Here is a 288,358-nt window from a genome sequence, read left to right on the forward strand (position 1 = left end):
TTTATTTTTGTTAGCTATTTAGCTTTGTTAAGGGTCAGCGCCCGTTTTATCGCTGCTTTATTTATTAAAAACATATATTGTTAGCATCAGATAAACAATCAACATAAAAAAATAAATATGCTAAGGCTTTAGAAATCATAGAGATATGAAGGTATTTTATTGTTGGAGGATTGGTTGCCAATTTGGAATCTCTATGTTGAACATTTTCTCTAACAGTCGATGAAGACATTTCAGCATTAAAAGACCCAATCTTAAGATACTATGAATTTGATATATGAATTTGTTGGTATTTTGGATATGTTGATATGGTTTTGTCATTGATGTCAACACTTGTCAACTCTGGTCAGCCTACTGACACTTGGAGAATTGGCAATGTTCACTGGCAAGCAAGTGACTTATGCACAGTCATCGATATTTGGTTCACCGGTAGGATATATTGTTCACCAACACTTGGAATGACATGGAAAATACTTGGTTATGTCGAAGACATCGTTTGGACACTTTGTCTTTGAGATTTGTCCATTGGTATATTCGAGTTTGCATATTTGTTGTTACTGGCAAATAGGTCCAGGATAAGCACCGACGGGCTTATCTATTCTAGATCAGCACGACATGCTATGGAGATGATTTATTATTGTTGTAAATGCTTTAAGCCGACATGTTGAATTGGATATTGCATCGGTTATTGTTTTACTTGTAAATTTTTTTATTGTAATATCTTTTGTAAAGCCGACCTATACATTTTGGTCCTAGGCTTCAGTATATATGTAAGATCTTATTTGATCAAAGTGGGAAGTGAAAAATGCGAATGTGAAAAGGATTGTAATAAGGTATATGCGAGAATAAGCAGAGCTATACACACAGACATCATATGAAGGTTGAAGGAAAGTTTTGTGAAGACATATCAGAGTTGAACCGGTACTGAATTCAACATATCAATATGCTATTTTGAGCAGTACATCATTATTGGATTTAACCATCCAATTGTAGTCAGTGTGACTCCCATTTGTGTTTGAGCAGTGAGCTCTAGGCGCTTGGCCTTTCTGCATGTGCAGACCTCCTATTTTATACACATACTATCTTCAGTAGTATCATATGATTGTGGGTAAGGTTTCCCACCGTGGTTTTTCCCCTTACAAGGTTTCCACATACAAACATTGGTGTTATGTGTTGTGGATGTTGTTGTCTTTATGTTTCATGCATTAATCTTTACTGGTACTACAATTAATCGATAAACCGTCTACCGGCATTAAGTTAGGTTTACCAGTATTAAGCATTGAGTTTTGGTTAAATTAATTTTGGTTTAAATTCATTTGACAACTGATTCAAGTTTGATAGTTTGTGTGTGACAAGTTTGCATGCCACTACTTTTTGCCATATAGCTTATCCCTTTGAGACACCTTCAAAACTTACAAATCAAGGCCCAATCACCTCTTGCAAATGTGGATTACCTCTTCCTTATTCTAGAGTCTATTGAGAATGATTTTCTAGTGAGGAATGAGAGGTGTGACCTCTTCTTATGGTGGTGTGGCCTTAGTAGTAGCAATTCGTTGAAGTGTTTGACACCCTCCCAAGCTCCTTCCACGTAGCAATATCATTGTCTCATTCTAGGTTCCTTTAACTACCTTGACACATGATATACATGTGTCCATGTGAGAGCATATGATAGACTATTCAAGCAAGTTTTGAAAGGAAGTTAAGGTAGCAAAACAACTTCTTGCACTAATCTTAAGAGGAGGGTAATCCAAAAACTTTTCAGATCTTTGCAACAATTGCAGAAACCTAAAAAAAATAAACATAAATAGCATGCATACTACAACACAGTGATTTACGTTGGGGAAACCCTTTCGTGAGAAAGCCCCCACACTCCAAAAGTTGTCTAGTATATTATTCATAAACCAACACAAATTCCAATATACTTTTAAAGATGCTTCTCATGGGAGTATCACCAATGGAGATTCGGAGGAAACTCAACAAGCATTAGACTCTCAAAATACATCACAACACCTAGTTGTGATACAATACCCTCTCAAATAGGGTTGCCTTCTAAGGCAAGCAGAGCGCACAAATATCCACCATTACATCCATGACCTATTGAGAAACAGTCAAGATTTACAATGATAAGTTATACATAAAATGGTCTTGCATTAGACTCAAAAATTCAAGAAAAAATAACCATTTGACTAAAAATATGAATATAAAAAAATCAACCTTCTTGATCTCTTCCTCAAGAAAAAAATGATTAAATATTACAATTTAGCCAAGATAAAAGACTTAGAGTTCCAACATCACCCATCTCTTTTAAAGAAAAACAAATTTTTAGACATAGAAAACCAAAAAATGCATACTCAAATCTTATACAAGAAGTTTAATTGGAGCCTTAAAGCCTTATAAATTGGCTGGGTCAAAAAAGGATGTGTGATACTTTAACTTTTTGCTTTTGATCGTACACATCACATAATGTATCATATAATGATGGTATACTTGAAACTATCAATATTTGTTTTTTAAGGATTTTTCTATTACATATAGTAACTAGAAGTAAAAATTATATTGATATTTTTTTAATATTGATCTAGTACAATAAATATTAAATCTAGCGAAACCATTTATATAAGAACTAATATTTTGTCAAGAAATTGGAAGATGCAATCATGGAGGTAGTGAAAAATGTAGCCCAATATCAAACACTAAATGATGATTCTTTTGCAAATTGGGATGGGGAGATCTAGAAATCTTGGAAGGGACTGGTGGTGCTCCCCATTTATGGGAAGACTAGGGTTAATCTAGTATCAAAAGCAAGGGTTGATGTAAAATAGTTACCACAAAAAGGATGGGTTAAATATAATTTTGATGGGGCCTCTAGGGGAAATCCAGGATTATTGAGTGTAGGATGCATATTCAAAAATCATGTTGGTATGGTGATTGAGGAAGCAACAAAAAAGCTACCTGAAGTAGAATTTCAAGTAGTGTTATTATGTTTACAATCAAGAATCAAATTCAAGTTGAAGAGACTAATTATTGAGGTTGATTCATTAAAACCAATAAATGCTATATGATGTGACAAATGCCCAAATTGGATATTGAATAATATTTTACAATGTCGTCAAGACATGATAAAAAAAATCCGAAGCTTTCCAAGTTGGACACGTATGTAGAGAAGCAAATAAGGATGCGAGATAAATTTACCAACTTAGCAGTTGATGTAAATGCTAAGGCACAAGTTGGTGAAGGGTAATACGTGGAAAGATATCATAGGTGATACACCCTCTTGTGGTATAATGAAGCATTTAAATGAAGTGTCATAAGGATGATCACCCAATCATTCATTCGTGGGAGGAGTCTGTGTATGCAGTTGGATATGTGTATTATGAGATTACATTTTAAGTGGTGTAAAAGGAAATTTATTTGGAATGGTTGTGTTTCTTGTAACAATTGAAGAAATGGACTCAATTAATTATTATCTCAGCAAAATTGAGACAAATAGATTTCAAGGGAGAGATTTTGGATATCTATTTGAAGGTTGTTTAAAACAAAATTTGATGTAGTTCTCAATGTTGTAAGAATAGTTTTAAGCAACACATTCATGGCAACTACCCATAGACACTTGGTAAATAGGGATATTGCCTCAATGTTTGTTGCAGTGGTGTTGGATTTAAGAGATCCAAAGAGTGTATTTGAGAGGTTGTAAAGATGCTAATAATATCAAAGTGGTGAGGCATTTGAATAAGATTGTGGATGATGTAGTGTTAGGATTGGGGTTCCTTCTTGAACAAGGCACTTGGTCCTCTATCTTCCCTCATTACAACAACCATGGGTGCCATTCATAATAAAAAAAATAAGCAAAAAGAAGGAAGAACATGAGTAAAGGGTGAAATGGGGGTTGGAATTTTTGATAAAGGTAGCAAGGGTGTAGGATGTTGCAAGTGTGGACTGCTCACTTGTAGTAGAAACTAAGGATTTAGACTTAGATGATCGAGAACAAGTAGTTGAAGATGGTGGTAAATAGTAGAATAAAATGTTATGTTATATTGGTTATATATAATATATTTCAAAAGATAATCTACATATAAATAAAATGAAATGGATAATTTTCTAATCTGTATATGAAGCTTCAATTTTGAAATTTGTATATTTTGTTATTACCAATTAATATTGTGGGGTATGGCTCCCTAATGCCTATTTAACCAAACAAAAGAAAAAGATCCAAGATGAAAACTAGTGTGAATAAACAACCATAGTTGGTATGTATGGCTTGAGTTGTAGAATTTAAATCGCTCTATAAATCAACCCATTTGGATTCACAAATAATATTTGAAATCAAGCTTCATAGTTGTTTGACTTCCTTCCAAAGGTTGAATGATAAGCATAAACTTGGAAAATTGACAAATGATGGCCTATGTGCTCAAATAAACAACTTTTAACACAATTTTTATTTGCAAGAAGATTTTGAAATGAGGTTAAACATGTTTCTTGAAATATTTATTCAAGTTCAATTATTTTTCTAAGTAGAGTGAGAAGAGATTTCTTAAACCCCTATATTATATTGGTTGAAGCATACTAGGAAATGATTTGAACGATGATAGGTTTCCATAATTTATCCTCTTTCTATATCTAACAAAGTCTACATAACAAAAGAGAATCAATTTTTCCATGAGCTATTTGAATATTTATGAAGATATAGTAAAAAATTCTTATAGAATCTATTTTTATCTCATATTTATTACACTTGTACATAGATTTGAAAGAGCTAATGTGGAAGGATACAAACACTAAACAATTTGGCTACAATAGCACAACCCATTATACACAAGATCCTAGATTTATCTTAGATACATTGGCATTGCTAGGAAATGGTTTATGTAGCAATGATCTATTTTTAACCTTAATCATTATCGTTTGGAACATTTTAAAAATAAAGTTTCTAAGTACTTTTATTGATTGTGCCCTTACTTAGTATTAAAAACAAAGAACCTAATCAATTCATCATATGCTATGATCAAATAAAAAATACCCTACTTTAATAATTATTAACCACTCAACCCAATGTTCATGTAACAACAAATAACTTTGATTTCTAATTTTAAAAAATTGAAATAACAAAACATTAAGAAATTAAAGAAAAATAAATAAGATTTATTCTTCTATCAAATGCAAATAAAATTTTATAAAAAAATATTTTTAATTTACTTCACAACTCATTTCCTATTCCTAAAAAAATTCAATCTATTTTTAAAACCTCAAATATTCCTAAACTTCTATATATTTCTTATAATTCTTATTATGGAATTTAGAATTGCTTTTATATACTCTGGTTTTCTAATAATAGCATATTCCTAATAGGTTTTATAAACTTATTATACACCTAATGTTTTGGTTTGGATCAAGTATGGTATTGATCTATCCATAAATAAATGATGTAAATTTAAAAAAAAATCTCACCAAAAATTAGTTGGTAACTTGATTTTAGATGTTGTACCTATGGATGTTTATGGAATTGTGTTTGATAGCTCCAAAGCACCAACAATATTCATGGTAAATGCTTACAAGAGCAAGAAGCTTAATGTCATGACTCCCAAAACAAGGAGAACGTTAAGTACAAGCATTTGTACAATTTCTCTTGCATGAAAGCGAGAATGTTGATATGGTTCCTCCCATAAGCTCATTCATTTATACTCTTTAAACACCTTCAAACTATCAACAAGTCATTGGTCTACTAATAGAGACTTAAATGGTTGTGAACGAGTCCATCAAGGATCAAGTCTTGTTCAATGCAAGACCTCAACAAAAGGGATGAAGCTGAGATTTTGCACCAAGCAACTTTGGAAAAATAGATAACCCTCAACGCTTAGCTCTCAATCAAAGAGGTTTCAGCTAAGACTTGCACCCCCATGTACAATAGATAAACAATTGTGAGTTTGATATAAAATCCCCCCAAAAAGAGAGAATAATAAAACCTTCAAAAATATTCAAACAAATGGAGATGGAGGTTTTACAAATCTTGATTAAAATAGTGTGAGGTTAGATGACAACAATGTTATTTGTTAGGAGCATCCCTAGTTTTTTTACTCTTTATAGCTTATAGAGGCCGCCTTTACATATTGGAGAAATGTTATCAATAAAGTGATTATTTGACTTCATTAGAGAAGTGAAATATTTCAAGGATCATATGTTTTAAGTTTCAAGAGAACCATACTAGTTTTAAACTTTTCTATGAGATTTTTTACCACATAAAGGGTTATTTCATTATTGGATGATTTTGTAATCATCAAGAAATTTCATTTAAGAGATGTTTTCATCATGCAAGAAAAATAATAGTAAACATTCACACTTCAAATTTATCTTCCAAGCTATTTTTGAAAGCTTCCAAGATTTCTTGACAAGACAATTCTAGTCTACTTATGCAAAAACCTATAGAGACAATAATAGAGAAAGAATTGAGTTGAGTTATTTAAATGCTAGCAGTGTTCTAAGGTTCAAAACACCATCATTAACAAAAGTGCAAAGTTAAGTGTATAAAAGAGTTTTTGATGATTGTATAAATTAAAATAAGTTGACTTTGGTTGTGTGCAAAAAAAAAAAGGAGATTGTTATGAAGAGAAAGACAAGTAACTCACATTTGATTTGATGGTCAAAGGCAAATTCGAAGTATAGTGAAAGTATTTTTATTTATGCCCAATTTGGTTGGAAGTAGAAAATGTTGATGCCTGAAAATTGAATGGCAGTTTTTGGATCTTGCTTCCTCAGCTCCAAGAACTAGAATAAGTGGGGGGAGGTAGAAATGTTGGGCCCCTGCAGCTTCTAAGGGGACGATACTCAAATTGTCTCATTGGATGTTGGAACAAGCTTTTGAGCTCCAACTAAATCTTAGTAATCGTTGATCTATTGATATATTGATCCAACAACACTTACATACAGTAGCCAACCCTCTCTTCTAGGGAAAGAAGGCCTTTATGGCTTCTGTGTCTAGGGGCTACCATCAGCAAGTAGTTCTAACTCTCCAAATGACATGCCCTAATATCTACTTGGGGACCATTCTGAACAAATTTGACTATCTTAACCTCCCATGTAACCCGACAAAAAAGATGCTTGTGATGAAAGAAAGAATGACGCTAGATAATTCATTGCATGTTCCCCTAAACTCTTATCATTGGCTACAAGTATCAATAAGTTGTTGCATGATCATCTATTCCCCTCTCTCTCTAACCTTTCATATGATAGAAATAAGTGTTTTCTCTCACTATTGTTGCTCGAGGGTAATTCCACTTCTAATTTGTGGTGTTTGTTGCTATCAATTTCTTTGAATTCTTAGTTTGTTGGTTTGCTTAGAATGTGCAACTCAACCTTAATAACAAAACATGTGATTACCAAATAGGACATCTAACTTCCTCTAGGTTACGGAGTATTAGAGAAAGGTGTTAGAAACTTAAAACACTCATTTGTGCATGGTTTCCTATGAATATAAAATGGTATATGTGTTGGTTAATAGATTTGTCACCTAACTCTATATTCTCACTCCCACGGAGATGAAAAATGTAACCACAATTGAACCAGTCTAACAAAATATTAATTGACTAATTCTCTACTTATTTTACAAGGTGGCAACTACCTTCTAATGATTTTCAATGAATAAACAAACAACTCATATGCTTTTAACTAGAAAGCAAATAAGGAAAAAGATTTTAACCAGAAAGCTTTATAAAGGCATTCACAATACTAACTACTATTTTTAGGATTTTTCAGATTTTAAAATAAAGCCACTATGAAACACCATTCACAGATAATATTCCACAACTGAAATTTCAAATCATCCATCATTTCAACATAAATTCACGAACTGGCGTCCATTTCAAAGAATAGAAAAGCATCCAAACACCATAATTCAAAGATTACAAATATATGAAAGCCACCAGTAGTTCCTCTATATTAAAATAGCAGACAACCACATGCATAAAAGTTTTTGCTCTAATGAGAAAAACAAAGTTTGCCCAAAAGATCTTAAATAGAAATATAAAGTCCAGATATTTAAAACATAAAAGATAATGGCTTCTCGAAGAAAACCGTTATTTTTAAAGTCTTTAGGCCTCCCGACCAATAATAAAGAAAAATAATTAAAACATTAAACAAGAAACCACCACCACCTATTCAGCTTTTGGTTCACCGTCCTCGACAATCTCCGCCTCTTGCTCACCACGTGTCGCCTCCTGGGTTTTGATCTTTTGTCTATATTCACAGTATCTATTCATAGTTGGCTCCATATTCGAGTCCTCTGGTACAATGGTAATTTGCAGCTTTGTCCTCCACTTTGCAACCAACCGATCAAGAGCAGATATGTTCTTGTGCATCTAGTCCATCTCAGATTCAAAGGTAGAGGCGTGAATTTGTAGGCGACCCAATACTTTAAAGGATTCCAAAGGCATGTCTAAGGGTCTCTAACATTCTTCTAATAATTATCTTTGAATTGGCGTATCATTTCACCAAGTTCCAGCGCATTTTCCTCGAAGTTGTCCATAAGGTCAACATCCAAAGCGCAAATATTTTCCTTTATTTTCAACAGGTCACTCAAATAATGTCTCAGGGCACTATCAATGTCATCAATATAGTCATGATAGATTTCTCCTTCCAATCTAATGCATCGCCAAATAGGATTAACCTCCCTAGGATGTTGAACTATGTTCTCGGTGGTTAATATGGCACGACTTAATGACATGAGCTCTGTGACTTCCTTTGAGAGCATAAAGATATTCTCATGTTCTTTTGTGACCTATTGCAGCTCTGTTAATAGATCCTTTCTTTTGTTCCAAATATTTACATACAACATTCTAAATCTAGTGACATAACTCACGCCAACATACATTTCATCAATCCAGTCAATGACAACTTTGGCATACCCCAAGTTACCTTTGAGTTTCCTCATTGTGTCTAGATCAATCCCTTGCACCTGCAAGCTTGAAGACTCTCCAACAATAGGATTTATGAAAGATGAAATGAAATCCTTCAAAGATTGTACCTGAGATTGGAGCTCAAGGTTCTTCTTCTTCTGCTCCTGCGCTCTTTTGATCAATGCATGAACAGAGAAGTCGACATGATAGACATCCCCTTCTTAAGTAGAGGGTCCCATATCCACATGGTTGATCTTATAATCCTTCTCAGTTACATTACTTGCATCTACATTTCTGATAGGATCAACAATTTCTAGGATTTGGTGACCGGAAGTAGAATTAGAGATAATACAGGACATTTGTTGAGCCTTCTTAGGCTTACGAGAACTTTGCACCAACAATGCAACTGTATCAATTTCAGTGGAGACGAGAGTGGAAAACTTTCTTTTCTTTTCAACCTTTGTCTTCAACCAAGCTGGAGAGGTTATCTCGGATTTTGATCCTTTATTGATAACATCGGGGGTACTTTGTACAAGATAGGAGGGGATTTCAAACAAAGCAGAGAAAGATTGATCATCAGTTATTTGTTGATAAATACCTTCAAAATCAAATAGGGGCAATTTTCCTTTGGGCGGTGTAGCTCGATCATCCTGCTCACAAGTGGTTTTCAACCTAGCAGTGGTCTCTTCCGGCTTTTCTCCATCGCTGCCTGACTGAGATTTTTCTGCTCAACGACCTATCTGTAGACCTGACTGTTAGTGTTTGAACAAGAGAGGAAGAAACTATTCCATGCTCTTTGCATGATGAAGACATCTGACCTTGGGAAGAACTGACCTGTTGTCTCCATTTACCATTCAGCCAATCAAATGTTCTCCTTAACATAGGAGCAGTACGAATCATCAGTCTGAAACTTCTTCTCTAGACCAATCAATCTCCAAAGAGACTGCATTAACAACAGTATGATATTTTGGGTCAATGATGACCTCATCCTTGATAACATCATCTGGGACATTGAAAGAAACACCAAGGGTATGAATATGTTGCAAAGAGAGCCTCATATAGCTCCTTCTGAATACTTCGGCATAATATAAACAATCTTCCCAAAAAATTTCAAGCTTAAGACGATGTATATAACCTTTAGCTCCATACAGATTGTGCCTTACGTACCCTTTACTATCAAAGTTGCTTCTGGCTGGTAAGGATGAAAAATGAAACTTCTCCAGAAGTGTCCCCATTGCCTTGGCAACACCATTAGTTTTATAGCAAAAGACACTAGTGGACAATGGAAAAGGGTATCCCCTCTTTCCCATATTCAAATATTTTACATTTTCTACAGACATCTAGCGATAAACTTCTAAAAACACAACATAATCAAAGGGAAGACAGGGCAATTTCAGTGGCTCTTTCTCAAAATCCCCAATTCTAAGATATGAGAATTGGTTGAATTGAGTGTAAAATCTTCCAAACTTCATCACGAAGTTAGCAAAGGCATGAGAAACCGTAAACCAGGGTTTCGTTCCAATTTTCTGACTTGACCCATTGAGAATGCATCATTGACGAGGGAAAAAGCATGTGTGACTTGACAAATAGGGGAAGGGTGGTGAAGCTCTAAACCTAGCCAAGCAGACTCTTGACTAGCTAGGACGTAAACATGATATGAGCACATATGAAAAGCAAGAGACTGGTCGAAATTCCGCAATTGCTCATTTAAATGAAAACTAATGACAAAGGCCCAATTAATGAAACTTTCAGGAGCACAAATAGTGAGAATTAAATGACACATCCAGAATTCGAAAAACTCAATGGAATTACTACCCATGACGTGATGCAATAGGACTATGATTTTTGCAATCGTTTAAGCTTAGTGGGTAGCTGAGACTTACCTCCCTTTTCTGACTTTAGCCAATTTCTTGCTATACAATTCATGCAGAAGTCTCCATGCATGGGGAAATATTCCTCACCAACTAAAACAAACATATTTTCAACAACTTCTTTTTTGGGGAGGCACAAAGCGTGAGAAATGCTTTCAAAGTTAATTTGCGCGATCACTTTACCACCTTCGACCCAAATTTCCCGAGTTTCAGGATTGTATCTCTCGGAGCAAGCGACAACCAAATTTGTGCAGGGAACAACAAATGGAAAACCAGCTGTGGAGGCCAAACCACACTAAACAATTTTCTCTCGCAGTGAAGTTCTCTCTCCTACTTCTAGCCTTTGCAAAAAGATTTTGAAATTCAACAGCTCTGTCATTGTGTCTCGCACACCTGCCCATTGATTTTGTATTATACTCTACACGAGCGCGAGCTAGATGATACAATTAGAGAACACAAAAAACTGAAGGCTAGTTCAAAAATCATTCGCCACCCCTTCCATGTACTTAATTGATGTGACATGCCTTAAATGTCGCATACTTTGCCTCTTTAAATGGTCCTTTAATTCGACTTGTTCCCGTTGACATGGCAAACAACGTTAGTCCATATAAAACCTAACACAAAGGTGGCGCCCCGAAACCTAGGAAATATTTGACAAGTCGCTTAGTCAGAGAAAACGCGGACTAACGAACCTGAGGTCGGGACTTGCGAGCTTTCTACAACCTGCGACAGAGAGACCAAATACAAGATAAGAGACATCGGGCGATCGGGGACTTTAAGAACTTTCTAACTCCACGACTGACTTAAGAAAGTGGCACAACACGCAACATACTTCAGGAAAAGAGCAGCTCTGCGACTAAGGGGAAGCGATTTCAAATTTTAAAATAAGGGGGCAAACAATATGTAAAGCTCTAATAGGCTTCTCACCATAGATGATGTGGAGGTGAAAGACTCCATTAAAACCATTAAAAATATTTACTACAATGAAATGGAACTTAAATAGCTATCAAAAATTGATGACAAAGTTTTGAATATAAGATTGCTCATAATCCAATTGCAAGAGCTAGAGAACTTTAGTGGCGCCACAAATACAAGGTAAGATTGCAACATCTGCATTGGACAATAAGTTAAATTGGTAATAGTACATTGCATTTCAAACTTGACAAATAATGCAAATATTTAATTGACTAATAAACAAAATTATTAAACTGTTGAATTTATATAATTTTTTAGTTATTTTACTCATTGTTTACAGTGAGTAAATGATATATTTAAACTTCTTTTATCACTTTCCAAATTCTTTTTTAGATATTGATTTCATAATATATTTTGATATGCCATACACAAAATGAGAGAAATTACTGCTCCCAAAATTGCAACTTGTGGACGTCATTGTACATTACATTTCAAACTTGACAAATAATGCAAATATTTAATTGACTAGTAAGCAACATTATTAAACTATTGAATTTATATAAATTTCTAGTTATTTTACTCGTTGTTTACAATGAGTAAATGATATATTTATACTTCTTTTGTCACTTTCCAAACTCTTTTTTAGATATTGATTTCATATAATATTTTGATATGCCATACACAAAATGAGAGAAATTACTACTTCAAAAATTGCAACTTGTGGACATCATTGTACAAGTCCTTATGTATTAAAAAGGAGCTATCACACAATATGGGGTAGAATTGTTAGGAGTTTGCGGCTTGTATGATATGATTATATGCAATAGTTTAAAAGCTTGGCCAAGTTCGACGAACATCATGTGTCACACCTACAATGGTCAAAGTGTGGTGGGCTATGCCATAAGCTAAAAGAAACTCATGAAAAGTTTAATAGATAGAGGTGAAGGATTGTCCCATAGAAAAAAAATCATATCACAATTTAATACATGTAAAGAATAGCATCAAGAGGAGATGCAAGAAAATGAAAAGAAAGAGGCTATTCAAGGTGCAATCCTTTTGACACATGAAAACCAAGAAACCTTGTGAATAGCACTCAAAAATAGTTGCACGAAGTGGGTACCAATGGGATGGTCAATTCAAGTGAGAAAACAATACGCAACATCGTGCTAACCTCTATTATCCTTAGGGCTCTCAATTCTTGCAAAATGTCCAAGCCAAAAAGAAACAACAAAAATAGTTTTCTAACAAACCCATGGTATGATGAGGATTGTAAGGTAGCAAAGAAAATGGTCAAAACATGGGGAAATAACAAGGAATATGCAAAGCTGGTCAAACTAGAAAAAGAGGACTATATGCAAACAAAAAGAAAGGAGTTGATTTCACTTATGAGGCACAATCCAAGAGGCTTTTGGAAAGAATTGTAACAAAAAGATAACGAGTAAAGATAACGGTATCACAGATCTTGAATGGTTAGAATATGCAAAGCAACTGTGTGAGAGAAAGCAAGACAAAGACAACCCTCCGATAATCAATTCAAGAGCTAAAATCTTTTCTTCGAAAAACATTAAAGAAGGAATAAAGAAGTTTGCAATGTGTAAAGCTCAAGACATAGATGGCCAAAATGCAAAATATGTAAAATGGGGCTTGGAGGCCCTCAAGCCTTCACATTAAAAGAATATTCAATCGAGTCATTCAAAATGAGTTTTTGACAAATTGGACAACGACATAACAACCCTTCAAATTACTGCACTATAATAATCAATCCTCTTTTTGGTAAACTTTATGGTAGCATGATAGAAAAATGGATCAATGTTTTGACTGGAAAAGAGTGAGTGCAAAAGGGCAAGCAAGCTTTAGACCAAAATATTCTACCATCGACCATTACATTATACTTAAACACTTGATTGAAAAGGATTGGAATAAACAAGGAGGGCAAGCCTTTTGTAGCTTTGTTGAATTCAAAAATACTTTTAATATGATACCTAGAAGCAAATTGTGGAGTAGAATGGAAGAATTGGAAATTCCAAAACAATACAAAGTTACTGTCCATAGGTTGTATGACCAAGTTTGGACCAAAACTTGAACCAAACAAGGATTTTCAAAATGTTTTGGAATTGACATCAAGGTCAAGTAGTGATGCCCATTATCCCCTACTTTATTTGGGATGTACATTGACAAATTTAAAGGAATGGACAAACAAGTTTGGTGGTGGGGGGATTTGCTTGATCAATTATGTTATAAATTTGTTTCTTTATATTGCTGATCTTATTTTAATGGCTAAAAAATCACAAGATTTGATGGAACACCTAAAAAAGCTCTAGAGCTATTTTGTCATGAGGTAGGGATGCAAGTGAACACTAACAAAACTAAGGTCGTGATTTTTACCTTGAAGAGAAAGAAGGTTCATAGAGAATTTATTTTTGAAGGCATCCCTTAAAAGTGGGCAATGAATATACGTACCTTGGCCTTGATTTTCACAAGCAACTCAACTAAAAAACACGTAGAGCAAAAACGATACAAGGGGTATAAAAATCTTTATACTTATTACAAAATAGATGCAAAAGAGCTAAACTATGAGAATGAGAAACTAAGAAAACTCTTTTTGGACTTTTAGTGTTTCCAATGGTACTATAAGGATTTGAGGTATGAGGTAGCAACACTTCAACAGAAAGTGGAGAAAGATAGAAAGATTAAAAAAAAATTTAATCACAATAACCTCCAAATTAAATCAACCATTCCATATGAGATTGTCTTGTCAGAGGCCAAGGCTCTCCCTACTGAAACATCGGCTATGTTCTAATTGTTAAGTTATCTAAGAAGGTTAGATAACATTGAGACTCATTGCTGGCCCAAAAAGGTAGCTAGAGAGAAATTAGATAGAAGGAAGAGAACATAGGTGAAACAAAACATCAAGTGGATGAAAAAGTGGGGTATTTGCATAAATGAATGTCCAAATAACAATGGAGAAATAAAAAAAAGTGTACAAAGAAAATTCAAAGAAAGCATGTGAAAAGGGCCGCTTGGAAATATCATATCAAATATTTCAATCTTACATATGGCCATACACAAAATATCTACATATGAATGGAAATAAAATGGAAATCAAAATTGTTAAACGCTCAAATAAAAACTAGTTTGCACCAACTTAGATGTGAAACTAAAAGATGAATGAAATATGTTTTGAAAAAGAGAAGATAATAAGAGTTGCAAATTTCTTGGTCAAAATACACAATAAAAGATCCAAGATACAAAAAAAAAAAAGAGATTTAGGCAATGTTTTGGGCTGTGCATACTTTTCTTTGCTAGCTACCCATGGGTCCCATACACTGCTTGGCCTCATGGACATGATTAAAAACATTCATTCAGTCAAATATATTTCTTAAAATTGATGTAAAAACTATAAATGAAGGATAATACTTAACTCGTGGCTAAATTATGGGTAGTGAGCTTATATCATCATCCAAGGAGAGGTCTCAAGTTGCAATAGGGTTGTTTTTACATAGCGTCTGCATCCATCCAAATATAATATAACTATTTCAAATACATCCATCAGTAAACAATTTTATTTTTATGTTATTTACATAAAAATTATTTATTCTGTTTATCGAAAAAAAAAATTTATTTTATTTTATTATTTTATAAAAAATATTTTAATTTACTTGTAACTATTTGACTTTATAAATAAATAAAAAACATTTTATTTTACTTAAATATTACCATGCTCCCTTCACTCCATTACTCTTAAACTCCACTCGTTGCTGCCACTGTAGAACGCTAGATATGAAACTTTCTTATTATGACATCATCTTCTATGATAAAGTTAGTTGAATCTTCCAGGTGGGTAAGCTCTCTCTATCATGGTTAGCAAAGCTAAACATTTAAAAAAGTGCACTTAAACGTATCCAGACGATTATAAGATTGGCGAGCAGTAGCACATATACACACAATTCAAGAGAAAGTTTTCATTAAGAAGCATAGGAAAAGAAACTTGAAATATATCCAAAAAAAATGTATAACTAAGGAATTTCGTGAAATCTGGCTAGAGCCTTCTTCTGCACAACAGTTCTGTAACTATCTCCAGGGTGAGTCTCAAACCGAGAATCAATCTTGCGCTGTACCTGAGTACCAAGACCAGCTCTTTCTTCTGTAGCTTGAGCCTGCACTGGTTCAAGAATTCCAGTTCTATCTTTACCAAGACCCTACAAAAACAGCAGAGAAAATATTTTAGCAAGCATGCTCAATTTCACACATTTTAACTAATCATTAAACAGCAAATTAAACACTCACGGAGCCTTCTTGCCAGCCCATATTTCGCAGCATTCTATTTCCAATATTCTTTTCGTCAATAGCTTTCTCACTAGTAATAACTTCAAATGTTTGTCCTTCCGTATCTGCCATTGCTCCCTGTGGTAAACAAATGTCGTGTACCCTACCCTTGCCACCTACACCCGGAGGAAATGGCATTTCTCGACCTTCATGGTAGGGGAAAACAATTATATAGGTTATCAACATGGTGTTTATATCAAGTCTACTGATGAAGAGGAGTTACTATCCATGAGCTCAAACAAGCTGTCTGATAAACAAACATGCGAACCAAAATCGCAACAAGACCTTTCAATATGGGTTAATACAACAAGAAGCATACATTTGAAGCTTACTACATACAGTGCACTCAGAAAGTACCTTGAGCTTTTTCTCTAAGCTCAATATCTAAGAGACTATCACCGGGGCCAGATGACCCGTACAGGGTTCTCCTCTCTGCAGCTCTATCCCTATAAACAGTTTGAGGAGTTTCTGAAAATCTTCGTTTTGTTCCGGACGTTGATCCATATGAACCAAGAGCTGACGCATCTGTTTTAAATGCACTTGAAACCACGGTAGTTTCTGGGACGTGCGCCCTCATAACCACTATTGAGGGTTCAGTAGCCTGTGGGTGACTAGAATCTGACATCTTTATTACTCTACTAGATTCTCTAATCACCCCCATTATTTTTCCACCAGAACTATTACTGACAGCCACAGGTCTTGTTTTCATTGAACGATCAGAGGTGTTGTAACTCACACCACAGTGGTTTTCTATTTCGCAGCTAATGGAAGCTGGCCCATCTAAGCCACCTTCCTTTGCATTTATTGCTTGAAGCCTTGATTTTGGAGTGCTCCCAATTTGACTAGACATTTCTAAACTAACACCTGTAGCACCTTTATATTTTTCATCAGCAGACGTCAAGGATGGAACTATTGATGATGCATCATCCAGGACAACACGAGGAGCTTGACCCTCATGTTGTCGTTGCTTCCACTTCGTTAGCACATTACTAATTTTCTTCTTACTGGCAAGTATAGTGCTTTTTGATGCCAATCGGATTTCCTTTTCTTTTTCTTTCAATTTTTCCTTTTCTTTCTTGGCAGCAGCCTGAGCAGCAGCCTGTACAGCCTCTGGTAAGGATGATCTCTTATCAGAAGCTTCCGAACTTGTAGCAACTGTAACAGCAGGAGCTGAAATTATCACCTTTGGCTGAGACAGGCCCTCTGCAGCCTTTTCTTTATTAGATCCAAAATTGGGATTAGCAGACTGATCTACACAAGCAGTATATTGCTGTGTTTCATGGTCATAAGAATACCACATACCACTATTACCATCATAATAAAGCCCTGCAAATTATACCACATATCCTTAGAAAAAACATTCTTCATCCAAACACAGTAACATCAGTTTGTACTCCAGAGTATAAAATATACAATGCAGCTATTGTAGGTCGTATAACTCAACAGCAAAGACATCACATTTCAATGAACGTTAACAGAAATAAGCCTGTATATGTTTTACCAGTATGACCATCATAATAGAATCCTGAAGCAGCATCAAAATAATAACCAGAGGCTTCATCCCACACAAAACCAGACTGTGGAGCTGTGCCTGATTCAGAAATAGCGGTAGCATTCTGCAGTGCACAGCTTCCACCCACATCTGTTGTCTCACATTTCTCAACACCATGTGAGTTTGTTTGACCTTGATCCAAGTTAAATTCCTTTGGCGCCCATCCCACAGCATCATACTGCAAAAATTTTAACGAACATGTCATAAAATTGCAGAATCAAAGAGATTATAAAGTGAACATTCTTTGTCTAGTAACATGAGATTTCCTTTGAAGCATGTTTCCGATAAAAAGAAAAATGTAGAATGAAGTTACTCATATCATGCCCATATTAGCAATTCACCGTGAGAAAATTTATTAGCATCTAAGGTTGAAAATTTCAGCACATAAAATCATCATAATAATGCTTCGATAAGATCAAACCTGTTGTGCAAATGTAGCAGCTTCAATTGCTGCAGCTGCAAGGTTATTAGCTTGGGTGGGGGCTCCACTGGCCGAAGATGGGCCAAGAATGTTCTTTGCATATTGTACTCTCAAAACTTGCCCATTCTTTTCAAGAACCATTCCATTTGTAAACTCCAGGGCCTTGGTTGCCTCCTCCACCTGAAAGGTGTGTTCCCCATCATTACATACCATGGCTGAGGTGATAGAGAGAAGAAAAAGAAAATCAACACTTACTATACATAAAAATTTATTAGAATTTAACTGTACCGAATGGAAGTGTACAAATGCAAATCCCCGTGAAACATGAGTGAATTTGTCACGAACAAGACGAAGGTCCTGCACAAGTAAATACAAATTGTTTCCATATAACATTTTTTATGTTAACAGAAATACATATAAAGTACAATAACTTAGTTCTGGAAAACAATAACTGTAGAATATGCAGGCTGTACTTGGCAGACATTTATGTGGTCAAAATTGAGACCACCATGCAGTGTGTGATTTCTTCCAAAATAGTCAACCTTATACCTTGATTGGAGCATGTTTAGAAAACTCATAGTGTAATGTTTCTTCATCAACATGTTCATCTAGCCCTCGAACCACTAATACATGAGTTGGCGCTGTAAAATAATGCCCTTTTTTATCAAATTCCTAAACCAATAATCCATAAATATGCCATCATATAAAGTTCAACCCAATAAAGAAAATAGACACCAATACCAGGTTCAGATGCTCTCTTTAACGTTGAAGGTGTGTTCAAAGCAACTGCATCTGCAGGGGTAGAGTCTTCATTTCGGCTTTCATTGCACTGGAAGTCATAAAAAAGAGCATGTAAGAGATTGTTTGGGGCCATTGGCACACTCTTTTAATGACAATTTTTACCAGATTCAGTGTAAGCTTTTTGTGCATGAAATAAAAGGCGTATTGTCTGAATTTAAATTACATAATAACTGTCTATAACTACAATATACATATAGCAACTGCCATATGATCTAAATTTTAGTAACAACAACAAAGATCTATATTTTATTACTCGCCACAAATATCTATTATTTTATGAAACAATCACTCAAGCTTTGAGCTGGAACAAACCTGAGCAAAACTGAACAGAAAGATGCTTCTTAAATGTCCACAGAACCTGAGCTAAGTTGCATACAGTAGGGTATACAAGAAAGAAATGATCTGCAGATTAGATGTTTGTTGGGATTATTAACTTATTATATTACATCTATTGGTTAGCAAGTATGTTGTTTGAAGCTACACATGGAGATCTCTCCGGAGGAAGCTGACCTGTTCCATGAACACACCTCACACCCCCACAAACAGGACATACTTGATGGCCGAGTGGAAGTATGGCAGGATGGAAACCTGGGTTGTGTGGCATGGATCCCTCCATTGGGAGCCAACCTTGCACCAGAATCTGAAATCTCTTTTTCCTAGTCCTCTAGAACTGTCTATTTTGTTTTTTGCTGTTATAACTAAGATGTATTTAATGTAATCATCTTCCCAAAAGTGGAGGTGCTCGTCAACTGTATATTTTTTGTGTATGCACCCTCCTTTGGTGCCTTGATACTGCTAAACTCAGTCATTCCTGATGCTATGTAATGTTTATATGATATCTAATCCAAAAAAAAAGTATGTTGTTTGATAAATAAATAATTAGAAATGTTAGTAGTGTTAATAAATATTATGTATTAGTGAAGAGTTTGTAAGTTAGTTCTCGGAAGCTTCTCAGGGTCATAATTGGTTTGGGAAGTCTGTATGGTAAAACAATGGTTTATAAGCAGATGCAATCAATGTAAAATCTATCCCAAAGAATAATATATCATTTTATATTTTTCTGCAATCATGGGATATTCTGGATTTTTGTATGCCTTAGCCTTTTCAACAATGTATCTAAGAAAACTGAACATCCCAACCATGAGAATGATAGACTGAATAATTGTATGAAGAACAGTCTGAATACAGAATGACCAAGTGTGAAGAGTTTTGTGTCCTGCTTTGTGAAAATTGGAGAATGAGCATGATGGCTGATCAAAGTTTGTAATATTAAATGAGTTCTTGGTTTTTGAAATATTATGTCTACTCACAAAAGATTGCGAGCTGAATTTTTTAAAAAGACCTTGACAAGAAGACAGAGGAAGCTTGAGAAATAAAGCAGCAGCGCAAGGTTTTTTACCACTGTAAATCAAAGAAACATTAATTGTTTGGAGAATTAATCGACAAACCAAAAGTATAAGATTTTTTGAAAAAATCTGGGAAAAATCGGGAAAAAATAGGATCTACAAAAAAAGTAAATAATTTGAACAAAAACAATCAAAAACAACTTTTTTTTTGTATTTAGGGGCATTTTCATAGCATATAGATATTATTATAAGCATATAAAACGAAGTTGCCACTTGGGGTACAACAATTTTTTGGACCCTCCTTTGGTGCCTTGATACTGCTAAACTCAGTCATTCCTGATGCTATGTAATGTTTATATGATATCTAATCCAAAAAAAAAGTATGCTGTTTGATAAATAAATAATTAGAAATGTTAGTAGTGTTAATAAATATTATGTATTAGTGAAGAGTTTGTAAGTTAGTTCTCGGAAGCTTCTCAGGGTCATAATTGGTTTGGGAAGTCTGTATGGGAAAACAAGGGTAATACTTTCTGCACCCAGCATTTGTATTTTTCAGACAGCAGCAACAATAAAAGATATTTATAAGTCTTTTGAATAATTTGCAATGTTCCCTTTCTGGGATTTACCTGAATTTAGTCTTGGAATAGCACTTCCAATTTAAGATGAGAACTGCATTATCTTTATTAATATAAACTTATAATAAAATTGCCAACTGTAAGGTCCCTTTTGAACTATTTATGTTTTAGGGCCTGTACACACATTAAATATTAAGAATCCATAATAACATTTAAAACTATATATTCGTCATTAATATCTGATTCAATACAGCATATACATAAGTATTATTTTGATCAAAGTAATATTTGCAAACCGCAATCTCAAAGATAGTTGTCCTCGTAGTGCAAGAGCATGGGTGGATTCCCTGTACATTCATCTCGGGGGGTGGTGTATTTGAGAAGACTCTCAAGCCCAAGGGCATGATTGGATCCCTAATCCTCAACACCCCTTGGCCCACAAACATGGCAGAATTTTAGGTCCACTCCATCCCTCAGTCCACCTTGGAGGTTGGCCATTCACCTTGATCAAACCCAGGAGCACTCATTTGTCTCCCAACCCACAAGCATGGTAGGACCTCCATCAAGGTGGTGTGCTTAATAAGACATATGAAGACTACCTTCCTCAACAAACCCAAGAGCACTCATTTGTCTCCCAGCCCACGAGCATGGCAGGACCTCCAATCCATCCATCTTAGGGTGGCATACTTGATGAGGAATGGTTGGTACTTCAACTCTCATGAACTCAGAAGGTTGGATGTCTTTCCTATTTGCAAGATATTACTACAAATTCAAAATAGATTGCTTAAAGGAAATCTGCTATAATAAATGTTAACAAATACCTCTTATAATCTTGAATAATTTTATTAAATATTTCTTGAGCAACTTACTAGAATAATATATGTATTTCTATTGCTGATTACATTTTAACCTCCTATATTTTTTGTGTATGCACCCTCCTTTGGTGCCTTGATACTGCTAAACTCAGTCATTCTTGATGCTATGTAATGTTTATATGATATCTAATCCAAAAAAAAAGTATGTTGTTTGATAAATAAATAATTAGAAATGTTAGTAGTGTTAATAAATATTATGTATCAGTGAAGAGTTTGTAAGTTAGTTCTCGGAAGCTTCTCAGGGTCATAATTGGTTTGGGAATTCTGTATGGGAAAACAAGGGTACTACTTTCTGCACCCAGCATTTGTATTTTTCAGACAGCAGCAACAATAAAAGATATATTTACCTCTTTGGGATTTAATAAGAAAATTTACTACCAACAAGAATACTTGTAAAATTTTAACAAGAATTTTGAATATTACTCGTCAACCACATATCAGCAATCAAAGAAAATCCAATGTAATTTATGTGATATATCTGAGAAACCTCCATTGAAAGTTTCCTCATTTTCAAGGGATGCTTATAGGAGGTGCAAAGAAACTTCATCAGAAATCTCCTAAAGTCTAGAGACATCTCCATAAAGTTCTCCAAGGAAAAGACATGATTCCCATATTAGAGACAAGTACCATGGGTGGATGTGTGAGTCTTCTAGTAATGATGTTTTTCTGCCTATATAGGCTTGCAAGCGGTAAATTTGGGGGTTTTAGGATATTCTAAATTTGTTGGAAAGCTTTACTTTATTTCAAAATACCTCCATTGAACTTTTTTATAAATATTTATTGTAAATGTCAGGTGTGCAACGAATGCATTATTGATCAAAGAAGCAACCTAATGTTGAAATGTGGCGACTGATCAGCAAAGTACTGTACACTCAGCACGTATTTTTTTTGTTGATGAAAACCGACATTGTAATAAAACCCTAAAAAGGTCGACTTTGTTTTTGCCCTAAAAACGCATGTTATAAGCGGTTGGGATGCTTAAGGCATTGTAAGGTCGATGTACTGTTTTTGCTGGATAATAAGAAAGATTGGACGGCTGTGTATGGTGGACGTAACCCATTCTGGGTGAACCATGTTAAATCTCTGTGTTATCTGTGTCCTGTTTTATTTCTTTATCTTTTGTATTTAAATCTGCATATAATTGTTAGTTCATATTTGCTTCGGATCTGCTTGAAACCCTAACAATTGGTATTAGAGCGAGGTTTTCTGTAAATTGGCAGGACTCTCAAATTTGAGTGGGAGCAATGGAGGATTCCAAATTCAAGGTCGAAAAGTTTAACGGCCAGAACTATCAGTTATGGAAAATGCAAATGGAAGATTATCTGTATCAAAAGGATTTGTGGCAGCCATTGGAAGGAAAAGGCAAAGAAAGCGACCACAATGTCAGATGAAGAGTGGGACATTTTAGATAGAAAGGCACTGGGATCCATTCGATTGTGCCTTGCACCGTCTGTAGCATTCAATATAACAGAAGCAAAAACGACTGTAGATTTGATGGCAACATTGGCAAAGTTGTATGAGAAACCCTCGGCTTCAAATAAGGTATTTCTTATGAAGCGTTTGTTTAATTTGAAAATAAGTGAGGGAGGATCTGTAGCAGAGCACTTAAATGAATTTAATACAATTACCAGTCAACTGTCTTCGGTAAAAATTACCTTTGCAGAAGAGGTTAGGGCTCTCTTGATTTTATGTTCTTTGCCAGAAAGTTGGAATAGCTTGGTTATGGCTGTAAGTAACTCTGTCTCTGGTAAAAATACTTTGGTATTTGATGATATTGTTGGTGTTATCCTGAGCGAGGAAATGCGAAGGAAAAGCACAGGTGAGACTCCAACATCATCGGGTAGTGTTTTGAATGTGGAGAATAGAGGAAGATCAAAGGAAAGAGGAAAAGGCCTATAATGTCCCCAAATCCGCAATCTAAAGAAAACATATAAACAATGAATTTCAACAATTGATTTTGGGTATGAATAATTTATCTAGAGTGTAATTAGCCAATTCACTTAAGGTCACTTGTTATCAATAAGTCAATTCCCATATTTAGTTCCTAATGAGATCAAGGGGTCTAGCTGCAATAGGGTGCCCGTAGCGCTTATCAGGCCCAAGGGCGGTACACTCCCCCTTGGCCCAACCGTCGGCAGACCTTTAGTCATCCGTAGTGGGTGGCCTACCTGACAGAGGCCTAGTTCCTGCTATCCTTATTACTCTATTCTTCATTAATCTCATTAGGTTTGGATATGCAAGTTGCCTCATTCATTAACATGGTAGTATCTTATATCATTCCTACTAGTCCTTAATTGAATAATGTTGTTTATTCCTCAAATAGTAGTTGTAATCTATTTATTAGTTAATTTAGTCCATGAGAATTTATTCACATTGTATACCCATATATATATATATATATATATATATATATATATATATATATATATATTATATTGATTTTTATTATATTAATCTCTACACCATTGTATTCTAGCCATATCTATGTATATGCTATGAATTGCATTAAATAAACTACATACATTTATGTATTGATGGTTTAATGAACAACTACTCTTAGGTATGTAACCCTACTGATTTACAAATAAACTTACTGCAGAAGTAATATTGGCGGATGAGTGACTTACCTGTGCACTTCCCGCTTTTAACTTTGTCTTCACCCGATCCTATCCCTGGCGCCTTCTTTCCTTCTTCCGCCTCACGTCATGCTCTAAATACTAATCGCGAGGGTTGGCACGGACCCGACCATGGGTCGTGACTGTTGAGGAAGGGGTGAGCGGTGGTGACTATTGGAGTCACCGCTCCCTGGTTCCCCGTGACTCCTTTCGACGCTTTAACCTTACGCACCGTATCATGCCTTACCATCATACGCATTGTATCACATATAATGTGATTTGCTGGGTAGAATACGCCCATAATAATATTTAAGGTTTTTAACATTATTTTATAAGGCATCGATATATTGCAAGTATTTTGTTTTTGTGTATTAATATAGTTCTATTTAATAATATCGCATGGTGATAATATCTTATTTCATAATAATAATAATTGTAATGCATTAAGTTTTATATTGTATATTTATAGTTTATATTTATTTACTAACACATTAACTGGTAAATGTTATGTATCAATAAATATATATTTATTTAACAATATTTTATGGTAAAATTAATTTAAGAGTTAATAATTAAAACATGATCATTATATTAATATAAACAAGGAGTCATTTCTTATTTAAATAATGGGAGGTATAAATGTTATCTTTTATTAAATAATTACAAAAATGTGGGGTTATGACAAGGCCCTAGGAATGAGAAGTCAGGAGGGAAGTCAAAGAAAGGACGCTCTCAATCTAGAGGAAAGAAAGATTGCTGGTACTGCGGAAAGCCTGGTCATTTAAAGAAAGACTGTTGGTCTCAGAAAAACAAAGGAGACAAAAATGAAAATGACAATAAGGAAGCTAATATTGCGAGTAATACTTTACAAGATGCTTTAATCTTATGTTTGGATAATGTTAATGATTCCTGGGTAATAGATTTTGGGGCTTCATTTCATGCTACACCCCATAAAAAATATTTTTTAGATTATGTTCAAGGTGATTTTGGACAGGTATATTTGGGTGATGATGAGCCCTATCAAATTGTTGCAAAAGGAAAGATAAAAATCAAGTTGCAGAAAGGAAATGACTGGTTTCTGCAGGAGGTAAAACATGTTCCTAACTTAAGAATAAATTTAATTTCTGTAGGGCAACTAGGTAGTGAAGGTTGCATAGTTACCTTCTCTGACAGTATCTGGAAGGTCAGTAAAGGATCATTAGTAGTAGCTAAAGGTGCGAAGGTAGGCACATTATATCTGTGTACTGGTAACACTTACTCTACCTTAGCTGCTACAGATAAAGTTACTACAGGGACAGCAACAATAGATGTTGCAAGAACAGATTCGATAATGTGGCACCATAGGCTTGGGCACATGAGTGAGAAAGGGATGAAAATCCTTCACTCCAAAAATCTATTGCCAGGACTAAAGAAGATTGATTTAGAGTTCTATGAAAACTGTGTTTATGGTAAACAGAAAAGAGTCAGATTTCTCAAGGTTGGGAAAGAGAAGAAGGGTGAGAAGTTAGAGCATGTGCATTCAGATGTATGGGGACCGGCTCAGGTATCATCTCTTGGTGGCTCTTGTTATTATGTTATTTTTATTGATGACTCAACCAGAACAACATGGGTATATTTCCTAAAACAAAAATCAGATGTTTTTGAAACTTTTAAGAAATGGAAAGCTTTGGTTGAGAATGAAACAGGAAAAAAGTTGAAATGTCTCAGATCGGATAATGGAGGTGAATATTGCAGCAAAGAATTTGAAGATTACTGCTCCTTAAATGGGATTCGAAAGCAGAAATCAGTTTCAGGAACTCTACAAGAAAATGGTCTGTCAGAGAGAATGAATAGGACTATCATGGAATGCGCGAGGAGCATGAGATTGCATGCTGGATTGCCCTTACATTTTTGCGCAAATACTGTACATACTACTGTCTATTTGATAAATAGAGGACCTTCAACCCCTTTGGATGGTGGTATTCCAGAGGAGGCATAGACTGGTAAAAAAGTAAATTATTCTTTTCTAAAAACCTTTGGTTGTGAAGTTTTTGTCCATATTGATAAAGAAAACAGAACCAAGCTTGATGCTAAATCTCAGAAATGTACCTTCATTGGATATGGGATAGATAAATATGGCTATCGGTTATGGGATTTTGAAAATAAGAAAATAATTAAAAGTAGAGATGTTATATTCAATAAGAAGGTTATGTATAAAGAACAGATGCAGGAAAAGAAGCATGAACAGGACAAACAAGAATATGTGGTGTTGGATGAGATTCCTGAAAATGAAATGCCATAGGTACTTGATGCTCAGCAACAACAGATTGTCCCACAAACTCCTACAAGTGTTAGACGTTCTACGAGGTCAAGTAGACCCCCTGAAAGGTTTTCTCCTTCTTTGTATTCTATTTTATTAACTGATTTTGGTGAACCCAAAGAATATGAAGAAGCAATGCAGGTGGATGCCAAACAACAGTGGGAGTTAAGCATGAAAGAGGAGATGGACTCCTTCATGAAAAATAAGACTTGGGACTTAGTCCCTTTACCTGCAGAAAAAAGAGCTTTGCCTAACAAATGGGTTTATAGGCTGAAGGAGGAGGAAGGAGGTCAAAAAAGATATAAGGCCAGACTTGTGGTAAAAGGTTTTGCACAAAAAAAGGGTATAGATCATGATGAAATATTTTCTCCAGTTGTAAAAATGACTTCAATTAGAACTGTACTTAGTCTTGTGGCTGTAGATGATTTACATCTTGAACAATTAGATGTCAAAACAGTTTTTCTCCATGGAGATTTGGAGGAGGAAATTTACATGTTGCAACCACAGGGATATGAGGTCAAAAGTAAGGAGAACTTGATGTGCAGGTTGAAGAAAAGTTTGTATGGCCTAAAGCAAGCACCCCGACAATGGTATTTAAAATTTGATAGTTTCATGGCTGAACATGGTTATCATAGATGTCATTCTGATCATTGTGTATATTTTAAGAGATTGGATAATGGCAGTTATATTATCCTGTTGCTTTATGTTGATGACATGCTTGTTGCTGGGTCTAACATGCAACATATAAATGATCTTAAACAGAAATTAGCCAGGTCATTTGCTATGAAGGATTTGGGTGCAGCTAAGCAAATTCTCGGTATGAGGATTACACGGGACAGGAAAAATAGAACCTTGAATTTGTCCCAAAGTGAGTATATAAAGAAGGTGTTGAAAAGATTTAACATGCAGGATGCAAAAGCAGTTAGTACACTTTTGGTTAGTCATTTCAAATTGACTAAGGAGATGTGCCCAAAGGCACAGGAAGATGTTAATAAAATGTCTAACATCCTATATTCATCAGCTGTTGGCAGTCTGATGTATGCAATGGTATGCACAAGGCCAGATATTGCACATACAGTGGGAGTTGTGAGCAGGTTTATGAATAATCCAGGTATGGAACATTGGAATGCTATGAAATGGATCCTTCGGTATTTGAAAGGAACCACTACGAAGGCATTATGTTTCAAAGGATCTAATGCTGCTCTGAGTGGATTTGTTGACTCTGATCTGGCAGGTGATATTGATTCACGGAGGAGTACTACAGGGTATGTTTTTACTATAGGGGGAACTGCAGTTAGTTGGATTTCTAGGCTGCAAAAAGTTGTTGCACTTTCAACCACTGAAGCTGAGTATGTTGCTGCTACAGAAGCCAGCAAGGAGATGATTTGGTTACAATGTTTTTTGGAGGAATTGGGTCAGACACAGGAGGATCGTCCATTGTATACTGATAGCCAGAGTGCCATTCATCTTGCGAAGAACTCTGCTTTTCATTCAAGGACAAAGCACATTCAGCTCAGGTACCACTTCATCCAGACTGTTTTGGAGGAGGGTTAGTTACGGCTTGAGAAGATTCACACAAGTGAGAATCCTGTCGATATGTTCACGAAGGCAGTTCCACAGGAGAAGCTGATTTCTTCATCAGTTTCTATTGGTCTTCTTGATTGATAATTGTGGAATTTATACCAGTCGAGTCCTAGTGTTTTATCCAGCAGATGTTGCATGTACAATGGTGTTGTGTAGTATCAGTCTCCAAGTGGGAGATTGTTTCAGTGTGGAGCCTGATCAGTCTCCAAGTGGGAGATTGTTGAAATGTGGCGACTGATCAGCAAAGTACTGTACACTGATGAAAACCGACATTGTAATAAAACCCTAAAAAGGCCGACTTTGTTTTTGCCCTAAAAATGCATGTTATAAGCGGCTGGGATGCTTAAGGCATTGTAAGGTCGATGTACTGTTTTTGCTAGATAATAAGAAAGATTGGACAGCTGTGTATGGTGGACGTAACCCATTCTGGGTGAACCACGTTAAATCTCTGTGTTATCTGTGTCCTATTTTATTTCTTTATCTTTTGTATTTAAATCTGCATATAATTGTTAGTTCATATTTGCTTTGGATCTGCTTGAAACCCTAACACCTACTTCATGCACATTGGTTTTTACATATGTGCATGCTTGTGCCCTTAGAGATTTAAATGCTAGCTTCTCCATTAGAGATGGTCAACTGCATGAGAAGAATAAATTTCTCATTTTTGTAACTTCTTGGGGTGTAATGTCCCCAAATTATAAGTACCCAAATTTTGCCCTAATTGAGGTAGAGTAGGGTTTAGAGATACCTGTTACTTTGATTGAAACCCTGCAAGTTAGGAAATACACATAATCAAAATTTATTAAATAAATCTATTAATTATAAAACACCAATCATACATATATAAAGCATAGTCCTAATTACAACATTAAATAATGCTTGAGAGAATTCAATCATAGAAGGACATAGGATAGGATGACTAAGAGAGGTCCCCAAAGACCCTTACCCTTTACCCTAGGCCCAAGGGTGGACCTTATCCCCCTTGGCCTCATGTGGCCTATACCATCCAAATGAGGTGGAATACCTACTGAGGTATTCTATCACCATTTTCCTCAACTTTGCCACCATTCGCCACCATTCTCCTATTCCTTATGATTAATGCATCTATTTACCAAGATAGAAAGTATAAGGGCTCTTTACGATAGGGTGCCAAGGAAGTCTATCCTTCTAGGCCCAAAGGCAGCACCCTCTGAACCCCTTTGGCCTCAGGGACTCCCCAGTCTTATACCATGAGGTGGCGTGCCTAGAAGATGACCCAACACCACTCCCCTACTTGCAAACCCCTCTCCTACTCTCTTGGTGGTGAACATTTAGAACTTATGCAGGTACATATTTTTCATACAATAGATTGACTGCAGATATCATTATCAGATTTCTATTTACTGGGGCAATTCCATGATCCTTCCTAATTGCTTGGCACGTTCCTTATTATCTCTTCTTTGGACCTGGAGGGTTGTCTCTTTCCCATGGTGGCTATTGTGTAAGAGTTGTATCTCTTCATAATTATTTGTTCATTCATAACTATCGGTTAGGGACATTTTATTCAGTTTTATCTAACCGTCCCATCATAAGATATCTTGATTAATTTAACTTTCAGAATTAAATGTAATGGCTATTGGTGAGGGCCGAAAGAATGCATTCAAAGATCTTTACTTAGTTTGGTCTACTTGCAGAGTTTACAGATAATTACGATGGGGGGGAAATTGTGAAGTCTTACTTCCAGTAAAACAATTTCCCCATTCTTCCTTAATGCAGATGGAAATGTCATGATGAGGACATGAGACGCCTTCACAGTACCCCTCTGGCAGATCCATTTCCCTCATGGCTGGAAACACTCAGAAAATATGGAGGAACACAGTAACACACAATTAACTACAGAATGTTCCTAAATCAGACTGGTATCTATTAGAGTATGTATAATCAATTATGACAGCAGTATATTAATAGTAATAACAAATAGGCAGAAATATAAATACACAGTCACGGTGCTTATTATATACACATAGGAAACTCATACCGAACTGTTTCTGTCAATTTGTCTGCTGTATATTCAGTGCCTTATCAATTATATTCAGTGCTAGGTTAATTATATTCAGTGCTAGGTTCCATGATTACTGAATTTCGCATTATTGATTCTTGGAATGCTCGAAGTGCTTATATATCCCATGGTTCAGTTGAATATTGTGTCTCTTTCCAAAGGACACCCCCTTTGCAAAGGTAACAACTCCTCACCGAGACTTTTGTCTTAACTAAACACTTTGTTGGTTATCGAATTAGATTATGGTCAACAACCTGTCTTAGTTGTCATTATTAAGTTATAGATTTTGTATTATAATTATAATATATGGATCGCACCTTTATTCAAGTTGAGATCGCCATTGTAATACCTAGACTGCTGCCTTATCTAAATCTAGTTTTTCCAACCAGATTGCTGTTTGATTGTTAATTGACATGGTTCCTTCACTCGCTGTGAGCCTAGGCATGATCAGGTTTTACAGAAAATTGTGAAGTCTTGTTCCAAGACAATTTTCTCTTATGAACAAGGGGGCATGGAGTTTGGCAATTCTTGGTAGTATTTGTGACTAGTATGTTTATCCCTAATCACTTAAACAGGTGTGGTTAGCGTGTGGTTCCTACCTATCTAACTATTGATTTTGTTTATGTTGTACATTGCAGGAGATATTTGCTCCCATTTGGCACTAAAGAAGTGATTTGGGACCCTCTCAAGGAGAGTTGTTCTCGTATTATGAAAGCACTATAGGAAGGCTTTAGGGTACTCTCAGAAGAGGATGAACTCTCAAAGGAGAATCGTTCTCTCTTTATGCATGAAAATTGAGATTTGTTCCCTTACATTGTATAGGAGATCTAGTGGTATGCATGTGGATAAGCGCCATAGCAAAACTTGCAATTAAGACATCCACTAATGCAATTGATTTGGTGTATTTTGGGTGAGTTAAACGATTTGGTGGAGCCACTTCATCAAATTTCCATATAGGACTGTTGTGTCCAAACCCAATCCAATGTTCCTTCCTTTGTTCAGACTGATGTAATAAGGTGCGCAAGGATGGGAGGAACAGTGGGATGTTGGGATTATTATATCACATCTATAGGTTAGTATAGTATAGTACCACTACCAAATAAACAAACACTGCAAATAAAAGAAGTGTCAATAAATGTTTTGTCAGAGGGATTAGTTTGTAGGTGAGTTGTCAAGAAATTTCCCATAGGGAGTTAATTGGTTTGGGAAGTTTGTATGGGAAATCAATGCTTTCTATGCATATGCAATCAATGTAAAATCTACCCAGAAGAAAAATATATCATTTTATTTTTGTCAGCAGTGTTATTATTTTAATCATTAATGCTGTTATTGTCACCTTCATATTATATAAAAATTAAAACGAATGATAATGCTCTATGCCTTGTAATTCAATTAATAATTTGTGTTTGTGTTTTAGTGGACATACGAATTTTTAAACATGCACTCTATTCATTATCTCAGCCAAATGGTAAGGGCTGAAACTTTAAAATATCAGCATATAAAAAATGTAGTTTATACTGGGTAACACGTCAACTAGAATAATTTTCAACTACTAAAATCACAGAAACTTAGAAATTAAGTTTGTAAGGAAAAAATAAACATTCAGTATGAAGTATAAACATAGTCAAGATTCTGGAAGCGATTGCAAAGAACAGAATATATTATAATTTTATTCTAAAACTGACCTGAAAACATGAGACACGGCGAGCAAAGTTGACACATCCACATATGGCACACATCCAATCAACTGCAGGAGTTGCACCTTTAGAGCTTCCTTGCATTGATCCATTTGCAGAATTTACCTGCCCTGCTTGGGTTGCTCCTAAACCTCCAGTTGGCTTGCTGCTGTGATCCATAAAAAGTAAATCTGGTCAGCAATAAACTCCAGTCTAACAGTGTAATGTGCTTAACATAAGTTCTCAGGAAAGCTGAAACCATCATCTCAGCTATCACAAGGCTGCAAAAGCAGATAAGTGTACAAATCACTTCAAAACTAAAGTATGCCCTTCATATAACCATTCTACATAAATTCTGTGGTCAGTAAGAGAACATTTAGAAGCCATTTCTTCAAACATGACTCTCTTCACCAATTATTATCCTGTCCATACGATACACCCCTCCTAGTATATCATCAGTCTCAGTTCACCAAATAGAACATGTCCTTCCTATGTACAACAGTTTTGGAATAAACCAAGCTTTTGTACAGACAATGTAACTTGAACTTAGGGGCAACTGTGTTTGCATATTCCAGCATGCATAGGATGAACAATGATTTGTTAATTGTTATGAGAAAAGCTAACCTATACTCAAAGAAAAGGTGCCGTCCACCCACTACCAAACCCTCCTCCGCAATTTCATCCATCATCTTTTGGGCTGCTTCCTGTCAAAATCAAATAGAGGTGACTTACCATCTACCATATGTAAAAGTATGTACCTTTTTCTGCTAAAGATATCAAGCAATAAGAAAACTAACTTACAATGGTCAAAAAATCTATGAAGGCAAATCCACGAGATAAGCCTGAATTCCTCTCTTTGATGATACGGACATGACGCAAGGGGCCCCATGCAGCCTGGATTTGCAAAATTAAAACATGGTCCATGAAGCCAAACTAATCTGTCTGATGGTCAAAATGCACAAAGTAAAAGAAAAAAAAGGATACCATAGCTTGATATAAATCATCCTCCGTTGTTTTTTGAGCTAAGCCTTTAACTACAAGTGTTGCAGATGGTGCCTGCATGAAGACAAATTGATTAAACACACAGGAGTTAATGCATATCTTAGCACAAAAAAACAAGTCCTCCAAAAACATAAAAAATAAATGTGCATCAGTGCCTATGAAGTAAATTTCAAACTTAGCCAGTGATATAATGTGAAGTTACCACAGGTACGCGACCATTAGGATGCTTCTCATCACGGTGCTTCTGCTTTTCATTTCTCTCATTTTTACTCTTTAAAGCAGGAGCCTCATTGCTGCCATCTTTGCGGGATTTTTTGTGGCTGTGTCCCTTTGGTGATTGTGACCGTGACATTGAACGATCACCATGGCTGTATGATCGTTCTTTCCATCTCTTATCAGCACTTCTGTCATGATCCTTACTCCTGCTTCTCTTTTCACGCTCACTCTGCCTTTTGTGTGAAGCATGGTCTCTCTTTCTCTTATCATTTCCAGTATAATAATCAGAGCGCCTGGAAAGTTCATAATCAGCATGTCTGGAAAGTTCATAATCAACATGCCTATTAAGTTCATAATCTCCTTCATGACTAGTCTCTCTCTTTGGTTGCAAGATGTGAGATCTGTGATCAAACTCAAAATCATCCCTATCAAAAATGTCCCTATTATGTCCGCCATATCGCTCAATCCTTTCAAAAGCATACCCTTGAAATGGATCAGAATCAGAATAGTCATCAATTCCTCTAAAGTTGTCAACTTCCGGAAATCTATCTATACTACGAAGGCTGTCAATATAGCCAGCTCTTGGATGCCTTTGCGTTTCCCTGATTAAAGAAATCTCCTCCTCTAAATTTCTTCTTGCCGGAGGCCAAATTCCATGAACAGATGTGTGTGGTAGCCTTTCCCTTTCTAGTAAAAGTTCTCTTTCTATGGGTGTCCTTGAATAGAGAACATCTCGTGGAAGGCCTTCATCCAGATAACCTCTACCAAATTGTCTACCAACCCTGTTATAATAAAGAACAAATATTATGTCCAAATCACAATAATCAATATAAAAAAAACATTTTAACTGCTTTATTCAACAGATTTCTTGTGTATGGATTAAGTAGATGGAAGTTTTATGCTGAAACCCAAAGGAAGAATAGGGACAAAGTACTATAATTTTATTACCAGCATCATTTGAATCAACATTTGTGTACATTTAAGTACCAGATTTATCATAAAGAATCCATTATAAACATAAAACCTTTCACATCTGAGCAAAAAATTAAGGTAATTATTCTATATTCAGTGTACAGATATGTCATCCAACATGTTCTTATTGCTTTTTAATATATCAAAATTGCATGCAAACATAGTTACAGATGCAAACATCAATAAAAAAAATTAATAAATGTATGTTATAAACTTGGTATCCAGTACATTGGCATTGCATTAAAAAATGCTTTGAAACACCCACAAATCTAGATAAACTAGACAGAAATTTCTCAGCCAAACTTGTCCAAATAAGAGGACAGACCCAAGCTCCATATAAGAAGAGAGAAGTTTTGTGTCTTCCAAACACACATACAGATTTGCCGAATTAGCAGACCATTGTTGACGTAATCATATAGAACATAAGAATACATATCAGGTAGAAAATTTCAATATTTGTTAATGTCAGTTACCAGTGTTCCCAGTTAGAAATGATTAGTTTTGAGTCAAATTTGATGCAATCGCATCTGCTGCTTTAAGAACATGCAATAGATTCCTTGTTTCGTTTGTGTCACATTTGAAGCATGCTCGTTTGCAAATAATGGGTTTATATGATCCAGATTTTTATAAAATTCTCCTCCACTGGTTGATATGTAGGTGTAGATGGGATGCCATATTATGACAGCAAATATGAACATTAAAAAATAAAAAATGTAATCAAACATTATAGTTATTTGCCTACCAGGGATATTACATCATAAATTTCAAGACAATTGGGTGATGTACTTAATTATTAATTATGGCAACAAATTTTGCAATCAACACCTAAGAGCAACTCTATGGCACCAATCAAATTCATCGATTAAAATTTGTTATTAAACAAATAACAGATCTAGGGATATTCTTTGGATGTCAAATCCAATCAAATTCATGGCTCTTGAACCAGTATTTTTAAAGGAATTTTTATTAATTCCCTAGAATTTCAATATTTACATTGGCCAGTTCACAATTTTTCATTTAACAGCAGATTTTATAACATGTATACAAAGATCTCAGATTCATCAAAAAACGATTAGTGTGGCTTCCTCCAATATTAGCTCATAAAGATGCATTCCAAGGAAAAATTTTACTACTTTTTAGTTTGTTCTGCTCTTAAAATAAAAGCATTGGCACGGTACAGATAATTTAATCCAAAAAGTTTGAAAATCTTCTGAGCATAAAATTTTAGAAAAAAAGAAACAAAAGTACCTGAAATCTGAATCCCTGACTGCATTGTAGCCTTCCAAAGCCTGTGAATTCAAAAGAAGGGCATAGTCAGAATCTAATATCCATCATACCCATATTCTCACTGGCTGTGGATGTGGGATTTTGCTGATTGATCAGGGGAATAAGGAAGGAGAAAACCAATCTAAGATATAATTTTATTTGATTGATTTGATTTGATTATTTTTATTATGTGTATCACCCATACACTGCTAGAATCCCATCGCTGCTGGCGGTAGCGACCTGGATCCATTACTCCAAAAGTCAATCTGCTTCTGTTCTCACTCAGTAACCCCTTCAACTTCAAATACCAAAGTAACCTGTCCTGTAATGGATGAACAACATATATACACTGTTACACCAATGTGGCAATCAACTCTCTAATGCATTCCATTCATCCGTTTCTTTTTTTTTCATGGACAGATACACACATATATGAACTCATCTTTTAGGGTTTGGGTTTCTCATATAAAATCAAGAGATGTATATTCAATGAGTATCTCCCCTACAGACATATACAATCAGGATTCAGTATCCGCCCTACAAATATATATTCAATCATCGGCCTCCCCTAAAGACATACACAATAAGCATCCGCCTCTAAAGATATACACAATGAGCATCCAACCCTACAAACATATAGACAATGAGTATCCGCCCTATTCTTGGATTTGATTGAACCAAGCAGTTATAAAAAGTTTTGTCAGAGTGGTTGTCCATTATCCTGCAGATATTACTTACCCGCATGAAAGATAATTCATAGTATCATGAAAAGACAGCAGAGAATCATTAAAAGACAACAGAGGACATTGCAACATACCTTTCGACTTCAAACCCTCCTGCCAGTATAATCTGGAACGGCTACAAACCCTGTTTTGAACCAGCCAAACCCCTATTATCAAGCTTTTTCATCGGCAGATTATATCATAATGGAATGCAAGACTGGGGACTAAAAAGGTTTGGTTGCCCCGCTCTGTATTAATATAATCATTAGTTAATCAGTAGTTCCTGTCCTAGGTGGGTTATTATTGTGATTAAGTGATAATTTGTTGTTAATTTGTGAATATTTATTATTATGTATTTTAATTAAAATAATTATTTCATATAATTTTGATATTTATTTAAATATAAATATATTTATTAAAAAATAATCTAATTATATATTTGAATTTGTATTGGTTGAGTTTTTTTTTGAGATCTTATGATAATTTTCACATTATATTATTTTAAATTTAAATATTTGTCCTATTTTTATAGTATAATATCTATTGTAAATCTTATTTGAGTTGTATTTTATTGTTATTTTATGTGTGAGCATCCAAATGGATTTAGTACTAATAAAAGCATCTATAGGTGGATCATTGATAGGCATATATAAATAGTTTTGTCAACCAAACAATGAATATTTATATTTTGGGTCAAAGTCAATTTATAGAGTGTTTGAACAATAAGACTATTTATAGAAATTAATTTATTATCTATAAATTTAAAACTAACCGATTCCAAAGACATGTAGCATACAAAGATATTTTATTATTTATCAAAATAAGATAGGGAGGTTGTCATTACTAAACACATATATGGTAGTAAGTCAAATGTAGAAGCTATGTAGAAACGTCTAAAAGACACATAGATACATAAATTGAGAAACATTGGGACTAAAAATCGTTCAATTCACCATATGTAATCACTAGTAACTAATAATCACTAGCTAAATGGAGGTGTTGGAATCGACTTATCATAATTTCTTGAAAATTGTGTGTATTGATGCACTAGCATAAAAAACTCATAACTACTTGATTGACCCTCCTACATAATTAGTTATTGATCTCATGTTGTGAATGCCTTCTTCTCACTCTCAGGCACCTATGCATGCCCCCAATTACTTTTAGCTAGTGTTGTAGACATCTAAAAATGACCAAAGATTTTTTTTCTTGCCATTTTATCATGATCTCATCGATTCTTCTATGCATATTAATTAAATAATTTAAACTATTTAATTAAGCTAATATTTTCTCTTTTCATCCAATTTTCCCTCGACTATTAATTAATTAATTTTATGATGTAATTAATTGTAAGGTCCTCACTCCTTAAACTAAATAACAAATAAATAAATGCTCAAATTCACATTAGTATGAATATAAAATATAATAACTTAATATTTTCATAAAATGTTAAATACATCTCAAATGAAGTAGTGCTTAATCTCAGTGTTAGCACATGAAAATGAGATAAATAATAGTACAACTCGGGCTATCATGTCTTGTAATCAACTCAATACAAATAATGATATACAATACAATTCATATGTAGGAAATGATAAATGAAATATAATCAATGAAGCCTTTGGCCACCACCAACCCACATGGTCATCCACAAGTCTTAGGAATTTTTCCACCCAACCATGAAGCTTACGCTTCCCCAAAATTGTTCCTAACATGAAGAATACCTGACCCTACATGAAATGCCTAGCAACTAGGAAACAATAGGTAGGAGGGAACCCCAGTGCAGCCTGATATATCCACATGCATCCATATCTTAGAACATGCAATGCCTTACTATTAGGGTATGGTAGAGAAACACATCAATGTAATTTTGCTATGCTACATTCATTTATTTTAACGAATACATGGCTTTAACCAAAGCACTTAAAATATATCAATAAATTTTGAAAAGAGAATCGACCTTCTTTATTAACCCATATTCAACAGCCATCCTAGAAGGTAAACCCATCACACACAAGCAAATAAACTACTTTCTTTGTAGAAGACATAACAATCAAACAGGCATAACTCTTGTCTTTTATTGCAAATGATGGCATAGTGATGCTACATGCATAATTTACATGATTACATATTATCTTTCTATGCTAAATGAAATATATATGATTCTTTGTGTGTAATGATCTTTTTAATAAATTTCCATAAATCATCTATTTCAAATGTATATTCAATCTAAATGTTGTAGTTTCCTAACCATTATCATGTTGTTTTGTAATAAGTAATTAAGTTTGATTCCAAACATAGAGTGAAGGAAACAAGTAATTGTCTCGAGATAGTATGTATGTATGTATGTATGTATATGTATGCGTGTATATGGGAATATATTTATGTGTATCTACATATATGTATATATGTGTATGTATATGTATATGGGTATGCGCTATCATTTCAAAAGAAAGACCATTTTTAATGCTTTTATATTCATAAATAAATTTGATTTTATATACAAAACTCATTTCCTAAACAATTGTGATTTCAATCTTCTCATTTACAAATGTCATGCATGTGTATGTACTCATTATATAGAATAGATTTTTCAAAAGAAGAATATATTATTAAAATATTTGTTTATGATACAAGATAAATTCTTAACTAATCAAATTACATTAAATTCCAAACTAAGATAAGGAAGGAATTTAAACTAAACTATTCTATTCATTTTAATACATAGTTTGAGCTTGAAGATAAAAATCAAATTTTTCAATATGAATTCAATACATAACCAATAAGGAAGTCAAGATGAACTCATAAACAATGTCCATCTTCCTACCAAATTCACCTAGAGTTACAAACGGAGATGCGATAGCCTACTCTAATGTGGTAAAGACCAATACCCAACCTACTAACAAGAGTTGATGAAACAAGGTGTGAAACAGGATTACAAACCGTATTAATCCTTGCATACTTGCAATAATCTTTAAAAATTTATTGGAACCACCTAGCTATCCATGTGACTTGGGCATCATGCCCATCCTAATCACATGTAAAGACTCAATGTAACCCTAAAACATTAACATATTGCATTCAAGATATAAGTACATACTCCAATCAATCTCATGATTATCTATACAGTGCATATCATGACACCAACATCCACAACAACATGAATTCTAATCTACATCAAACATTTCGTAAAATTTAAAGTATAATTCAATTATGAATTTAATGCAAATACATGATTGATACGTTCTTTGCAATCTACTTCTTGAACATTCTATTAGCATTCATAGTGAACATGATAGAGAACAACACTTAATACAACATAGGGTCAATGATGTCAAACATTTGGAATAACCACCATGAGATTTTTAAAAACACAAGAGGGAGTATTATCAAATTAAACAATGTGTGCAATTTCAATAATAACTCGAGTGTAACAAGGGTCACAAAATAGATAGATGAAAGATTTTGGTGACTAAATTGGTCATAAGAAAATTCAAAATACAATGCTTGTCCTTACAACACGAGGAACATATTCATCAATAACAAAAATAAATCATCAAACTTGAAACACTTTTCACATAACTAAGTGACTAACCTAGTCACGTGGAGGGAGCAAAAAGCTACACAACACCCAAGAATATGACATCCCAAGTGCATTAGAGAACATACCTAGAGACATACCACACAAATGAGACATCTATGCCTCCATTACCATGCAACAATTTCAACATGATTGCATGCAATTATGCACTCACTTGACTTGCAAATATTCACAATTTTGATGCAATGCAACCACTTCATTATGCAAAAAGACATGCAAGAGGGAAATTATACCACATCCACATGGCATACACTTAATGCAAGTGTTAGACTCACTTAGAGAGTTGTATAAACAGATAATGTTATGATCACATATACTCGAGAAAGGTCAAGCAAGGTACCCTATGATTCCAATACAAGGGCACTTTATACATTTACTTATATGGGGGATGACTAATACATTCAACCATGTGGAAAATCCCACCAAGGGACTTAAATAAACTTACATCATAGATCACCATCATAGGCTATGGTATAATGATAATTCAGGTAATTATCAAGACACAACGATAGAGGCATTATGCCACATCAACACGATACCACCATGAAACAAGATATACATTATGAACTCAATTACACCCACTATGTGGGGTAGGGTCAACAAAATCATGGACCATAATTGTAGGATACATATGATGCAAGATTCTCTTTAACACTCTATTTGCACATTAGGCAAGATAGGGTCAACACTAAACTATGGCCACAAAAACAGGGTATACCAATGAAATTGGCCCACATAAACTTCCTCAAAATGCGACAAGGCAATAGCCACACAAGTCCTCGCATGAATACATTGAGTAATTGTGCAATTGGGAACACAAGTCATTGACCCAAATGATCTATTATGACAATTTCACATATCTTTCACTTATGAACACTTCATTTCACACATGCAATAATGTATCCTTGCGTAAACGATGTGCCATGTACAACAAGAAAGTACACAATATCAATATGCCAATCCTCTCATGCACAAAAAACTCTCTCTTTGACATTTTATGCAACACTCATGCAATGTAATTTATAATATTCAATTAGGAGCATATCAATATATGTTTAAGTCAAGTGCATCATATATCTCAATCACCCAAATAAGAAACACAAGAGAGTAAACAAGGCCACTCAAAGGCCTCTTACATTTGTGTTAAACAAGAGGAAAGAATCACCCTAGAAGGAACTCCTTGGAACACACAAGGGTATAACTAATCCTTTACAAATAATATCTCTCAACATATCATGCTAGGTGAAATACAACAACATAACTTATCTAACCGTGTGACCATATTACACACATGTAAACATAGGAGTTCCAAGTAAGGGACACCTTCCCTTCTTGGCAAGTGTAGTGGAAGGTGTAGTAATAACTAGGAGGCTACATTCCTCACTATTATAGTTGATACACATTTATTCAACTATTGACTTGTGCAACTAATACTTGCACAACACATGTTAAGCACTATTTAACTGAAGGGTTTTGCAATCAATCGTCGTAACTCAACAAAGTGAACTTAAGACCCCAGTGTTGAACCTAAAGCTCTAATACCAAATGTAAGGTCCTCACTCCTTAAAATAAATCACAAAATTAAACAAATACTCAAATTATTATTAATATGGATATGAAATATAGTAACTCGATATTTCAATAAATGTTAAATACATCTCAAATGAAGTACTTCTTAATCCAAGTATTGGCACATAAAAATGTGATAAATAGTAGTGTAGTTTTGACTCTCATGCCTTGTAATAAACTCAATACAAATAATGATGTAAAATACAAGTGATATATAAAAAAATATATGTGAATTATAATCAATGAAGCCTTTGGCCTCCACTAACCCGCATAGTCATCTGCAAGTCCTAGAGACGAGAACATGGCTCGCGCACTTTTACACCCAACCACAAAGCTTACTCTTCCTTGAAATCCTTCCTAACATGAAGAATACCCAGCCCTACAAGAAATTCCTAGCAACCTAGAAGCAATAAGCAAGAGGGATCCCCCATGCAATGTAATGCCCCGTCAAGATACCCTAAAGGAAACAACTACAAACACTCGAAAAGAGTGCAAAAAAAAAATATTTTTTAAAACATTAATGAACTTTGAGATGCATTAATTTAAACATTGCAATAACATTTGCACAAGCGGGAGACTTAACACAAACTCCTAAAGGGTTTCCAACGAAGATTACTTGATTAATCCAATGAACATTAAGGTTAATCTCTTATGGAATTTAATTGCTATGCTCATGTAGTAATCATTCTATCTTGAGTAGGTTTAATCAATCTCATTGTTATTGGGATTAATACACCTTAATGTTCATTGGATTAATCAAGTAATCTTCGTTGGAAACCCTTTAGGAGTTTGTGTTAAGTCTTCCGCTTGTGCAAATGTTATTGCAATGTTTAACTTAATGCATCTTAAAGTTCATTAATGTTTAAAAATATATATATGTTGCACTCTTTTCGAGTGTTTGTAGTTGTTTCCTTTGGGGTATCTTGACGAGGCATTACATGCAACTTGATATATTTACATGAATTCATATCCTACTCATAAGCATGCAATGTCCTACCATCAGGATATGACAGAGAAATACAACAATGTAATTTTCCTAGGCTACATTCATATCTTTCAATGAATACATGGCTTTAGCCAAAGCACTTAAAATATATCAGTAGATTCCAAAAAGAGGATCAACCTTCTTTGTTTTAAGCCATATTCGACACCCATCCTAGAAGGTACAACCATCACACACATGAAAATAAACTACTTTCCTTGCAAAAGACATATTAATCAAACGTGCATAACTCTTTTCATTTTAAGCAAATGATGACATTGTGATGCTACATGCACAATTTATGTGATTACATATTATCTTTCTATGCAAAGTGAAATCTATATCTCTTTGTGCATAATGATCTTTTCTATGAATTTTCATGCATCATCTATTTCAAATGAATATTCAATTTGGATTTGTAGTTTCCTAACCATTATCACATGTGCTATTTTGTAATAGGTAATTAAGAGTGTAGACATAAAAAATTATCCCGATGCTTTCAAATGACATATTATTGAATGATGATGAGAATCCCGACTATCGGGCCATGTTAGGTACTCATATGCAAATTTCTCATAAAGCAGAGTACAGGAGAAAGCCCAATGGGAAGAAAACTCCTCCCTAAAAAGAGAAATGATACAGTAACATGAATGTACAAGTGAAGAAGATATGTCATAGAAGGAATGACTGATCAAGACCTCCCAAGGACTACTTCTATGCATAAGTACAATGAATTTCTCCCCCATAGGAGAGAAATGAGAGACTATGTAGCCTCCCCATAATGTGATGCTTGTAATGTTGGTAGATGTGTGACATTGGATGTTGAAGATGATCCACACTTGCTAAACAACATAATAAACGTGTGCAATATGACTTCCCATTCTAGATATGTAGGAAGTAATATGTCTATATTTGAAGTTTGCACATGATCCTAATATTGAACATCATCATACTGGTTTCTAAATATATCGTGCTGAAAATTGGTATGCATAATTTATTTCAAGGAATTGCCCATGCTTTTTGCAAACATTTCCAGATTCATATGTAGCAAGTGATGAGATCGCAATGCATGCTATAGAACTACATTGTTCGTCTCCATAATTCTCAAGAAGGTGTGCATGTGCTCAAAGGCATGTCTTCACAAAAATGCTCAAAGGTGTGACTCAAGACACCTTTAAAGAGAAATGATAGTAAATAAGGCATGAAAGTGTTCATGTCATGACTCATGAAAGTGCTCGTAGTAACAACTCAAGGTACCCCCTTGATTCGATATTAGATGTCCCCCCCAGTTTTTGACACTTTGTAACTTAGTTATTTTTACAATGCATCAAGGTCCATTGTGTAGAGAATGTCAAAACATGAATTTTTACAAAAAATAGTGCTCAATTTTGAGCTATCATTTAAAAGTCATTTGACAATAAATTTCTCACCAAATGACCAATTTATTTTTTTGATCGGTAAATGGCCTAAGCCATAAGATTTTATTAATAATTTAACACCTAATACAACCTGACTCACTAGGGGCACCGATAGGAAAGAGCCAGGTGGAGAAAACCTCTGGTCTTGCCCCAAAAAATCAATTGTTCATGTATGGATATAATTTAAAATATTACATCTTTACAATAAGCCTGATACAAATATCATGTAGAAGTATACAAAAGTATGCCTGTGTTTTTCCCCTGGATAACCCACAATGTGAGGACCACATGCCTAAATCCGAAGAGGTTGTCACTCCGAGCTACGACATTCCCATGGAGTACGAATCTTTCCAATCCATTCCAATATAACATTCTCCTTGGGGTGACCTGTAATGATAATATTCCCTACACAGAAACAGTCACAAGCAACCTCCAACCATCTAGTCCTATTGTTAGCTATTAGCAAAACCATGCAGGATAAGAAAGAACCTTCATGTCTAGTACACATCAATTTCAACATATCATCATATAAGCATAAGAGACACAAACCCAAAATAAAGCCCAGGCTGGTCTAAGGCCCCTGCCCCTCTAAATACATTATCTTTATATATATTAGTGTTATAATTAGAGATCCAGATAGCTAGAGGGGACCCAGAGAAATGCCATCAAAATTAGACTTTTTAACCCTCAGGAAAAAATATTGCATGAAACTGAAAACCAAAGTGCAATGTCAGTAATACAAGAAAATGTCAGATTTAACCATAGAAACGTCTAAAATTATTCATATAAATAAAATCTTATCAGACAGCCATGTATAACCACGAATCTAAACTAAAGTCGTAAAGTGTCAGAGTAGCCATGTTTCCAAACAAAATACTGCTAAATAACCATAATAGCAAGCTACCAAGTAAGCCCTAACTATTGCAGCAAAATTCCTGGGGATTCTTAAAAACTGAATTTAACAAAAACAAGGAATATAAATTGTGCCCTTAATCTTTCAGGCTCCTATCAACAAAAACATAGTCCCCATGAGGAGGGTGAGGATTTGCAGAAGAGCTCAATGCGATAGCCTCCACCGTCACTATTCGAGTCCTTTTCCTGACCTGAGAGGAAGGTTTATCATCCAAATGAGATGCCTTAATAATCATAGGAGGAAGTACCTAAATTTTTTTGATATCCATAGTAGGGAAGTCCTGTGGAGGCAAAAAACCTTCCTTAGTCATATATTCAACCCACCATTTCATGCCTTGAGCAGGTTTCAAGTGAAGCCATTTCTGGAGGAATGCAATGTTTCTAGCAATTATCGGTTTCCTTGCTTCAAAGGAGGAGATATCTTTGATAACCAAGATAGGGCGCATCACCACATTCCTAGCATGTTTCCTCTCACCTGGCTCAGCATAATCTTCAGGGTAAGGAATCATCAGGTTCTCATCAACATTGTGGACTGCAAGTTCTAAACCAGTCAACTAATTCTCTTTAAGAGTCGCTTGACAAAGTAGAATTGCCTCATTCTTGGGTGTGCCCATGACAAGTAAAATGGATACAAATGTGGTAGGAATGATGTAGTTAACCCTAAACCTGAATTCATAATTCATATGTTCCTCACCCATAATTTCTATAACAGCCCTCACAACAAGATTATCCAAGTCGTTTAAGATCATGCTCCAACATTCCTGTTTAATTTGGCCCTTGAAGGCCATCATTCTTCTTTCATCCTTGGGAAGCATAAGAATTGTAGACTCCATTTTAAAGTATACGACATGGTAACAATGCCAAAGACGAACCAAATTGAACTTAAAGAAAGTTGAGAAGGCTCTTGAAACTAGGTCACATAAATGTTGCACATGTCGAAGGTAAGATGATGAAGGCAAAATAATTACAATTACAAGGAAATGAAAGGCCACATCTCAGACGCCGCCACCTTTAGAAATGAATTCGTCTAGGCTTAATGAACAATGATGAGGGCAAACGAACGGAGAGCCTAAGGACAAATGGTAAGCAATCAACAAATTCATTGTCGAAGACATAAACAAAAGAAAAAAGAGGGGGTAAAAAGCCAAAGAAAATCATACAACTAAAATAAAGGCTAAGACATCCCATACTTGAAAAAAAAACCGACGAGAGAGGGGGGGGGAGGAATATAGAGGAAAATAAAAGAGTAGAGAGAAAGAGGGAAGCTCAAAAATGAAAGGAATAAAAAAAAGAAAAGATAAATAAGCACGAATAAGAATGTGGAAAAAAGGCAAAATAAAAATAAAACCATATATATATATATACACATATATCCATGTATATGTGCAAATATTCATGTATATGCCTCAATATATATAAATAAGTAAATATAAAAAATAAAAAGGACGAAAGGAGAGAGAAAGACAGAAGAATAACATTAAAAAAAATCAAAGGACCAGTCAGGGTATGAGTAGTGAAACTTGCATGCCAAAGGAGGATCAAAGAGAACAAGAAGGATATTATTGTGGACACCAGTCCACTAGCTAATAACTTCTTAGGGGGATTTGAGGTTTAAGATCATCTTACCATCCGCCCCAAGATTGGCCAAGGAATCAACCTTTCTATTGCCTTCTCTGTAGACATGATTTGTTGTGTAACTCTCAAGGGAGTTGAGAAGGAAAATTGCCCTATTCAATTGGCTATTAAGTTTCCAATTAGGTGTAGAGCATGTTCTAATAGCATTAATAATAATAGTTGAGTCCCCTTCGATTTCTAAATTCTTAATTTGCAGATCCTTGGCCAACATTAAACCTTCACAAAGGGCTTGTATCTCATCCATGTTGTTGGTGTCTATTTCAATTGGTTTGCAAAGGCTAGCTATCTCTTGACCTTTAGAGTTGTGGATCACACATCTAATTTATGTCATCCTAGGGTTGCCTCTTGAGGCACCATAAAGGTTCACCTTTAGCCAACCTGAAGGAGGGGGGGACCAGACAACTTGAGATCTATCACAGATATTACTAGGGGCCCCTTTGCCAAAGAAGGGGGGAATTTTGAGGCCGTACCACTTTCCTCTAATAGATTCATCCCATCTTGAGAACTTGGCATTGTTCTTCTGTGATAATAATAATCTACTATTGACAATTTCCATAATTGAGGCTTCAATTTTATTGATTAAAAGGTTCTCACATAGTACTTTATTTTTGAAAATTCTTCTATTTATTTCCTTTCAGAGTTCCCAGATGAGGATTGAGGGTGCAATGTTCCAAATAATATTGTAAGTCCTAATGCTCTCATGAGATGGACATCTCTAAAACCACTTAAGAAGATCATTATGCTTCGGGGGGTACCAGTACAAGCTTTCACATAACCAATCCCAACACACTTGGCTATATTGGCAATTCAAAAGGATGTGGTTAATAGTCTCATTCTCTTTTTCACAAAGAGGGCATCTAGAGGAGCCTTCAAAGCCTAACTTAGTGAACCAATCAGCAGTTAAAATTCTATTTTGAAGTGCAACCCAAGTAAATGAGCCTGCTTTGGGGAGCCCTACTTTATTCCAACAAAGTTTGACTGAGAGATCAACTTTTGGCAAGGATAACTTCTCTTGCAACATTTTGTAACCTTCCTTCACACTGTAAGAGCCTGTTTTAGATCCTTCCCAAATAAGACTATCTCTACCATGGTGAAAGACAATCCTCCTATCAATTAAATGTCTAGTTAACACCGCAATATCATGATCAAGGAGGCCAAGGTCAATTAGTTGTTTCCATTCCCATCCCAACACCGGGTCACCATTGGGGAAAGTTACATAGTCCTTAACATAGTAGCCCCATACATCCTTTAACCGAGTTATAACCTGTTCATTAATACCTTGGGTATCGAGAGTCGGATAACCACCCCAAGAGTCTTCCCAGAAAAGGTTGTTTTCCCCATTGGCAATGTCCCAAGAGAGTTTGTCCATGATAATGTCTCTACATCCTAGCAATAAGTTCTAGATCCTAGAGCCTTTTGGAGGGGAAGCAGTCCTAAAAAGGCAATAGGGGTCATTATTAGCCAGATGCTTGGACTAGATGATTTTTACCCATTTGAGATTTAGTTCATTGTATATTTTCCATACCAATTTCACTCCAAGTGCCCTATTTTGCATGACAAAATCTTTAACTCCTAGCCTCCCAGAATCTACAAGATCTACAAATTTTATGCCATGCAATCAAGGAAAGATTCTTCCTACCAGCATCGGTACCATTCCAAAAAAAAAGTTCCTTAGTCTCTTAGTAAGTTTTTCATTAATGCCTTTAGGGAGTTGTAAGCAGGACATTTGGTAGATAGGTACCACTGATAGTACATATTTAATCATTGTAAGCTTTCCAGCGGAAGATAGCCATTTTTTTTCCAACCATCTATCTTCTAGTTCATTTTATTGAGGATGTTATCCCAAAGTTTTTTGGTCCTATGACCTTTACCCCCAGACATACCAAGGTATTTAGAGGGCAACACACCCTTATTAAAGCCCAATATACTACATATTGCAAGCTCAATTCTAGGGTTGGTGTTAAAGAAGAAAACTTCTGATTTATTGTTGTTAACCATTTATCTTGAAGCATGCGAGTAGTTCTCAAGGATAACACCAAAGCTTTGTGCTTCAACCACACTAGAATCGCCCATTAACATGGCACCGTCTGTGAATTGTTGGTGAGTGATGGAATCGATATCACTGGTTACTTTGATCCCTTTTATCTATCGATTTACTCTTGAATAAGAGATAGATCTACCTAAAGCTTCAACCATAATAATGAAGAGGAAGGGAGAGATAGGATCTCCTTGTTTGAGGCCCCTAGAGATCTCAAAGAAGCCCTCAGGAGATTTGTTTACCAAAAAAGATATTTTGGGACTAGAAATACATTTAAAGAGAAAATTGATCCATCGGTTCAAAAATTCAAAGGCTTCCAGACATTTGCACAAAAACCTCCAATCAACCTTGTCATAGGCTTTCTGAATATCTACTTTAACACTCCTACAAAATGATTTTGTTGGAGAGAGTGAATGGTTTCCTGAGTAATGAAGATGTCATCAAAGAATGATCTTCCTGGGACAAATCATGTTTGTTCGTCAGATATGACGCAAGGTAGTACCAATTTAATTTTGTTGGCAAGTGCTTTGGTAAGAATTTTGTACATGGTATTACATAGAGATATAGGCATGAAATCATCAAAGTTTTCTGCAATTTCTTTTTTAGGAATGAGAGTAATGAAAGTATGGTTGATTTCTCTCAATAACTCTCATGGGTTTCTGGTAGCTTCAAGAGCCTTTACTAGATCTTTTCCTAATATATGCCAACATTTCTGGAAGAAACAGGCTAGGAATCTGTCAAGACCTGGGGATTTGTCGGGGTGCATTTGACTCAAGGCAGTAAGAATTTCTGCTTCTATAAATTTACTGTTTAACACCCTATTTTGGGCTTCCAACACAAGTCTAGGGATGCTTTCTAGAACCTTGGACTGTGCTCTTAAGTCAGACGTGCTCCAATTATTCAAAAAAATTGTAAAGTGATTAACTACTTCTTGAGAAATCAATTTGGGGTCATCAATACTATTTCCAACCCTATCCTTTATAGTTGAGATTCTATTTATATTCCTTCTAATTTTAGTGTTGTTATGATTTTTTTTTGTATTTTTGTCTCCAATATGAAGCCAATTCTCTCTTGATTTTTGCTTCCAATAAATTTCTTCCTTTGCTAGAATGTCGGAGTACAGTCCTACAAGTTCTTTACATAGCTTTGTTGATTCATACCATCCTTAATAATTATTTCATCCAACTCTCGTAACTCTTTTTCGATTCTAGCTTTTTCTGCAGAGATATTGCCAAATTTTTCTCTGTTCCAATGGATAAGTTTTTGCTTGATAGCTTTCAGCTTACCTACAAAACAAAACATTTTAGATCCTATAAAGTTTTCCTCATCCCATCATTTTGCAATCAAGTTAAGGAAGTTTTCATCTAGCATCCACATTTTTTCAAATTTGAAGGGGCATCTAGTAGGTTGCCTATTTTCTTCAATCAAAAGGTGTACCGGGAAGTAATACGAACTAGAAGTTGGAGTTATGTGAGAGCTCATAACATGAGGAAAATCAATTAGATTTCCTTTATATAAGAATCTGTCAAGCTTCTCTGCAATGTAGCTGAAGCCTTATCTTCTGTTGTTCCATGTGAAGCTACCATTACTATATTTAATTTCCATGATCTCATTGGTGCAAACCCAATGTTTGAAGTCTTTCATTGATTGAGGAATTCTCCTGAAACCCCCCCCCCCCCCCCATTTTTTAGAAATGTCTAGTAAGGCATTGAAGTCACCTCCAATAATAAAATGATAACCTATATAAGAATCAAAGAGGTAGCTAAGTTCTCTCCACACCAATCTCTTTTTATCATTAGGAATGGGACCATAAACATTTAATAGTAGAAATCCGAGCTTACTATACATGCTCTTAACCATACCTCCCATCCATTGTTTATTGCTAAACAATGGAGTGTAGGAGACCCGCCTGGGATCCCATATCATACATAGACCCCCCGATGCACCATTAGCCTCAACATAATCAATTCTCCACAAACCTAGTTTCTTACCAAAGTTGATAGAGTCATCAAGTGTAAACGTTGCCTCTTGCAATATCAAAAGTTCAAATTTCCAAGAAAATATGAAGTGCTTGATTAGGCGTTGCTTGTTAGGGGCCTTTAGTTCCCTAACATTCTAGGAAATTATCTTCATGGCTCTTTGGGAAGGACCTTCCCCTTCCCTGCATCAAAGAAATCAATAAGATTACCTTGGTCACCGGCCAAACCATCCAATGTATTAAGTTCTACAAGATACTTTTTGCCTCTTTTTTTACCTTCAGTCGCATAGTCAGGGTGATCAATACTATGGTAATTTTGGTTGATTCCCAGGATAGGATTTGGGTTGGGGGAATTAGCAGTCCTAGGGCTACCAATCCCATCAACTTGAGGGGCCACACTAGTAGTATCTACCTCCACTTCCCCATCCTCCTCCATAGAATCTAGAATTTTTTGAATGAGGAAGTGTTTTTCCTCTTCCTCCTCAGGACTCAAAATTTCCTCATTGTTAATTCCAACTAAATTTAATGTTGATTCTAATTCTAGAGGAATATCGTGGTTGATTTTCTCAACCTGAATGTGAGTCTCATTGATATCCGACCCTGGGTCAGCGAGAGAGCAAGTATTGATATCTACAGAATTGAGTTTATCTAGTTCGTGAACCATGCTAGATCTAAGCGCATCAGTTTTTTTTAGAAGGATCTCTAGGGATTCCTTATTTTTGTTGTAGGATGCTAAATTAATATCTAAGTGTTCATGGAGGGAAGAGGCCAATTGGGTTCCCTCGAGAGTTTCAAGATAGAATCCGCCCTTACCTTCATTAAATTTCACATAAAATTTGGGTCTTGTGGTCTGAGATTCCACATTAATATGATTATCAGTCTCTATCTTAGAGTTTTTTATGAAAATGTTTGTTATATCGATGAATCCATCATACAGGACTGGATTAATAGTCCAAGACCCTTAGCCTGATAGAATTTCTACTAAGTCGAAGGTTTTAACATCATATTTTATTTCTATAAGCAGTTTTATATGTTCATATTTATCTTCTCTATCGAGATATTCACATCTGATGTAGGTTCCTAGTTTATTACCAATAACTTCCAAAATTTGGGGGAGGTGATATTCGACAAGGAGAGGCCCAAATCCACCCAACTCTGCATCCTCCTCAATTTAAAAAAAGACGAATCAAAATTCGGATACCATTCAATGCAGGAAAAACAATGTCCCTAAAATAATCTAACTTTGCTCGAAAGAATTTGTTTTTTAATATCTGAATTCTTACACAATGAAAAAAACATCATTTTCAAGATGAGAGATACTTACCTCCCGTGGGAACCATGAATACCACCAGTCTATTGCCACCCGGGTAGGGAGGTCCTTGTCGTTCCATTTAGCCAAGAGCCCTAATTTGTAATAAAGGTTCCACATAGGGTTGAGCATATATGATGACATTTCAACAGAGCATTTGGCCTTAGGTCGCAAGGATGAATCCATATTTGCTTTGTTAGATGAGAAAACCTTATTCTTTCCTAGAGGAACACAATTGGCACCTAAAACCAGGGGAAATGAAGGGTTCTGGACTCTGTTTGGTAGAGATTTCTTGGCTTTATTGCCATTTTGATCATAAACGATTCTCATCTTAGATGTTGTTGAATTCTGATGATTCTTCTGGCTAGGAGGAGCACATTTATCAACCCAACCTCCATTTTCAAAAACCCATTGGGGGCGGTGATTTCTATTCATGTTTGACCTAGAAAGAGGCATAGAAGGACATAATTCCTTTGTCGAATTTTGCCTTAACTTCGCTCCTTACTGGATATTGCAAGGGTAAGTTCCACGCCGCCCTTGTGGGAATGCCCCCCGAGGTTTGGTAAAATGAGATTGCAAAAATTGATTCCTTTTTATCCTTTTCTTCCCTTTCTTACTAACCACCATTTTCCATTCTCCAAAGGTGTCGCTATGCGGGGGTGCAGTTTTGGGGAGCGAAAATTGAAAAATTCACATACTCGCTCGCATTAGCAAAAGATTTTTTTTTCTTATCTTACTTTTGACAAAAATTTATACCAAATGGCCTATTTTTAATTACATCTATACTAAATGATTAAACCTGTATGCTCTAAGATGATATCAAACCTATACGTCCAATCACTCCTTGGAATTTTCATAAGAAAATGCTTTCCAATGACTATAAATTTGTCAAATTTTATCTCCATGGACAAAAATGACAATGGAAACAAAATTTTCTACTCTTTTACAAGCATTGATTATCAACAACAACTAGTATTTCTAGGTGTCTTGTAATTTTTAGCAATAATTATGACCTGTTACAATGCAAATTTTTTTCATAATATCTTTCCAAGCAATAAATGCAATAATAAAGCCACAAATATGGATCATATGTTTCATAAAGGAATAAAACTATTCTTGGTGAGTTGGCAGCTTGGTAGACCAGGTCTTTTGTTGAGTTTCTCATAGAAATAATGCCTATACAAGAGGCCGGTTATTAACCATCAATAACTTTCACCAACATGCTTAATGGGAAGTCTTTGGGTTCCCTTGACTTCAAAAATCTAGCGAGAGTGACTCCTAGGCACCAATATTGGAGAGAGACCATATAGATTTGAAGGTACCAATACCAAGGTTGTTGTTGATAGAGAGAAATGTCAAAGCATAAGATTGTCTAGAATTTTTCAAAGACAAAATTTTCTAGAAACAATAAATGGCTAGAAGTTGTCAAGGAAAAGGAAATTTCTAGTTTTAGAATTATCTAGAATTCTAGAAGTTTCTAAGCTCAACTATAAGTACGAAGTTGTGTAATGCAATGTGATTGTATAATGTTGGATTGAATATAATAAAAGCTAGATTGCTATATTTCAGTTATTTCTCTTTGACTAGTGCCCTATTTTGCCCTATTTATTGCCATTATTTTAGTTTAAAGTTACATTTTGGGCTTGTTTTTACATGGCATTAAAGCTAGAGTTAATTTAGAATATATTTAATAGGGCTAAAGTATTGTTGAATTGATATTTGTTTGAAAACTATTTTTTTTTGCTAACAAGGGCTCCTCAAATGAATTTTTGGCTATCTTTGATAGAAGTGGTTTTATAGATTGGAAGATTTGCGGTCACAAATGCTTTAAGAGAGAAATATTTGTAGAGGATAGTGAACAAAGAAATTGGAGAACCTCAATCTGAAAAAGAAAGGAGCTATGGAAGTGCAAGTTGGAGCAAGCTAGAGGTATCATTGGTAAAGCTTTGAGTCCCAATCATAATAGAAGATTTGTTGATATTGATGATCAAATAGAGTTATGAGAAAACTTATAAAAATATTATAAAGATGTAGATATTGCCAGTATGTTTAAAATAGAAGAAAAATTGGTGAACTTGGATCTTGCTAATTTTGTAAAAATGAGTGATTACTTTAATGAAGTTACATATTTAAATACTCAACTAAAGAAAATAGGTGTTGAATATGCAAAAAATATATTTTCAATTGATTGCAATTATTGAAAGTAAGCTTCCCCAACCATACAAGATATTTAAAGAATCAAGGAAAAGAGTTATTCAATTAAATCTCAATGCCCCCCAACAAACTTTTGATCAATTTTGCAAGGCAATTTTAGATGACGAAGTTCAACTTGTTAAAGAAGGTTATATTAAGAAGAATCATGCATATGCAACTAAGGGAAAATCATTTTATAGAAATATTGATGGAAAGAAGAATTAGAAAAACAATAATAAATTTTAAAATAATTATGGTTGTAACCACTCTTCTAGAAATGATAGTGCAGAAAAGCAAGTGGGAAGAAAACTTGTTATTTGCAGGTATTGTGGTGGTGAGAATCATATGGAGAAGTTTTTTTTGAAGAAGAGGAATGATGAAAGACAACAATATAATCCTAAGGATGAAATATTTAAGGATGGAAAGGCGGATAGACATAGATTCGTAACCATCTCCCTAAAAAAGTAAGAACAACCAAATATGGAGGTAAGTGCTAGAACATGAATCTAGTGTTAAGTGAGGATACTTTGCTTTAGACACTAATAAATAATAGATTTTAGATTCAAGAGCATCATTTCATATGACTAGAGATAGATATTTATTTATTGATTTTCACGAGGGGAAGAATTCAAATCAAGAAATTACTAAATGTGACAAATGAAACTTTTTGTATTAGGATCAGAGATTGTTAACATGACGAATGGGTCTTTGAAAAATGTTTTATTGGTTGAAGGAATAGGGGTGAATCTTATTTCAACATTTAAAATTATGCAAGTTGGATATCAGGTTGTTGTCACTACTAATCAAGTTGTTAGAGATAAGACCCAATAAATGTAATTGCTATTGGAAGAGTTTATCATAAAGAAGGTCTCTTTAAATTTGTTGGGCGTGTTAATGATGAACACACACTCTCCCATGATTTTATTGCTCAAACTAATTACATGTCAAAACTTTGGGGTGCTAGACTTGGACATATAAATTATAGGAAGTTACAAAACATGGTTAGAGAACTAACAAAAAAATTAGCTTATGAAGGTGTGTGTGAAGGATGTGTATTAGGTACTAACACCATCGAGATCCTTTTGAATCAGGAAAAGTATGGAGAGCTAATCATCTGCTACAACTCACACATGTGATTTATGTGAACCAGGTTATCTATCACTTTAAAATGTCAGGCACCTTCTCAATTTTATTGATGATTATAGTAGGCAAGTATGGGTTTATTTTCTTGAAAGGAAAAATGAAGTGTTTGAAGTTTTTCAAAAGTTCAAATTATTAGTTGAAAACAAAGTAGAAAAATAATTAAGTGCTTAAGGTTAGATAATGGGGATGAATATTGCAATATGCAATTGAATCATTTTGTGTAAAATATGGTATTAAGATGCAAAGAACAATTCCTTATACCCCTCAACAGATTGTGGTCACTGAAAGAATGAATAGAACTCTTTTAGAAATGGCTCGTTGTCTATTGTATTCCAAAAGTTTGCATAATAAATTTCGGAGTTCGGTCGTTTCTTGTGCTGCACATATTGTGAATAGAATCTCCACCAAAGCCCTCACAAATATCAATCCTGAAGAAGCTTGGAGTGGTAGGAAACCTCACATTGGGTAATTTAAAGTATTTGGGTCTATTGCTTGGGCACACATTCCTAATGAAAAGAGTCAAAAGCTAGAATGAAAGAGTCATAATTGTATATTTATGGGTTACAATGAAGAATCAAAGGCTTACATATGATTTGACAACCAAAAAAATATTTGTTAGTAGGGATGCAAAGAAAAGCTACACACAACAACAAACGTGATATGCCACATAGGAGGCATGCAATACACCTCTGTTCTCCAAACAAAATGCCTCTATTTCTCCAAACAAAACCAAAACAATACGTCTTTGTTGGAGCTTTGTGAATCTTCAAAATTGCATCTTGATTTTTTCATTGCCTTGACCTACACAATGCACACAATGCCTTTTTGAAGATCTATAATAATATAAAAAACTTTTTTCATCTCTTCTACACCATACAAGGCGCCATTTCCAAACATATTTTAGGTCGTAAGTAGTCAAATCTCCTAGCTTTGAAGAGAATAAAATCTGAAATTGGTGCTAGAGAACAAAATAGAACACCTTTAAAGACTATAAAATTTAGCAACTATTCTTTGTAACTTGGGAAATGAGAGTCGATGTGCAGGTGTAAGAGGTAGCTATTGGCTAGATATGTAGTGACAAAAATACGCAACAATTTCTCCCAAGGCCGACACTGCACTCCTATGTAATATCTATCATTTGTAGCCAAGCTCATGAAGCGACTAAAGCAGAAACAGAGCAGGCTAAAGTGATTCTATTCAAAGAATATCTCTAACAAGAGTCCCAAGGTGATTATTAGGCTATCTTCAACAAATGGCCATTCCCTGCCTCCTCCTTCAACCAACCATGCCTCTGAGTAGAAAATTTGATGGGCTTTATGTGCAACAAAGACAAAGTTGCCCCCTTATTCACAAATCCTACACACCATTAGGTCTTGTTCTTCGGGTTTTGATCCCTTTTGGACCGACTGGATCCTTTGGATCGAAATATACAATTGTAATTGCGCATTAGAATATAATCAATCAGAGAATCAAGTAGCTAGATTGTACGTAGAAGATAGATCTCAAGATTCAAGGTCCCGGTTGTGACCTATTTTATATGTTCTACCAGGCCTGTGAGCCGATATGCTGTAACCCGATTGTTACCGATTGGTTGTAATCAATTTTCATGAAATAAAACAATCTGTTATGTATAGTCTCCATCATATCTTTGTGTTTCCATTGTGTTACTCTTGCTGGTCGATTTAGATTGATCTCTTTGAGGTCTCTCCTCACCGGTGATTGCTTCAAGTGGTATTAGAGAAAAGTTTTGTTCTGAAGGTTGCGTAACCTGAAATTTTATTGTAGGGTGGCGGATTGCGGATCTGACCTGCAGCTGCAGAGGACTAGCGTGAATGATGGCGCGAAGAGGAGCTAGGAATGGTGGAGCATGTGGGAATGCATACCCTATTGTGATGGAGATGTTTCAAGGTATAGCAACCCGGTTGGAAGCCGTAGAGACAACCTAGAGAAGAGGCCGACATATCAAAGATGTGAGTGAAGATGAAGGAGAAGAAGCCTGACAGAACAAGCAAGCCTACCGGCGATTGATCTGGATGAGGACAAGTTTTTGAGGGTTTTGATTAGGGTGAATACTAAACCTTATTTTACCCACCGAAATATGATAGGAAGTTAGATTCAGATGAATTAATGGATTGGATCTCGGAGATGGAGAAGTATTTTGATTTTGAAAACACTGCAGAAGAGAGGAAGGTGAAATATGCCTGTACCCAGTTGAAAGGTCATGCATCTCTTTGGTGGAGCATTTGCAAGTTTATAGAAAGAGAAGAGGTAAAGAGAAGATTAAGACATGGGATCGGATGATTGCTAAGTTGAAATCAAAGTTTATTCCAGTTGATTATCAAGTGAATCTGTTTCAGAAGTTGCAGAATTTGAGACAGAAGTAATCTAGTGTGAAGGAGTACACTGAAACATTTTACAAGTTGAATATCAGATCTCGACATGTTGATGATGAAGTTGAACAAGTTGCAAGATATTTGAATGGATTGCGGATGTCTATACAAGATGAACTTATTTTGATCAAATTGGAGAGTGCTGAAGAGGCTTACCAGTATGCCCTAAAGGCATAAGAGAAGTTAAACAAAAGACATGAGTAGAGATAGAGAGGCAGAGGTGGAAGGTTTACCAGAGGGAGATTTCAAGGAGGAAGAGGATATACCAGAGGACGAGGAACCAGTATAGGTCATAACAAGGACAAGGAAGTGAACAAAGAAGGTAATTCATACCGAAAGGATGATAAAAATTTCTACCGAAGGAGAGAACTAGATGCTTACCATAACGAGAATTTTAGAAGACAAGCCAAGAGAACATTTAGAGGAACCTGCTTTAAGTGTGGAGGAGAAGGACATTGTGCATTCGAGTGTAAGAAGACAGAAAATACTGGAAGAGAAGCAGTGGTGGAAGATAACCCCACCAGATCAGACAACAAACCAGAAGATGGAGAACTGTTGGTGATGAGGAGAGCTTTGTGTCATACCGGAGGAGATGAAGAGCCTTTGCAGAGGAAGAATCTGTTCAAGACCAGATGTAAGGTATTTGGTAAGTGTTGTAAATTTGTTATTGATAGTGGTAGTTCGGATAATCTTGTTTTAGAAGAGATGGTGAATAAGTTGAAATTGGAGAGATTGAAACACCGTAAGCCTTATCAAATAACATGGATTTAGGATGAACATAAATTGTTAGTAAGTGAACAATATTTGGTGAAATTAAAAATTGGGAATTATCATGATGGAGTCTTGTGTGATATTATGCGTATGGATATTTTTCATCTTTTGTTGGGTAGACCTTGGTAGTTTGATAGACAGGCAGTACATGATGGGATGAAGAATACATACACTATAGTGGCCAATGGGATGAAGCAAACACTGTTGCCTTTGGAGGAACCTTTGAAATGAAGTCTATACGAATGCTAGAATCTGTTTAGTAGATGGAAGGAAATTCCTAGATGGATTGAGACATGAGAATGTGCGTTTTGCCTTAATTCCTAAGAAGATTGAGAAATCGGAACCAGAAGGAGAACAACCGAAAGAGATAAAAGATTTGCTGACAGAATATGAAGACATCATTTCAGATAATGTACCTGATGGATTGCCACCTATGAGAAGTATTAGTCATTGCATGGACTTGGTTCCTGGAGCTAGTTTGCCTAACAAAACTGCACACCGGTTGACACCGATAGAGAATGAAGAACTGAATGGACAAGTGCAGGAGCTGCTGATGAAAGGTTTGATTAGGGAAAGTCTGAGTCCTTCTGCAATACCAACAATATTAGCACCTAAAAACAATGGAGAGTGGAGAATGCGTATTGATTCAAGAGCAATAAATAAGATCACAGTGAAATATTGGTTTCCTTTGCCTAGGATGGATGACATAATGGACTGTTTGAGTGGAGAAAAATACTTTACAAAGATAGATTTGAAGAGTGGATATCATCAGATCAATATCAAAGAAGGTGATGAGTGGAAGACAACATTTAAGACAAATGAAGGACTGTATGAATGGTTGGTAATGCCTTTTGGATTGACTAATGCATCAAGTACTTTCATGAGGCTGATGAATGGGGTATTGAAGACATTCTTGGGTAAGTTTGTTATTGTGTATTTGGATGATATTCTGATTTTCAGTAAGACAAAAGAGGAGCATTTGTTGCAGTTAAGACAAGTTTTGCAGAGATTGAGAGAAGAAAAGTTTCTGATAAATATTAAGAAGTGTACATGCATGAAGGACGAGTTAGTCTATTTGGGATTTTTGATAGCTGAGGATGGTTTGAAGATGGACCCTAAGAAAGTGAAAACAATTGTTGAATGGCCTAGACTGGAAAGCATTGGAGAGGTAAGATCATTTCATGGATTGGCTAGTTTTTACTGGAAGTTTATCAAAAAATTTAGTTCATTTTGTAACCCTATGACTGAGACCATGAGAGGAGATAAAAAGGAATTCAAGTGGACCATCAGAGCAAACATAAGTTTTGAACTGTTGAAGCAAAAAGTGACTAAGCAGTTTGTGTTGGCTTTACCGGATTTCAACAAAGTATTTCAAGTGGATTGTGATGCAAGTGGATTGTAATGCAAGTGGAACAACAATATGAATAGTCTTGAGTCGGGAAGGGAGAGCAGTAGCTTATTTCACTGAGAAATTGAATGATGCCCGAAGGAGATATTCGGTATATGATAAGGAGTTTTATGCCATATTTCAAGCCTTGAAAAAGTGAAGACTTTACTTATTTCCTAAGGAGTTTGTGTTGTATATAGATCATCAAGCTTTGAAGTATTTGAACAGTCAGAGTAAGTTGAATCAGAGACATATGAGATGCGTAGAATTCTTGCAGAGTTACACCTTTGTGTTGAAGCATAAAAGTGGGAAATCTAACAAAGTTGTTGATGCATTGAGTAGGAGAAGGAATTTGCTAACATAGATGAGAGTGACAATATTAGGATTTGAAGACCTTGTATGATGATGACCCGGATTTTGTAGAACCTTGGAAAGCATGTAGAGAACTGGTTATGGTAGACAAAAGCATGTGGTTGGATTACTTCATTCAGGATGGGATGTTATTCAGAGGAGTTCAGTTGTGCATACCTAAGAGTTCTATGAGGTAGAATCTAATAAAGGAGAAACACAGTGGAGGTTTAGCTCGACATTTTGGCATTGACAAAACAATAGCATTGGTGAGTGAGCAGTACTTTTGGCCCCAAATTCATAAGGATGTTAAGAGATATGTGTAGAGTTGTAGAGTTTGTCAAGTTGCAAAGGGTAGTAGTCAGAATGTGGGATGGTATAAACCTTTGACAGTACCGGTAAGACCTTGGGAGGATATAAGCATGGATTACCTAAAACACCGAGAGGGAATGATTCTATATTTTTGGTAGTGGATAGATTCTCAAAGATGGCTCATTTCATACCTTGTAAGAAGACATCAGATGCATTACATGTAGCAGACCTATTTTCCAAGGAACTAGTGAGCATGGATTGCCTAAGAGCATAGTTTCAGACAGAGACACTAAGTTTTTTGGCTATTTTTAGGAGAACACTTTGGAAGAAGATGAAGACAGATTTGAAGTTTAGTTCTACTTTTCATCCACAGACTGATGGACAAACGTAATTTAGTTGACCGGAGTTTGGGAAACTTATTGAGATGTTTAGTGGGAGATAAAACCGGAAGTTGGGATTTGATCCTTGCACAAGCAAGGTTTGCCTACATCAATTCAGTGAATAGAAGTACCAAAATAACACCTTTTGAGATTGTTACTAGAGTGCATCCTAGAGGTATATCAGAATTGAGAGACATTAGCAGTGAAGACTAGAGAAGTTCAGAAGCAGAAGACTTTTCAGATCACATGGTAGCCTTGCATATTTAGGTTAAGCAACATTTGGAAGACATGAACAACAAGTATAAGGAGAAGGAAGATGAGAAGAGGAGACATAAGGAATTTGAAGTTGGTGATGAAGTGATGGTATATCTGAGAAAAGAGAGATTCCTGGTTGAAACTTATAACAAGTTGCAGATGAAGAAGTTTGGACCTTGCAGGATTTTGAGGAAGTTCAGTTCTGGAAATGCATATAAAGTGGAGTTACCAGATATAGTGTCATAAAATTGTGACCTAGAAATTTACGACTGCATTAGGGTCCTCACGCATGTGAACTCGAATCCTCTAGCCTGATTGGAGACTGGAGAGTGCTCAGCTTGCGAAAACAACTTCTTCCTTGGGCTCCACATCACTCTGTCCATAATCTGCCCTAGAGAAAGGGGTAGGATAGGGGCGTGGCGCCCTTGTCCTTGCACTATTTTGGGGCAGGACCTTTCTGGAGCATGCATTATGGGTTGTGCAGTGAGCGGGAAATCTCCTCGATATCGGCCCGTGATGAAATTCAAATCCTTCAAACATGTATTTAAGGGGGCATGCGCTCTCTCATTTGAATAGGTTGGATGAGTGGGAAATTCATAAGCGATCAAGCATTCAAGAGCATTCAAGCATTCCAGCATTCTTTTCCAGCATTGAGCATTCTCAAGTCTCCCTTCAAGGCTAGGTGTTGCATTCAAGTCAAGGATTCAACCATTGAAGAGGAGATTGATTCCAACATACAATTCCACACAAACATTTCTATCAACATTGCTACTACAACGTCCCTTGAGGTGATTTACAGTTTAGTCTTTCATTTACATGTACTTGTAAGTACTTTCTTTTGTTACTTGGTTAATTCCAAAACTGGGGTTTGACCTAAAGGCAAACCCCCAATCCCAACACATTTCCCTCTTTTTTCTATGTGTAGGTTGCAGGTGCTCAACTGTACTTTTGGTTTCGAGCTTCATTTGCAGAGGCGGAAAAACCCTTTTTGTTTCGTGGATTTTTTGGAGGACCGTGCACATTCCCGCCATGGTCCAGACAAATTTTCATCAATTTTGCAGGGCAACTTCGTCTCGACATTTTATTGCCAAATTCAGGTGCACAACTTCATCCCATATTCAGATCCCAAGTTATAATCGATTCTTTGCCACTTTTGCACTACATAATTCAATCAATTTCCTTTCCAAATCAAACAAAGGAATAAGAGGATCAACTTAACATTCTTAATTCATTCAAAATTCAATCTATCATCTTTGTGAGGAGATTGAATCTAGTGAATTAACCCTTATCTTCCTAATGTAATGGTGAAAAGTGCTTGAAGGGTAATCAATAGTGAAACTCTCATCTCTCTTTGAGGGAAAGGGTTAGTTTTCCTCTTGATCTATCACTCATCATTTTCCCACCATTACATTAGATAGTTTGAGTATTTCACCTATTTTTAACATTGCAGATCTTCATGAATATCATGAACCGGAATTCAGTGAGGACATTGTTGCAGACTTGGAGAAACAGTTACCCTAGAAGGAACTAGATCAGATTGAAGAGATTTTGGATAGTAGGATTGGGCGTAGTACCTAGAGCAGTCAGTATAAGGAGTATCTTGTGAAGTGGAAGGACAGACTAGTTGAAGATTCATTTTGGATTTCTTAGGCAGAGGTAGACTGTCTTGGTTTTCCTCTGACTCTGGTAAAGTGAGAGGCTCACTTTTTCAATAATCCCAAATGTTTGATGCAGGAGCATCCCTGATTCATAGCAATCTTGTATCAACCCAAAACATTTTCTTTCTGTTTGCTTTATGTTTGCAGTTTCAACATTTTTTTTTCTGTGTGTCCCGGTTTTGGCTCACTGGATCTTGTGGAGTTGGATTCTACTTGAATACTTGATCATCTTTCTTGTTTCCAGATTGCATCACATTTGGATCATTTTCCAGCAAGATATCGTTATCGATTGCTTTGACCTGCGGAGCCTTGGGCGTTGATTCTGATGTTCCTTGGCGTGTGGCCAACCTTTTCCCGCAATCTACGTTTCATCCTTTGGATTTTCTGGAGGAATCTCTTGGTGGAGGCCGACCTTGTTATTTTACACGTTAGGTCTTGTTCTTCAGGTTTTGATCGCTTTTGGGCTGACTAGATCCTTTGGATCGATATATATATATAATTGTAATTGCGCATTATAATATAATTAATTAGAGAATCAAGTAGCTAGATTGTGCATAGAGGATAGATCTCAAGATTCAAGGTCCTGGTCATGACCTATTCTGTATATTCTACTAGGCCTATGAGCCGGTATGTTGTAGCCCGGTTGTTAACAGTTGGTTGTAATCAATTTTCATGAAATACAACTGTTATGCATAGCCTCCATCATATCTTTGTGTTTCCGTTGTGTTACTCTTGCCGACCGGTCCAGATTGATCTCTTTGAGGTCCCTCCTCATCGACGACTGCTTCACAAAGTCAACTTAAACAAGCCCATGCAACCCGCTTATGAGTCTATCATGATCTCTTTTTTGTGAGAAGAGGCGTGGTGTGTATTTTGGGAGGGGTTTTGTTGTAATATTTGTAGGCATCCATCTTGTTGGTCAAATCTCCCTCCTTGAAATAATTACCACTGCCCCAATCTTGTCTATCTCCTCAAGTATTGACCCATGAATTCTCTTGCGCTTGCTAGCCCTTGGACTCCAAATTGAACGAGTAAACTACTTTGATATCATGTTAGAATGAGGATCTATTAAGTGTTGTGCTAGTATCAGATCTGGATTGATTTCATAATAAACAATATGTGTACATATAGGTAGAGTCACTGGGTTGAATCAAAAGTCAATCCCAACACTCAATGAGTGGTGGCATATAAGTTCCACCAAGTGGCAAAGAAGTTGCAACATATGTCTTGAATGAATTTGACCAACTCTCCAAGTGGCCACATGATCTACCTAAGGTGGCTTAAAGCCATGTATAAAAATACATAGAATATTTATTTATTAAATAATAAGTAAAACATATTATACACTAACAAAATTAACCCCCAATTTTGTACAACTCTACACAAAATTCTAGATAATGATCATATGAAATATCTATTTTTTTACCTAGACAAATATACTATATTAAAATTTTAAACAAGGCATCAAAATTCTACTAGATCTTATTCATAAAGCCATCGAGAATTTCCTTTCTTGGCTTGAGAATAAAAGAAAATTTAAGGTATCCAACCAAGACTTGTGGGACTTTTTAGGTTGTTATTGATGCTATTTCTCTTAGATAATTCATAAAATTGGGATCAAATAATTGGTTTAGGATTGGAAATGGTATCCTAATGCATTATTTCATAATTATAATCCATGTAAGGGATATTTGTGGCTTTGTCATCATCTTCCTATGGTTGGTTAATAAAACCATCATTGGTAGCTTTAGTCTTTTTTTTTATCGGTAAAAGTTTTTGTATTATATTGATTCTCAAAAGCAACTACAAAACATTAAAAATGGAGCCTATATCCACTGATTTGTACATATCTTCATCAATCCTCGTGCATTCTCTAATTTTAACAGTGCGAGCCACACATGGCCAAATTGTTCATCCCCTTAAAGGAATGCAGTCTAAATTACTCTTTACGAAGCTCCTACCCCTACAATGAGTACAACAAATCAACTTGAAGGGCTGCATTACTAAACTAAGTTGACTCATTTTTTCCTTTTTTTGGAGGAACACAAAGTCATCTGATTCTATACATGTCATGTGCTTCATCCTCTTCACTTCAGTCCACCCTTTGCCATCTTGATTGTTGCACTCTCCTACTACACAATCTACCATTCCCCTATCTCCAACCATAAGAACCACATCCCTAGGGAGGGCCAAAGATATATCAACATCAATTAAAAGGCGAGCAAAGGTAGAATGACCCATGGAGAACGTGGCATCATCAACCTTCAAGAAGCTTCAAATGGAGTTACCAATGGCCTCAAAACAAGAATGTTCCCAGAAATGGAGGGGGAGATTGGGGAGGTGAACCCAAACCAGACGAATAGAGAGGGATTCTATAAGGGGGTTGAAGGAAGGAGTCTAGGGCTTACAGCCAGTAACATCCTTGTTCTTGGTCATATGCATGGGGATGTGTTTAATAAGTATGCTTAATATATGAAGCCCGATAATGTTCTTATGCAGAATAAATGGTAATATTAATATGGACTGCAATATGTATGACAATCATACAATTTCATATATATTCATAATACATAAGAAATTAGTATACTTACAGTCTAAATTGTGTTATTACTGTCAGTATTTAAGAAGATGGGAATGAGATTGGTATCAGTGCTGGTATGGGGATTAGAACACCAATCAAAGTATGTTATGCAAGTAGTTGGAACAAAAGGGGTTTCACTACCACTGCCTACTCTAAAGGGGAATTTGGTAAAGGAGGAGGGTGCTCATTAGGAGGAGAGGAAACCTTCTTGACCTTCAAAGAAAATTGAGATGGATTTGGATCCCTGAGAGTATTAGGAGGAATGATATAATGTTGAGTTTCAACACAAATCCACCATGTCGACTTACTAGAGTTCTAATTTTCCTCAAAATGTTGTTTATGACAATGGGAAGCCAAATGTTATATTGAGAAGAAAACCCTACATCTGAAAGGAATTTTTTCATAATCCACAAGTTTCTTCCTACTTTCAGTACCCACCTTCAATAAAATCTTAGCTGGGAGACCATTAGTTAAATCCATTTCCACATAGATGCAAGTGCACGTTGAATTTTGATACTTGATAGTTTCTATGTAGGAGCAACTTGATACCTTCCAAGATCATTCCCAATGGCCTTTAGAAAATCTAATTCCCAAAATTGAATGAGACGATATGAAAGCTTCACCCACAAAAATGCAGTAGTGAAAATTTTTGTGTGTGGGTCAAATTTGGAAACCAAGGCTTCATACACAAAAAATCCCCTTGGAAGATCCAAGGACCATTCTCCAGCACCAGAACCTTTTCTTCTTGGGTATCAAACTTCAGAATAAAAAACCCTTTGGCACAAGGGAAAATATTGACTTCCCCTACCAAATATTCCTTCCAACTCTTGGTGACCCATGCATGCAAATCACATAAGTTTGGCAATGTCTTTGTGAAGTGGCAAGTCAAAGCATGGTCCAATAAACATTCCTCCCTATCCATTGCTAAACTGTCTAAACAAATTTTTGGGGTTGATGAGGAAGGGCGATAGGAAAATGAGAGTTCTTCTTACCTGTGGTATCAAAGTGAAGGTTTGCATGAGTTCTATCCACCATGCTTGAGACCTTGGGATCCATGCACAAAACTTCTTTGAATTTTTTTCCTAGGGTTTAGCTTAGGGGGTGGATTAGGGTACCTAAATCTTCCTTCACCAATGGTCGCTTCCCCAAATTCACTAATACCTTGCTCTCCTGACTCTCGAAGGGCCTTCAAACACCCACCAAAAGCTGTGCAAAGGTGGGAGACAATGTATCATATTCCCAATCTTGGAAAGGGTATTGTCGAACACCTTTCTCCAAGCCCTTACCCAACCTCGCACCACCATTAAACCCACTCATGAAACTTGAAAGCCCTCGAACACCATGCCTAAGCGAGGGCCACACAATAGAAGAGAAAGAAGAAAGGGCATTACGAGTGCTGATGGTCACAAAGCCATTGCTAGCAAAAGAGCATGTGAAGGGGACGAAGAAATAGCGAGCCATTGCTACATCCTTCAATGAAAAGTTGTAGCTTAAATAGTAGTTTCTTATTACTTGGCATTACAATTCCAATTAGTTGATTGGCTATTCTTGGGCCTAAATTGACCCATTTTTCTTGGTGTATTATTTATCAAGGCCTTCTACTTGGTTTTCACTTAATGCATTTGGGAGTTTCTACTCTCCATTGTCCATTTTGTGTATAATTAGAGTCATTAATCTTTTATGGTTCTACGATAGAGCTTGAGCATATTAGAATTAGAATCATGATTAATTCAATTTTTTTAGATATGCTCCTTTCAGGGCATATAATTTTGTTAGAGGATCAACCTTGTCTCCCTTTCAAATATACCTAGATTTGACATGCCTTCAAGGTAAAAATTCTCTTTAATGTTTGAAAAGATAGAAATGTCATTATTTTTTCAAGATGTATCAATGTTCATTTCTCTCTTTACTCCAAGGCTACGATTTTCTCTAACAGCTCATATGAAGATTCAAGTATAAGTTAGAAAAGTTACACGAGGCGTCCCATTTGTAGGATCTTTTTAGAAAGTCGAGGCAATGCTTCTTATTTTGTTTCAAGATTCTTGCTTCCCTTGTTTTCTCCTCCTTGAAAATGTTGATTATTTTGTAGCCAATTTATCAAAAGGGGTTGTAGTTTTTAATCTTGTGGCTCTTAGTCCCTAGGAAATAAAGATAATATAGCCTACAATTAGTTTTTGCCTCTTTTTAAGGGCATGATGCTCTTGGTTAGCTAGACTCTAACAAGGTTCTTCAGTTAAAATTGACCATTTCTCTAGTGTGTGCTCAACAATCTTCTAAGGATACTCTTAAAGAAGAGGGGATGCTCACTAGTTGGGAGTCAATTGATGATAAGCTTGCCGTTGGTGATGCTTCGGGGAAACTTGTTGATAAAGAAACCACTCCTTAAATTGTATTAGTTAGTTTTTAACGTTATGTTTGAACTTGACAATATGAACTATTATATTTCATTTAAAATTTAAAGATACGCATTTTTACAGTCCACCTTTATATGAATATTATACTCTTATCTTTTTAATTAATTTTTTTAAAATACAAATTTATTCATTTAAAAGATCACGCTTCATTATTTACAAGCTAAATACTTAAATATCAAAAGTCTTACATTTAGTTTTCTAAATTAATATTCATTTATACACATTATAACTCTAAAAATACTATTTATTAATCTAAATTAATTAGAAATAATTTGTTTCCACTTAATTAATTACTCTATTATTATTAAACTTAGGAAGTGTGCATTTTCCTATACACTTGTATTAACTAAAATATATTTAAAACATTTGTCAAGTATTCTGCAAATACAAAATTAATCGTCACGCAAAGCACGTCAAAATGGTTCCAACTTCGATATCGTGGCCCGTATGATCCAGTAAACTTCAATAAAAAATCCAAAAATGTTGTATAACAGTCTATTTATGATATGAAGTACAATTGATTTTGATTTCTGTCTATGAATATCTCTCTGTGCCTTGGCAACCAAAACAAAGAAACACATGCATAAACAAAGCGAAGTAAGTTCTTTACTTGATTTCAACAAAGAGCTTCATAAAAGGTAGAAAATAAGAGACGTAAACAAAATCTCTGATTTTTTGGTCTCTTGCCGGCTGTTTATTAGCCTGTAAGAGTACGTTCGATGGACATGAAGCTTTACAATTAGACCTTGAGACGTTTTGCGTAGTGATAAATGGGTTCCTTCACCTGCAAACACAAATAAAAAAGGGTGATTTGCCGTGAACAAATTTTTCAAGTACAGTAGAGTAGTGTAGTAGCGATGCATACATACATACCGTACTAGATTTTCGAGTGCGCATGCCTTGGAAATTGCTATCCAGGGAGTTTTGGCTACATTTAACAGATACATTGCCAAAATCAGTAGTGACAGAATCCACTTTTGGTCTTGAAAATTCCTTTCCCGCTTTAGTGCTTTCCCTGGACGTTGCTGGCTGTATAATAATAATACACGAACAAATAGTATATAGTTAGATACAAATGGCTATGGAGGGACACAAAATTATCTTAACAGTTAGACACAAGCTCTTCTGGTTAGAGAAGGAAATGGCGGTATCCATGTAGCACGTTTTACTAGGACATTTTTAAGTAAATCTTAACAAGATAAGCCTTGAATATTATAGCACTAGGAAAAAAATCTTCTTCCATAAGAAGCTGAGACCACTATGTGTCGGGAAAACAAAAAATCAAGGAAAAAAAGCTAATTAGATAGTTAAATTACTTTGGCCATGTCTAATTTAGATGCAGGCGAAGCTGGTTTCTTGAAGGACCCTGCTTTGGAAATTGTTTGGCCGCTACGAAATGAACCATTCTCAGCAGGTGACTGTCCATGACGAGTTGCATCCGATCCCACTGTATGAAATCGCGCAAAGGTTGAGCTATCTTTATCTGTCCACATTATAGATAGTTATTGTTATTCGAGTGAGAGAAAGCCTAAAGTACGATCTTCTTTCTCTGTCAGTTAACATAATCATTGACGTTAAAGTAGCAAGTGCTTATATATCTTACCCGCAGCTGGAGTTTCTGGATTAATTAACTTTTCAGATACACCCTTTGCTTGCATTTCCTGCAGGAAGAAGAGAGTTCATTCCTTTAACAAACAACAAATAGTTTCAGAAATTCACCCAATTTTCTAAAATTTATTTCACCTGCTCTATTTCAAATGATTTCTTTAAGTCGAGTAGCTTCTTCATTGTCATCTCCGATTTAATCACGCGTTTGCCTACAGGATAGAAAGAATTTATGCTTGATTTGAAAAGAATGAAATTCATCTTTTTAAGGTAAGATACTATGTGTGAAATATATATGTGACAATCTTCTGGGTCAAATTGCATTATTTTCTACCGTGGTGATGGATTATGTAGTGTGAAATTAGTAAACTAATGTAGAGTGATCCAGAAGGTTCTCGTACATTGGAATAATTTTTTTAATGCAAAAATAAACAACCACACAATCTAGCCCATACTATCATTGAAACAATTCAAGTACATTATCATTATTCTTACCTAGTCTTCTGTTTTGAACTCTGCCCTCAATGAACCCATCACTTGCCATCCTGTCAATGAATTTACGGAGATTTGATTGGTTCACCTGACCATCAAATTTGCTTTGGAGCTTTCCAAGTGTGACGTAATCCATCGGAAGCGCATGATACAAGACCTGAGGACATTAACACGGAAGTTAAACTCTTCACATTAGCATTGTCTGGTGTCAATTTTGAAAGCTGATAAATGGTTTACCTTTATGTACATAGAGTCGTCCTCGCTCACGGCAGAGTCAGGTTTTTCATTTTTCGTTTCGTCAAGGAAATAGGGATCATCTTTGCTGGCAATTTCAATGTCATTTTCCTGCGAATTCAGCCACCAATTACCTTTAAATATTTGATTTTAAGTACTGTGATTTAGCCTTAAGCTTTGTTTCTTCATGTTTTAGCTGGGCTTTTACCTTCACTTTGTTAATTCTGTACAGATCTTTTCCTTGCTTTGTCACTATACCTTCTTTCACGAGACTCTGTATGATATCTGCAGACAAATTCAGCAAGCATTTATTAAAATCTGAGTGAGCTGTAAACAATAACTGAAAAGCCAATTAACAGGATAGGAAACTTGATGATCTTGCAGTGCAAAAAAAATATAGTGAACGACAAATTCAAGCAGCTCCCATTACCCTCTGTCGACACCTACACGATAAAATGAATTCTTTATCAATTAACGCGAAAATCATTAAATTTAGCCTAATAAAAGTTTAGACACAATGTTTAAAAATTCACATTTATATAGACAACTTAGTAGAACTCAATATAGCTTACAGCCAATTTCTTTAATTCGGTCGTCAATATTTTCCTAATTTTGATAAAATAAAATAAGATAATAAACATGAACATTCGTTCTTCGCTCCGTCATTAAATTCCTATTCTATCAAATGAAAAACCAGAAGCAGGGAAGAATTGATTACCACTGAAATATCCGGGAAATTAGACAATACATCCGATAGATCCAGTGTTTCGATGTGTCTTGAAAGGATCCATTCCTTCACTCGGGCTAGATTCTGAGCTTCCTGTTCACAATCTTCGGTGTCCGCTACCAGAAGCAAAAATCAAGTTATGTGAAAGGAAATTACTCGAATCTCCGGACAATCCCAGGAGATTTAAACGACTTACCATCACTATCTTGCATATGATGATCCTTCACGGATGCGCTCTTGGACTTTCCAATTTCTGTCATGATAATTAATCAAATAGCCTTTACATCAAGCAATTCATTAAAGGAGGCATATTATACTGACCGATTATTGCAGGAGCGTTTTTCTTCCCCTGCAAAATGTAGAGTAAAATAAAATTGATCATAAATAATATTGCTCTTCCAACCTTTTCCAAAAAGAATACTAAGACCTTAATTTCATACAGGGGATTTTTCTTCTGAGTCATGAGAGTCCATAGACGATTCAGAGGCGTCATCGTCCCTCATCTCATTGGATCTGGAGTCCATACTACCCTCGTCCCCTTCTTCATTTTCATCTTCGCAGGGGTCAAGCACGCTTTTTACCTGCAATTAATAATTTTCGAGTTATATCTCTTAATGCTTAAAGCCGAAATGGTAAAAGAGAGAGATGGGAGGAATACCTAGGAATTCAATTTAACCGATACCTTTAAAGCGATCATGAAATGTTTGCTGTTCACGTCTCCAATCTTCATCTTCAAAGGAGTTCGAGACCAGGAATTGTCATCACCTTCACCGCAACATCTGAAAAAAGGAGGCTCGTAGTCTGGAGGCTGCAGTACGTTTCGCAAGTAAAACGTATTATAACGTCATTTTAATGGTGTTCAAATGGACTATTTCGATTGAAACTCTCAATTACACTCTAAAATCTGTGAATCTGAAGATCTTTTTCTGCAATAAAATTGCTTACCGTAACGTCGTCGTAGTAGAAGAGTTTCATCAGTATTGTGCGCTGAAAATAGGGTAAATTTGAACAATTTACTCTTAATTTCTAAAATATAAATATATCCACTTGAATAAAAAATTGTAAACAGGAATTTAATTTAGACATTACCTCCTCAGGCATACGATCGAGAGTCCTCATGAGTTGGACAAGCGTACGAACCATCTTACAGGCGGAGCTCCTGGAAATATAATTGCCATTAAATCATATGCTATTATTCCTCTTACAAATGAGACTGGAAAATATCGTTTCAAGCCAGATTTTTCAACAATTTTTCTGTACCTCATCTGGTTTGGAGTTAAATCAACTGAATTGGACTTGAAAGTTGTCCCTTGCTTTTTATTCCCGCTCCTGTTTATGTTCATTGACACCTCTTCTGAACAAGAGCTGCCATAGCTAAAAGCAACTGAAATGAAGACATGCATGCCATATAATTACAAAGGATTCTCACAGATAAACTTTAATATAAATGCGAACAATTCAGAAAACTTCTAATGTCCAAATTTTAAGATATCCGGGTCCTACAGGCATATTCTTCAAGCATCGGACCGTCTTCTTTCTCACAAACGCAAAATAAGAGCGTTTTCAGGTATTTCTTTTCCAGTGCATCATAAACCCCTGCATGAAACACACATCTTAATACAATCTACTCATTTTTTATCATACTACATTCAAATCAATTAAGATCTTGGAAGCTCTTTTTTAAATACAATCCAAACAGAAATATTTAACTAAATTAAGCAGACCTTAAACGCTCTTGCTTAATTCAGTCAGTTTTTTTAACATCTTCCATAAATACGCTCTTAACCATAAATATTTAGTAAAACGAGACAAATGTTGGATGCCAGTACCTTTTTCCATCCAGTCAATAAGCCTCCGCGATTCAGCATCCATAGGCATCAATTTCTTTATTTTCATTTCTGAATAGCGAATTCAATCACACAGCAAGCACATCACGCAACAATTTACTTGTACATAACCTCTACTTGCAAATAATCACAAAATATTTTAAATAAACACTTCAAAATTCACATCACAAACAACAATTTACTTGTACAAAACCTATGTTTTCAAATGAACACAAAATAATTGAAATAAAGACATCATTTTCATCTGCGGACAGCCGATTCATTCAAACAACACACGAAATCACCTGCACTCACTAATCAACCAATTATAAACACAAGCTTAAAAAAAAACTAAATATTCAAACCAAGTTTATTTAGAAGCCTTACCTAGAGCCGGTACAGACTTGTCATTAAAATACTTCTCAGGAAAAAGTCCTCTAATGTAGCTAATGTTAAAAATAGCAATGCGAAGAAGATTTCTTGTCTGCAAAACAATTCAACCGGCCAAATTACAACAAATTTAGATAATTTTCGCATAACTTGAGCTCAATTTAAAATAAGCGATCGTAAATTTAGAAATAACTTACGGATTCAGGCTTAATACAAAACTAAGCATTATAAATTTACACTTACCAGTAGCAAGGAGTCCTGCTCTGAAATTTCCGTTTCTTTCACCCTTTGAGCAGCAATTGCAACCTGTGCAAGCAAAAATGCGATACATTTAAACACTTTTTTATCTAAATAAACTTCTATACGATATACGAACGGCAAATGATTACCATTGTTGGAAAAGAATTACGAATGCTTCGCGAAGTGAGATGTAAGAGAGTGTGTATATGAAGGGGTTTGAAAAGAATATGGAGACAGCAATGGCTCTGTAACTAATTTATAGAAAAAGATAACCCAAATTAAACCATGATTAGATGACTTTACCACGGTAATTTAACAGAGTCTACGCTTTCCACAAAATAGAGCGGGTGGTCACAATAGCGAATGGTTAATTTCCCGTGGTTTTAAAACGGAGATTATTGGAAAAAGAAGATTTCTGCTTTCTATATGTTTGTCGAATATATTGAAAATGAAAAAGTTTGAACATAATAGCGTAAAGGAAAATAATATTTTCCCAGTCTAGGTTGATTAAATATTAAATATTAAATACTTATGGTTGCATACTTATGTTCTTCGATTTATTAGAATATTTACCTCTTTCTAGTTGTTGATGATTGGGGGTATTCAGATATAGTTCAAAGAAGTTGTCAAATAATTAGGAGAAAAGTTTTCCTGGGTCAATCTTTAGGAGAGATCAACTTTATAATTGCGTTGATGAATATTACATAGTAAACAAGAATGCAAATGCTTTAGATAATGATTCTAAAGTAAATATTGTTCCTTTTAATGTTTCAAGTGAAGTGTTGCATGTGAATGATTTCTCTTTGAATGCATTATTTCCTTGATTGATAAATGAATGCACATTGAATTCCTTTAAATTTAACTACATAATACTAAACCATGAAAATATGTACCAAGTAAGCTCATGGTGGTAAATAAATGAGCAAGCATCAACCAAAATTTGATTTTGAACTATTGAATATTAGAAGCCAAATTTGTAGGCACAAGATCAATCTCATGACCATGGGATTAACCCAAGATAAGGGATCAATATGATCAAAGTGAAGAATGAATGTTTGAGTACAGACGATGTAATAAATTGCAAATATTGGGAGATTAAATGTGTGAGAATTTGTCTAAATGAGGTGAATGAGGACCGAGGATTAAGATTGCGGTAAATTCATACAAAATTAAATCATTACTTGATATATAATTATATTAAGACATTCTAGAAATAGAAATAAGCTAAATGAAAATTTGCATGGACATGTAACTTTCATTGTTATATTTTATCCCCACTTTAAGATGTAACCGTGATCTTGTATCTCAAAGTAAATGAGCACTTTATAAATGTGCATGATTCAATTAAATGTTTAGACATAAAAAAGGTATACAAAGTAATGGACCCTTCTATATATCTTTGTATACTTATCATCTATAGTATGCGTGATCCATGGGAACTGAAAAATATGTGAGGAATAGATTCTTGAGGTATAGAAATAAGATACCCCCAAGTGTGTTCTACTTAAGAGATAAAGTAATTTATTTTTTATTGTATTAACTATTGAGAAAATTATATTATTAAAGTAATATATAGCATAAATTTAATTAAATCTAACCAACAATTAAAAGTATAGGGATGCAAAATGAAACATGTAAATAAAAATGTTACAGAAATAAAATATGTAAAATGAACATGTGCACAAAGAATATATCATGGATTTTGACACCAAAAATAGACTGAGAGGCTATTCAACTAAAATATTAGGTAATATTTTTGTAAGGAAGTTAAGTAGTGAAACAAATTCCTACACTAACCTTGAGAGGAGGGTAATGCAAAAAAAATTACAGATCGTCACAATAGTTACATAAAGAAAAAATAGATATAATAACATTCAAACCATAACACAATGATTTACGTGGGGAAAACCCTTTCGGGAGAAAAATGCCACACTCCAAAAGCCGCCCAATATATTATTCCACAATCAAAACAGATTGTAATATACTTGCAGAGCAAGCTCTTCGTAGGAGTACCACTAATCAGAGATTCAAAGGTAACTCAATAGCTATAAGATTCTTACACACAACCTCTATCTCACGCACCTCATAAATAGGAGATACAATACAAGAAACCGTCAAACGGTATCACAAAACCATGGGCTAAAACCATCCAATAAGGTGTAGCCGACCTTATCTCCATTCTAGTTGCTCTATAACGTGTTACAACACACATCAACATGAGTCCCTCCCTTTTACAACTCATTTATGTGTCTAATGTATTTTATATTTCTTATTTCAGGAGTACAAACTTCCGGAGGCCATAACTTGAGAACCGTGTGTCTGATTTACGAACCGTTTGAAGCACCAGAAAGCTCGTGAAGTTCTCTATTGCCTCGTAAACCGCTACACCATTTACATAAACTTTTCAAGGCTTTTCTGGGCCTCTAAAGTCATCAAAATCAAATTTAAACCTTTCATTGGACCCCTCCAAAACGGAAAATTTAATATCTTCAAAACTAGCTATGATCTTGTGATGTAACTTTATCGGAATGCTTATCTAGCCAACCAGAATCCTTGGGGAGAATTTTGCACCATTTCGTGCTCAAATGAAAACTTACTATAAATAGTAACCTCATGTAAATGCAAGGTTGAGACATCATTTTCCCAACAAATCTCCCACTTGTCAAACACCTTGCAAGAGAAAAGGGAGTAGCAACACAATAAATCAATTTCTAGGGGCCATGAGTCCCAAAGACTCCAAACACCATCTGAACTTATCTGTACTCACAACCTTAGTTAAAGAATCTGCAACATTCATCAAAGTTTCTACCTTAACCAACTTCACCCTGCCATCTTCGACCATATCTCTGACAAAATGATACTTAACATCAATGTGCTTGGTCTGGGCATGAAATGTCGGGTTCTTAGCTAGGCAGATCGCACTCTGATTGTCACAATAAACTCTCATGACTCCTTGTTTTATTTCAATGTCTGAACACAGTCTCTTAAGCCAAATAGCTTCTTTACAAGCATGAGTAGCTACCATATACTCTTCTTCAGTAGTGGAGAAAGCAACCACAACCTGTCGCTTACTCATCCAGCTAATTGCACCACCAAATATTTAAAGTAAACACATAAGCACTAGTGGATCTTCTGCTATCAATATCACCTGTCTAGTCTGAATCCACACAACCATGAACATCAAGGGAAATCACATCTCCAACTGTATTACCATGATAACACAAAGAATACTCTGAGGTACCCTTCAAATATCTGAAGACTCTTTTGACTGCATCCCAATGAACTCTACCAGGATTAGACATATATCTGGACATAACTCCCACTGCTTGGGCAATGTTTGGTCTAGTAAAAACCATATCATACATCAAACTTCCAACTACACTTTGGTAAGGCACTTTGCTCATGTCTTCCATCTCTGATGGGGATGTAGGACAATCTGCAACAAATAATTATGTTCTAACTATAAAAGGAACACACAATGGTCTACAATCCTGCATGTTGAACCTCTGTAACACTGAATTCACATACTTACTCTGGCCTAGCCATAGCTTTCAGTTCATTCTATCTCTTTTAATTTCCATCCCAAGAATGTATTTTGTTGCACCAAGATATTTTATTTCAAATTTAGCAGCGAGCTGAGATTTCAATTTTGAAATCATACCTTTCCCTTTACCAATGAATAACATATTTGTAGCATCGTAAATTGTACGCACTTGCTAGGGTGGTACAATTTCACACCTAGTTTAGCACCCGCCTTGGTGCATTTTGCATTTTGCATTGCATTTCCCCTTTAGCACTTAATTAATCAAATTAATTAGGTCTAAGGTCCTATTTCATCATCTTCCACATCATAAAGTTGGGCCCTTTTCATTAAAGTGTGCCCCTTTCATTTTATTCTTCCAATACATCATTTAATCAAAAACCCTAATTAGGTCCTATTTTGAACTTGGGGGCTTGATTTCGGGGGTCAAAACATCTCAAAATCACCTGTAACTTCGGGATTCTCTCTAAAATCATCATATCCGACGGCCCTGAAAATTTGGTGAAAAATTGTCGGGACCATGGCACCCAGAGAGGACCATGGCGCCCGGAGTGCACATAGTCCCGGACATTTTTCCCAAAATTTTAGGAGCGCGATCCAATCATAAAATAAAGCTTAACCCCAAGAAATTGGCGGGAGATTCAATCTCTAGGTCGGCCAAAAGTTGAAATTAAGACCTAGGGTTTCATATATAAGAGCTCTCTTTCTTCATTTGAAAAGATCCGGAATTTTGTTTTCAGGAACCTCATATGCAGCGAAACAGCAGATCTTTGAAGACTTCAACAACTTTCAACATCTCTCTATCAAGCATTTATCAAATCCATTCATCCATTTAGGGCTTGGAAGACATTGAAGAACAATAGGAGATTACCGACTGAAGATTGGCTTGTACCTCTCCCTTGGGGGTTGGGTATGATTTCATGTTGTTTTCATGTCTTTGCATAAGCTTAAATATATCATTTATCCATGCTTTAGATCACTTTGCATCTTGATTTAGAGCATTTACATTATCATTTACAAGCAATTAGGGTTTACTTTCTAGGTTGCTCTAGTTTGCTTACTTGCATTTTAGATCTTGCACACACACAAGGTCTGCACACACATTACTTTTACAATACAACTTGGCTATTCGTGGAGGTGGAAATCACCAAAGCGGGGGTTTGACTAAGGCAAAACCCTATATAGCCGCCCACCATACCCTTTTCAAATATAAGTGCAGGTTTCGAGATTCGGACGACGCCGCAAGTTGCAGATCCGACGGAAGCAGACTGAGACGGCACTCCACACCAAATTGCAGAGCAAAAGACCAGGACAGGGGCATGGGGCGCCCTGGTCCTGCCAGGACAGGGGCGCTGGGCGCCCTGGTCCTTCTGTCAGACAACAAGTTTCAGCATTTTTCCAACAGTTTTTCAGGTTGCAAAACAGCAATTTCAGGGGCAGAATCAGGACAGTGGCGCCCGCGCCCCCGTCTCGAACATTTTCACTCAGATTTTAACACCAGGTACGCATTTACATTCTTGTCTTGTCCTTGTGTTTACAGCTTTCCATTATTTAAGTTCAATTCTGCAAATCTTGTTATTAGTTCATACTTGCACTTTGGGGTTTGGGATTGAACTTGCATCATTTTATCTTTCAATTACAACAAAGGAATAGAAATCCTAATAGGTAGCCCGTGGCTCTCTCTTCCACAAAAAGAAGTAGCCAATTGTGTGATACCTCTAGGCTCTTTCGTATTCCACAAATATGTGATTGAAAGTGAGATTAGGGCATGTTTGCTTAGTGTCACTTTTTCCCCCACACAATATTATCAACATACAATGCAATGTACAAGAAATAATCACCATCAGATTTATAATAAACACAACGATCTGATTTAGAACACTCAAATCCCAAACTCAACACATATGTATCAAATTTTTGGTACCACATCCTAGGACTCTATTTCAGGCCATACAGGGATTTTTTTAATTTACAAACCAAACTACTTTTACCTTTCACCACATAGTGCTCCGATTATGTCATATAAATATCCTCCAAATCACCATGAAGGAAAGCAGTTTTCGCAACCATTTGCTCAACCTCTAAATCATAAGCAACAACAATAGAAAGTAGAAATCTAATGGATGTCATTTTTGCAACATGTCATCTTTGCAACAGGAGAAAATATCTCACCATATTCAACACCCTCAACTTGAGCTCGTAGCCTTTTGCAACCAACCTCGCTTTATACTTCTCAATGCTTCCATTTTAACTAGTATTTTTCTTGAACACCTATTTGCAACCAACAGGCTTCCGTCCTTCAGACAATGGTACACAAACCCATGTATCATTCTTTTTCAAAGCTGCCATTTCTTCTTCAATAACGATATTCTAGGATTCTACATCATTCATAGCTAATGCGTCTTCTCTAGATTTCGGTTCATCCACATTAGTATTCAAATAAAAAATACATCTCCAATCATCAGGTGAATACCTTTTAGGTGGTTGTGTATGTCTTGTAGACCTTTGAACAAGTTGAGTTGGAGGTTCTTCCTCCTGTTCTGAAGATTTAGATCTAGATGAGCTCTCCTCAACTTCCTGCCTATCTAGGGGTCTCGATTCAACTCTTTCAGGTGTAGAAGGGAATTGAATCACTTCTTCCCTTTTAGTCTATTATGGCTACAATGTAACAAAAGAAGACTTAATATCTCTAAAAAACAACACTTCTACTATGAATTACCTTTTGTGCAACAGGGTCCCGAAGCTTGTATCCTTTCACACCATAACTGTACCCGATGAAGATACATTTCACAAGCTTATTCTCCAACTTTGTCTGCTTCTCCTTTGACACATGTGCATATGTCTCGCAACCAAAAACTCTAAGATGTCTCAATGAAGGCTTGTGACCCGACCATGTCTCCATAGGCATTTTATCAACAAGGGTTGATGTAGGAGACCTATTAATTAGGTAGCAAGCAGTGGCAACAACTTCAGCCCAAAACTTTTGTTCTAGACCAACACCACTCAACATACTCCTAGCCTTCTCCATCAATGTCCTGTTCATTCTTTCTGCAACTCCATTTTGTTGTGGAGAATACAAAGTTGTCTTCTATCTGTTAATGCCACAGTCTTTACAAAATCTATCAAAATCATTAGAGCAAAATTCATCGCCATTATTAGTTCTCAAACATTTAATATTCTTTCCATTCTGCAACTCAACCATTGCTTTAAATTATTTAAATCGACTGAAAACTTCAGATTTACTCTTTAAAAAATATACACATGTCCTTCTACTAAAATTATCAATAAATAAAACATAATATGTGGATTTTCCAATCGAAGGAACATCTACAGGAGCAAACACATCAGAATAAATAAGATCCAAAACACCACAATTTTTATGAGAACTCGAGTAAAACTCAAAGCGATTTTGTTTTCCATAAATGCAATTCTTACTTAAATCAAAGTCAAGATTACAACCATTCAAACCTTCAACAAGGTTTTTATTTTTCAAGGACCTTAGACCCTTTTCTCTAATGTGGCCAAGCCTCTGGTGCCATAACATAGTCTTCTCTGCAGGTAATTTTTCTTCAAAAGAAAGAGCACCCTTAGGTACCCAAAAGCCATTTCCATCTACTGAAGGTGAAACCCTCAAGTCTTCCACAGATTTACTTTTTACAAAAGTGTTATTACACTCAACAATGTATGCGTCTAGCTTATGCAAAGTGTCGAACCTGACACCTCTAGCAATTACCATAGCACCTTTAATAATCTTACATCCTGCTTCTAGAAAAAGACTACATGTAGACCCGCATCTATTAGTTTTCTCATAGATAATAGATTTCATTTTAAACCAGGGATATGCAGCATGCCATTAATCATTTTTATTCTACCATCAGAAAACTTGAATCTAACTTCACCTTGACCAACAATGTCTATATGTGAATCATCACCCAAGTACACCTTACCTTCGTTAAATTATTCATATTCAGAAAACCAATCTCTATTGGCAGTCATATGAAAGATGCACTTGAGTCAATTAACCAAGCATCATTACCTCCATGAGTCGCCAAAGCTACAATAAATGTATCACCATCTTCCTTCTCAGACTCATCATCAGAATAAATCTTCTTCTTATTTTCTTTGCAGTCCTTATTGATGTGACCTGGTTTATTGCAATTCTAGCAAATGACTTTGGACTTTCTAGGAGATTTTGATCTCTCTCTCTCTCTCTCTCTCTCTCTCTCTCTCTCTCTCTCGATTTGGACTTATCACACTTCTAATTCTTCTTGCCTTTCTCCTTAGGTCTTCTACGAATAGTTAGGGCTTCCTTCGAACTATGGGATACCTTCCTTCGCATATTTTCACCAAGTAGGGAACCCACCACATCTTCATACTTCAAAACAATAGAAGTACTACCGATAGCCATAACAAGAGAACCCCACGAATCAGGCAAAGAAAAAAGAAAGATCTGGCATTTCTCTTCTTCGTTCATATTAACACTGACAGATACTAATTGAGCCACCAACATATTGAATGCTTCCAGGGGGTCTACAACTCGTCCACCCTCTTCCATCTTCAAGGAATACAATTTCTTCCTCAAGAAAATTTGATTTAATAGAGATTTCACTTGATACATTTCACCAAGCTTATCCCATAGTTTCTTTGCAGTGTTTTCTTTGTGGACATTGATTAGAATAGAGTCTGCTAGGTACAGTCTGATCATACCCTTGGCTTTTCGGTCCATAACATCATACTGACCCATCGTAGTAGGATTTGAGGGCCTTTGGACATTCACATCAACAACATCCCATAGATCTCGATCTATTAGCAGTTCTTCCATCTCCAGCTTCCGCATCTCAAAATTTGTTCCATTTAATTTCTCCACCTCTATTTTCCTTGACGAACTTGCCATCTAAAAATTTCCGCAACAAGATTAAAAAGTGTCTTTTGCAAAAGCTCTCACTCAAATCTGGATTAGTTCAAAAAACCCAACAACCCACAACTGAAACCAAAGGTGATCAAGCTCTGATACCACTTGTAAGGAAGTTAAGTAGCAGAACAACTTCCTACACTAACTTTGAGAGGAGGGTAATGCAAAAACTTTTACAGATCGTCACAACAGTTATAGAAAAAAAAATAGATATAATAACATTCAAACCATAACACAATGATTTACATGGTAAAAACCCTTTCGGGAGAAAAACCCCACACTCCAAAAGTCGCCCAATATATTATTTCGCAATCAAAATAGATTACAATATACTTGTAGAGAAAGCTCTTCTCAGGAGTACCACTAATCATAGATTCAAAGGTAACTCAATAGCTATAAGATTCTTACACACAACCTCTATCTCACGCGCCTAATATATAAGAGATACAATACAAGAAACCATCAAATGATATTACAAAACCATGGGCTAAAACCACCGAATAAGGTGTAGCCAACCTTATCTCCCTTCTAGATGCCCTATGACGTGTTACAACACACATCAACACGTGTCCCTCACTTTACAACTCATTTATGTGTCCGGTGTATTTTATATTTCCTATTTCAGGAGTACAAACCTTCGGAGGCCATAACTTGAGAACCATGTGTCCGATTGACGAATTGTATGAAACACCGAAAAGCTCGCAAAGTTCTCTATTGCCATGTAAATTGCTACATCGTATAAGACCAGTTTTCAAGGCATCTCGAGGCCTCTAAACTCCTCAAAATCAAATTTAAACATTTCATTGGACCCCTCCAAAACGGAAAATTTAATATCTTCAAAACTAGCTGTGATCTTGCGACGTAACTTTATCGGAATGCTTATATAGCCAACCCAAAACTGTGGGGAGAATTCTGCACCATTTCGTGCTCAAATGAAAACTTACTATAAATAGTAACCTCATGAAAATGCAAGGTTGAGACACCAAAAATAGACTGGGAGGCTATTCAACTAAAATCTTAGGTAATATTTTGAGAGGATTAAAAATCTAGGCATTGTAGCTACAATAGTGGATGCTACTAGATATTGTTAATGGAATAGCTACTTTTAAGATGCCTTGTTAATGCCCTAGCCTCTAGAGGGTCTAAACTTTTTAGTGGTTGCTAGAAACTAGTATACAATCATTCTTTTACTTGTCAAACATTCACATTTATTCTTGATAGTGAAGACTTTTAATTTAAATGTACAGAAAAGGGGGAAAGTGTTTATTGTGAATTGCACTACCTTAGTCCATCCCATAAATTGGTGTATTTCAATCTCCACAAATATTAATAGGTAATTTTTGGTGTATTCAAACCTAGTTATAATGTGTATCTAGTGTCTACAAGGTGGTGATCACAATATAAAACATAAAGGAACGCAAAGAAAGATGTGGTGTGGAATGATGGAGACATAAGATAATGATTATGATCACAAATGAAGGGTGCAATTGAGGTGAAATGCTGGAAATTTTTTCAAACCTAAGTAGGCGAATATTGTAAAAGGTTTTATAATCATGACTTGTATAGTTATAGAGAATTTCTTTATAATGGTTTATAATGTAGATAATGGTGTAATAAATAAGAGAAATGGAAAGAAGAAAAAGATAATACAAGAAATCCACAACTTAAATGGCACATAGGGCGACACAATATTTAAATATTTAAATTTAAATTTATTTTTACCCTACTTTTTCATACGGTTTTTATAAATCTTTCATGCAGTTTTTTATAAATCACCTATGTATTGGAGAAGAGAAAAGGTAGTGGATTTTTTAATTCATAAGTGATATAAGTGAATGATTTGAAAAAGGTTTTAAAAATAGGTTGATACTAAATTTTTGGGAAGATTACCATTGAATATATAATAGAGATTAGGTTGGAAATAGTTGATCAGATTTAATTTTTGATATTTTGAACAATGACTCTAGTGCATAATTAGTGTAGGTGACCTAGTTAGTTTTCATTTTGAATCAAAAAATATTTTGAAGAAACAAAAGAATTGAACCCATAGGAAATGCTTGACTCTCTTTGGCAAGAATTAGTCAAACATGTACCTCTTTAAAGGCCTGTATTTTAATGTTTAGTTGAAAGAGGGTTTGGTCCTAGTTGAGTTGATAGCTAGTTTAGCTCATCCCCTTTTCACCTTAAACATGAAGTAAAATAATGGCTCTATGATTTAGTCCTTAAAAAAATTAGTCATTCCACATGTCAAAATTATTGAATTCAAAATTTCACTTTGTGTGCTTACTCGTACCAACATGGGAAATCTCATAGATATGGGACAAAACCTTTGAGATTTTAAAAGTTGACTCTTCATAAGATATTCAATGTATTTTTAAAAAAGATTTAAAATGAAAAGGGAAAAAAATAAAAATTTAAAAATAGAAACCAAACTAATAAATGCATCAAATAATAAAGTCCTTAACTAATAATGAAAGTTTGCAAATGATTTAATTCAAATAATGATTTACTTCTATGACAATGACAATTGACATATACATGTATGATTACCAAGTACAAACAAACTAACCAACTTTAAATAAAGATTTGGAAAGATGGTCATAGTATGATAACAAAATTAGCACAAAAATAATTATTTTATTTCATACGTGTCTAGGGAACAATTTACATGAAATTATATGTGCATACACATAAAATAATTTACACCTTCATACATTGATTTCAAATATCCCCTTAAAGACTGAATTCCACAATGTTATCTCTATTACAAAATTCATCTATTTGAGATCTCCCTTTCAATTGTAGAAGTTGATTGTGAACTCCTCACACTCCGGGATCACCTACAAAACAAAAATAACCTTTAACAAAACAAAAAGGAAGAATAGATTACTTGATTATGGGTTCTTGATAAAATAACCTGTGCATAGGATATCTTGCTTATAAAAGCAAGGTTAAGGGATAGGATTAGACAAGATTGTGACATACATGTCTTAATCCTATGTTATGAGACAACTAACTGGAAAATTATTAAATGACCTATGTCTCAAGAATTAAATGACAAATGATATAAGATTAGATTTTTTTTGACAACTAACACCTTCTAGAAAGATTCTTGTGAAAGATAAGATACAAGAAAGACATTATCATTATCACAAAAAACATATGCCTTAACAACTTGGAATTGTAGAGGTTACCCATGGAGAAGAGGACCTAGGTTGGGGCCCATAGCAAAGGAGAGAGACATTATCATTCTCACAAAAACCCATGAATATAATGGCTACAAAATCCCAATAAAATTTCAGTTTGGAACGAGGGGAATGAAACAAGTAAAGGACACGAGGGGATCATGATAATAATAAGAGATGGCATAGAACCATAGAAGTTGAGAAAGAGGACCCAAACAAACAATACAGATAGCTGTAAATAACATAAAACTATTTAACTTTCAAATTGGTTGCTTACTACTTTGCTTTAGTAAACTCAACCATTAAAAAAAAAGATTTATATATTCAACACCTCAGGGAAAATAGTTTTAATGAGCGACTTTAATGCAAGGACTATTAACAATCAACCTCTCCAATTGAACAATTAAGAAAGAGACAACAATCCTTTATAGTTGGAGGAAGGAGAAGGTCAACCTTGGAAAAGAGTATCACAAGATGGAAATAAAAGTGTGACTGGGACAAAACTATTAGGGCTTTGTAACTTGAATGGAATTGTTATGTGCAATGGCATGGGAGGTTGGCCAAATTCAAGTGGTATCACCTACAAAACTTATAATGGCCAAAGTGTGTAGACTATGTAATTTTCTCCTAGAATTTTATCTATAGATTGTTGGAGTTTAATATTAGGGACTATCGTATTGAGATGAAATTTGGTCATACACCTTCGATTGTTAAGCTTGGCATCCTCTTAAACAACTAATATGGCAAGCAAACCCATCACATACAAAAGAAAATCCTTTCCAAAGATAATATTCTTATGAATCAAAAAAATATAGAGGAATCTTTAGTGATACTCTTGAGCAGCATTTTTACGCTATAAAGAACAACACAGGGGACAAGGCGATTGATGAGGTAAGTGGTTGTGTTTGCAACAATTTGTTGTTTCCGATCATTCACAAAGCTTTAAGTGCTTGCAAAAGATCTCATGCCAAGGAAGGGACTACAAATACTTTTTTAGCACATGGTACGATGAAGAATGTAAGAGTACTAAGAGATCATTGAAGGAGAGCAAAATGAACAAAGAAAACAAGAAGAAATATGTGAAATTAGTGCAATCCAAATAAGAGGTGTATGAAAATGGAAGAAGGAAATTTCCCTTCGAGAACACAATCCCAAATATTTTTGGAAAGAAATACAACAAAGGAAAAAAGTTATTGAAAATAATATCATGGATGCCCAATGGCTAGAATGTGCAAGCCTTCTTTATAAGCAGGTCCAACTAAAAGACTCTCCTCCCATAGTTAACACATCAACAAAGCTCTTCTTAGCGGAAGATATCAAACAAGGACTAAGAATCTAACGCACGGTAAAGCACAAGACATAGATGGGATATAAGATAATTTTTAAAATGGGGAGTTGAGACCCTTGCCCCTCACATGAAAAGGACGTTTAAAGACATCACTCAAATTAGTTTTTTGATGGAATGGACAATTAGTGTGGTCATCCCTCTATATAAAAGTAGGGATATTGATAACCCATCTAACTATCACGCTATTATGGACAATCCTCTTCTAGGAAAGCCTTTTGGGAGCATGATAGAATGCAAAATCAGAAATTGGACAAAAAAGGAGGGAAAAAGAGTGAAAGGGTAGGTAGGCTTTAGACCAAGAGATTCTACAAATGACCGTTGCATCACCTCTCAACAGTTGATTGAAAAAATATGGGACAAGCAAGGTGAGGAAGCCTTTTGTTGCTTCAACAAACTATAAGAAAGCCTTTGACACGATGACTAGATACAAACCGTAGAACATAGTGTAGGAATTGAGTATCTCAAATGAATACAGAGCAACAATAAATAAACTTTATAAGCAAATCAAAGCTAAAATCAAAACAAGTAAAAATATGTCTAAATGTTTTGGTAGTGACATCAACATCAAATAGGTTTGTCCTCTATCCCCCACTTTGTTTGGAGTATACATTGACAAATTGGAAGACTGGTTAAGCAAAATAGACGAGGCATGTCTCCAACTAGCAGAATATGTGGTGAAATTCTTATATTTTGATGTTCTTATCCTAATTTTAAATACAACCTGTGGGTTGAGAGAATATTTGAAGGCTTTGGAACACTTTTCCCAAGAGGTTGGGATGTAAGTGAACATTACCAAGATCAAAGTCATGTTTTTTTCACTAAGTAGAAAATAGAAACAAATTAACTTTCTCTTTAAAGGTAGCCCGTTGGAAATAATGAAAGAATGCAAGTATCTTGGGATTGCTTTTCACTACAAGCTCAATTACAAGTTTTATAGAGCAAAAAGGATACAATGAGGATGGAGAGTTTCTTACCAATTTCAAAATAGGTGCAAGAAAGCTGAACTCTGGGATTGGAAAACCAAGAAAACCCTTTTGAGTTTCTTGGTTAATCTTTATGGCTATGAAGTTTGGGGAAGTTGCATGCCAAATTGTAGTTGGAAACAACTAGAAAGAATCCCAAATCATTTAATCTCAAGTAATCTCAAAGTGAAATCCACAATCACTTATGAGATTCTTTTAGTTGAAGCAAGAGTTTTTCCATTGGAGGCATCAACAGTAACTCAGCTACTAAGTTATTTAAAAAAGGCTAAAAACATGTATGCCCATCATTGACCCAAAATAGTTGTGGAGGGGTTAGGTCATAGAAAGAAAACTTGGATGAAGTAGAATAACAAATGATTGAACAAATGAGACATCAATTTGCATGAATGTCCTAACACCAATGGGGAAATAAAAAAATCTGTGAGAAAAATTCAAGAGTGACATCATGTGGACAACATAGATTTGCAGAAAAAAAGCTTAAAAAAATATGTGAGAAAAATTCAAGAGTGACATCATGTGGACAAAATAGATTTGCAGAAAAAAAAGCTTACTACTAAAAAAAATTTAATCCAACTTGAAATATGGTGAAAAAAAATATTTAGGAGCAGTTACTTTTAAGTAAAATCAAGGTTGTTAATTGCATAGTTTAAGGACTTGATCATATAATTTTCGATGCAAAACCAATAGATGGACTATAACTAAGGAAGTTTGAGAAGACATAATTTGCATATTTTGTTGTAAAGGAACTGTAGAGACAAAATGACCCTTTATTATGGAATGCACAATTTATGAAGATATTTGCACACAATATGACAACAGCTTGAAAGCTGACAACATGTGCGAGTTTTGAAAAAACTAGGATTAACAAAATTGCTAGCCTCTTAATCAAGATCCATAGTAGAAGATTCGACATTGAAAAGAACTTGAAAAGAACTTAAGATTGTGCTTGTCGATCCCTTAGACTTTGGTCTCATAGACAACATTAAAATCATTTATTCATTCACTGGTCCCATTCATATTGCTTCAACCAATGACACAACAATATAAAGTTGTTAGATTGACAACATTTATTTCTTGTGAGATGCTACCATGCGGATCCTTTGTACGTTGAATTAGCAGCTACAAGGTGATCTTTAACTATGCTTTAATAGAAGGCGAGACACGCTATTTGTGAATCTGGAAACTTCATCCAATGGGGCAACAATATGGCTAATCCTACCACTATAGCGTCTAAAATATTGCACAAACTATCGATTTGACCAAGAATCGAGAGTTACTACAAAAACTAGGTTTCCTTTATGAAAATTGAATTCTTGTAAAAACCTAAAAGCCTTCCATTCCTGTAATCATCTCCGAAGGAGCCAAAACAAAACTATAACCTCCGGAACAAAAGAATATGTTGCGACATAATGTAAGAAGCTCAGCCCAAAAGAATTAGCACTATTGTAAATTGAAGCAAAGCTCTACAATACCTTACGATCTATGTACAATCAGTTGCACAAGTAGCATCTTAGCATAACGTAACCCAATAGTCAAAGCATTATTACGTGCACAAGTCACAATGCATCAGCAGACCTTAAAAGTCCTTTCATTATAGGGAATGGCTTCTTTCCGTTAACCTGTGACAATTAAAAAATCAACTAAGCCAAGCTTGCGCTTATTGTGTCCTTTCAATTTTGTATTTATAACATAGAGCATTCTACCTTGTAGTACGTTCAAATGTCAAGAAAGTCTCAATATTATAAGACTGCGTAAATAATGTATAGTGTTGCATGAAATACCATAAAATAGAGAGATGCAAACGACAGGAAATCCCGATTGTGAGTCCAGAAGGCAGAGGCTTTAGTCCCCGGTGATGAATCCCGAAGTGTGACTTGAAGCAACAGACTTAATCACACATGCAGATTTATCCGGAAATCACTACCAGATAATCTCATTATTCATCGAAATAGCATAAATTGAAAACCAGAGTTATGATATTTAAGTGCATCATCTTTATCAATATACTATTACAGTACAGCAAAATAGATTTATAAAGTTGGATCACCATTCTATTTGGTTAGTCCACTTCACTTGTGAAATTATGAAGCTGTGGCAATGCTGGATTTCCCGTAATTGAACTACAGGACGAGTGTTCTATGTATCATATTCAATTCGGCATTGTGTCAATTATACCCAAAAATTGTTCCATCGAGTTCAACACGAACATATGCATCTTCAAACTTTTAATTTATTTAAATAGTCCTATACACTTATTTAAACTATCAGAGATGGAATAGCGACAGCTGTCGAAGTGAAATCTTATACCAAATATGACCATCTTTTCATATAAAGCATGATGAATACACTTATTTCCAGTTCTAGGTCTGCTCCTCTAGTTGCATAATACATATCCAACCAAAATCAACTAGGTCCAGCAGGCCAAATATGGCTTGTTACATACATTCAAGGCTTGTATACCGCCAAAAAAGTACATAACCATCTAAAGCTTGAACAAACGTTGAAATCTTAAGTAAATATGGACTACTTGGTCATGCGAACCAACTACTATATATAAGAATGTGTTGTATAACACAGCCAAATGCACACATCTACAAGGCCTCAGCTTCCATTCAAAAACTGCTGGAAAAATCCCCTTAGTTTTCCTGCAAACCATAGCAGAAATAGTCATTTAGCTTCCTTTTTGTCGCTACTCTGATTTTCCACTGTAGCGTCTAGTTCCGTGCCAACAGGTCCATTTGAATGATTGTCAACCTGTTCCATCAATTTGGTCGATGCTTTCTTCCTTTTGGCTTCCATTACTTCATTGTAGTTTATAAAACTAGGTTGGTTAGTGGAAGAGAGTAGCCTAGCCCACATTCGATCAGTTGTTTTCACCCGATTTGGAGACTCTGTAACACGCTGCAAAAGAAGCAAAATAAGTTAGATGTTAACAGAAAAATCAACTGGAAATTAGAATATCTGAAAGGGATCCTGTTCTAGAAATATAGATGACGATGATTATCCATTATCCAAGTAGTTAAACTTAAAATGTATGTTATATCCTAGCGCATTGAACTAACTGCATATCCCTTGAATCCTATTTTCTTCGTTGACAGATAATAAAATAAATCTTCAGATGCAGAGGCCAAGCAACTTTATTTTCACGTAGGCCAAGCTGATAAGAACAGTAACAGTAAAAGAAAATTGTTCAAATAGCTTACGAGGAAAATGTCAGGTGCAAAAATACATTGGTTGACACCAAAGAAAACCATCATGAAATTAACAGAACATAGAGCTGTTCAAAGGGGAACGATGTTAAGGACATGGATATAGCGCTACTCTCATTTAAGTAGCAGCTAATTAGGGATCAAGTGCAAAATTCCGTATCAATTAGAAGAGCTTCACAATAAGAAAATAAATTCATCTTCAAGTAATGTATTTCCACAGATTTTTGGATGGCTAGGTAATGTGCAATATAAAAATTGATCAGTTGAGCTTCTGTTTCTCAACTCAATGTTCAGAACAATCCAAGTTTGCTGTCACTTCTAGATTAATGATATTCATAAAATGTGGCAAAGCAACCTCTCCTTGTTAGAGGATGTCACGCACAAGCTATGATACAGTGACCTCGTTAAAGCTTTTTGGTAAAACAGTCAAATGAATGTATGGACAATGGGAAATGATCAACAAATCGGAAATACTGATAGCTAATTGATGGTGGATATAGGGAAGACTACTACATTAACTGTTTCCCAGGGATGCAGGGACAGGAATGTGCTCCAACTCCATTTCTCTCTGATTGAATTGACAGCTGAGAACAATACGGAGGTTTGGGATGGGGATATACATTAGTACTTGAAAAACTAGTTATGAAAAGATGCATAAGAATTACATTTCAAATGAAACTTTGGCAAATTCGTAAAATAGCAAAATTGCAAATACTAAATACTAAGATTTCTTGAATACTAAATAAAATTTGACAAATGAAATTGTCAAATTGGAGATTTCTATTATATCGAAAATATCATAAAGATGATTACAATGAGTAGCATGAAAATATTATAAAGATGATTACAATGAGTAGCATGATATCAAAATAAGTACAAAATGTCAAAATGTAGTGAAGGGTGCATAAAACCTAAAAAAATTGAAATTAAAAAAAAAAACACTTTTTTGATGCCCAGGGATGGGAACTTCCAGCCGTGCCCAAGATGCTCAAGTGACACCTGGGCATCCCCGAGACATCCCAAAGAAGGTCCCTGGTATCTCTGGACATCCCAGTGGCAGTGGCGGTATGGCAGGGGGATGCTCTGTTCCCATCCCCGTGTCCCCGAGATGTTCCCATCCCAGAAATGTGGGGGTCGGGAGGGTGAGTGGGGCGGGGAATGTGTCCCCATGTTTCACTGAATAAAACACACTGCATCAGGAATAGGATTTTTGCACTAGTCAAATGTTGACAAAGTTGCAAATTGTGCCTCCAGAACATGGGCTGATACTCGTAATTACTGACCCATTCTGTGTTATGTTTATAAGATGACCATATATGACATTATCTCCAAATAATCCATTGACTTATTCATTAACATTTATACCCCATATACAGCTAGAAATTAGAATATTAAAACCAAAAAAAAATACGGCAACACATGCTTAAAAAACAAAAACGAATTTTCCAATAACCTTGTTTTTAAAAATCAATAAGAAAAATAAAATTAGAGGCTAATAATCTATAAGGCCTTTTTAAATTGTAAGTGTGGCAGTAAATATTGACTTGAATCCTTCAGAAAATGCTTTGATTGAGAATACTGATACACTGCACTAATACAAAGCCTGAAACAAAAAGGAGAACTAATAATTTCATGCACGTGGACCAACTGAAATTACTACGTATTGAAGGTGAGAAAAGGCTCTGAACACATTAGACAATCAATCTTCTTCATAAAGATTATTACGTTTCAATGGCTTTATAAAGCCTATTAATTTACCAAATACCCAAACAACCCGACAGCTAACTTTATTAATTACTTACATATTACTTATTACACTCTTCACATATTATTTACATACATCCACGTGTGAGAACTAATTCCCAGCATTTCCCCCATAGTGCTTACATAGGATGAGGAACTTAATTCAGGCACTGCATCAACAGTTGGCCTTGGTCAATCATTGCCTCTGTCTTCTCAATTGCTGTTGAGATTCACCTATTTCATATTTGTGCACCCCCTCCCCCGACACTCAAAGGAAAATCTCCTTGTATGTCAGTTTCTACCAATAATAGATCCAATTACAATGTGATCTTTATACATATCCATGTGTCTTTTATAATTGCAATTACAACCTTATTGTTCCAAATATCCTTATTTCTCCATTAAAAATTTAAACAAATATCCCCCTTTTCATTCATATAGATGTTGTCACTAGACTCGCATAGAAAGAATGTTTAATATCTTACAAATCATATTGTGTCAACAACATTAAAGGCAGTCATCCCCGTAATTAATTAATAGAGAGCTGATTCTTAATGTGTGCAAATAACATAGTTGAAGGTGCAATACGCCACACAAGTAAAGGAAAAAACAGCTCACATTTGTCCGTCTTTTAGAAAGGACTTGATCAGATTGATCCACATTCCTCATTTAAATTTGCCCTACATGAGTAGGCCTCTGGATGGCATGAAAAGGGAAGGTCTATACCAGAAGAATATGCAGTGTACAAAATATGTGGATTGTCTGATGCTTGAATCTCTTCTCCGTGACCATGTAGCAAGATCAACCTCACTCTGTATTTTGGCTTTCCAGTAAAATGATCTGCAACACCCTTCTTAAAAATAATGGGTCTACCGTCTAACATCCCCAAACAATGCATGGCTCTTTTGGGATAGATTTATTTTCATTTTGACGTACAAGAAAATTGCAAAAAAAGTTGTTCCATGGCTGCCATCTAGAGCTGGAGCAGTAACACAAAGTTTGTGGCCTTCACAAACTTTGAATAAAAATATTAAAAAGTACAAATTTTCATTAATACATTCACGTTCAATCATCATGTTACACTATTTAGTTATTTAGTTATGTAATTTTTCTTAGCGCCTAGACTTATTGCTCCCTCATTAGATATAATGTAGATTGTCAACTTGTAAGATTATTCAATCATACCTAAGATTTTCTGGCAGAAAATAATTGTCTCATAAAATTTCTTCAGTCATCAAACTGCACACATTATTCTCTTTGGAGAAATAGTAAAATCAAATGCCTTGAACCATTTTGTCCATTATCGATGCACCTTGCTCTTCATTATTTCACAATTTCAGTTGTTTCCATCATTCAACCATTGTCTTCTTTGGATTATTATCTATGTTGTCAGGTTCTAGTAAACCCCCTATTACCCATATTGGTCCATTTCAAGGCTTTGTTTGGGGCCAAGGTGACTTTGGGTTCGAGCTGGACCCAAGCAAACCCATGGGCTACCCATCAATCCATATCTATATGTAAACAAACAAAAACTCATAAATGCTTAATTTTGCCCTTAAGTGAGGGCTCTTAACCTATTTTGCCTCATTTCATAAATGCAATTGAATAACACAAGATATTTTCCTCCAAGCTACCATTGTTGTTTTTGAAAGTTGCTACATTCTTCCTTGATTGTGAAGGCTATAGGAGAGAAAGACCTTCACCAACAAAAGAGAAAGATTGAAAGGATGTTTTATCTATATTAGAGATGGGTGAATCTTGTAATATTTTTCGATCTTTGAAAAAATTTGTCAACATTTTTCAATTTTTTTTCAAGTTCTTTTATTAAGTTTTGGAATTTTTTTTATACCTTTTATACATAATATAGAAGTCTTACTATTGTTTTCTTTTAGGTTTTTTTAAGTTGTAGGGTCGTAAATTTGTAATATTTTTTTCTGTTTTCGTATATTCATACAAAATAGCTAGTAGTTTCAGTTTAGTTGCCCCACATGTAGAGAGCTCATTTAAATTTGACACAGTGTCACCTCTTTGGCAACATACCATAATTATACTACTTCCTAGTGGTGGAAGTTATTGCTGGCATTGTAGCCAATGTGGGGATGAGTATATGAGCTCGTATAGTCAAGTGAAAGCTCAACTATGTGCTATTAATAACATAGGAATAAAAGTTAGTCCAAGGCTGAATAAAAATGGGTTGTCAAAACATAAAACAATGGGATATATCAAAGAACAAGTGGATATTGACATGGTAAATAATAATTCAAAGGAAAAAATATATCCTCTTTCCAAGAAAAGATCGCAAAAACCTCCTATTGGCTTAACACAACCATCTGGCCCGCATCCTTTCATGCCACCATCTTCTCAAGAAGAGAATACCCCCTTTCTTTCCTATAACCGAGGCCCATTGGAAAATGCCTTCAAGAATTAAGTGAGGGAGGTTGTTGATGAGAGTATTTCTCTTGCATCTATGGCAATGGGAATCCTTTCAACTTTGTTAAATCGCCATATCGATTGGATATGGTGATTGCAATTGCCAAGAGACCTACTAATTACATTTGTCCTAGGCATGGTTGGAAAACTCGAACTCAGCAAAAACTTGCCAGACCCCAAAAACTCAACAACTTATAAAATTGCTTAAATTTCATTAGAAACATTTTTTTTGCAAAATTCAATGACAAGATGTATCCAGTGAGTACAAAAGTGTTTTCTATTAAATTTGATTGATTTGAATGCAAATTGAGTACAAAATCACATCCTCATGAGAAATCCAGATACAATACTTAGCTGACAATTGTTATGAATTTATGATCATGATTCATCATAGTTCATAAATTGCATATTACAACATTTTACATCTTCCTCTTCCCTAGTCTAGTGAAAACTTGGGGAGAGATTCTAATACTCACATTTGAATCTTTGATACTGATAGTATGTTACCTCATCATTGATCAATGATATTATCATAATGATAAAACCAATTGTCTAAGTTCTCGATTCTATCCTAGACCCCCCCATTGTAATCAAATTTCTTATATGACACCAGATTCCAATAACCAGTGGGGATTTGGGAGTGGAGACCTCAATGGGTTTGAGGGGCGACGATGGCAAGCTACACAAGGTGTTAGATGTGAGAAAAACCCAATGATTGAGGGGGTGCAAGGGAACGGTTCCATGCCCTTGCAGGTTGGGAGCGAGGGTTCATGGGCTATTCCCTTGAAAATTTTTAGATAATGTTATGACAAGTATGGGCCTTTTTTACTGACACAAGAAAGTTTTTGCACAAACTCGCCAAGTCTTTGGCAAAAAGTCACCAAAAAAATCAATGAGATTTTGCCAGATACTTGGTGAGTATCCTAGCAAGTAAATGTTTCAAAAACTCGCCATTTGTTTGACTTTGTATGAAAAAGTGCACACCACCTTATTGGCCAAAGAGAAAGCTTCTATAGAGGCATCATTGAGAGCAATCAAAGATACAAGGCTTAAAACAAAAGTGTCTATTTCTAATGGATGGAAAGATTGCAAAAGTGAACCACTAGTCAATGTCACTATGGTGTCCCTCAAAGGGGCAAAGTTTTTGAAGGGAGTGTATTATAAGTATCAAGTGAACGATGCAATTTTCATTGCCAATGTCCCCATATAATCCATTGGGATGTTGGGCCTTGAGAACATTGTCCAAGTCATAACAAACAATGCTAAAAATTGTAGGACAATTGGTTCAATAGTGTTGAGTATATATGGTAATAATTTTTGGATACCATGTGCTATCCACTCACTCAACTTGATATTGTAAAGATTGGCTAAGGATCAAATGGGTCAAATAAATCTACAAAAATACTGAGGAGGTTTAAACGTTTGTAATGAATCATCATATGTCACAAACCACCTTCAAGACCTCCAACTTCTTGTTGAAGGTAAATTTTTATTTTACTTTTTAATGTTTTAATTGTTTAATTTTTTTACACGATGTTACGTTGTCGAGACTCAATTTGCATCTCACAAAATTGTCTTGAGATGATTGCTAAAGGTGTGAGAGGCATTGAGTGCTAAGGTCAACAACACTCTTTAGAGTTTATGGATACAATCAAATACAAAGAGAGCTCAAAAAGTCAAAGCATTGACTCTAGATGAGGAGTGATGGGCTGTAATGTCCCCTTTTGTAAATGCCCTAATTTTTGCCCAAAAATCACAAATCCAGAATGAAACAAGGCCAAACATAGTTAGGGTTATAATCTTCATTTAAGAATAAGATGAGATAAGCCTATTTTCCGAAACTCACAACGAGATTAGACAACAATGCAGATATAACTCATGAAATACATCCAATTATAGGGTTAGGATATGTATATATTGATCTACACAACCAATACCAAAAATTACATGGAAACTCAACCATAACAAGTGTTGAGTTGGAAGACATGATGAGGTGCACCAAGCATCCTCTACCCTAGGCCCAACAACAAGACCTTATCCTTTGTGGCCTCATGTGGTCCTTAACCAATGGTCCTCAACCATCATCATGAGGTGGCATACCTAGTGAGGGCTTTACACCATTCCCCCCCATCACATCAACCTCTCACCTCTTATGATTGATTAACTTCAACAATTGATCCATGTGGAGATAGTAGGGAAGCTATAATAGGGTGCCTTTGACCCTCAACCCTAGGCTCAAGGTTAGGACCTTATTGTTGGCAGCAATATTGTACACGAGAATAAAACTAGTTAATTAAGTTGTATTTGTGTTGGTTAGTTGGGAACCAAGGGGTGGCAGTTGCGGTGCGACGGTTGGCGCTCGCACCCCCTTGGTATCTTTATATACTTTCGAATGTAACTTGGGAAGGACACTTATGAATGGAATAACATCTCTTATACTTTATCTGATATCTATGGCGTTATTATTCTGCATTACGTGCTTTATGTTTTAAGTTATTCACTCGAGAGGGCAAACATTTGGCGCCGTTGCCTAGGCATACTTGGGTACGGAAGACACGGATGGCGCACGGACACGATGGGCCTACCCATTGGTGAGATAAACCCAAAGGCCGATGACGCGCAGACAGAGCTCTACACAGGAGAAGACACTGCAGCAAGGGAATTTTCAATTTTGCTCCAGGTAGCCATCGAGACCTACGTCCGATGAGAGGCGATGGAGGCTGAAATCCCACCAAGTGCTGTGTGGACAGCACTGGAGGTTAGCTCGATAGTAAATCGGTTGATGAACCACCTCCCTCGGGTTGCTTGCACAGGCATCGCTGGCACAACAAGCTCGCCTAGGAAGAGCGACGCCAACAAATCATTCAAGAGTACGAAGAAAGCAGCCGACGGGAAGCGGAACGGGATGGCGCCAAGCCAGGAAGGAATTGAACCTTGAACCTTCTATATTCAAATAAAAGTGTCATTGACACAAGTTGTATCTGACGAAATGAATTAATAAAGACGTGTTTTTGGTTTATGTATTGTGAATTATCGAAATGTACAGCAATTAATGCCCAACCTATTGAATAAAGATAGAAATAAAAAAGCAGAAACGGACGAGTGGGAGGCCGCGCAGAGAGCCTTGATTCTAGAACAACGTGTAGAACATAGACAAAGGCTGAGGCAACTTGCCGAAGGAGGACCTGCCGAAGGGTTGCCCGAAGGGAACTAAGGAGGTGTCACGGAGGGTGCAGAAGCTGAGGGGAATTTCTACGTGTCGCCAAAACACCGTAGGGTGAGGAGCCACGAAGAGTTTCTGGAGGAAACAAGGTTGCGAAGGAACCTAGTTGAAGAAACGCGAGATCAGTTTAGAAACTTATCCCTTACACCGCGAAGTGAGGATCACCAAAGGGAGCTTGGAGGGGGCGCGGGTGAGAACGAAGGGAGGACAACCATACGGCTGTAGGGGCGACACACGGCAGGCAAAACACCGTACCCCCAATCACCCACTGTCATGTCCCCTAATAGGTGATTATGAATATATGGAATATTAATTATCTTATATAAAGTTCCATTCATTTATATAAATAATTAATATTTATAAAACATGCGTTGCAATTATATTAATATTTATAAGTCCTATGTTGCACTAGTTTAACCGTAATTAATCTTAACGATTACAGGAATTCAACCAGCTCTTGTCAAATAAAGAATGGGCTCACGATAGGGGAAGCATCGAAGAATTCATAGAAGAATTGGTGGAAGAATAATTTGCAGTCAGTATGTGTTAATAAACATTCGGAGAATAATAAACCTTTCGTCAGTTTTTGGATTGACCTACTAGTTGATCAAATCAGGATAATCATCAACCATGCTTGTCTCAGGAAGAAGTCACGGAGACCCTAGGTTGGATACGCGTATATTTGGACACACGCAAATTGCAGAATCGCGAGTTGCTAATGCGACTGAACCCCAAGAGAAGTATATGCAGCAATGCCCGAACGCAGTAACAAAACCACGGGAAATGTTCGCACCTACAGTCGGACAACACAAACAGGGGAAATGCAGTAATCCGTGAACCTTGGAAACCCGATATCGAGCGATAGCGTAAAAGGTTATCCAACAGTAACGGGTGTGATGCCCACAGGAGCAAAGGAAAGAGACTGCGGTTATTTCACAGTATGAAGGAGTGGGTAAATGCGTGGGGAACTACGGAGTAACTGCGCAACATCTACGGGCTTACGTCTCTACAATACATAATACGCATTGACTATATGTGACAGCAGCAGGGTTGACATAAGGAGAGCTTGGATCAGTGCACTCGGAAATCATCTTGAAAGAGTAATTACAATAGCTACACCAACATTTGCACCTGGGTACTTCAAATCAGGTTCTTAATATATTCTTATTGTTCGATTGTGTGCGTACATATTGGTTTATAGATTCTAGAAATTCTGAAACCTGACGTTGGTTAAATTAGTTCATATATTGATCTGTTGATATCATATTTTCAAAAGGGATGGCATCATATTGATAGAATTCTTTATTTGTGTGCCACGAATTGTTATAATGCCAACAAGTAGATGTAACAGGCAATAAATCCTATTTGCTTCTTATATTTTATGGTTATTGTTCTAAATCACCCCTATGGTATCTTGTTATTGTTGGGCTTAAACCATCGATGAATATAGTCTCAGAATGTTCTGAAAGTTTAACTGGAAGTGTGAACAACCTAACAGTCAAGTGTTTGTAAAACATATTAGCATATCAGAATAATAGCAGGGACATTGCACCCACGCAGGATACAGCACCGGTGCCGGAGGGAGCGGCGCAGGGGCTTAGCCACAGCCACCTCAGGGGAGACGACCCCCATCAATGGTGAGTAAACAGAAACTGCCCAAGTTCAACGGCGACGGGAAGGAAGATCCCGTCCGCCATTGTCGAACGTGCGAAACCATATGGTCAGCAAACGGTGTTACCGACCAAGACGAATGGGTAACACAATTCCCAGCAACCTTAAGGGGAGTGGCCATAGGTTGGTACTCACATATGGATAAGGCCAAAGTCAGCACATGGCCCGACCTGAAGGAGTTTGGAATAGAGTTCTGCCTCCTGAGAGATGACAACGAAATAGTCGCCGAGATCTATGGAACGAAGCAGAACAAGAACGAGACTGTCCGAGCCTATAGTCGGCGGCTAAAGGAACTATTGGGAAAAATGGAGAGTCAACCAACAAATGGGTTGAAAAAGCAATGGTTCGTGGAGGGACTGAAACACTCCCTCCGAAAGAAGATGAAAATCGTTCCACCTACATCGTACGAAGACGCATACAATAGAGTGATGGATCTCGAGAGCGAGACCAAGACATCGAAGAAAAAAAAGAAGGATAGCTCGTCCGAGGAGGACGACTCTTCATAGGAAAGCAGCAACGACAGCGAGGCTGGCAAACAGGTGCAAGTGCTCCAGAAAGACATGGAGCGAATGAGAAGGGAATTCAAAACAATGAGAAGCACTGGTCGGACCGAAGGGGACATATGGTGCATTGAGTGCAAAGAGGAGGGGCACACAAAGGGTACTTGCCAGAAGAAGGCATTCTGCGAGATTTGCCAAGTGATGGGACACTTCACCAAGGAGTGCCCATACAACATGAAAACCCGAAGTACGCAAATGAGCCAGGTGTTGTTCATGGAGCAGGCCACAACATCCGCACCAGCGGGTACGGGCCAACAAACGAACACAACGACATCATTTGGAGGATATCGGGATAACAGACACGGCGGCAGAAGAAATAACAACAATAACAGAAATCGGATCTAGTATGACGCCAAGGGTCGGCCAATGATCTAGTGTAGGGCCTGCAATCAGTGGGGACACTTCACCCGCGATTGCACAAAGGAAGCCACCCCTCAGCACCTCTGCTGATGGTGCGGGCCAGGCGACCACGAGGACGCAAATTGCCCGAAGCCTGGTGTAAACCTTCTGAACATAGAACCCACGAAGGCAGAAGTGTTGGCAATCATAAGGGCGCAGGCCAAAAAGGGTGCATACCCAAATCCCCACACGGAGACCGAGAGAGTGCGGGAAGCAAGAGACGAGATCACAAAAGAAATGGCCACACAGGGACAGAACAACCACCAGACCGCAAGTCCGCCACGGACGAGAGGAGAAGAGGAAATCTTACGGCAAATATTGCAGATGGAGGTACCCGTGAGAATTCAAGACCTCCTGGAGACCATGCTGCAGTTAAAAACGGCTATCTTAAACTCTGTACCCTCACAGGTGAAAATGAGGGAGGTTGTAAGCCCCACAGCTGACCCTGTGTTAAGGGAGGTCGTAAGCCCCATGGTTGACCCCATGTTGTTGTTAGTCAACAGCGGACGCCAACCAGCGGTGGTAGAAATGGGCATACTGGGGACTACCTTGACAGACACTATTGTGGACGGAGGGTCAGGAGTAAATGTGCTCCCAAAAGCGACATGGAAAAAACTGGGAAAGCCTACGCTGCGGCCCCCCATGTTCAACCTACTAGGGGCAGATCAACACGGGATTAAACCCCTTGGTACCCTCATGGGCCATCAGGTGATGATTGGCACGCAGCCATTCGTGCTGGATTTTGTAGTAATTCCCCTGAAGCAGAAAGGGTATGACGCCATTCTTGGCCGTGGGTGGCTCATTGCAGCAAAATCAAACCATAATTGGAAGCGGAATACTCTTTCCTTGGAAAACGTGGGGAGGAAGTACGTGATCGATCTCCGTACGCAGATTGTGAGTGAGGAGTTAGCATCCTCCTTCGACTCGGAATCTGAGGGAGACCAATTGGGGGACGGACGTCGCATGGAGCCTAGCGACGAAGGGGTGTTAGAACTGGAGGCATGCTCAGGGGATGACGGGGACTCCTTGAATGGCCTCTTCCATTGGCAAATGTGAGATTATGAATTATTTACACCTTCGTGCAATGTATTGAGCATTGAGGAAGAACCAGATATATTTCCCCCGAAATATGGCGAGTACAAGGAAGGGGAGGCCTCAGTGAATGAGGCACTGACGCACCAATTCCCGAAGGGGGAGCCCATTAAATACCAGGAAGCCAATTTAAAGGAGACAAATCTCGGGGGGACGAGTGACCCCAAGATCATCCTTGTCGGAGATGACTGGAATCCAGTGCTGAAGGCAGCAGCCTTCAAAATTTTCCTTGAATACAAGGATGTCTTCGCATGGACATACAAGGACCTGAAAGGTGTGCCCCTAGAGTTATGTGTACACCGAATAACATTCGTACCGGGAGCCCCGCCGGTAAGGAAGCGGCCTTACCGTATGAACAAGAATTATGCTACATGGGTGAACGATGAAATTGAGCGGATGTTGGAAGCAGTCATAATCTTCAAAGTGCAGACAAGCGAATGGGTGTCTCCCATTGTGATTTACCTCAAGAAAGAGGCCAATCAGATCCGGATCTGTGTAGACTTCCGGTGTCTGAACCCTGTCACTATTAAAGACCCGTTTCCCATACCCTTCACCGACAGCATCTTGGAGGAAGTAGTTGGACATGAAATCTATTCCTTCATGGATGGGTTCTCTGGGTACAACTAGATATCCATCGCGAAGGAAGATAAGTTGAAAACAACTTTCGTGGTGGAAGACAGTGTGTATGCATACAACCGAATGCCCTTCGATCTATGCAATGCACCTGCCACCTTTCAGCGCATCATCTTACACATCTTCGACAAGATGTCGGTGGGGAACTTCAAAGCCTTCCTAGACGATTGGTCTATTTATAGTGGACAGGACACCCACCTAAAAACCCTCAGGGAGTGCCTAGAGAGATGTCGGAGGGCATGGTTGGCCCTCAATCCAAAGAAATGTAGATTCATGGTACCACAGGGAAGATTGCTTGGACACATTGTGTGTAAAGAAGGATTGAAAACAGACCCAGACAAGATTCGGGTAATAGTAGAAATGGAACCTCCTACGGATGTCACGGGGATAAAATCCTTCCTTGGTCATGTGGGGTACTACAGGAGGTTCATCAAGAACTTCGCTGAGGTGTCCCACCCATTGGATAGGTTGACACGGAAAGGGGAACCATACATCTGGACAGAGCCACAAAGCAAGGCCTTTGAATAGCTAAAGACGAGGTTGATGGGAGCACCCATACTGGCATACCCGAATTGGGATAAGGAATTCCACATTCATGTGGATGCCTCAAACTATGCCATCGAGGCTACATTAGCCCAGGTAGGAGGACACGGGTTGGACCACCCCATTTATTTTGCGAGCAGGTTGCTCTCGAAGGCTGAAAAGAACTACAGTACCACAGAACACGAAGCCCTCGACATGGTCTATGTCGTACATAAATTTGGTCATTACCTACTAGCTACACCATTCACATTTTACGTAGACCATCAGGCACTCATGTACTTGGTAAACAAGCCGATCATCCAGGGGAGGATAAGCCGCTGGCTATTGCTACTACAGGAGTTCACATTTACAATTGTGGTAAGACCGGGGCAAAGCCATGTCATAGCTGATCAATTGTCCCGGATTAAGTTGGGGGAACTGCCAGAGGGAGTAAATGATGATTTTCCGGATGCGCACTTGTTCCAAATAGTCGTATTCCCTTCGTGGTACAAGAAGATTGGAGAGTACCTGTCGATGTCCCGATTCCCGGAGGGTATGCCCCCAGGGGAACGGAGAAAGCTCGTATTAAGGAGCAGGATTTTCTCACTCATCAACGGTTTACTCTACAAAATGGGCCCAGACCAGGTATTAAGGTGTTGTGTCATGGAAGAAGAAGTCCCGAGTGTATTAAGGGAGGCACACGACGATGCCAGGGAGTGGGTCGTGGGGTGCGACACTTGCCAATGGGTGGGCAAACCTCTGAAGCGGGACTTCATGCCACTCAACCCGTCGCACGCACAGGAACTCTTTGAACGATGGGGACTTGACTTTGTAGGTCCTCTTAAGGCTAGCCACACACGACGGTGCCGGTACATTGTGGTTGCGACAGAATACTTGACTAAGTGGGTGGAGGCGAGTGCTCTCCCGGGTAACTCGGCAGTAAGCATGGCGAAATTTATTTACGAACGAATCATTACGCGATATGGTATACCTATTCAGTTGACCAATGACCGGGGGGGCCACTTCGTGAACCATGTCATATGGCAGTTGACCTCAGAGTTTAAGATTTTTCACTCATTATCGAGCCCGTACTACCCACGTGCCAATGGCCAGGCTGAGGCCACAAACAAAATATTGGTATCAGTAATTTACAAGTCCTGTGGGGTAGAAAAGGAAGATTGGGAGGAGAAGTTACCCTCTGTACTATGGGCCTACAGAACGACTTACAAGGTGACCACGGGTCAGACTTTGTTCCAGCTCATGTACGGGCAGGAAGCGGTGGTGCCAAGCCTTCGCATTGCAGTAGAGAACAGACTCGGGGATATGGAGAGCCTGAGGGAGAGACTGTATGCCTTAAGTAAGTTGGACGAAAAAAGAACGCTGGCACAATGGGCCACAGAGGCGGCCCAGCAAAGACGGAAGGTCTAGCACGACAAGCATCTTCGGCGAATGAAGTTTACTCTTGGGCAGTTAGTGCTGAAATTCAATGGGAGGAACGAAATCAAACCAGGAAAATTTAAAGTGCGATGGCTAGGGCCCTTCAAGGTACGTGAGGTCAATACCAACGGGGCAATTAAGTTGTGGACGCTGGACGGGAAGGAGGTGCCAAACGCCGTAAATGGATCGAAATTAAAAAAGTACCATGAATAGGCAACCGATCCCGGACCCTCTAGAACGTACAACCGTACGGTCAAAAAAAAAAAGAAAAAGGAAAAGAAGGGGCCACGGTGGAACCACCGGCGGTGGTGACATTGACGGTGGGACCATCGTGCGGTAGACACCACTGTCGTGCGTGGTATAAAGCCCGCACAAGGCTGCACAAAAACAAATACACAGCCCTGCAGAAGCCCGCATAGCCGCACAATCCGCCGAAAGGAAAAAAAAAACTTTTCAGTGCAGGAAATTGTAAAGCAGAGTCAACCACGTAAGGAGGAAAATATCACGGAGGAAGGGGATTGCACGAGCATACCCGCACGCCAAGTACACGACGCAAAGGGAACGCTGGCAGTTGGAAGTGGCAAGGGTTTAAAGTTATAAAAGCAAAATTAAAGAATTAATCCGGGACTAATGGACACAAGCAAGAACAAGGCAGATTGGCGAAAACGGTTGCAACCGTTAGAAGACAAGTTGCAGGGAGGGCAAAAAGAAGCAAGTGTAGACACAGGCAAACGGGTTTTGCCATCTGGGGTGCGTATTGCAAGTAGCCTCGGGATGAGCAGTAGCCAAAAAAGCAAGAAGCAGCGTCCCAAACCCTTGGCGACAAAGGACAAGGATGAAGTAACAACAGATAATATTGTGTTCGAAGGTCTGAATGGGATAGACTATCGGAACTGGTGGACGAAGACACCTCACGATGATCTCATAAAGAAAAGTCTTCGCCAGGCACAGGTACACTAGGCTGTCCAGATGCCAGTTTTTTGTATAAAGGACTTTGAGGTGGTTTTGCGTGCCATGATTGGTAGCTATGACAGACATCGCCACCAGCCGGTATTTGATTATCAACACCAGAGGATAACAGTGTCATTCACGGTAGGCGAGTTCACCAGGGTGTTTGGCATACCGGGGGTGAAAGGGAAAAAAATACACTTCACAGAAAATATCTCTAGAAAATCGTGCCACATTGCTGCAGTTGATGTTGCGCGATAACCTAACCCAAGGAGGAAAAGATAGCCTCAAGAGTGCAGGCAAGAGTCGGGGGGTAAAGAAAACATTTTTCGCCAAGGGAGTATGGCGATGCCTGTTATCCGTCGTGAAGAGTCGCCTCACAGGTGCTAGCCACGCGTCGGACATAGCCATCGCACAGATAGCATTGATGAATGGGCTGCATAACGGGGTGGTGTATGATTGCGCATCTCTATTGGCGGATAGGATGGACGAGTTCATGACACTGCAATACAAGAAGTTTTACATGCCGCACCACGCCATTGGGTTGTTCCTAGATGCAGTCCGCACACAGATCACCCCGGGCTCACTGCCATTGGAGCCGCAAGGAAGGGTTGCACCAGACCAGCCGCCCATATTCTATTGGTCTCACTTGGACGTCTAAGCACATGGCGCCGAGGCACGTCTGGGCACAGAAAGAAAGAAGGCCGCCATGTCCGACACAGATGAATCCGATGCAGAGGATGCCGATAGCGGCAGGGAGGAATCTGCAGACACCTCCCAGGTGAGCGGAGGGAGCTTTCGATTGGCCGGAAGAAGAGGCGACCAGTGGCCTAAAGAGGAAGTAGTGGAATCGACGAGTACAAAAGGGTTTGTTTTAGCATCGCAGGTGCAAGTCCACTTTACACCAGCCCGCTTACCGGAGACTTGTCAGTTGGCGATACCGCGGTCATTCGGGACAGTGAGCGTAGTCACCACAGTGCCAGTTCCTAGTTTTGGGCAGCCTCGGGTGACGATAGCGATGACACCACCGCGGGTGGAGGACTTGGTGAGTGCAAAGGCTTCCATGGTGCACGATGTGCCGGATGTGACAGGACAGGATGTGCCAAGGTTGCCAGGCTATATGCAGGAGGCAGTGGCGGAAGCGGGCGCTCTTCATGATGACCTTAGCGCGTGGTTGAGCTACTACCAGCTTACACCGGTGGCACCAGCGAGAGAGGCCGTTCTATCTCCAGCCAGGGCCATGCATTCCTTAAAATATCATTGATTTGGAGGAAGGGAGTTCCCCGAGTAGTTGGGCGCTTCAGAGGGTTGCGTCACCACCTGCAGTTGTAGTCACCAACCCGTACAGGGAGGAGGAGGTGCCTGTTGGAGTACAGCAAGGTACAGGAGAGTTGGAGCAGTTCATTGGCGAGATGACTCTGAGAGCACAACGACTTGTGTCATCTGCCACACTCCAGGCGGACGCTGCCATGGTTGAGCGGATCGAGGGACTGTTGACCTTTGCCTGCACCAAATGTAGAGAGGAGTTTGAGAGGTGTTTTGAGTGTGCCGGATGGCTTGAGACGGAGACCCAGGCAATGTTGGAGGCCTGGAGCCTCATCGAGGGGGTTGGCGAGAGTCGGATGCAGTCGTTGTTGCAAGAGGTGGAGCAGACCTTCCGCGAAGGTTATCTTGAGCTTCGGAGGACGCAATAGACGGCAACCACAGTGGGGGCCTTGCGCGTAGCAGCAGTGTCAGCTCAGGAGGAGCTGACTGTCAGGTTTTGGGAGCTGGAGGCTACCATGGCACAGACCCAGACAACCATGGACACTTTAGTAGTAGAGAAGTCTGCCTTGCTGATACAATTGGAAGAGGAGAGGGCATCCAGAGAACAGTTGGAGACTCGATTGGTCAGTGCCCTGGAGAGTGTTGACAAGAAGGATAAGGAGGTGCTGGAGGCAACCTATATGGTAAAGACTGCTATGGAGCAGCAGATGGTGGCGGAACGGGATCTAAAGAGGAGGACGAAGCAAGTGTATGAGCTCCGTGGGCGCTTGGCGTCCCCCGCTACACCACCACCGGCGCCTTCTTCATCAGGGACGCCCTCTGCACCTCCTTAGTTTTTTTCTGCTTTTGGGTTATGTAAGCCCCATGTATTCTCCATTTAGTTGTAAGTCGCCTGGAGACGACTTTTCTTTTGGGGGGGATGATGTTGGTGGCAATATTGTACACAGGAATAAAACTAGTTAATTAAGTTGTATTTGTGTTGGTTAGTTGGGAACCGAGGGGTGGCAATTGAGGTGCTACAGTTGGCGCTCGCACCCCCTCGGTATCTTTATATACTTTCGAATGTAACTTGGGAAGGACACTTATGAATGGAATAACATCTCTTATACTTTATTTGATATCTATGGCGTTATTATTCTACATTACGTGCTTTATGTTTTAAGTTATTCACTCGAGAGGGCAAACACTTATCCTCCTTTGCCTCGTGGTCCCTAACCATCATCATGAGGTGGCCTCACGGTCCTTGACCATCTTTACGAGGCATTGTGCCTAGTGAGGAATCTCTCACCGTTCCCCCTATTGTGTTCCTTCCTTCTAATTGCAAACAATGATAAAACATACAAATTATACATCACGATCCTCAAGCATTATTATCATTATGAATATACATAAAATATGTTACAAACTATAAAGTACATGAATGCAAAGGGAATAAGTTATAAATATATGAACATTAGAAGAACACGCACACACACACACATATATGTCGATATATTATTTTAATTCATCCATACCAAATCTCAGCACTTGTATCCTCCGTGCTGGGTTAATAATATTAAATTGTACTATATATATATGTCGTTATATTATTTTAATTCATCCATACCAAATCACAGCAATTGTATCCTCCGTGCTGGGTTAATAATATTAAATTGTACTAATAGTATGATATTACATTAATAGCATCATATAGTATGATATTATGTTAATAGCATCATAGTGTATTAACAATAATTATATTATATTAACAGCATCATGTTGTATTGGCAGTATTTTATTATTTTAACAGCATTATATTGTGTTAATAATATTTTATTTTATTACCAGCATCATATTGTATTAGTAACATCCCATGATATTATTTACAGCTTTAGTTGACCATATTCTTACCTGCACGTACCCCCCAGACAGTGGGTTGCTGACCTTTTTCTTTTGTTTCCTCTTACTTACCTTTTTCCATATTCTCTTCTTTTCCTTGTTCGATGCTTGGTTGGGAAAGGCTGACTCTATTTAAAGAGTCTCAATGGGTATGCCTTTTCCCATAAGAGACGTGTGAAATGGAATGTCTCTTGATCGTAGTTTTTGCCAACTAAAACAAGTATCGGTCCACATAATATTTATTGATATTAAATAATTATGTAAATATAATTTAACAATAATTATTACTGATTGCAAATTAATATTTATTGTGTCTATTTAATAAAATATTATTTAACAGTAATTATTATTGTTTTAATTAATGTACGCTAATATTTATTGTGGCCATTAATAATTATTGTGAATATTAATATTTAATTATTGATTGTGATTATTAATATAAATCAGTATTTATTTAATAATTATTGTGAATGTTAGTTAACAATTATTGTTGATTGTGATTATAAAATGCAAATCAATATTTATTTAATAATTATTATGAATATTGGTTAATGAACATATATTTTAGATCCTCTTCAAATAGAATTTAAATACTCAAAATATAAGGGATATTACATGGGTTCATGTAGGATATGTTTCGAGCATAGAAACGAGACTCGGACTCGGCAAGGCTGACCCAACTTAGGACTCGGCAAAAAATCGGCAAGACTCGGCAAAAAAACCAATTTCTAGTGAATTTTGCCTAGAGCGAGTCCTGGAGAGTCACAAGTCCTTGAGACTCGGCTAGGGTCACTCGGCTCGGGACTCGCCAAGAGAGTCTTGGCGAGTCCTGGAACTATGGTTTCAAGTTTCACTGAGCCCATCATCAACATGATTAGATATGCAAATATAGATCATCCATGTTTGGGTGACATTTATGAGGGCATGGACTACATGGTTGAAAATATAAGGACCATAATTGGAGCCAAGCAGTAGGACAGCACAAAATCATTTTCCTAATGAGTGCAAAGGATCATTGTTGATTGTTGGAACAAGATGACCACACCCTTCTATCTCCTCGTATTTGTTTTCTCTCTAAAATATTATAACTTAGAGATACTTTCTTTTCTAAGGTGGTGTTGACGTGTATTTTGTACACTGCCTAACACAGAATAAAATACCCAAGGGTACCTTATCCTCTCTTGAATAAAGCCTCTGATTGCTGAAGATGTCGCGAAGAAGGATCAATCAGGGTGACTCCAAGGTTCTGTAATGTAGGGTCTCTACGTGTGGATAAGCACCAGTGGTCGTTGTGAATGCTGTTTCATCAAGGGGCCTTACGTTTCCGTTCAGGAACAAGATTTCCTAAAACTAACAAGTTCTCAAAAAGATCAAAAGGTAGGGTTTGCAAGAGACGAATCCTAATCTAATCCTAAGAATGACTCAATGTAGGCAAGACTTGGCAAGACTCGACCAATTTCAGTATTGCCAAGGAATTACAACTCTACTGAGATTGATGCGATCTTCTAAGGTGACTATTGATTTTTCAATTCACCAAGGATCATAGACATTACCATGAAGGTACATATCAATAATTCAATAATGATTGAAGGTTTAAGCAATCCAAATATTTCCAGTTGACCACACAAGGCGTCCTTACAATCAGTAAGAAGCTAGTGGTTTGGAATGTGAATCTCACCAAAGATCAAGCTCAACACTTAGTCCTTCAAATTTAAACACTACTTCGACTGAGAATGATTCAAGAAAGTAAACAACCATGAAGATAACCATGAGAATTGCAATAAAACACCATAACTTCAATATTTTATTGATCTCAAAGTCAACATAGACAACAATTGCTTGAAATTCCTTCTTCAATGCTCAATCTTGCTACAAAATAACTTTCTTCTCAAAAGCTCTAATCTTCTAACTGCTATTCTCTATCTCTCTCTTATTTTCTAATTACAAAATGAAAATGAATGAGGGTATATATAGCATCCTCAATTACAATGAACGGCCTAGATCAAAAGAAGATCAACGGCTGAGATTTTGACACCTAAACCCTAATTAGGGTTTTATTACAAAAAGTTCCCCTTTTACTGAACAATATTAAATGCATAGCCAAATATTTAATTGGCACAAAAATCTAGGAAACATAGACCAATGATAATTAAGGTGCCACATCATCTATAACAACCTCTCTTCTAGAACCTTGTTCCCTTTCCAATGCTCCTTTTTAGCATATGCAGTGAATCTAGACACAATTCCTTCAATCTCTGCAATAGGAATCTCTGGAAGATTCCTCATTCGTTCCTCCAAGTGGATGATTTGATCAAAAGCCTTGAGAAGAGCTACCTCCCATCCAGGCTCGAGTTCTTTGATTTTCTCAATCAAGAGCATAGTGGCGAACATTTGATCTCTTTGCTCATCTGTGATAACATTCTCATCTTTGCAAAAGATGACCTTGACCTTTTCCTCCAACTCTTGAAGATTCACATCTGTCTCATCCTCAATCCTCCTGCCAAGAATAGAACACAACACCTCAAACACCTTGTCCTGAATCGGATGAATGACCTCAACTTGATTGCATTTCGTACTAATGTCTTCGAAAAGAACTTCCTTCATCTGAAGTAGAGTTGACCACTGGAGTAAATTATGAGCTCCTCCATCCATTATCTTTTCTTGTGCTAAGATCTTCCTTGGTGTTTGCCTGATTATTTGCAGAATGGGAATGATAACATCTCTAGTGTGGGCAAAGGCGGCTACTGTTATCATTAGGTTATGAATGATCTCAAGGACCTGGATAGCTCGATGGGTAGTCTGCATCATTCTTGTTGCGAACTCAATGGCGACGGTATGAGATTTGTCAATCCAAGAGCTCATAAGCTGAACCAAGCTCTTAACTCTTTCTGCCTCACTAACTGATTCAAGGGGAAGTGCTTGCACAGGAGATACTGCTGGATCTTGACGTCCCAAAGGCTGATTGAGATGGCTAAAGTAGCCTCTCCAAGCACCGACCTCTCGCTCAAGCTTTCTATTCTTTTCCATTTCTTCTCTAAGCTTGTCTTTAAGTGCCTCAAATGAATCAGTGGCCTCATCCAGTGTCTGCTCGGCTGTGAGTGGACCAAGTTCAAATGTTTCTACATCATACTCCTCTGCCAAGATTTCACCTTCATATTTGTCCACTGCTGGTGTAGCTATCTACAATTTTCTGGACCCTGCCTCATCTCTGATCATCTTGGACATCTTGGTAGCCTTCCTTCTCTCTGTCACTTCCTGAGAATTTCCAACAAGGCTTTCTAAATCAATTACATTATCTTCATCCTCAATCACAATTACCCTTGTTAGCCTCTCCTTTAACCAGTCTGGAATGGCGGACCTTGTCTCTCTAACCTATATTTCTTTAGGCACTGATCCCTCTTCTCGGAGAGGAGATGTCACTTCGTCATCATTCCTGTCTTCATGTAGCTCATTGACTTGGGGAGATTGACTTGATGAACGTTGAGATGCTCGCCTTTCCTCATGTTTATCATTCTGGACCATTGACCCCATAGATTCCTCAACTTCAAGTACCCTCTTCTCTTGTCCTTGACTTGTCCTTTTTTCATGTTGGGAAGATGTGCTAGATGAGTGACCTCGATGGGCCTCTTGCTTCTTCTTGGAAGGTTCCCTTTTCTCAGGTCTTTCTTTCCTCTTCGCGCTTCTAGGATGAGGATTGCCTTCACTTATGCATCTAGGGTGAGGATTGTCTTCACTTGTACTCTTAGGATGAGGATTGCCTTCGCTTGTGCTTGCTCCTCCTTCCCCTGGCCTTTCCTCCAAAGTAAAAGTCATCGGTGTGTTCTGTTCTCTCAACTTTTGATGTTGTATATCCACTCATCTGCGAGTACAAGACAAAATCGGAGCCATCAAAGTTCTCAAGTCTGTAATTTCAGGCTCGTTCCAATCTATCTTCACTGTCTTGTCCTCTCGGTCATAAGATGATTGGAGATGTCTGCCACTGTCCTGGGCTTGATCGGCCACTCTGTAAACTTTGCATTTCCTGATGAGATCTAAAGGTAATCTGGAATGCATCTTTCTTTTCACCTCTAAATCACTTGAGAGATTCATCAGAAAGTCCTCTATTTGAGATTCGTGCTTGTACTTTCTACCAACTGTTTCTTCTATATATCCATAAGGATCAAAATTCTCTCTCAAGGCAAAGAATGAAAATGAATATAAGGCCAACTCTTTCTCTGCATCATCCAGGGCTAGAGCATTAGGACATACCTCAACTGAATTCCCTAGTATGATAGGCACCAGAATTCCATTTCCATGCCTGTGTCTGAATGCCTTTGCATAAGCCGCCAACTGCCTAGTCACCTCAAGTAATACTATCCTGTCTGTCGGATATCTTGGCAACATATATGGAGGTGAAGGACACCCATGAACTCTAATATATGTAAACTTCTAGAATTGGATAAACCAAGCACCATACCTCTTTACGAGCTCTTGTGCCTCTTGAGATAACCGATTGTGAATCCCGCCTTGCAATGTCCTGGTGATGTTCATTGTGAAGGTATCATTGACTAACTTGTAATTACTTCCAGGTGGATGATGCAAATGAACATAAGAGTCACAAACTCTGACTTCTCCAGGTCCCCTTCCGATCACTCCTCTGTGAGGTAGTCCTGCATATTCAAAACTCCTGATCAAGGCATATATGATGTATGAACTCATGTGGAAGGACTTGGTAGCTTTCAGTCTTCTCAACTACACGTCCAAGCAATGGCTAATAATTCTAGCCCAATGAATTGTTCCTTTTCCTTGAACTATCACTTGGATGAAGTAGAACATCCACTTCTCAAAATAGAAGGCTTGAGGAGCCCCTGTAACTCGATTGAGTAAGGTTATCAAATCTCTGTACTCCTCTTGGAAGTCGATCCTATGTGGTGTGTTTGGAACCTTGCTCAGGCGAGGACGACTCTTGAGTAACCAATTCTTATTGATGATGCTTAAGCAAGTGTCTGGATCATCTTCGTACATGGATCTAGCTCCTTCCAAGCTTTTATAAATCATATCTTTATGCTCTGGTAGATGGAGAGCTTCACTGATAGCCTCCTCTGAAAGATAAGCCAAAGTATTTCCTTCCTTGGACACGATTGATCTGGATTGTGGGTCATAATGGCGGGCACACTCGATCATCAGCTCAGGACACTAGACTGCTGGAGGGAAGCCGGCCGCCTTGATAATGCCACTTTCAATTGTTCTCCTTGCGACAGGTGATGGCTTTCCAATATAAGGGACCTATCGAAACTTCTTCACACTGAAGTTTCCCAAGCTGGTATCTCCAATGTTGCTCCATTTCGACACGATCTTGGTCTCCAATTCTTCATTCTTTTGATCTTCCTTCATGAGAGCTGGACGACTAGTGGATGCTCCTGCCTTCGGGGTCGCCATCTTGATACCTACACAACATTTCATAATAACCAATATACTTTGCAATGTAGAAATATAGACTGGATTTAAGTTTTAAATTTAGGAAACTTCATGATAAATCTTTGAATTATCATTTCCTAAATACGATTATGCAATTGGAAATTCAAAATTTCAAAATTTGAACAAGGGAGATTTTGCCATACCTCTCTTTGAGAACTAGCTCTAAAAAACGATGCAAAAATTAAGAAATTTGCTAGGCAAAATGAAGATCGAAGTCCTCTAGCAAATGCGCCTCCTTCATCAACTTCACCACCCTTTGGGGTCTTCAACGCCTTGAGGAAAACTCGCTCCACCTCTCACCTCCAACAAAGTTCGCACTCCTTGGATCAAAATTCGCACTTCTTCTTGGATCAAAATTCGCACTTAAATAAATGATTGAATGATGGATTAAAATGCTTCAACATACCTCTCTTATATAGGCGCTCACTATTGCAATTGCTCATAGGCCGACTTAGAAAATAGGCGAAAAATAAATAAAAATTCAATAAGAGAAGAGGCCGACTTTGCAAAAAAACATTAAAATAACATCCCCAAGCGCTCTCTTTTTAAATTTAATTTAATAATAATTAATTTTAAATGCCTTTACAATTAAAAATTTTGATTTTTTAAAGGCTTAAATTAATTATTAAATATCAACGCACATTTATTAAATGCAAATTTAATTAAAATATTTCAAGGATTTGGTGAATTTGGCATTTAATATGAGTTTTTCAAAGTACACGCTCAAGCATGGGAATATAGTGGACATGAATAACATCGCTCTGGTCCCTGGGAGAGGGACAGGAGCGCCCTTTTATCTTTGGCCTTGCATTTCTTGCTTTTCTCGTTCAAAGTTTTATCTTGGACGTCCAAAATGGCCTTTTCCCTTGGAATCTTGAGTTTGATTTATTCCATCTTGGGAAGGAGTGTATCTTAAAACATTTTCGCCCTAGTCCCTTGGTGAGGGACAGGAGAGATCCCACCTTTTGTCCTTGGTCCTTGTCTTTTCCAATCGCCAATTCATGTTGCAGGGCAATTAATGATCTTCCTTGTTTGTTCTATGCATGCCTAACTCGTTTCTCCCAGACAAAATGAGCTCTTCCAAGGATATTCGCCCTGGTCCTTCAGTGAAGGACAGGAGCGATTTTTTGCTTTTGAGCTTAAAATTGTTGATTCTTGAGGTTAACTCCTTGTTCATCGTCTTCCTAAAGACATTTTTGACTTTGCATGACCTTGCCTTGACGTGATTTTGGAAAGGAATGATTGATTCTATAGAAATCGCCCTGGTCCTCCAGTGAAGGACAGGAGCGATCTTTAATCCATGGCACAAATCCTTAATCATATCAATATCTAATTATCTTCAAGGCGTAAAACGTCATTGCTTACTCCATCTTGAGTGTTGGAAACGAAAGTGGCATTTTAAAATTAGGCATACTTGAATATTTCGCTATGGTCCCTTGGTGAGGGACAGGAGCGCCTTAGCCAATTTCATCAAGTTTTGTGGTTTTTCGCAACTTCGTTCTTCTTTGAAGCATTCCAAATATCATCACCATCATGTGCCTTGGCCTGGATTCGACCAAATTTGGAAGGGAAGACTTGATAATGCATTTTTCGCCCTGGTCCCTGGGTGAGAGACAGGAGTGCCTTGGCCATTATAGGCTCCACTTGTGTTTTGCAATCTTTCAAAATTATCTTCAATGGAGCGATTATGCCTTCCATTACTCATCTCAAACGTAAAACTTGCTTCACCTTTGCCCAAAATTTGCCTTGTGAGAAAATCGCTCTAGTCCCTTGGAGAGGGACAGGAGCTTCCTTTGAAAAATCGCTCTGGTCCCTGGGTGAGGGACAGGAGCGCCTACTGCAACTTGGATCGATTTTTTCATTGTGGCCCATTCAAGTTATATTCAACGAGCAAAACATACTTCCTTTGTCCTCCTCAAATTGCGAAATCACTTAAATCTTGCAAGGATAAGGCAAACTTGGAATTCAAGCTCCGGTCCTTCAGTGAGGGACAGGAGCACCTTTATCTTTCTAGGCCAAAAGTTCAACGTTTCACTGCTAACGACTAAGTCTGGATACTCCATTATGCTCGCTTCATCTTTCCTTGCGTCCTTGATGCTCCAGTTTGATCAACCAAGACCAAAAAATGATCAAAACAAGCCATTTCACCCTGGTCCTTCAGTGAAGGACAAGAGCGATTTTGCCTTAAACCTTAAAAACTTGTCATTTTTGAGTCTTCAAAATCTTCAAAATCTTCAATTCACGTTCGATCATATCTCCTGGCGACCCTGCACAAAACAATTAAAACAAGTCAATAACCAAGATGCACCAAACATCATTTTCGCCTTGGTCCCTGGGAGAGGGACAAGAGCGATTTTACCTCTACAAGCCAAAATATCCAAAATTTAGGTCTTCAGTCAGTTCACAAGGCATAATTAGGTCATTTCTAAGGCCAGGAATCAGTTATCAAGCCATCAAAATTTTTGTCAAAAATTACCCAAACAAAAAAAATGCACAATTCCATCATTAAAATGCTAACACTTAGACAAAATTTGAATATGCCCTCAAAAACCCTGACTGGACCTATCCTGAGACATACCTGACCTTCCTGACAGGCTCATCATACTTCAAAATTTGCAATCTCCGGGAGGATACTCAATAACTTTCAAAAACTCGACTAGACTCGGCTTGAAAATACCCAACAGAAACCCCTGAGGCTTAACCCTAGTCTAGACAACTCACTCACTTAATCAAAACCCTAAGAGCAGAGAAAAGAACAGGTGAAACAAAAGCAAAAAAGAGGGGGTCCCCATTTTAATGGGGCGATGTGTGAAATGGTCACAACAGGTGGCTGGCACAATATAAAGATGAAAAGGTTGATGTTGGATACAAAACTGTATTTAGAAGAATAGTCCCAGGTGTAGATATATAGGTTGTTATCTTAAGTGTGTTTGGCCACTTCATATTTTCAAAAAAACAAGATATTTGTGCTCTTCAAGGCAAGTACACAAAAGACGTTCATGAATAGTGGTACATAAATGGCTAAGGCTCTATTTACTTGCAGCCTCTTGCAATAAAACTTCTCTCTCAAGTATGCATCTTTTTATTTATTAACATTCTCATTTTTCTGTTGTTGCTATGTACTATAGTTTATGTTTTGCAATTCTAAATGTTTTATGTAATTTCAATAGGTTGTGAGTTTTTCTTCAATTGAGAGGAATTGGAGTACATACTCCATCCACTCAATTAAGCGCAACTAATTGAGTGCAAAAAAAGTTGAGGATTTGACCTTTGTGCACTCCCACTTGCATATCTCATCACATAAGAGGCCTAGTTACAACAAGGGGTGACAAAGATTTTGGATCTACCTCCTGAGCATGTCAACTCAGACCTACGGTTGCATAATTTGCTGAAGTCTATAGATGATATAGCCTCTGCATATCACATGGTTAGTGGGAGTAGCACTACAGCTGATTGTGGTTCCACTAATGTTGACTTTGATGCTCTTAATAAAGAGTAATATGAAAATTATTAAATATTGATTGTAATTTTCATTGTGTATTCACATTTGACAAATCACTGAATTATCATTTTGTGAATCTATGAGTTTTTTCCTTTTTTTGCAAATTATGAGGCATTTAAATATTTTGTTTATTTGCAATTAAGAGTATTATTGTTTTTATAATTTTTATAATTTTAAATATATATAAGAACTTGCACCCATACCCAAGGAAAAAAAAATGTCAGTGACAAACCTGAACCTCGAACCCATAGCCATCCTTGTATGAGAACTAGTAACTTAGATTATTATCTACAAATAAAACACATTTGGCAGCATTTCAAAATGGCAACATTTATTGTCCTTTGATAGCATGCTAGTAGCATTCAACTTCTTTTGGCACCAATCCTCAGAAGAAAATGCATATTTTTAGCAACAAATTTGATTGCATTCAATGCAACAAACACTAGGATCAAAGCTTTATAGGAAAAGAAATGTCACATTTTTTTTCAACTTTTTAAATTTTTTGATATGAACAAAATGGAATACAGACAACAGAAAGAGCAAAAAGCTGTACCAAGAGAAGAGAATGCTTATAGATGATAAATGTCAGAAAGTTTGCACACAGTCTACACTACAAAATTGTTGACAAATGCAAGAATAGTTGATGGACAAATCAATAGTTTTTGCACACTGCATAGCCATTGTTTGTGCTATTTCAACAAGCACAATCGAATGGATGGCAAACAAGGAGGTTTTACAGGAAACCTACTCAAATACCGTATTATATATGAATAAGAACCAAAGGCTCAATCACATCAATCAATCAATAATCTTCTACATGCAAATTATTACATTTTCACTGGCTTTATAAAGCCTTTCAACTTACCAGCTACCCAAACCAGCTGACAACTAACTTTATTAGTTGCTAAAATCAATTTAATAAATTAATATTAACATATTGATTTTATTTATTATTTATTAGTTATGATTTATTAGACAGTCCACATATTATTTACATACAAACAATAATGTGGTTTATTAACACACACCCAGATGTGAGAACTAATTCCCAGCAGGATCCAGTAGAGAGATCAGAAATGCTGGATACTATCAAATCCATGCAGTTTTATAGAAGAATCTAATAAATTTTTACATTGTAAATAAGACAACCTAAAATAAAAAATGAGTTCTTTAAAACTTTAGGAGCACAGTCTAAGAAAACCTGAACAGACAATTTGCTTTAAATTCTCATCTTCTACAAAATCCTGGTACTTCCAAGCTAATTACCAAATGAAAGAACTATCTTCCCTAAACTTGTGTAATAGGATCAAAATCATAGATGGAAGAGCATATAGAAAGAAAAAATGCTTACAGAGATTGGTATATAAGCATGTCGCCCATTAACTGGCCCAACAGTGCAGCCTGTATATCCTGCCATGGCCCCATGAAGTGCACTTTGAGCGAGAAGCGAGCAGTAGACATTGTCTGAGGCATTGCTTGGGATGGCACGAATCATGTATGTTGGATCTGCAGGGGATGAATCAGTTCAAAGAAAACTGAAATTCAATTAGCTTCTTTTTTTAAAATGCCTTTGAGCCTGTGTTTTAACTTCCAGCCAGAGCTTCAACTTATGAATCAGTAGAAATCATTAATTTAGAAGCCTATAAACCAAATTAAATTCAGTGACCTTGAAGATATTTTGATGCATTTTTTAAAACTTAAAAGCATAGTGTGTGTTTTCTATGCATTTAAAATATAATACAAAGGCATACCGATGTATTTCAAGTTTAATACTTCCTTGCACTCCACAAAATGATCCTACAAGGTTTGAAGGAAATTTTGTTAGAATAAATAAATGCTGAAGGTTAAATTGGGTACTTTATAACATTGTTGGACATATATAAGTTCAAACCATATTACCTTTAGTTTTTGAGAAAGCCATAACCCAACATCAAGGAGCAAGCGGTTTCCTGATGCATCGCGGGAATCCATATTTTGCATACTTTCAGCAACAAGTTCCTGCCCAGCACCTTCAGCAACAACTATAACCATATGTCCATTTTCTCTCAGGCGTGTTTCAATGAATTCATAAAGGCCACCTTTTCCTTCAAGATAAAATGGTGATTCGGGAATTAGACAACAATCCTGCACAGGACAAAAATTTGGTTATCCTAATTAGATTATCAGTCAGATACAATCACTGGTAATCTGGAGAAAAGCTTGTAACAGCTTCCAAACTAACTGTAAATTTAGATGTACAAACTTGCAGTTCATAGTATTGTTACTTGTGTCATCAGTGAGATTCTGTTTCTGCAGAATTCTATGCATTCTGAATTCTTAAGGCATAATATTATAGTATTTATTATATGTTTCTTATATCTATAAAATAGAAAACTTTCCAAATGACATTGGCAATGAAATCTTATGCATTTGAATGTACAATGATGGGGATGTAAAGATTTAAACTCAAAGAGTCCAAATATCTGCATAACAATGCTGCAGGAAAGCATGATCAATTTAGTTACTTCTATTCTTACTCGAAAAAAAAATGCCTGATTGTTGAATATAACATTACAAATGTAATGAAACTCTCAATGGAAACAAGGGCCTTACCACATCCCTGCTGGCAAGTGTGGCATACATGGCAATGTACCCTGTTCAAAAATAAATGATATATAAGGTTGGAACATGCTGATTTTCTTAACAATTAGGAGACAAAAGTTGTCCAATGAGATAAAATTGTAAATCTAGTAGATAAATATTCTCTAATATAAGGAAAAACAAATAATCTTTTAATATTTTTTTTAGTAAAAGAGAGAATTATATTGATATCAAAGTCATTTTACAAAAATGGTTCGCCTTTGCAAACATAACCCGGAATGAATCTTCAATAAAGGAATCAATGCAAAGATTCAGTGATACTCCAGAAGAAAAATGCTCAGATCTTCCACCCTTACCACTATAGCGACCCATGAGCTTCACAAGACCTATACCATTCTCAACACTCTCTGCTTCTACATGTGCTGCATTTATAGCACGTTGGGCTTCCTCTACAGCCGTATCAAAACCAAAGGATCTGTCAATGACCTGAAATAAACATCAAAAATACTAATTTACTGATGCTCGTAGGATGCTTAAATTACCAAAATTATTGTAATTCTAAGATATAGCCACCAATTATAAAGTTTAATGCCAATCAAATTTGGGATTGCTAATTGAGGAATTAAACAAGAGGTAGCCTCATTGTCTTGTTTGATTCCCCAAGGAAAAAAAAGGAAATCAGAATTTACTGCAATATCATTGTCAATAGTTTTAGGTATCCCTGCAACTGCAACTTTCAAGCCACGCTTCTGAATTTCCTGCACAAGATTATCAGCAGTTAGAAAGGATAGAAAAGATGAATTGCAGACAGATAAAATATAACACAGAAAACTTAAGCCGCCATTTAATAAAACTGCAAATTCAGCTACATTCTGTTTGTAAAGAACATTCCAAATTCTGCTTTTTTTTCCTAGCGACAATCAATTTACATGTCGTTTATGTTACTTTTTTTTTTTTCCAGTTTGCTGCAGAACAGTGGATGCATCTTTGAAGACCCAAAACATATTCACATGGCAATTTTAGATAACACTCCCAAATCATCTCCTGGAACTTGTAACTCTACAGTACTTGTAATGTCCCCTTTTTTGGAGAGGAATTGATTAATTAATTTAATTAGTTAAGTTGTCCAAATAAATATTATTTTTCATTGATAGCTTAATTAATTATTTTAATTAATAAAATTAAGTTAATTATTAGTCCCTGCCTGTATGGGCAGAGACTAATGTTTTCACATTGCTCAAAAGTAATTAATTCATTCACCGGGAACAGTGCCAGTCAAGGAAATAAAGCATTATCCTATAGTTTGTGAAGCTTTTTATTTAAATAATATTTTTGCTAGTTTTATTGGTTTTTTTCTATTGGCTGAGCACATTTTTGCCAGCACTTTTATTGTTTTTCTGTTTCAAAATTTAAGAAAAATTATTGTGTCCAATCAGAAATGAGGAGAGGTGAACAATTAAAATGTTTACTAATGTTGAAAACGGATTTAACGGGGATTTACACATGCAGATAATATTATCCCCAAATAAGTATTCGCATTCGTTATTTTATTTTTAATTTTTTTTGGTTTACCTTTTATATTATAATAAGTTTTATATTTATTGGGGTCAAATAAATTATTTTTGATTTGTTAAGTTTTTTATTATTTTTTATATTAGAATTTAAGTTTAAATTTTAAATTTTTTATTTTATGTTTAAAAATTATATTTATATGATTAGTATTAAAATTAATTAAACATTTATAAAAATATTATATAAAATAAGTTAGTTTTTTATTTTTATAATTATTTTTAATTAAATAAATTTTATAAAAAGTTTAAAATAATATCAAATTTAAAAATTAAATCTAAGATTAAGTTTAATATTATATTTACAATAAATTTAATGATAAATTATAATTAATATTATATAGATACAATTAAAATAAGATAACCTTAAAATAATTATAATTAAGTCATATTTTTTAGATTTAGGGTAAAGGTTATTATATTGTATTACTAAAATGTTATTTCTATAGATTAAGTTATAATTTTAATTTTAATTTTTTTAAATTATATTAGTAATTAATTAGAATATGTTTATTAATTTAATTAAGATTTATTTTTGTAAATTAGAATAAAAATTATAAGGCTTTGCAAATGGGGTTGGAAGTTAAGTGGGTTTAAACTTGGAGGAAACTTTGTGGTTAAGTGTACTTGAGTTTGAGTAGTATTGGAATGGGTGACCTTCTAGGAAGGCCCAATGCTTCACCTCTTGTGAGCATCACGTAGATACATAAAATATTTTTCTAAGTTCACCTAGATATATAAAATGTTTTCTAAGTTATCAATTGTTATTTCATTTGAGGCTTCACGTGAGTAGAACTGTTAGGCCATTATAGTTTGTTTTCTCGTTGCACATGGATTAGAGCTAAGCAAAGATGAGAAATGTCCACTTCCAATGCTGCATTAATCGTTCAATTGAGCCTGAACAACAAACTTATTCTCTAACCTTTGCCTATATAGAAGTTGGTCCTTTGCTCCAGCATTGCTGCAAATCTCCAATTTTTAGCAAATGGCAAGGACTCAAGTTGTATCACAACTCTTGTTTATAAAGTTATCCAATAAATTAAAAATTAAGATGACTTTAAATTTAATTAATTTAATATAGTCACTTAAGTGAAATTAATATTATTTCTGGAAGCTTCTGGATGATGGACTAAAAAGTATAAAAAGGGATCTAGCTCAGCTTCTCATCAGCTTTGATTTGGATCTGATTTTGATTGGATTTTGTAGAACCGAGAGGTGTCTGCAGACTTTGGTCTTTGGGAAAGAAAACTCCCATAGATTGCATAACTGAGGGAGTGGAAGATCTCTCGAGGGGTTTCATTGAGGAGGTGATACTTCAGTCATCTCGATTGTGCTTCATTGGTGGCCAAAGGCCAACTTGTTGGGTTCGGACTTGAGGAAGATTTAGAAACCTTTGGAGGTCATAGGTCCTCATTGTTAAGGAGCTGTTTATACCTATTTCATTCTTGAAGCTAATCTCAGTAATTTTCAGACTTAAGCAGTTTGGAGGAGGGCCACGATTTGACTCCTTTTACCTACTCTTACATCTGCATATTGGGAAAAGAAAGACGACTTTGGTAGAAGCATTTGGAAGGGATTTGGTGGTGATTGCAGGTGTCATTTCAGATCTGGACCAAAATCGAACCAGCCTCTTGTTCCCACAATTTTGCTCCTATTTCATCCTTGAAGCATCATAACAAACATTGGAGGACAGTATTGGCATTAGGAGTGAAGGGAGATACTATTAGGAGCAATTGCAGGGAGAGTTAAGAAGGATTCAGTGATCAAAGGGAAATCTGCAGTCAAGCTGTAACAGTCATCTCAAACCCACGATTTGGTTCACATCTCTTCATTAAGGCATCATATCACTCCTTAGACAGCAGCAATAGCACTGTGGCTAATAGGCGATTCACTTTGTTGCATATAGGAGGAGAAACAAGTAGGAATCGGTGGCAAAATTAAGTCTTAAGTAAAAGTCATATAAGACCATTATACCCACGATTTTGCTTATATTGCTTGATTCAAACATCAAAGCAACCATTGGATGTGGGCGCTATATTTTAGGGAGGATGTCGATGAAGTTTGGGTGATTGAGAAGACAACAATTTGCTGCCAATTAATTGCTGATCATCTGCAGACCAGCAGCAGGTGCGATTTTGGGAGACAGGTTGTTTTGGCATGGTGGAGGCTCCAACCAACATGGTATTGCTTGCTTCTTCAACTGTAAGGTTAGGCGATTCATATCAGGTTCTATTGGCATCATTATCTCCTTTTATTTCTCAGTTAGAAGTGTATGTCCATGGCTGTCAAGTATTTTCAGACTATCTGAGAAAACATTGATTAAATGCTAAGTGATTGAGCATTGATTGGATCATTGTAAAAATCTCATTTGATTCATAAATAAGGAGAAATAAGTTTGCCTACCACTTGCTCATTGTTTATTGGTTTTATGACAACTGTTTGACGAAATTACAGTCAGCTGTTAAAGTGTGATTTTGTTTCCAAATTGGTGTAATTAGTTTTGAGCACTAGTTGCACTTTCATTCTAGGGAATTATGCCATCATTGGAAGTTGTTTGTTAGTCATTCGTTTAAGAATATTTATGGTTAACATCTCCCCAATTAGTCTGAAAATTGAGACAACCACATCAGCATAACACGCAGATTGGAAAGAAAGCTGCTAGCAAATATCCCTTGTATTTTAGTCAATACACTGCTGGGGATATTCCAGTACTTGAACCTTCATAATTATCATCTATCAAACCTGTACTCTCCACCCACTCAAGCCTTGTATGTGGTGTATAATGTTTCGGTACTTCTTGAACCCACCCTAGGTTTCAACTTTGGCTGCAACTCCAACTTCTACTCGCACTTCAACTTTGGATATCATTCATGTCCCATACTTGTGTCCTCAATTCTCTAGAGGACACAACCCCTTATTTTTCGCCATTGTTATTCCAATAATCAATAGACCATTGAATCATTTGGTCTACTTCTTCATTGTGCTATCTCCTTTTCCCACCTTTGTTCAAGAATAATGGCATTTATCACAACATTGTTTTTTGGATCTTTCTTCCTCTTCACAACACCTTTCCACATAATGTTGTAGGATTTGTTGTTGCTGTAATTCATGGTCACATTCACAATGAAGGACTTGCAATACAATGAAGTGCTTGGCAAGAAGTTTGGTCATGTGATCAATTGGTCAATCAATTTTTTCTCTGATTGCCAAGTTGTTCCAAATAGAATCTAGTGACACTTGGTTTCTTTCTGATTCTTCCTTGGCATGATCACATATAATAGGTCCCACAAATACAACCCTATTGTTGAACAGCATAACCTTTTGAACCAATTCCAACTAAACGAACATTGACAAAGGCAATGATGCTAGAGTGTTTGCTTAAAACTCTACACTACCAAAGAAAATCAATTGCAGTAGTAACCAAAGTATTTGAAGTTGAACAACAAAGAGTATAGAAATGATCAAAGCTCATATATAGGTAGACTCCATTCAAATTCCTTAGTATAGGGATTAACATAAAACTTTCTATTTGAATGACAAGACTCACAATTGTTGGTTAACACAGCCACCAACAACCAAACCTCAAGTTGTTACGTCACTATCTAACGTCAAAAGGGTTAACATTACAACATACACTGACAAAATTTTTTTTTAATTTATTTTCATGGTCTATAATTACTTCTCCACATATAACAAATCTAGATTCTCACAATTCACAATGTAATGTTGGCCCATAGATATATCCTGGGATTCAAATCATTCAAATAGCTAAAAGGGCGTGTAGGACCATCATACACAAATTGCCTTAAGGATTTAGTTAAATTAAGCTGTAAATTGTGGCAATTATTTGACAAATTCATGCAAATCACAACATTGATGGTGTGTCTAGCAGACACCCTTATCCTATGGGGCTGGCATTATTTGTCACATCATAAGGGCAATATAGTTTTTAGTTTGGTTGGTGTCTTGGTGTGTTAAAAAATTATTATGTCAAAGCACCTTCATTATAGCATGAGCTAGCCTTGGCTAGATTTAACCATAATCATAGTGGAAATTGACTTGCATATTTTGGACAATTAAATTTGTCTCAAACATACACAAACTGCTATCCTCTGAAGAATTTAAAGTCAAATATAATCCACGAGAAAGATATAGTGTGGCAAATTTTCTTGCAAGAAACACCTCCTTGCCTTATGTTGAAGAGCGATGGAGGGAATTTTGATTACTTGGGATAATAAGCTTCAAGTAGGCCTCAATGAAATTGACAATGAAGAGTGATGGCAGATTAATAGGAGCTTGTTCATAAAGGAGTTTGTTCACAGTCTTAGAGGTTTAAGTATTGTTGATGTGTTTTTTATGCACATAACAATATAGAATAAATTACAAAAGTAATTTACCCTCTCTTGAACAAAATCACCTTAGATGCTAAGAATGAGATCAACTAAAATGATTCCAAGGTTTCTACATGTCAGGTCTTGACGAGTGGGTAAGTTCAGTGGTTGATGTGAATTGTTGTGTTTCACTTGGGGGCTTACGCAAATGTTTGGATTATCATGAATGATGCGGAATAGGTGTGCTAACAACTTAAGATTTATCAATATGGCTCTGGATTTACTTCTTACTAAAAAAGGGGAAAAAAGAATAGGGTTCAGGAAATCTATTCTAAACCTAGGAATGTAGGAAATGATGAATGGATTTAGTGGAATCAAACCAGGCAAGGTCTCACAATCAGGTATTGACACAAGCTTAGTGCAATCATCTAAGGTATATTTAAAGATTTTCAGGCTATCACCATCAAACGTAGACACCATCCAAGTTGATGTTTGTCAATGGACACATGATAGTTGAAGTTATGCTTACTCAAATTCCAATTGACCACACAAGGCGCACTTACCAGCGGCAAGAGGCTAGTGGTATGGACTAAGGATTCCACACAAATATACTCAACAAATCTTCCACTCAATCTAACATACATGAAAATAAATTCTAATCTAAATTCTAATCTAACTTGGAGGAATTGAGAACCATGAATGCAAATACAACACTTGAAGAGCAAAATCACCAACAATTGAACAATGATTAGGATTCAAATAGCTGTAGCATATACCAACAATTCTACAAAATCTCTCTCTTACAAATGAGAGACAAAGGGGCATATAGAGTCTCTTACAAAAATGGATCGCCTAGATTGATCTAAGATCAACGGCCGAGATCATGCCAACAAAACCCTAGAATTGCCCTAATTAGGGTTACATCAAAAATGGCGCCACCAACATATGGCCCAATGAAAAGATACCTAGTCATCATATAGGGAATCTTCTAGAAGATTCCTTCCTGCATCTCTCTCTCCCCTAGCATACTCCAAGAATCTAGCCAATACTGAATCTAACTCCTCCATGGAAATGCTAGGCAAGGTATCCTGCTGTAAATCAATCACATCCAATGAATCCGAGCAAGCATTCAAAGTGTTCTCCCATTCTGGCATGAGCTTCTGCGAATTATGAACATGAATCAACAAAGAGACCAAGTCATCAATCTGACTCTTCTTCAAAGAGTCCAACTGACAAAAATACATAAATTTCATCTTGTCTCTTAATTCGGCTAAGTGTAAACCACTAGCATCACTAACATCAACACCCAATAATTCCTCAATCGAGGCAAGGATCTTCATTTGAATGTCCTGAATTAATCCTTCCATCTCCATACAACTCGATTGGGCGTTCTCATAAGCTGATTTCTTCAAGGCTAATGCACAATATCAACCATGGAAATCGTATCTGTCTCCACTGTGCACAATGTTCTCGCTGACTAAGGTGGAATTAGGAACCTTCTTCAATGCCAAGAGGCGTGGAATAGTCTTGTCTTGGATAGGCCGGAATTCTTCCCAAACTCCCTCCAAATACTGGATTCTAAATACAAGCGATGTTGTCTTATCATATGCCTAAACAAATTGAGTAAGGAAATCATCTGCCTGCTTTCTTGTGCTTTCAATCCACTTTTCCACCTCCGAGTGTGTACCTCTCGCTACCTTGCAGTGTGAATGTATTCCATGGTCAACTACAATAGGGGAAATAAGGGTGGGATTCTCATGCCTTGTCCCTGCAATATACTCTTTGAGTCTAATATTTTCTTCTCTGTACCTTTCATTCTCTGCAATCGCTGTGCCTAATCTTGCCTTGATTACCTGGAGGTTGTCACCAATCTCCTGGAATTCCTGCTCTGAGGATGTACGACCAAGGACAACTGAAGTGATCTGGAAATCCATAGGAGTAGCAGTGTCTGTTGTCACACCTGCAATAGGAACAACAATCTGCGCAATCCGCATTCCTGTCTCATCTCTAGCTATGTGCGATAAAATCTCTGCTCTCTTGGGCTCCTTCTTCTTAGCACTCCTAGCTAAGTAGTCATCAATATCATCAATAGGTTGCACCTCTATCATTTGTTTACTTTTCTCCATACTCTTCTTCAACCATTCAGGAATAGCGGCCATCTCCATACCATCATCTAGACATATTTCGTGATCAAGTCCTTTCAATGCCGAGATAACTTCATCATTATCATCAGGATTATTCCTGGTCCAATCATATACATCATTTCCCAAACTGACTTCCAAAAGGATAGTAGGAGATCCCGACTGGTCATCATTCTCCTCAAGAGGTGTAGATGTCGCTGTGGCATGAAATTCCTGAGTATTCTCTGGTAGTATCACTATGTTGGAACACTGCTGAGTCTCCTTATTCTGTTATGTTACTTCAATCACTTCGATTGATGAGACACTAGGAGGGGGTGAAGGAATGATAGGCGGAATGATAGTCTTTTGTTTCTTCTTCACATCCTCAATCTTCTTCCCTCTGGCTTTGACTTCTCCAGGCATGTTCTTCCTTCTCTTGGGAGCTGACTCTCCTCGTCTGCATGAATCCTGACATCACTGACAGTCCTTTGATCATCCTCGGAAGTAGACTCTTCCGGCTTCATCCTTTCATAAGTGAAGGGAACACCCATGTCAACTAATCCGTTCATCTGTATATCCACCCATGTGCAGGAGAAATTCAAAACCTCTCTCAGCAATGCATTCAGGTCAGTCTCTTCTGACTCTGACCAATTTGGCAATAGGATTGCCTTCTTCATTTCATTCTCATAATGTGGGTGTGTATGATCTCTATCATCTAATACCTGATCAGGGATGAGGAAAAGTCCACACTTCCTCATGAAATCCACTGACATTCTGGACCACATCCTTCTCTTCACTGCTTGTTCATCCATCAGGTTAGCCCAATAATCTTCTATGTCAATCTTATGAGTGAACTTCTCTCCTCTGATCCTTCCGACCTTTTTGTCTGGATCAAATCTTTCTCTCTTCTTGTATGTAGCAAATCGGTAGAATGCGAGCTCCTCACCTGCAGTGCTGGCAGCTATGGCGGATTGGCAAACCTCTGACGTCTTCCCAACTGAAATAGGGAATGTCATTCCTGTCCCGTGCTTCTCCCTCTGGATAACGTCGAACTCTAGAAGCTGTCTCACCACTTCCAACAATATCATTCTGTCAGTCGGATACCTAGGAAGTCTGTAGGGTTCAGATTGAAACCCATGAATCCTGAGGTATGTGAAAGTGGGGTACTGTATATGCCACGATCCATATTTTTCTATCAGCTCTGTTGCCTCCTTGGACAATCTTCTGTGGATTCCGCCTTGCAGCATCCGTGTGATGTACATAGTGAATGCATCATTCACTCTTTTGTAGTCTTCAATTCTGTGCATACTCAGCTGGGGGTAGCATTCATAACTCTTGTACTGTCCTTGCCCATTCCCGACTTCACCTTTGCATATTAATCCTCTGTATGAAACGAATCGTGCAAGCAGGTACACCAGGTAAGAAATCATGGCGAATGACTTGGACCGCTCTACATTCCTTAGCTGGAAATCCAGGTTGTCACTTATGATCTTGGACCAATTCACTAGTGTTCCTCTAAGACAATCCTGAATGAAGTAGAACATCCATCCATGAAATATTGCTCCCTGTGACATCCCCATCACTCTGTTGAGCAAGAATATCAAATCACTATATTCCTCCTTAAAATCTATGCACATAAGTGTCTTGGGAGCCTTTGAATGATGAGACCTAGGCTCAATCATCCACTCTTTGTTAATTAAATTCTTGCATACACCCATCTTCTTCGTGTATCTGTCTGCATAATCCTCCTTGGTCACATTCTTCATGTCTGTTCCGCGTGGAATTCCGAACACCTCAGCAATGGCATCCTCAGCAAGGTAGGCGATGACAACACCCTTGGGACTCTTGATCATTCTTGTGAGCGGATCGTAACATCGTGCACACTCCAGGATCAACTCACTGCACTGTATGGACTGTGGAAATCCAGCGGCATGAAAAATGCCACTCTTCATAATATTCACATATGCTGGAGAAGGAACTTGCTCTCTGACTCCGAACATCCGACGCTGCATCTGGTCGAAGTCTAGGGAATGCATGTTTGTATCAGTGATCTCCTTCCATCTGGATGAAATCTTAAACTCTGGATAAAATCCAATCTCCAGTGTCTTCAATAGGTCCATCCTTTCCTTGTATCCTGACTTTGACATCGCACCTGTACGAAGCTCGAAGTTAGACTTAGGAAAATATTCGTAATAAAATTCCTGACTTTCTAAAGATTTAGCTAATTTAGAGCATGGAGTGAGGAAAATAATCCATACACTTGGTAAGTTTTAGCAATTACGTTCAAAGTGTAACAACACTAAGGCATGGAAGCCTTCCATAAAATTCGTTGAATACCTCCTTATGCTTAGAAAATATGCAAGCAAAAATGCAAAGGAGTATAACGGATTGATGATGACTAAGGAAAGGTGTGAAAGGTTGTGTTTTCACACCATGAATGTCTGAAGACACCTTCTGCAGTCAACAATGGAGGTCAAAAATTCTAAAGACAACCTGAAAATCAAACCTTTAAAACATGTTGTAGTCTTCAAAATGTGCACAAAATCAATAAAAATCAGTTTTATTGATGAAAACAATCATTTTTTGGAATGTAAGTATGGCTGGTAAAAATTAGTTTTCTGAGGACAAATCTGAAAATCGGATACTTCAGACTTACCAGCACCTTGCAAAGTGGTTTAAATCCCTGAAAATGATGAAAAATTGCTAAGGAAACAGCCCCAAGCAAATTCGCCAAAATTGGTTAGGTGGCTAGAAATGAAAATTTCTGAGGACAACCGCCTAACAATGGAGTTTCAGACCTGCAACAGCGATAAAATGGTCTAAAAAGTGCACAGAAAACTCCATAAAACACCTCCGAATGCTAAATGTTTAAGTTGGAATTGGCTGGGCAATAAAAACTTAAGTCTGAAAATTAATGGCAGCCATTAATGGAAGTCAAAATCTGAAGCAAACCTCAGATCTGAAGCGAATCAGCAAGCTGGAAATGATGGCAGCCAACAAACATGCATGAAAATCATCAAAATATGGCACCAAATCACCTTCCAAGCAAAATCGAAATTTTCCCTAGTCTAGCACCAAAATGGAATTCTGAAAATTGATGCCAATGGTAGCTTAGATCTACAATAATGAAGGATGGCAATAATCTGGAAAAATCGCCCAAGTTGGGGTTGAATACCCCAAACACAAAACTTTGCCTTCCTTAGCAAAAAATCGAAATTTTCAGAATTCTGAAAAATGTTGTTAATGGCAGCAATCTGTAGCAATGAAGGTCTGAACAACAAGCAAAAATGGTGGAGGAAAAATCGCCCAAGTCTCCAAACATGAAATTGCCAACTTTCACTAAAAAATGCCAAATTTGGAAAAAAATCGCCAAACTTAGCAAAATTGAAAATCTGAAACTGGTCGGAATAGATCAGCAAGCTGGAAAAAATGGAGGAAAATAAATCCTCAATCCCACACTTCACAAAAACGCCTTGCTAAAAATTCGCCCAACTTGGAGAAAAATCGCTTTCATGGAGACACCTAACAGAAATAATAATAAAATAATTCTGAAGTTCCTCTCATATACTTGCTTTCATCTTTCACTTTCACCACACAAGCAATGTGGGATAAAACACTTGTATAAATATTTGCTTGGTGAAACCCTAACTTGCTTCTAGAAGGTTCAAACATTTAATAATTATTGCAAGTTATTTAATTTTGTTTTAAATTTTAAATAATCATTAATAATTATTTAAAAGCAATTAAAATGGGGTTTATTTATTTAAAATATTGCAAATTAAATCCAAAATAAAGCTCCAGGGGAAAATCGCTATAGGTTGGGATTGAAAAATCCCTTCAAAAATCACTTAAGTGTCAAAATTTGCCCCATAAGGGAAATTCGACCCATGCTTGGACAAAATCCATGCTCAATTTCACCAAAATGCACACAAAAACCCTCCCAGGGGAAATTCGATGCGAATTTGGACAAAAATCCAGACAAAAATGCACTCAATTTGCAAAAAGTCACCCCCAGGGGAAATTCGATGTGTGTCTGGACAGAAATCCACATTCAAAACTCACTTAACTTGGAAAAATACCTCCCTGGTGGAAATTCGACCTCAGTCTGGATGAAAATCCGGACAAAAAACTCTTCATAATGTTCCCAGTGGAAAATCGATCCCTGTCTGGATAAAAATCCGGACAAAAATCCTTACAAAAATGCTTAGGGGAAAATCGACCTCTGTCTGGATAAAAATTTGGACAAAAATCCTTACTTAGTCGTCACAAAAAATCCTGGTGGAAAATCGATCCAGGCATGGAATTATCCTTGCACTCCAGTCCGCACTCCCAAGGGAAATTCGATGGCAGTCTGGATAAATCCTGACACTTAGCCAAATTTTAGCACTTCCAGGGGAAATTTGACCCAGGTGTGGATAAACAGTGGGGGAAATTAGTAGCCAGTATGGATTTCAAGGGAAACCCATGTGTAGTATGGATTTTGAGTGGGGGAATGGGTTGGGTAGTCTGGAATGTGAGGGGAAAAACACCTCTAGCATGGATTTTGACCCTTTAACCCTTGGAATAAGGATTTCCCTTAGGATTTTAACATTTTAACCACTCAAAATCACTCAACGACTTTAAATTTAACTGGACTTAGACTAATTTTCCAAAAATATGAGCGAAACGCTAGGAAAATATTGGAATAAAGTGTGAAACCAACTTAAATATTACCTTAGGAGCGAGAAAACAACTCCAAAAGGTCTGTGAATACCTTGGCACTTTAAAATCATTGATGCGCGTGTTTAAAAACACGTTCACGCTCGATAGGTCTACACTTAGACAAAATTTAGGATCATTAAAATATCAACTTTTGCAACTTGATCCTAACACTTCAAAAACCCTAGACGGCACTAGGCATGATCAAAACTCCGAGACTCGGGCACGGGAAACGCAAAATTGCCCACTAAGCAGCCAAAACCCTAACCTAACAACGCAGGAAGCTGGAAAAGAGGGGTCCCCGTTAGCAATAGGGCGATGTGTGAAAAGGTCACAACAAGTATCTATAGGACCACCCTCCTCCCAAGATGGGAACTTATAATATTTGGGCATGGTAATCCTTATAACATTCTAAAATCCTTGCTTTCTCTAAAGATTAAATTGTATAATAATTACTCCAAATGCCTTGAAGGTTGGTTCTCTCCCTCACACTAGAAGCAAACTTTTAGGATATGATGGTGTCCCCAAAGCTTAAAGGAATTGAATAGGATGTGTTCTCAACAATTTGTGAATTTCATTTCTTTCCTCTGCTATTATGATTCCCTCTATGTTCACCCGCATGCTCTAGGATTCTTTAGCTTCTGCAATTTTTTGTCTCCTCTTCGAGCCTGGCCAGAAGTGTTCATACCAGGTGCAGGAATTCGGTCATTACCAAGCACAGATTACCCTGTAGTTTTCCATGGTCCAGCATAGTTCCTCATTTACTCTCGTGGTTTTATTTGGGAATAGCTGACGGTGCTGCTTGGTGCGGGTATTTTTACCTCCTTGTGGTTTTCTTGTTCTTTTTTCTGGATATTAGCTGTTCTATATGAGGATTGCCACAAAAAATTCAAGATGTTGGAATACTCCTTGTTCCTAAATCTTTTGAAAAGCCTGTTTCAACAAGAGTAAATCCTGTGCTAGGTGGTCTGCTGGGTCTTTCTCTTCTTCCTTGGCCAGTGGTGGAGCCTCTCTATGTCGGGTTGAAAATATTGTCTGTTTTCCCAATCTGGGAACCTTGTAGTTGCAAAAATTCCCATGTTTAACAACATTTTTCCATTTGAACACAGTCAAACCAGGCCAAGACACCATTTTCAACAATGCTATTGTAGTCAGTAAATTCAACAAGGCATGGATAATATGGGGTCTTAAGGCCATGCTTCTAACAGTTAAAGAAACAATTAAGGAGGAATTGAAACCTTTTGTTGTTGATATATCAAGTATCAAATCTGAGATCTAAGTTTCTTACCCATTCCTGCTTCCACGTCAAATCTGTAATCATCTGAGGAAAAGCTTGCTAGTCGCAATCCGCATATAGGTGTTTATTGTGTTGTCACAATCAACCATTGGGATTTTGATAAAATCTGTAAGGAATATCTGATCTAAAGCAGCTAGCAGCTGTCCAGCAAAAAATTCAAAAACTAAATAAGAAATTTAAGACTTCTACAGTCCCCAACACACAAACAACTGCTTCTGAATAAACCTGTGAATAGGAAGAAAACACAGCAACATTTAGAATCACACTCTGATCCATCATCAAGATGCAGATGTGATGAGATTATGTAATATCCCCTTCTCAGACCTAGTCAGCTGTGTGACAGATAACCTATTCTAGAGTTCCTGTAGGCTAATTGATGGTGGTTAGGGGACTCCACTATTCTTGCAGAGCTAAGCATCAATTTTTCTTGGCTTCCGTCAGCAGTGTCGTGCTCAGTTAATGTTTTGGTTTGTTGTGACACTCTCTGAAGCGTTTTTGGCCTTTTTGGGTTATTTCCCACACTTCTTGGAGGATTCCTATTTTTAGTAATTTCCCGTTTTAGCATCCGGCATCTCCCCTCAGCTTCAGTTACCTCATGGTGTGATCAATTTCACTTTCTGGTGTCTTGGCAGTGCTTTCTGCAATTTGTTCAGAAATATTTATAATATGCACTAAAATCTAATGTCAATGTTATATTATTTACTTTACTGTTATATTTTAATAAAGTATTGTTATGTCCCCTCAAGTGGACACCTAGGAAAAAGGGGGACTTGGTCATAAGTTAATATTAAATTGTCAAAAAGGCCTTTAGAGGGAAAATTAATTATTTTGAATTTAAAATTGCTCTATTTTCCCTCCAACTCTATAAAAGGAGGATTTGGGCTCTCATTTGGATCATTCAAGAGTGCACAGATAACATGATGTTGTCAGATTGAAGTTTGAACAGAGTTCTCCCAAGGATTGATCGAGGACGAAAACCCTCATCAGATCACTAGTTTCGGATCTGAGAAATGATCCCTAGCTGGTAAGAGTGAATTCACACAGGAATCACCTTTGCTTTTACAGAGTTTGGCAATTCAGGGTTTCAGAAAAAAAAGAATATTTTTAAGGTATTTTGATGTGCAGGTTATTTTGGGGTTATATTGATGAACCTTTTTAGTTTGGTGAATGGTTTTGGAAGGTTTCTCAGGGTCCCTGCTGCTGGCCAAAAAAGCTAAGTATCCATTGATGCCCTAGCTGGGCCGAACACATTCAAGAGGCCTAGAGAAGTGTGATAAATGAACAGAATGAACTGAGAACAAATGCAAACTGCTTTTTAGAGCTGGGTGACATCATTTTGCATGGGTTTAAGACTGTTTGCAGATCTTATGACTATTTCCATGGAAGTCGATCCTTTGGCAGTGTTCAAAACTGAAACAACTATAAACAAAGATAAAAGAACTTCAGAAAACTTAAGAGAACAAGAACACATCAAATTATCCTGGGAAAACTATCCACCTGAGGGTGAAAAACCCAGCCACACCAAATTTTTTTTTATTGAAATCTCAAAATAAGTATAAATCTGTCACACTTAGAAGACATTCATTTTTACAATGATTGATGATGTTTCAAATAGAAGACTGTCAGAAAAAATGCTTACAAAATAATGTAGAATAAGACGTCAATAGAAAGAATCTGCAAAGAACACAGCTGAACATAGATAATTTTCCCTGAAGATTAGAGAGATATACAGTCACAGCATCCAACTCCTGAAATTTTTAATCAAGAGATCATCAAGACAAAATGTCAATCATACTCTAGATGACCCTCGGCAAATGTATAAATAGCACACACCAAGACCCACAAGAAGGAGAATACAGAAAGTGGAAAGCCAATCATCACTGACATACACCATGAGCTAGTGAACTGCAACGGAGGAAAAGAAACGTATGTCCAGCTAGAGTCAGTGACAGCTATGAGGAAGATGAAATCGATACACATTACAACTATTTATGAAGCAAATCAAAAACACATGTAGAGCTCGACAGGCATGATATCTGCTTAAGTTACTATCTTTAACACTCCCTCTTAACAAAGAAGATATCATTAACAGATATTCAAGTCATGGAGTCTCTCAACATGACAAACAACAAAATTTAATCACGAATTCTCTCAATGTGATAAACAAAGAATATGAAAACAACAAAATTTAATCATGGATTCTCTCAACGTGATAGGCATCATGGATTCACTCAACATGATGTTCACCATGGCTACTCCCATAGGTGAAAAAACTCTCATCACGGAGTCACTCAACGTGATGTTGTCATGGAGTCTCTCAACATGACATCCACCATGGCTACCCCCATAAGTGGAAAGAGCCTCAAGGACTTTCACCTCAAATTTATCCATCATAGAGAAAAATGCATTACAAGGGATTTCACCTCGAACTTCTCTCTCATAGCGAAGAACTCATTAACAACATATATATAAAAAAAAAATCATTGAAGCCGAGATTCTCTCTTAGCAAGAACAACATTCTCTACAATACCAAGGTTATCTCGAAAATAGCAAAACTTCACTCTAGGAAGTGGCTTGGTAAGAATGTCTACTATTTGCTCTTTTGTGCAAATGTATTTGAGTTCCACTGCTTTCCTTTGAACCATATCTCTCAAGTAATGATATTTTATTTCCACATGCTTGGTTCTATCATGAAAAACGAGATTAACTGAAAGCTTCACACATCTTTGGTTATCACAATGAACCACAGTAGGTTCCAAAGACTGTCCAAACAATCCTGCAAGCAATTTACGAAGCCACACCGCTTCTCTAGCAGCTGCAACATATTCAACTTTTGTTGTACTTTGGGCCGCACATGATTGCTTTATGCTGCACCAAGAAAACATAGCTAAACCTAAGCTAAAACAACAACCAGAAGTGCTCTTCCTGTTAGGTACACATCTTGCCCAGTCTGAATCAGAGAAACCTTGGAATTTCAGACCTCCACAAGAAGTATATTTCAGACCATATCCCACAGTACCACGAACATATCTCAATATATGTTTAGCTGCAACAAAATGAATTTGTCTAGGCTCACTCATAAACTGTCTGAGAGTGTTAACAGCATAACATATGTCAAGCCTTGTATTGACTAAATACATCAAAGATCCAATTAATTGCCTATACATGTAGGATCAACTAAATCTGAACTAGCTGCAAACTCAGGTAACATTTTCAGATTTGCTTCCATGGGAGTTGCCATAGACTTGCAATCTAAGATACCAAATCTTTTCAAAATATAAATGGTATATATTCTTTGACTCAAAATGATTTCATTTGGTCTTTGCCACACTTCCAAACCAAGATAATAATGCATCAAACCAAGATCTTTTATTTCAAATTCAGAAGTTAACTCTTTCTTACATCTAGCAAAGAGATCATCCTCTCCAGTAAGAAATAAATCATCAACATATAGAACCAAAATTAAAGCTTTACTATCAATTACCTTGAAATAGATATTTGAGTCTGCAACATTTTTTAGAAAACCCAAGCTCAACAAATATCGATCAATTCTTTCATACCAAGCACGAGGAGCTTGCTTTAAGGCCATACAAGGCCTTTTCCAATCTGCATGCATGTGATTCTTTCTTATGAATCACAAATCCATCTGGCTACTCAATAAAAACTTCTTCAACTACACCATTCAAGAATACTATTTTTACATCCATCTGATGCAATTTCCACCCTTTAACAGCTGCAATAACAATAATAGTTCTGATAGAGGTATAACGTGATACAGGTGCAAAAGTCTCTTCATAGTCTATGCCTTCCTTTTGTGAAAAACCTCTAGCTACAAATCTAGCCTTATATTTTTCTACACTCCCATCAGCTGCATGTTTAATTTTAAACAGCCACTTAGAGGAAACAACAAATTTACCTTTGGGCCTAGGAACAATATCCCACACATCATTTTTGATAATAGATTGATACTCCTCCATCATGACATCCTTCCACACTTACTGATTTGAGGCTTCTTCAAAATTAGAAGGCTCGGATGTGTTGTGATCATTTCACACATCGCCCCATCAGGATGGGGACCACCTCTTCTTTTTTTTTGGTTTTGCTTTCTCTTAGCTAGGTTTTTCTCTGCTTGCTAGATGTTTTGAGTGAGGTAGTGGTCGCCTGGGCTGGGTAGGTTAGGGTTTCCTTCGCAGAGCTCACCTAGGGTTTCTTTCAAAGCCAAATTTGACCTGGGCTTGGGAAAGTCATGTGTTGTCTACCTTAAACCCTGATGTAATCTTAGAGGGATCTCGCCTTTGAGGAGATGAAAATGTATGGATTGTATAAAATAGTTAAAAGGTTTGAGTCATAATAGGTCAGGTTTTGGGTCAGAGTCTTGTCTTTTGTCGAGTCAGAGTCGATTGAATGGAGCTAGTAAGCAAACAATAGACTTGAATGACAAAGAGAAGATTCAAGTAGATGAATTTAAGGCATGATGGGTGGAAAAAGTCAAGAAACTTGGGCTAGACTTGCATTTCGCTCCTGACCCTTCCAAAGGGTCCAGAGAGAAATTTCACCAAGGACCCAAGATTTCAGCTAAGTCAAAGAGTGGTTGAGCGAATTGACAAGGGTATGCATCAAGGGGTGAGTCTAGGGCAAAGTCAAGTCAATTTCAAGGGGAATTATGGCAAGAATAGGAATTTCGCTCCTGACCCTTCCAAAGGGTCCAGAGCGAATTCCTTTACAAGACACTCCACCTTGACCCAAATTAGGAGCTAACCTGTTCCCAGGCTTGAGTGAAGGCAAAATACTTGTTTGAGTGAAGAAATGTGGAGAATGAAGATAAAATTAGAGCCTAAGGGTGAATTTTGCTCGTAACCCTTCCAAAGGGTCCAGAGCGAAATTCTTGTAGAGTCCTATTTCTTCACAAAATCTTGAAGTAAATGCCAATTTGAGCTTGATCATGATGGAAGGAAGCCTAACAAAATATGTCCAAGGCATGAGAAGGAGAAAGGAAGTGAGAAATTAGCTCAAAATGAGAATTTCGCTCCTGACCCTTCCAAAGGGTCCAGAGCAAAATCCACTTTTCCTCTATTTTGCTCTTTGATATGACCAAATTTGTTGACTTTTAAGGCGTATTGGGAAGGCTTTGATGCATATTTGCCTTTGAAAAGAGGTTTGAGGCGATGAAATGGTGAAAATCAACCTAGAATGAGAATTTCGCTCCTAACCCTTCCAAAGGGTCCAAAGCGAAATCCTCATTTGACCCTCTATTTTGCCTAAGGCATTGAAAAGTGAAGATTTTGAGCTAAGTAGGTGGCAAATAGACTTGATGGTGATAAGGAGAGGTGAATTTGATCAAGTTTGAGGGTGGATTGGATGAAAGAAGTGTGAAATCAACCTAATTTATGAATTTCACTCCTGACCCTTCCAAAGGGTCCAGAGTGAAATTCTTAGAAGACACCCATTTCTTCCTTGATTAGACCAAGATCTTAGTTTCTAAGGCATGTTGGTAAGGTTTTGACATGTTCTTGACTTAGGAAGTGATTGAAAGCATTGAAAAGTGAGGATTTTGTCCAAGAGCAAGAATTTCGCTCCTGACCCTTCCAAAGGGTCCAGAGCGAAATTCTCCATAAACCTCATTTTCTTCCTTGTTTAAGCCAATATTTTAGTTCCTTGGGCATATTTGGAAATAGATTGACATGTTTTTGCCTTAACGAGTGACTAAAAGTGAAGGAGTGAAGGATTTTAGCCTAGAATGTGAATTTCGCTCCTGACCCTTCCAAAGGGTCCAGAGCGAAATTCTTGAAAACACCTATTTTCTCCTTAGATGAGGTCAAGACCTTGGTTCCTATGGCGTGGATGCAAGTGGAGTGGTGTATATTTGCCTTGCAAAGAATATCGGAGTTGAAGAGGTGAAGAGTCAAGCCTAAAACTAGAATTTCGCTACTGACCCTTCCAAAGGGTCCAGAGCGAAATTCCCAAAATCTACCTTTTTCTCTCAATTTTGTGTCAAGCCAAGTGTGGATCAAGGTGAATTAAGATTGAAGACGTCCTTAAGCATGGCTTTGAGTTGCTTGTGATCACCAAATGTGACGGAATTAAGCTAAAACTAGAATTTCGCTCCTGACCCTTCCAAAGGGTCCAGAGCGAAATTCCTAAAACCTATTCTTTCTTCCAAATTTTGTGTCAAGACAAACCTTGATCAAGGTGAAATAAATTTGGAGATACCCCTAGGCATGCCCTTGAATGGATTATGGCCACCAAAAATGAAGATTTTGAGCTAAAACATGGATTTCGCTCCTGACCCTTCCAAAGAGTGAAATTCTAAATCAGTCCCGTCCCTGGGCATGGTTTTGAGTGAAATTCCCCTTTCAGGCCTTTTTTGGGGTCAAACAAGTGTTATCTTCATAAGAAAGGGATCCAAAGGCGACAATCAAAGGAAACAAGGGATAAAAAATGAAGCTAAGTGAAAGAAAAGAAGCAGAACATGAATTTCGCTTCTGACCCTTCCAAAGGGTCCAGAGCGAAATTCTCAAGATCACCTAATTTGGTCATGATGGAGACTAAGGTAGAAATTCCTAGGCCTTGGTGGAAAGAAATCTAGTATATGCTTGCCTTGGAAAGCAATTTGGGGTAAAAAAATGATGCAATTTGGACATAATCACAAAAATCGCTCTTGACCCTTCCAAAGGATCCAAGGTGAAGTCCTTTGAAATCCACATTTTTCACCTTGTTTGAAGGCAAATTGCAAGTTCATAATGGCAAGAACATTAGAGGTTAAGGATCAAGATGGTGAAATGATGAAAAAAATGGAGAAAAGTGGCAAACATTAAAGAAACTTCAATATCTCCTAGACTTGCCTATGCCTCTTCAAGAGATTCACAAGCAAAGTCACATTCAAGACACAATTTTTCCTCCCCTAAATTGCTAATCAAACCTCATTTGGATAAATAATGCAAATCCGCCTTGATTAAACACTTGTCAAATGGGCTAAAATTGATGTTTGAGCCTTAAAATTCAAAAAATTTACTCTTTGCAGCCTAATTGCATTTTTTTAAAGCTTTATTGCTAGGTCGGCCACCTTAGAGATGATTTTTTTTAATTATATTTGTTTATTTAAAGAGGTCGGCCTCTTTGAAAAAGGATGAAGGCGCCCTATAAAGGAAAGCAAATGTTGCAAGCATTAATCATTCATTCATACCTTCTTCCTAAGTGAATTTGAGGAGTAGAGTTGGAAGAGCGAATTGCAGCAGGAAGGCGAATTTCTGATCTAAGAAGGCTGGTCAAGGATTGAATCTGCAAAGGCGAACCTGAGGTGCAGACATGAGACTTTTGAAACTCTTTGAATATCACTTGGAAGGAAGCCGAATCCAGCAGCAATCTCCATTTTTTATCCATCTTTTCAGGTTGATAATTAGAAATCAAGGACCAGGTATGTGCAATCTGATTTTTGAAGATGTATTGAAGGTCTGATTCAAATTTATATGTCAATCTTCTATAGGTTAGGTCTTCAATAATTTAGTTTGATTTCTAGGTGATGTCTAGTTTGAAAATTCATAATTTTAAGGGTTTAGCATTTCATTTTCAAATTTAATTGTTTCTTTAAGAGATCTCAAGTCACCTATCTAAGGTACTATACCTAAACCTAACTTAAGCCTTTTTGTAGGTAGCAAATGGCAACCCCCAAGGCAAGTGGATCCGCTACCTGGCAGGCTCTCATTAAAGAAGATCAAAAGAATGACGATTTGGAGACAAGGATCGTGTCCAAATGGAGCAGTATTGGCGACACCAACTTAGGGAACTTCAATGTGAAGAAGTTTTGAGAAGCACCCTACATCGGCAAGCCTTCACCCATAGCTAAGAAGATAATTGAGAGTGGCATCACCAAGGCCGCAGGCTTCCCTCCCGCAATCAGATGTCATGAGCTAATGATTGAATGTGCCAGACACTATGATTCACATTCAAGGACAATCGTAGCCAAAGATGGGATTGTCCTCGCCTATCTTTCAGAAGAAGCTTTAAGTGAAGCTTTTCATCTTCTAGAGCCGAGAGATCTAATCTACAAGAGCTTAGAAGGAGCTAAGTCTGTCTACGAAGATGACCCTGATACTTGTTTGAACTTCATCAATAAGAATTGGTTACTCAAGAGTAGGCCTCGCTTGAATAAGCTACCTAATACGCCTCACAAAATTGATTTCCAAGAGGAATTCAAAGACTTGATAACCATGCTCAATCGGGTTATAGGTGCCTCTCAAACCTTCTTTTTCAACAAGTGGATGTTCTTCTTTATACAGGTGATTGTTCAAGGAAAAGGAATATTCAATGGGGCCATAATTATTAGCAACAACCTAGATGTACAGTTGAGGAGGCTGGTCCCTACTAAGCATTCCACATGAGTTCATATGTTATATATTCTTTAGTCAGAAGTTTTGAGTATGTAGGGCTACCACATAAAGGAGTTGTTGGGAGAGGGACAAGAGAGATAAGAGTATGTGATTCTTATGCTCAATTGCATCATCCGCCTAAAAATTACTACAAGCTAGTCAATGACACCTTCACAATGTATATCACTAGGACGTTGCAAGGAGGGATTCACCAATGACTATCTCCAGAAGCACAAGAGTTCGTGAAGAAACATGGTGCATGGTTCATTCAATTTCCTAAATTCACCTACATTAGGGTCCATGGATGTCCTTCACCACCTTATATGTCGCCAAGGTATCCTACGGATAGAATAATATTACTTGAAGTGACTAGACAGTTGGTGACTTGTGCTAAAGCATCAAGACATAAGCATGGGAATGGTATCCCCATACCTATTTCACTGGGAAATTCAATTGAAGTGTGTCCTAATTCTCAAGCAGCCGAAGATGTAGAAAAGGAACTATCTCTGTATTCATTCACATCCTTTGCCTCGAGAGAGAATTTTGATCCTCATGGTCATATGGAAGAGACAGTTGGGAAGAGGTACAAACATGTGTTTCAAGTAGAGGACTTCTGGATGAATGTTCAGGATGATGTGGAGGTGAAAAGAAAGATGCATTCTAGATTACCCTTAAATCTTATCAGGAAATGTGAAGTTTATAGAGTAGCCGATCAAGCACAAGACAGTGGTAGATATCTCCAATCATCCTATGAGAAGGAAGACAAAAAAGTGAAGATAGATTGGAATGAGCAAGAAGTTGCAGACCTGAGAGCATTGATGGACCCAGTTTTGAATTGCACTCGCAGATGGGTGGACGTTCAACATCAAAAATTGAAGGAGCAAAATATAGGCATGACATTCAGCCTAGAAGCAAGAATAGAAGAAGGAGAAGCAAGTGTGAGTGAGAATACTTCTCATTCCAAGGTGTCAAAGAGAAAGGAAGGACCTGAGAAGAGAGAACCATCCAAGAAGAAACAAAAGGTGAATCTTGATCGTCCATCGAGTATTTCTTCTAGACATGAAACGGAGATAAGTCAAGGAGAGGATCAAAGAGAGAGAGTGTATGAAGTTGATGAGTCTATGGAATCCACATTGCAGAATGATAAACAAGGCAAAGGACGAACACCTCAGCACTCATCAAGTCAGTCTCTTCCTCTCCAAGTTGGTGCTAATGAGCAACAAGAAGAAAAGAATGATGATGAAGCAACATCTCCTTTCAGAGATGAGGGGCCTTTGCTTGAGGAAATACAAGTAAGAGAGAGAAAATCTTCCATTCCAGATTGGCTAAAAGAAAGACTTACGAGGGTAGTTGTGGTTGAACATGAAGAGCAAGTATTTGATTTGGAAAGTCTCCTAGGAAACTCTCAAGAAGAAATCGAAAAGAAGAAGGCTACAAAGATGTCAAAGGTAATTAGAGATGATGCAGGATCCAAGAAGATATAGGTAGCTACACCAGCAGTGGACAAGTACAAGGATAAGATTATGGCAGAAAAATATGATTTAGAGACATTTGATCTTGGTCCACTTACCTCCCAGTAGGCCATGGAAGAAGCGACCGATTCAATGAGAGCAGTTAATGATAAGCTAAAGGAAGAAGTGGAAAAGAATAAAAGGTTGGAAAAGGAGGTTAACGCTTGGAGGAATTATTTTAGCCACCTTAATCAGCCATTAAGGTGATAGGATCTGGCAGTTTCACCTTTGCAGGCACTCCCTCCCGAGTCAATAAATGAGGCAGAAAAGATGAAGAACTTAACCCAACTCATGCGTACATGGATTGATGAATCCTACAAGGTAGCCATGGAATTTGTAGCAAGAATGATGAAGACAGTCCACAGAGCTATCCAAGTCCTTGAGATCATTCATAATCTAGTAGTGACTGTGGATGCCTTCACTCACACTAGAGATATTGTCATCCCTATATTACAGGTAGTAAGAAGGACATCTAGATAGGTTTTAGCACAAGAGAAGATAATTGATGGAGGAATCCATAATCTTCTACAATGGTCAACTTTACTCCAAATGAAGGAAGTTCTATTCGAGGACATCAATAGTAGATGCAGTTGAGTGGAGGATACTATCCATCCTATTCGAGATAAGGTGTTTGATGTATTATGTACAATCCTTGACAGAAGGATAGAGATCGAAACAGATATGGATGTCCAAGAATTGGAAGACATGATCAAGGTTATTTTTTGCAAAGAGAACATGATCACAGAAAAGCAGTGAGATCAGATGTATGCTACTGTGTTCCTGATCGAGAGAACAAAAGAACTAGAGCACGGGTGGGAGACGACCCTTCTTGCAGCCTTTGATCAGGTCCTTCACTTGGAAGAGCGGATGAAGAACTTGAATGAGATTCCCATTGCAAAGATCGAAGGGATTACGTCCAGATTCATTGAATATGCCAGAAAAGAACATAGAAAAGGGAACAAAATTCTAGATGAAAAGTTGTTATGAAATGATGTGGCAATTCAATTCCTATTGGTCTATGTTTCTATTTGTTGGTACAACTGGTAAATTAAATACAGGAAATAATAATGTACATGACAATGCATACTAGACACGGCAGAAAATATATCTTTATTTGCACATTCAATTATTACAGAGAAGAGACCAAAGATGGTCGGCCAAGGATTACACTAGATCCGACAATACCATCCCCCTTCCTTGACAATACACAACATATTTAAAGGACCCGACGGTTGCCGAGAGGTACACAACCCTCAACCAACCGACACATAACCACCCGAGACTAACAACCCACTCAATACAATTAATTAATACCTTCTCGGATAACAGATATTATCAAACATAACAATAGGCAATTTATGCCGACAACATCATCCCCCCCAAAGAAGAAGTCGTCTTCCAGGCGACAAGCAAACATCAAGTAATATTCGGGAAGACTAACGACAAACAACAACTTTGACTGGACAACCCCAACTTGTAGTGTACCTGCCAAATCAAATGGGGGTTTGGGGCAACGCCCCCAAGGAGGTCAAGGGGCAGCATCAATTTACAACCTTTAAACCCACACGAAACTCCATGGCGTGCATCAATTTTCTGCTTTTTTAAGACGTCAGGAACGAGGCCAATGAAGTCAAAATTCTGATCAAGGTGCATTCTCCCGTACGGGAATTATGTTTTTTGACTTGTTCGGGGCAGCATCAATTTACAACCTTCAAACCCACACCGCCAACACCAAATTACAACCTTCAAACCCACACGAAACTCCATGGCGTGCATCAATTTTCTGCTTTTTTAAGACGTCAGGAACAAGGCCAATGAAGTCAAAATTCTGATCAAGGTGCATTCACCCATACGGGAATTGTGTTTTTTGACTTGTTCTCCTTCCATATGGGCTTATCCTCCTTGCGTATAGACCAAAGAAACAGGGCTCGCCCAGACTTGGCAAGTCCGAGTACGAGTCATGCTCGGCAAGTCCTAGGGGCTTGGACTCGGACTCGTCCGAGTCTAGCGAGTAAAATCGCCAAACTCGCCGAGTTGGCAAGTTTGGCTCAAACTCGCCAAACTCGGCGAGTCTTGAGCCCCAAACTCGACTACTGCCTAGCTTAAGTAAAATGACAAAAAGAAAACATTTTAAAAAGCTTTTTTTAAATGAATGGTCTCATCTTTGTTCACTACAACCTCCGCAAGGGGCGATGCCCCTTGACCCCACCTTGGGGGCGCTGCCCCCAAACCCCCGTCGAAAAATATGGGGGGAAACTGCGTCGATAAAAGTAGGGAAAATTTAACCTCCGAGTCTAACACTAATTGGATCGACCAGGTAGATATAGAGGCTGAGACTGTAGCCATGGCAGAGGAGGCGCGGAGAGCACGAGCACAGAGAGGAGATTCAGAGGCAGATAGTGACACGGATGTTCCTGATGTTGGTGAGCATGGCATGGTGTCACGGGGAGCGGCCATGGCTATCCAATCATCCAGGACCTACCTTAGATGCCTTTGCAGGGGGCCGGGGCCGAAGGGTGCTGCCGTGCAGGCTTCTCTGAGCCATAGGCTTGTAGTTGTATTTACCTTTGGTATTTGTATGAAACATTTGATGATGATCATATGACAACATGTATTTTTTATTCCATGAGTTTTGTAATATCGTATACATTTGACAATATTTATATATCTATGTTTGTTATTTTCTTCAGCTACAATTTGCGTTTATGCTTATGTGATTGATGTATACTTGTGTATGTAATCAAATGAGCCGAGTTTGATGATGTTATTGTGTCTTTAAGGTGTATTCAATAAAGGGTGTCTGAAACAAGTTTTAAATCTTTAAAAATCTCTACATTTCTTGAGTTTTTCACTTTCCCAAGTCTAGCAGAGTCCTGAGTCCGAGTCCAAGTCCAAGTCGGCCTTGCCGAGTACGAGCCGAGTTTGAGTCCCGTTTCTTTGGTATAGACTTGTTCTTTCGTACAGACTTGCGCTTCTCTCTTCGTTGTACGATGCATAGGTGTGTGGCTTGAGACTCCCTTCATCCAACTCAAAGTTGATGCCTTCGAGTTTTTGATATATTGCTTCCTTGACTGTACAGTATTCCTCCTGTGGTCCGTACGGATTTCTCTTGGTTGTCGTACGGTCTTCGCCTTTGGTTGTCATACCTGTAGCGTGGTCGAAGAACCTCTCCTTGATTGCATCCCTATATACTATACGATGCCTCATGTACGATGTCCGTACGGCTTCCATGTATGTCGTGCGATGCCTCCTGTGCCATATCCGCTATACGGTTTCACCGTACCCTTTTCTCTATGTAGTTTATGTCGTACGTCGTACAAGTTGAATGAATGGACTATGTCGTACGGAATGGGTGGATGAGCTATGTCGTACGGGTTGATTGAACTAGGTACGCCGTACGGAATGGTGCTCTGCCGTATGCCGTACGGACTCCTCGCCTTGCTTTGGGCCTGTGTCTCGACCGTACAATGTACGACATTTCTGCTTCTTCACCTGCACCGTATGGATTCAACTTATCCTGTGGCTGGATGGGAATGTTCCTTCCCTCTCTTGATTTTGTCCTGCTATCAAATCTGCTTCCCCGGCTCTCCCTTGACCGTACGGATCTCCAGCACTCGGCTTCTCTATTTTGTACAATGTAGTTGGGGCTCTTAGCTTCGTGTGGTAACCTCATCATGTCGACGCAACCTAGACTCTCAGAAGCCAACTTGCTCTTGTCTGCTCTGAACCGTACGACTGAATTACTTTCGATTGAGGTGAACCGTTTAGCGTATAGTATTAACTTCTTCATGGCATCTCCACCAGGCTCTACAACATCCAATTTCAGATCCTCGCCTTGTGAATCTTCATTGTAAACCTTAGATACTTCCCCATTCCCACTCGACGGCCTCTGTTCATACGCTATAGGCTCACTTGGTAATTGTTCGTACAACCCAGACACACCAACGCCGGATGTGCACAGATGAATATCGTACGACGGACTTTGTACTTCCTCAATTTGGCCAATTTGTAGCATGTTACAGTCGGGGTGGAAAACTTCATAATCCTCCATTTGCCAGTGGAATAATCCATTAAGAGAACTCGTCTCATCTTCAGAGCAATCTTCTAGTTAGAGCACCCCTTCATCGTTGGTTTTCATGCCTTTCCTTCCTTTGTCCATACCTAACTCTCCACCCTCAAACTCAGAGTCCGAGGGTGCCAGTTTTTCACTCATCGCTTGGTTCCTCAAGTCAATGACGTGCTTCCTCCCATCACTCTCGATCGAGAGTGTGTTTCGCTTCCAGTTATGATTCACCTTTGCAGTAACCAACCATCCCCTCCAAGGAGTGCATCGTACACCTTCTGTAACCGGATAACTACAAAGTCCAAGAAAAATTGTTGTCTCAATCATTACTTTTTGTGCCATCAATGTTCCCAAGTGGAAGGTTGGCGGCCAAAGCTTCGGCTTCCCCAAACATTTCCATGTGTCTTCTGGCATTACATTTACTCCCAAGCCTCCATCGACAATGGTGTTTGTCAACTTCTTCCCCATTAATTCCATCTCGACGACCGTCGGCTTCCTCCCAATGCTCACCATCAACAACATTGGATCACTGGACTCATTCCCTTTGGCTGATGGTTTTCCCGTCAGTTCCTCCTCCTGTGGCTTACATTGTTTCTGGAAGACTGTGTCGTCACTGACTGTGTTGGCAATTGCCATTCTCAGTTGCGGCATAGTTTGAAGAAGGTCTGCCACCTTGATGGGTATAGTTGTTTGTAGGACCTATCAGACTATGTTCTTCTCTGACTCCTGCAATGACATACTTGCAACTCCAATGGAAGTTACTTGTTCCTTCGCCAACACTTGTTCTACTTCGGCTTGTTCCTTTTCCGTACCAGAGTTTGAATACATTGCCTTCTTTGTTTGTGCTCTTGTGATTGCCAAAACTACGTCCTCTTGTTCCTCCACGTCCAGCATATCAATACCCTTCTGATTCAAGCAGTTGGTGTCTTCATGGTCACCTGGTCCAAACCATTTGCACGATAAATGTATGTTGTCTTTCCTGTTATGGCAGTCTCTCGCAAAGTGTCCCCATTCACTACATTGCCGACACTGTATGATAGGATGCCCTCTGGAGTCATACTGTATTTGGTTTCGACCTCGTTGATTTCCATAACCGCTTGGTGATACATTCCGTGATTTCGATGGGTTGGACTCTCCCTGTGTGAAGAGTACTTGTGTACTTCTCATCTTCAAATTGTACGGGCACTCCTTGATTGAATGCCCCAGCACTTGGCAAATTTCACAAAACATATTTCTAGAACAATTACCTTTCGTGTGCCCCTCCCTTTTGCACTCAATACACCATAGTTCATTACCTTCATTGTTGGTTCCTTTCTCAGCCTTCTATTCTTTCATCATTCTCAACATATCCCGTCGAAGGGCTCGTACGGTTTCGGATTCTTTGTCACTGCTACCTTCGGTGCTCTCATCATCATCAGTCTTCCTCCTCTCTCGGGAGGAGGTTTTATTTTCACTCTCGATGTCCATCGCTCGATTGTACGCATCGACGTATGAGGACGGAGGCACTACTTTCATCTTCTTGCGCAATGAGGGTATCAATCCCTCCGTGAACTACCTCTTCAACCCGTCGGCTGGCTGGTTTTCCATCTTGTTCAACAGTTCTTTGAGCCTACGGTTGTGTTGATGTGTATTTTGTACATGACCAAACACATAATAAAATACCCAGAGGTACCTTATCCTCTCTTGATTAGAGTCTCTGAATGCTGAAGATGTCGCGAAAAGGATCAATCGGGATGACATCAAGGTTCTTTGTTGTAGGATCTCTACGTGTGGATAAGCACCAGTGGTCGTTGTATATGTTGTTTCTTCAAGGGGCCTTACGTACTTTCTGAGAAAGCTTGTCCACGTTACTTTCTTTCCAAATGCAGGAACAGGATTTTCCTAACACTAACAGATTTTCAAAAAATGTCAAAAGATAAGGGTTTTAAAGAAGGAATACTTGAACTGATCCTAAGAATGACTCAATGAAGACTAGACTTGATAAGATTCTACCAATTTCAGTTTTGCCAAGAAATTACAACTCTACTGGAATTGATGCGATCTTCTAAGGGGATTCAATAGTTTTTCAAATCATCAAGGGTATAGATACTATCATAGAGATACATATCAATACTTCCAGGAATGATTGAATTCTTAATCAATCTCAAGGTTTTCAGTTGACCACACAAGGTGTCCTTACAATCAATAAGAAGCTAGTGGTTTGGAATATGAATCTTATCAAAGATCAAGCACAACACTTCATCTTTCAAACTTAAAACTTAAATGCTACTTCAACTGAGAGTGATTCAAGAAAATAAACAATCATGAAGATAGCCACAAGTATTGCAATAAAACACCATAACTTCAATATTCTATTGATCTCATAGCCAAATGGACAACAATTGTTCAAAATTCTTTCTTCACTACTCAATCTTGCTACAACAATAAATTTATTTCTTCTCTTTAAGCTCTCTCTCTCTCTCTTCTCTAACTTTTCTCTCTAACTTTTGAAATGAAATGAGTGAGGGTATATATAGCATCCTCAAATACAATGAATGGCCCGGATCAAAAGAACATCAACGGCTGAGATTTTGACACCTAAACCCTAATTAGGGTTTGTTACAAAAAAAAAGTCCCCATTTAGATAAACATCACTAATCCATAGCCAATAAAGAATTGGCACAAAAACCGAGGAGACAGACCAATAGGAATTAAGCTGCCACATCATCCTATAACAACTTTTCATCTAGAATGTTGTTCCCTTTCCTATGCTCTTTCTTAGCATATTCAATGAATCTGGACACAATTCCCTCAATCTCAGCAATGGGAATCTCAAGAAGATTCTTTATTCGTTCTTCCAAGTGAAGGACTTGATCAAAAGTAGTGAGAAGAGTTGTCTCCCATCCAGGTTCAAGTTCTTTGGTCTTCTCAATCAGGAACATAGTAGTGTACATCTGATCTCGTTGCTTATCTGTGATTATGTTCTCCTCTTTGCAAAAGATGACCTTGATTCTATCCTCCAACTCTTGGATGTCCACATCTGTCTCGATCTCAATCCGCCTGTCAAGAATGGTACACAACACCTCAAACACCTTATCTTGAATTGGATGAATGATACCTTCAACTTGACTACATCTGGTGTTGATGTCTTCAAAAAGGACCTCTTTCATCTGGAGCAAAGCTGACCACTGTAGGAGGTTATGGGTTCCTCCATCCATTATCTTTTCCTGTGCCAGAATCCGTCTTGATGTTTGTCTTATCACTTGTAAGACAGGAATGATAACATCTCTGGTGTGAGCGAATGCAGCTACAGTTATCATTAGATTATGGATAATCTCAAGGACCTGGATAGCTCGATGAACTATCTTCATCATTCTTGTTGTAAATTCAACGGCTACCGTATGGGATTTATCAATCCAAGAACTTATAAGTTGAACCAAGCTCTTCACCCTTTCTGCCTCATCTACTGATTCAAGAGGGAGTGCTTGTAAAGGAGATACTGCTGGATCTTGACATCTCAAGGGCTGATTAAGGTGACTAAAATAGTTCCTCCAAGCACTGACCTCCCTTTCAAACTTCTTATTCTTTTCCATTTCTTATTTAAGTTTGTCTTTAAGTGCTTCAAATGAATCAGTTGCTTCTTCCATCGCTTGCTCAGAGGTAAGTGGACCAAGCTCAAATGTTTCTAAGTCATACTCTTCTGCAAGAATCTCATCCTCATATTTGTCCACCACTGGTGTAGCTACTTGCACTTTCCTGGATCCTGTCTCATCTCTAATTACCTTAGGAATCTTTGTGGCCTTCTTCTTCTCCATTACCTCATGAGAATTTCCTATAAGGCTTTCCAAGTCAAACACATCTTCTTCCTCTTCAACCACAACTACCCTTGTCAGTCTCTCTTTCAGCCAATCAGGAATGGCAGATCTTGTTTCCCTCACTTGTATTTCTTTAGGTAGTGGCCTATCTTCCCGGAAAGGAGATGTTGCTTCATCATCATTCTTTTCTTCGTGTTGCTCATTAGCACCAACTTGGGGAGATTGACTTGATGAATGCTGAGGTGTCTGTCCTTTCTCTTGTTTATCATTCTGTACCATGGATTCCATAGACTCATCAATTTCATATACTATCTGCCTCTTATCTTCTCCTTGACTTGCTTCCTTTTCATGTCTAGAAGATGTGCTTGGTGGGTGATCAGGGTTTGTTTTCTACTTCTTCTTGGAAGGTTCTTTCTTCTCAGGTCCTTCTTTCCTCTTTGAGCCTTTGGAATGAGAAGTATTCTCACTCACACTTGCTTCTCCATCTTGTGGTCTTGCCTCCAAAGTAAATGTCATTGATACATTCTGCTCCTTCAACTTTTGATGCTGTACATCCACCCATCTGCGAGTGCAGGATAAAACGAGAGCCATCAAAGCCCTCAAGTCTAAAACCTCGGGTTCATTCCAATCTATCCTCACTTCTTTGTCCTCTTTCTCATAGGACGACTGGAGGTATCTACCATTATCCTGGGCTTGATCGGCTACTCTATAAACTTTGCATTTCCTGATGAGATCTAAGGGTAGCCTAGAATGCATCTTTCTTTTAACCTCTAAATCACCTGGGAGATTCATCCAAAAGTCCTCCACCTGAAACTCATGCTTGTACTTCCTACCGACTGTCTCCTCCATATAACCATGAGGGTCAAAATTCTCTCGCGAGGCAAAGGATGTGAATGAGTATAAAGATAATTCCTTCTCTGCATCTTCCGCGGCTTGAGTATTAGGACGCACCTCAACTGAGTTCCCTAGTATGATGGGCACGGGAATCCCATTTCCATGTTTGTGTCTGGATGCCTTCGCATAAGCTACCAACTATCTAGTCACCTCAAGTAGTACTATCTTGTCTGTTGGATATCTTGGCAACATGTAAGGTGGTGAAGGACACCTGTGAACTCTGATGTATGTGAACTTTTGAAACTAGATGAACCATGCACCATACTTCTTCACAAGCTCTTGTGCATCCAGAGACAGTCGATTGTGAATTCCTCCTTGCAATATCCTAGTAATGTTCATCGTGAAGGTGTCATTGACTAACTTGTAGTCACTTCTAGGCGGATGATGCAGATGAACATAAGAATCACAAACTCTTATTTCTCCGGGTCCTCTTCCAATCACTCCTCTGTGAGGTAGCCCTGCATACTCGAAACTCCTGATCAAGGCATATATAACATATGAGCTCATGTGGAATGATTTGGTGGGTCTTAGCCTTCTCAACTGCACGTCCAGACAATTGCTAATGATTCTAGCCCAATGAAGCATTCCTTTTCCTTGGACTATCACTTGTATGAAGAAGAACATCCACTTTTCGAAGAAGAAGGCTTGAGAAGCACCTGTAACTCGATTGAGCAAAGTTATCAAGTCTCTGTATTCCTCCTGGAAGTCAATCCTATGTGGTGTATTGGGAATCCTGTTCAGGCGAGGCCGACTTTTGAGCAACCAATTCTTATTGATGAAGTTCAAACAAGACTCAGGATCATCTTCATAGATCGACCTTGCTCCTTCTAAGCTTTTGTAGATCATGTCTTTATGGTCTGGAAGGTGAAGAGCTTCGCCTATAGCTTCCTCTGAAAAGTAGGCTAAGATGTTCCCGTCTTTGGTTACGATCGTCCTTGATTGTGAGTCATAGTGGCGGGCACACTCGATCATCAACTCATGACACTTGACTGCGGGAGGGAAACCTGCCACTCTCAATTATCCTCCTTGCAACAGGTGATGGCTTGCCAATGTAGGGGACCTCTCGAAACTTCTTCACATTGAAGTTTCCTAAGTTGGTGTCTCCGATATTACTCCACTTGGACATGATCCTGGTCTCCACTTGGTCGCTTCTCTGATCTTCCTTGATGAGAACCTGCCGGCTAGTAGATCCTCCGGCTTTAGGGGTCGTCATTTGATGCCTACACAAAAATTTAAAATTAATCTTTAAGCATCATACCTTAAAGTATAGAATTTAAGACCTTTCAAAGGGAATGATTCCAAAACATTAATTTGAAAAGGACACCATTCCTCAAATTAATTATGAATGAAAATTGGATTTTCAAGACTTAGACTTTAAAAAATGCTATGAACATCAAAACAAGTCTTGAATAAGAACATCAAAAAGGATTCTTCATACCTTCTCCTTTGAAAGTCTAACTATGAACCTTGAAAAATGAAGAAAGAAGATCAGACTTTGCTGGATAAGGATTGAATTGCTGGCCTTCTTGGATGAATTATGTCTTGATTAACCTTCAAAAGAACGTCACCTTCACTAGCCTCCAACACTTAGCAAATTCCGGAAATTTAGCCTCCAACTTGGTAAGAAATTCGCCTCCAATCTGCTAGATTTCACTCCTCCAGTCTGCTCCTCAAAATCACATTTAGAACAATGAATGAATGATTTGCATTTTGAAACAATACTCCTCTCTTATATAGAGGCCGACTTGCTTGTAAAAGCAAGTAAATGCATTTTGAGCGCTCACCTATATTTTTTAAATTTTAAAAATGATTTCAAGACTTGAAAGGTGTCTTTTATATTTATATTAAGGCTTTAAAAATTAATTAATTCAATTGTAATGACCTTAATTCATGCGCATTTGATCTAACCTCCCAAAATGTCTTAATTTTAGTAAATTTGGCGAAAATTTGGGAATATGGAGGTTTGATTGAGGCTTAGTGAAGCTTCCCTTCTCTTTAGGCTTTGAAATATTAAAGTGATAAGGTCAAGATTCACTTTAAAGCTTGTTTGAACCCTTTATCCATGCTTGTTCCCTTGATGGAATTGAAATTTTCTCAACCTATATTTGCAAATTTCCATGTCTTTGTCTTTACAACCTTGCAATTTGCCCTAAACTTAATCAAGCAAGGTTGAATGATAGGTATTTTTGATGATTTCGCCCTGGAACCTTTGGAAGGGTCAGCGGCGATTTTTCCAATTAAGACTTGAATACTTTATTCCCTTCACTCCAAAATCTCCCGGAAGGCGAGTTCATGTTTGCTTTGACCTAATCAAAGTCTTGCATTTCAAATTTTATCATTTTTCATGAGGAAATTAAGTGAAAATGTGAATTTCGCCTTGGACCCTCTGGAAGGGTCAATAGTGATTTTTGCTTATTAGGTCAAAAGTCACCTTAATTTGATCGTTGACCTCCTCCAAGGCAATCTCCAGGGTTCATTTCTCTCCATCACTGGGTTAGCTCATCAAAACTTTGAAGGAAATATTGCATTTTCAAGAATTTCGCCCTGGACCCTTTGGAAGGGTCAGGGGCGATTTTCTCTCCTGAGCTCAAAATTCTAATTTTTTTAAAGTCCAAAACCTCTCCAATGCATTTCAAATGGGTTATTTCATTGAGGTCCAGGCTTAGTCTCACTCAAATCTTGGAGAAAAAGGTGAATTTAGGGTTTTTCGCCCTGGACCCTCTGGAAGGGTCAGGAGAGATTTTTAGGTTTTAGGGCAATTCCTTCATCCTTTCATCTTCAAATCATTTCCAAGGTATGGAACATCATGTCTTACTTCTCTTTGAGTCCTAAAAACCAAAATCTAATCTTGAACTGCAAGGAAAATAGGAGGATTTGGAAATTTCGCCCTGGACCCTCTGGAAGGGTCAGGAGCGAATTTCCCTCTTGGCTTCAAAATTTGCATTCTTAGCATTCCAATTCCACTTCAAGGCAATTCAAAAGTCCTCTCAAACCGCTTGGTCTAGTCCAATCTTTGGAAGAAAAGATACGTTTTAGGATTTTCGCCCTGGACCCTCTGGAAGGGTCAGGAGCGAAAATCATGTTCTAGGCTTGATTGCTTCTTCTTGACAATTTCAATTATCTTCAAAATGCAAAACACTCTTCCTCACACCCATCCAAGCCATAAAAACTAAAAAGTTGCTTTGAACTTGCAAGGAAATAGGTGCTTTTAAGAATTTCGCTCTGGACCCTTCTAAAGGGTCAGGAGCGAAATTCACCATTTGGCTCAATTCCTTCACTTTTTGATGATTTGTTGCAACCTCAATTCATTCCCAGGGGTAATTTTTTCTACGTTTGACCTTATCCCATACTTGGCTTAACAAAATTTGATAGCAAAAGGTGATTTTGAGAAAATTCGCTCTGGACCCTCTGGAAGGGTCAGGAGCGATTTTCACCATTTTGACCAAAAGTCTTCATTACTTCACCTTAAAACTTCTTTGCCAAGTGGGATTTCATGTTTCATCATGCTAGGAATAAAGTATCATGCCCAAGAAAGGCTCAAAAATAGGCTTACAAGGAATTTTGCTCTGGACCCTTTGGAAGGGTCTGGAGCGAAATTTCCTTTCCTGACTAGAATCCTTCATTTTCTTCACTTCTAAACATGCCCAAGGTTTTCAACACGCTCATTCTTCCTTTCACCATGCCTTTGACACTTCAATTTGACCAAACTGAGCAAGAAATGCCTCCTATAGAGTTTTTCGCCCTGGACCGTCTGGAAGGGTCAGGAGCGAAAATTAGGTTTTAGGCTTATTCCATGATCCTTTCAAGTTGAATTCACCTCTCAAAGGAAGAAAACACTATTCCTCTCTCATCCATGCCATAAAAACCAAAACTTGACTTGACTTTGCAAGAAAATAGGTGATTGAAGAATTTTCGCCCTGGACCCTCTGGAAGGGTCAGGAGCGAATTTCTTCTTTTGGGCAAAAATCCTTCACTTTCCACGTTAAAACATCTTCAGGAGGCAAAAGCAAGTTATTCTCGTTTCATTCATGTCAAAAACTTGACTTTCTTTATTGCAAAATAAGAGCCTTTTGGGAATTTCGCCTTGGACCCTTTGGAAGGGTCAGGAGCGAAATTTCCCATTTTGTCCAAAGTTCTCCATTTTGCAAGCTTCCAACTCTTCAAAGGTACCAAATGATGTCCAATCTTCATTCCAAGAGACCTTGCACATGAGAACTTAGCCAAAGTTAGGAAGAAATAAGCTCTAACAAGATTTTCGCTCTGGACCCTATGGAAGGGTCAGGAGCGAAATCTCCATTCCAGGCCAAATTGCTCAGTTTTCAAGTTTTAAACCACCTCATAAGGCAAAGTTAGGTCTTTTTCTAAGCTAGGAACAAAATTGCAAAAGTCTATCCAAGGCAAGAAATAGTGTTTAGGATGAAATTCGCTCTAGACCCTCTGGAAGGGTCAGGAGCGAAAATCCTCTTTCAGGCATCATCTTGCTCTTCAAATTCAATCAAATCCTTCTCCAGGCAAGAACACATCAATTCACCTCCAAACGTGCCCTAGAAAGCATCACTTAGTCAAAAATGAGGAGGAAAAAAAGGTTCACAAAGATTTTCGCCCTGGACCCTCTGGAAGGGTCAGGGGCGAAATTTCTCTCTCAACTTGATTTTGGACGTTTTAAACTCCGATTTTCCTTGAAAGGCAAACACAGATTCTCCTTCATGCATTTCCATCGAGATCCTGCCTTTAATTACCGACTCTACTCAACTTACTCAGCTCGGGAAACAAACATGACCTTGACCAGAAAAACCCTCTTTCAACTTAGACCTGACCTGAGATGAGACCTATTCACCTTGCCCCCTGATCTAACCAACTTGACTCTCCTGAAAGGCATGCTTCATTCTGGCAATCTTGAGGCTTTAGTCTGATGACTAACAACCTCCTAAACCAGACTAGACTTAGCTTTGAAAGAAACCTTAAAATGAGCTTCCAAGGTTTAGCCCTAATCTAGCCAGCCCAGGCAGACCACTCACTCACTCAAAACCCTAAAAGCAGAGAGAAAAACGAGCAAAGAGAAAGCAAAACCTAAGGCAAAAAGAGGGGGTCCCCATTCTAATGGGGCGATGTGTGAAATGGTCACAATAGGTTGTAAGCATGTATACTCTCATTTTTCCCTTTCTTAGTATTATAGATTTTGGCCATGATCTCATTATCATCCCTCAAGAGTTTGAATTGCTCTTGGAACGCCCTCTTTAGATCACTCCATTTCGTCTTGTGCTGGGCATCGAGGTCTGTGTACCAGTCAATGGCGATCCCCCGAAGGGTGGCGGGAAATGCCTTCAGCCAGTAGTCCCTGTCATCTTGGCCATTTCCCTCCCAAATGGTTATGCATGTTTTGCAATACAGTACCAGGTCCTCCAACTCGTCTCCCGTGAACTTCGGCAGTTTCTGCTTCTCCTGGGTGTTCAACATTATTTTCACTCGGAAGGTACATGTGTATTCACCTTGTGTGTCGACCCTAGGTGGATTGTTTTGACCGCTACGTTCCAATGCTTTCCCTGCACTCTTGGCCACGCAGGTGTCCTCTACACATCCACCTTCAACGTCCCCAACACTTCAAGTTCTTCCAAGTGTGTTGGACCTAAGTGAACTGTTCCGACTGCTATGTTTCGATGCTTTCCTTGCACTCTCAGACACGCGCGCGTCCTCTACACGTCCACCTCCAACGTCCCAACACTCCGAGTACTTCCAGGCTCCGACTCGTCTCTATGCTCCCTTCGGCCGAGGGTCGGCAGATCACCTAATCGCTTGGTCTTGACCACCCTGTGGCCTCTTCTCACCTTTGATGGGATCTACGGACATGAATCACTCAAGGCTAACCCGGTTTCTTTTAAGGCAACGGCGCCAAATGTTTGCTGGTACAACTGGTAAATTAAATAAAGGAAATAATAATGTACATGACAATGCATACCAAACACAGCAGAAAATATATCTTTATTCGCACATTCAATTATTACATAGAAGAGACAACAAATGGTCGGCCAAGGATTACACTAGATCCGACAATACCATCCCCCTTCCTTGATAGTACACAACATATTTAAAGGACCCGACGGTTGCCGAGAGGTAAACAACCCTCAACCAACCGACACATAACCACCCGAGACTGACAACCCACTCAATACAATTAATTAATACCTTGTCGGATAACAAATATTATCAAACATAACAATAGGCAATTTATGCCGACAACAGTTTCCTCGTTATTTGTGCCAATTTCTATTGGCTATGGGATGATAATACTTATCTAAATAGAGTCATTTTTGTAACAAACCCTAATTAGGGTTTAGGTGTCAAGATCTCAGCCTTTGATCTTCTTTAGATCCAGGTCATTCATTGTATTTGAGAGTGCTATATAAGCCCTCAATTCATTTTAAAGAGTTAGAGAAAAGAGAGAAGAATAATAAGACTGTTAGCAACAAAGATAGAAGTAGTGAAGAGAGAAAGTTGAACAATTGTTGTTATATTTTGCTATGAGATCAATGAAATATTGAAGTTATGGTGTTTTATTGCAATCTTTGTGGCTTTTTACATGGTTGTTTATCTTCTTGAATCACTCTTAGTGGAGATAGTACTCAGATTTTAGAGTTAGATTGAGTGACAAACGTTGTGTTTGATCTTTTGGTAAAGCTCATATTCCAAACCACTAGCCACTTACTGATTGTAAACGTGCCCTGTGTGGTCAACTGGAAATATTGAAATTGTTTAGAGTTCAATCATTCATTATTTGAATACCGATATGTATCTAATTGATAGTATCTATGTTCATTAATGATTCAAAAATCCTTGAATTCCCTTAGAAGATAGCACCGATTCCAGTAGAGTTGTTTTATGGCAATACTGAAATTGGTAGAGTTTCACCAAGATCACTCTCCATTTAGTCATTCTTAGGTCTATTTTAGCATAGCCCTCTCGAATCCCCTATCTTTTGCCTTTTTTTGAAACATCAGTTAGTTTCCTCCTTGAAAAGTAATTGCAAGAACTAGCTTTCTTAGAAAGTACGTAAGGCCCCTTGATAAAACAGCAAACATAACGACCACTGGTGCTTATCCACAAGTAGAGAACCTACATATCAGAAACTTGGAGCTACTTTGATTGATCCTTCTGCGAGATCTTCAACATTCAGGGAAGCTTTATTCAAGAGAGGATAAGATACCTTTAGGTATTTTATTCTATGTTTGGTCGTGTACAAAAGACACATCAATAGGATGCTAAAAAATGACTCATTAAAGCTACAAATCCTGCAAACTTATGAGGCCTTTTACTCTCTCTGAAGATGCCACGAGGGGCTGCATATTTTTCAACCTCTTCTATAGTGTTTCAAGCCCACAAAGGTCTTTTCTTATTAGCTAAAATATTACTGGGACCTACAAAAGTATCTATAGAATCAATTGGATCAATAGGAACAACAGGATCAACAGAGTCTTCTAAATTTGTATTCTCCCTCTGAATCTCAGAAGGTGAATCCGAATCAGCCATATCTATATCTTGAGGAGGCTCAAAGTCTTCTCTATCAGATTCTATGTAAGACTCTTTGGATTTCTTGGAAGCTACATCTTCATCAAAAGACACATCCCTACTGATTTCAATTTGCTTTTGACCAGGAATGTAAATTCTATATGCTTTTGAAGATTCACTATAACCAACAAAAATGCCTTTCTTTCCTAAAAACTCTAACTTAGTTCTTTTCTCTTTTTGAACATGAAAATAGATAGGACATCCAAAAATCTTGAGATGACTAATGTCAAGTTTAATACCTGAAAAAGCTTCTTCTGGAGTTATGTTGTCTAGAATTTGATGAGGACTACGGTTCTGAATTTATACTGTTGTCCTGCAAGCCTCTACCCATAAAAATGTTTGAAGACTTTGATCATGGATCATAGCCTTCACTGCCTCAACAATTGTCCTGTTCTTTCTTTCAGCTACACCATTTTGTTGAGGATTATAAGGGGCATAGATCTCCCTCTTAATCCCACCTGTCATGTCCCCTAATAAATGATTGATGAAAATATAAAAATATATTAATTATTTTATATAAACCTTCCCATTCATTTATATAAATAATTAATATTTACAAGGCATGTCCTTTAATTACATGTATTTTGTTTAACACCGTAAATAGTCTTAACTATTACGGGATTCTTAACCAACTGATGTTAATAAAAGGATGGGCACCCAAGATGGAGGATATGGAGTTTTGATAAAAACAATTCGTGGAAGAGTAAATTGGAAGTCTGCGTGTGTTAACACACATCCCATAATTTATTAACCTTTCATCAGTCTCTTAGACTGGCCTATTGGTCATACGTTACCGAAGGAGAAACCATCGGTTATTCCAGAATGAAATCACGATGAAACCTAGAGTGTACCCGGAGAGCGTATAATTGCAAACTCAAATCGCGCACTCGCATAATGCATAAATGATGAAATCGCAGAGAGTGGTGTTCATGGTATTGTCCACACGAAGCTACGGGAACACGGGAACTCCTCACGTCATTGGTCCTCTACAACCCTGAACACAAGACTAACCTTAGCATAGCGGAGAGGCACTCAGAAAATATTTATTTTAACATCCTCCCAGGCACCCGATATCAAGTGTAGCAGTTAAATACGAACCTTTTTCCGCTCATGTAAAACAAAGACCCGATATCGGGTGTTCTTTCGACTTCCCCTGCAATCGCGTGGGCAACGTCACCAATGGTGTAGGAGAAGTGACATATTTCAGTGAAGCGGAAGTATCAGTAGAAGGAGAATATCGGTGTAACAGAAGTATCATCCCGTGGAGCAACAGAATTGGGAGTATCGTGATCGTGGTAGGAACTGTTGTAGGCAACACACGATTAAGGAGGTCCGTTTCCTTATGCTCACAACGAATCCATTGTTCGATAATCAACAACACGTGCATAACATCAACAGTTACAGAGTAGTTAACAGGTGCACTACGCATATATATTTTATAATGAATTCATAGTTCTATCAATTACTAAAGTAACAACAAGTAGGAAGGAAATTTAATTTATGTGAATGAGAAATACCCCTGCCAGTATCTTATTCATTGTTCTGCCATATCTCACTGGCTATATTGGAAAAGATGTTGCTAATGAAATGGACAAATGTCTAATAAATAATTAAGGAATTTTACAATGGTATCAGAGCTTTTGAATCCTGCCAGCCTGTAAGGTGTTGAAACTTCATGAAAACTTAATGCACAGTTGAGTATGTACCAGGGAAATTATAATTTCCGAAGTACTAGGGCCCATCAGAACAGATTTCAAAACTCACCTTTAACTCAGAGTAGTTCATCTATTCCGTTTGAAATTGAGGATAGCCACACCGAAACTGACGAGGAATTTATTTTTGAAACCAACATGGGAGACCCGGATAACAATAGGGACCTATTGGTTGCATTAATCAGAAGTCAGCAAGATATGCAAGATAATGTTAATAGAATGACCAACTTGATGACCCAATTTATGGCCAATAATATAAATCAGCACCAAAATAATGGAAGACAGAATAATCAACATCAAAATAATGGGGGAAACAATGGGGGTTGAGATGAACAATCAGTTAATAATCAGCCAAAAAGAACAAGAACAACAAGACCATTTATGCCTACATTTACTGCTAGAAACCAGCCGCCTGAAAATGAACCTACAATAAGAGAAATACAGGAAGAAATACATCAGGATTGGTTAGGTTCTGGAGAAGAATTCAGATCAACAATGACATTTAGAGAATATTTAGGTGTCAGAATGAAACATAGGCCAAGAGGACAGCGAGGAAACAACAGTGAATTGCAAAGGAAAATTGGAAAAATGTCCATTCCTTATTTTGATGGAACAAGTAAAACAACTGCTTGGGCTTGGGTGCAAAAATTAGACACATACTTCCAATTAAACCCTATGTTGGAAGAGGAGGCAATCAAATATGCTGCATTACATCTTGACGGTGTAGCACATGAATGGTGGCATCATGGGCAAATAACCTTGGGTCATAATTTGATAGGTACTTATGTTGAGTTCACTAAGAAACCTATTGATAGGTTTGATTCTAAAGATCCTGAATTACATCTTAAAGATTTGACTCAGCTTAAGCAAACTCAAACTGTTGAGCAGTATATTTCTGAATTTGAAAAATTGGCAGTCTTAGTTACTGAAATTTCAGAAAGACATAAGATTGGAATATTTATAAATAGATTGTCTGATTCCCTCAAAGGTTGGGTTAAGTCCTTAAACTCCCTTATTTTACAAATAGCTGTCAAAAGAGCAAGAGAACTAGAACCATCTTCAAAAGGAAATTTTTTTAATAAAGGACCACCCCTTAAACCAGAAAAAGACAAACCTCCTTTCAACAAAGATAATTTCCCTAAAAATAGGTTAGATAAGGAGGAAAGGGAAGAGCTCAGAAGGAAAAAACTATGTTTCAGTTGTAGGGAAGCATGGCAGCCTGGACATAGATGTTTAGGGAAGGGAAAAATTCATTATATTGAGGTTATGTCTGACAGCGAGGATGAAGAGAATGTTGATCCTAACATAGAACGAGCATCACAAAACACAGAGTCAGAAACAGGTACTAAACAAGGAGAAGAAGTAAGCATCCATGACAGGAACTCCACATTATAATATTTTCATAGTTAGAGGACTTTTGAATGGACAATGTGTAATTATTATGCTTGATATTGGTTCTACTCATAATTTTATAGATGCAACACTTGTGGAAAGACGTGGTTTGCAGACTGAAAAACATGAGGGATTTGATGTTAGAGTACCAGGTGGAACTAACTTATCTAGTACTCATAAAGTTCCTAAATTGAATATTACTCTCAGCAATTACACTGTTACTGATGATTTTTATGTGATTGATTTGGCTGACACTAATGTTGTCTTGGGCATACAGTGGATGGAAACATTAGATGAATATACACAAAGTTTTAAAAGAATGGAATTCTCTTTTAAAATTGATGATAAGAAGGTAGTCCTTCGTGGTATGTCTAACAATGGTCCCAGGGTCGTCAGTGCTAGAAGAATGGAGGCTATTTTCAGACATGGAGATGTGGCATGGTCAGCACAATGTTTAATCTCCAACAAGGTATCAGGCTTTGAATCTAAGTTTTATCAAGATGATTTGTTAACAGTATTAGATTCACATCATTTGGTTTTTAGTGATATTCCTCCAGGAGTCCCACCTGATAGAGGATTTGAACATACTATTGAATTAGAAGAAGGTGCTAAACCAGTTATCACTACTCCTTATAGACACCCTAAAACATTCAGGGATGAAATAGAAAAGGCAATTAAGGAATTATTGGACATGGGGCATATCAGACCTTGTTCTAGTCCTTTTGCATCATTTGTAGTGTTGGTAAAAAAGAAGGATGGAACTCTTCGAATGTGTATTGATTACAGAGCTCTTAACAAGAAAACAATCAAAAACAGGTTTCCAATTCCTCGAATTGATGAATTGTTAGATGAATAGCATGGTGTTGTTTATTTTTCTAAAATTGATTTGAGATCCGGGTATCATCAAATTAAGTTAAGAGAACAAGATATTCATAAAACTGTTTTTCGTTGTCATTATGGTCATTATGAATTCTTGGTTATGCCGTTTGGTCTAACAAATGCTCCGGCAACATTTCAGTCCTGTATGAATCATAATTTTAAAAAACAGTTAAGGAAATTTTTGCTAGTATTCTTTGATGATATTTTGATTTATAGCAAAACTTGGAAAGAGCATTTGAAACATATTGATATAGTTCTTGGTATTATTGGATCGCAATCACTATATGCAAAGGCGTCTAAATGTGAATTTGGAATGACTGAAATTTTGTATTTAGGGCATATGATCAGTGCAACAGAGGTACAGGTTCATCAAGAAAAGATAAGAGCCATTTTGGATTGGCCACCACCATGGAACCTTACAGAATTAAGGGGATTCTTTGGTTTATGTAATTATTACAGGAGGTTTGTCAAAGGTTTTTCATAGCTTGGGGCACCCTTGACAAATCTTACCAAAAAGGGGGCATTCCGATGGACTGAGGAAGCTCAACAGGTATTTGAGAAACTTAAAGAGGTAATGAGTTCTTGCCCAGTACTTGCTCTTCCAGATTTTAATCAGCCTTTTGTGTTGGAATGTGATGCTTTTGGTGATGGAATAGGGGCAGTTTTAATTCAAAACAAGCGTCCTATAGTTTATGAAAGCAGGAAACTTAATAGCCTTGAGAAATTGTATTCTATCTATGATAAAGAAATGTTGGCAATCATGCATGCACTGAGAAAATTTAAACAAAATTTGGTTGGTAGCAGATTTCTAGTGAAAACTAACCATAACAGTCTGAGATATTTCTTGGGACAAAAAGATTTAAATGACAGGCAACAAAAATGGATCAGTAAGATTCAAGCTTACGACTTTGAGATTGAATATGTAAAGGATAAAAATAATGTTGTTGCAGATGCTTTCTCTAGAAGGCCTGAAATCAATGCGATATCTATAGTAACAACTGATTGGAAATCTTTATTGCTGGTCGAGTATTCAAAGGATTCTTTTGCATGTGAAGTGCTAGATGGTAATATACAAGATGATAAATATAAAGTTGTTAATGATGTTATTTATTACAAGGACGGGATTTATTTAACTCCAGGATTGAAGTTGAAAGAAAAAATTCTCCAATCGATGCATGATATCCCTCTAGCAGGGCATCCTGGATATTTCAAAACGTATCGTCAGGTAAGAGAAAGGTTCACTTGGAAAGGATTAAAAAACGATGTCCTATGTTATGTCAAAGAATGCACCACCTGCCAGCAAAATAAAGCAGAGCAAACTTATCCTGCAAGGTTATTACAACCACCACCTATACCAGATCAAAAATGGGAAAGTATATCAATGGATTTTATCACAGGTTTACCGAAATCCAAAAGTAAAGATTGTATTTTTGTTGTGGTTGATAGATTAACTAAATTTGCACACTTCTTTTCTATCACTACAGAATTTATAGCAGTTCAGATTGCAGAGTTATTCTTCCGAGAGGTTTTCTGTTTACATGGTTTACCAAAGACTATAATCAATGATAGAGATAGCAGATTTTTGAGCATATTTTGGGGGGAGCTTTTTAGATTGACAGGTATAGAGTTGAATCATAGCACTGGCTATCATCCACAAAGCGATGGACAGACGAAAATAGTGAATAAGTGGATCAAAGGTTATCTTCATAACTATGTAGCCGGTCATCAAAAGGCTTGGGTTCGTTGGTTATATTTGGGTGAATATTGTTATAATACTACCATTCATATGTCAATTGGTATGTCTCCTTTCAAAGCATTATATGGCTATGATGTACTCTCTTTTCTTGACCTTGCTTTTGAGTAGAGCAATGTACCTAAAACTCGTGATTGGCTTCAAGAAAGCCAAGACATTTTGTCGGCTCTTAAGGAGAATTTGCAATGTGCTCAAAATCAACAGAAAATCTATGCAAATAAAAAGCGAGTTGAATGCCATTTCGAAGTGGGAGATTTGATATTTCTCAGGTTGCAACCTTATTGGCAATCTTCTCTCAAACATAGTGGGCCTAAAAAATTAAAACCTCGATTTTATGGTCCCTATCAGGTAGTCCGGAAGGTTGGTACAGTTGCCTATGAACTTGATTTACCAGTGGATAGCAAGATACACAATGTATTTCATGTATCTTGTATCAAGAAAGCTCTGGGACAGCAGGTGTCAGTGTCCGAAGATTTACCTCCTTTGAATGATGAAGGGAAGCTCGAAATGATACCAGAAGTAATTTTGGAAACACGGGACAGGCAACTACGAAACAGAACTATCAGGGAATATCTCATCAAATGGAAAAATTTGCCTCAGGATGATGCCCCCTGGGAAAATGAAAGAGTTTTGGAGTTGCTTGAGGGCAAGCAACGCGAGGCAAGGGAGACTGTCATGTCCCCTAATAAATGATTGACAAAAATATAAAAATATATTAATTATTTTATATAAACCTTCCCATTCATTTATATAAATAATTAATATTTACAAGGCATGTCCTTTAATTACATGTATTTTGTTTAACACCGTAAATAGTCTTAACTATTACGAGATTCTTAACCAACTGATGTTAATAAAAGGATGGGCACCCGAGATGGAGGATATGGAGTTTTGATAGAAACAATTCGTGGAAGAGTAAATTGGAAGCCTGCGTGTGTTAACACACATCCCAGAATTTATTAGCCTTTCATCAATCTCTTAGACTGGCCTATTGGTCATACGTTACTGAAGGAGAAACCATCGATTATTCCAGAATGAAGTCATGATGAACCCTGGAGTGTACCCGGAGAGCGTATAATTGCAAACTCAAATCGCGCAGTCGCGGAATGCATAAATGATGAAATTGCAGAGAGTGGTGTTCATGGTATTGTCCACACGAAGCTACGGGAACACGGGAACTCCTCACGTCGCCGGTCCTCTGCAACCCCGAAAACAAGACTAACCGTAGCATAGCAGAGAGGCACTTAGAAAATATTTATTTTAACGTCCTCCTAGGCACCCGATATCGGGTGTAGCAGTTAAATACGAACCTTTTTCCGCTCATGTAAAACAAAGACCCGATATCGGGTGTTCTTCCGACTTCCCCCTAGAGTCACGTGGGCAGCGTCACCAATGGTGTAGGAGAAGTGCCATATTTCAGTGAAGCGGAAGTATCAATAGAAGGAGAATATCGGTGTAACAAAAGTATCATCCTGTGGAGCAGCAGAATCGAGAGTATCGTGATCGTGGTAGGAACTGTTGCAGGCAACACACGATTAAGGAGGTCTGTTTCCTTATGCTCACAACGAATCCATTCTTCGATGATCAACAACACGTGCATAACATCAAGAGTTACAGAGCAGTTAACAGGTGCACTACGCATATATATTTTATAATGAATGCATAGTTCTGTCAATTACTAAAGTAACAGCAAGTAGGAAGGAAATTGAATTTATGTGAATGAGAAATATCCCTGCCAGTATGTTATTCATTGTTCTACCATATCTCACTGGCTATATTGGAAAAGATGTTGCTAATGAAATGGACAAATGTCTCATAAATAATTAAGGAATTTTACACTAGCTTCAACACAAAAGTTATGAAACAAACCAGAAACATATTCTCCCCCATTATCAGATCTTAGAATCTTAATCTTCTTGTTAGATAATTTTTCAACAAGTGCTTTAAACTCTTTAAATTTGGACAACACTTCACCAGATTCCTTGGACTTAGGAAAATAAATCCAACACTCACAAGAAAAGTCATCAATGAAGGTAACATAATACCAAAAACCACTGAGGGAAGCAACTGACATAGGGCCACACAAATCAGAGTGAATTAACTCTAGAATATCCTTTGCTCTATTTTCACTACTATGAAAAGTACTCTTAACATTCTTACCTAGAGCACATCCCTTGCAGACACCTTCATGATTTTGATTCAACTTTGGAAGACCAGCAACTACCTTCTCCATTGAAGATAAAGTTCTGAAATTTAGATGACCAAATCTTTTATGCCACTACTCACTTGAGCTTGTAGAGTCATGAGCTAAAGCTTGAATAGGACGAGCTGAAAGCTTGTAAAGGCTATCATGACGAACACCAATCTCACATACAAACTGAATGTTGGTGTTCTTCTTCCATGCAAGAACTTTTCCATCAACAAAAGCAACATGATAACCCTTGTCTTCTAATGCTGAAATAGAAATCAGATTCCTCTTAATATCAGGAACAAAGAGAATATCACTCAGAAGAAGAGGAATACCAGAATCCAACTGAAAGACGTAGAACCAACACCCTTCACAGAATAACATGCATCATCACCAATGAGAACTTGACGATGTGAATCTTTTTCCTTCAAGTTGGAAAGGTGTTCACGATAACCAATGATATGGCAGGAGGCTCCACTATCAATAAGCCATGTATCACTGTCAGTAGGAATGTTACTGGAGAGAGCAGAAATAAATAAGAACCCTTCTAAATTTTCACTAGACTCTCTATGAGGAGAAACATTTTCAACATTTGTTGTAGTAGCTTGAGACTTGGGACTTGAAGGACATTCTTTAGCAAAATGACCAAATTTGTCACATCTAAAGCATTGTACCCTAGAGAGATCCTTTATTTTCTTAGATTAAGGAGCTGAATCAAAATTTCTATCTCTATTCTTTTTGAAGTTTCATTTTCTTCCTCTTATTTAGACGTATGGGCAGCAAGAACATGATCTTCTTCATGATGAGATTTACGTCCAATTCCTCTTGCCTCCAATCTGCATTCCTCTTGAATGCAATCAGCCCTCAATCGATCAAACTTGGGTAATTCATTTCTTCCACTAATACCTTGAATGAAAGATTCCCAAGAGTGAGGAAGACCATTCATGGCCAGCATAACAAGATCTTTATCCTCAATAGAATCACCAATAGCATTGAGTTGATCCTTTAATTCAATAATCTTCATAAAGAAAGAAACAACAGATTCACCTCTAGCCATTTTGATATGAAGGAGTTGACGTCTCAATGCGAGAGCTCTACTAGTACTATTGAATTCATACAAGCTTTGAAGACACTCAAACATTTCTTTGGCTGAATTCAACTTGGATATAACAAGTACTAGATGATCCTAAACAAAATCAATTAGAATCTTTTTAGCCATGAGATTATTCTTCCTCCATTGAGCTTTCTCGGTATCATCTGAAGGTTCATCTACAACAGACTTCACATAGTTAAGAAGATCATTCTCTTCTAGCACAACGAGAATCCTAAATTTCCATGAAGTGTAATTGGCTACACCATCCAGTCTGTCTTCAACTTTGAGTCCATTCACCATGATGAAAAACTTGAAATAAACAGACTAAGGCTTCAAATAAAGAGAATTTCAAAATTAAGCAATCTGATTCTGGATCTTATTTTTTATACCCGCTCTGATACCATGTTCAAAACTGAAACCAGAATGCTATAAGCATAGATAAAAAAACTTAAGAAAACTTAAGAGAACAAGAGCACAACAAATTATCTTGGGAAAACCCTCCACCTGAGGGTGAAAAACCCACCGACACCAAAATAAATTTTATTGAAAGCTCAAAATAAGTACAAATCTGTCACACTTAGAAGACAGTCATTTTTACAATGATTGATAATGTTTCAAATAGAATATGACTGTCAGAAAAACTGCTTACAAAATAATGTAGAATAAGACGTCAATAGAAAGAATCTGCACACCTCAAAGAACACAGCTGAACATAGATAATTTTCCCAGAAGATTAGAGAGATATACAGTCACAGCATCCAACTCATGAAATTTTTAACCAAGAGATCATCAAGACAAAAAATGTATAAATAGCACACACCAAGGCCCGCAAGAAGGAGAATACGGAAAGTGGAAAGCCAATCATCACTAACATACACCATGAGCTGGTGAACTGCAATGGAGGAAAAGAAACGTATGTCCAGCTAGAGTCGGTGACAGCTATGAGGAAGATGAAACCAATACACATTACAACTATTTATGAAGCAAATCGAAAACACATGTAGAGCTCGACAGGTATGATATTTGCTGAAGTTGCCATCTTTAACGGGCAGGAGGCTGTTGATAAATGGTGTGGGGTTTGGTGGAGCATCTTGCCCTATGTTTGGAGGATTTGTGAGGGAAGGCGCTGTTGTGACGTTTTCACACATCGCCCCATTGCAAATGGGGACCCATGTTTTTTTTTGCTTTTTAGGGTTTGTTCTTTGGGTTTTTTTTAGGGTTTTGTGAGCTAGCCTTTGCATTTTGAGTGCTGTCGGGTGATCAATAGGATAGCAAGTCCGGCTTGAGTGAAGTCCTGATCCTGAATTTTGGCTAAGTCTGGAATGCCCTGATCCTGAAATTTGACTAAGTCTGGAAACTGAAAAACCTCAAAAAACTAGATTTTGCAATATAACTCCTGGAGGTCTGAAACCACTCTCAAACATCCTGAAAGTATATATGGAATATAACTTAAAGTATAAGAAAGAACTTATACTTAAATGTTATATTCCATAAAATTTATCCTGATAGAGAGTTCGAAAAGTCAAATTTCGCTCCTGTCCTTCTCCAAGGGTCCAGAGCGAAAAGCGCTCCTGTCCCTCTCCAAGGGACCAAGGCGAATCGCTCGTGTCCCTCACTGAAGGACCAGAGCGAAATTCTTCATAAGGTACGATCTGGGCAAAGATCAAGTCAACTTTATGTTTGAAGGCAAGGAAGGAGGTGAAATGAACTCATTGAAGATAAATTGAAGATTACCAAATGCCATCAAAGGACCAAAATGCTTAAGTTTGCTCCTGTCCCTCAGGAAGGGACCAGAGCGATTTTTGTTATAGATGATTTTCTGGCTAAGTTACAATCAAACCCAAGGCATGGATGAATGGAATGGAATGTTACGAATCCGTTGAAGATAATTTTAGAGGTTAGCAATATGATGTGGAGCCTACAAGAGCAAGATCGATCCTGTCCCTCTCCAAGGGACCAGGGCGATATGATGATTATATTGCCGTTCCTCCAAATTCAAGACACTCCAAGACAAAGAACAAGGTGGCAAGGACATTTCGAAGCATCCCAATCAAGCGCAAAGCATCAAAGATCGTCAACATTGAAGGATTTACATCAAGACTCCTAGTTCGCTCCTGTCCCTCAGGAAGGGACCAGAGCGAAATTCTCATAAAGGCCTAGATTTTTAAAGTTGATCATGTTTCAAGCGACCAAGGAGAATCAAGGGGACTTCATTTTACTCGTTGATAGCAATTACAAGTTGAAGAAGGCAAAGACAAGCTCAAAACCTTGAAGTTCGCTCCTGTCCCTCTCCAAGGGACCAGAGCGATATTGATTATATTGGCCAAATCTCTCAAAAATCACGTGAAGTTAAGGTTTTGCAAGGTGGTAAAAGGTCCGAGGCATGATTAGAAGATGATATACAAAGGCTTCAAACGTTAAACGATCACCAATTTGTATAAAGAGCCTATATCGCTCCTGTCCTTTGGACAAGGACCAAAGTGATTTTCATTAAAATACCCATGTTCCTTCAAAATCACGACAAGGCAAGGGTAGGCAAGGTCAAGGACGCCATTTGGAAGACTATGAACGAAGAACAAAGATCAAAAGTTTGCAAATTTGAGCCAGGACACTAGGATCGCTCCTGTCCCTCAGGAAGGGACCAGGGCGATATTTGCCAAAGCACTCATTTTCCTTCGAAGATCATGACAAAACAAACTTGCAAAGGGTTCAAAGCGTTGTTTGAAAGGTAATAAAGGAGAAGTTGATATCAAGAACGGAGAACTTCAAGTGAAAAGATCTAGATCGCTCCTGTCCCTCTCCAAGGGACCAGGGCGATATCACCACAAAAGGACATTCATTTGCAAGAACAAGACAATCAAGCTCAAAGATCCTAGCAAAAATGTCTAATTCAACGTGGAAATAAATACTTTGGACATCAAAATTGCACGAATCAAGACCAAGAAGGTAGATCGCTCCTGTCCCTCAGTCAGGGACTAGGGCGATGAGGTACGTATCTTTCATCTTCAAAATTTGGTGTTCAAACAAGTTTTTTTTTGAATTTATTTTAAATGCTAAAATTCGATATGTTTTGAAAATTCAATTAAATGGCATTTAAATATTGCACTTGATATTATTAATTATTTTTTGCCTTGTGAAAATCGAATTTGATTAAATTAATTTAGAACGATGGCATTTAATAATTAATAATTAATTAATAAAAAAAAATCAAAGGGAGCGCTTGGTTTATAAAAGTCGGCCTTGTTATTTATCAAAAAATCATTTAAATTGCTTTATTTCACAAAAGTCGGCCTTAGGGTGAATGGTGAAAAGCGCCTATAAAGGGGAGGTGAAAATCATTATTTTCACATTATCATTTTCATCTCATATGCGATCAAAGGAAGAAGTGCGAATTGATATCCAAGGTGGAGCGAATTTCATTCCAAGCAAGGTGGTGCGAACTTAAAGTTTTCATTTGAGCGAATTTGCCAAGGCTTGAAGATCACATCGAGGACATATCAAAAGGTGGTGAAATTGATATTTTAAAGGGGAGATCACGTTGAAGAATATCTATACGTCAATTTTGCCTAGGCGATTTTGTTCTTTTTGCATTCTAGAGTTAGCTCTCTTCTGAGGCATCAAATGGAGATCTCTTCAAGGAAAATCAAGCCGGATCCAGGACGGTCTTCGCCAGGACGATCAAGTAAGGACATGGGCAACCTCTTTCAATCCAACGTTCCAAGGCGAGGTACATCATCATCCTGCACATCAAGGACACAAGGAGTTAGAACAAGGGCTCGTTGAAGAAGCAAATAATTCCAGATGAATTAATTAAAGCAAGCTTCTCAACAACATCAAGTTGAAAATTTACCAAAGTTACAAGTGTCAGATGAGGTGGCATCCTAGTCATCACGTCTCCAATCAGTGAGGTCCATCTCAGCATGTCCAGATTCAATGTACTTAACTCATGGAAGGTGGCACAAACTCCGATGTACCTACCCTGGCTATCCATTGGTCGATTTTTCTAGAGAGGACATGTGTCCAAGCAATACAATTTTATCATTGGTCAAGCATTAAATGTTATGTAATGGTTGTAACAAACCCTAATTAGGGTTTTCATTGTTGAATCTTGGCCATTGATCTTGAATGGATCTAAGCCATCAAATTGTATTGTGGGCACTATATAAGCCCAGGCATTTCATTTGTAAAGGCTAATTAGCAAAAAAATTAGAAATAATTAGCAATAGCTAGAGAGTTAGAATATAGTTGATAGAATAGCAATTAGAGTAGAATAGGAGGACAAGGCAAGAAATTGTTGCCATTGATTGTAAACAAACTCCATTTTCATTGAAGTAATGGTGAAATATGTCGTTTTCTTGCAATTTGCATGGTTTCTTGTTGAGTCTTCAATCTTAGATGGTAGATGATTAGATGAATGGAGGAAATGTGATTGATTGATGGTGGAATTCGTATATCCATACTACTAGCAGTTTGTTGATTGCAAACTTGCCTTGTGTAGTCAACTGGAATCATTCAGCCTAAGCTCAATTTCAATTTGTCGCTTCTTCATTGATATGCATCAACTTGGATGGTATCTATGCCTACGGTGATGATTTGAACATCATAAAGCTTCCCTAGAAGATCGCACTAGCCTTGTGTAGATGTTCCATTGATGTCAAAACAAGACCTAGTTGGAGTTTCATCAAAAATCAAATCATTGCTCCTACATTCTTAGTATTAGGATTAGATCCTCTCTTCGCCCTTATCCTTTTTTCATTTTTTTCAAATCCAAGTTAGTAAGAGCCTGTGTCCAGCAAAGCAGATCGGAAGTTCAAACATCAGATGTAAGTCCCCTTGTGATTCCAGCAAATCACATCATACCACGGCGAGCTTATCCACATGTAGAGACCCTACTAAAAGGAACCTTGGAGTCATCCTAACTGATCCTTTATGCGAATCTTCAGCAGTTAGAGACTTTTTGTCAAGAGAGGATAAGATACCCTTAGGTATTTTATTCTGTGTTAGGCTGTGTACAAAATACACGTCAACAGGCGCCTAAACCATTGCTGATAGTTGCAGGTGATTGGGCATTGATTTGGCACCATATGAAGGAGTTTGAAATTATTTAGTGTGTTGCCCCTGCCTCCAGAGCCACTCTTTGGGATTGTGCATGGTCTGAGGTTTGAAATCAGATCAATATTTGCTCCTTTCTTCGCTGTTGAGCGTGTTCAAGGGTTGCCGGGTTAGTGTAGGGCATTGATTAACCATTTGGACTCTGGGGCTGTTAATTTGATGGAATTTGATGTCTAGAGGGGGCTGAATAGTCCCAGGCCTGACTGCAGTTGCATGATAGACCTGAAACTCTCTTTCCTTTGTGGTTCTAAGGCTGTTAGTAATATCTGGAAGCTTGCAGAACGGTTAGATGCCTCTGGTGGAGTTATGTACTTCATGGGAGGATGATATTGGAGGCTTTACTGGCTGCCAGACCTCCCACATAAGAACAGCAGTCTTATATTTACTCCTACAGGCCATTCCAAGCCTACAAACTTCAGTTTGTCCACTGTAAATGAGGTACTTATCATGAAATTTGATAGCACTTGTCTATTTCATGTAATGATGACCTTTTGAAAAATGGCAACAGCAGTTTATGCATTATGGAGTTGTATATCAGCACTCAATGACTGCAGTTTGTCACATTGCAATTTTATTTTGTAAATGTTTCCATCTGGAATAAAAAATTTAAAAAAAAATTGAGGGGTGGTTGCTACAGATTACAAAATCAGAGCTAACTTTTATAGATAATTCTTTTAGAATAGATGAGATGTCACACACCACAATCTGTGAGGAACATTAAGTAACCATAAGTGCATACAGACAAATAAATTATTTGATTGAGAAACAAACCGGTCTTGAGAATATTGGCAAGCAGATAAGGGATTTTGATATGGCACCAAGGATGGACTTTCTCTATCTATGCCCAGTTGTATGGGTGCTTCTGTGACATTTTTAGCTGTTTAGTTGCTTCTACATTTGTTCCCTAACCCATTCATTAAAGAGCTGATTAGCAACAAAAGACCATGGCTTTCCCTTGAGCCTTATTGCCTGTCAACTATGGGAGAGGCACTGTGACACCATTGATCCCTGAACTGAACGGCAGTTAATTTGGTTTTATGGTAATGACTAGATTTTCATCTCTTTGTCATGGTCTTTTGCTCTCTTTGATTGATATAGGGCTTCATTGATTGGCTTTTGACAAACAGAATAGATGAGAAAGTTAGATAAATTACTGCAACTCATTAGTTGTGCTCTTCTGTGACCAGAAGGTCCTAAAACTAGTCCAAGTTTTAAATACATTATGTATAGTATCATGTTAAATTATTTGAGAAAACTTATTTCTTGTACTAACATAGTTCTATTTTTTATCTCATTCATGAAATTTTGAGCTACTCATACCTCATAAATAACAGCTGCTCCTTTTTGGGTTCCGTCACCTCCAATAATATAGACCTGTTATTTTAAGACAAACAAATGAGCCAATAAGCATGGTATTTATAAGGCAGACACAAATTGTTTTTCCAAATGCATAAGAACAAAAAACAAGGTAACTCAACACTTCCTTCCCTTCATTAGACATTAGGTACCTGATTAATGCCACGGTCTTGAATACTATCAACTATCTTTGAAGTTTCATGACCGCCACGTGAAGTGCCCAAAATAGTGCCTCCACGCTTATGAATATCATTGACCACCTTAGGTGTTAAAGGAATGGTATTGCGAGCATAAAATCCCCTATATCCAGCCTGCAAAAAAGATGAATACATTAATATCAAGCGTTGCATAACCACATCTCTAGCCTGGTTTTTTCATATCTAATTATACATTTAAACCTCAAGAAAAAGTGAACAAGGTACAACCGAACATAGTGTGTATGAAGGCAATGCTGACATTAAAGAATTTTTTTTTTTTGAATTGAATATCAATTACAAATATCTTGCTCATACAAGCATCAACATTAGACCAATACAAGCTCCTTATGAGAAAACACATCAGAAATCAACTATGGAAAGACCAAGAGTCACTACTTGAAATCCACTTTTATTTAGGAACCACCTATGGATGACCTGTTGTGGCCTAATCACACATCACCCCATTCCAAATGGGGACCCCAAATTTTTTTGGTCCTCTTGGTCTTTTGGTTGTGGTTATTTGGGTTTTTTCGCAGCAATCCCTTTGGTCTCCCCAGGTTTGCAAGTGTTTAGGTAAAATTTGATAAGGTCTGCAAGTGTTTTGGTAAAATCTGATCAAGTCTGCAAGTGTTTTGAGCGAATTTAACTAAGTCTAGAGCTTGTTTTGTCTATTTTAGAGATTTTGCCGTTCAGACTTAGATTTAAGGTCATTTTCTTAGGGTTTTGGAAAATTTGAACATTGCAATGAAGTTAGAACCCTTCAAAGAGGCTACCGGTGAAATCTGAGCGAAATCTGAGCACTTACTATTTTTAGTAAGTTTCACTGCATCCTAGATTGGCCTAGTTTTTGCATTTAAACAATTTTTATTTTTAGCAATGTCTATTTTTAGTGTCACCCTATCCCAGTTTGCCCTAATTTCATATTTGGAAGTACTTACTATTTTTCGTAAGTCTATTTTTGGCAAGTCTATCTCAGGCAGTGGTCGAGACACTAATGGCAAAGCATTCCTAAAAATCCAAGTCCAAATCCGGAAAGTTGAAAACGCAAGCAATTGATCACAAAAATGGCTAAGTCTGGAATTCTTTCCTGAAATGGAAAAAGCATGAAAAATTACTCTAAGCCATGGAAAGTTTTCCCTCCCATGAGAAATCCACCTCAATCCAAAAATGGCATCTAAATTTAGGTGATGAGCACAAAATCAAAGGCAAAGTGGAAATTTCCAAAACTTCAAAAAATTCCTTCATCATGCCCAAAGAGCATTCTAGGAAGAGTTTGGGCGCTAGAATGAGGTAGAGGAGGAAAGTTCAAAAATTTCAAAATTTCTCCATCCTAGTAGAGTGGCGCTCAAGAAGGAAGTAGGGCACTAAAACCATGAAGAGGAATTTCCTCCCACTTGCAAAATTCCTCCACCTCCTAAAAATTTTGCTCAAGAAAGAGGAAGGGCACCAAAATGCTATCAAGGAGGAAAGTTCCTCCACGTCCAAATTTCCTTCTTCCTAATGAAAATCCGCCCAAACTTGAAGAGGGGCGCCAAACACATGAACAAGAGGAATTTTCCTCCAAGGCAAAAATTCCTCTATCCTAGGCAAATGGTGCCCCAAGGGAGGAATGGAGCGCTAGAATGATGAAGTGGAGGAAAAGTCTAAAGCTCCAAAATTCCTGCTCCATGTGGAAATTGCACCCAAGGAGAGTATGGGGCGCTAAACAAAGTTCAAGGAGGAATTCTTCACTCCAACCAAAATTCCTCCTTCCAAGATGAAAATATGCCCAGGGGTTGGAAGCAAAACATGGAATTCAAAGCAAGGAAAATATTCAAAATTCAAAATTCAAAAATTCCTTCTGCAAGGTGAAAATGTGTCCAAGTTGAAGAATTCCAAGGCACAGAAAAAATTGACTGAGAGAATTTTCTCTCCCCAAAATTTCGGAAAAGATGAAATTCCTCAGGCATGGAAAAGTGATTGATTAATTGAAAAATCTTCCTCCAAGACAAGATGTGAATGAGCAGGGAAAAATTCCTTCAAGATAAAAAAATCTCTCTACAAAGATTTTCTCTCTCCTAGAAATCCAGACGAACAGGATTCCTGCAAAAATAGATAAAATTGTTAAAATTATCCCAAGGAAAATCTTTCAAAGTAATTTTGTGCGACTAAAATGGAAGGATTTTTCGTAATTAATGTTTCTATTTTTTGAACTCAAGACGACGACAGGGTCCACTTGCATGGCGAGTTGTCAAAGGAAACATGATGCATTTTAATGCAACAGCCAATTTTAACCATTTGCCAACATAGCAACTTAGTGGGAGACTTCTATTTAAACGAAGAATTGGAATTCGTTTCTCACAACGATTATTGGAGAAATTTGAAGCTAGAGAGAAGTGTAGAAAAGTCAAAAGCAAAGTTTTATTATTTTTCAGAAGTTCTTGTTGTTGGAGGTTTTAATTTATTCCAAGTTTGGAATTTACAAGCTAGAATTCCTTCCTCAACAATTTATTGAATTCCTTTATGATGAATCTAATGCTATTTATTTTATTTTGCAGGATTGGCAGAATCCAGCAAGGCTGTGAACACATCCCGACAGGCACAAGTAAATAATGAGCAAAGAGGATTTCTTCCAGAATCAAAGATTATTTCAAATGGAAGGAAGTTAGCAACACTAACCTGGGAACATTTAGATTAGGAGAATTCTGGAAGAGAGTCTATGGAACAACTGGACCTGCTTCGTCAGCCATTGCCACCAAGATTGTCAAGAATGGATCGTTGCAGCTGTCGGTTTCCCTCCAGCCATCCAATGCCCAGAGCTGATTATGGAGTGTGTGAAACATTATAATGCTGAAAGAAAAGCAATTTTGGCACCAGATGGCCAACTCCTAGCCAACCTTTCAGCTGAAGCAATTGGAGAAACATTTGGAATTCCAATTTACCAGTCCATGACTTACAAGAGCAAGGAAAGAGCAACAATGATATATGATGTTGGCCTCGAGAGATGTGTTGGAATAATTAACAAAGTCTAGATGCAGAGGCCATAGCCACACATTTCCAAGATGCCCAAGCAGATCACCAACATGGACTTCAAGCAAGAATATGTCGACCTTGTGTTGATGTTGCGTAGAATTATGGGAGGTCCACAAGCCTTCATGTTCGAACCTTGGATGTTTTTCTTCATCAGTGAAGTAATGGAAGGTGATGGAATGATGGATTGGGCGAAACTTGGACCAACAGCTGAGGAATTTAAAGAAATCCCAATCCTTCTATATGAGTTCATAACTTCATATGTCATCTACTCGCTGGCAAGAATGGGCAAATTCAATGGTTTGCCAAGAAAGGGACCCATGGGACATGGACCAGGACAACTGAAGGCTCATGAATGCTATCCACAATTGCACTTGTATGAAACTACTTCTTTCAAGATGATGACATCTTCACAATGCATATAACCAAATTATTACAAAGTGAACTCCACACAAGGTTGTCGCAGGAGGCTAGAAAGTTGATAAAGAAGTATAGAGCTTGGTATATCCAATTTCCTAAATTCACTTACATTCAGGTCCAAGGGTTCTTAGATCAGCCATATAAGTTGGCAAGATATCCAACGGACAAGATTTGACCACCTATGACAAAATCCAAAAGAAGAAGAAGCTATCAAATGAATTTCCAATTGTTGTAGGAGATTATGCCGAAATGTGTCGAACATTGGCAATGACTGAAAAGTCCATAGATGAACTATTATTTTATCACTTGACATTCCATATGGCAAGGTCATTCTTTGATCCATACAACAAGATCAGGATGATTGCTTGAGTGGAGCACAAGCACAAAATCTAGCTGGAAGATTACTTGACCGATGCTAGGGACAACTTTGAAGTTAGGAAAAGGAAGTGAGCCAAATCTTCAATGAATTTTTGGACAAGAATCTTTTGACTACATGAGGGCACGGTGGCACATTTATTGCTAGTGGACATCTTGACTGGGTAGTGGCTGATTAATTACATGGTGGCTAGCATATTCAAGGAGTTAGTGGCTCATTTAATGCATAATGGGCGATTTTGAGGAGTGATGGGCATTTAATGCATTATGGACGCCATTTTTTGAGCAAAGAGCAATTAATACATAGCGGGCGTAATTCCTCAATTATGAAGATTTCCACTACTTGGCATCATCTTTGGGAATCTCTTGGTCAAACCCTAATTAGCGTTTTGCATGTTAATCTTAGCAGTTGATTGGCTTGTAATCTTGGTCGTCCATTCTCTTCTTGGAGGCCTATAAAAGCGATTCCCCCCTTCATTTGTAGCAGAGAAAGATTTGTATGAAATCGTTGCGATAAGTTTCTGAAATAATAATAGTGAAGCATAGGCTTCTGGTGTTCATTTATGATATTTCAAAGTTTGCATGGTTTCACCTTCCTCACTTAGTTTAGATTTGTTTCAAGCATTTCGATGAACGAAGTTGATTGCAATGTTTTATGGTGAGATCGCTTGCTCATACCTTTTGTTGATAGATGATTTATATCCACAGTGCAAGGTTGGATTGAACTCTTGTATGTGTGTGCTTAATCTAAATTATTCTCTGATGGTGTTCATCAATGCTTTAAAATCCTACAAACACAACCTCTGAAGATTGCACTCTCTTTATGTAGTTGTCTGCTAGTGGTGAAGTAAAGCGTGGTTGATCTCATCTGAGCCATTGTTATCTATTGAGTTCTTAGATTTAGAATAGTTTTCCTAAACCCTTTCCCATTGCCAAATCATTCGCGAGAATCTCCTTGAAACTATAAATCTGTCTAAGTCTTCTTCAAGTGTGTGTAAGTCCCCTTGGATTACTAGCAACATCCACCAAATGAGTCTATATCCATAGTAAAGTCACTAGTACGCAGTTGGACCCTTGGAGTTATTGTATGATCTTCCTACAATCATAGCATGCATATGATTTTGATCAAGAGAGGATAAAATAACCATTGGAACTTTATTATGTGTTGGTGTGGTCACAAAATACCCGTCAACAAGACCAAGAGTCGCAACTTAGAATTTCACTTCAGATGTCTCTAACTTAGAATTCCACTTTAGATGTCCCTAAGGAGAATTGAACTTGGGCCTCCACAATGACAACCAAAAAGCATGAGAAGGATATACAGATGAATTAGCTCACAAGCATTACAAAAGATAACATAATAAAGTACATGGGCATGATATTAGTACAAAAAAAAATCATGTAGCAAATAGTACTACTCGAAAATAGAAATTTGTGATTCAAAATGGCCACATTTAAAGGTCAGAAGAAAGAGATGCAGACTCAGAAGTGGGACAGAGCATCAAACTGAAGATGTAAACATTGTCATAATTAAAAACATTAATAACTGTATAAACATTCTTAGACATGCCTAGATAATTAAGAAATAATTTGATGCAAATTACTAGAACCTCAATGAAGGCTGGAAATACTTTCATTGAAGAAGAAACGTGCAATAACATGAGAATATTGACAAAACAGACAAAATTGTTACTCTTAATTCTAATTCAGCATTCAAACTCAAAGAGATGCAATATAAAAAACAAGATACTCTCACCTCGATCCCAATGATATCTCGAACCCCATACATATACCATAATCCACATACAATTTCTCGAATGACAGTATTCAGCCCTGGGCATAATCCACCGCATGTCACTACACAAGCACGCACTTCATCTGATTGGAAATACACCTATTTAAGCAGAAGCACAATCACAAAGTCAAAGATGAACATCCATACTAGTTTAATTTAAGGAAACCAAATTTAACTTTATCTGCTTTAAAATGCACTTATTTCAATAGGTATAATCTGAATTTTAAAGATTATAGTCTTAATAATATCATGATGCTGAATTCATCTCAATAATTCAACATACCCTTTCACGTGGCCCTGCTCGACGGAAATGAAGTCCTCTGGGACTGTTTATTTGAACAACAATCTGAAGAAATATCAATTAGATTATAATTCTCCATGTTTACAATATGCCCAAAGCAAACACTAGAAGAGAAAGTAAACAATGTCAAGGACTGTTATTTTCAAAATGAATGACTTAAGTCTTATAGTTGAAATATAACTTCTTAAGTAACTCACATCCTTTGCAACCACATTATCCGGATCAACAAAGTATTGCCTGCAACCCAGAAAAGTTTTAAAACGTCATAAATTTGACCAAAGATGCCAATATAGCCTGTACTCTATGATGTCTGAGACTCCTTATTAACATTAGTATCCAATTATCTATAACTACAAAATAAAATGAAATGAATAAGAACACCACCAAATAATTTGGAAGGTAATATCCAAGAAGTTTCAAAAGAATAAAAGTAAAAAGAAAAATCGGTAAATGGTTCTTACTTGACAGCTAAGCAAGCAGGACTGTTCTGCAAATGGTTTGGCTAAGCCTAGAGATACAACCATAAACAGAACTCTAAAATAAAGATTTGCCAAAATGCAAGAAACACAGTAAATGGTTCTTACTTGACAGCTGAGTAGGCAGGATTGTTTTGCAAAGGGTTCAGATAAGTCTGCATGTATCAACCAAAAAAAGCCTGTGAGATGGCTAGCAGTGAAAATAATTGTAACAGTTAAAAAAAACATTATTTAGATGGTTCATTGAGAACTGAAGAAACATTAAACATTGCAAGATATATAGTTATAAGCTCAGAGCAAAGCTCAAAATATCAAAAATATATCTATTGAATTATGTTTGATTATGAATTATGAGTAAACACATTATGCAGACCTCTGCTTTTAACTATTTGACTAACATTCATTAAATGATTCCTTTTGAGCCCAAAAACAAGTGGTAGCTCAATAATAGCAAAGGACAAAACAAAACATAAACTATAAGAATTATTTAGATTCAGAAGAAAATTTAGTTACCCACTTCATAAGAAACATAGATTTTGTTCCCTGCATTTTACTGTATTCATCTTCATCACCAGAAGCCTCTTATAAGAAACAAGTTTCCATTACCAAGTCTTAACTGGGCCCACTAAAAGGTATATCTTTGTGTAAAGCTCTCAAACTTTTCAAATTACCTTGACACAACTTTTGTACCAGAAACAAAACTTACTTGACTTGCTGAACGTTTTTCCCAAGTTACAATATGCCACTATGGTAATTTTTTGGAGGGGTCTGGGTATGTTCTTGGTGGGTCCATACAAAAAACATATATAATCACAAATATATACATATCTGTAGCCTAAAATAGTAAAAACTGTTAATGCATGATAGCTTCGGTAAGATAAATGATTGAATGAGAGATAAATGAAGTCTCTCATTCAATCATTTACCCTATCGATAAACTAATAGGAAAAACTTCAAGCTATTGTTCTTTCATTTGATGATCATTCTTCACTTGTATATGTTCAATCTACTTAGTTCGATCAATGCTCAAACTATCGATTATCATATCATAGCATAGTATACCGATTAATATCAGTTTGCATTATAACTGTGATCACCGATTATTATCAGGCTAACCATATATCCCGATTTAAATCGGTTGATTTATTAAACAGTAAACAAATGATGGTTATCAGAATTAACCGATTGTTATCGGGTGGCAAAGCATACACCGCTTGGTATTGAAATATTAATTAAGCGATCACCAATTGGTATCGGTTAACAAGTTACGTAGACACCGATTGGCATCGAATAATAAGTTACATAGACCCCAATTTTTATCGGGCTGTTGATTAAAGTATACACCGATTGGTAATTAGAGCCAAAGGGTGCGATCAAGTAATGTCTTGATCGGTCATGTCTAAAAGACATGACCGGTCAAGACATTGCTTGATCCTCCCCTCTTGCATATATATATCAATCGATATTTGTGAGAAGGACATTGAAATCAATAAATGCTCCTCTCACCTGCCATACAAAAGAAGATAATCAGATTTATCATATAAATAGATAATACATAGATCAAGAAAATATAAACTAGAATATATCTTGCATATTGAATTGAGAATTGAACATCATTTACAAAAACTATACTATTTTAATATAAAATATAAAGCTATACTACATTTTAAAAACAAATTACATGTTAAATATATTTTTTTGGTCAATAAAATGCAACCAAGAGAGTTGCTGCCATTCATAGTATTAAAAAGGTATTACATTGTCTTATGGTAAAGGCTCATAATCAATTCTAGAGCCTACAAGAGATCAGGTCATTAACAAAATCCTGGCTTTACATTAAACTAAAGGATCCAATTATACAGAGGAATCTCACCAAAAGATTATATCCAAAGACTGCATAAATTATGTTGAGGTTTAAAAGACTAGCTTGAAGTGAGATTGCAGGTGCATTTTGTTTCAGGCCTCCTCACTTCTAAAGATGTTATTTTTTCTTTTCTGCACTACATGCCACACATTACTGTCACCACATTCATTTAGATCCTCAAGGAAATGGGAAATATGAGCTGACGTCAAAGTTGAGGCACTCTCCTCCTTGGAAATTTGAGAACCCGAGTTGTTCATTGTGATTTCTGAAGATAGTTTGTGTAGACAACCAAAATCAACCATTTACATTCGGTCACTTTATCTCTCTTATTCACCTATACCCACTATCCTTATTAATTAAATAATTTATTATTATGTAATTAATTAATGTTATTCTTCCATTCTCCTAGCCAATCTCCCTAGGTAATTAATTTACCTATTCAACTATGCCCCTTAACCCTTATCTATTAAATTAAATAAATTCGCTTACTTATTTAGTTCAATTCATTTATCCCTTTTTCCTCCACATGGAATTAAAATCAATTTTTAATTACTCCCCTCTTTCTCTCTTTAAATGTCAAATCCTCCAACTTTTCCCACTTGCACCTTAATCCCATTCCTAATCAGCCTAATTACCCCCCACCCCCCAATCATTTGCACATTCCTAATCCCTTGGATTAAGAAGGGGTCTACCTTTTGCCATAAATGGCCTCCCAAGTTGCCCAATCAGCCTCAAAGGCTACCCACTTTTGGGAAGGTACCCATATAGGTCCCTTCCTCGTGTCACATTCAAGAAATTAAAAATTGCTTTATTCTCATTTCCCATGTACTTGCAGTATGGGGACAAGAAATTCCTTTATGGCAATATTTTGCCCATACTCCAAGGGTACCATTTCCAACCACCACCATCTTCACCTCCTCTCCTAGGTTGTCACCTAGCAACCTCTCATGCATTGTATCCTCCTCCATTGATCTCATGCATTCAATCTTGGCCCTGCAATTTCATCTCCCTTCATTCATACTCTACACTTAGCCATTTTTCACAAGAACACATTATATACATCTTGAATCTTTGAGCACCCTTATTCTGCCAAAATTGTGAGCAAACATCGAATCCAACATCGCTAGGCAAATCTACACATCAAGAAGGTCATCATACTACATTTTTTATGGATTTGGTGATGGTTTGACCCCCTATCTTGAGTGTTGAATTTATTTTGTGTTTCGAATCTTTTTATTGCTATTTCGGTCGATTTAAGACTCACACTTCACTACACACGGTTTGTCCTTAGGGCCCGTGGTAGCATTCTAGAGAGTCTCATGAATTGAGTCATCCCTACATTTTGGGTTGTCCAAGGAGCCTAAAGCAGCATGCAAAAGAGACTTCCAACCCAGCTCAAACTCAGGTGAATGCATGACTTCTTTTAGATCCTATTTATACACATCAACTACTTTAGGAGGTGTTCTTGCCTTTTGGTAAGATTGCCAATAGTGTAATGTTGGGGAGAAGCATCCTTCCACCACGAAGCTTCACGCTTTGATTGAATTTTAATTGCATTGAAAAGATAGAGATGTTCATAATCCAAAGATGGCGTCCATCCTTGACAATCAGCATTGAGAATATTTTTTGCCAAAAGACTTTTTGATGTATCTAGTTCCACCAAGATCCATGCGAAGGTGGTATGAATAAAAGTTGTTGAGTCTTTTTCTGTAGTTGTAAAAGTGCCAATGTAGTTACCAATTGCTTCAAAGCAAAGATTCAAACTAGTAGTGAAGCAAAAGATTCGGAAAGTGAACCTATACTAGCATAACGAAAAATGATTCCACAAAAGGAATAATCTGTGGATGCCATGATTTTAGCATTAATATGTTCTAATCCCACGACCATAGATATCTTAAAATAGTGTTTTTACACTTCTTGCTATCAAAAACAACAATGAAGAAGCCTCTAATACAGGAATAGATTTCTAACGTTTCTTCCATTAGAGGTATCTAGGACTCATATCCATTTGTGTAAGTCCGAAAGGCTCAGCCATAAACAATTGAACTTTCGAGTAACCCATTCTCAGTAAAGTATTCTTCATTTTCAAACAATGCTTTCTTTAGAGCAGCATCAAAATTTAATTCAATGGATTTTTTTGAACAATGAATAATCCTTCTGATTTCTACCTTTGTGATCCTTGGGATTCGAAATAGGGCCCAGATGAGAGTGAGACCTAGTAGTTGTTTCTCATTCCTCCAGACTAGCAAGTTATTAGACTTCGTCATTTAGTCATTTAGTTGTTTGTATGCATAGTTGAACTACTCACAGAGTTTTTAAAAACTCACTAAAAAAACTTGCTGATTTTTGGAAAAAACTTGGCTGCATAAAAAAAAGGCTCAAATGCATCAAAAGATTATCTAATGTATTCACACATCGCCCCATTGCAAATGGGGACCCCTACTTTCTTGCTTTCTGGGGTTTGCTTTCTAGGTTTTTAGGGTTTACATTTTGAGTGTCACCAGGGGGATCACTAGGATGGCAGGCTCTGCTTGAGCCAGGGTGAGTCCACGGGGCTCCAGAATTAGGGTTTCTTTGAGAGTCTTCCTTAGAGCCTGGTTTTGCTCTTGTTGCTAATTGTGTCTTGCTTGGTGAGTGAGTATCATCCTTGAAGGTCTGAGTTAGGTCAAATTGGTGAGTGATGAAGTCTGGAATGTCATCCTGATCTTCAAATACCCTGAAATTTGGCTAAGTCTGGAAAACTGAAGAATCCTCCAAAAACTAGATTTTGCATTATAACTCCTGGAGGTCCGAAACCACTCTCAAACATCCTGACAGTATATATGGAATATAACTTAAAGTATAAGAAAGAAGAAAGATATAAGGAAATGTCACTTATACTTCAATGTTATATTCGATACATGAATCCTGACAGAGAGACAAAAATGTCAAATTTCGCCCCTGACCCTTCCAAAGGGTCGAGAGCGAAATTCTCCATAAGACATTCTAGTTTGACCCAAACTTAGAACTAACTCATTACCAGGCATTATTGAGGGCAAAACACTTGTTTGGGTGGAGAAATGTGAGGAATGAAGTCAAGATTTGAGCCTAAATGTGAATTTCGCTCCTGACCCTTCAAAAGGGTCCAGAGCGAAATTCTCCCTAGACACCTTTTTTCTCCTTGTTTGCACTGGAAACCTTGATTCCTTGGGCATGGTAGGGGCAAATTGACATATTCTTGCCTTAGGAAGTGATTTGAGGTGTTTGAAAGTGTGGACTTTGTCTAAAGCATGAATTTCGCTCCTGACCCTTCCAAAGGGTCCAGAGCGAAATTCACCTTTTCCTCTATTTTGCTCTTTCATATGGCCAAGTTTTGGATTTTTGAGGCATAGTTGAGGAGACTTGGATGCATGTTTGCCTTGGAGAGGAGGTTTAAGACTACAAAATGGTGAAAATCAACCTAGAATGGAAATTTCGCTCCTAACCCTTCCAAAGGGTCCAGAGCGAAATCTCCTATTTGACCTTCTATCTTGCCTAAAATGATGAATAGAGTTTGAAAGGACCTTGAAATTGATCATGAGAGAGAATTGGATAAATCAAGATTTTCGCTCCTGACCCTTCCAAAGGGTCCAGAGCGAAAATCCTCATAACCCTCATTTCCTTCCTAATTTTGGCTAAAGTGTTGGTCTCTAAGGCATGTTGGAAGGTAGATTGATGTGTTCTTGCCTTGGGGGATGATTGAAAGCGTTGAAAAGTGAAGATTTTGTCCAAGAATGGAAATTTTGCTCCTGACCCTTCCAAAGGGTCCAGAGCGAAATTTCCCATAAACCTCATTTCCGTCTTTGTTTGGACCTACATTCTAGTATTGAAGTGACTAGAAGTGAAGAATGTAAAGGATTTTAGCCTAGAAGGTGAATTTCGCTCTTGACCCTTCCAAAGGGTCTAGAGCGAAATTCCTTACAAACCTATTTTTTAACCTTGCTTGGGCTTAAAAAACTTTGTTCCTTGGGTAAAAACGATGAAATTTTGTCTTGTAATGAAGAATGAGATTGAAAGGATGAAGAACCAAGTCAAGAATGAGAAATTCGCTCCTAACCCTTCCAAAGGGTCCACAAAGAATTTTCTCAAAACCTCTCTTTTCTCTCAACTTTGTGCTAGGTCAAGTGTGGGCTAAGGTAAATTCAAGAAGGAGATGTCCCTAAGAATGACTTTGAGTTGCTAGTGATCCAGGAATTTGAAGGAATTGAGCAAAATAGTGAATTTTGCTCCTGACCCTTCCAAAGGGTCCAAAGCGAAATTTCTAAAATCACCTATTTTCCCTGCAGGTCAAGTCAAACTTTGAGTTTTTATACCTTGGATGAGTGTGAGGAGAGGTGTTCTTGCCCTTTTGAAGTTGATTGAGGTTAAAAGATGGAGGAATAAGCTCAAATCATGAATTTCGCTCTTGACCCTTCCAAAGGGTCCAGAGCGAAATTCTTCAAAGCACCTATTTTGTCCTTGGATGAGGTCAAAACTTTGGTTCCTATGGCATATACGGAAGTGGAGTGATGTATTTTTGCTTGGCAATGTAGATTGGAGTTCAAGAAATGAAATATCAAGCCTAGAGTGTGAATTTCGCTCCTGAACCTTCCAAAGGGTCTAGAGCAAAATTCCCCAAAACCACTTTTTTCCTCAATTTTATGCCAAGTCTAGGGTGGTTCAAGGTGAATTAGGATTGGGAGTGTCCTTAGGTGTGACCTTGACTTGCTAGTGATTATCAAAATGATGGAAATTAGCCCAAACCAAGGATTTCGCTCCTGACCCTTCCAGAGGGCCCAAAGCGAAATTCTAAAATGCACCTATTCCTTTCATATTTGTGCCAAGCCAGGCCTAGACAAAGATGATAGAAGCCCTTGAGATTGCCCTTGAATGGATTGTTGTCTCCAAAAATGATGATTTTGGGCTAGAGGAAGAAATTCGCTCCTGACCCTTCCAAAGGGTCTAGGGTGAAATTCATTATAGGTCCTGTCCCTGGCCATGATTTCTAGCGAAATTCTCTTTTCTAGTCATTTTGAGGTCAAGCAAAATGTTGCAAGCATGGGAGAGGGGTACAAGTATAGAAAGTGAAAAAGATGGACCTTGATGAAGGAAAACAAGCAAATCATGAAATTCGCTCCTGACCCTTCCAAAGGGTCCAGAGTGAAATTCTTCAAACCACCCTTTTCCTACTTGAGTGAAGCTAAAACTTTAATGCCTATGGCATGGTTGAAGGTGGAGTGAGGTATTCTTGCCTTGTAAAGTGAATTGAAGTAAAGGAAGTGTAAGATCAAGCCTAAAACTTGAATTTCGCTCCTAACCCTTCCAGAGGGTCCAGGGCAAAATCCTCAATTTCACCTGACTTGCTCATGATAAAGGTCAAAGCATGGATCCCTAGGCTTTGGAGGAAGGAAAGCTATCATATGTTTGCCTTGGGAGGAATTTTGGAGTAAACAAGTGATAGAATTATCCTGGAATGCAAAATTCGCTACTAACCCTTCCAGAGGGTCTAGGGCGAAATCTTTTGAAACTCCTATTTTTCACCTTGTTTAGGTAGTTGTGAGATAATGTTGAAGAGAGGTCTAAATTGGGCAAAATAGCAAATTTTGCTCCTGACCCTTCCAAAGGGTCCAGGGCGAAATTCTTATAGGGCTTGTCCCTGGGAAGGATTTTGAGCGAACTTTATTTTAAAGTCTTCTTGTTGATGATTTAAGGTGGAAAATGCTTTGTTGAAATGAACATGTCATATGTACTTAATCACCTTTTGGTTTATTTTGCAGATGGAGACAACCAGTCCAGCATCATCAAGGACGACCTCTTCCAGTCCAGCATCATCAAGGACGACCACTTCCAGTCCATCATCGTCAAGGACGTTCCACAGGCAAAAGGGAAGACTCAAGGTGTTCAAGGAATTGCCAGCTACCTCTAGAACCTTCACTTTGCCACACTAAGGAACCACAAGATGACAATGAAAGGCGTTGCCAACATTTCAAGGAAAGGTACACCACCCATCCATCACGTCAAAGACAAAGGAGAATCAAATAAGGTCAGTGCAAGGGTCCGTTGAAGAAGCAAATAGTCTCAGAAGAGTTAATCAAAGTTAGCTTCTCAACATCAACCAAGTTACAAGCGTCAGACAAGGTGGCATCCCAGTCATCATTCCTCTAGTTGAATTGGTCCACCTCAACGTGTCCAAATTCAATGTACTTGACTCATCGGGGACGGCACAAACTTCGAGGCACCTACCACTGCTTCCTATTGGTCGTCACCCTTGGAATGTAATTTTCTAATTGGCTAAGGAAGTTTGTTGTAACAAACCCTAATTAGGGTTTCTATGTTGAAATCCTAGCCATTGATTCTAAATCAATCAGAGCCGTCTATTTGTAAAGGGTTTCTCTATATAAGCCCTGGCTCCTCATTTGTAAAGGATAATAGTTAGTCTATAGTTGATAGCGAGTTAATAGTTAATAGTTAGCTAATAGTGAATAGTCAAAGAGTAGGAAATAGTTAGAGTAGAGTAGAGAGAGAAGTCAAAGATTGTTGCCAAGATATTGTTGCAAAAGACTTGTAAACTTCATTGAAGAAATGGTGAATTCTATGGGTCGATTCAACAATTTGCATGGTCTCTATACTTCTCAAATTTGATTTTGTTATTAGATGAGTGGAAGAAATGTGTATGATCGATGGTGAAATATGTATATCCATACTACTAGCAGTTTGTTGATTGCAGACTTGCCTTGTGTAGTCAACTGGAATTATTCAACTTAAGCTTAACTTCAATTGTCGCTTCTTCATTGATATGCATCAGCCTCATGGTGTCCATGCTTGTAGCGGTGATCTGAACATCATAAAGCTTTCCTCAGAAGATCGCACTAACCTTGTGGAGATGGTCCTGGGATGTCAAAGCAAGACTTAGTTAGTATTTCATCGAAGGTCATTCATTGCTCTTACATTCCTAGTATTAGAAATAGATCCCGTTTCAACCCTTCTCCTTTTCCTTTTTTTTCAAAATCTAGGCCCAGTAAAATCTCACGTTCCAGCAATATCCAAAGCAAATCAGACGTTCAGGTAGTCAAACATAAGTCCCCTTGTGATTCCATCAAAATCACATCATACCACGAGAAGCTTATCCACACGTAGAGAACCTACATATCAGAACCTTGAGTTACTCCGACTGATCCTTCTGCGAGATCTTCAGCAGTCGGGAAACTTTGTTCAAGAGAGGATAAGGTACCTTTAGGTATTTTATTTTGTGTTTGGTAGAGATAGAGAGATGAATAGGGAGATTGGGGGGAGAGATGGGGAGATAGATAGAGGGAGTGAGGGAAAGGAAGAGAGATAATGTAGAGGGGGAAGAGAGTAGAGAAATAGGTAAAGGGATCGAGAGAAGACGGAGGGGAGATGGGGAGATAAGAGGTTAGAGGTAGAAAAAATATGGATAGATAGAGAGGAGTGAGAGGGAGAGATAAAGATAAAGATATATAGTAGAAAAGATAGAGGGAGAGATGGAGAGAGATAGAGAGAGAGATTGGGTGATGAAGGTAGAGAGACATGAATAGAAATAAATAACAGAGGAGTGAGATGGTGGTAGAGAAAGAAATAGAGATTGAAATTGGGAATTTTGTTTCAAAATAAATTATTTATAATAAAAATCTCCTCAAAATTTTGTCTAAAATCAAGCAAAGAGTCTGAGATGTTTGCCAAAGTCTTCTAAGTTGTCATTGTCTTGATGAAAAATAGTGATCCTTCCCAACTCAAAGGTCGAGGTTGACTGTAGGCTAAATCAGATGGGATGATAAAAACCTATTTTGATCCTACAATAAGTGGAGAAAGCATAGTTACAAGAAGTCCATTATTTTATGGCTCCATAGAAGATGCATTCTCAATTGCTTCTACTCTACCATTAGATAATAAGTTGCATATTGCGAAAAGCAAGCCAAACAGATCAATTGCATATGACAGGAACCACACGAGCGGATGGCGATCAACACCGACCAGAAACATTTTTCAATTTGTTGTCTTTAGTTTTAATTGGCATATCTATGTTCAAGTACGATAAGCAAACTAAAATATAACATCTGCTGTTTTCTTTGTCGATCTGTGTGAAAATGAGAGCTTTGGAACAGGGCATGTACGTCCATCGAGTCTGAAGGGATTTTGTCTAATGCTCGAGCTAAAGTAGTCTATTAGACATGTATACAAAATATGAATTGTTCAAAGTCTAATGTGATATCATGGATTGGAAAATCTTTAAACAAATGAATTGGCAAACATAAAGCCAAAATTCTGCAACCTTTGTCAACTTATCCATCAAAATATAATGGGTGTTACGTTTCTGCTTCAACTTCCGTTGAAAGAGACTTGGCAAAGGCAACTGACTGGCATAACCTTCCATAGACAGCTTGAACATACATTGTCATGCATCAACAAGAAATGAAATGAAGATTAAATAACAATAAGGCAGATTATAATAAGAGCAATATAAATTAGTAAAGAAAGAGAGGCCTTGTGGGGGGAGTATCATTCCATAGACAAAAAATTAGATTTGTTGGCAGGCCTTAGAAACTTTCGAATAATGCAAATTACAAGAGTAAAAGCGGTTCAAATTCCATGAAATTGTGAAAGAAGAAAATGAAAGGTGAAACATTTTCCATAGAATGTAATAGGCACAATCTCAATTCAATGACAAAAATTAAGATAAATAAGCAGAGTTCACTATTTCTAGATGTAGATTGATCTATGATATCCATGTCGTCCATTGTTCGGGGTCTAAGGAGCTCATTTGTTAGTTGATGGGTGTTGGTGTGCCTTTGGAGAGGTGGTGCAGTGCAGATCTGAACGATGTCCACCGGAGGTGTTCTACAACAGCCTTGACAAACAGCAACACCAAGTTTCTGATAAAGGGTGTCATTTCTGACATGCTCTACTTTACTCAAAGGACACCCTAAAACACAATTTCTCTGATTGCCTCTGCTTCTGTTTCTGATCGAGGTAGAGATCGCAACAATATTATCCCCGCCTTTAAGAAATTTGTACAGTAAAAATGAAACAAGGAGGAGCGAACTTGTGAACGCAAGCAGTTTTCATTCTGAGTGGGTAGGCAATGACAGGGCAACATCAATATGCGTTGACAAAAAGTGAATCAATGGTTAAAGATAGTGCAATCATCTTGCATTCTCTCTCAATCATCCTGGACCGTTGATGGATAAAATGAGTTTGCCAATCTCATATAGGGTACGCCTTCGGCGTAAAAATTGATTTAATGTCCCCTCTTCAATGACAGGCTACAAGGAGTCAAAATTTCTGGCCTGCAGCATTCCCCAGGCTAGAATTAATAAATTAAATAAGGGAATGAGTAATTATGTAATTTGCACCCCAAAAAGCTATAGCTGTGATTATAATTATTTTAATCTTTCGTTGAGGGTCATAAAAAGGGGGCCACTTTTAAAAACAACGTTAAATGACTAGGTGGGCACCATGGGGGGTTATTTAATAATTATTAACTATTCATTAAATGCCTAAGTCCACTCACAAAGAATTATCTAGAGGCATTAATTTCTGGAAGGGTTCATTTGCACATTATAAAAAGGGCTTGATGTTAATATTCTGGGGATTATGAAGATCTGTTTTCTCCATTGATTAGCAGTGATCAGCAAGTCAGAGTAAATACAGGACGAAACCCCTGTTACCAGCAGTTCTGGACGTAGCCCCAGGTCTGCAACAGCATTCAAATTCATTCTGGAAGCAATAAATATCTGTTTCAAGCTTAATCGCTAGGGCTGAAGGTGTTTATTTGGCGATTGGAAGGCAATAATATCAGTTTGTTTGATATCGCAGCCAGATAGAAGGGACTGCAGCGCTCAGAACAAGGATTCAGATTCGCTGATCTGACATCAACAGCAGGAGTAGATCATTAACGGCATCAGCAGATCATATTTTGTTCAGCCAACCCTAGCACCTCATTTTATCAGCACATGTCAGGGATTTGTAACCAGATTTTAGAGCAAAGATTGGTATGCCATATGCTCAATACTTGTATTGATTAATCATAGAAATTTAATGCAATCCCTGGCTATAGTATTTGTTTAACCCACATTGAATGTCCCTAGACATAAAAGCGAACTGCCTGTAATTTGAAAGAATTTCATAAAATAAGTGTCTTTTGGTGGGCTTTCTAGTTTATATCTGTGAACTGTAAAAGAATCCCTAGCTAGCTTATTACAGTGGTATCAGAGCCACCGTCCTGCCAGCCTGTGTGTTTGCATGTCAAAGTTCTCAGTTGCAGGTTGTGTTTTTAAACAGTTGCATGTCAGTTTGAATCAATCCTATGCACTCCAGAGGAGTAGAATCTCATAGGTATTTCACCAGAAGTAGATCAGGACAGTTAGAAGGGGAAGATTCTGAAGAAGAAACCCCAGTGTTTGAACCTGACATCATGGCTGAGCAACAAAATGAGGGTGGTAATGGGCAAGCCAACATTCAGGATGTGTTGGCCCAGATCGCACAGCAGCAACAGCAGATGATGCAGACATTTATGCAATCACGGCAACATTTCCTGGCTGCCATTGGCAACCTCCAGGTGCAACAGCCCCAGGCGCAAAATCAGAATGGAAATGGCACTGAAAATGGGCGTGAAACACAAGGTGCATCTAATGCTGTTCGAACAACTTCTACCAGATCTGATCGTCCCATGAGGCCTGTATTCCTTCGAAGACCTGTAGAAGAAGTAGCAGCACCGGAGGTAGAGGAGGATGTAACCAACATCACTAATGATGTTATGGTTGCATATGATGAATATAGAATGCTTCCGGCTGATGTAAGACAACTCATAAACCTGAATCAGTTCATGAACCAGCGGAGAGATAAAGCTAGATTCCGCCTAGAAAGACAGGAGAGGAGACCTAGAGGGCCAACCAGGCAGGGCACTCCGCCTCAAGAATTCAAGGATGCTTTAAACAAGGTCTCTTTGCCTACATTTGATGGAAGTGGCAAGATGAGTGCCAGGTCTTCGGTACACAAACTTGACACATTTTTGTCACTTAAGCCTATGGAGGAAGACAAGGCTATTCAGTTCGCTACAATACATTTGGAGGGTGTGGCATACGATTGGTGGCACCACGGATTGGTAACACAAGCTCATGGCTTGATCCATTTGTAGGAGGAGTTTCTCAACAAGTTGATTGCACGGTTTGACAGAAAAGATGTTGAGGTTTATTATAGGGAGTTAGCTCAGCTGAAGCAAGTTGGTCATGTTGAGACTTATATCAATGAATTTCAGAAAATTTCTGTCATGGTTCCTGATATGACAGAAAGGAGAGTTACCATGTTGTTCGTTGAAGGTTTGAGTGATAGACTAAAGGGATTGGTGAAGGCTCATAAGCCTAGCACCCTTCATGATGACATTGGTTTAGCACTGGACTTGGAGACAACACCTTCCTTCCAGCATCGGAGGAAGACCTTTGGTGGTTTTCAGCCCAAACAAAAGAGCTACAGCCAGCAGAAGAGTACACCACCAAAGTTGGAACAAGAATCCAAAAATGATTTGCAGAGGAAGAAGCTATGTTTCTCCTGTAAAGAGCCATGGGAACCTGGTCATCGTTGCCTAGGCAAAGGCAAAGCACATTTAATAGAGGTTCTTTCAGATAATGATGATGATCATGAGGATATAGAGACTAATATAGGCAATGACAGTGATCAGGAGGAGCAGCCTCCACATTTGGAGTTGGATGTTTCTGCAACCAAGGAGATGACCCAAAGCACTATTGCAACATTATCAGGAGTTCCTAGGCTTCATCCTTTCTGATTGAGAGGAGTTCTGAAAGGGCAGCGCATGGTTTGTCTCGTCGACAGCGGAGCCACACACAACTTCATCGATGAAGGTATGGTGGTGAAGCGAGGATTGCAAGTAGAGGACTTCTTAGGATTCAATGTCACTGTAGCTGACGGATTTCAGTTGAGCTGCACCAGAGTTGTTCCTCAACTCAGTATTCAGCTGGGTGATTACACTCTGACAGATGATTTCTTTGTCCTCAGTTTGGGCAACATTGATGCAGTGGCTGCGATCACTTGGCCGCTACATCCAAGACTTTCACAAAATGGAGTTGGAGTTTGTTGTGGACAACAAGAAAATTGTGCTGAGAGCAATGCCAGATGGAGGTCCACGGGAAATTTCAGCTAGGAGGATGGAGGCACTCTTCAGGCATGGGGAGGTTGATTGAGCAGTACAGTGCTCCATATCCACAAAATCGACATCCAGCACTAAGTCCGAGCATCATCCTGACATTCAGGCCATGCTTGATAAGCATAGCATTGTATTTGGAGACATACCACCAGGACAACCACCAGACCGCGGATTCGAACATGTGATTGAATTAGAAGAGGGTGCGAAACCAATCATCACTACGCCCTATAGACATCCTCGGCACTTCAAAGAAGAAATCGAGAAGGCAATCAAAAAGCCCCTTAGCATGCGCCACATACGTCCTAGTTCAAGTCCGTTCGCATCTTCAGTGATTCTGATGAAGAAAAAAGATGGAACTACGCGTATGTGCATAGATTACAGAGCACTCAACAAAAAGACCATCAAGAACAGATACCCAATACCTAGGATCGATGAGCTGATAAACGAATTACACGGGGCCATGTACTTCTCTAAAATCAATCTACACTCTGGATATCATTAGATATGGGTCAGAGAGGAGGACATCCACAAAACTGCCTTCCGATGCCATTATGGGCATTTTGAGTACCTGGTAATGACCTTTGGTCTCACAAATGTGCCGGCGACATTCCAGTCCTATATGAACCATGTCTTTAGAGATCATCTGAGGAAATTCATCTTGGTTTTCTTCGAAGATATATTGGTGTATAGCAAGACTTGGGCCAACCATCTCGATCATTTGGATATAGTCTTGGGCATAATGGAAGCTCAATCACTCTATGCAAAGGCTTCCAAATGTGAATTTGGAATGACAGAAATTTTATATCTAGGGCATGTTATTGGAGCTGGTGGAGTCAAGGTTCACCAAGAGAAAATTCAGGCAATCCTAGATTGGCCGCCACCAACAAACACAACGGAGTTGCATGGTTTTCTTGGCTTGTGTTCATATTACAAGCGATTCGTTAAGGGGTTTTCACAGCTGACATCACCTTTAACAGACTTAACCAAGAAGGGTACTTTCCTATGGTCAGAAGAGGCACAAAGAGCTTTTGATAAGCTTAAGGATGCTACGAGCACATGCTCGGCACTTCCAGATTTCACGCAACCCTTTGTCCTAGAATGTGATGCATCGAGCCAAGAAATAGGAGCTGTGCTTATGCAAAACCAGCACCTAATTGCTTATGAGAGCACGAAGCTTCGAGATGCTGAGAAGCTGTATTCTACATATGATAAGGAAATGCTAGCTATCATGCACGCGCTAGCAAAATTCAGACAGTACTTGGTGGGATCAAAATTTGTAGTCCGCACAGATCATAACAGCCTCAAGTACTTCTTGGAGCAAAAAGATTTGAATGAACGACACCAAAAATGGGTGAGTAAGGTTCAAGCTTATGATTTTGATGTGGAATATATTAAAGGGAAAAAGAATGTGGTTGCTGATGCATTGTCCAGCAAACCAGCATTATGCTCTCTTACAAAGATCTCCTCTGATTGGAAATCAGAATTGATTTCAAAATATGTCAAGAATTCTTTTGCTTCTGATTTGTTGGACGGGAAGGTACAAGATGATAGGTATTCAGTAATTGATCATGTCATCTATTACAAGAACAAAATTTACATTGTACCTGAATCCAGATTGAAGACCAAAATTTTGAGGGCACTACATGACGCACCCATGGTAGGACATCAAGGCTTCTTTAAGACCTACCGGCAAATACGAGAGAGATTTACATGGTAGGGATTAAAAGATGGTGTTTTGCAGTACATACGAGAGTGCTTGACTTGTCAACAGAGCAAGTCAAAGCACACATTTCCAGGAGGCCTTCTACAGCCGCTCCCAAATCCTGAGCAGAAATGGGAAGGGCTTTCTATGGACTTCATCACTGGGCTTCCTCGAGTATAGGGAAAGGATTGTATATATGTGGTGGTCGATAGACTCACCAAATATGCACAATTCTTTGCTATCTCCACAGACTTCTCAACATATCAGATTGCAGAATTGTTTTTTAGAGAGGTCTTTAGACTACATGGACTCCCCAAAACCATTGTTAGCGACAGAGATAGTAGATTCATGAGCATGTTTTGGCAGTAGTTATTCCAGTTGGTGGGGACTGAATTGACACCTGGTACCAGCTCCCATCCTCACACGGATGGTTAGACAAAAGTGGTGAACAAGTGGCTCGAAGGTTACCTTCGCAATTATGTAACAGGGCAGCAGCGTGCATGGGTGAGATGGCTCTATCTAGGTGAGTACTGTTACAATACCATCTATCACATGTCCATAGGCATGTCTCCTTTCAGGGCACTTTACGGGTATGATGCACTTACATTCATTGATTTGGCATTTGAGGATAGCAAAGTTCCCCGGGCTAAGGAGACAATCCAGAGTTATCAGGACATACTCAAAGCATTAAAGGACAACATTCAACACGCGCAAAACCAACAAAAGATGTACGCAAATAGATGTGTTAAAAGGTCTTTTGAGGTTAGTGATTTAGTGTTCCTTCGCCTCCAACCATACAGGCAGTCATCTCTGAAGAAAAGCGGTACAGAAAAGTTGAAACCGTGATTCCATGGCCTGTTGTGACCTTTTTCACACATCACCCCATTGAGAATGGGGACCCTCTCCTTTCCTTCTTTCTAGGGTTTTTGTTAGTGTCTCGTGGCCTTCCGCTTCAGTTTTGCTCAGTTTTGTCAAGTTTTGAATGGTTTGAGTCTTAATGATTGAAAGTCAGTTTTTGCAAGCCAAGTGATAACAGAGTCTAGACACCGTCAAAGTGCCTAGAAAGGCCAAAGGACGAAGAACGCAATTGATTTGACAACTTTCTATTTTTGGAAAGTTTGCTTTTTTTGCTTTTTCCTATTGTTTAGGAAGTTTCGTTTTTGGCATTTTTAGGTCGATCCCCGGGATGGCTATTTTTAGAAAGTTTTCTCTATTTTTTAGGGATGTTTGCTTTTTGCTTTTTCGGAGTGGGGACCAAGGGTTTGCACTGGTACCACTGACTTGCATCGATCGAAATCGAAAATCTTCAAGTTTTGACCCAAAAAGCTAAGTTCCTACATTTTAGGGGTCATGGCGCTTCGGATGGGTTACCCGAGTACGGGTTTCAAATAGCATATTAATATGGCTAAAATTGAAAAAGTTAAAAATTTTGAAGTTTTCCAAGTATTTCTCTAAGTCTGGTTGATCATGTTTGGTGGTGAATGTTATGTCAGGAATTTCACAAAGTCCACCCTCATGGAAGGGAAGCGTGGTTATGACCTTCCAAAAGTTTGCCCTCCAAAGTGCTCATGTTTGAAAAAGTCCACCCAAGGTGAAGTAAAAAGTGCATAAGTCTCACAAAGTCTGCCCCATGATGAAGAGAGAGCCCAAGAAAGTCCGCCATGTAGATGAGTTGGGAGAAGTCCGCCCATGAAGAAGGTCCAAGGAGGCAAGAAAGTCCGCCCAAGGTGATAAGAAAGGGTGCCTAACTCCAAAAGTCCACCTTGTCAAAATTGAAAGTGTTTGGAGGAAGCAAAAAGTCCGCCCTCCTAATATCATGAACTTCTCAAAGTCCGCCTTGCAATGAAAGATTAAGGTTTTTCAAGTTTCTCAAAGTCCGCCCTTGGGGTGAGTTCAAAGCAAAAGTGTCATCAACCCCTCCAAAGTCCGCCTTAGATAGAAAGGTTTTGAGGTGCACAAGATGATAAAGTCCGCCCTATCATGCATGAAATGAACAAAGTCCACATTGGAAGTGAAGTTAGCTCAAATGAAGAAGAATGACATGAACCAAAGAAATCCACTGAGGAGAGAGAAATTTGAGGCTCCTAAGTGTGATAAACCCCGCCCAAAGTGATTAATGATGGATCACAAACTCAAAAAAAGTCTGCTCTGCTCATAATTAAGGTCAAAACAAGTCAAAGATTGCTGACTAAGTTTAAAAATTAGAATATTCTGAATGATGTCAGCAAGATCTTGGAGAATTCGAACTTAGAATTCAAAATAGAAAGTTTCTTGTGAGATGAATCTTGCAGATTGAGTCGATTTTGAGACTAGAATTCAAAATAGAAAGTTGCATTTGGAAGAATTTGAACTCAAGGATGATGACTATGCAACTATAAATGAAAATCTAAGTTACCGGTTCGAGTTCGAATTCAAGTTCGGATTCGGGTACGGATTCGCGGATTCGGCACAAAAAAAATTCTTGGGTACGGGTACGGGTACGGGTTAGTCCGTACATATATATATATATGTTCATAGTTCAAACTTCAAACATACAAATATGAAACATATAATGTAACTTTCCCATACAATGATACATAAATGATAACAGATAAATCATAAATCATAAATCCATAATTGCCAATGCCAATAAATAATCTGATATTCATATATCGTAAATGTAATATCATATTCATAATTTGCAAAAAAGCTAATATTCAAGTTTCAAGTTTGTTTATACATATTTTGCTTTTTCAACCTATAATTTTCATGTTTGGTTATACTTTTTTGACTTGTATGACTCGTGGGCCCCGTTTTTGGGAAACCACGAGCCTTGGTTCTCTAGGGTCGGGCCTTGGTTCTCTCGGGTCCTGCCCAGCCTCCTGGGCAGGACCTGGGTGGAACCCAGGGAGAACCAAGCTCAGACCAAGACCGGGCAAGAACCAGGACCCAGACCCAGCCTTTTTCCCCAAGAACCGGTATCTGAGATGAAAATAGAAACCTTCTTCGAAAGTGGATAAGACTGAAATGAGAATAGAAACAGATTTTAGAAGACAACCGCGTGTTTCTAATTACAAAATCCAACTCTAAATACAAATAGGCCATTCTTATTTTCATTTCAACACACAAGAAAGTTTGAACTTCTAAGTGTCAAGAGCAGGTTGAAGGAGGTTATCTTGCAGATTTGAAGACATTTTCAGAAGCTTTTTGCAGGTTGGACATAATTTTGATAAAGTTCTGAGTGTGGGCACGTATTTCTAACTTTCTCCTTCAGCATCACATGCAGATTTCGAAAAGATCAGATTGATAGGAAGCAAATTTATCTAAATTTCTGAGTTCTTTCTATCCGTTTCTCTCATTCTTCTCAGTTGGTTGGAGGTGAAATTTCATTTTGTGGGCAAATTCATTAATTTTATGAGTACGTTGAGAATGATTATAACAGATTTATTCAAATTTTCAATAAGAAGGATCATATTAAGACTGAATATTCATGCCTTCTTTCTTATTTCCCGCCTTTCAAAGCAAGTTTAGATAAGATTGATGTGATTGCAGACCAGGTTTTTGGATTTAAATCAGAATATAGTTACCTTAGAGTGTGGAGTTTTAGTATCATTTTCGAAATTCCTACATGTAAAAACTCCATTTTCATGACTAAGTATGAAAAATGAAGTAAAAAACTTCAACTACTTAGTCACTCAAAACCTCAGATTTTAAGTTGAATTTCTGATTTCTAACTTAGGCTTCATGTGTTTTCGCAGATTTCAGTCACGATGAAGTTTCAATTAGACAAGGATGCTCCTCCTGAATCAAGGATGAACTCGAAATGGAAGAATGTCAGTGATACCAACCTTGGACATATCAATCTGAGGTAGTTTAAGAAGAGGATGTTCTGCTTGGACAACCTTGTGCCTACTGTGACCGCCCGTAAGATGATGAAGAGTGGCATCGTGCATGCTGCTGGCTTTCTCCCTACTATGCAGTGCACGGAATTGGTAGTTGAATGTGCTAGGCACTATAACCCTGTCAGTAGAGATGTTATAGCACCAGATGGAAGAGTGTTGGCCAATATCAGTGATGTAGCCATAAGGGAAGCCTTTAGAATCCCGGAATATCACAATGCTATATATGTGACCAAGGATGAGGCCAATCAAATGTATCAAGACCACATGGAGGAGACAAGGCCATCATCAATCATTCATGGCTAGACAAACCAAGAAAGGGTGCCTCTAAGCTGAGGGCATATTTCAAAGAGGATACTGGAGACATGATTGTCTTATTGAACCGAATAATGGGTAATCCCCAAGGCGCTCCGTTTGAGCCTTGGATGTATTACTTCATAAATGAAATAATGAATGGAGTCAAGATGATTGACTGGGTTAAGATGATAAGCAACAACTTGGACAGCCAACTAAGAAATTTGCAAGGGGATAGAATCTTCTACATGAGTTCATATTTGTTCTATTCCCTTGCTAGAATTTATAAATACATAGGCCTCACTTGTAGAGGAGAGGTGGGAAACAAGGAGAATCAGTTTCCTGTTTACGATTGCTACCCCCAGCTACATATGGAAGAAAAATTACATTTCAAGAGGGTGAATGATGCATTTTTTATGCATATCACACGAACACTGCAAGGTGGATTACATCAGAGACTCTCTCAAGAGTCTAAGGACCTCATAAGTAGATTCATGTATTAGTATATCCAATACCCAAGGTTCACCTATATCAGAATTCGGGGATTTTCTGGATCTCCCCACAAACTCCCAATTTATCCCACCAATCGAGTTGTGTTGTTGGAAGTTGTGAGGCAACTGGAGAGCTTCATGACGGTTCAGAGAGGGAAGCAAAAGAAGGCAGGAACATCTTCTCTCACTATTGGAAATGGACTGGAGACATGTCCATTAGCACAAGTTGCTGCCACTGCGGAGAAAGAGTCGGCATGGTACCCCTTCTACCAATACAAGGCAAGAAGGAACTTTGATCCATTTTGTAAGATGAAAAAGGTAGAAGGAATTGTATTTGAACACAGAACTGATTTGGAGGATTATTGGGCTAATGCAGCCGATAGTTTCGAAATCAGAAGAAGATTTTGGTCGAGAATTCCCCTAAGCATGGTGAGAGCCACAAAAGTATTCAGGGTCGCTGATCAAGTAGAAGACAGTCCTAAACTTGAACAAACGGGTTTTGAGAAGATAAGAAATGAACTACTTGCCTTGATTGATTGGTCAGACGGAGAAAGGTCAGATTTGGTTGACCTTATGAAATCAGTAGTCGAATACTCCAAGTGGTGGACATTCAAGAAGACAAAGCAGCTGAAGTCCAAAGGTGTTGCCTTGACTTATGATTTGATGGGAATGGATGACTCTATGTCTTCCAACCATGGTATTTCTTCAAGCAATGCTTGGAATCCAAAAGTGTTGGATCTCGGAAGAGAAAAGAACCTGCTGGAAGTTCTGGAAAGGCCAAGGGAAAGAAAATTGTTGGGGAAAGACGTGAATCAAATGGAGGTCATTCCATTTTGAGTGCCGCATCTGCTATGCCTGACCAGAATGCAGTTGAAGAACAGAAGATGGACACACATATAGGGGATAATGAAGTAAGAGTGCTTTCTCCTTCAGTTGAACAGACAATGAGAGAGGTTGTCCAAAATCCAACCAAGGAACAAGTTTTTACTAGAGCTACAGAGATTGAAGAACTTGAACCTCCAACGGTTTTTCTTGATGGTATAGTTACTGGACCTGGAGAAATAGATGGTGGATTTGATAAAGATATTGTGGAGCAATCAACCATTCCTGATTGGTTGAGAGAAAGGATAAGGGCTAAGGTTCCTGATGAGACCCACTCAGAAGATAATATTGCAACATTTTTGGCGAAGGTGAAAGAACCAGTTGTGATTAAACCACCTAAGCCAGCTAGAAAATTCTCTTTGATTCAGAGGAATAGTGTAGGGTTCAGAACGGTTCAAATAGCTATGCCGAAGGAAGGAAAGACCCAGAGTGATGTTGCTCCAAAAGATTATAAGATCACTACAATAGATTTGGGTAACCCCACTCAAGCTCAAGAGATCCAAGATTTTGATGATTCTTGCAACACCCTCAAGGCAAGACTAGCCAAGGAAAAGGAAAAAAGAAGGTTGGTTGAGGAAGAGAATCAGCAATGGAGAAAATACGTTCTCCATCTAACTAAGCCACTTAATCATGAGATACCGGTTACCCCTCCGCAACCTCTTCCGCAGGAGTCAATGAAAGATTATGAGGACATGAAGGGGCACATTCAGACAAGTTAAGGAATGGACCTCAGATGCTTCAGCACGTGCTGACATACTTGTGGAATATTTGGTATCAGCACGAGTCGACTTCTTCATTGGTCAGCAGAATTCAAAACTTGGCTGCAAATTGGGAGGATATCGAGGAAATCCAAGACGAATACTTCAACAATTGAGGATTATCGGAGATTTTAACACTTGGTATTGTGCTTTGGTCACTAGGATTGAGGTCCTGAAGAAATTTGAGACTAAGTGTTTTGAAATTGAGAAAAATGTTAGAGAAATTTTAAGTAAAGTGTTTAGTGTGGCATCAAAAATTTGGCAAAGGGAGGGCATGCGAGAAAAACACCTGCAAGCAGAAAACCTGAGAGCTAGAATTCAATCAAGTTTTTTCAAAGTCTCGGGAATGATTGATAAAGGGGATCTCTCAAGAATTGCAAGTTTTCTCCTCATTGACGAAAACTTTCTTGCCCAGGCAATTGAGTGGGAATGCATCCTCGCCACGTGTACTAATGATGTGGACGTCGTCGACTTCCAGATTAGTAACTTGCCAAGTGTCACCATGGAAGAGGTTCGGCTCATTCTGTCCAGATACATTGAATATGCCAAAAGGGAAACTGGACACTCACCTCAGTGATAATAGCAACTGTGTCACATGTCACTCTTTTGTTTGTCTGAACTAATACAGTTTTGAGAAACCCTAATTAGGGTTTGTAGCTTTCAATCTGGGCCCTTGATCACTGTTTGATCTTGGTCGTTCATTGTTTTCTGGAAAACTATATAAGGCTACCTCCTCTCATTTGGAGAGTGTGAGATTTTTGATATATTGTTGGTGAAGGTCATTTTTCAAATAATACATTGCATGTGCGCTTTCTCTTAAGGCTTTGTAATCTCTGTTATTTGAGTGATTAGCATGGTTTCAATTTCCTTAACAAATTAGTTAGAAGTTAATTGAGATTTGCTTTCAAGTTGTTAGAGTTGAATGAAGGATTTCATAAATATTAATTAACGGTGTATCTCCGCTCATACTTTTGGTGAATGGATGATTTCCATTTCACTGTGCAAAGTTAGTCTGAGCCTATCCCCTGTATATGCCAAAGCTTCGATCATAAGCACAACCCATTGAAGATTGCACCTGCTTTGTGTAGTTGTCCTTATTGTGGCGAAGCAAAGTGTGGTTTCCCGAGAACACCTAGTTAATACCGTCTCCAGAATTCATAGGTTTAGATTAGCTTTCTTAACCCTATCCCCTTTTCCCCTTTTTGAAAGTCTAAATCTCAAAAAATCCAAAAAAAAAAAGAGAGCCTGAAATTGACAAATTTATCCAAGTCTAGAAGCTTGAGACATTTGTAAACGTAAGTCCCCCTTGAGATTTTCAACATACACTATCCAAGTAGCTATCCCACTAAAGTCGCTTGTTCGCACATATAGACCTTGGAATCGCCATATGATAAGCGGTGATTTTTCAAGAGAGGATAGAATACCTTTGGGTATCTTATTCTAATGTTCGGTATATGATAAAATGTACACCAACATGGCCCCTACAAGGTTCTTAGGAAAATAGGCGAGGTCGCATATGAGCTAGAGCTATCTGAAGGTAGTAAGATTCACAATGTATATCATGTCCCCTGTTTGAAGAAGGCATTGGGCCAACATATTGTACCATCACCAGAGCTGCCACCATTGGACGAGGAGGGGAATTTGGTACTTCTTCCAGAAGGTATTGCTGATTGGAGAGAAAGGAAGCTGAGGAACAAAGTGGTCTGAGAATACCTGATTAAATGGAAAGACTTACCTATTGAGGATGCGACTTGGGAAGGAGAGGAGACTCTTCAGCATCCCAATTTGGAATTGCTGGAGGGCCAGCAATCTCGGGAGGGGAGGACTGTAATGTCCCCTCTTCGATGACAGGCTACAAGGAGTCAAAATTTTGGCCTGCAGCATTCCCCAGGCTAGAATTAATAAATTAAATAAGGGAATGAGTAATTATTTAATGTGCACCCCAAAAAGCTATAGCTGTGATTATAATTATTTTAATCTTTCATTGAGGGTCATAAAAAGGGCGCCACTTTTAAAAACAACGTTAAATGACTAGGTGGGCACCATGGGGGATTATTTAATAATTATTAACTATTCATTAAATGCCTAAGTCGACTCAGAAAGAATTATCTAGAGGCATTAATTTCTGGAAGGTTCATTTGCACATTATAAAAAGGGCTCGATGTTATTATTCTGGGGATTATGAAGATCTGTTTTCTCCATTGATTAGCAGTGTAGGCATGTAAGCGTAAATACAGGATGAAACCCCTGTTACCAGCAGTTCTGGACGTAGCCCCAGGTCTGCAACAGCATTCAAATTCATTCTGGAAGCAATAAATATCTGTTTCAGCTTAATCGCTAGGGCTGAAGGTGTTTATTTGGCGATTGGAAGGCAATAATATCAGTTTGTTTGATACAGCAGCCAGATAGAAGGGACTGCAGCGCTCAGAACAAGGATTCAGATTCGCTGATCTGACATCAACAGCAGGAGTAGATCATTAACGGCATCAGCAGATCATATTGTGTTCAGCCAACCCTAGCACCTCACTTTATCAGCACATGTCAAGGATTTGTAACCAGATTTTAGAGCGAAGATTGGTATGCCATATGCTCAATACTTGTATTGATTAATCATAGAAATTTAATGCAATCCCTGGCAATAGTATTTGTTTAACCCACGTTGAATGTCCCTAGACATAAAAGCGAACTGCCTGTAATTTAAAAGAATTTCATAAAATAAATTGTCTTTTGGTGGCCTTTCTAGTTTATATCTGTGAACAGTAAAAGAATCCCCAGCTAGCTTATTACAATTGACCAGAACCCTTTGAGCCTTGGAACTTTCTTAAGATTTTGCAACTCCCAACATTTGATAAGGACATGGAGGATGACAAAGGGCAATGCTTCATGGAAATTTGAGTAATTAAGACACATATAAAGATTTCCCAAATTAGTTATATGTGATGGGCATAATGAGGCCAAATCCACAAAGGGAGCTTGAACCAAGCAAATTTTGACACTACAAAGTTGGGCACCAACAATATGAAAGTCATACCTTCTCTAAAACTGGAGAGTACTCGAGTAGGTCTTCCTTATGCTCAATATTTAACTCACAACCTTAGTTAATTACTTCTTTCATTTTTGGAAGTGAAAGGTTTTGTGGTTTTAAGGTGTGGCCTGTTGAATATACCAACACACAAGACTACTGAGAGGGGGTGGGGGTGAATCAGTTGTATGAAATCTTAAACTTAATTTCCAAAGTAGATCTGAAACAACTTAACATTAACACATAATCCACAAAAAGATATGAACATGAAACATCAAACACACCATGCACAATGAGACACCATATTTTACGTGGAAAACCCTGTTAGGGAAAAAACCACGGAGAAGCTATTCTCAATATATGAACACCTGTTAAGGTGACACCGGAAAAGGTGATTTTTACAAAGAAAGGCTCATTGCCAGAGGGTTCACTGCCTGAGAGAAAGAAAGAAGAGGCTCACTGCCAAAATGAAGAAGAATAAAAGAGAAAGAATCCACCACAAATGCACTTTTGCAACTGCAAGATCTATAGATACCTTTGGCTCACTACTTCCAATAGATAACACATGAAAGCTCACACAACTCAACTCTTTTCACCAACTCAACACCAACTGTCAAATTGTCAAGATAGATCCTCTTTCATACACCTTCATCTCATTCCACTTTCTTTCACTCATACACACACATATGCATACACATTACAATATCCAAGCATCACCATATATCATCCTCTCATATGCAAAATCTCCCAAGGTCAGCTAAGCAACTTAACCGAACACAATTCAAATTAGGTTAGCACTAAACATTCCGTGGCGGAGAAGAATGTAAACTGGACCACAACACATCTTAATCAAGACCAAAATGATTATCAAACAAGTTATGCAAAAGTCCATAATCATTGGAGCAATAGAGCGTAAACACCTGAGGTCGGCCAAACCTAGAGTAAACACCATCAATCTTGAAAATCATGCTTCTGAAGCCTAAGAACACATGCCAACTGAATAGAATAAAGCTAAGGACATTATCATCTTAACTCCAAACATGCAATGCCAAAAACCATAACACGGAGAAATGTGGAGCATGCATTTCGCACAGGATCATTGTCAAACACTATCAATCGTACTGGTAAACACAACTTACTCATCACAGCAATCCGGAGCACCAAATCCAGAATATAACATGTCCAAACATAGCTTAGCAATATGTCCAAACCACAAGAATAGATATGCAACATAGAAGATGTGCGAAGCAAATTACTCATCACAATTGCATAGAAAACTCAACAATGCTTATACCAAGCAGACACTAATGACAACCAAAGCATGTGACATTAATGACAACACATAAACAGCTCATTCTGGTTAACCTTGCAACATGGCCATGGGGGAAACCAAGAAGTGCAAAATTTTGGAGTTGGAAAGAGATAACCAACTCATTTGAGAAGAGAACCAAAGGTTCAAAGAGGTACAATTGTAATTAAGGAGCATTCACAAACCCAAAAAAAGGTGTGCGTAGCAAGCAATTCTCCAAGCGTGTGTTTCCCTTCAAGAGGGAAAAGCAAAGGCTCTAAAGATGGGACAACAGCTCCAAGGTGGACAACACTATAAAGAGCCCCATCACCATTTGGGTAAGTGCAAGGAGGCACCAAAGCGTGGACAGCTAGAAGCAAAAGGGGAAAAGCATTCAAGGTGAATGAAAAGCATCTCCTAGGAGAGGAGATGAACCCAAAGAAACTTGCAGCCCATGAAGTGTTCAAGGTGTCCAAGAAAGAAGACAAGAAATATGAAGAAGTCTTCCACAGAGTATTTGTTTTGCCATAGGAAAGGGCACGTTGATATGCAATGATGGGAAGCACACCCTTGCAAAATTAGTGGTTTGAGGAATCACAAAGAGGTTATGTGGTGGAAGAAGAATGCTATTAAGAAGATGCAAAAGACCTCCAAGTGTAAGGAGGGTAAGTTAATTGAGAAAGAGAGGCCAGATATTCATTAGAAAATGAAAGGACAGTTTGTTCAACAAGAGCAAGAAGGATGTGGAAAAAGGAATATGCAGAGGTTGCATACTTAGAAGGAGCAACAGGAAGAAGAGTTGCTTCTTGAGGCCAAGGGGCAACACTTCAATATAGGCAAGGAAGGAAGCATCAAAAAAATGCCTTTATAGGTTGATGTAGGTGGTTTTCCTTTCAGGTACCATGATGTATTGCTTGAAATGGTCCAGAAAAAAATGAAATACAGTTTAGGTTACCAAGAAGGACAGAGTAAGCCAAATTTTGATCAATGTTTGCCTTATGGTGCAAGGCAAAGTGACAACTCTTCAAGATCCCATGTTAAATTTAATGAAGAATTAGATGCAACAATGAATCTAGCCTAGGAACAAACGGCAGTGATGACATAAATTCAAATGCAAACAAGACAAGAATAATATTATTCAAATATCATGAGTCTCAAGGGGTTCTCAGCCCTTCTACATTAGTCTTAAGGTTTTGAGGGACCAAAAGCTCCCCAATTAGGGAGGCACGATCCAAAATTTTGTTGAGAATGTTTGAATCGAGAAGGTTTCCAGCCGGGTAAAGGCTGCAAGTGAAGGCCACTTATAGTACCTTGCAGGTATTTTTGTATTGCATGCAGCAATATAACATCTTTAACAGAAATGTGCTACAGATGTTTGTATAGCTGTTGCAGGTGATCGGCAAGCTGTTGTAGGTAACCAGTGATTTGTTGCATGTATCTAGAAAGGTGTTGAAAGTGTTTTCTAATGTGTTGTAGGCCTTTAGGAGTAAGCCTTTTGCAAGAATCGCTATCGAGAGAAATTTTATTGCTTTCCGCAATCCTATGTAAGACAAAAAAGGATGGGCAACAAATATATGGTTGTGATTAGGGTCTATTGGGTCCTAGTGGAAGTCCAGAACACTGTTATGATGCTTATGGAGTCTATTATAATTTATAATCATTCATGCTTGCTGCAAGCTACTGTGAGGTATATATAACAGCAAGTAGAAAGTTATTTTAAGCAAGAGAAACAAAGTGACAGATGTATCTCTTGTTCAAGTAGCCACATGACTTTTCTTGGCCACATATTGTCTTCATTGTGGATGGCAACAGTTTCGACAGTGACATGTGGTCTCATCATCGAGTTGCTGCTTCACCAATGAACCATTATAGCTAATCATTTTCGCTCTTGACAGTCGTTTCTCATTCTCCACATTGGAAGGTCATTCAATTTGGTTGCTCAGGCATTTATTTGCTTGTCCAAGTTGTGTGGGCATTATACTCTAGCAGGCAATTCTTGGTGGTTAAATGGATGGTCAATGGAGCAGTTGCTAGGGAAGCCATGGCTACGTGAAGTAATGGTCCCTCTCCATAGCAGAGGGTGGCCAAAGAAGACTTTTGGGCTGAAAGGAGGGCAGCAGAGAAGCTAGTTGGGTGATTAGCTCAAGAATATATTCTCTCAACATTTTAAAAAGAACAGAGAGAAAGAGGAACTCTAGGGTTTTTGTATCACAAAAGTAAAGGTGTAGGAGTTTGTGTACAGCTAGGACAGCTCCAGATTGACCATTATTGGCATTGAATACTGATGGGATGCTAGCCGAATACTCTTCTGCAGTTTCACCTAATTGGGTTTTCTCTAGAGGAATCTCGACATTATGTGTTGTGTGCCCTGTTTATTTGTTGCATTTCTTTTCTATTATTTTATCTATGATGAATAGGTCATGTCTATATTAAATTATATAAAAAACATGATACAGCAGTTCACATAAAAGACAGATGGAATGGAATCCCACCACCAAAAGGCAATGCAATAGTCCAAAAACAAAAGAAGCAGTCACACTGCTACGCAGCTAAAGTTATAACAGTGAGAGGAGGAGAAGGGTCACGATCAGGGGGTTGCCCCTGCCATCCAGGGGATATCATGCATCAGGAATGCACTCCCGACCCATGATGGTATCCTCTTTGTCTTTTTCTTCTTCTTGATTAACAGAAGCTGTTGAAACAAGAGAAACAGCAAGGTCCAATGCTATTGAAAATAACTGAAGCAAAGCTAGCTTGGATATCCATTGGTGATGCAACACAAGGGTTATCAACCAAGTGATTTGTGGATCAGAGAGTATGGACATCATCAAATCCCATATTGGTCCTATTGTGGTGATTTGTGATAAACTTACTGGTCCTTTTGCCTTTAACTTTGATCCAAAACTAGAGCCAACTTTAATATCCAACTTCTATCCCCATTGATTCTCCAGCCAGATTGCAAAAGGGTGTGGTGGGAATATGCTCTGAGTGAGGAGAACAAAATTAACTAGAAAATACTCTTTAATGCATAGGCTGCAACTGAATTCATGGCTTGATGAAAAATAGTTTCCTTTCCCTATATGTCTTAGGAAGGAGATGTTCCCCGCATTCTTCAGTCCAGGCATATTTGGTCATAATGGAACGAAGTAACAAGATCTGTGTTTTCATTACAGGATTTTTGGCAGGGTTGGTAATAGATTACATTTACCAACAGTTCAGAAAGGCACTTCAGAGAAGAAATCCATTTCTTTGGCTGTAAAAGGAATGATGTGTGTTATTTGAAAATTCAAGAATATAGCTCGCCTTCAGCATTCTACTTTGCTCCCAATGAAGCAATAGAATAGGTCAATCTCAGGTTCTCGGTAATATAAAATATGGAACAAATATTGACAAATCTAAAGGCATTTTTTTGGTCTCTAGGAACCATCTTCCTGTTATTAACTTATTAGTCCAGATCACAGAATTACAATGTTGCCCAAAATTCCCATATTTGCCCTATCCCCATTCGCAGGATAGAATTCGACAATGATCATGAAGGATTATTAAGGTTGCTAAGTTAGCTTCACATAATTTAATTTTTTCCCCAATTTGAACTACAGGAGGGATGTAACTAGTTACACAACCTATGTTGATGGGTTTTCTGCACCTACTTGGAGCATCAGCTAACCAGATTTTGTAGAGAAGAATGATTAGTATGTGCCGAAACCAAAAATTTCATTCCATGTGTTCAAGTGACCTGGAAAGCTATTTTTTTTAAATTCACAGGAAACGATTTTAAAATACAGAAAATGGTATTGGTACCTGCCTCATACATAGTCACCCAATTATGGTGCGAACGTGTGATTCACATAATTTTTATTTTTATTTTTAATATCCTTTGTTCTCTTGGCTACTTTATTTTTTATTTCTTTTTTTTTGGTTTGTTTCAAACATCAACTTTGAAAGTCCACATCAGATGGCAAATCCTTAACTTTTGTAACACCAAGATATGCAATGAACCCCCATCGACCATTGCCTCTTCATAACTTACTCTTTCAATTTTGCTTTTTGGGAGGCACCTTTTCCCAAGGCTTGACTTTTAACAGTAGTTTCAGCATTCAGAGCAATCCAAGGCCACGGGTATCACCTGACCTCCCACAAAAGGTGTGTAACCCCTACGGGAGAATATCTTCGTAGCTAACTTTCAACTTGGGCAGCGCCCCAATTAGCATTTGAGCCCTGTTCCTCACAAACTCGAAATCAACTGAGATTGAAACTAGGTTTAAACTAGTTATTCTCCTACAGATGTTTTGTATCAAACTTTGTTCTTTATTTATACATTTTCAAATAAAACCTAACGACATAACACTTTTAACCCCACCACGTTAATATTTAAATTTACCAAGACAAAAATAAAGCATGCAATTCAGCTGATCTTAGTTAGCCACTCTATATAAACATGTTTATGCTTATAGGACAAATTAGTGATCGGTAGTACTTCAATTTCACATTAATTGACATAAATGCAAAGTTGTGGAGAAATACACTCACAGGTAAGTCTGATAAGTAATCTGACAGATGAGGAACATCTTCCAAAACAAATCCACATTCTCCCGTCTGGATTTTAAGCTCGGATTTTATAGCTCTGGTTTTGTTTTCCTTATATCTAGTGGACAGACTTCCCCTTCGCTTTAGCAGAGGATTTCTGTTCCCTGACAGAAATGTGGACGTCAAATCAATCCTCAACCTTGCAGCTTTCGATCCTCCTCCTGCCGTAGCTGGTCCACTGTCCTCGCATCTTGCAAATCCGGAAGGAGGACCGTCAATGGACGGCAATTTACTTACCAGTTGATTTGTCAAAAGCCGAGAGTAAACCAGGGAGGACATGGCAAGGTGCTTTGTTAATGCAACAATCGCCAATGAACAGTGCGCCAAAACAAAACAAAAAAAGGCGAAGAAACACAAATTTATATGGGTTGGATTGGGAGGCGAAGAATTTTATTATTTCTTAAAACAAAAGCGGTTTTATTTGATTGTGAGATCCTAATGAGGTGGTTTGCTGTTTCGCAAAATCTGCGAGCGGAGTTTCCTTGTACCTGGCCTTGGCATCTCAATGTCCTTTCCGACCTTCACGTCAGGTAAAGTGAAAATGATGATTCTTGAATATGTGCCTCTGTAATCTGTATGCAAAAATATCCAGTGTCGGTCTTCAAATTGAGTGTACGATTAAAAACCTTTACACAATATATTCTCTGCTTTGTAGATTTTGCTTGTTTGGAAATTCGCTGTAAATAAAAATGTTTCCGTAATTGTGGGTTGTGTCACATAAAAGGTTAGCTATCATAGTTTTTATTTATTGTCGTATTTATTTTGTATTAACCAAATAAAAGAATACTTTACATATCATATGAAGATTATTTAATTGTAGAGTCAATTTTTTAGGGAGCACTTTTTCTTTGGGAACTTTCTATAATGTTTCTTTTTTATTAATTTAAAAAAAAAAATTCAAATATAAGTCAAAATAAGTCAATAATGAATTGTTGTCATTTAGTGTAAATGAAATTAGGTTATCTACTATCTTTCTTGTACATCATCATTAAAGTAAATATGTTCATAATATTACATTGATACTATTATGCATTAGAAAATACTAGCATGCCATACAAGATACAATTGTTCCTTAATAAAAAAAAATGTCACATGTTTCCATCTTAACTGCTTATAGTTATTGTTTTGGCTTCTGGATAGTAATGATGCATGTTGTGGGATCAGTTATGCGCACAAAGGTCAAAAAGTACACATTTCAAAGTGTCGCCTAATACCTAATTAAAGATGTTCTAGTAACCGTCCACTCAAAATCGCCAGTACTTGTAGACAAATGTCCCAATAGTTTTGCACAAACGTTCCAATAGTGGTGCACAAATGGGCCAATTATGAACAAAAAATTGAGAAAAAGTGACAAAAAATGATCAGCTATTGGTACATGTGAAATTTATTAATGGGTTTTTCAAAAATTGGAACTATGATGGCTATTGGGGAGTCGCTATGACAATAAGTGTGTGGTTATTGGACTATGATGGCTACTAAAGCACAAATTAATACACAAATCTTACCAAAATATTTCAATTGGGAAGTGCTTTAGCAATTTCAATCAAGGGGCTACATGACTAATAGAATAATTAGTATGAAAAGAGACTTACTTAGTAACAATAGATGCAATGCCTCATGTTCCTACCAGTAGTTAAAGACGAATTTAGAGATATGTAGATGGAGATGGAGAGGTTTAACGATAGAGAGATTTGGAGATAAACAAATGAAGAGGAAAGGAGATATAGATGTAAAGGTCTAGGAAGAGGAAGAGGGGGAGAAAGAGATAGAGATAGAGATATGAATGTTAATTATATATTTTATAATATAACAATTATTAAGATCTTTAAACTGAAAATAATATTTATAAATATCCAAATATATAATAAATTATCTATAAATATAAAGTTATAATTAAAATAAATCAAAAAATATAAGTTTGAAAGGTTTAAAATGAAAAATTACTTCTTGAATCAATCTTTGCCCTCTCCAAATGTTATATATAAATAAATTTAATGTTCTAATTAAAAGGAATGTAAAAATATAAATTTTAAAAATCGATCCAAAAAAAATTGTAAATTTAAAAAGTTGAAAATATTTTTTAAAAATTTAAATTATTTGTTAAATAAATCCTTGTCTCCTCCAAATGTTATACATAAATAAACATAATGTTATAATTAAAATAATCCTAAAAATTTAAGTTTAAAAAGTTTAAAATAATTGTTTTGAATAAATACTTAATAAATAATGGTTCCTATGGTTTGTACATTGCCTATTGTGGCCACTAACAGGCAAGCCTTACTACTGAAGTTTAGCATAATTCACTTTCAGTAATAAATAAATAATTATTAACATTGATATTGATAAAAAAAATATTATACCAAAAAAAGAAATAAAATGAATGTTAACAACAATTGACTTTTGGAAATGAATGTTTAAAAAGTATTAATTTTTAAAAATAAATGTTACCAAATTTTAATTAATGCATTGATCTTCAAATTAGTTGGTCTTATTTTAAAATATCTTAATTAAATTTGAAAAATTGTACTGCAGGTAATTAATAAAATTAAAAATAAATAAATAATTACAATAGAATTGGCTTTTAGTCGAAGAGGTTTAGCCTATTGGCTCGTGCGTTGGACCTCCATCAAAAAAAGCTCGTGCATTGGACCTCCATCAAAAAAAGCTCGTGCGTTGGACCTCCATCAAAAAAAAAAAAAAGTAGTAACTAATCTCTATACAATTTGACTCTTGCTTGTTGTTTTTAAATGTTTGCTCTATATTGAAAAGTGAACTTATTTCCTTGTAATGAATCAATAACCTTTAAAGCATTACATAAATTCCAAATCTTTTTCATAATGAAATTAAACATTCTTATTTTCTTACTTACTTCCTAATTTTAAACACATACATTTATCCAATTTATCATTCTTTATTATAATCAATTATATAAATTAATTTATATTTATTTATATATTTATTAAATTAATTTAAAATACAATTGTAAAAGTTTTTAACTTTATAAATATACCCATTCAGAAAAACCCACGTGTTAGGACATTTGTATAAATTGTTACTCCCCCTAAAAAACCCTAAAATGAAATATTAGTACGCTGCTCCCTATATGTACATCGTGTGTTTTTTTAAACCCAAGAAAATCTTTTTTTAGAGGACAAATTTTATATCGATGTAATTAATTGACAGTCAAAACAAGCATATGTTAATAAATACAGTTACCGATGATAATTAAATTGAGAACAATGCTACGTACATTGTTTGTCACTGTATAAAATATGAAATGATCAGCAGCAATAATGTTAATTGTACTAAATAAATTAAAATATGTAAAATTTAATTTAGAATTTATACAAATCAACAAGGAAACTGACATTTCAAAATCATTTAAAATATTTTGTTTCTGACATAGTGATGTTCATGGTAATAAATTTTGTACTCTATACATAAATATGTATATTTTTGTGTGGAAAAATTGAATTTTTTTACCCACACAAATTAATAAGAATACAAATAAATGTCATTTTTATTATTATTTAAAATAAAAAATTAAATTTGTACTATAATTTTCTGGTTTAAATATTTTAATTCTTTATTCTGATTGGCTAAAATAAGCAAAAATTTTGAGTATTTTGCCTTTGCAGAACTAAAAATATAATATTATTAATTGATACAAGACTTCAATTTTATTCAAAATCATAAATATGTAAAAGTGTTTGAAAAATCATGTACAAAACTTACTTAATTTTTTTTCTTTAAGATTTGAAATTGTAGTCATAAATTATATCCCTCTACAATTTCACTCATTTTGAGTTCACTTTGGTGGTTGTCTATCATGCCCCTTCCTGATATTGCTTAGCACATGGCCATTTTGAGAATCTTAAAACAATACTCTACTCATTGACCCATATTTTAGCCTAGAATATCTAGACTATGGCACCTAGTGTCATGCCCCAGCCATTTTGGCATCAAATTTGATATCATAATGGTCAAGATTGTAAGAGGCGGGAAAGTGCTCCCCAATACCGACCTTCTTTGGAATAACTTGAAATGGTGTAAGTTGTCTATAAATACAACTCCCTCCCTCTTTTGAAATACAACATCTCTCAAGGTTGTCATTCATATCACTCCAATTGTGCATTCAATCACACATCTTTAAGGCAATTGAGGAAAAGTTTGAAATCACATATTCAAGTATTCAAGTTTAACAATCATGATCAAGTTATGTGTTCTTCCATGATGAAGGCATGTATTAACACCTATCAAGCAACAACAAGATTTGTATGAGGTTTTAAGGCATAGAGTTTCAAATAAAAAGTATCATTTGTCAATTCAAGCATTTTCTTTAAAGTTTTCAGTCTTTACCCTACCAAGGGTAAGCTCTCTTTCATCTAACATTGTTGTAGTGGGGGTGGAAACACCAACATGGGGTTTGACTTAGGCAAGACCTTATACAACATAATATTTCCCCTCTCTCTATGTGTAAGTTACAAATCCGCCTGCCAAAAGTGATGGAATTGTGCAACACAAGTTAGGACACATAGTTTCAAACTTTGAACAAGTGAAAACCCTAGGAATACTCTAATTAGTGCCATAGTCTGACACTTTTTAGTTGGATTTTGGAGAGAGTGGTCTGCAAGTCATCTTGATTTGAGATTCGAAGCCTCAATTGACCTAGACACTTATAAGACTAGGGAGCCTATTTCCATAGTCTAATATTTCTAGTTTTAAGTTCTAGTGTTAGGTTCTTCTTTGTATCTCATTTTTAGATCTACACTTTTGAGTTGACTTTTAGTTTTATATCTATCTATTTATGTTGAACATTATCAATTTTGCATCATTTCTTATCATATTCATATCTAATCATATCAAAGAGAAGAGAAGAGCAATCAACCAATGCACTTAGCTCTCCTTGAGAACTAAAGTTGAGCCTAATTGATTGTTCCCTAATTGAATGATATCCCATTTAGAAATGGTTCCTAGTTTGCACTTCTAGGTTAAAGACCCCATTTTTCAAAATATTTTAAAAATATATCATTAAAATCTTAAAGTAATACCATGTATTTAAAAATAGAAAAGAATAAAAGAAAAAGAAAAGGATTAGAGAAACAAATAACAAATCCAAAGTTTTCATTGATCTTCCTACACATTATTTTGAAAATAGAAAAATTCAACTCAAAATCAATCTCCATCAAACTCATTACCCACAATCCAAATATAAGGTAGTGCAATATTTGAAAGAAAAATTGTATGCATGGACGTTGTCAAAATCTTATAAGCATGAATGTGTTCATGTGACCACACAAAATATCTCATAACCAACAAGGTATTAATGGTGAAAATACATTTTAATAGAATTATATGGAAAGAAAATAAATTTAGAGCATAAAATATGTAAGTGTTGATGGGCCTTTTGACACACTCAACACAAGCCAACTATCACTACTAAACTTATCTTGAAAGAGGTAAGGATGGGAAATCCTCAACCTCCCAAGGTCTCTTAAGTTGGGTCACAACAATGCAAGGATGGCTAAGTGTTTATGTGGCCAACCTTAACAAGGGGCATGCTGGTTAAAATACAAGACAAAAATATAGATCAGGGAAACAAGAAAATGAATCACTAGCAGTTTATCTCAACAAACATTATTGACAAAATTCAATAAAGCATCCAGTATGTTAATCCATTCAACATGCCAAATTTGCCAATTCAAACATGTAAATGAAGATAGCTTCCAAGAAACAAAATTATTTCTCTTTTCACACATTCATTCCAACCTCAAACACCATGAAAGATCCCAAATGGATCTTTTTGTTGTTGCTGCTGTAAATTCTTAATTAAACATACTATATTTTTGTAATTTTCTGGTGATCTTATAGAATAGACAGAAGTTGCAGAAAGGGATTGTTTCTTTTTGGGTTTTTATGTTATAAGTAAAGTAATTGATAAATAGCAACAACTGTGAAATAAACAGTAAACAATGTTCATATGTAAGAACACTTAAGCAATCTGAAAATACTGCAAATCATACCAGGCAAATAACCTAGTTTTGTATTCAACAAGAATCCATACATTTATTTGGAGTTCTTCTCAATCTGGATTGATGCCAGATGGAGGAATGTTACTGGCAACAAACAAGGAAGACCAAATAAGATGAATACAACCCTTCAAGCCAACATACAAACAAGGCGTGGTTGCAAAGGAGGCATGGAAGCTGCTGCAAATCATGTGCCAGCTAAAATAGACCAGTCGCCCTGTTGAAACCCCCAATATGCACGCTGAAATCTTCAGGACAAGAAGATGTGTCTTCTAGCTCTGATAATCTTTGTGCAATCCTAGATAAATCCACTGTCAACTCCTACTGAGGGCTATGTCCCAGCAAGCTCAAACCTGGGGTTTGTGTCCTAGACCAAAATCACTCTTCCAGAGCAATTCCCAAATTTGCAAGTTTCAAAATGATCAAAGATGCTATCAATTAGGTTTTCATCTCCTTATAACTCCTTTCCCTTTGCAAGTCGAACCCTAAAGAATAATAAAGCTTGCGCTTTATAATTAAAGTGACACTTTCCCAATTATGGCGTCAAACTATAGAAAAATATCACTTTATTGCGAATAAATAGCTTCAAGCATCCAAAAATACTCCAGGAGGTGAGAATTGTGTAGCAAAGTTCAAGACCTTTCCAACGAGCTATAACACATGGGCATATCAAACCAGATGAAGCCAAAAACCCCTTATTACTCTGAAATGGCTATATACATAGCCTTGTTTTAATTTAATCGCTAACTTAGGAAATATTTAAATATATTAAAATGTTTCCATAGATCCAATAATAGCCCAAAATAACCAACCAAACATGAATCTGACTTTGTCACCTGTCTGTGACTGATGCCGGACAAGATGGGCCAATTGGCAATCCCATCCCTAAAATCTCCCAAAAATCTAGGGATGCTCCTAGAAACTAGGAAACACACCCAATCTTCCTGAAATTGAAACCATGGTATGGTCCCGTGGAACCTCAAGTATAGAAACTACCACAATCTCCTAAAAAGTAGGAACCTCTCTCCAAACACCTGTAACTACTCAAAAGGATCCTGCTCTACTCCTTGATCCCCCAGGTGGTCATTTAGTCAACTGTCAGTTCTCCCTAAAAAATAGGAGACCTCCCTAAAATGTAGGAACTATCGTCTGAAGGTCCAAAACGGCTCACAGAGCCCCTGCAAAGCTCCGTGACCCTCAGAATGAATCCCCTAACCATGTCATTGACCTACGGGAACTCGAATGGTAGGTCAACCCCTGCTCATCTCATGTCACCTAGAAAAGGCGACATTACAATCTTCCCTTCCCGAAGATTGCTTGCCCTCAAGCAATCTGCACCTGCACGCTGAAAACCAATTCATTGGATCCCATATCAATCTGATAAACGTTGCTTCACCCAATCGCTGCACTACTCTGATATAAACATTTTTATACCCAAAGTGAAACAACTCATCATGGATCCACTGAAGAAATACACCACACATGTCAATACCAGGATCCCAAATCTTTGCACTGTCATATCCATCCATCATGTCAATACTCATTATACTGTTGTTGTGAACCTGAACATCATATAACCAGCTAATAACTTCACTCCAATTGAAGCCACAAGTACTACCAACCATCAATGAGCCAATTTCCAACAAGTAAAGTGTGTTGAATACTTTTCCAAGACCTCCAAACAGTTATTTTAACTTTACCTATATTTCCACAAATTAATGTGCCTTCATTAAAGGTTGCTAAGTAAATGTTTTGTTGAGTCATGTAACAAATGAAGTCCCTTACATGCTGATCTTCATAGCCGGCTGTCAAATCTAAGAAAATTGAGTCACCAATCAATAAGTACAACGTTGCCTTATCATATGAAAGAGGTGACAAAATGAAAGTTGCATTGGGAACACCTTCTATGCCAATAAAGGATAACTCATTAGTGGTCGGTCCACTATGAGCCTCATTATCAATGCCATCACCACCATGTAAAAAATAACCAATATCAGCTGAAAAATCATAATTATCTATAGCTTGTGTTCCTCCTTACCAATATGGTGATGAGTATCACGAATGTGCTGAAGTTGAAGCTTGGCCTGATGAGCTATCAACTTGGCTTGCTTGGCTCTTGCCAACCATCCTTCATTCATCCTCTGAGATTTCTCTATATCAGCTATCCCAAAATGTACAAAATCTAACTTATGATGGATTGTATTATTCACATTATCATAAGCCATGATTGCACCATGTGTACCTTCAAGTCTAGAATGCAAATCATTATTCTCTTCTCGACCAAAGGCTGCCATATCTTGAGGAAGAGAAGTTATATCACTTTTGTTATGAACCTCATGGGGTGGCTCGAATGACATGCTAGAGGCTGTTGATTTGCCAAGTTCAACATACACCTCCCCTATCAAGATAGACTCACACACATCCATCAAACTCTCCTCGGAACCATCACCATTAGGCACATTTTTTGTTTTGTTCCCATCTTCTAAGGTCTGATTTGAAAAATCAGACTCATTATGACATGTATCTTCAATATCAAAAGCATCAGTAACACCCAAACAATGAGTGTTTGCATGAGATGACCCCTCACAACCATCATGCTCATGCACCAAAGCATCAAAATCTTGATTATGCTCAGTAGCAAGACTGTTGTCATAAAAGTCAGGGCTGTTATGGCTTGTTTTCCCCTTGCATCCCTCTTGTTTAACACTCATATATTGCATGCCAACTGTAGGAATCCCTCCTACAACTTCCTCCTCATGTGCCATGACCTTTGAATCGTCATTGTGTTCATATGAAGGACTGTTGTTATAAAAATCAGAATGGTTGCCATACCTTTATGACATGTTTTCAACATTCATAGGTACCACTTCATCCCTTGTAGCATGTTCATCAAATTCCTCATAGAGATTTTTACAAACCTCGTTTATGGATGTGTCAATCGGTTCTTCTCTTTTTATTTGCAGCTGATATGAATTCATAGCATCTTCAGCTTTATCTGGAATACCCATAAATTTGGTGAAGGTAAGCATATCCTATAGCTTTTTTGGAAGGGAGCAATACCCATGGTAGTTGCTTATGACTGTATCATTGAATGTTTTAACAGGGAGCCTCCTTTTACTTTTAGATGTAGTTGTACCTCTAGTGTGTCTTGAACTCTTTGAAGGTGTTTGATCAAATTCCCTCCCTGCTTGTTTATTTTTACATAACCCTGTCATGATGATTCTTTTTATGTCCAACTGAAAACCAAATCCAATCACACCAAGTGAATGCAATTACCACCCCACAGGCTGGCAGGATTATGCTCTGATACCACTGAAAGATCCCAAGTGGATCCTTTTGTTGTTGTTGTTGTAAATTCTTAATTAAACGTACTATATTTTTGTAATTTTCCAGTGATCTTATAGAATAGACAGAAGTTGCAGAAAGGGATTGTTTCTTTTTGGGTTTTGATGTTATAAGTAAAGTAATTAAGAAATAGCAACAACTGTGAAATAAACATTAAATAATGTTCATATGTAAGAACACTTAAGTAGTCTAAAAATACTACAAATCATACCAAGCAAATAACCTAGTTTTGTATTCAACAAGAATCCATACATTTATTTGGAGTTGTTCTCAATCTGGATTGATGTCAGATGGAGGAATATTATTGGCAACGAACAAGGAAGACCAAATAAGTTGAATACAACCCTTCAAGCCAACATACAAACGAGGTGTGGTTGCAAAGGAGGTGTGGAAGCTGCTGCAAATCACGTGCCAGCTGAAATAGACCAGCCGCCCTGTTGAAACCCCCAATATGCACACTGAATCTTTAGGCCAAGAAGATGCGTCTTCTACCCCTAACAATCTCTGTGCAATCCTGGATAAATCCACTGTCAACTCCTGCTGAGGGCTACGTCCCAGCAAGCTCAGACTTGGGGTTTGCGTCCCAGACCAAAATCACTCTTCCAGAGCAATTCCCAAATTCACAAGTTTCAAAATGATCAAAGATGTTGTCAATTAGGTTTTCATCTCCTTATAACTCCTTTCTCTTTGCAAGTCGAACCCTAAAGAATAATAAAGCTTGCGCTTTATAATTAAAGTGACACTTTCCCAATTATGGTGTCAAACTATAGAAAAATATCACTTTATTGCGAATAAATATCTTCAAGCATCCAAAAAGACTTCGGGAGGTGAGAATCATGTAGCAAAGTTCAAGATCTTTCCAACGAGCTATAACACATAGGCATATCAAACCAGATGAAGCCAAAAACCCCTTATTACTCTGAAATGGCTATATACATAGCCTTATTTTAATTTATTTAAACACTAACTTAGGAAATATTTAAATATATTAAAATATTTCCATAGATCCAATAATAGCCCAAAATAACCAACCAAACATGAATGTGACTTTGTCACCTGTCTATGACTGATGCTGGACAAGATGGGCCAATTGGCAGTCCCATCCCTAAAATCTAGGGACGCTCTTAGAAACTAGGAAACACAGCCAATCTTCCTGAAACTAAAATCATGGTATGGTCCCATGGAACCTCAAATATGGAAACTACCACAACCTCCTAAAATGTAGGGAATCTCCCTAAAAAGTAGGAACCTCTCTCCAAACACTTGTAACTGCTCAAAAGGATCCTGCTCTGCTCCTTGGTCCCCCAGGTGGTCATTCAGTCAACTGTCAGTTCTCCCTAAAAAATAGGAGACCTTGTCTGAAGGTCCAAAACAGCTCACAGAGCCCTTGCAAAGCTCCAGGACCCTCAGAATGAGTCCCCTAACCATGTCGTTGACCTACGGGAACTCGAATGGTAGGTCAACCCCTGCTCATCTCATGTCACCTAGAAAAGGGGACATTACAATCTTCCCTTCCCGAAGATTGCTTGCCCTCAAGCAATCTGCACCTACATGCTGAGAACCAATTCACTGGATCCCATATCAATCTGATAAACGTTACTTCACCCAACTGCTGCGCTACTCTGATATAAACATTTGTATACCCAAAGTGAAACAACTCATCATGGATCCACTGAAGAAATATACCACACATGTCAATACTCATTATACTGCTGTTGTGAACCTGAACATCATCTAACCAGCTAAGAACTTCACTCCAATTGAAGCCACAAGTACTACCAACCATCAATGCATATATGAATCTATAAATGAACCAATTTCCAACAAGTAAAGTGTGTTGAATACTTTTCCAAGACCTCCAAACAATTGTTGTAACTTTACCTATATTTCCACAAATTAATGTGCCTTCATTAAAGGTTGCTAAGTAAATGTTTTGTTGAGTCATGTAACAAATGAAGTCCCTTACATGCTGATCTTCATAGCCGACTATCAAATCTAAGAAAATTGAGTCACCAATCAATAAGTACAATGTTGCCTTATCATATGAAAGAGGTAACAAAATCAAAGGTGCATTGGGAACACCTTCAATGCCAATCAAGGATAACTCATTAGTGGTTGGTCCACTATGAGCCTCATTATCAATTCCATCACCACCATGTAAAAAATAACCAATATCAGCTGAAAATTAGAATTAGATAGCTCTTGTTCCTCCTTACCAATATGGTGATGAGTATCATGAATGTGCTGAAGTTGAAGCTTGGCCTGATGAGCTATCAACTTGGCTTGCTTGGCTCTTGCCAACCATCCTTCATTCATCCTCTGAGATTGCTCTATATCAACTATCCCAAAATGCACAAAATCTGATTTATGATGGATTGTATTATTCACATTATCATAAGCCATGATTGCACCATTTGTACCTTCAAGTTTAGAATGCAAATCATTATTCTCTTCTTGACCAAAGGCTGCCATATCTTGAGGAAGAGAAGTTATATCACTTTTGTTATGAACCTCGTGGGGTGGCTCGAATGACATGCTAGAGGCTGCTGATTTGCCAAGTTCAACATACACCTCCCCTATCAAGATAGACTCACACACATCCATCAAACTCTCCTCGGAACCATCACCATTAGGCACATTTTTTGTTTTGTTCCCATCTTCTAAGGTCTGATTTGAAAAATCAGACTCATTATGACATGCATCTTCAATATCCACCCAAACAGTGACTATTTGCCTAAGATGACCCCTCACAACCATCATCCTCATGCACCAAAGCATCGAAATCTTGATTATGCTTAGTAGTAAGACTCCTGTCATAAAAGTTAGGGCTGCTACGACTTATTTTCCCCTTGCATCCTTCTTGTTTAACACTCATATATTGTGTGCCAATTGTAGGAATCCCTCCTACAACTTCCTCCTAATGTGTCATGACCTTTGAATCACCATCGTGTTCATATGAAGGACTGTTGTTATAAAAATCAGAATGGTTGCCATACCTTTGTGACATGTTTTCAACATTCATAAGTACCACTTCATCCCTTGTAGCATGTTCATCAAATTCCTCTTAGAGATTTTTACAAACCTCATTTATGGATGTGTCAATCGGTTCTTCTCTTTTTATTTGCAGTTGATATGAATTCATAGCATCTTCAGCTTCATCTGGAATACCCATAAATTGGTTGAAGGTAAGCATATCCTATAGCTTTTTTGGAAGGGAGCAATACCCATGATAGTTTCTTATGACTATATCATTGAATGTTTTAACAGGGGGCCTCCTTGTACTTTTAGATGTAGTTGTACCTCTAGTGTGTCTTGAACTCTTTGAAGGTGTTTGATCAAATTCCCTCCCTGCTTGTTTATTTTTACATAACCCTGTCATGATGATTCTTTTTATGTCCAACTGAAAACCAAATCCAATCACACCAAGTGAATGCAATTACCACCCCACAGGCTGGCAGGATTAGGCTCTGATACCACTGAAAGATCCCAAATGGATCCTTTTGTTGTTGATGTATCATCATGATTTGGTTGTGATCAGTGTGATATCTTGTCAAGATGTTCATGTCATGCCCCAGATTTGATAAATGATGTTGATAATGCCCCCTCGGGAGATGAATCAAATTTTTGAAAATTTGATGTGTTTTGATTGCATTGTAATTTTTTGTCTGTGTTGAATGCAAGAAGTTGATTCATCTTCCGATAATGATGTTTGTGAGGGTTTGATATGAGACCACGAGCAATTTGCGTGTTCGTCCATGCAACCCTAATTTTCATTTACCCTATAAAAGGGAAAAAGTGAGTTATTTTGTCTCATTTGTGCTTGCTGACTTTGGAGAAAGTGACACTTGGAGAAAAGACAAAATGTCGATTTCGTTTGCTTCTCATCGATTTGAGCACGTTCGAAGGTATCGGAGGCCCGCCACGTATGGACCACCGGTAAGTAATCATTTTTTACCCCTTTTCGATTTTTGTTTTGTCATTTTTTATCATGTTTTGTAATTTTTCCACGTGAATTTAACGGTTTAGCTCATCTGGGTTAAATCGTAGTGTATCGGGGATACATGGCAGTGCATAGGAGAAAATGGGTAGCGCGTAGGAGAGACCTAGCGCATAGGGTTAGTCGGGGTTCGCAGGGGTAGTATAGGATAGCGCGTAGGTATACGTTTTAGCGCATGAGTGAAAAATGTTGGGTAAAGTGGGATTTTGGATGAAGAAAAATAGGTAGGTTTTTGCCAGTTTTCTATGGATAAGTGCGAAATGTCAGTCTGCATGTCTGCTGTCATTGTTTTTGATAAGTTGTCCAATATGAGTTCTGATATGGTTTTTGGATAGATAACTTGATTTGATTGGCAATGTTTCAAGTTGATATATATGTGGAACTTGAGTTGTTTTATAAGTTGATATGGTTGTGGAACTTGAGTTGTTTTACAAGTTGATATGGTTGTGGAACTTGAGTTGTTTTACAAGTTGATATGAATGTGAAACTTGAGTTGTTTTACAAGTTGATATGATTGTGGAACTTGAGTTGTGTTACAAGTTGATATGATGTGATATGGAAATGGATTGGATATGATGTGGAACTTGATTATATTTTCAATGTTTCAAGTTGATATGAATCTGATTTGCGATATGAATTAGTTGGATGAAGAAACTGATATTGGACTTGTTTTGTTTTTGATAGGAGCGACTTGGAGTTGTTCAGTCGTGAGAGCAATTTCTGAGACCATGGTCGTTGATACCACGATTGACGTAGGTTGACAAGGATATCATTGAGAGGTGTGGCTCGAGCAGATACTTTGGAGAGAGCGGCGACGGGTGGCTCGATGAGAGACACCCTGAGGGAGTTGACTTTGAGAGCCAAGGAAGTGGAGTACTATCGGAGGCATTATGAGGATGTGGTTCCCAGGGAGTGCTGAGTTCCAAGTTTCACAGCTTCGAGATACAGTCGATCTAGGGAGACTGGGTCGAGGAAAGAGAGTAGAGGCGTGACAGGGCCTGTTCGTCAGGATCCACCTGGGGATCCTGGTGCTGGTACATCTACGGCGAGACCATCACCCTCAGGAAATAGTCATACTTGAGAGATGTTGTCTCTATTGTATTTGATCATTTTGTTGTATTTGGCACAGACATGACATATTTGGCATATTGATCATTTTGATATATATATATGACACCATTTTCTTTGATCCTCATGTGATGTGTTATGGATGATACTTTCTATATGATTTTGTTGCTTCTATGATGATGATGCAATGCTTAGATAAATGCATGTGATTTGATATGTGATGAATATGATGTGATAATGCATGATGTATGAGATGTATCTTGTATAATATGATTTGATGTGAGATGTATTTTGAAAATGATATGTATGATATGATAATGATGTGAGATTAAATGTAAAAATGAGATGTATGATAATGATATGTTGTGAGATGTATCATGAAGATGAGGTGTATGATAATGATATGTTGTGCGCAACTAATTGTAAAATGATATGTAACTAATTGTAAAATGATATGCAACTAATTGTAAGATGATATGCAACTAATTGTAAAATGATATGCAACTAATTTGAGCATCCTCATTTTGCGTTTGTCATCCCTATATAGTCACATGTTTTTGCCCTCTTTGTAGGTATCATCATTGAGCATTGATTTTTTTGGGATATGTTGAAAATTTATACAAGCATAATGGTATAATTGAACCATAATGACCTGAGAAAAATTTATATGATTTTTTATTTTGCAAGATGGCACAAGCGTCAAGGTATAATTGAAGTAGGACAACCTGAGTGCGGATTGCGTATAAACATACACAATTAAACCATTTGTATGCGCAAAGTGGATTCATGTCTTCAGTGATATGCTTTGAATCACGTCTTGAGACAAGTATTTGCATAGTACAAATGATCGCCTCACAAACAAAAAACTAAAAAGATATTGGAGGCTCCATGACGTTCTCTAGCTCGATGCATAGTTGAGAAAATGTAGAGGATCCAATAGTTCAAAAAGAGTTCAAGTGCCAAAATAGTAAGAACTTCATGCAAGATACAAACATTTGATACTTTGAAGAAAATCATCCATCATGTGTTATGAATCCATTAAGTGTATCCGTGTTTGGTTCTCTTCATGTTTTGTTGAATGTTTGTCTTAACATGATTCTTTGGTTTGCTGCAAGTTCTTGATTTATTGATAGGATAGGATGTAGATCAATGTTGCCCCTGGCTAGATTTACCGCCTGACATGGATATGTACAGTGATTACCAAGCCATGGTGGGATATGATGAAATGATTTGTGGATAGGCCAAGATAGTGACTACGCTAAGTATGTCCTAGATAATGCTTAGTTTGATAAAGGATTTGGGAAATGGCCATTAGTACTTGGATTTATGGATATATAACAGGCTTGAGAATAAAGATAGATAGAGGAGCTGTCCTCTCACAATAGCGCCTGTTTGCCAGGTTTTCATCAGTTGTTTTTATTGTATCTTTTTTTATTTGCTTTTTCTGATTTTTTTATTTTTCACTTTTTTCGTGCATTAGATTGTTCAAGTGTAGTATTTCTTCAAATGGATGTTGTTGGTTGGTTCGTCAAGCACATCGCCTTCTGAGGTAGTTAGCTGATAGGCGCCTGATCCATAGGCTGATATGATGACATAGGGACCTAACCAGTTAGGTTCAAACTTCCCTTTCTTCTCCTGATCCTGTTGATTCCTAGGATTTTCTTTGAGTACTAGATCACCTATTTTGAAGATTCTAGGTATGACCTTGTGGTTGTAGCTTCTGCACATGCGCTGCTAGTATGCTTTAAGGTGAGTATATGCATGTTGTTGTTTTTCATCCAGAAGTTCTAATTCTTGCAATCTGTTGACTCGATACTCTTCATTTGGAATGAGACTTTTCAAAGATACTCTGAGAGATGGGATTTCTACCTCTAGGGGTAAAATTGCTTCAAATCCATACACCAATGAATATGGTGTGGCTCCTGTCGGTGTGCGGATGTTAGTTTTGTATGCCCAAAGTGCTGGATTGAGTTGCACGTGCTAATCTTTTCCTGCATCATTTACTGTCTTCTTGAGGAGTTTCAATATGGTTTTATTGGATACCTCTGCTTGACCATTCCCCTATGGGTAGTAAGGTGTAGAGAAATGATGTTGGATTTTGAATCGTTTACATATTTCTCTCACATCCTGATTTTTGAAAGGACGTCCATTGTCTATGATGATGGAACTTGGAATGCCATATCTGCAAATTAGATAATTAAGAATGAAAGAAGCAATCTGTTTTCCAGTAACTGTGGTCATGGGAACTGCTTCAATCCATTTGGTAAAGTACTTTGTTGCTGTGATAATGAACTTGTGTACATTTGAAGATGAAGGATGTATTTTGCCTACTAAGTCCAGGCCCCACTGACAAAAAGGCCAAGATGTTGTAAATGGCTGCAATTCCTGTGCTGGTGCATGTATAAGATTGCCATGGATTTGGCATTTAGGACATTTCTTTGCAAATTGATATGAGTCTTTTTCCATCATCGGCAAATAATATCCCATTCTTAGAATTTTTTTAGCAAGAGTAGGACCACTTGAATGTGTGCCACATATACCTTCATGAAGCTCGTGTAAAGCAGAGTCAGATTCATTACGATCAAGGCAACGAAGAAGAGTACCATCTAGACCTCGACGGTAAAGAGTATCAACAGTTAGGGTATAACAGGTGGCTTGTTGGATAAAGTTGTGTTTCTGGTTCCGAGATAGGTCAATGGGTAGGGTAGGCTGCTATAAATTCTTAATTAAACATACTATATTTTTGTAATTTTCCGGTGTTCTTATAGAATAGACAGAAGTTGCAGAAAGGGATTGTTTCTTTTTGGGTTTTGAAGTTACAAGTAAATTAATTGATAAATAGCAACAACTGTGAAATAAACATTAAATAATGTTCATATGTAAGAACACTTAAGCAATTTGAAAATACTACAAATCATACCAGGCAAATAACCTAGTTTTGTATTCAACAAGAATCCATACATTTATTTGGAGTTCTTAATCTAGATTGATGCTAGATGGAGGAATATTACTGGCAACGAACAAGGAAGACCAAATAAGCTGAATACAACCCTTCAAGCCAACATACAAACAAGGCGTGGTTGCAAAGGAGGCGTGGTTGCTGCTGCAAATCACGTGCTAGCTAAAATAGACCAGCTGCCCTGTTGAAACCCCCAATATGCACACTGAATCTTCAGGCCAAGAAGATGTGTCTTCTACCTCTGACAATCTTTGTGCAATCCTGGATAAATCCATTATCAACTCCTACTGAGGGCTACGTCCCAACAAGCTCAGACTTGGGGTTTGCGTCCCAGACCAAAATCACTCTTCCAGAGCGATTCCCAAATTTACAAGTTTCAAAATGATCAAAGATGCTATCAATTAGGTTTTCATATCCTTATAACTCCTTTCCCTTTGCAAGTCGAACCCTAAAGAATAATAAAGCTTGCGCTTTATAATTAAAGTGACACTTTCCCAATTATGGTGTCAAACTATAGAAAAATATCACTTTATTGCGAATAAATAGCTTCAAGCATCCAAAAAGACTCCGGGAGGTGAGAATCATGTAGAAAAGTTCAAGATCTTTCCAACGAGCTATAACACATAGGCATATCAAACCAGATGAAGCCAAAAACTCCTTATTACTCCGAAATGGCTATATACATAGCCTTATTTTAATTTATTTAAACACTAACTTAGGAAATATTTAAATATATTTAAATATTTCCATAGATCCAATAATAGCCCAAAATAACCAACCAAACATGAATCTGACTTTGTCACCTATTTGTGATTGATGCCGGACAAGATGGGCCAACTGGCAGTCCCATCCCTAAAATCTAGGGATGCTCTGAGAAACTAGGAAACACACCCAATCTTCCTGAAACTGAAATCATGGTATGGTCCCGTGGAACCTCAAATATGGAAACTTCCACAACCTCCTAAAAAGTAGGGAATCTCCCTAAAAAGTAGGAACCTCTCTCCAAACACCTGTAACTGCTCAAAAGGATCCTGCTCTGCTCCTTGGTCCCCCAGGTGGTCATTCAATCAACTGCCAGTTCTCCCTAAAAAATAGGAGACCTCGTCTGAAGGTCCAAAACAGCTCACAGAGCCCCTGCAAAGCTCCATGACCCTCAGAATGAGTCCCCTAACCATGTCGTTGACCTACGAGAACTCGAATGGTAGGTCAACCCTTGCTCATCTCATGTCACCTAGAAAAGGGGACATTACACACCATTAAAATGCATAGATTGATTTATGAAATGAAGATGCTTATAACAATTCAGTTCATTTTTTAATTGAGGAAGATGTTCTAGTAAAGAGAAATACCAAAAATTCACAAGAAACACTCAATGAGATCATAAATCCACAAACGTTGGAATATTAAAATGATACTAGCAAATCGCTAGGAAATCACTAGCATTTAGGTTCACAATCTCTAGAAAATGTATCTTAAACAACTATAAAATGATTGAAAGCAAAAAATTTTTTTCTATACTATGGACCTGAAATCTTTAATTCATGAAACTTGAAAATGATTCGAAGAGAAATTAAAATTATAGGAGGAGACCTCGTCAAAATTAGGAACCAATCCCGTTCAAAATTCCTTATTTAGTAGGAGGTACAATCAACATGCAAGTTGCTTGCCCAAAGACTACAAATTCTAACACCTAAAAAGGAAAGTATAGGTTCCCAAGAATAAGAGTCATAAGTTGTCATGCGTGGGAACTAAGAGTCATCAACTTAGATTTTCCATAATGCCTTTTGTTTACTGCAGTTGGAACTCCTGCATGTGGAGGAGGAGAAACTGAACTACTGGAAGAGGAGCTTGGAAACTTGCCACTTAGACTGTAGTTGACTTGCATTTAGGATGGGCCCTTACAAGATGAAGATAAGGATTCCATGTAACAAGTGGGAGTTAATTGAAGCTAAACTCTCCCTTGTCGATTTATTGTGTAAAAGAATTGATAGAAATAATAAAAAATACGAAAAAAAAATGAATTTCACAAGGAAGCAGCTTGCTTGAGCCTTCCCTTGTATTCTTTGTAGTTGTTTGTTGCCTCAATATTTGAATTTTTCATTTTTCATGCCCCAAGCCTAAAATCTAAGTTCATATATCACTCTCTACTCTAACATGCTCACTTAACTTTGGCAAGTCTTGTTTATAGTTGAGTTTTCGATGAACCTTTGTACCTAGTCAACAAGCTAGCATGTTCCTGAACTTTTTCTCGTAGATTCGAAAGTTCAAAAAATACTCGACAGATCGACCCTCCTCAGAACATTGTTGGCTTTAAATATGTATAAAATCTTATAGTCGGTTAATCACAAAATCTTGGAACCTATGTATTCTTCACTAGCTTGGTTCAATAGTTCAATATTTTGCCAACCTGACTCGAAGCATTTTTGGCTCTCGAGACACTATCTTTTTGTGGCGACAACCAGATTTGGTGCATTCATATCCAAAAAAGGATGAAAGACATGAGAAGTGTGTTAATAGAATTTTCAAGAGAAGTTGGAGTACCTTAAATGCCAAAATACATTTAATATTTTAATCCATCAAATTGGCTGCCATCTCTCTTTTTCATCCCAAACACACAATAAGAAGAGCTTTGAGTTTTCCCACATCACAAAGGAGTTTGCAGAGAAGAAAATAAGCAAGATAAAATCAATTTATTCCATTTCTTTACCCTCTCTTCTTCAAAGTGTCCCTCTCAGATAGGCTATCTTGAAGGTCTTGAACGCTGCTCACCTAGTCCCATGCAATTTATTTCCCATGTGCTTGTGCGGACCCACTTGCTAAATTTCAATATTGTCGACTACTTCTAGTTGATTGATTATTATGCTCAAAATTTTGGCCCTTTAGATATCTCCAAGACTAGAATATGATCTTGATGATAAATGAGAAAGACACATGTTCTCTCTTGAATATTCGGAGAAGAATGCAACATAGTTTTCCAAGAGTTGGTTTTATTTAAGTTTTGTCTAACTATCCTTGTAACAACAACCCTCAAGAATCCGTTAAATCTAACGATAGTTATTAAAACCCGTCTATAAATAAGAGAGGAACAAATATGTAAAAAAGAGGATTTTCTTTTTTATGGACAGAGCAATTAATGAAAATTACCTGAATTGATTCTTGAGAGTCATAGAATTTGAGTTACGATAATCTTAGGGCTTATTCTTGCTATGTGGAATGCATCTCTATTTAGATAATTTCTTATTGTTTTTAGAAGAAACTTAATTTTCATATTTGAGTATTCGTTATGAATAATTCATCTTTGAGTGGATATTATGACAGTCTTTAAGTTAGAGGTTGTTGTGATTTGATTTTTTAGTATAGAATCTTTGTATGCTATCTTGTCCTAAATTTGGTTATTTCCTTTCCTTTTTAAGCTTTCTAGTTAAAAGCTCTACCTTTCCCCTACTTTCCAACTAAAAGCTTGCATGGTTTTTATTTATTATGTTTCATTAGAAGGTAGTTGTGCCTTGTAAAATAAGTAGAGGGCAAGTGTAGAATATCATTACATTTGACTCAATTGATGGTTTCAATTGGCACTTGTTTGGGTGTGAGAAAATAGTTAATTGGCGAATTTGTTAACCAACAGATTTTTGGTTACTCTGCTAGGAAAGAACTTATATTTTAATACTCTCGCACAATGATTTTGATAAATTGCTTGTTTGTGATGAATCAAAATGGTGTTTCCTCATGAACCAAACTTGGTCTGGAAAGATGAGCAAGAAGAACTCATTACCCAACTAAGAACTTTCTTCATTGTGTAGAACTGAAGAGATTGTATATGGTTTCAATCTTGAAAAAATAGCAAATGACATGCTGAGGCTCCTGAATCTTGCATAGGGATTCTCTGTAGTATAGAGAATTGTGGAGAACAATCAGTTTGGTGTGAGGTTCATCACATTTGAAAATGTCAACTCAAAAAAAGGGCCACTTTAATGAATCTTCATGACAAACTGAAGAAGTTGAGAATGGATTGGGCTCAAGAAAAATATCAAATGAGGTCACAGGACTCTGAAAAATCGACATGGGAAAACATTGTCATATAGAAAATTGAAGGGAATAATTGGATCGACATGAAGACTCACAGGGATCAAGATATTAACTCTCAAAAGTAACTACTCGGAATGGTTGTGTGACTCAAACCAGTGTACACCTTAAATTTGGTTGTTTGAAATATGTATCAAATCCGATGATGGGATGTTGAAAATGGGTTTTCCTACTTATTTAAGGGTGGTAAACATAATTGTAAGGTTTAATTATTTATCAAGATTAAGATTTATGAGTGCATTTTGTAGGAGTGGTCACTAGATTCACTTCTTTAAGGGGACCCTAAAATTTTGCAAAATTTTAGGGTTCCAACAAGCCCATGCATGGTTTTGTAGCAAAATTCAATAATATAGCTAATCAAATCCCAAATAATCTTAGACCTAGGGATCCTCTTCAAAAGTTTCTTTTTATCAATAAACTTCATTTAGATGTTAGTTTTCCTATTAGAAGAGAAGGCATAATTGATTTAGCAGTAGCACAAGCATTAACTATATTAGTGGAAGATGATCTAATAACATCTGGAAGGTGGAAAAAAGAATTACAAATCGATAATCAAGTAACCAGTTCTACAGATCCAAGAATTCAAAGATTAGCTAATGACATAATTGCTTTGAAGAGATAGATGCCTTATCAATCATCATACTAGGACATGTCGAAGAATAACTATGATAAAAAAGAGACTCCCCCTAAAAAAATTTCTCTAACTAGGCCTATGCAAAAATTAGCCATATAAGCTCCCCCCTCAGCAAGAAAGGGAAACCACATAACATGTAATTTTCATCTGGTGATGGACCATGATGGCTCCACTTGTCTTGAAATGATAAGGTTAATGTAGATGATCTAAATCAATGATCAATAAGGTGAATATCAAGTAGAGGAAGAGCTCTCAGAAAGTGTTGGTAGTATTATAAATTTCTTTGAATATGAGTCTAACTTTGAAAAAGGGGAAGATATATATACCCAAGTAGATGGTTATAATTGTTCCATATTTGCTAAAGGATGAAGCAGTAGTTCCTCGACCAATTCAAAATCCATCCTATCAAGGGGCGCTACCTGGAACTATAAAGACTGAGAGTTAGAAGTGATCACAACTACCTTTGCCAACATATTTCCCAACTCTTGTTTCAATGAAACCCTTTCGTCTTTTGATATTGTGGAATTGTTCGTGTAAATAATTATTCATCTTGGATATTATTACACCTTACTTAAGTTTACTTAGGAAATGCATTTCATAGTAGTTTGGGTATGAGACACTTGGGTGTTTGTGCCACATTGGGATAGTGTGTGTAGGAGAATTTCCACCTTTTATGGTGTTGATCTTATCTTGTTATTACATTCCACCTCATGTGGAATATTATATTGTTTCTCCTACCTACCCACACCTATTTCCTACCTACCTGTGTTTCTTATTGATCCACATGTCATGTTTGTGTGCTCACATATCCATATAGCCTTGCCTATATAAGTAGGCTCATATTCATTGTATGTATCGATTGATGATCCAATTGATCAGTATTTTCATCTTGATAGAATACAGTTTATTTATATCATATATTTTGTCTCTCTTAATTGTGTTTTCCATTGCCTCTTGATCTTGGCAAAATCTCACATGGTATCAGAGCCTTGGAGTGTCATCGGTTTGCTAATTGAGAGAAATTTGATGCTATTTGGGGTTGTGTATTTTGGATTTTTCTATTTTAGGTTATTATTGAAGCTTGATGCGTCAAATCTGAGGTTACCATTGGATTTAGGAGGTCCAAGAAAGTCAGTTTTGCCTTTTGTTTCATCAAAATCGGACTTCAGAGGCCAAATCTAGAGGCATTTGAAGTTTGACGCTGCGGCGGAAATTTTCTAGAAATTATCTAAATAGCGATATCTCACTCATCTGGACTCGTTTTTTCGAGAAATTTTTTTTGTTTTGGGGTAGAATTTTGTGATCTGTATAGTGGTACAGGAGTTTTCTGATTTTTGGATACAGGTTTTTTGGAAACGTGAAATCCCAATTTTTACAACTTTGGAGGCTTCGTTTGGGCTCATATGGACTCCTTTTCAGGTGCCGTTTTTTTTTAAAGTGCATATTTTTCATCTACTTTCATAATCTGCCATCTGTTTGCAGTAATTTTAAGTAGAAATTGTACTTTATGTATTTGGCTATTTTTGGCATATTTGGTACTTGCATTTTGCTTGGATCTCAGTTTAGATCACTAGCAGTATTTGTTGAAATCTCTTAGATCTCATTTTGAGAAGTTGTAAATTGAAATCAGAAGTCCACTTTGCCTTGTTTTGCAAGTGGCCCATTGTATACGCACTAAGTATAAAGTGCCAAAATCACCATTTTGGGGGATTTCTTGATTGAGTATTTTGGGGGGGTGTCTTGTGTGATTGTGCCTCTCTCTATCTTGTGTTTTTTTCATTTTGGTGCTATGGGTTCTCCTAAATTTCCACTTTTAACTCCTCATAATAATGCATCATGGAAAATTAAAGCATGGAGTAAACTAATGGAAAAAGGACTCATTCATTATGTAAATGAAACTATTACTGCACCACCTGATCCTAAGGCTGATCCTAATGCCCAAATTGAATGGCTTACTAAGAATGCTATGGCACTTGGGACTCTTAGAAAGTATGTATCAGATGACCTCATTTTTCACATTGATAAGTGTACAACAATTAAAGAGGCTTGGGATATTTTTAAGAAATTGTATGGTCAAGTTGATGAGATTAAGGGCTACAAGCTTGATAGTGAACTCACAACTTTGGATCCCAAGGATTTTGATACAATCCAAGATTATGTCACAAAAGCAACTGAGCTAAGAGAAAAGCTAAAGGATTGTGGAATTGACAAAAAAGATGCTCAATTGGTTTATAACTTGTTGGAGAAGCTTCCTTTAGAGTATGCAACTTTTGTATCTAGCTTTCACACCCATAGGTTAGCTCAAGGTTCCTCATACACTTCTCCCTCATTTGATTCATTCACGGAGATGTTGATACTTGAGCAATCTAAGTTGACCACGATGGGGATTCTCAAATCTTCAAAGTCACAAGCTTTGGTGGCTAACAAAGGGAATCGAAGTAATCAAGGAAAAGACAAGAATCAAAAGCAACCTAAGTCTAAACCACAACAAGATGGAGCACAATCTTCCTCTCCACAACAAGGTGATTCACCATTCTCACCTAAGAGGAAATCATATAAGGAAAATCTTTTTTGTGGATATTGCAAGAAGTCAGGACATGATGAACATCATTGTTATAAGAAGGATATTGATGAGCTGAAGAATCTTCTTGAGAAGAATACAATCAACCTACCTTCTAGAATGTCTACATCGGCTTCTTCTTCCAAGGATAAAGGAAAGGATCACTCTTTTGGGACAGATAAAGGAAAGGGACAAGCTCTTTGTGCTACTACAAGTCATGATTCAGGGAGATGGCTTCTAGATTCAGGGGCTTCTCATCATATGGCATCTTTATAGTCTATGTTTTCTACATTTGAGCCTTGCCACATGCCGTAGATTTTGATGGGCAATCATACATACATGGATGTGATTGGGAAAGGATCTATTGCCATTGGGGATAATTCCTTCAATGATGTGTTGTGTGTACCCCACTTGACAAATAATCTTCTTTCCATCTATCAAATCACACATGGGGCAACTAGGAAAACTGTGGAGTTCACACCTGATTCAGTTATCATTAGAGACTTGGAGAGTGGAGCTATCATTGCGACTGGGGTGGTTGATCATGCATCTCAGTTGTACTCTTTTTCAGATTTTGGTCCTATTGATAAGGTTGGTTCTTCCTATGTTGATGATTCAGATTTTGAGGAGAACTTTGGGCATTTGAACTTGGGGATTCTCACATGTGACCCCATTCTTGAGCCTTGCATTTCATCTCCTTCTATTGATATCACACCACCTATTGCACCTGATGATGCAGCTAGTGCGACAGTTTTGCCTTCTTATGATTCAGTGCAGCAGGATATTTCATGTCTTCCAACTTCAATTGATTGGGATGCCTACTTGACAGACATTGCAGGTTTGTTTGTGGACTCCTACATTGCAGATTTGGGAGACACCATTCATGACATTCATCTTCTCTTTGGTGAAGATGATCCTTCTTTGATTGTTGTGAGGGATCACTTTGACCCTCTTGTGCATTCTCTACATGATCAATCTTTAAAGGTTGACATGTTTGTGGATACTTTTGTACAACACTTGGAGGAGGTCTCTTTATCTTTTGAGGAGACATATGATTCTTTGGATATTGTTCTACATTCATCTCCACTAGATCTTGGAGTGCCTTTTTCAGCAGTGTGGCACAATTTACCACCTTTGGAGGGGGTACCTTTCAGCAATGACATGGGGACACTTGAGTAGTTTTCAAAGATTCCTTTCATCATGAGTATTTTTTCTCCATCTTCCTTTCATGGTTGGGGAGACTTCATGGATACACCTTTGGTTTTGTTTCTTCTTAAGGGGAGGAATGTTGTTTGACGTTTGTGGAGCAGTTTCTTCATTCATCTTCATGCTTCTATCATTGGTGCAGATTCCACATTGAGGGGGGGGGTACCTAGCTTCTCTTCTTCTTCTTCTCTCATATGGGGGGGAATTTTTCCTCACATGGGGTTTTGTCCTTCACATACTTCTATGAGAGTTCTTTGTATATGGTTTTCATCTCTCTTTTGGGGGAGGGTTTTTTTCCATTGGGTTTTTCTCTCTTTCCCCGCTTTGTGAGAGATTTCCTTGCATTGGTTTTCATGCATTTGCATTTGTACATGGGTACCTAACATGGCCTCGTAGCCGAGACCCATCTTGCATTACTTAGTTGCATTGTAGACTTTAGTGCATTCCCCTAAGTTGCACTTAAGGGGGGGTGTTGGTGTAAATAATTATTCATCTTGGATATTATTACACCTTACTTAAGTTTACTTAGGAAATGCATTTCATAGTAGTTTGGGTATGAGACACTTGGGTGTTTGTGCCACATTGGGATAGTGTGTGTAGGAGAATTTCCACCTTTTATGGTGTTGATCTTATCTTGTTGTTACATTCCACCTCATGTGGAATATTATATTGTTTCTCCTACCTACCCACACCTATTTCCTACCTACCCGTGTTTCTTATTGAGCCACATGTCATGTTTGTGTGCTCACATATCCATATAGCCTTGCCTATATAAGTAGGCTCATATTCATTGTATGTATCGATTGATGATCCAGTTGATCAGTATTTTCATCATGCCAAAATACTAAGACCCAGATTTCCCAAGATAAATATGTTAAACTCAACCTTACTAATTTGGATATGCTTGTTAGGTTTATGAACCCCAACCCTCTCCTTTGCATATCCAAGTGATTGATGAAATCCCTATCACCTTTGAGATATGAAATTGCTCGACTTCTATTGATCTCAAGAGTCTCCCTAAAAAGAAAGAACCATTTATTGTATCCCTATATATAAATGGGTATAGATTGAGCAACTATGTGATAGACTTAGGAGCTTCTAACAATGGCATGCCTACTCAAGTGGCCAAAGCCCTTGGTTTGACAATTACTTCTTCTTATGAAAAATGCTACTCCATGGACTCTTTCAAGGTACCCATCTTAGGTCATATTAAATATGCTAAAGTCACCTTAGCCTTCTTTCCTAAAAGGAGATTGAAACTTACTATCCTAGTAGTTGATGTTCTTGCAAGCTATGAGATGTTGCTAACTAGAAGTTTTTTCAAAGACATAGAAGGAGATATTCAAATGGATTGGTCTTATGCTACCATACTTATGGACAAAAGAAGCTTTGCCTAGAGTCAGAACCCAAAGGAAATTTTACAATATTAAAATCCGGAGACCCAAGATCTGAAATTTTGTATGTTGATACTGTTGCAAGGCATGCGCCCTTGGTCTCCTTGTGTTGTGCAGTGCAACTCTTGGGTTTGTGACATGGATTAATCACCTCATATGGATTCTATAAGTATAGTGGTTGTATCAGGCATTAATAGGTCGATCTTTTGGTGCAACAACAACTGCACTTGTAATAAGTGGTATCAGAGCTTGGTCACAGGTTCAAACCCCTCACTTGCGCTGGGGGGAATCGTTGGAAGGTGTGTGCCCTTAGTATCCTTGTGTTGTGAAATGCAGCGCTTGGGTTTGTGACATGGATTAACTACCTCCTATGGATTATATAAGTCTAGTGGTTGTATCAAGCATTAATAGGTCGATCTTTTGGTGCAATGACAACTACACTTGTAACACATACAAGGCCCGAAGCTTATATGTTCACTTCTACTACCAAAAGGAGAATAAACACAATCAATCTTGGTTTGTCAAAAAAGTTATGGACCCCAGATTTTTATGGGAATTATCCCTCTTCTAGATCCAGTGTTGCATCTGTGCCTTTATTTCTTCCTGAGTCAAAAAATTAAAGTTTTGGCATTAACAAAGAAGACCAAATGAAAAGAATTATTTATAATGAGACTACAAAGAGGTTTTTCAATCATAATTCAACTTGGGAGACTTTTGTCTTTTGTGACATTGATTCAATGGTTAATAAAGTTGATGTAAAAGACATGAAGTGATCAAACCTCCTCACTTCACTCGAGTATTTATTGTTTAAGATTCTAGATGAAGAAGAAGGAGGAAAAGAGTCACAAGAGGAGGTAATGTACCCTCCCACTTCTAGAAATTCTCTTCTCGAAGGAGACATTTCACAAGCTCAAATGGTTTCATTTGAATTCCCTATTACTGGTGATATTAATTCAATTAAGAAAATATATGCAAGTGAAGATAAAATTAAAGAATCTAATGACCAGATAGCAAGGCTTGATGAAAGTAAGGACAAATTACCTTTTCAAGTTATTTTGTCACCAGTAATGGTATCCTTGGTGTGAGGAATGAAGAAATTATTACATTCAGACTAGATCTGATGCTTTTAGAATGTTGTATTCTAAAATTAGGGCAAGAATCTTCATATCCAGAGATTGCCTCTATACTGTACAAAAAGAATGTTTGAATTTCAATGCTTTCTTTACATATCCAAATAAAATCATTGAAATCCTAGCCAATGCAGAATCATATCATTTCACTTTAATGATGCGCATGAGGTCATCAAAGAAATCAAGTGTGATGAAAAGTGGTTGTTTAGGTTTGGATACATTCTAGAAAGGTTTATGTACTTCATCAGTAAAAAAATAGATATTGAAGTGGGCACATTTTGACAGTTATGTTCAAATTCACACTTTGTCCACAACCCATTGTTTTGTAGAGGAACATCTTTTTCTCAACCCGTGGATGGTTTCATTGAGTAGCTTTGGGTGCCTTTAAAGGTGGGATCCATCTGCCATGTCCTTTGTTTTCTTGTTTTGGCTTGTTCGTTTTGTTGTTATGCTCAATTTCCTCATCTTTTTGCTTTAACTTTGTGGCTCGATGGATAAGGCCTCCAACCAATTCTTCTAGATTCTTTGTGTCTTGCCCAGTCTTTGTCCCCCTTTAGAGCCTATTGTTGCCTCAATATTCAAATTTTTCATTATTCCTACCCCAAACTTAAAATCTAAGTTCATATATCACTCTCTACTCTGAAATGCCCACTTAGCTTTGATAAGTCTTATTTACAGTCAAATTTTTATCGGTCCTTTGTACCTAGTTGGAAACCTAACATGTTCCTGAACCTTTTCCTTTAGACTTGCAAGTTCAAAAAATTCCCAATTACTCCACCCTCCTTAGAACATTGTCTGTTTTCAAGATTTATAAATTCTTATAGTCGGTCAATCTAGAAATCTTGGAACCTATGTATTCTAGTTCACTAGTCTAGTTCAATAGTTCAATATTTTGCCAACTGCCCAACTCAAAGCATTTTCGACGCTCAAGACATTGTCTTTTCATGACGTAAGTCAAATTTAGTGCATTCATATCCAAAAAAATATAAAAGAAATGAGAATCGTGTTAACACATTTTTCAAGAGAAGTTGCAATACCTTAACTACCAAAATTAAATGCATTTAATGTTTTAATCCTTGAAATTGTTTGCCATCTTTCTTTTTCATCTTGAACATGCAAGAAGAAGAGCTTTGAGTTTTCCCACATCACAAAGGAGGTTTTAGAGAAGCAAAGAAGCACGATGAAATCAATTTATCTTATTTCCTTACCTTCCCTTCTCAGAGAGTCCCTCTCAAATGGGCTATCTTGGAGGCCTTGAATGCTCCTCTCCTGGTCCCATGCAATATATTTCCCATGTGCATGTGCAGACTCACTTGCTAAATTCCAATATTGTAGAATACTTTTAGTTGGTTGATTTTTATGCTTAAAATTTTGGCCCTTTAGATATCTCCAAGAGTAGAATATGATCTTTATGATAAACGAGGAGGACAAACGTTCCCTCCTAAATATTTAGAGAAGAATGCGATATGGCTTTGCAAGAGACATTTTTCTTGAAGTTTTGTTTAACTATCCATATAACAACTACCCTCAAGAAGTCATTACCTCTGATTATAGTTGTTAAAAACTGTCTATAAATAAGAGAGAGGAAGGAATATATAAAAAAGAGTTTTTGTTTTTGTTTTTGATGGATGGAGAAATTAATGAAAATCATTTGAGTTGATTCTTGAGAGTCGTAGACTTCAAGTTACAATAATCTTAGGGCTTATTCTTCTTATATGGAATGCATCTCTATTTAGATAATTTCTTATTGTTTTCAGAAGAAACTTAATTTTCATATTCGAGTATCTGTTATGAATAATTCATCTTTGAATGGATATTATGATAATATTTAAGTTAGAGGTTGTTTTGATTTGATTTTTCAGTATAGAATCTTTGTATTCTATCTTGTCCTAGATTTAGTTTTTTTTTCCTTTTTAAGAATTTTGGTCAAAAGGTTTGTCTTTCGCATAATTTTTGGTTAAAATTATTGATGGGTTTTACTTATTATGTTTCATTAGAAGGTACCTTGTAAAATAAGCAGAGAACAAGTGTAAAATATCATTACATCTGACTCAACTAATGGTTCAATTGCCACTTGTTTGGGTGACAGAAAACATAGTTAATTGGCAAATTTGTTAACCAACATTGTCTAAACACTAACTTAGGGGCTCTTCCTCAAGACCATCTATCCAATTGTAAAGCGGAAAATCACGATCGAACCCTAGTTGTTCTCCCCTCTTCCAACTCCGAGGAGAGAGAAGGGAGGTTCGCTAGGATTTGATGGTTTTCACTTAGGGGAGAGACTTTACATTCAAAAGAGGGGTTGAAACCCACAAGATCCAATCCCACGCAATGCAAGATTGGATGCTAAATGTGTTTCAAGGGTTAAGACAGCAAGGCTACCCTCTTTTGTAAAGAATGTTGATAGAAGAATTAAGCTAAGCATGCATAGAAAGTGATAAAGATTCGCTTATAAACTGAGATAGGAATACAGTATGAAGCTGCGGACCTGGAATTAGCAGTAAAATGTCGATACGGCGCTATCCTCCAAATTTGAGCAAAAGTTGTCGGGACAATGGCACCCGGCGCCACGGTCCTCCGAAAAATCCGCGAAACGAAGGGGGATCTGTTCGTCTCTGCACAAGGATTCCAGATCTTCAATTTCAGCCGCGTACCTGCAACCTACACACAGAAAAGCGAAGACGATTGGGGGGTTAGGGATTAGGGGTTTTCCTTTAGGTCAAACCCCGGTTTTGGAATTAACCAAGAAATGAGCAAGTGCTATAAATGTAAATGACTGTAAAACAAGTACTAATACCTTGTTCTAAGGATGTTTGTATCCTTATGTGCGAAGGTATAGATGTTGTATGTTGTATGTTGTAGCATGTAGTATGTGATCTCCTCTTCAATGGTTGAATCCTTGACTTGAATGCAACACTTAGCCTTGAATGGAGACTTGAAATGATCAATTGCTTGAAGGAATGCTTGAATGCTTGAATGCTTGAATACTTGAGTATAGTTTCCACGCTTTTACATATATCCTCTTCATCCCAAATGAGAGAGAAAAATGTAGTTTATATACTTGTCAATTAGGGCTGATAGACTGATTTTCCCGACCTTAGGCCGACCAGGAAAGATAATTTCCAAATTGCAAACAAAAAGACCCGAGACCCCTTAGGAGACCGGGCCCAAAATAGGCCCAGGGACCAGGGCGCTGGGCGCTCTGGTCCGACCTCCCGGGACAGCAGGGTGCAAGGAGGTTCAGGCCAGGGTGCAAGAAAATGCAGTTTTCAGTGTCATAATCAGGTTTCGGGGTCTCCATTCAGGTTGTGTGTTGCATCGCCATCGTGAAGACCGAAATGCAGTCGAAATTGCAAGTGTCGCAATTTTAGGACGCTACATTTAGCCCCCACTTTAGCGGGAGTATGTATGCTCATACTTCCGGTAAAGTACAAGGAAACAACATTGAAAGACTTTCACCACGTCAAGGAGGCAAGATACACCAAGCCCCCAGTGGACTAAGGATCTTACGACTTCGATTGACAAAGTAAAAGGGAAGATCACGAGGGAGAACCATGACTGTCAGTAGTAAGGTTCCCTCACTATGAGTCATGCAAGAAAGATATCAAAAATTTTCAAGGCAAGGCTAAATTTGTCAAGAAATTTTCAAGTATCTTGAAAAGATATGAACGGGATGTATGCCCCCCTACGTTAAAGCGATCGCACAGGCCTCACCGGGGGTGATTGTTTTAACGTAGTGATACACATAAGAAATGAGAAAGGAAAGGAGCACGTTATCACAAGGATTTAGCCCCCCAGTGTGAGATAAACCCGAGGATAATAGACACAAAACACAAAGCACGAGGTGACTTCGCTTTCCTCGGGGTCAGTATGCTATATGATAATTCATGTATATATATCATATGTATGTATGCATAATTGTTCTTCATTCCCCAATCAAGGAAGGTCACCTAGAAGAAGGGAACACATGTGTCTTTTGAGTCAACATGAGAGAGATCGAGAGATCTCAATACTTTGCATCGTCCTCAAGTAAACAACACTAAGGACAACAAATAGAAGAATGAGAATAACATATGGAAGAAGTAACGAAAGAGAGGAGGAGAGAATCTGCTATGCTAATGTAACTAGTCTAGCACGTCATCTACCCCCCGATCTTGCTGATCAATGTTTCGGGAAGGCAGGGAACACGCTAGAGGAGGAACATCCAACACAGCAGATGGAGCTATCACAAGATCCAAACACGGGCTATGTTCATGTTCCGAGCCACATTGTTCTTGTCTAGGAGCTAGGATAAGTGCTTTAGAAAATTCATTAGATAAATGGTTATCAATATCAACAAGTTCATATTCACTATCAAAAGCAAGAGGAGTAACATTTTCATCAGGAATAACATTTTCATCTATATCATCATCAAGATTTATAAAAATAGGATCTTTAACTCGCACAGGATCAAGACCATCATGCATCTTATGTTTAGGAGATTTAGGCTCAATGTCCGGCTGAGGAGAAAATGGAATAATGCTTGTTGAAGGTGTTTTTGGAGATTGCAAAGTTTGAGCTCTAAGACGACGCTTTCGCCGGCGTTCACGTGCAGAACGATTTCGTCTAGTCTTAGTAGGAAGTGGAGAAGATTGAGGAGGAGGAATGTTCTCATCCTTAGCACTTGGGTGTTTAGGTTGTGGTCTCTTAGGCTGGATAATAGGAGAAGAAGAAGGTCTCTTCTCTCTATAAAAAGAAGGAGGAGGAACTGCTCCATATAAAGGAGGAATTTTTGGTTTAGGGAGAAGCCCAAGTCCATCATGACGAGGAGGTATAGGTCTACTCTTAGGAAGTTTATTAGGCATAGACATAGTCACATCCATAGGGATGGGTTGGGAATCTTCTCGAGGAAAGACATTAGTTTTATCTTTCAAAGGAAGAACTTCCTTCTCAAGAATGATAGGAATATCAAGTTTAGGTGTTCTAGGTTCACTTAGAGATAGGATCATATCTGTTTTCCACTTTTGATAAGATTTGAAAAGATGATCACTTCGCGGAGGAAGAGATTGGAATTGTTTAGGCCAAAAGTAATCAATAGAAACGCTAGAAGTTCTTTCAGCTGGTTTAAAGAGACTATGATTGACAGTAACAACTTCACCATTATGGGGAAATTTCAAACACTTATGAATAGGAGAAGCAATAGCTTTCATGGAAGATAGCCAAGGATAGCCAAGCTTCACACGAAATTGTTTGGCAGATGGAATAATAGCAAAGTTCACATCAAGAGATTTGTTATGGACCTCAATAGGCAATGTAATAGAACCAATTGCAGGAGAAGAAAATGCATCAAATAATTTCACAATCACATCTGTTTTGTCATATATCACTTGATTCAATTGCAAAGTAAAAAGGAATTCTTCAGTAATAACATTAATCATGCACGAAGGATCAATAAGCACTCCACGACAAGGTGTATTCTTAACTTTTGCAACTATGTATAAAGGACCATCAGGTGCCCTAATGGTTTCACTGGAATCAAATGTGATGGACGGTTCTTTAGGGATTTCTTGCTGCTCTACAAAGTTAATCACATTCGGAGTCATAGACACAAGACCATCAGATGAGAGAGAGGAATCATTAGCCTCAATTGCATTAGAGGTATGAGAAGGCAATGGATCAGTGAAAATCTAAAGATTTTGGTTAGGAGGAGCTACAGATGTGTTGCCTTTATCATTCACTCCAGAAACAGAGATAGTATTGTTATCAATCAAATCTTGAATTTTACTCTTTAAAGAAAAACATTTTTCAGTATCATGCCCAGGCTGACGGTGAAATTGACAAAAAGATTTGTTATCAAAATAAGGTGAAGTAATCTTTGCAGGATCAATTTGTCTTATAGGAGGAAGAGTAAGCACATTTTGTTCCAATAACTTATTCATAATACTATGCAATGATTCATTCAAAGGAGTATACTTTCTTTCTTTCTTGAAAAATTTAGAAATAGGAGGCACACCTGATGTTGCATTCACATTGTTGTTGATGATGTTTTCATTGAATTTGATGGAATCTCTGTTCGGTTTAAACTTCCCAAATGGTTGTTGACTGCTATCACCCTTATCACTCGGAGCCATAGGATGTGATTGTTCCATTTGACTCACAGTCAGTTGATAATTGTGAAGAGTTGCACACAACTGTTGGAAAGAAGTAAACTCATAAAAATAGAAGTTTGTCTCGAATATCCTTTTGTAAATTAGAAATAAAGATTCTTTGAATATCATTGTTAGGCACTGGAAAAGAAATTTGAGCATACAAATGCTTATATCTACCAATGAAATCAGTCACTTTTTCTTTAACACCTTGTTTACAATGCATTAAATCAATCAAAGTAACTTTAGGACTTATATTGTTTTGAAATTGTTGAATGAAAGCATTTTCAAGTTGTTCGAAAGAAGTAATAGAATAGGAAGGCAACGAGCAATACCATTGTAGGGCTTTGTCTCTTAATGTTCTAGTGAACAGTTTTGCAAGCAACCTTTGGTCATAAGCAAAATCAGTACATATTGTTTGAAAAGTCTTAACATGTGTTAGAGGATCTCCTTTACCATTATAAAGTTCCAAATGCGGGATTTCAACACGTTTAGGGGGAATAGCTCGGACAATGTCAAGAGAAAGTGGGCTCGCAACGTCAAATGTGGGCACACTAAACTTAGATTGATTCATGGAGGCAATTTGTTGCTGTAAAGAAGAGACAGTTTGTGCTAGATTGTTAATGGTCGCTTCAGTCGAAGAATTCATATTAGATGTGTTAGATTGAGATGGAGGTGTTATGTTATTGAAAGAAGGTAAAGAGTAAGGTGGTGGGACTCTATGATAATTAGTCATAGGAGATGATTGGACAGGAGGAATACTACAAGGAGGGATGGAATGGTTAAATGAATTGCCCCCTTGCGTCATGTTCATTTGTGGTGATATAATAGGCACACTCATTGAAGGAATGAATGAAGAAGTCGGATTGAATGAAGGAATAGGGTTAATTGAAGAAGAAGGGTTGCCCCCATGACTGTTGATCATAGGAGGAATGTCTTGTGTAGAAGTAGCCATTATGTTTGATGTAAAAGTAGGTATGCTAGCAATAGAAGTTGTCAAAGGAATAGAATGATTGACTTGTGTAGGAGGTTGTGTATAACCCAAATTTTCAGCACAACTCTTCATAGGCATCACATTCGAATCCACAATGTGTGTAATACCACGCAAAATATCAATTCCATTCTTATCACTTTGAAGCATACGTTTTAGACCTTCAATTAAAGGAAGAGCTTGACTATCAGGGTATTCTTGAGACATCCATTGTCGAAAATCGTCAAATTGGTTATCCAATTTCGAAAGTTGTTCTACAGAAACCTCATGGAGAGCTTCTTCATCATTAGGAGGATTAGAGGAATTACCCATGTCCTCGTTAAAAAGGAGGTTCCATCTCCTCAGTAGTTAAACCTTGGAAAGACTTAATTCTCCGGCTTCGTCTAACAGGAATAGTGTAAGTAGGGCTTATTGTTGTAAAACTCATGCACTAGAAAAGGAGAGAAAGTTTTGAATTTAGAGGTAGCAATTTTCAGTAAAATCAGCCAATCTTCTGGATTTAAGCTGTTAAATGCAATCATGACAGTCTCCCGAAATTTCGGAAAAAATGTCCGGGACCGTGGCGCCCGGAGTGCAACACGGTCCTTGCAACTTTTTTTGAAATTTGCAGGGATGAAAGGTATGATGATTTTAGAGCTAATCTGAAAAAATTGAGTGATTTTATGATCTGTAGATAGGCCAAATTAAAGTTGCAATCTCGAAATTGAACCCTACCAAGATTGTCGAAAAATGCAAAATTTGAATTTTGAAAAAGAGAGGGAAACTGAAATTTTGAATTTTATGATTTTAGAGGGAATGTCAAGAGCAATGCAAATTTTGAAATTTGAAAATTGACTCAATTTCACGCAAAATTCAATTTTGAAAGCGGAAATTAAAGTTGTTGTAATTAAGCACTTAATTTCAAAAGTCACAAATTGTAAGAATTTGAATAAAGCACTGAAATTTTTAATGAATGATAACACACTTTTCAGATTTAGGACAGTAAGAACACAATTTTGACACAAAATTTCAATTTCAATGATTTTTAAATGTTTAGAAGCCTTAATCCAAGCAATCACAAGACCACCTTTGACTGTAATTTTGAAGGTGTTATAATTGATAAAATCAGCCAAAATTCTGAATTTTAGGAGAAAAACACAGTAAGATCTCGCTCCCGAAATTTCGGAAAAAATGTCGGGGACGATGGCGCTCGGCGCCACGGTCCTCGCAACTTTTTTCCAAATTTTCAGGTATGAAAGATATTGTGATTTTATTGCGGAATCCAAAGTTACAGCTGATTTGGAGATGTTTTGATCAGTGAAATTGTCGGACAAAGGTTGAATCAAGAGGGTTTCAAAAATTAGGGTTTTGACACTTAACCACTTAATTTTCAGAATTAAAGCACAAATATGAATTGATAATTTGTAATAGAAGGGCAGATCTGAAACAGGCATTAACCTTTAGACATTTCGCAAGTTCAATTACTAAAAAGAAAATTTAGGGTTTTTATGCAATCACCTCTAAAATTTTGCAGAAGATCAAACATGGAAATGTAATCAATTTTTTCAGATCTAAGCATGAAAAATCAGAAAGGATGTTCACATCGGGTTCACCAAAATGTAAAGCGGAAAATCGCGATCGAACCCTAGTTGTTCTCCCCTCTTCCAACTTCGAGGAGAGAGAAGGGAGGTTCGCTAGGATTCGATGGTTTTCACTTAGGGGAGAGACTTTACATTCAAAAGAGGGGTTGAAACCCACAAGATCCAATCCCACGCAATGCAAGATTGGATGCTAAATGTGTTTCAAGGGTTAAGACAGCAAGGCTACCCTCTTTTGTAAAGAATGTTGATAGAAGAATTAAGCTAAGCATACATAGAAAGTGATAAAGATTCGCTTATAAACTGAGATAGGAATACAGTATGAAGCTACGAACCTGGAATTAGCAGTAAAATGTCGATACGGCGCTGTCCTGCAAATTTGAGCAAAAGTTGTCAGGACGATGGCGCCCGGCGCCACGGTCCTCCGAAAAATCCGCGAAACGAAGGGGGATCTGTTCGTCTCTGCACAAGGATTCCAAATCTTCAATTTCAGCCGCGTACCTGCAACCTACACACAGAAAAGCGAAGACGATTGGGGGGTTAGGGATTAGGGGTTTGCCTTTAGGTCAAACCCCGGTTTTGGAATTAACCAAGAAATGAGCAAGTGCTATAAATGTAAATGACTGTAAAACAAGTACTAATACCTTGTTCTAAGGATGTTTGTATCCTTATGTGCGAAGGTATAGATGTTGTATGTTGTATGTTGTAGCATGTAGTATGTGATCTCCTCTTCAATGGTTGAATCCTTGACTTGAATGCAACACTTAGCCTTGAATGGAGACTTGAAATGATCAATTGCTTGAAGGAATGCTTGAATGCTTGAATGCTTGAATACTTGAGTATAGTTTCCATGCTTTTACATATATCCTCTTCATCCCAAATGAGAGAGAAAAATGTAGTTTATATACTTGTCAATTAGGGCTGATAGACTGATTTTCCTGACCTTAGGCCGACCAGGAAAGATAATTTCCAAATTGCAAACAAAAAGACCCGAGACCCCTTAGGAGACCGGGCCCAAAATAGGCCCAGGGACCAGGGCGCTGGGCACTCTGGTCCCACCTCCCGGGACAGCAGGGTGCAAGGAGGTTCAGGCCAGGGTGCAAGAAAATGCAGTTTTGAGTGTCATAATTAGGTTTCGGGGTCTCCATTCAGGTTGCGTGTTGCATCGCCATCGTGAAGACCGAAATGCAGTCGAAATTGCAAGTGTCGCAATTTTAGGACGCTACACCAATCAATATAAAACTTGGCAACTCGGACTGCTTCTTCCAATTTACTAACCATGTCTTCCAAAGTTCTAGCTACCACCTTTGCAGTATGTTTTGTGGTGATGGTTAGCTCCAAACAATCATTCATGAATTGTGCATAAAGTTTCCTATTCAAGCTGAACTTATCCTCAACCGACTTATCCCACTGAGAAAGTATGATCTCCATTGTATCCAATCGGTACAAGTCAGTATTTAAAAGGTTAGCACCCACATTGCCCATTATGTAATATTCATAGGCTTGATGCTCATTTCACATGGGATAATGGCATTTTACCATCTTCTTCTTGTATCTTTCTATGACATCTAGATTGAACTCCAATTTTTTCAAATTTCTCTGTATGAACTCATACTCTTCATCCCCCAAAATGTCACTCTCTTTGATTTCCTCATCATTCAACTCCTTGATCTCCTTCATTAAATCAATTCTCTCTTGGAGTTTTTGGGATTCCTTATCCCATTAGCTAGCATATACTAACATTACATCTTTTACCAGGTGGTGGCACAGGTTCCTCAGGCCGATGAGCCTCTGGTTGTTGCCTCTATTCCTCAGGAATGTGTGGATACTTGTGGTGGCACCCCGACTGATCGTTTGAAAAATGCTGGATCTTCTTCTTCAATGGATGACTCTCCCGCATCCCAGATTGCTGTTGGATCTTCTGCCATCCCTGCCTCTCTGGATGCTGGCTCTGTTCCTCCTGATGTTGGGAGGCCCTCTATTTTGGATCCTTCCTCTTGGCAAAAGGCTGCTGCTAGGGTTGAGGAGGGATGGATCACTGTTAAAAGTAAAAAATCTAAATTGTCCCAGTCCTCTTTTGATACGACCCTTCGATCCCACAAGGGTAGGACAAATTCTTGATCCTTCCTGGTTGGGTTAGGGTTGTTGGTTTTTTGCAGCCTGTTGGTTTTTGGTGGGGGTATTTGTTGTTCCCCTTCTTTTGGTGGGCTGTGCTGAGTCTCTTTTGTGTTCTGTTTCTTTGAGTGGACTTTCAAGCTTATCTTTTGGTTCGGGTTGCAGGTCCTTCTAAAACTTGTCTTGTAAAGGGTTTCTGGTCCCTTAAAAACTTGATTTTCCTTAATCAAAAACATTACATCTTCTACTAATCATGCTTCCTCATATGCTTTAAAAGGGTTAAATAAAAAATAGCCTTATTTTACTTAACTATTTAGTCGCCCAAGTATCCAACACCATAGCCTTAGTCTTCATTGTATAAAGAGACTTTATGTATGCTTGAGGGACCAATGAAGGAACTTATATACCTATAGCTTGAGAGGTCTTTGGTGTAATAAGATCCTTGATGAGATGCCCATATTGTGCTATGTGGGTCTTTAGCTCCCATTTAGAATGATGCTCCTTTTGTATTCTCAATTTTATTGTCTTTATTGTATTATCAAGAGTGGATAATTCACCCCATTTTGTTTGTCTTCCTATACTTACTTAGGAGACCTAGTAATCTGAAGGAGTCATCTCTCTATCATCTTTATCAACTATTGGAGAAGTGATATCTGCAACCACTTCTCGTTCAAAACTAGAGGTTGAATACTGGCCCTTTTGGACTTCCTTGGTTTTTGAACCTTCGTAATCATATCTTGAAGACCAATTATTTTCAAAGATGTCTTCTTCTTTATTTGAAAATTTAATTTCAATTGTAATCACTAAAAATATGCATCTCTCGCATTCTCCATTTTTTACCCAATTTTACATAAAATCTTCATTATTTGCGCAATCCTGTCTCATTTCCCCTTTTCCATTTTTTATCTAGGTTGTTCCCTTGTCTTTCCATTTCAAGTTTGGGTTTGAATTTTATCCTTAACTTCATCCCTCTTGTGTCATATCTTTCCCTTGTCACTTTTATAGTGAGGTTTTTCCTAATTGTGTCCTGGTCAGGGTTTTTTACTCTTGATTCGATCCTCTCGTTTTGCCTTTTTCATTCCTTATCCAGATCATTCTCTTGTCTTCTCAATTCCGGTGTTGAGGTTGCATTTTGACCTCTCCTTAAACCCCCTGGTGTCAGATCATTCTCCTCTTATTCCGGTGATGCCCTTTCTTTAACCAAAATCCCTGTCTCGATTTTAGGGTTTTGCCGCTTCCGTCTTTCTGATTTTAGTTTCATTGGATCTGATTTCCTTCCAAACAATATGCTGAGGTCTAATTTTGACCTCTTCTTCATCCCCAGGGTATCGCATTTGTCCCTTTTTCATCCGTTGACCCGCTCTGACTCAGTTTACCCGCTATTGCTCGGTTTTGCTCGATTTACCCTAATTTTTTTAATTTTTGTTCGAATCTTCCCATTTTCTATCCAAACCTTCACGTTCTTTCCAATTTCACCTATTTTGACTCAAATTGAATTAATTTGACCCCCTTAAGGTCTTCAGATGTCAGTTTGACTAAAGGTTTAATTAATTTTTTAATTAATTAAACTCTTTTTTTTACTAATTATTCTTCTTAAATATCTTCATCAAACCCCTCCCTTTTAATATTAATTAAATAATGTCACATTATTTAATTAATTTCAACTTATCCCCTTTAAATAAATGATTTTAATTAATTAATTAAAGGTTCATTTCTAACCTAAATTAATTTAATAATTTATTTGAATTATTCAATTATCTAAGTATGTCATCGAAATTAAATAAATATCTTTATTTATTATTTTTCAATTATCTTCTCATATGAGGATAATATTTGATTTTTTAAAATTTTAATTAAAAACATCCTCCTGATTTTCGAAAATGGCAACATTATCTCAAGATTCCTCTTTGATTTTTGAAAGTCCCGATTTTTGGAAATATCTCATTATATCTTAATTTTTAATTCGAAAATGATTTTAATTAATTAATTGAAGGTTCATTTCTAACCTATAGTTGAATAATTTATTTAAATTATTCAACTATCTAATTCTGTCATTGAAATTAAATAAATATCTTTATTTATTTAATTTTCCAATTATCTTCTCATATGAGGATAATATCCATTTTTTTCAATTTTTAATTGAAATTATCCCCTGATTTTAGAAAATGGCAACACCATCTCAAGATTCCTCTTTGATTTTCGAAAGTCTCAATTTTTGGAAATATCTCATTATATCTTAATTTTTAATTAAAAAATGAGGTATGCGTCCTCAAAAAATCTGATTTTTGCTTTTTCTCTACTTTTTCCTCCATCTCTTTCATCCTTCCTCGAATGACAGCTTTGTCACACATTCAATCTAGTTTGTCCACCCAATAAAAAATCTTTTCGATCCTACTCATTCATCAAGTCTCCGGTTTTCTATAAATTAGGACCTCTCCTTCAATCAATTCATATCTAACTTGTTAGACATTGCTGCTGCTAGGATATGTTGTTATCATTGATGTCAACATATTCCCGTGCTTTGGTATTGCAGAGAATTGTTTTGGTGATCCAGTGATTGAATTTGAGGTTTTTGCCTTTCTGTTCAGTGCCTGGCAGAGTCTGGTTTTTTATCCGGTGAGCTCCGGTATGATCATATCTTGTGTTGCGGATTTGGGAGAATATTTTGGATGTTCATGTGTATCTTCGTTTCAAGTGGTTCATGATTTGGTGCTCCGGAAGCTATCTTTCTTATTTGAGTTGCTGCTATTGAGTGTTCTTGAATGTTAGCATGTTGATTGATGAAGATTGGCATAAGTGGTGTTGGTGCAGCTATTGCAGAGTTCTAATGTGCTTGTTGTTGTTTCCTAATCATGTCCTATTTGTCTTGGTGTTCTACATTGAGTATTGTGCAAGTTCTTGATGATCTTCATGGTCCGGTGATATTCTTTGTGTTATGTGGTATTCTTGGTGGTGTAACGTGTTTCAGTTGATCTTGGCGAGATTTTCGGTGGTGATGCATGTTTGAGGAGTTGATTTAGGACCATGCTATGATGTTTATGTCATTGTATTGGTTTGGTGGTTGATTTATGTATCGTGTGATGTAATTTTTTAATTAGGTGTTATGGGTTTGGTCGACCTTGTAGTCAAGGTTGATGATCTGTATAAATGGGTCTAATATTCATGTAATTTGGTTTCATAGGTGTTGAATTTGCATTATCAAAGAGTGGTGTATGTGCGAACAATTGAATTTATCTTTCAGTGTGGTGTGTTGAGAAAAGATTGGTGAAGGGCAGACATTTGAGCTTAACTAGAACTATCATCAGGCATTAGCAAATGCTATTTTTGCAGTTCTTTCTTTCCGGATTGTAGTCTGAATCTTTTTATAAGGTAGTGAACCTTCCTTGAGGGTTGGAGCCTTCTGATTCATGTAATTTGAGCAGTGAGCTCTAGGCAGTGTGCCTGAATGCATGTGCATTCCCCATTGTAATGTTTACACATTCTACTACAAAGTATCATCTTATTGTGGGTAGGTTCCCACCATGGTTTTTCCCTTAGCCGGGTTTTCCACATCAAAAATATTGGTGTTATATGTGTTACTGTTATTGTTGTTATCTTTCTTTCTACTGCAATTGATCAAATATGAGATTGTGCTTAATTGTTTTAATCCATTGAAAAATGATTCACCCCCCTCTTAATTTTCCTTCTTGATTTAATCCAGTGTTGGTTGTGGCATAGGAGGATGTGTGATGCAAAGGTTCTTGGAGTATATCCAAATCACCTAGTTGTCTTTGTTGCTCTCACCAACCCTCTAACTCCTCAAGCCCATCCAATGGTACTTGGTAAGGGTTCTGCTAGTTAGACCTTGAAGGCCTAATCCACTTGGGCTTTCCTCCAAGGTATAGCCACAAGTGTTTTCCGACAACACTTCTTATTGAAGATTCCACCTCAATCCCTATCACACCTTCCCAATGCTCCAACAAACCTTTGCAAAGGATCTTTGATCTCAAACTGGTTCCAAGAGTGTATAATGAAGTTACATGGTGCCTTTGATGAATTTTAGGTATTTGATCACCTTTAAACCCATTGCCAAGTCTTTCCAAGGTTTCCTTGACTATAGCGGCTCCAAACATGCCTAATGCAATTAGCCCTCCTATTATGGTTTTCAGGGCATAGTTTCACATCCACCCACACAAGGCCACAAATAAATTACATTTATGATCACCCTTTTCAGAGTTACATACAATATTGCAAAATGGCATCTGGGTTCTCCGTACATATGGGGTATCTAAAACTGTCCTATTTTCAAGGGTTTTAGGCCTACCCGGGTGACTTACAAACTTGGTCTTAAAAGGCTTCACCAATCAAAACATCTGCAAAAAAGAATCAAGGATTATTTAAGGGAATTAAAAGGGGTCTCCAACCATGTGTCAACTTTGGCTCCACCAATCCATGTGTGCTCTGAAAACGCACAACTTATGTTGTCCTAGTCTCACCAACTCCTAGCTGTGAGCCTAGGGTATCATTGTAAATTCACCACAAAGGTCTGAAAAAACACAAAACTCCCACTAAGCATATTTATATACCCTAACCTATCATTCCACATGATTTCAACCGGTGCCATAGTGGATGCTCAGGCTAGAGCCATTTCTTCCTTAAGCCCTAGCTTACAAGGGTTTTGCACCTAGTCACAGAGAATGGATTGAATCTTTGCAACCAGACACAATCAAACTTTCTAATCTACCTTGTTGGAAAGTAGAATCACCAAGCTCTCATGCCCTGCAATTAGATTCTTCTGACAAGTCCGTACTGGACTGTACGACACAACAAAATAAAGAAATAGTAAAAAACGGTGTCAAACAAGATTTTTTTCTTATAACCCAAAACTTTCTTTGCATTCCAAGATTTTCAACCTATACAATGACATTGTCTTAGGATTTAAACAACATAATTCAATTGGTTAGAACCAACTTCTTCACTGCTAATCAACCAAAAAATGCAACTTTTTGCAATGTTGCAAATGTTGCTTAGCAACTTTACATCTTTTTTCATCCCGAGGATGCAACTTTGCACTCAAGTGTACTACAAGGCTCCAAAGGCCCTGTATGCACTCTAGGAGACCTAAAAACAATACATTGCACCCTATTACATAATGACCCTATTCTAGAGTAGTGCACCTATGAATATCATCAATATTACAACTTGCTAGGATATCAGCATCCTAAACACAACAAAAACTTGGACAACTCAAACATTGACTCCATTAAGTCCCAAATGGTTGGTCCTCTTATTACAACATGAAAGGCAACATAGAAGACTTAAAACAAACCAAAATTTTGAATGGAGTGGTAGGTGCCCTGCACCAATGTGTCATGTTAACTTTGATTGTATGATAAGGATAAGTTCTACTCAAGTTGTTAGAGACTTGCCTAAGATTATGAATTCCTCTAATCCGGTATGTAAAGAATGTCAGTTGGGGAAGCAAACAAGAACATCATTTAAAATAAAATTGTATACATCTAATGGACTGTTAGATCTTGTGCATACTAGCTTTTATGGTCCTACTAGAGTGAGAAGCATGCAGGATGACAAGTATTTCATGTTTTTGATTAAGGAAAAACAAGTTTTAAGGGACCCAAAACCCGCTTACATAATCGAGAAGATAAGCATAAAAGAAACTAGAGAGGAAAGGACATAGTAAGAAGAGTTGCAAAAGACCAGCAGAGAAAACAACAGCTAAGGAAAAGAACAACAAAAAGCCAGCGAGAGATTGGCAACCAAAGACCAGATTACATGTCAGATAAAAAACTTTATAGACTCTTCCGCGTTCTTAACTAGAATCATCATGGCATTAACAGCTTCTTTCAGGTCTTTGTTATCCTACATCTGATGGGTGTCTTTAGTCTTCATCTCCAGATCATTGGTAGTTTGCCTTGTTCTTTGTCTAGAAGAGTGAGGAGCAGAACTAGTGGTCGACACATCATCAATGATCACCATCTCTTTTTCATGCTTTTTCTTCTCCAAACAAGCAACCAGAGCATTCATGTTTTGAGACAAAACCTTCAAAACCTCAAGGCTATGCTCCATAAATTTCTTCAAGGCCTTCTCGGTTTTAGTAATCTGGTTAATAATTTCATTATCAACCTCTCCCTTTTCTTTGATTATTCTAATCACATCTTCAAGATGCTTCGAATCTCCCTTAATCATTTCTTTTTCCGGCCAATCCTGCATCTCTTCTTCATCCTCAGCCTCACTAGTATCCACCGCCGCCTCTTTGCCTACAGTATTGGTATCCTTAATCAAATTATGAATTTTATAATCCAAATCTCTCTATTTATTTTGAATACTATAGATATTTTCAATCACCCATTTCTGGAAGTTGAAAATTTCCAGAGTCTTATTTCTGGCAGCATTCAAAATGGAGTCCGCGGTCTCCATACCCAGAGCAAAACTCACAGACCTAGGGTTTACTTCCTCCATAGTGTGCTGAGCTTCATTCCTTCTATCTGAGACTTCCGGCTCTTCAAAGTACTATTTTCTCTGCAGCTTCTCATCCTCTCCCTCAGCCTCTTTCTTCTCACTCTCCGCTTCAACATCAACCGCCTTCCCCTATGGCTCCTCAGAACTAGCTTTCACTTCCATCTCATCTTTAGCTTCATCAACAACCCTACCTTTCTTATTTAAAGGAATGTTAGATGAATCATCATCAGACTTAGAACCCTCATGACCCTCAGAAATGTGGGCATATTCCACCAAAGGATCTTCCTTGTTAGCCCTAGCTTTACCTTTCAAATGCTCATAAATTAGTAGTATAAGTCCTTGATGAGCAATGGGATAGGATTTAGGTTTTTTGGCATGGCCAACCAAGATTTTATTAAGAGAAGAAGCTAAATAGAAAGGCAAAGAGATCTTCAATCCATGGCGAAAATGGTTTAGGATAACAAAATGATAATTATAAACCTTAGAAAACCTACCATCAAACGTTAGGTATTCCATTAAAACTCTTAACATCTTCTACCAGAAAGATTTTACCTATTGAGGAAGATAGTGGGACACATTGTCCTTCTTGGTGAGTCAAACCCTCTCTTCATCACTTTTAGGGAAGTTCTTGGTGGCTTCCACCGCAAACTTGTGATCTCTGTAAAATTTGGTACCTTCCTTCTGTAAGACTGTAACCTCCGCTACCAAGTCTTCATCCAGCGTCCAAGTTTGCCCAAATAGAGTGACTTTGTTATTGCTCCATCCCTTGGCAAAACCATAAGACACCAACTTTTTACTCCCATGCAATTTTTCCATGTAGTTAGTGAAACCATATCTATGCAGCCCCCGCCAAATTTTGTGTTCGCTTTTCCAGTTGTCACAGCTAGAAGGCTCATTTTGATTCAGATTACCCCCCATATTGTAATTCAGGTCAAAACCCTCAACAGAGCACGAGATACTCAAATGCTGAAGAAACAAAATACCTAGACTTAAGCTCAGACTTTGGAACAAAATGTTGGATTCAAAAAACAGGGTAATATCCTTAATATTCAAATAGTCTTTAAGGACATTCAAAATGAAACACCACTTAATATGATTAGCCTCGTCACACCAGTTATCATAATCACAATGCCTTAAATAGATCATCAGCTGACACTTCACATAGCTTTAATATCTGTCTTTGATATCCGAACCCAGAAAAGTAATAATGAACTTAACTTGTACCATGGATTCAATCAGATAATAATTGCTCATGGACAACCTTCTTACAAGAAACTTCTCTGATATATTTAGTGTCCTCCTCTAAATAAACCCCCTCATTAGCTAATAAGTCAGCTACCTTGTTACCTTCCCTTAGAGTATGGGAAATGAAAACACTATCATAGGCATCTAATAATTTTTTAGCACACTCAATGATATTATAAATGTTCCAAGAGGGGGAACTAGTGCCTTTGATAGTCTAAATAATATTTAGAGAGTCCCCTTCCAACCATATTTTTTTAAAATTAAAACTTTGAGCAAGCTGGAGGCATTTTGACATTGCTTGAGCTTCTGCAACATGATTATTTTGAACTCCAAAGGGAGAGGCGATCGCAGCAACACAAAAACCATAAGAATTTATGATGACTCCTCCCCCTCCAGACTTCCTAGGATTGCCTTTAGCAACACCATCAAAATTCACCTTAACCCAATTATGACAAGGAAATCTCCAAACAACATTTTCTCTCCTACTCTTTATATCAAATTTGCAGACCTCGTGAATCAAATTCCATTCAGTGAGGATGCTTTTCTCATTATCAATCACATTAAGATAGCTCCACTGCTTGTTGTTTTTGTGAAGAGTATTTATGTTTTCTTTAATTGCCTTGCAGATCTTTTCAAAAACCACCTAAGACGTACACTTAGCCTCCCTAAAAATTCTATTATTTCTCTCCTTCCAGATGTACCAACATGTCATAGGAAGGACAAAGGACCAGAGGGTCTTAATGAGAGGAAATTTGGTAGGAAAGATCCATTGCAAGATGACTTCCTTAAAACTATTATGCATAACCCAGTCTACTTTCCATTGCATTCAGATTTTACTCCATATTTCCCAGGTAAAAGAACAATGGATAAACAAATGATCCACTAATTCTGCCTCTTTCTGACATAACTCACACCTGTTAGGAAACATGAAACCTCTACGAGCCAAGTTATCAATGGTAAGAATCTTGTTGTGAGCAGCAAGTCAAAAAAACATGTTAACTTTAGGAATGAGGAATCTATTTCAGATTTTAGTCCAAATTGGGTTGCAACCCTGATTAATAGTTTTTTTATAAGCTGAGGCAACAGTAAAGTTACCCTTGGGATTTCTCTTCCATAGAAAAACATCATCAAAATCTTTACTAACAGAAAAGGATAGCAGATCCTTCTGGAGCAACGAAAAACCAACATAAATAAAATCAAGTCTAACCCATTTATTCTCCTTCCAGTAATTACAAACCATAGAACCATACCTCCTTTTGCATTCATCAATGAATTGACTGTAGTCCTGATTAAAGAGAGGTTCATCTTTAATCCAAACATCCTCCCAAAACCTAATTTTATCACCTTTGCCAAGGACCCATCCAGCTCCAGCTTTAGCAACTCAAAACATACTTGAGAAAAATCTACCGGAACAAAATTTACCCGAGCAAAACATCCCTGAAGAAAACATACCCCTACACATGCCATTCCAGCTTAGAAACAATACGAGGGAAGAACTCTTCCCTTGGCAAACAAATGCGCCTTTGATTACTCTCACTCAACAAATGCAAATGTTACAAAGACAAATGCAAGAGATGCAACAAGGGACAACAATACGGTATTCCTTGAATGAAATTTGTCCTTATCCTTTTGATAGACGGTTAAATATGGTACCTTTTCCCCCAAATTCAAATATTCCCAAATTTGACAAATATGATGGAAAAAGCGATTCTTATGATCATGTTCGGGAATTTTGTACCATGAGTCTTGAATTTTCCCATGATGATACCTATTTGATGAGGTTATTCCCAAGAAGCTTGAGAGGGAAAACAATGGAATGGTTATCCAAAATCACACCTCCTATCGGATTATCTGATGAATTAGTCAATAAATTCATAACTCAATATTCCTACAACATTCAACATACTATCAGTATGCTAGATGTTTGTAATACCAAGTAGAAAAACAATGAAACATTTATGGTATTCCTTCAACGTTGGTGACATATGGTTTCAAGATATCCTCAAGATGTGCCCGAAAAGGAAACGATGAAAATTTTCATTGACAACTTGAATAGTGAGATGAGTTGCATACTCAAACTTCAATGCATACCATCTTTTGTCAAATTGATTGAGAATAGCATCCAAGTAGAGGAGGCATGTGTCAAGAAAGGAACATTGAAATTCTTCAAAGAAGGAACAAATTCATCTAATTACAATAACCAAAACAACAACAACTTAGATAAATCTAGGGTCTGGACCCGAAACAAAAACACTGTAAATGAAGGAGGAAACGATCTTAATGATACAAAGTCCAAACAACCAGTGTTGGCTTTATCAGGAAACCCTCAAGCTACAAAGAATCCTAAAGGTGCTAACCAAGGTACTAACACTTATGCACCAAATACCAATCAAGATCATCTCAACACAAACAACACCAACAATACCCAAAGTAATAACACCAATTGAGGACCTAATACAAACTCACGAGGTAACACCAACAACTTTACAAAATGCGTCTACACACCATTAGGGCAATCATTGGAGTCAACATTCAGAGAAAACCTGGCAAACAAAATTATCTCCTTACCAGCAATCAACAACTTTGAACCACAAATCAAACCACCTTGGTGGAATGACTCACACTTTTGTGATTTTCATAGAAACAAAGGTCATCAAACAAATGATTGCATGAGATTGAAAAACATTATTCAAGACATGATTGATAGAGTCGATTTAATAGTCGATGGTCTCAAGACAAATGGTGACCATGGAGCCTTTAAGAATCCTCTTCCAAACTACAACAAGGATGGAGCTTCAACCTCAAACGATACACATGGAGCTCGTATCAATCACATATACAATAACACCATCAATCATATATCAGCCGAGGAAAATCAAGTAAACGTCATTACAATCAAAGACAAGCGTGAACATGAATCTGTCGATGTAACCACCAGAGCTCAAAAATATGTCTTGAAGGGACATATGTCAACAACAAAAACCATACTCAAAACTCAATATGATCTAGTCAGTCAACTGCACAAAACTCCTGCTCAAATATCTATACTGGAGTTGCTGAAACTTTCGCTAAAACACAAAGACATCTTGGAACAAGCACTACTGGAAACAAATGTGCCTCAAGATCTGGATGTTGACGAATTCCAAGCCATGGTGGCTAACATGACAGGGCCTCATAACCTCACCTTTTTTGAGCATGATAATATCTCTTTAAGCCATCCACACAATACTCCACTCCATATTGAAGTCTTGGTTTACAAACATCGAGTCAAAAGAGTATTAATAGATGGAGGAGCTGGACTCAATATTTGTACCTTAAAAATTATCTGTGCATTAGGCTTCTCTGAGAAATTTATTGATCCACGCAAAAAGATCACTATCAAAGCATATGATGATGAAGAAACATTATCCAAAGGAACAGTAATGTTGCCAATTCAGGTAGGACCGATACAAAGGGATACTATGTGCCATGTCTTAGACATAGACCTCACATATAATATCTTATTAGGTCGACCTTGGATACATGAAATGCAAGTAGTACCTTCTACTTATCACAAGTGTGTTAAGTTCCCCTACAATGGATAGGAGATTTCTATATTAGCAAATCATAACCCATTTCAATATTGTAATGTTATAGGGGTAGCCCAAGATAGTTTGGTTCCACATAATAGAGAAAAACAAAGTTCCTCAGCACCAGATCTTCAGCAAGAAAAATCTAAATCACTATCTATGGATTTCAAGAAGAAAATGAAAATCAAAGAGCAAGGCATGGGAGAATACTCTTTGGAATCCTTGAGTTTAATCAACTTACTAGCATCACCTAAATCTCATGGGCTACCTTCAACATCAATACATCAAGAAACACAACCCATCACCAAGTTTGATGGCAAATTATCCAAGTAGGCACACTAGCACATGAATCAGAGGAAAAAGACATCCTTAGTTGGCTATACAAGGATGAGGAAGAAGATAGAGCAACTACTATGGAAGTAGCTATACCAACACAACTATATGGAAAAGGCTACCTAATCATGCAACAAATGGGATACAATGGCAAAGGACCTATCGGCAAGCGTTAGGACGATGTCATAAAACTATTGGATCCTCCTTCACGATTTTGTAAGTACAAAAATGGATTGGGCTATGAACACACTCTACCACCAAAGAAGACAACAAGCAAATACCAAAAACCTCAGTGGAAGGCAAAGAAAAAATACAAAGAAGACTCATGGCAAGAGGCACTATTTGAATCGGTAGAAACAATACGCAAGGAATGTGAATACCAGGAAAAAAAGAAACATCAAGAGAAATCAGTCAATTAGAAGAAAGAAGCACCTATTGCGGAAGTACATCATGTTCAAGAACCGGTATCAAACAAAGAAGAATTACCTCCTGATAGCATCATTCCTCCTCGAGGAGAGACAATATATGAGAAAATGCAAAGAGTAGAAGCAGGATCTGATACAGAATCAGAGAAAAATATCAGACTCGTAGCAATCATCAAAGACCTGTTTTCACCCTACAACATACCAGTCCACAACACTGCCAGAATCTGGGATAATACCTCTCAGACTGATTCAAATGAATATGAATGGGGTAGCTGTTCCAATGTTACTAAAGATATTGTTGCAAATGATAATCATACACCCATTTCTCAAGAAGAAAAAGGCACATACCCTAGACTGCTTGAATTTGGTCCACAAAATATCTATAACGCTAAGGAAAATGAGTAGCGACATTATGAGCAAGTCTACATAGAAGATGATACCATCGAAGACCTCAACATAATCATTAATTTATTTAATATCCTGGCCAACCACGATGATACCTCCATCTTGACACTTACAACAGCTAAACTTGACCCACCCAATGACTCTTTACCACTTATCTTTCCTGACCTCATAGACTAGGATGAACCTAAAAATCATGACATACCAATTTTCCCAAACGATGATTCCATTATCCATTACTTGTGTACCGTCAACCGAGAAAAAGACTCTACTAGTGAACAAAGTAACGACATCTGCAATCGGGAGGGTGCCAAGTCTCTCAGTCACAAAAATGAAAGCAATAAAGGATCTACTGCTGAAAACCAGTCAATGGCAGCACTAGATCACAAAAAAGTAAAAATAAAGGACGCATCTGAGGGTTAAAACCTTTTTAAGGCACCTAAATATGAGAGACTTGACACTCTTCCTGAACATTATCAGGAGCAATCACCCATATTGATTGAGCCCACTCAATCAATCAACATTGGTACAACAGAAGAAACCAAAAACATACACCTTGCAGAATCTTTGGCAGAGGAAGAAAGATCAGAGTTTGTCCAATTTTTCAAAGAAAAGCAAATCAATTTTGCTTGGTCATATGCAGATATGCCCGAGATTGATCCATAGTTAATCATGCATCATTTGTCCATTGCTCCAGGAGCTAAGCCAGTCAAGCAAAAATTGAGAAAGATGAATCCACATGTAGCACTCATAGTCAAAGCTGAGCTAAAGAAACTATTAGACGTCGGATTTATTCGACCTATCGACTATACTGAATGGATTTCCAACATCGTGCCTATTTCAAAACCAGATGGTAGTATCAAGATATGCACTGATTTTAGAGATGTCAACAAAGTTTGTCCAAAGGATGGCTTTCCTTTTCCCAGTATCGGCATAATTGTAGACCTCACAGCAAGCCATGCAATGCTATCACAAATGGACGGTTTTTCGGGCTATAATCAAATCAAGATAGCCCCAGAGGATCAAGATAGAACAACATTTACCTGTCCTTGGGGAACATATTGTTGGAATGTCATACCATTTGGATTAAAGAATGTTGGGGCAACTTATCAATGGGCAATGACAACAATCTTTCATGACATGATGCATACCTTCATGGAGGACTATGTGGATGATTTACTAGCTAAATCATTTACCCGACCAGAACATCTAAGCATCTTAGAAAAGATTTTTGACAGATTGGAAAAATTTCAAGTTAGGCTCAACCCTAAGAAGTGTGTCTTTAGGGTTACATCAAACAAGTTATTAGGATACATAGTCTCAGAAAAGGGCATTGAAGTCGATCTAGCAAAGGTACAAGCCATCATGGAGATGCCACCACCTAAGAACATCAGTCAACTCAGATCCTTACAAGGACGACTCCAGTCAATCAGGCATTTCATCGCTCAACTAGCAGATAAAAGTCTACCATTCAATCATTTGCTACATAAAAATGTACCATTCAGATGGGAGGCTAAATGTGCAGAATCATTCTACCAAATCAAGCAATATCTAATGAACCCGCCAGTTCTAGTACCGCCTATAGAAGGAAACCCAATTATTCTCTACATATCAACGACAAACATATCACTGGGGGCATTGTTAGCACAAGAGAATCAAGAAGGACAAGAACGAGCTATCTATTACACCAGTAGAACTTTGAATGGATATGAGCTCAATTATACATTCATTGAGAAAGCTTTCCTAACAGTGGTATTTGCTTCTCAAAAGTTTCGACACTACATGCCAGCTCATACAATCAAGCTAGTAGAAAAAAATTATCCCCTAAAATACTTACTCAGCAAAGTAGCTCTCACAAGCAGATTGGCTAAATAGGTGATGATTCTCAGCGAATTTGATATCCACTACAGAGAGCGACGAGCTATCAAAGGACATGTAATTGCAGATCAATTGGTTGAAGCACCATTCCCAGATAAACAACCAATGGAGATTGAATTTCCCAATAGCGATGTTCTTACTATAAACACAAAGCAATGGACTGATAGTTCTGATACTTAATGTTAAGTACAGATGCCAAGCTAATAAGATGAGAGGGGGGGTGAATCATACAAATTTAATCTTCCATAAAAACAACAAATTCAACCTCGGTAACATATACTTCAGTAATATAACCAAAACTGCTAAACATGCAAACTCATAAGCATATAAACATCATAACACTCATAACACCAGATTTAACGTGGAAACCCAAATAGGGAAAAACCATTGTGGGATTTCAAACCCACTAAGAAATATACTCTTCTAGAGTATGCTCGGTTAAAAGCAAATCCTGTTAAAGATTACAAACACATTGCTAGATGTGACCTGGTTAAGGGATTTCCCTCAGATCTGTTAGGATCTTCACCTTGTTAGAAGTGACCTTGTTAAAGGATCTCAAACACTCAATTAGAATGTCACCTTGCTAGAGGGTTTTACAAATAAGACTGTTAAGTCCACTCGGTTAAGAGATTTTCTGTCACTTTACAAAATAACAGTAATAAAAATCTATCTGCAACCTCACATCTAAAATGCTAAAGCAGATTCTTATTTGCTCAATACAATCTAGTCATAGGACTTATCTTGTCCATTTGTTGGGCTCTATACTCTGTTATTCAAATAGGTCTTCAAGCTTCTGTGCTCGGTAATCACTATGTAGCATCCTTGTGCATACACTTGCCCGCATACACTATTTATCAACAGTTCCTTATTTATAAACAATTTGCCAACCACTTAATCTCCTTGATCACATTTCCCATGATCAATCATAGCCATCAGATCTTCAAACCTGACCAGGTTCAATGTATCCTTTGATTTGAAAATGTTTTACCCCACCTTGGAACTTGCATACATTTCTTGGAACTTGTGCTAGGGTATTGCGGTTCAATATGAGCTGTAGATCTTCCTTTGTCATAGATCCTTAACAACCTTTATACACGTTGTAACAATAATTTAATCATAACCAACTCAACAACTTCCTTCATTAAATAATGCTTTTATTCATTCAATGCATTCTGTTATTACTCGGTTGCAACTCGGTAAATACTAAACTTCACTCGGTAGATATTCTGCTTTCATAAACCGATAGCGATAACCTTAGGGTTTACCGACTAGGTTCTTTGCTCGGTAATATAGTATAGTATTAACCTTACAATCAACAACATATGTAGGATATCAAAATAATCTAAACATCATGATCTCATCATTGTCTAACTCGGTAATAGTTGCCCATTGAATAACTTATTTCTCCCCTTATTCATCACATTCTTTCTATGTCTTTTACTGACATCTTTATACTCACCAAATCATACTTCTTAAGATCTGGCAACATCATACTAAATTAAAAAATCAATTTATTGACATCAATGACAAAATAATAATATTAAGACAATAAACATCCTTTAGCAGTTATATCCATAATCATCAACAACCTTCTCAATATCCTAATTGAAATGCCAACAATCTCTCATTGTAATTGGAATGCCAACAATCTCCCTTTTGTCTGTTACAATGCCAATAATCTCCCCCTTTGGCATTGATGGCAAAACCAATTGATTTGACCTAATTGATTCGAATTCAGAATGCTGAAATGCTCTCCCCCTGTCATCAGACTTCTCCCCCATACATTAGTCTTCTCCCCTTTTCTTCAGTCTTCTCCCCCTTTGACAACAATGCCAAAAAGTAAAGAACTAAAACATAATTTCTTCCTGTATGAAGTGATTTCCTGTTGTTATGTGTCAACTTAGTCTTGATCAGAGCATTTTGTCTTCAATTCCTGTTCCCTGTATTGTTTCTTGCACACCTTTAGAAAACATCCTAAAGTGTGTAAATCAACATCAACTCCTAAAACATATTCTATAGAGTCGTTGAATTGATGCTTTCACCGAACTCGATCAGTGAATGGAAGATAGGGGTAGGACCCCTAACTTACTTCTGAGATACTCAAAAGTGTCCCTTGGTAGTGGCTTGGTGAAGATATCCTATTTGTTCCTTTGTGCTAACATACTCCAACACCACTTTCTTCTCTTGAACTTCTTCTCTAAGATAATGATATTTGATAGAGATGTGCTTTGTCTTAGAGTGCATAACATGATTATTTGAAATGTTAATGGCACTAGTATTATCACAGAATATAGTTATTGGCTTGGTAACTTTCTCATTTATACCTTCCAACAGTTGTTTGATCCATGCTATATTGGTACAATTCAATGCTGCAGCAACGTATTCAGCTTCTGTTGTTGACTATGAAACACATCCTTATTTCTTGCTAAGCCAACTCACTAGTCTTTCTCCTCAAAAGAAAGCTCCTCCACATGTGCTTTTTATGTCATCAATGTTGCCTGCCCAATCAGCATCAATATAAACTTTTAAATCAAAAACATTTCCTTTTTGATATACTACCAACTGTAAACATATTGTAGCTTTCCAATCATGGATCGGTAAAGTGTCTCATCAAAAGATGTAGATTCATCAGTCTTTGATAGTTTATAGTTGGTAGTCATAGGAGTACTTACTAGTTTTGAATCCTCCATTCCAGATTTCTTCAAGATTTCCTTTATGTACTTGGATTGAGTAATGAAAATCTCATCTTTCATTTGCAGTATTTGTAAACCTATAAAATACTTTATCTCATCGATTAATGATATCTCAAATTCTTTGCTCATTTCATTTCCAAAGTTCTTGCATAGAGAGTCATTTCCACAAAAGATAATATCATCAACAAATATGGCTGAGATCAGTATTCCATTTTCATCATTCTTCATGTACATGTTGCTGTTTTAACTTGTTCTTATAAAACCAATCTTGATTAAATAAGAGTGTAATCTCTCATACCATGCTCTAGGTGCTTGTTTCAGACCATATAAAGCTTTGTTCAATTTACATACCTGATCTTTATTCTTGTCTTCAATAAATCCTTCAGGTTGTTCAATAAAAACTTCTTCTTCTAATATACCATTCAGAAATGCAAATTTGACATCCATTTGATATACCTTGAAATTCTTGTAAGTAGCATATGCCAACAATGTTCTTACTCCTTCAAGTCTTGCCACAGGTGCAAAAGTCTCACCATAATCAATTCCTTCTTCGTGGGCATAACCTTTGCAAACTAATCTTGCTTTATTTTGAATGACCTCACCTTTTTCATTCAGCTTGTTTCTGAAAATCCACTTTGTGCCGATTACATTTTTGTCCTTCGGTCTTGTGACTAGTGTCCATGTGTCATTCTTCTTGATTCGATCAATCTCTTCTGTCATAGCATTTATCCAATCTTCACTGTTAAATGCTTCTTTCACTATCCTTAGTTCAAATTCAGATATCAGACATGTGTTCTGTCTCAGTTTGTTCCTTGTCATCACTGGATCATCCTTATCTCCTATAATCTAACTTGATGCATGATGTCTTCTTACATACTTGGCTAATATAGGCTTGGTAGGCTCTATATGATCTTCTTCATCACTCGGCAACTGGATATTCTCTTCATTTTCTTCAACAATTCTTTTGGTAAGACTTGTTGGTTGAACATAGACAAATCCTTCATAATCTTCTGGTTCTTTGGAGTTTCCTTCATCATTTCTTTCTGCAAATTCATCAATTTTCACATTTGCACTTTCTACTATTTTGTTAGATGATTTGATCAGACATTTAAATGCTTTACTTCTAGAAGAATAACCAAGAAATGTTCCTTCTTCACTTTTCTGATCAAACTTGTCATTTCTATCATCTTTGTGAACATATCATCTACTTCAAAGGATTTTAAAATAACTTACATTAGGTTTCTTGTCATACCAGATCTTATATGGTGTCTTCAAAGTTCCTTTCTTTAGTTGTACTCATTTTAGGGTGTAAACTGTTGTGCTTATTGCTTCTCTCCAAAATGTTTGTGGCACTTTCTTTTCAATCATAAGGGTTTTGACACAATCCACAATAGATCTGTTTCTTCTCTTATCTATCCTAATTTGTTGTGGAGTTCTCGGTGTAGAGACTTGTCTTTTTATACCATGATCATTGTAGAATAAGTTGAACTCATCAGATGGGAACTCTCCTCCTTTGTCTGATCTAAGACATTTCAGTTGTCTTCTTGTTTCATTTTCAACTCCTTCCTTGTACCATTTAAACATTTGAAAAGCTTCTGATTTTTCTTTTAAAAACATAACTGACATCATCCTTGTGTAATCATCCACAAATAATATGAAATATTTATTACCATAATAACTTTGAACTTTCATAGGACCACAAAGATCAGTGTGCACAAGATCTAAAATTCCGTTAGAAGTGTAGGATTTACTTGTAAAGCTTGATCTTGTCATTTTACCCATCTGGCATCCTCGACACATAGCATTCTCAGGTTTTTCAAGACTTGGTAGACCTCTTACTCGGTGCTTCTTTCTTATTTTGATCAGATTATCAAAATTTATATGAAAAAACCTTTTATGCCATAACCAGGTATCATCTATCTTTGCATACAGACACTTGTTCCGAGTTGAGTCAAGGTGAAATGTGTTACCTTTTGTTTGTGTCCTGGTAGCAGCTAACTTTCCATGCTTGTCATGAACTTTGACAATTCCTTTCTGAAATTCTATTCGGTAACCTGTGTTGTTTAGCTGTGCTACACTCAACAAATTGTATTTCAAACCTTCAACCCAATAAACATCATTGCATTTTGCATTGTCAAGAAGTGTTATAAATCCTTTACCTTTTACCGAACATGGTGCATCATTACCAAATCTTACATAGCCTCCATCATAATCTTCTAATATAACAAACTTGTGTTTATCACCTGTCATGTGATGTGAGCATCCACTATCTATGATGCAAGAATCATTAGTATTTATGTGAGATATTAGGGCTTTTTCTTCATACCTTTCTTCATCTGATCCATCTTTGATAGCCACATAAACTACTTCCTCTATATCAGTTTCATCTGATTTATCATCATTGGATTCCTCATCAGCTATTAAGCATGACTTTCTATCTCTTCTTCTGAAGTCTCGGTGTCCTCTGTAATGATTATCTTTCTGTCTGTCATCTCGGTAATCTCTCTTTTCAATAGAATCTTTATCAGGATAGTTAGAAGCCATATGTCCCATCTTATCACAATTGAAACATTTCAAAGGTAGTTGTCCTTTATACTTACCTTTGCCTCTCGGTAACCTTCTGGCTAATAGTGCTTCAAACTCTTCTTGCTTTCTGATTTCCTCATACAGTTTGTGTACTTTTTGCATGTTCTTGCGAAATCTCTCACTTGCTCCACTGTGATCCCCTTCAGTGTACTTACTCATTCTATCATTGTAATCATTAGATTCACCAATATGAAAAGAACTAAATGCAGATTCAACTTTATTTATCGATGACCCACTGTTATCAAAATTACTTAACTCAAATGCATGTAGCTTACCAATAGTAACATCTAAAGAAACTGGCATATTGGGTACAGACCTTAATTCATTGATTACAGAGACTCGGATTGCATAAGCTAGTAGAAGGGTTCTTAACAACTTACTTGTTATATCCTTTTCTTCAATAGTTCCACCTGCTCCTTTGATTTGATTGACAATCTCCTTTAGTCTTGTATTGTACTGGGTTATGTTCTCACCTTCATTCATCCTCATAGATTCAAGTTGCCCTCTTAGACTGTCCACTTTTGCTCTTTGAACATGTTCATCTCCACCATACACAGATATGAGCTTGTCCCACATTGCCTTTGCATCATTGCAACCTTCTAGATCATTAAACTCTGAGTCGATCAATGTAGATGTTATTTCAATCATTGCTTGGATATGTTCTTGCTTTGCCTTTATCTCTTCCATTGTCAATGGATAGGTGCTTAGTATAATGAAATCATTCTCTAGATAATATACAACATATTCTCCATCTCTTGATAGGTGCAACTTCATCCTTTTCTGCCATGTAGAGAAACTTGACTTATTCAGCTTCAGTGCATCCCTCTTGTACATCTTTGGATCTTTGCCTCAAGTACCTTTAAACTTTTCTTCCAGACTCCAAAGATCTGATACCAATTGATAGTTCTGATACTTAATGTTAAGTACAGATGCCAAGCTAATAAGATGAGGGGGGGGTGAATCATACAAACTTAATCTTCCATAAAAACAACAGATTCAACCTCGGTAACATATACTTCATTAATATAACCAAAACTGCTAAACATGCAAACTCATAAGCATATAAACATCATAACACTCATAACACCAGATTTAACGTGGAAACCCAAATAGGGAAAAACCACTATGGGATTTTAGACCCACTAAGTAATATACTCTTCTAGAGTATGCTCGGTTAAAAGAAAATCCTGTTAAAGATTACAAACACATTACTAGATGTGACCTGGTTAAGGGATTTCCCTCAGATCTGTTAGGATCTTCACCTTGTTAGAAGTGACCTTGTTAAAGGATTTCAAACACTCAATCAGAATGTCACCTTGCTAGAGGGTTTTACAAATAAGGCTGTTAAGTCCACTCGATTAAGAGATTTTCTGTCACTTCACAAAATAACAGTAATAAAAATCTATCTGCAACCTCACATCTAAAATGCTAAAGCAGATTCTTATTTGATCAATACAATCTAGTCATAGGAATCATCTTGTCCATCTGCTGGGCTCTATACTCTGTTATTCAAATAGGTCTTCAAGCTTCTGTGCTCGGTAATCACTATGTAGCATCCTTGTGCATACACTTGCCCACATACATTGTTTATCAATAGTTCCTTATTTATAAACAATTTGCCAACCGCTTAATCTCCTTGATCACATTTCCCATGATCAATCATAGCCATCAGATCTTCAAACCTGACCAGGTTCAATGTATCCTTCGATCTGAAAACATTTTACCCCACCTTGGAACTTGCATACATTTCTTGGAACTTGTGCTAGGGTATTGCGGTTCAATCTGAGCTGTAGATCTTCCTGCCGATCTTCCTTTGTCATAGATCCTTAACAACCTTTATACATGTTGTAACAATCATTTAATCATAACCAACTCAATAGCTTCCTTCATTAAATAATGCTTTTATTCATTCAATGCATTCTGTTATTACTTGGTTGCAACTCGGTAAATACTAAACTTCACTCGGTAGACATTCTGCTTTCATTAACCGATAGCGATAACCTTAGGGTTTACCGACTAGGTTCCTTAGGGTTTACCGACTAGGTTCTTTGCTCGGTAACATAGTATAGTATCAACCTTACAATCAACAACATATGTAGGATATCAAAATAATCTAAACATCATGATCTCATCATTGTCTAACTCAGTAATAGTTGCCCATTGAATAACTTATTTCTCTCCTTATTCATCACATTCTTTCTGTGTCTTTTACCTACATCTTTATACTCACCAAATCATACTTCTTAAGATATGGCAACATCATACTGAATTAGAAAATCAATTTCTTGACATCAATGACAAAATAATAATATTAAGATAGTAAACATCCTTTAGCAATTATATCCATAATCATCAACAACCTTCTCAATATCCTAATTGAAATGCCAACAATCTCTCATTGTAATTGGAATGCCAACAATCTCCCTTTTGTCTATGATAATGCCAACTTGGACCCTATACTTTGATGGATCCTATACTCAACATGGCTCAGGTGCTAGCATTCTATTCATCACTCCTGATGGGCACACCATACCAAGATCATATAGACTCATGTTTCCATGCACAAATAACATTGCTGAATATGAGGCACTGGTTACAGGAATCAAAATGGTTTTGGAATGGAGAATCACAAAATTGCAAGTCTACGGAGATGCAATGGCTACTATTGCTTCACTACTACAGGTTCCAGAGCAACTGTTCTCCCCAGCCTATGACCATTCTGCATCCCATGTTATCTATGCCTTGACCGGTTCTGACTCTCCATTATACGGAACAATATACAACTATCTTAAAAACAATGTCCTACCCATTGACCTATCTTGAAACCAAAAACACAATTTTATTCGACAAGCTGCCCGTTATACTCTCACTTCTGATACTCTTTGCCGTCAAGGTCTAAATGGTACTCTTCTCCGTTGCCTTGATCGTAATGAATCTGACTTGACTTTACAAGAGCTTCACGAAGGTATCTTTGGAACATATTTAAGTGGTCCTACTCTTGCTAAAAAACTTCTAAGAGTAGGATATTACTGGCCGACAATGGAAAAAGATTCTTACCATTTTGCAAAGAAATGTCCTAAATGCCAAATCCATGGCAATCTTATACATGCACCCGCACAGGAACTGTAGCCATTCACAACATCCTAGCCCTTTTGCCAATGGGGACTGGACTTAGTTGACAAATATCATCCTTCATCTTCAAATGGACACAAGTTCATTATCATTGAAACAAAATATTTTACCAAGTGGATTGAAGCAGTTCCCATGACCACAATGACTGGGAAACAATTTGCCTGTTTTATTCTTAATTATCTAATATGCAGATATGGCATTCCAAGTTCCATCATCACAGATAATGGAAGACCTTTCAAGAACCAAGATGTGTGAGAACTATGTGAAAAATTTAAAATCCAACATCATTTCTCTACACCTTACTACCCACAGGGGAATGGTTAGGCCGAAGCATCCAACAAAACAATATTAAAAATCCTCAAGAAAATAGTGAATGATGCAGGAAAAGATTGGCACATGCAACTCAATGCAACACTTTGGGCATATAGAACTAGCATCCGCACACCTACGGGAGCTATGCCATAATCATTGGTGTATGGATCAGAAGCAATTTTACCCTTGGAAGTAGAGATCCCATCTCTCAGAGTATCTTTAAAAGGTCTCATTCTAGATGAAGAGTATCGCGTCAATCGACTGCAAGTGCTAGAACTTCTAGATGAAAAGTGCCAACATGCCTATACTCACCTCAAAGCATATCAACAACGCATGTGCCAAAGCTACAATCACAAAGTCATTCCCATAATTTTTAAAATTGGTGATCTAGTACTCAAGGAAAATCCTAGAAATCAACAGGATCGGGAAAAGAAAGGGAAATTTGAACCTAATTAGTTAGGTCACCATGTCATCATATCAGTCTATGGATCAGGTGAGCTAACAACTTCAGATGAAGATGTGCTTCGTATCTCTGTTCATGAAAATATCCATTCTCTGGCCTTTTCTTAAAATGAAGGTTTTTTTTCTGAAGCTTGACCTTTCTAAAGCCTATGATAGAGTGGATTGGGATTTTATGATGGATGTTCTTTCAGCTTTTGGTTTTAATCCTAGGAGTGTTGGACTTATCAGGCAACTTCTTTCTTCGGCCACTTTCTCTGTGCTAATGAATGGCTCCCCCTCTCCTTTCTTTAAAGCCTCAAGAGGTCGCAGGCAAGGGGACCCCCTATCTCCAGTGATCTTTATCATCATGGCGGAATGTTTGGGGAGATGTATTGGAAAACTGGTGGAGAAAAGAGAGTTTTGTGGTTTGAAACCTTCTTCGACAGATCAAATATGCTCTCATCAGCAGTTTGTTGATGATTCTATAATAATGGGAAAAGCCACTGTGAAGGACACTAGAAGACTAAAAAAAGCTTTGGATATCTATGGAGAGGCTACTGGTCAGCTTATAAACTAGTCTAAAAGCTTTGTTTATTTTATCAATACCCCACAGAGAAGGAGGATTAAAATTAGTAACATTCTGGGTGGCCAAATTGGTAGCTTGCTCGCCTCCTATTTGGGACTCCCTTTAGTTCAAGATCCTCCGGATACCTTTTGGGGAGCCTTGGTGGATAAATTCCATAAAAAGCTGTCTGGATGGAAGGGAGCTCTACTTAGTCAAGCAGGTAAGGTTCAAATGCTAAAAACCACTCTTCAAAGTATCCCTCTCTATGCCATCAGTTTGTTTAGGATTCCTACTAAGTATGTTGAGGCCATTGAAAAAATACAGAGATCTTTTTTATGGACAGGGGCTGAGGAGAAGAAGAGAATGAACTTAATTGCTTGGGAGAAGGTCTGTAAGCCTATGAATAAAGGCGGTTTGGGCCCTAGAAGAATAAGAGACATAAATGAATACCTTATGGCTAAGCAGATTTGGAGAGGATATAGAAATCAAGGAGAGTGGAAAAAAATATGGGACAACAAATATAAAAGCCAATGTCCAAATCTTCAAAGTTTCCTCAAAGCAGAGATTATCCCAATTGGATCCAATATTTGGAAAAATATCTCTAGGACTAGAGACTTAATTATCAAAGGTACAAAATGGAAGTTGGGGAAAGGGAATCTTATTCAGTTCTGGGAGGATCCTTGGCTTATGGAGACCCCTTTAAATGAAAACCTTGAGTGGAATAGATATCAGAACCAATGCAAGGAAAGATTTGGAACCAAGGTGGAGGAATATTGGAAAGATGGACAGTGGAAAGACTTATCTCAAGTGGATCAGTCTTTGGGTAGTTTGAACAAAGTCATGAACTCAATGGTGAGGATTGAAGAAGAGACCAGTTAATTTGGAAACTCACTACTAGTGGTACTTTTATTGTTGCATCTCTTTATCATCAACAATACAATAACATGGAAAGTCCTTGCTGGGCTAAAGCATGGGTGAAGGCCTTACCCCCAAGATCAACATTTTCTTTTGGATAGCCATCCAAGACAAAATTCTAAAAACAAAGAATATAAGAAAAAAAGGTATCAACATACCAAGTTTCTATACACTCTGTAAGCAGAATGAGGAGACAATAAATCATATGCTCTTTCATTGCCCCTTCTCAGCTAATGTTTGGGGAAGTTGTCTGGATCAATTCAATATCAGTTGGAGCTTCCCCAACTTGATTTAGGAGATTTTCAAGTCATGGCATCATCCTTCAAAAAATAGAACTACTACCTTGCTATGGAGAATTTCTTTACCACACATGTGTTGGGGTATATGGAAAGAGAGAAATGATAGGATTTTCAGAGAAAAGTATACTAAGGCTAACATTGTGTTTGAAAAAATAAGAAGCATAGTGGAAAATATGAATATTATAGGTGGTATTGATAATCCTAACACTAAGGAGGATCAATTTGTCTATAAAAAATGGAGATTAAAAGCTCAAGAGAGTATCCAGAGTAACCCTAGAGAGGGAGTGATATGGACCAGCCCACCTAGGGGATGGATGAAAATCAATTTTGATGGGGCCTCTAAGGGAATCCCGAGGGTTGCAGGATGTGGAGTGGTGCTAAGGGATGAATGGGGAATATGTAAAATCATAAAATGTATTCCTATAGGAAAACAGACCAACCATGTTGCCAAAGCCATGGTGGCTTATCATGGGATTATCCTTGCCAAAGAAGCCAAATGCACTAAAGTTTGGTGTGAAGGAGACTCCTTAAACATTATCAATTGTTTAAATATGAAATTCCCACCATCATGGTTGATTAGTAATGCTATTAAAGCAACAAGGAAAATCAGCGAAGAGTTTGAAATGTGTGTTTTTACACATGTTTATAGGGAGGCCAACTCTTGTGCTAATTGGGCAGCCAACCTAGCTTGCCAATCAGAAAACATCATCACTAGTTATGGTGAAAAGTAGATTGCAAGTGAAATGAAATCCTTGCTCAATCAGGATCGAAGCTATAGAAGGCAACGTGGTACTTTTAATCATTATTTCTAATGACCTTTCCGTCTTTTTTGATGCAGGGCTTGCTTGAAGATAATGAGCTATTAAATAGGTGTCATATCATCATTATTTGGCATGGATTATGGGCGCTCTTATAGAATAACCATAGAAACCAGAGGAAAAGTTATCAAAATGAGAGAAGGCATTGCAAGGAAGGTGTTGGAAAAATGGGAGGAAACAAGAAGAGATTTGAACCTGCTTCCTGCTTTGAATGGAGAAAGAATGAAGAAGTCTGGAGTATCCTTCAACAGGGGGGGCTCAATGTTTTCATGGAATGACTAAATGGGAAGGACCCCATAATTACCAGCTACTTCATAAAGAACTGGAAAAATGGAAAAGTTCTGATTGGATCACATATGATGAATGTAGATGAAGAGGTTATTGCTGAGGCCACAGGGATGACTATCGAGGGTATGAAATTTTACAGGGATAGAGGGATATCAGATAAGGCTGTAGACAAGTTTCCTGTTACGGATGGTGAGAGAAGAAAGATGATCAAAATTGACAACTCCTACCACTCCTTGAAGAGAATTTGTAGGCCATGGAGGTTTGTCTTATTTGCTTCTATTGAATATATTACCTTAGATGGTAGGTTTACCAGGGCTTATGGGAATCACTTCGTCCTTCTTAACCATTTCCGTCATGGTGAAAGGGTTAGCCTTCCCTATTACCTAGCCTGTTCAATGGATCATAGTATAAAGGAGATCTAGAAGGACCCTAAAGACGATCATGCCCTCCACTAGGGGCTCATGGCCCTGGTTTACAAAATGCTAAAGGGGAAGTGCATTGAAAATCCTATTAAAGGCAAAAATGCCAGAGATGAGACTACGAAAAGTAAGGATAGTGGTTTCAACTTTGATTCTGAGACCGAGGGAGAGTCAGAAGAAACTAGCAAAAAAGGGAGGATTAGGGCTAAGAAGAGGAGGATTATTGTGGAATCTGAAATGTCAGACTCTGAAACTGATTCCCTTGAGGAAAAACCTGTTAAAAAGAGGAAAGGGAAACCCTCTGGAAAGAAGGCTCAGAAAAAGAACACTAAAAAGGGTAGCAATTCTAATCTCAATTATGTTCTGGTTGAGTCTTAGGAGGAGGATGATGATAATAAGAGGATTGATAGTCAGGACAAAGAAGGGGAGGGTAACCCAGTTAAGGATGATCTGGAAACTATGGAGACCGTGAAAACCACTAGACTGCATAACGAGGAAAAAGGGGGTCAAAGTGATAGTGGTGACAAAGATACCATTAAGGCTTTCTGTGAGACCATTGCTACTCTGGTGAAGGATATTAATAGTTTGAAAATAGATACACAGGCCTTGGCAAGAATTATAGTTGGTGACAAGCCCTTGGCGGAGCATGTTAAAGAGTTAGTGGCCGTTCTGCATAATGCCCAAGCTATTGAATGTATGGTTGGAAAAATATTAGCCACGGAGAAAAAGGTCAATGAGATGGGAGATAGAAAGGAAATGGATGACAAACTGAAAGATTTTGGCAGGAGAGTTGACAAGCTGGAGCACAATGTCAAGTAGCTTGCTGATCAAAATTTCCAAATTCTTAAATCTTCGGTGGACAACATGAACATCTTTATCAACAGGTATGAGAACAATGCAGAGAAGGAAGGTGATAAAGAGAAGGTGAACAAGAAGGGTCATGAAAGGAGGACCAGAGCCAACACAAAGAATAAGGTCGACATCAAAGGTCATGAGCTGGAGGATATGAAGACCTCAGCAAACAACATTAAACAAATGGTTGTTCACGCCGAGGAGATCCTGAATAGTATTTAGTTCCAGTTGCTGTACTTGGTTCTGTCTCTTTGCTGTCTTTTGCTTTCCTGTTGCTGTTTGTTCTCAATTTTATGTAATTATGTAATGATGTTTTAAGCTGTGCCCATCCGGTGGGTTCATTTTGACTTTTTGAAGTGATCAGGCACTTTTTTATGCTTTTTTGTTCTCCTGGCTTGTAAAAGGTTCAGGTACCTTTCAAATACCTATTTTTACTTAATCAAAACAAACCAACTAACAACATCCATTTGAAGAAATACTACACTTGAGCAGTCTAATGCACAGACAAATCAAAAAAATCAAAAATATCAAAAAATATCAAAAATCAAGAAAAAGCAAATAAAAAGGCACAATAAAAGCAACTGGTGAAAACCTAGCAACAGGCGCTATTGTGAGAGGAAAACTCCTCTATCTATCTTTATTCACAAGCCTTTATATCCACACTCAAGCACTATCTGCCATCACCCGATATTTTATAGTGTTATCCAGGACATACTTTGCATAGTCACTGTCCTTGTTAAATCCAAATACCATTTCATCCTCTACCATGGCTTGGTAATCACTGTACATATTTGCATTAAGAGGAAAACTCTGCTAGGGGCAACATTGATCAAAACTCCATCCTAAATCCAAACTCGCAGCAAACTCAGAACATCCTATCCAGCAAACAAATCAACAAATCACGGGAACAAACATTGATCACTTAAAATGATTCACAACACATGATGGATGATTTTCTGAAGTATCAAATGTTGGCATCTTGCATGAAGTTTTGACTATTTTTTCCCTTGAACTTTTTTTGAACTATTGGATCCTCTACATTTTCTCAACACTGTATCAAGCTAGAGAAAGTCATGGGGACTCCAATATCTTTTTAGTTTTCCATCTGTGAGGTGATCACTTGTACTGTGCAAATACTTGTCTCGAGACGTGATTCAAAGCATATCACTGAAGACATGATTCCAATTTGCGCATACAAATGGTTTAATCTTGTCTGTTTATACGCAAGCTGCACTCAGGTCATCCTCATTCAATTATACCTTGACGCTTGTTCTATCTTGCAAAATCAAAAATCATGTTAATTTTTCGTAGGTCATTATAGTTTAATTATACCATTATGCTTGCATAAATTTTCAACATATCCCAAATCAATGCTCAATGATGATAACTACAAAGAAAGCAAAAACATGTGACTATACAGGAATGACAAACGGAAGAATGAGGATGCTCAATTAGTTGCATATCATTTTACAATTAGTTGCACATCATACATCTCACAACATATCCATATCATACATATCATTTTCAAAATACATCTCACAACATATCCATATCATACATCTCATTTTCAAAATACATCTCATAGCATATCATTATCATACATCTCATTTTCAAAATACATCTCACATCATATTATTATCATACATCTCATTTTCAAGATACATCTCACAACATATCGTTATCATACATCTCATTTTCAAGATACATCTCACAACATATCCATATCATACATCTCATTTTCAAAATACATCTCACAGCATATCCATAACATACATCTCATTTTCAAGATACATTTAACAACATATCATATCATACATCTCATTTTCAAGATACATCTCGCAACAACATGCATTAACACATCATATTTGTCATATATCAAATCACATACATCTAAGCATTACATCATTTTCATAAAAACATCCAAATCATATAGAAAGAATCATCCATAACACATCACATGAGGATCAAGGAAAATGATGTCATATATATATATATATCTCAAAAATGATCAAATGTACAAAATATGTCATGTCTATCCCATAATATAACAAAATGATCAAAATATAAAGGAGATAACATCTCTCAGGTATGACTATCTCCTGAGGGTGACGGTCTCGCAGCAGATGTCCCAACACTAGGATCCCTAGGTGGATCCTGACGAGTAGGCCCTATCACGCCTTTGCTCTCTGTCCTCGACCCTATCTACCTAGATCGACTAGATCTCATTGCTGTAAAACTTGGAACTCCGCGCTCCTGGGGCACCGCATCCTCATAGTGCCTCTGATAATACTCAGCCTCCTTAGCTATATAAGACAACTCCCTCAGGGTGTCTCTCATCGAGCCACCCATAACCGCTTTGTCAAAAGTCTCTGCTCGAGCCTCGACTCGACCCAACTGCTCCAAAAATGTAGCTCGCTCAGTGGTCAGCTGTGTAATCTTCCACTGATGTGCCAGTAGCTGTGTCTACAGGTGGTGGACTGATAACTGTAAGGACCTAATCTGAGCGTCCTCCTGGTGGGTCGGGATCTGCACCTAGAGGGGTACCTGTGTAGTGGGACCCCTCGTCCCTCTCCCTGTCCTTAGCGCTAGTGGGGGTAAAACATCTGACCTCCTCCTCTGGGCTGGCTGTCTAAACTCATCTATCCCTCCCACTACTTCTATCACCTCTCCTACCCACTCCTCACACCCAACTCCAATAGCCAAACCTCCTCTCCCCCTATCCTCCACAACCCGCCACACTACTCTCTCCACCCGTATCCCTCTATCACCACCAACTCCACCTCTATCCCCTCTCCTCCCCCAATCAACTCTCCCCCTATCCCCATGCTGACCTCGACCACCTCCTCCACCATCTCCACTGTCATCGCCTCCACCATCTCCACCTCTCTCATCCATATCCTCTCCCTCCTCACCCCGTCTCCCTAGCCTCTTGGACTTCTCATCCTCCTCATCATCAAAAGAAGGAATCATCTTTGCTGGATTTGATATCCTGGCAATCGCATGAGCCGCAAAGAGCGCTGTGAACTCATCAATCATCCTCGCATCCACTATCTCGTAAGCATAGTCCCATATCTAGTCGGCTAGGTGAAATAACTCCTCAACCACCACTACACTATCAATAGTGGGTCCCAACTCTGGTACATCCTACCTCCGTCGAGCAAAAAAGTATACTCCCTGTGGTATACCTTGCTGACGACCATACTGCTGCAACACTCGGCTGTACAGGAATCTCTCAATAACAAAGGGCATCCACCCTATCAGAAATCGGGACATGTAGACATATGGCATCTCCATCCCATCCTCTACCCATACCTCACAACCCGTATATGGTCTCTAGACGATCGTATCAATATCATCTAGCACTCACCTCCAATGCTCTAGTTTTCCCAGCTTATGCTAGACAACTATCCCTCGGTATCCATAGGCATAGGCGCACCCAACATGCCTATCTCTATCCACAAGTGGCCTAGTTGTGGGAATATGCTCCCACGCCCATACCTGTAGCAGTGTAACCCCAGCTGATAGACTGTTGTATCCCAAGTAAACCACATGATGCAGATCCCTGTATAAGTGGGCCAACATAGTAGACCCCCATGCGAATCGACGACCCTGTGTCACCATGTCCTCCAAGACCAACCCCCATCCGACTACCAGTCCCTTCGACCTACAGTCGGGACATAAAAACCCACCTATGAATCCTACTAGCATTGATGGTAGAGGAGCATAATCCAAATCAATAAACTCCTGCCATGGGATCTCATACCCACAAATATGCTCATCATACAAAATCCGGCGAAGTGCCTGTATCCCGCCCTCCTCAGTCTGCTCATAGAGTAAAAGTGCACCCACCACGAGAATCCACATAATTCGGTAGCAATCCTCAAGTGTCACTGTGATCTCACCCATCGCCAAATGGAAGGTGTTGGTGTCACTATGCCACCTCTCGGCCAAAGCTGTCAATAAACCCTGGTTAATGATATACCGGGGCATCTCCAACAAAGAGGATAGTCCACACCTCTCAATAACATCCCTTTCTGCCTGTGTCAATCGTGGTATCAACAACCATGGTCTCAAAAATTGCTCTCGTGATTGAACAACCCCAAGTCGATCCTATCACAAACAAAACATGTCCAATATCAGTTTCCTCATCAAATCAATCTATATCAACATCAGATCAATATAAACTTGAAACATTGAAAATCTAATCAAGTTCCACATCATATCAAATCCATATCCATATCAGATCATATCAACTTGTAACACAACTCAAGTTCCAAATTCATATCAGCTTGTAAAAAAAACTCAAGTTCCAAATTCATATCAACTTGTAGCACAACTCAAGTTTCACAATCATATCAACTTGTAAAACAACTCAAGTTCCACACCCATATCAACTTGAAAAACAACTCAAGTCTCACATTTATATCAACTTGAAATAATGCATATCAAATCAAGTTCATATCAAACATCCATATCAACATCCACATCATATCAAATCAACATCAACTTGAAACATTGTAAATCAAATCAAGTTATCTATCAAAATTCCCATGTCATAACTCATATTGGACAAATAATCAAAACGACGACAACAAACACACAACCTACCTATCACACCCATCCTGACAAAACTGGCAAACACCTACATATCTTTCTTCATCTCATAATCCTCACCAAAATCCTACTTTCCCCAAAAATGTTCTGCCCACGCGCTAAACAGGTTTATCTACGCGCTAAGCTACTAGCTATGCACTATCCAACCTTATGTATGCGCTACCCATTAACCCTAAGCGCTAGCCTACAACTATGCGCTACCCTTCTTTCTAAATGCGCCACCTAAAATACCCTAAGTGCTAACCCTCGACCATGTGCTATCCTACCCTGGCCCTGTGCTACAAGCCTACCCCGCTGCGCTAGGTCACACCTACGCGCTACCTTAACCTACCCATGCGACCCCCGACCAACCCTAAGTGCTAGGTTTAAGCGACGCGCTACCCACTTCCCCCTACGTGCTACCCTGTGCACCCAATGCACTAAAATATGTTAATGCGCTACTCTAACCCACCCCTGCGCCATCCTAACCTACCCGGATTCTACCCTAGTTCATAAAACCCTACGCGCTATACTAATCGTATGCACTACGGTTTTTACCTGACGCGCTAAACCGTTAAATCCGCATGCAAAAATTGAAAAACCTGACTAAAAATGACAAAACAAAAATAAAAAAGGGGTAAAGAATGATAACTTACCGGTGGTCCATACATGGTGGGCCTCCGATACCTCCGAATGCGCTCGAATTGAGGAGAAGCAAAGGGAATCAACATTTTATCTTTTTCTCCAAGTGTCACTTTCTCCAAAGTCAACAAGCACAAATGAGACAAAATAAATCACTTTTTACCTTTTTATAGGGTAAATGTAAATTAGGGTTGCGTAGACGAGCATGTAAATGATCTCTATTCTAATCCCAACAAACATCATTATCGGGAGATGAATCAATTTATCGTATTCAACATCGACAAAATTTAAAATGCATTCAAATTTATCAACTCAAATCAAATTTTCAAATGTTTGATTCATCTCCCGAGGGGGCATTATCAACATCATTTATCAAATCTGGGGCACGGCATGAACATCTCGACATGACATCACACTGATCATAATCAAATTTTGATGACACATCATTTTTCTTTGAATTAACATGTGCACACATGTCACTTCAAAGAGGGGCAAAATGTAGAAGTATAAAAATGACCATATTCCTAAATGAATATTTAATGTTCATTTTATTTTCATCCCTCTATTTAGTTAAATATGATTTAATTAAATCATCCACATTCTTCTATTTAATCAAATAAATTATTTAATTTATTTATTTAAATCCACTTAAGTCCTTTATATCATTTAATTGAATAAATCACTTTATTTAATTAAATCCCTTCTCTCTACTTTTTAATTAAATTTACATTTAATTAAATAGTTCATCCCAATTAAATAAATCTAATTTATTTAAATCCCCATCTTGCAACCAAATTAAAATAAAGTAATTTATTTTAATTAAATCCTATTATCCCTCATCCACTTGCATTTTCCTACATCTCCCACTTGCCTCCTAACCCTCTTCCTAAATTCTTCTAGAACCTATCTAATCCTAATCAATTAACCTAAACCCATCAATTATCCCCTTTCCCTAAATTTGAGGAGGTCACTTCTCAAATTTGGAGTAAAGTCTTCAAAAGGCATTAAAGCCATTATGCCTTCAGCAAGCTAACTTGTTGAAAACCCCCAAATTTGGAAGGACTCTTACAAATTTGTCCCCAAAGTCTTCAAACCATTAATGGTTAACTAACCCTTAGTGGCATGGTTAGAGACTTTTTGCCTAACTAACCCTCATCTAACCCAAGGGTCTCATCAAGCATTCATTGCTTTGACCATGGTTATCCCTTTAACCCTTGCACAAGAGTTTATCCTTTGGGTAAAAGCTTTATCCAATGGATAACCTTAACCTAACCTTAACCTTTACCCTCTAAGGTAACCATGAGGTCTTCTCAAGCATTTAATGCTTCTTACCTCTCCTCTCAAGTAGTCTTATGTTGACAATTGTCACCATTTCATTGGTGAGAATTGCAAACTTGGATTGATAGCTTTCAATCCTGGCCCTTGATAAGATCCTTCAATCTTGACCATCCATTGCCCTACTTTTCCTATAAATAGAGCTCTCATTCCTCCATTTCTATGATCCAAGTTTTTAGCATCACAATTATACTCAATTTTAGCATGCATCTAGCCTCTCTTTGTAATAGGAATTAATCTAATAATCATTTTAGAGAATTTCTATTATCATTAGCTTAAATTATTATAATCTAGTTTAACTCATTCAATAGAATCATGCATAAATAGGATGCATTTCATGTTGAAACTTAATCTAAATCATCCCTCGTTCTTGCATTTGTCATCCCTAAGTCACTTTGCTCAGTGATCTGAGAGCAAAGGCGTTGGCTTGAGGGACCTTGTGAGATAGAGAACCATGGAACCCACCTTGGGAAGTTGAGTCATTCCTCATGACTCCATAACTTGCACCAAGAGTCCCATGGGTGTGTGGGCAAGTCCTTTGAATATTTTCACATATTGAGTTTCATTGAACTGCTTTTCTTGCATACAGTAACATTCACCTGGCAAAATCCTTTGATCCAGTGGAAAAAGAGAAATTTATCAAATTATTTAAGCAAAGACCCATCAATTTTGCATGGTCTTATGCAACTATGCCTGGATTAGACCCAGAATTAGTCTTGCATCATCTACCTTTACTTCCAGGGGTAAAACCATACAAACAAAACTCAACAAAATGCACCCTCACATAGCCTTGTTAGTCAAAATCGAGTTACAAAAATTATTAGATGGTTTCATTAGACCTATAGACTATGCTGAATGGATTTTAAATCTAGTCCTGGTATCCAAGCATACTGGAGGTATTAGGATCTGCACTGACTTCAGAGATCTTAACAAGGCTTGTCCCAAAGATGACTTTCCACTCCCTAATATAGACATCATAGTAGACTTAACATCAAGAAATGAAATTCTATCACTCATAATACACCGGAAGATCAATTGAAGACAACATTCACTTGTCCATGGGGAACCTATTGCTAGAATGTGATGCCATTCAGCCTTAAGAATGCAGGTGCCACTTATCAAAGAGCAATGACCACCTTGTTTCATGATATGATACACCTAATAATGGAAGATTATGTAGACGACTTGCTAGCAAAATCCAAAACAAGGGATAGTCACTTAAACATATTGGCTAATATCTTTGAAAGACTTGAACAATACAATGTCAGACTAAATCCAAAAAAATGTGTCTTCGAGGTAACGTCTAGTAAACTCTTGGGCTTTATTGTATTCAATTATGGAATTGAGATAGATCCAGAGAAAGTGAAAGCTATTTTAGACATGCCATCACCTGCTACACTCAAACAACTCAGAAGTCTACAAGGGAGATTACAATCCATAAGGTTCTTCATAGCCCAATTGGCAGAAAAGTGCTAACCGTTTCAATATCTTCTAAAGAAAGGTGTTACATTTAAATGGACACAACAATATCGGGAGGCATTCGAAAAACTAAAAGAATATCTATTGTCCACTCCAATATTGGTTCCACCATTACATGGAAAACCATTACTCCTATATATAGCTGCAAAAAATTCTTCCTTAGGCACTCTCCTAGTAGAACAAGATGAACAAGGAAAAGAGAGAGTCGTCTACTACATTAGTATATCACTCATTGGGTATGAACTCAACTACACATAGATAGAAAGAGCACATCTTGCAGTAGTCTTTGCATTACAAAAAATGAGACATTATATGTTGAGTCATAAAATATAATTGGTTGCACAATTTGATCCACTCAAATACCTGATGAATAGAGAAGCACTAACCGAAAGACTTGAAAAATGGGTCATGATACTCAATGAATTTGACATTGAATATGTCAGTAGCAAGGCTATAAAGGGACAAATCATAGCAGACCAACTTGTAGAAGTACCTTTACAAGACAATCACTCAGTGATAATAGATTTTCTAGATGAATCATTATTTATACTATCAACACAGACACAATGGAAATTATTCTTTGATGGTTCACATACAAATCATGGAGCAGGAGCAATAATTCTGTTCATAACTCCTCAAGGAGATTCAATTCCCAAATCATTCAAGATTAGCTTTCCTTGTACCAATAACATTGTTCAATATGAATCCCTGATGGTAGGACTACACATTGCACTACAATGGAACATCAAAGGTCTACATGTCTTTGGAGACTCACAACTCATCATTAATCAAGTCAATGATGATTATAATACAAAAGATGATAAGTTACAACCATATAAAGAATTGGTATAAAAATACAAGCAACACTTCACTAAGGTCACATTTGAACAGTTTCTGAGAGTGCAAAACAGGGCAGCAGATGCAATGACAACAATAGGATCTCTCTTGGATATGCCAAATGATGGAACTCACTTTGAATTTCAAGTGGAACAATTCATTA

General features: G+C 37.5%; 3 protein-coding genes across 6 annotated transcripts; all 3 read right to left on the minus strand.

Annotated features, from left to right (window-relative positions):
* Positions 1–15,435: 15,435 nt before the first annotated feature.
* Positions 15,436–36,205, minus strand: LOC131037878 (SUPPRESSOR OF ABI3-5). 3 transcript variants are annotated; one of them, XM_057970116.2, is made up of 16 exons: positions 36,050–36,205; positions 35,438–35,554; positions 35,215–35,255; positions 32,981–33,776; positions 32,761–32,832; positions 32,578–32,670; positions 32,401–32,480; positions 31,786–31,942; positions 18,709–18,796; positions 18,517–18,608; positions 18,256–18,324; positions 17,968–18,147; positions 17,496–17,724; positions 16,352–17,320; positions 15,956–16,140; positions 15,436–15,867 (listed from the first exon to the last, which is right to left on the minus strand). In XM_057970116.2, the coding sequence occupies exons 2-16, from the start codon at positions 35,480–35,482 to the stop codon at positions 15,685–15,687; spliced, it is 3,279 nt and encodes a 1,092-aa protein (XP_057826099.1). In that variant the 5' UTR covers positions 35,483–35,554; positions 36,050–36,205; the 3' UTR covers positions 15,436–15,684. The 3 variants fall into 3 exon arrangements, with proteins under 3 accessions (XP_057826099.1, XP_057826098.1, XP_057826101.1); XM_057970115.2 differs by having other exon boundaries at positions 31,786–31,945; XM_057970118.2 differs by lacking the exons at positions 15,436–15,867; positions 15,956–16,140 and having other exon boundaries at positions 16,243–17,320; positions 31,786–31,945.
* Positions 36,206–67,694: 31,489 nt separating this feature from the next.
* On the minus strand, positions 67,695–72,987 carry LOC131037900 (meiosis-specific protein ASY1). 2 transcript variants are annotated; one of them, XM_057970146.1, is made up of 22 exons: positions 72,892–72,987; positions 72,746–72,808; positions 72,500–72,596; positions 72,116–72,184; positions 71,790–71,882; positions 71,547–71,670; positions 71,376–71,445; positions 71,232–71,273; positions 70,969–71,094; positions 70,727–70,867; positions 70,608–70,635; positions 70,483–70,539; positions 70,278–70,390; positions 69,990–70,002; positions 69,768–69,844; positions 69,563–69,670; positions 69,329–69,482; positions 68,972–69,045; positions 68,832–68,889; positions 68,545–68,711; positions 68,102–68,257; positions 67,695–68,012 (listed from the first exon to the last, which is right to left on the minus strand). In XM_057970146.1, the coding sequence occupies exons 1-22, from the start codon at positions 72,892–72,894 to the stop codon at positions 67,968–67,970; spliced, it is 1,878 nt and encodes a 625-aa protein (XP_057826129.1). In that variant the 5' UTR covers positions 72,895–72,987; the 3' UTR covers positions 67,695–67,967. The 2 variants fall into 2 exon arrangements, with proteins under 2 accessions (XP_057826129.1, XP_057826128.1); XM_057970145.1 differs by having other exon boundaries at positions 70,278–70,402.
* A 16,025-nt stretch (positions 72,988–89,012) lies between these two features.
* Positions 89,013–213,128, minus strand: LOC131037877 (ATP-dependent 6-phosphofructokinase 6). Its single transcript, XM_057970114.2, has 14 exons — positions 212,409–213,128; positions 181,633–181,679; positions 181,246–181,285; positions 181,031–181,093; positions 180,709–180,846; positions 175,104–175,262; positions 174,916–174,969; positions 119,951–120,019; positions 119,618–119,747; positions 119,274–119,314; positions 118,581–118,805; positions 118,433–118,478; positions 118,033–118,187; positions 89,013–89,612 (listed from the first exon to the last, which is right to left on the minus strand). The coding sequence occupies exons 1-14, from the start codon at positions 212,742–212,744 to the stop codon at positions 89,379–89,381; spliced, it is 1,737 nt and encodes a 578-aa protein (XP_057826097.1). The 5' UTR covers positions 212,745–213,128; the 3' UTR covers positions 89,013–89,378.
* Between the last annotated feature and the right edge of the window lie 75,230 nt (positions 213,129–288,358).

The sequence above is a fragment of the Cryptomeria japonica genome, chromosome 4, assembly GCF_030272615.1.
Source record: "Cryptomeria japonica chromosome 4, Sugi_1.0, whole genome shotgun sequence".
Classification (NCBI taxonomy): Eukaryota; Viridiplantae; Streptophyta; class Pinopsida; order Cupressales; family Cupressaceae; genus Cryptomeria; species Cryptomeria japonica.

Bases quoted from the DNA above. Each gene is read 5' to 3' on its own strand.
- LOC131037878 (XM_057970115.2), bottom strand. From the start codon at position 35,482: ATGGATCCAGGTCGCTACCGCCAGCAGCGATGGGATTCTAGCAGT. The intron at 35,256-35,437 runs GTATGGGTGATA...TTGAATTCACAG, and splicing joins AGCGATGGGATTCTAGCAGT to GCTTTGGAAGGCTACAATGC. The intron at 15,868-15,955 runs GTGAGTGTTTAA...CTGTTTTTGTAG, and splicing joins TGGGCTGGCAAGAAGGCTCC to GGTCTTGGTAAAGATAGAAC.
- LOC131037900 (XM_057970145.1), bottom strand. The intron at 70,868-70,968 runs GTATCGGTTAAA...TATTAATTGCAG, and splicing joins ATTTCATGATCGCTTTAAAG to GTAAAAAGCGTGCTTGACCC. The intron at 69,046-69,328 runs GTAAGAATAATG...TCTATCCTGTAG, and splicing joins AGTTCAAAACAGAAGACTAG to GCAAACGCGTGATTAAATCG.
- LOC131037877 (XM_057970114.2), bottom strand. From the start codon at position 212,744: ATGTCCTCCCTGGTTTACTCTCGGCTTTTGACAAATCAACTGGTAAGT. The intron at 174,970-175,103 runs GTACCTAATGTC...TTAAAATAACAG, and splicing joins AAGACCGTGGCATTAATCAG to GTCTATATTATTGGAGGTGA. The intron at 119,748-119,950 runs GTAAATTCTGAT...TGTTTATTTCAG, and splicing joins CTATTGACAATGATATTGCA to GTCATTGACAGATCCTTTGG.